This window comes from Crotalus tigris, unplaced genomic scaffold, assembly GCF_016545835.1.
Source record: "Crotalus tigris isolate CLP2741 ecotype Arizona unplaced genomic scaffold, ASM1654583v1 scf7180000024454.734221, whole genome shotgun sequence".
In the NCBI taxonomy this organism is placed as follows: domain Eukaryota; kingdom Metazoa; phylum Chordata; class Lepidosauria; order Squamata; family Viperidae; genus Crotalus; species Crotalus tigris.
This window is the reverse complement of record NW_024100623.1, coordinates 253,199-541,556: the sequence shown is the minus strand read 5'-3', so window position 1 is coordinate 541,556 and position 288,358 is coordinate 253,199. Positions and strand designations below refer to the sequence as shown.

Below are 288,358 nucleotides of genomic sequence, written 5' to 3'. Positions count from 1 at the left end.
TTTGCACCCCTGCTCACTTGCTCAAGAATAAACCCACTGACTTCAGTGATTTCACTGACATTGACGTTGCTGAGGGAAACATTTAATAAAATTTTATTCATCTAATAAAAAACAAAACACATAATTAATTGATTCATGGTCACTGTCAGGTGCTAACATGCTTGCAGTAGACTCTTTAAGTTTTCTGGTTAATTCAGAAAACTGTTCTGAAAAGTGCATCTGTAATTCCAAACTTGTGTAACCCACTCCATTAAACATTCTAGAAATTGTGGTTCTAGTATATGTGGAGGATATTACATTGCAAAAGATTCAATCTGCACTAGTCATACATTATTTCTTAATATTCACTGAGGAGAAGGACCACCTCAGATATTGGATCCCCCTTGCAAAGTAGGTTCAACTGAGTAGAGTGGAGTTACTCCCAAGTAAGAGCAATAAACTATGGACACTTACCTATAGATCACACTCAACTGGAGTGACCATATAACTCTACAGGAAGTCCTCAATTTACAACTATCCATTTAGTGATTGTTCGAAGTTACAACAGCATTGACAAAAGTGACTTATGATCATTTTTCACACTAATGATCCCTGTGGTCACATGATCAAAATTCAGATTCTTGGAAACTGGTTTGTATTTACGATGGTTGCAGTGTACCGGGGTCACGTGATCCCCTTTTGTAATCTTCTGACAAGCAAAGTCAATGCGGAAGCCAGATCCACCTTGTTACTAATTTAACAACTATGATGATTCACTTAACAGTTGTAGCAAGAAAGATTGTACAATGGAGCAAAACTCACTTAACAACTGTCTCATTTAGCAACAGAAATTTTGGACTCGGCTGTGGTTAGGGTTAGGCTTCTGCTATTTACCCGCAGCTAGATTTGTCTAAAACGGAATGAAGTGCACACAGATATTGAAATGTAGTGATCAAAGCCAGCCTACTGCTTCAATACAACACTTTTGTTCTTTTTCTTTTCTCATTATGTGAAGCCCAGATGACTCCTCAAATCCTGAAATGACTGAGAATGAAATATATGATTTGCACTTGCTTGCAATGAAGCTTCCTTATTAAAATGAATGTGCCCTTTAATAAGACATTACAGTTTATTCTCCTGTTGTTTTTTTCAAATTTCCCTGTATAAGCCATAGAGACATAATTTCTTAAAAAGCAACGGGAATTGTCAGAGCCTATTTAAAATTTATATGTACAGACTTGCATGATGATGTTAGAAACAGCAATGTAGGCAAGGACTGAACACAATAATTATTCCAGTGTCAGTCTCAGCATTAGAAGCAAAATGCTTGGATTTCCTCTAAAGAGAATTTGAAAACAAATACAAGTATTAGGTCTCTTGTACTCAGTTGGATAGAACTGAAATACAAGAGAGATTGTATTTTATGCCAGGCATTGGAATATAAATAGGCTGTTTCAGTTCTGCTATTCTTCATGAAACTCACCAAGGTCTCCATGAGAAATATCTTAATTTCTCGATAAAACACCCCTATGGCTACATTTACATTGAAAAATAGCAGGCTGTCAGAACTATCAGGGATATTAACAGCTGTGGAAAGATCTGAACCCAGATCTCAAATCAAGCTTAAAAGAATACCCATTATAGTCATGTATATAACTGGACACCCTTCTTATGTTGATTTCTGAGAGAGCCCAATAATAATATAAAAATAGTGATGTACTCAGTTCAGAGCAAAAGGAAATAGAGATTATCTGATAATAATAGAGATTATACATGCAAATTCCTCAGGAGGTATAGGCTGAACAAGATAAAGCCAATAGCAACTTACCATGTAATAAGGAGCTGTGGTGGCGCAGTGGTTAGAAGGCGGTATTGCAGGTTAATTCAACTCATTGCCAGGAGTTCGATCCTCACAGATTCAAGGTTGACTCAGCCGTCCATCCTTCCAAGGTCGGTAAAATGAGGACCCAGATTGTTGGGGATGATATGCTGACTCTGTAAACTGCTTAGAGAGGGCTGCAAAGCATTGTGAAGCAGTATATAAGTCTAAGTGCTATTGCTATTGTTAATAAAAGAAAGCTGTTAGGTTTCTTCAAATTAATATGTGTGACCATAATGTTTGAAAAATCTATTATGGATTCATTACTGAGATGTCACTGAGCAATTGGGACTTCTGAAGTTAAGAATGCAAAAAAAATTGCCACAAATTTCTAGCAAGAAGCTTTGCAAGATCTGTGAAATCAAATCTACCACACCATTATTAAAAGCAGCTTCTTAATATTTGTTTGGGAGGGATGTGTTTAAAAATAACAGAATAAAATCAAGGATATTTACATTTTGATAGAATGACATCAAGAACATGAGTATTAAAGGTTTTGCAAGGGTATAAATCTGAGAAATAACAAAAACTTTGTGTTCCAGAAAGCAAATGTTAATATGGATTTTTAATAGTTTTGTAAATATTTTAAAATCTTTTTTTTTTTTTTTTTTTGCATATCGGTTAAAGAAAAAAGAACACTCTCCCTGCTAAATCAGACACAAGACAGATTGGATTTATACAGATCTACATCTCTATTTGAAGTTTATACTTGTGCTTCTTTTATAGCATGACCTTTCCCTAAAAATAAATTTGCTTAACAAGAATCCTATCTATAAATCCTACCTATAATCTTACTTACAAAAGACAGTAACTGAAAAGAAAGGGATGCAAGCTCAAATGCCTCAGGCATAATAGGCTATTTAACTGCCACAAAGAAAATACTTTTTTTAATATAAATCTATTATGAAAAAGTAATTTCTGTTTCAACTTCCTGGTGCTAGATGGAAGACACTTCCGCTAATCTATGTGGCACCAGCTATCCTTGGATTGCTATTATAAATAGGTTCGTTTGGTAAACATCAGTTGAGAAGGATTAAGCACACATATAGTAAATAAATCCAAAACACATGTCTTGAGTTCCAAATTTATTTAGAGACCTGTTTTTGCTGTCAACATATTACTCTTTAAAATACCCAGACTGTTGAATCACTCCAGTACACAATACACAAAACCTTGTGAATGATTTCTCAACTGAGCCTTAAATCTTGACAGGAAATTATGCTAGCCAAAATTCAAGCACTTGTCAGTAACACTATGGTGCTCAGCCAGTGTGATAACCTGTCATATATCCTTCTACCACATTTTTTTTTAGAAATACAAACCAGATTGATTAATGATTCTTAACATCACTTATCATAAATAAGTCTTGTGCTGTACTATGAAATCTTTATGAGTCGGGCCGTTTGTTTGTTTATTTTACAGAAAGCGGAATTTCCTATATATTACACTTTGCAGATAAAAATCTATCTAGGTAAAAGATTTTATCTCATTTAAGGGAGAAAAAAATAGAAAGGAGCTAACTGAATTACGGAAATCAAGAAATGGATGTCTCAGTGCCACTAATAAAATTGAGCAGGATTTAATATGGGGATTCTAGCAAATCAATGGCCAAAAATGATGGAATACCACAGGGCTACCATTTTTTGTTTATTTCACGCTTAGTTAATAATTCCTTGTGTTAAGGTGACCAACTTTTTTACAATGAGAAGGGGGACACAAATAAGTTGAAGGAAAAAAAGTGAGTCTAATGCATGCGTGTGTGCTGTGTCGTGTTTCGGTAAAAAGAAAGCCACTTGCGTGCGGTGCACTTTCAAAACATTTCTGTGCAGAGCACATGCACCTCATAATCACATCTCACCACACTATACTGAACCTTGTCATGTCAAATACAAATACGTCACATCACACGCAACGGATCGGATCGGCATTGATCGAATACGGAGATTTACAGATTAGTCTTCAAATATCGAAAAGGAGGACATGTAGAAGGACACTTTTCAAGAGAGGACAGAACTTACAAAAGGAGGAGCTTGGTCACCTTACTTATGTTCAATTCTGTTCTTGGTGGTTGGGAAGAATAATACCCATCACCTGTGCTCTTTTTTTTTTAATGACTTTTCAAGGGGCAGAACTATCAAGAGCATTGGCGTGATAGTAGTTGAAGGGCCTTTGTCAACAGACATAGAGCTTCACTAGCAAAATGATATATTGACAGAACATCCAGGCCATGCAGACAGAAAACCCTTCCCATCTATTTGCACAGTTATCTGCAGCAACCTCAAGTGTGAATGTAGGATTATTCAAGCCATAATAGAGGTGTGAGCACTGATTTGAATAAAGTGAAAGTTTATGTGCAGGTAGTCCTCAGTTAATGAGGGTAATTGGGACCACAGCTTCCATTCTAAGCAATGCAGTCATAAAGTCCAGTGTCATGTGACCGTGCTGCTTAGCAAGGGAAGTATTAGCACTTCCAGCTGCTGCTGTTAAGTGAATCCCACACCGTTGTTAAACTGCAATATTGCATGGTTGCCATTTGCAACCTTCCTTCCAGCTTCCCCATTGAGTTAGCTTGCTACAGTGACCATGGAATGATGTGACCACCCAAACTTTGAAGGTTAATCAGAAATACCCTTATTCAGCCCCATTTTAACTTTGCACAGTTGCTGAGCAAGGGGCCATTAACTGAGGATCACCTGTGTTAAACCTATACAGTATGGGTTTCCAAACATGGCAACTTTAAGACTTGTGGACTTCAACTCCCAGAATTCCTTAGCCTTCATGAGAACTTTGATTGTCACAACAGCAATGGATTGAAAGGTGGTGCAGGCTTTTCTTAAGTGCATCAAGAAGCTATTCACACACCAGTAGAAGGACTTGCTGACAACAACAGAAAGAGCCTGCAGGTGCCAATGCACAACAATCCCTGTCCAAAATCAGATCCAATAGACTTACTTACTTACTTACTTACTTACTTACTTACTTACTTCCTCCCTTCCTTCCTCCCTCCCTCCCTTCCTTCCTTCCTTCCTTCCTTCCTTCCTCCACTGCCTTAACCACACCAAACTAGTTTTCAGCACACCACCTACAAGAATTATAGACTATAATCAACCATATGCAGATCATCCTACATTCAAAGAACAGATAAGAGAAAAATGAATATAACTACAACTGCTTCTTTTTCAAAGAACTACAAAATAAAACTTCAAGCAAATATATCATAACTCCAAATATATCATAAACTCCAGCTTATCACAATCTCATTATTTCTCCTCTGTTCCTTTTCAAGTCAAACTTTCCCAGCTGCTTTTTCAGATACAAATTGATCCATTTTTTTAGCCATCGCTACAAAATGGCTGAATAGATAAGTTGTCAACAATAAAGAAGGAGGGGAATAAGATATTTTTTTTTCTCCCAAATTTCCAACTTGAATCTTACCCAGCCATTTTTTCAGGCTTCAGTGTCTTCTTATCAATCGGTAGAGGCAGACTGTAACAGACTGTCTGTTTGCATATAGGGAAGGAACTAATTAACTCCCCCCCCCCCAAGTCCTTGTTGACTTAACCCTCTGAGAACCAGTCTAGACTCATTTCCCCCTGAAGATCCAAAATCTAAAGACAGCATATTTCTATAGGTATTATATTTCAGCATATAATTATATGATCATTCAGAATCATACATTTGAGATGGGTGGCCATATACTATAAATTGATGTTGAGACTCTAGAAAGAGTACAGAGAAGAGCAACAAAGATGATTAGGGGACTGGAGGCTAAAGCATATAAGAAACCGCTGCTGGATTTGGGTATGTCTAGTTTAATGAAGAGAAGGACGAGGGGGGACATGATAGCAGTGTTCCAATATCTCAGGGGCTGCCACAAAGAAGAGGGAGTCAAGCTATTCTGCAAAGCACCTGGAGGCAGGACAAGAAGCAACGGATGGAAACTAATCAAGGAGAGAAGCAACCTAGAACTAAGGAGAAACATCCTGACAGAACAATTAACCAATGGAACAACCTGCCTCCAGAAGCGGTGAATGCTCCAACACCGGAAGTTTTTAAGAAGAGACTAGACGACCATTTGTATGAAATGGTATAGGATTTCCTGCCTGAGCAGGGGGTTGGACCAGATGACCTCCAAGATCCCTTCCAACTTTTTTATTATTATTGATCATCGCACAGTCAGCCAGATGTTCAGACTGGATTTGGCATTTTGTCTACCTATCGAGTCCTTACCCAGGACCTGGGATAGGCAGATGTGGATGTTTGATGGTATTACAGATTATTATTATTATTATTATTATTATTATTATTATTATTATTATTATTATTATTATCTTTTTCCCCTTTTCTTTTTTCCCCTTCCCTTTCTATTTTTTTCTTTTTTCATTTCCTTTTCTCCTTATTTCTCCTTATTTTTTTATTTTCTCTTATTGCTACACAAAAAACAAGATACTCAAAAGGCGAGACAATATTTGATATTTAAGACTATGCCTGCCAGATGGACAATCAAGAGACATGAAAAAAAAAAGAATTTTCTCCTAGAAACTTTTTTTAAGCAAAAGAACTATGGCACTACATATCTAACTCATTGCTAGAGCAGATACAAGTCGGTCTTTTCCATACCAAGAAGGAAAGCAATTAAGATTCTTCTCCAAAAGCCCTGAAGTGATTTTCAATCAGCCTAATTTCAATTCCAGTTGAAGATCTGGGGTTTAGGATCTGGCATGCTTCTGGCTGCATTTGCAATCTGAGAGCAAAAACAGTTCTTATTTGAGTTGCTCCAAGATTTAAGTTGACAACAGGATTAGTCTACTACAGACTATCATAGGGAAGCATCAAACTGCCTACAGCTGCTTTAATTTTGGGGCAGATTTGAAAAGAATTTTTTAAACAAATCTAAGCAGTTTTACTTAGCCATGATGTAGACACGAACACAAATATTAACAAAGATATTATTCATTAATCCATTTTGATCATTTTGGGGTCAAAGTACAAAATCTCCATCACTGAGAAATCACGTTCCTCCCTATCTGCAAAATATATATTGTTGGAAGATTACTATGGATAATTTCCAGTTTAACCATACCCAGTACATTCCCAGTCAGTCCTGATGTACAGATCAGAACAAGAACAACACGTTGATTAATTCCGCTAGAATGTGTTGGTGTGTGTGTGTGTATGTTTATTAAACATCAGCAAACATAACTGGCAAAATGGGACAAAAGGGGGGGGGGAGACAACAATAACAACAGCAGCAATAATTTACACTATTTATATACTGATCTCTAATAAAAAGGAGAATACTTTCCAGAGCTGCTGGAAACTGTCCTTGAGTCTGCCATTAATATGGACAGTCCAAAGGGAGCGCTCTTTGATTACTTATATTTTGTGAAAAATGGCTAGATTTGTATTTTGCTTTTCCTTCAAGGGCTCAAAGTGACATACATATGCTCCCTCCTGATATTTTTCTCCCAACAACAACCCTGTGCGGTAGGCTAGACCAAGAGGCCCAAAGTCACCCAGTGACTCACCCAGTGGCTGAGAAGGGACTTAAACCTGACTATTCTCAACCCTGGTTCAGCATCCTGACATCTGCACTATGCTGGCTCTCATAACAAGAGAAATCTGATATGCATTCTACCAAATCATGTGTGATTTCGCAAACTTAAATCTAAGCCGACATCCAGTGAAAGAGGAAGCTTCTGGGCTAGATTCCAAAAATATTTTTCTAAGAGCCTATCAAGAATACCATAAATGAATTAATAAATCCAAGGGGCAACCCCTCAAAGACACTCTTAATTTTAAAAAGTATATGTTACACATGCCCAAACGTAGCCAATTTTCACTAAAGAAACGAAACAGGGAATTAAAGTAATGCTTCTTGGATTGACTTCTCTCAAGTACTGCATATTTTATCCCATTCCCAATTGATTCCTGGCACTGTGAAATCACTGAAGGGGCAAGCGCTTTCAATTGAAATGAAACTATTCACATCAATATCTCTTGTCTTGTAGCTCCACCTGAAAGAAGATAGACAGACACACACAAACTCCTATGACCTAATGGAAAATATATGGGCTCCCAATATACCACCTGAAATCATGTTTACAAATGCATGTAGAGCCCTGGTGGCGCAGAGGTTAGAATGCAGAATTGCAGGCTAACTCTATCCACTGCCAGGAGGTCGATCCTGACCCTGCTCAAGGTTGACTCAGCCTCCCATCCTTTCGAGGTCAGTAAAATGAGGAGCCAGATTGTTGGGGACAATAGGCTGACCACTTAGAGAGGGCTGTGAACATTATGAGGCAATACATAAGCTTAAATGCTATTGCAACAACAACAACAACAATAATAGTAGTAGTAGTAGTAGTAGTAGTAGTAGTAGTAGTAGTAGTAGTAGTAGTAAAGTTGGAAGGGACCTTGTAGGTCATCTAGTCCAACCCCCTGCTCAGTCAGGAAACCCTATACCATTTTGGACAAATGGCTGTCCAGTCTCTTCTTAAAAACTTCCAGTGTGAGAGCATTCAAGCTCCTGGAGGCAAGTTGTTCCACTGATTAATTGTTCTAACTGTCAGGAAGTTTCTCCTTAGTGCAGTGTTTCTCAACCTTGACCATTTTAAGGCATGTGGACTTCAACTCCCAGAATTCCCCAGCCAGCAATGCTGGCTGTTGAATTCTGGGAGTTGAAGTCCACATGCCTTAAAATGGTCAAGGTTGAGAAACACTGCCTTAGTGTCAAATGTCCTCTGTCTGCTGAAAACAAACTCCAGGAACACAGGAATAAAATGACCAACAAGAATTTAATGCATGCAAAATGAAAGTCAGCACTGGGAGTGGCCTCCGCAGTACGTGAAGGCGTCAGGCATCCCCTCTGGAGTTCAGTAGCTTTGCACGGCAACTGGTGCCCTCCCAACAGCATCAGGTGATGTCCCCCACACCCAGCAGTTAGGCATCCTAGCCAGCCTCCTCCCCGGTGGCCAGCAACACGGGAGAGGTGGCTGTGGTAGGAAGCGGTCTCCCTGACACCCAGCTGGCCCGTCTCTGATGCCCAGCTGGTCTTCAGGATTCCCCAGTGTCCAGTAACAAGGGAGAGGCGGCTGTGGTGAGAGGCAGCCTCTCCAAAACCCAGCTGATCTTTGGGATTCCGGAGGCACACGAGGGTCGGCTGTGGGTAGCGCACAGATGTTGGCTGGCTGCTGGCTGCTCCGTTCCTCCCCCCTACCAGTTCTAGGTTGCTTCTTTCTTTGGTTATTTTCCTCCAAAGATCAGAATTAGACAAGCAGCAGGTTTTCCTGTGACACTACCTTTGTCCAGGTTCTTTTTTCCATAACCATGCCATCAAGCCCAGCTCAAGTTATGGAGTGTTTCAGATCAAGGACTTGCATTTTCTGACCTATTTTGGTGCATCCTGCCTCATTATCTATGAGAAAATAAAAAAAAAAAGGTTCCAGAGCAGTTGGTTTCTAGCTGGGGAATAAGGAGCAACCATTATATCCAGAGTCAGTCTTCAGAGCAGGCAGCACCCCCAAATTAGTACTCATCAGCTCCCAAAACATAGGGACAGTCAATTCCTGGCTCCTCTGTACTGTAGAAATGCAGGTAATCCTCAGCTTACAGCATTTGTTTAGTGACTGTTTGAAGTTACAATGACATGAGTAAAGTGACTTATGACTAATTCTCACACTTATGACTTTTAGCATCTCTATGGTAACATGAGCAAAATTTGAGCACTTAGCAACTGACATGTATTTACCACAGTTGTAGTATTCTGGGGCCATGTGATCATAATTTGTTATTTTCTAGCCAGCTTCTGACAAGCAAAGTAAATGGGGGAAATCACATAACTTGCTTATCCACTTCAGTGATTCACTTAACAACCATGGCAAAAAAAGTCATAAAATCAACTCATTTAACAACCTTCTTGTTTAGCAATGGAAATTCTGCTTCCAACTGTGGTCATAAGTCCGTGGTGGGATTCAGCCGGTTCGCACCACTTCGGCAGAACCAGGAGCTAAATTTTTGTTGCCCAGGCCCAGAATGGACTTCCGGAAGCAGCATCCACACAGAGAACCAGTTGTTCACATATTTGAATCCCACCAAGTCGAGGACTACTTCTACCAGGCTAGGTTGTGTTGCTCTACAAAAAACATACCAACAACGTGACCCTAGTTTATGTATACGTTTATGTAACTGATGATGTAAGGTTCACCAACTTCAGTGAGCTATACGTCATAATGCCAAGCATATTTAGAAATAAGGTTTCATTGAATGGGTTTGATCCCCAACTTATATCTCCAACTCAGAACCAAGGAAGTAGAATGAGAATTCCAATATTATCTTGTTTTTTTTTTAAAAAAAAATCTCTATATATTAAAGCAACATGCAGATTGGTGGATTTTCTAAAACTTCAGTGTCAACATTGCTAACATCGGATGTTCTGCATTGACAACAGATGGAAATGTAACCATCTTTTTCCCTTTCGCTTTTAGAGTTAGATGATGCTGGAAGGGGGGGATGTGAATGAGAGTCCAGCTAGACATAACAACACTAAACCTAGCATAAGAATCAAGATTATTGAGCCCAGCGCTGATAAAGAATTGGCGGGCTGGAGAGCTGGAGAGGAAGCCCGTGCTTCAAGCTAATTGGGGAATGTGATTTATGACTGTTAATTGGAGGAGGAAATTGTGCTTTGATACTATGTGCCCAGGGGAGAGAAATTCAGTTTTTGGTTTCGATTATGTAGTGCCGATATTATGCTACTCGAATAAAAGATCCTTTAAGGTAAACAATGCCTCAAAGTTCTTTTGAAGAATTTCATCTGTCGGAACCATCATATTCAGCTTGTGTGACCAATGACTGACAGTTATGGGCAAAAATCAATAAGCTCAGCACCAAATGAGCTGCTTCGTGGAAAAACTGGCAAACAGAACCAGCTCTAAAAGAGTCAGGTAGCTTGGCCTTCCTTTTTCTTTTTTTTCAATCATTTTCTCTTTAGTGAGATCTCTGCCGAGTTATCTGAGCAGCAACTGAGCAAGATGCTTTGAAATGAATCCTCAGGAGCTCATTTAACATTTGTTCTTGAGCAGGATCCCTGAGTGAAAGATTCATCCCTGGATTAGGAGAAGGTCACCTCTCCAGTTTGAATGGTGAACTTGAAAGGAATTTCCTGAGAAGCACCAACAAAATAATATAGTAAAAGAAATCTTGGAAGTGTTTCATAGGCTATATTAAGAATGCAATTTATGATCCACAGGATGAGGCAGACCCCCCCCCATATCACTGAGATTAGAGATCTGGTCATTCTCCTTATGGGATCCACAACATCCCTCTGAGAAAGATTGAAGAAGAAACATTGGTCAGAAGACGGATGGTGGCAGACCAGAAAGATCCTCAGCACTTGAGTTTCTAACACCCTCTAAACTGGTGAAGTAGATACATAGTCATCAAAAAGGAGATCTATAGCTGTACGGATGTCTTTTGGTGTTCTGATAACTTTTGGTTACATGTGAGAGTTCTCCTCAGGAAGGAGGAGAACTTTGCACAAAGCAACATTTGTGTGTGTTGGTGGGGATGTGTATGTGTGTTTGAGTTAGTCTTGATGCTGGAGACAGCCTGGACTAATCTGTGCATTTTTTTTTCTTGGCAAGATTTCAAAGTGATTTGCCTTTGCCTGTCCCTTCCTGGAGAGAGAGTGAGTGGCCCAAGGTCACCCAGCTGCCCAAGACATGACAAGAATTCACAGTCTCCTAGCTTCTAGCCTGGTGCTTAGCCTTAACTATTAATATTAATAGTTATTAGTTATGAATATAATAGTTATAGTTTTTATTATTATTGATCATCGCACAGTCAGCCAGATGTTCAGATTGGATTTGGCATTTTTGTCTACCTATCGAGTCCTTACCAAGGTCCTGGGATAGGCAGATGTGGATGTTTGATGGTGTTACAGCTACTGCTGCAGGATGGAAGCTGTTCCCAGTAAAGGCTGCCTTTTGCAATTGACTGATGGCAAATTTGTCAATGCCAATGGTGTTCAAGTGGTGCTCCAGTTGTTTTGGGATTGCACCCAAGGGGCCTATTACTATTGGTACTACCCTTGCTTGCCTTTGCCACAGTTGTTCTATTTCTATTTGTAGGCCTTTGTATTTTGTTATCTTCTCCAGTTCTTTCTCATCTATTCTACTGTCTCCAGGCATTATTAGTATTATTCGTATTATTAGCATTATTAGTATTATTATATAGTAATAGTTATTAATATAATAATAGTAGTAATTAATAGTAATAGCCTTAACTATTACACTGAACTGGATGCCTACCTTTTTCTGTTTAAAACCTTTCCTTGAATCTCCAAACAGAAACATCCCAAAACAGGGGCTGTTCTCACAACTAGGAATGCCCAGACTAAGTTGAGGACAGGCCTGGTCTCCTTTGTGTTCCTCTCACTGTGATCTCATTCTTTAGACAGCATGTGACTGCTGTGCTGTTTCTTGTCTGAGCTCTAGCATTAAATGATGGAACAATGAGAAACTGCAGTCATTGTGGAGCCTTGAGGCTGAAGGAGCTTTCATTCTAACAGGGAGTCTCCAGTTTCACAAGGGTTGTGAATGTGGATCAAAATCCTTTCAGGCCTCCCCATTCAGACAATTGAGAATTTAATGGTGGGAGAGGGATATTTGCATAGATCTAGTCTGTCCGCAATGGTGCAGAGGAGTATTGAACAACAAGTTCAAAGTATAGTTCTTGCTTAACAAGTTGCTTAGTGATTGTCCAAAGCTACAATGACATCCCCAGACCTACTTACAACTGGTTTTTGAAATTCCAACGCTCCCCCCCCCAAGCACATACACAAAATCATATTTTGAGTGCTAACATTTGCAAACATTCGCAGCATCCTGTGGTCATGTGATTGTAATTTTCAGCATTTATTTTTATTTTATTTTTTTGCTGGATTCCAGCATTTACTTCCAGTTTGGGGCCAAACGGAGAAAACGGACAACATAAGGATCATGGCATTTGTTTAACAACTGCCACAGAAAAGTTCGTAAAATCAGGGGCAGTCATGTAATGACGAACCTAACACCACCATGACTTATGATTATAATTCTGGGCTCAATTACAGTCCTGAGTCAAGGAAAAACTGTATTATAGAAGCACACCATTAAAAAGCAACTGTCAAAATATGGGTTGTGGGTGTGCAGCAAGTTAGGGCACTGGGGCAGCAATAGATTTCTAGTGCTTTCATTGGCTGTGAGCCTCAAAATCATCATCAGATGGACTCTTCCATTCCAGTGAATTCTCCTATTTAAAACAGACAACCTTAACTACTATATGACATGAAGTGGCTGTGTAGTAATCACACAGCTCTTGAAGAAGAGGAAGAAGGAAAAGTTGCCATCAAAACTATCCAGTTCAGTCATGGAGCGAGAATCGTTAGGCACTTGTCTTATATATCAAGCCAAAGAAAAAAGTTGGTCGGATATTTCTTCCTGATGTTTTTTTTCCTTCAATGAGGCATGGACTTTTGAGGACCAGTGAATCATCACAACATAAACTTTTAGTTCTTAATTTTGCTGAAAGTATAAAGAAGTCCATCTTTCATATTTGCAACCTTGAAGGAAAATATGCATAAGTAAAATACATTGTTAGCAGACACAACAGTGATGACCTTGGTTCATAGATGGAAAAATAAACCTGGGAAAAGTTAAGCAGTAAAGATGAGGCAATCTGGGTTCGCAGCCAAGTAATTCTTTCCTTATTTAAAGGATATGGGAAGACTGAAGATGGCTGCATGGACACAAGATGAATTAATATGAGCTACTGAAACAGACACCTCATACATTATAAAATATTGTTTACACTTGCAGATACAGTTATGGCCAGGCATGATCCTGCAGAGCCATATATCATAACACTGGACAGATTGTTGATGCACAAAATTCTGTACAATGAAATGATTCTTAAGGTACAACTAAAGTAATCTAAGCTGCATGGCATAAGATAAAGCCTAAAGAAAGCATAGGGAGCCAGTTTAGTGGAATAGTGAAGGCACCGTGGTAGAAACGGGGAGATCATGGTTTCTATAAAGACTAGACAATGTATAATCAGGTATTGTTGACATCAGATGGAAAAGTGATTAAGAAACTGTATAATTTTTTTTATTAAACTTAAAAATGGAAAATGAACAAGTGAAAGAAACAATGATGACATGGGCAAAAACTTTGGGGCACAATATAAAATTAGAAAAATGGCAAGATCTATGGGAGAGAAACTATAAATTGACAATGGCAACTGCTTATAAAGAAAACTTATATAAAATGTTTTATAGATGGCATCTAACACCTGTGAGATTAGCAAAAGCGTTTTAAAACATGTCTGGTAACTGTTGGAAATGTAAGCAAAAACCAGGCACTATCATATTTGATGGACATGCCCTAAAGCAAAAATATTTTGAACAAAAATACATATCACGCTAGAAAAGATGTTAAGATTTTAAACTGGAATTATTTTTACTAGGTATAGTATCAGGAAAATATGATAAAGAAAATATATATTTGATGTTGCATGTATTAACAGCAGCAAGAACACGTATTTGCCCAGCACTGGAAAAAATGAAGAAATACCATCTGAAGAAGAGATAATCAAGAAAATACTGAACTGTGCAGAAATGGACAGACTAACATTGAAAATTAAAGGAAAGGAAAACTAAGAATATTTTCAAATCTGGGATGTATTTTATCAATGGCTGGAAAAACGGGGTAGAGATTAGGATTTTAATGTGTACTATTAAACAAATTGGACCCAGACAACATATTGTTCACTAAGCACTTAAGTACTGCAAATATAGAAAATTAATAAAAAATATTATTTAAAAAATGAATGGGGAAACCTTGTGTTCTAGTCCACCAGAGACACAAAGCTGGGCCAGTCACTTTCTCTCAGTCCTTAGAAGGAGGCAATGGCAAACCACCTCTGAAAAATCTTGCCAAGAAAACTGCAGGGACTTGTTCAAGCAACTCCAAGGTGCACACAGAGAAACACACACAAAGGAAACATAGGCCATAAAAAAGTAGGCACTAATTTTGACTGGAGTGCAGTATTCCACTGGGAAACAAAAAAAATCAACAGAGACTTGCAGATAAAGATATGCATATATGTACAGACATTATGTTCATGAGGGCCTAGAAGATGCTCGGGATTAAATCTCAATAATCAGACTGCAATTACTTAGGAATAAAGATGCAATTGCATTGCAGGTGATAGATCTTTCCACGCTACAAATTACCCAACAATCATCTTTCTTACTTTCATTTATTAAGGAGAATTAATGTATATTGGTGTAATCAGTAAAATGATCAGTTTTTGTAAAATGCACCAATGTACAGTATATAAGAACCAAGGACTACTGCCAATCTATGTGATTCTTATACTGTCATCCAGAGATAAAAGGTGCTAGCAATAGAAATAGACATTTGAGTTGGGGGAGCACGCTTTGATATACAGAAAAATACGAATTTCTTGCATGCAGGTTAGGTTCCTCATCATTTCTTATGACGTTCTTTGCACAGGATTTGTCTTAATAGTGCACCAAAATATGGTTGCCAACTTTCTGAAGAGTTTCATACACACATGCACTCCCACATATACATAGACACACACAAAAAATGGTTCTGTTCTTCCTGTTCATTTTCAGGATGAGTTGGAATTTCTTTCAATCCTTTTTCTTTTTTTTTAAAAAAAATCCTTTTTTGGCTCCTTGTGGAGTCTGCTATGCTGCTATGTCTATACAGGACATTTTTGTTGTAAACAATAATGGGGAAAAAAAAAGAAAATATCTGTCTCATACATTTTAAAATGAAAATCTTCCTTGCATCTCTCCATGCCACCATCACCTCTAAAGAGTCTGGTGAATTTTTTTTTTTCAAGGAGAAAAAAAAAGGCAAATAAGACAGTAAAATGAATTGGATTTCTATCGATTTATACATCCCTGGGGAACACCAAGGCCAGATGAATCAATAGTGCAGATTATAGCAGAGTTGCTCTTAGGTAAACACGATGTGCACATATACCATGCTTTTAAAATTCAAGCAGTGTGTAATTGCAACTTGAAATCAATTTGGTCAGTCTCATCCAACAAAGGAGATTATAATTGTTTGTTTCTTATATAGTCCAACTTTCTTCCCAAAGTGGCATTTCTGGGGTTCCATCTGGCTGCCGCTACAGCCAAATCTCCTTGGTTTTATTTATTTATGCATTTATTTATACTTATTTTATATGCAACAGGAATTTACAGTTTAAAATAACAAAAACAAATCAGAATACTACAAGAAACCTCTAATAAAATAAAACATAAATAATAAGAACTTTGAGTTTTAGAAAACTGGCCAAAGAATTCATCAATTTCTTAAAAACAGAGAAAAATTGTGGGGCAAACACAACTCCTGACATCTGCTCTTCAGAGCATGTGTGAAATGCAAGAGATGGGCTTCTCTGGTGTCTGAAGCAGGAGCATCTTCCAAAAAGCCGATCTCGTAATCAAAACACTTAACATGAATGAGAGGGCACATCCTCATTCCTTTCATTAATAAGGACTTCACTAATAAGGATATTCACTAATAAAGACTTTGCGGGGAGGGGGGATATGGCAAACTGAAGATGGCTCTGTGCAGTGGTGGGATTCAGCTGGTTCACATTAGTTTGGCAGAACCAGTAGCTAAATTTTGTTGAGTTCAGAGAATCGGCTCAATGCACACTTCTTCCATAAGTCCATTCTAGGCCTTGGAGGCCTGGAGGAGGTCTCCCAGACCTAGAACGGCCCACTGCAAATGCATGGATACCTCTTCTGGAAGTCCGTTCTAGGCCTCAGACACTCAGGCCTGCATCCACACAAAGAACCGGTTGTTCAGGTATTAGAATCCCACCACTGGCTCTGTGAAAGCAGAGTTAACAACTGCAGCAGATGAAAGAACTGGTGAATAGATTGGTACATTGGGACCTCTCCAGATAAGGAGAGGATAAGGGATTACCCATGTGTGCTCCAAACGATTGTTCCTTGACAGGAGACTATAGGACGCTGGTTTTCTGTGAGTTTGAGTGCAAGGAGATGATAGGATCAGCCATTTTGCTTGCAACCACAGCAGAACCTTTCACAGGTTACTACGTTCACTTTCTAATTGTCTCTTAGCCATCTTTAAAGCTATTAGAGTCATCCAGTGAGTTTTATCTTCAACCCTGAAAAAAAGAAGCATAACTAATAAAGAAAAATAATTTTCTTAAAGAATTTGAAATAAATAGCCAAAAGTTAAATAAGATTTTGATCTTTAAAAAGTTATAAATAGATTAAGGGTCAAGATAAATTTGAAATGTTTTTACTATAAGATTTTGGAATTACTTATAAACAAATTTTAAACAAATAGATACATATCTATGGAGAGAGAGAGAGAGAGAGAGAGAGAGAGATACAACAATCCATTCTTGATGTCAATTAATACTGAAATGTACAAAATGATACAAAATATTAAAGCATTGAAGCCAAAAATTAGTAACTACAATATCAACATTGTCAGTAATGACATCTGCTTCTATCAATAGACAATGTCCAAAAGACATTAATAAAGGAATTGTGGATGTAGAACAAATTTAACCTGACAGGCAAAGAGAAAGTAACAAAAGTGGGACTACAAATGACAGGTTAAAAATATGACATGGAAAAGGATACTTTACTGGATATATAAAATAAATTGCTAATGTTTTAAAAAATAAAAGGGAAATACAAATGATAAACCAAGAGAGTGACCTGGAAAAGCTTTTCTTATTGGATCTAGAGAAGAAGTTTGTTAAAACATTGAAAAAATCTGGGATAGAATAAATAAGAATCAAAGAGACATCATGACAATATTTGATTGTGTTGAAGATTAAGACTGTTAGATCTAAAAGGCATATTAAGTTGATTTATTTGATCAAGGTTACAGTGCTGTATTTAACACATAATATATATAAAGTTTTTGTGTGTGTGTGTGTTTGTATTTCACTAACCATTCTTTAAGATCATGTCTAAGTGACAGTCTTCCCTTCAGCTCCAGCCCATATCCTAGCCCAGGGGTAGGCAACCTTGGCTCTTTGATGGCTTGTGAACTTCAACTCTCAGAATTCCTGAGTCAGCATAGCTGGTTCAGAAATTCTGTGTATTGAAGTCCATAAGTCGTCAAAGAGCTAAGGTTGCCTACCCTTGTCCTAGCCAGCTAAATGGGTTTTTCTAATCTGATGTGAAAGTAAATGTCTTCCACCTTCCCCATCCACGAACCATACTATGTACCCTATTTATGTCATTTTGACCACAACCATGTTAATGACCTGCCAGGACCTAAGATCTGCCTAGCTTCTCTTGATTGTTTTTAGCTGCAATAAACAGACTCGCAACAAGAAAGCTACCAATTGGGACCCCTATATAGTAGCCTGCCTTGTAGAGCCTTGTGAAAACAAAAAGAGATCTGCCTGTCAAGATCTTTGTTTCTTCTACGGGTGTAACAGATCAGTCTACCTGATCCTGACAGAAGAAAACAACCAACCTCTTTAAAGTGCATTGCCTATCAGCCTTATACAGAAACAAATCCCTAACAAACAGGTTGCTCTGCAGGGTCCTTATATTAAAGCAGGGGTCTTCAAACTTGGCCTTTTTATGACTTGTGGACTTCAACTCCCAGAATTCCTCAGCTAGCATGAAGTCCACAAGTCATAAAAGGGCCAAGTTTGAAGACCCCTGTATTAAAGGTTCTGATTGCAGGCTACATCTATTGCTCTAACACCACTTGTTAACTGTCAACAGGGGCATAGAGTGATCCTGTTATTTTGTGTCCAGCTGCCACATTTTAAAGCAACTATAATGTCCAGACCCCTTTCAAGGACAGTGTCATTTGGTATGGACCACAGTAGTCCAGATACAATAGGACCAAGGGATAGATAAATGATTGTATATGTTTTAAATAAATGAATTTGTTTGCAGGGATTGGTATCAGGTTTTTGTTTTTACTTTTTTTAGAAAACTTTGTATGTTTTTAATTTAATGTATTTTACAGTCTTTAAAATGATTTTCTTGGGAGTGACATAGAGTTGTCTGAAAGATGGGTAGCCGTATAAATGTTTTCAATTAATAGGTAACTGTTGCAAAATCTAACAAAGTTAGGAATAGTTGCAGTTAGCATGCTGTTGTAATTATAAATCTGCACGTGTACCACTTGTGAATCCAATGTCATTGAGGATCAAGGTGTACATGCAGGCTGCAGACCCAGTTGAACCCAGGCCTTTAGGATATATTTGGGAAATAGGCCTTCATCTGGGCAGCTGCTGCAGATACAGATGTGATACCGTGTCTCTTTTTGAAAAAGTAATCAATACATGTTCTGTTTTTCAGGGCAGAGAACGTTTTTTTTAAAAAACAAACAAACAAACAAACACCCACATATCTGGCCATTAGCTGTTGCTTGCAAATAGTTGCAAGTATAGACAACTCCATTAAGCCCTACGTAAAGGCAAAAAAAATAAAATGAAAAATATATTAGAATTTCTAATCATCCTGCCATTTGGATAATATGCAATAACAAAAATATAGGCTTTCTGTTTTGCATATTTTGCATCACAAAGAATTTTAGGTTCATTCCCTCCCTAAAAGAAAGAGCATCATCACTTTTTAATACAGATTTGAACCATTGTAAAAAATAGAACTGCTTTTTAATGGCATCATACTTGGGGCTACAAAATTCAGCTCTGTTGTGTTTTATTCATACATTAGAAATTATATATTTACTAATCTTCACATAAATCTTTTCAATTTTCTCTTAAATTTACAGCTTCTGATATGAAGATATATTTTTTTAGAGATTCATTGTTGGCTTTTCACTCATTAACCCCCCAAATCTATTCAATGCAAATCTTTTCTCTCTCTCTCTCTCTCTCTCTCTCTCTCTCTCTCTCTCTCTCTCTCTCTCTCTTCTTTTCTTCCCTTTTTTGAAAACAGTACTATTCTATAATTTAACACATTTCCATTTAGCCTCCAACTTTCATTCCTTTTCTGTATACACAATAATAAACTTGATTTGACTTGATTTGATTTTTAGACATCGTCTGCCTAATGTTGGTGTTAGTTTTAAGTGTGACTTCAAGCCAAATGAACAGCAATATATGGGCTGGAGGAAAGTACAAACACAATCACATATACTATGCACAGAGAATAAAATTAACCTTGATATTTTGGCTGGATATCATTTCCAGTTTTGGCTGGAGTATTTAGGAGGAAAGGAAAGGGGGAGTTGGTTGTCCAAATTGCAATTTTTTTTATTAAAAATATAAATTTTGATTAATCTAACATACTATATCAAAACATATTGTAAGGCTCATTTTTATTTGTAGAGTTGTTATTGCTAATGTGCCAATGTCATACTTCTCTGTGGAATTCCTTTCAGAAAAGCTTATGCAAAGTGAATTATCAATATTTCCTGAGAGTAGAAAAATGTATTTATCTCATTTATGTTTGGTTTGTTAATAGATTACAACACACAACTCTAGCCAGTGTATTTGACTGCTTCACATAGGTTGCAATGAACTATTTCCACGGTGAAGTCTTTCAATCCATCTGTTTCAACTTATTTTTATTAACAATTCCATAACAGCTTTATTTTTACAGGTTATATTGTGGATTTTTTTTTCATTTTTCACACAGTTTTTAAGAGGCTATCATATCATCCAGTTTACTTAAGATAGCAGGAGAATCTGAGGAAGGGCTACAGAAAAACATCTTGAAAGGACATCAATTGCTGTGTTGGAAGTCAGACCTTGAAGTAGCTGGTCCCAAATGATGTAGGAGTCTGAAGTTTAGAAGTAACCCCATATTATCCTCCCTAGACCAGGGATCAGTGCAAGTACCTCAAAGGTGGTAAACTACACTATGATTCACATAGCCGTACCAACTAGCAGACCAATTGCTGTATATTTAATAGTTCTCAGCTGCTGGAAACAGCTGCACGAATTCGTTTTTGCGATAATCTAACCAGGATATAATGAAAAAGGAAAGAAGGTTGGCTTGGCTTTCTGTGTCTAGGAAGAGCAACAGCTGACACACCATGGAGGTTATTATTGCCTTCAAATCAAAGGCCCAGTCTAATCATTTCAATAACAGTAATTCCATAGATCATATGTATCATCTACTCAGTCTGAAGGTTTCCTGAAGAACTTCTTCTCCCTCTCCCTCTTCATCTTCTTTCTTTTTCTTTCTTTCTCTCTCTCTTCTCTCTCTTTTTTCCTTTCTCCTCCTTCCCTTCCTCCTCCAACTGTGCATGATATCACAAAAACAAAGAAACAGTTATGGCTTTAACAACTACTCATGATCTAATTTCTCTCTCCTTCCCCTCCTTTTCCTTAAATACTGTATCTTTTAGCTTCAAATATAGCTGTGGAATAGAAATAAATAAACAATAAAGAAGCAATGGGGGAAAAGCCACCTGAGAAAAATAATGACGGGCAAATTAATGCGGAGGAAGTTCAATTACCAATCTCCCAAGGTGGGTTGGGCTTTAAAGATTAAACACCGCTCATATGTCTTGTTCCACAGATTTCAGAATGTCTTCCAAAGAATCCTGGGAATTACAGTTTCCTAAGTGTGCAGAAGATCCTCGGCTGAAATCTTTTAATAACCAAGCGCTAGAGTCCCCTAAGGGAAGAAATTACCTATCTGTGCAGCAGCCACATTTAAAGGTTAATTGCATGTACTCTCTGTTCACGTTAAAATTTAGGGCTCTGAGGAAAATCTGCAGTTCCTTCATATGACCATATGTTTATCAATCATCAGCCTCTATTACCAGGGTCTCTGAACACAAAACCAGATGCAATGCTAGGTAGCATGGAAACCTATCATGTGAATCAGCTATCAGTTCCACCAGAAAATTACTGGTAATGTATAAAAATTACCTCTTAAATCAGACAGAAGGGCCTCTTAATAGATCGCTGTTCAGAATAACTTTCTCATCTATATAAACTGAGCATATGGTAATAGGAGGTACTAACTATAATTACTAAGTGAACAGAACTGCCAGCTTTCTTTCAAAAAGAAGAAAGGAAAAAAAGAACAATATGTCATCCTTAAACTGAACAACCAATCATTTTGAAAAGTGTCAGAAAAAGGAGTTCAGTAAACATAAAATATAATTTGTTGCACTTTCCCTAGGGTGCTAGGAAACAACATTAGAAACCTGCAAAATGGTTACATTAAAATGAAGAGGATCCAATTTAAACTGAATTTGATAGAGAAGTAAATATTGCAGTGCTTATGGGCAAAGCATCCTCCTAAATCATATTTTAACTGCAAAGTTGTAAACACTTCTCCTCGATAATGGTTTCCAAAATGACTGAGCAGGGAAACTGCTTTTCACTCCATCGTGTAGTGGCAAATCTAAGCATAAAAGTATTGGTTTTTATTATTTTATAACAGCTAAGTTTTCTTTTGCAGATGCCAGAGGTCTCTTCTTTTCCTCATTAATTTCCAGCTCTTCTCAATTATTAAAACTATCTGTGCTTTAATTCCAAGCTAGCAGCATTACTGTACACAGTTTAAATTCATTTCTCTTTCTCTCTGTATCTTTCTGTTTGTCTGTCTATATCATCCTTCTATGTGAAGTTGCTCCCTTCCTTACATTTAAAAAGAAGGGGGGAAAGTGATTAGATTGCTGGGGCTGTTAAAAAAAAAAAAGACACGGGTTGTTTTTTCCAAGCAAAATGATACAATTTACTCAAAAAGAATTTTTCATGACATAAATGTACCCATAGTTCAAGAAGTCTGTTAGTGCGTGTCTGAAAATATTCCTTGGTTCATAAATGGTGTACAAAATGCATTTCTCTGAGGTCAGTACTACCAAAACTATATGCATTTGGAAAAATTATAGGGGGGAAATGTATCAAATGCTATGAATGTGTATTTCAGAGAAAGTTACATATGATAATGGCAGTGGAATAGGTTTTAAAAAATAAATGCAGAGACTTTGAATGCTTGTCATGGATCAGATCAAGACTGATTCCAAAATACTTGATGATGAGAATTAGATTTTATACATTTCAATGAGGATGTTGGCTACAGCAAGTTCTTAACCTTTTTGCGGATCACAGATCCTTTGAGAATCTGTTGAAAGATACTGGAAAGTATGCCATGGTACACTTGCTTAGAGAGAAGCAATTCAAAAAAATTTTAAAAAATTGTTTACAATGCAAATTTTTTTCCCCTGCCAGTTCATGTACCCCAGAAATTGTCCATGGACATTTCAAGTAAAAAAAACTGCTGTGCTAGAGGAGAGTGCAAAATAATCATATGGAATTCTTTGTCTCATTAGAGATTATTACTGCCTAGATTTTTTTCCTGCTCTACTTTGCTGGAAATAATCAAGTATTTTAGGTAATGCATTTATTTGAGGTATTGTTTACATGACATGCTTACATTCCTCCCTTTTTGCCATGATATCTCTCAACTGTGTACTAAATTTAGTGGTGGGATTCAGCCAGTTTGTACCACTTTGGCAGAACCGGTAGCTAATTTTTTGTTGCCCAGGCCCAGAATGGACTTCCAGAAGTGGCATCCATACATATTTGAATCCCACCACTGACTAAATTGTGTACAAAAATATGCTACGGTGGAATCTGGTGCAAAGTAGCAAGAAGGAGAGGTTGTTTCTAAGCAGCTAAGAGGGAAATCAGCCTTGAATCCTTGATGTGCAGGAAGAGGGCCAGAGTGAACCCTCCTAACAGTTCACAGGGTATATCTAATAGCTATACTTGATTCCTGTCCATAGGCAAGCAGCAATAAAGAGATCACTGGGAGTAATCGGTCACCACATAAGGAAGAAGGTGAATGGTGGAAGAAATTATTCTCTGAGCATCCAGTAGCTAAGAATCAAATCTCTTAAAGGTTTGTTCCTTCCTTTGCAAACAGACAAACATGCAAGTAAGCCGTTTTGAAAATGTTGCTCCAAAAATAACAAAAATAGCTGCAGGTACTGTTGAGTCCTTGGCGAAAAGCAGACACGAGAAGCAGTTGTAGTTCTCAGTTTACTTTATTCTGTGTTCAGCTCACAAGTAGATGGCTTCAGCAGCTCCCAAAACCTCCCAGCTTCTTATATAGACATTTCCCGGGTCAATGCGATACTTTTCCCGCGCCAGCACCCGCGCTTGCGCACGGCGCTGGCGACAGCCTGTCTGGTCCCGGGCAGCTTTGCACCTGCCCGGGACCGCCTGCAAACGCCCCGAGCCGTTTGCAAGGCTCGGGACATAACACCCCTTTCCCCCGGGCTAAAACTACTACCAACATATAATCATTTATTTTATGCAGTGTTCTGCTTCTCAGTGCTCCTATCGTTACCTGGCTTTTGTTTAGCCAGCAATGTTATGTAATCCTCTAAGTATTTAGGAGACTTCCTTGCTCTCTGTGACCTTCTCAGCTCTGGGTTTCTGACAGGTGTTCCCTGACTGAGGGGTGACAAGAGCCTGTTCCCCTTATCATGCCTTGGTGCCTTCCAAGGACTTTGCCCCAATGCCTGGCCTGCTTGCTCGCCCACCGGGCTCGTCAGGCCAGGGCTTCTGTCACTTTGTGACCTGGTTGACCTGCCTAGCTGTAGGCCCTCGGGCCCCTTGAAGTGATAGCCACTGCTGGGCGTCTCTATAGAACCTCCTAGGTCCGTCCAAGACCTGTCAGGAGGCTGTCCAATCCCTAAGCCCCGTTCTGTGTCCGGGCTCGTGTGGGTCTCTGTACCTTCCCAAAACTCAGTTACTCCCTGATTTGGGCTAGAGGTGTTGCGGTCGGGACTTGGTTCCTCGACCACCTCCCTGTAAGTTTGACCCCCTGTAGGATTAGGGGTAAGGTCAGGCCAACTCTGGGGATTGTGTGCCAGCTCTCTTGCGGGGAATGATTTGTTGGGATGCTCCCGGGTATCCTCCGTGACTGGAGTGCTGTGTGATGTGTGTGGACAGTGAGTATGCCCCCGGGGTGACTCCCTGGCTGGAGTAGGCGTGAGTGCCTGTTGTGTGGGTAAGCTCCATGAATTCCTTTTCGGAGCACTTGCGGAAGCTTGAAATGGGCCGTCAGTGGCTCCATCAGTGGAGATGGGCAGCAACTCGTGCCCTTCCCTTTGCTCCAAAGGGTCCCCCTCCCCCCCTGGAAAAGACCCAGGAGTCTCATCTGAAAGGTCCCGCCTAGGGCGAAGTTGGTCGATGTGCCGGCGCAGGACACGACCGTTGTCCAGGGCTACCTCGTAGGAGAGAGGACCTGTGACCTTGAAAATAGAAGCGGGGACCCATGTATGACCAGGCCCGTAATTGCGAGCCCAAACCGGGGCACCCACAAGTAGTTGTCTAGGTGCCCTAGGATGTGAGGTAGATGAGGGCAGTCTGTCCGGATGCAACCGGTCAAGTTTAGTAGTAAGTTGACGCCCCCAACGAAGTTCAGCTGGGCTTCTCCCTGTAGAAGTGGACGGTGTGGTGCGATAAGAAAGGAGAAAGTCAGCCAACCTGTGATGCCAGTCCCCGTAGGTGAGTCTTTTCAATGCGTCCTTTGTGATGCGCACCATACGTTCAGCCATACCGTTGGTGGACGGGTGGAAGGGTGCAGACGTGGCATGACGAATCATGTTAGCCTGTAAGAAAGCTTGGAATTCGGAGGAAGTGAATTGAGGGCCGTTGTCAGACACGATGACATCTGGAAGCCCGTGTGCAGCAAAAATCCCCCTCAGTACCTGAATAGTCTTTGCAGTGGTGGTGGAAGAGACAGGTACAACCTCAAGCCATTTTGAATGGCTGTCAACAAGGACCAAGAAGAACTGGCCCTGAAAGGGCCCAGCGTAGTCAATGTGCACCCTAGACCATGGGGACTGCGTTTCCTCCCATTTATGCACGGGAGCTTGGGGCATCTCTGGGCGAGATCGTTGGCACAGGTGGCATGCATGCACCTTAGCCTCAATATCCTTATCTAAAACAGGCCACCACAAGTGGCTGCGTGCAAGAGCCTTCATACGAACAATGCCAGGATGACCCTCGTGGAGGGATTCTAAGACCCTAGTCCTCATTGAGGAGGGAATGACAACTCTGTTTCCCCAAAGCAGACAACCCTGAGAAAGGGACAGTTCGTTCCTTTTGGACCAGAAACTCTGAAACTCAGGACTAGGGCAGTGCTCAGGCCACCAGGACAGGACCCAGGAGCGGACACGTGAAAGTGTGTGATCTGTACCTGTTTCAGCGGTAACATCCCTGGCACTAAGAGGGAGCTCGGGCAAGGCTTGGATTGATAGAATGTTGACAGCTGGCGCGGGGTCAGCTTCTACTATTGGCAGAGGCAATCTACTGAGGCCATCAGCATGGCCCATTTCTTTCCCAGGCTTGTGGAGTAAAGAAAAATCATATGCAGACAAAAAAATAGACCACCTAAGCATTCTAGGGGAAATGATTTGGGGAGTCTGCTTACGTGTGGTAAACAGTCCCAGCAGAGGCTTATGGTCAGTGAAGACCGTGAAATGCCTGCCATATAGAAAATCATGGAATTTTTTAATTCCAGCAACAACAGCCAGAGCCTCCCTGTCTATCTGAGCGTAGTTGCGCTCAGCAGAAGACAATGTTCTGGAGTAATATGCAACAGGAACCTGAGTTCCATCAGACCTGAGGTGGCTCAGGACAGCTCCTACCCCGTAAGGGGACGCATCACAAGCGATGCACACAGGAAGGGACTCGTTGAAATGTGCAAGTACACTGTTAGAAGTGAGCAAGGCCTTGACTTTGTTAAAACAAGCCTCATGTGTTTGTGACCAGTGCCACACTGCTTGCTTGTCTAGTAGCCTGTGAAGAGGCTCAGCCACACTGGCTTTATGTGGAAGGAAGGAATTGTAGAAATTCAGGAGGCCCAGGAAGGCCTGAAGTTCGGCCTTAGACTTTGGCCTAGGTGCTTCTAAAATAGCAGTTAGTTTGGATTCAGCAGGGTGAATTCCAGCAGCGTCAATTTTGAACCCCAGAAATTCAGTAGAAGGCACCCCAATCTTGCATTTGTCTTTTTTAAGCTTGAGGCCTGTTTTCCTGAATCTTAACAGAACAGCCCTTAGCCTTTCAGCTAGAATGTGTGTGGAGTCTCCTGCAATTAAGACATCATCAAAGTAGGGGCAAACCCCCGGTATGCCCCGTAGTGTGTTTTCCATTACGCTTTGGAAAATCCCAGGAGCGACATTCACTCCAAACTGTAGCCTTTTTACCTTAAAGTCTCCCCTGTGGGTCACAATAGTCTGAGCTATAGCAGCATCATCATCAACAGGCAGCTGTTGATATGCTTGAGCTAGGTCAAGCTTTGCAAAAAACGCGCCCCCCCTTGAGGGAGGCCAGGATATGACTGACCACAGGAACAGGATAGGCATGTTGCTGCAATGCCTTATTAGAGTGCATTTGTAATCAGCACAAATGCGAATGTCCCCATTTGCCTTAAGAGGCGTGACAATGGGGGTCTCCCAAGGACTGGAATCAACAGGTTCTAGAATTCCCTGTTGGATCAGTTTGTCCAACTCAGTGTCAATTTTACTCTTTAAAGCAAAAGGGACCCTTCTTGCTTTAATTCTAATGGGAGTGACAGTGGGGTCTAGCTTTAAGGACACAGGGGGTCCTTGAATGTGCCCAGCTGGGGGCTGAAAACATCTGCAAATTCTTTGCAGACTTCCTGTAGGTCGAGTGTTTGTAAGCTGTTGAGTCCTGTGACGTGTATCCCCAGGGCCTCAAACCAATCGAGTCCTATGAGACTCGTTCGTTCACCTCCTACTACTAATAAGTCTAGTGGACCTTCAAAATTCTTGTATTGCACGTTAAGGGTGGCCTCCCCCTTAACACACACTCTTGAATTTTGAAAATCTGTTAACACAATGTCAGAAGGCCTTAACTTGGCCTGAGTTCCACTACCGGAACAAAACTTCCTAAATGTATGCAAGGAGATGATTGAAAGGGCAGACCCTGTGTCTAGTTCCATAGTTAATGGAACCCCTTGTAGCTTCACCTTAAGTGACAGCTTTTTCTTAATGGGCTTTTGTGTGCCTGTCCAGAAGATGCTTCTTCGCGAAGCGCAAAAACCTACCCTATTCTGGCTGGGGACCCCGGTACCTTTCAGGTGCAGTTCTTCCTGAGGTTGTACCTTTCGTCGGCCCAGACACACAGCTGCAATGTGTCCTTGTTTGCCGCATGCCCGGCAGGTAGCGGAGCGGAACTTGCAGTCGGTTCTCCTGTGGCGACCTCCACAACCGATGCACTTGAGTGGAGCTGAAGAGCTTCCCTTCTGCTTTCCTTCCTTCGTGGGGTGGAGACGGTCGACTTCCTCATCCGGATCCTCCTCGGAGTTTCCTTGGACGTCTTCCTGGTGCACGGATGCAACTTCTGGACTGTTTCTGATCGGCCGCATGTTCTTGATGGTGCCGCCTGCTGCTTCTTCTGCGGTGACCTCTCTTAAGGCATCTTGGAAGGACAGTTCTTCTTTGGCGAAAAGCCTCTGTTGTAGATCTCGATGCCTTAAGCCGCACACGAATCGGTCCCTCAGTCGTTCTTCGAGGTCCTTGAACTCGCAGTGCTTGGCGGCCTTCCTCAATGCGGCGATGTATTCTTTGGCCGACTCTCCGGATCGTTGATCCCTCTGCTCGAAGGTATGGCGCCATGCGATGACGGACATCTTAGGCTGGAAGTGCTCCTTCAGTAGCTTCTTTAGATCTGCGTAGCTAACAAATTCTACTGGAACAGGTACTGCAAGGTTTTCTGCGATTTCGAAGGCGTCTTGACCGCAAACACAAAGCAGGGTGGCAGCCTTCAAGCTCTCTTCTCTCACTTGGTTTGCCTTGAAGTAGTTCTCCACCCTGGCTACGTAGGACTCCCACCGCTCTGGATGTGAGACGTCGAACTCCGAAAGCCTTCCAACCTTTGCCATCTTCAGGAGACGGGTCTATCAGCCAGCCTACCCCCGAATGCGCACTGGATTGGCGAGTAGCTGCCGAGTCAACGCCGTTCCGCCGCTCAGGACTCACTTGGGTAAGCTTACACTTCTTCCTTTCCAGGTGATGTAAGGCAATCCCACCTTCGTCGCCAGTGTTGAGTCCTTGGCGAAAAGCAGACACGAGAAGCAGTTGTAGTTCTCAGTTTTCTTTATTCTGTGTTCAGCTCACAAGTAGATGGCTTCAGCAGCTCCCAAAACCTCCCAGCTTCTTATATAGACATTTCCCGGGTAAATGCGATACTTTTCCCGCGCCAGCACCCGCGCATGCGCACGGCGCTGGTGACAGCCTGTCTGGTCCCGGGCAGCTTTGCACCTGCCCGGGACCTCCTGCAAATGCCCCGAGCCGTTTGCAAGGCTCGGGACATAACAGGTACCAAAGGAATTTTCCCTGGCCTTCACACTAGAGATGTACAGTGTACCCTTATCCAAGTTCTCTCACTTTTAAATGTTGGACTATCTATAGTTTGGACTGACTACGCATAAGAGAGGTATCCATGCACCATCCTACAGAGCATTCACAAAAATGGCTTCCGGCCATTGGTTACCTGTCCCACCCCTTTCTTAATCAATTTCTCAGTCTTATATGCAAGATCCTTTTTTGTCTGGTTTGGGTTTCTTTTAATCCAAAGAGCCCCCAAATTATATGGTGATCCTGGAATGAGAAAAAGCTTTTTAAATATCTTAAATACTATACCATCTGCGGAGCATGCAGACAAGTCAGTAGCAGTGGAAATGTTGTAGGGTATTTAGTTCCATGATGCTTTTAAAGATTTTGAACCACACAATGATATGTAGTTCAGTGTCCACCTAAGTCTACATCTTTTACGAAGTTCATTTGACATGAATTTCAAGTTAGAAAATCCTTGGCTTCAAAATGCAAATAGAATATCGAGACATGCTTTAGAAAGAACTCCTCACAGCTTTGTGTAAGGCAATAGCTCATGACATCATTCATCCCTAGATACAGTAATTTTCTTTTATCATAGCATAGAAATAGAAATTATAGCCTTGTTTTCTTTCAGGATTAAATATATTTCCTAGGATTTATTATTTTAAAATAGCAGTGGTAGAATAGGTCATTCTAATAATGATGATGGTTGCAGTGCTAACAGTGGCAAAGGAGGTGAGCGGTTTAATGTTTTTCTTTAAACACTTTTAGAAGTGGAATCTTTTTTTTTTTTAAGGACAGTGGAGGGCAAGACTGCAGGTCAGGACCTCTGTCAGCCCTTATTTCAGTGGCTCATCTGCCATCAGCAAACTATACACATCCCTCTTCCTGTTCAAATCAGCTTTTTCCTTAGTGTTTTGCATCATCGTGGTTCAAAGGGGCCATCCATGTCTTGCAGCAAAAGATGTGCTGCAAAACTCTATGCCTCTCTCCTATTTCATATAAATCAATCTAAGGCTAACCAAAAGGAAAAGGAGGCTTGTAAAATCTTTGGTAAAAAGAAAATTGCTCTAAAAGCATCACAGAGGTCCACAGGCTACCTGAGACAACACTCCTCTGGCCAGTGGTATGAAGCTATGCAATGTGTATCATTATGGCACAATGAAAGCCACCTCTTAGGTACTGGAGGGCAATTTGTCCATCATTTGGCTTGAATGCAGCACAGGGCATTGAATCAAGATCCATATCTGGAAGAATGCATTCAGGAAGGCCTTATCTGTAGCTGCAAAACTAAAGCAAGCTGGCATCTCATGGTATTCAAGCTCACAGAAAGGTAAGAGTGACAGGGAACAGGGACTCAAGGAAAGTGGTGGAAGCACAAAAGAAAACATTCCACAAAACTGTGTTTCACTTCAAATTAGGCATGGGAAAATAGCTTTTATATCATTTAGCTGTACCATTAAGGAGACTACAGTGTTTCACTAGTGGAACTCTTAGGCATGGGTCACATTTGTGTCTGTAGGACATACACTGAATCTCAAGAATTGGTTGTAACTTCAGTTCATTAATTACATGCATTTGTTAGATTTATATCTCATCTTTCCTCCAGAAGGTCAGATACAGTGGGATTCAGCCGGTTTGCACCACTTCGGCAGAACTGGTAGCTAATTTTTTGTTGCCCAGGCCCAGAATGGACTTCTGGAAGTGATATCCACTCAGATAACCAGTTGTTCACATATTTGAATCCCACCACTGGTCACATATATAATACTTCTTCCAAATTTTTACCAGAATGCAAGGTGGCGCAATAACCTAAACTGAAAGATCACAGTTGGAAATCATCCAATGATGTTTTCATGACTGATAGTGCCCTTGATGGAATTTGAAATATTGGACCAGATCCCTAGCTAGGATGATCCAATGTAAGGCATCCTGTGAAAGATGGGTCCCTATAAGGGCAAATCTACAAAATTCCAAAACTGGTTTAGAAGCTAGCATCCTGGCTACCAACTTCAAATGGCAAACCATATGCCAGGATAGCAGGACAAACATGCTGGGGAAATCATGAAATTCAGTCAGCTCAAATGAGTATAAAGATTTATTGCAAGAATCTGAGCAATTGGCCCTTAAGGGAAATGAGTGGGAGACAAGAGAAGCATTTGCAGTGGGCTGGATTTAGATCTCTTGCAGGCACACAGGGACTTGTGACTTATGACACATTTGACCCCTCCCTCAAGCTCAGCCTAGTCATCTCCTACAGGTTCCTCCTGAGGTAAAATGCATAAGCCACTTCATTTTAGAAAGTCACCCAACTGGAGTTCCTGGAGGATTCAGCCAATTCAGATGGCTTAACCAAACAGATATCTGTACGATATATGCAACCTTTTTGAGCTTTGGGGCTAATTTTCCATTTTTGTCACAAAAATTGCATTTTTCTCCCTCTACTGGCTTTCCAATGTCCCCCACCTGTTTATATCTCTTTTGGCATGACAGATGCAAGGGGATTGCTGCTTGGTAACACAAGCCACTTCATGCACCTTTGTGAGACAATTGTTGTTGTGAGAAATAAATAACCGAGGGGCTGGCTGGAAACTGCTAGGGTCAGCTTGATGGAATCAGAAGCAATGTCAATTGATCCTATTCATTTTAGCACAAAACTAGCAGGCAAATGATGTGACACAATAACTTGGCAGACTCACAGGAAATGAATGGAATAATACAATACAGCTGAGTCACAAAACAAGCCCTGGGTGAGCCAAAGACAAAAATAGTTTCAGCCATACAAACTGAATCCATATTATTTTCTTATCTCCCGCACCCTTATACTGTAACTTTGGCTGTAGTGTTAAGTCATGAGAAAAGAGAATCAGAGGTCTCTGTACAATGATTGCCACTAAAAATGTGACTAAACATGATTTCTGGACTTTCAACCTATATATGATAGCCCTAACAAACACACTTTACTCACTCAAGTGATTAAAAAAAGCTAGATCAACTCCCTAATCCAAGATTGCATCAAAGATCTTTATGAATCAATCAGGCATTTGTGTACAAAATTACCAGGAGAAGAATAGGAAGCCATGTGTCAGCCTTGCAAGGAAATGCAAACAAGAATAACAGAATAACACAGTTGGAAGGGACCTTGGAGGTCTTCTAGTCTGACTCTCTGCACAAACAGGAGACCCTATACCATTCTGGACAAATGGTTGTCCAATCTCTTCTTAAAAACCTCCAATGATGGAGCACAACATCTGAAGACAAGCCATTCCATTGGTTGATTGCTCTCACTGTCAGGAAATTTCTCCTTAGTTCTAGGTTGATTCTCTCTCTGATTAGTTTAAGAATTAAGAAACACACCCAGAAGTATTAGCTCTAATTTTATTGTAAGATTACATCAACAGAAATTTGCAAGTCTCCAGCAGCCAGCAGCCAGAGAAGGTACTACTTCTTCAAATCCTCCATAATGAGGCATTTACTTTCAAGCAAGCATCCATACAACCCACACATACCATATGCTTGCCTTTTAATGGATACACTTCAATAAAACTTTGCAGGATTCTATTTATAAGTTTGCTTATGACCAAAAGTTAGAACATCTCCATCTACCACTTGCAATTTACAGTTTCTTCATCTGATCTGTTAAGCAATTACTTTTAGTGTTTTAAATGCTGAACACGTTACCTAATGAAAATGAAAACAGTGCAATTCATGCATACAAAATATGTACAATCTAGACCCCGATAAACTATTTTGCCTAAAACATACTTGTAGTTCAAACATGAGGGGAAACTATAGCATATTTTTTTTAAAAAATGCTTTGCAGAAATAAATGATTTCCCATTAGATTTATTAATACCCATTAGATATGCAGCATCATTTTGGAACTTGCTAGCGGTAATATTAATTAATGTGCTGGTTTTTTTATTTCTCTCTGAGATTCTATTAAGTATCAAAACATGAGTTGGGCTCACCAATGAAAATTTCTATAGATTGTTTGTTGATAAATAATAACTATAGCAATGGCACGTAGACTTATATACCGCTTCAGAGTGTTTTACAGCCCTCTTTAAGTGGTTTATAGAGTCAGAATATCCCCCCCCCCAAATCATCTGGGTCCTCATTTTACTGACCTCAGAAGGATGGAAGGCTAAGTCCTTGAGTCAGTCAGGATGGCTCATAACGACTATATTTGCTCATCTATTTCTGAGGATTAATTTTGCACGCCCAGTGATTATAAGAATTAATTGTAGGCTGCTTTCATTTATCCATCAGAAAACAGCACCAGGATGATTTGTCTTATATATTTCAATGCATTTTTCAGCACACATAAAGTTCCTGTCAGACCACCCTCATTTGATTTTCCACTTTCCCATTCCAGTCTGTGCTTGCCAACCTCGTACAAATTGACAGTCTACAATTAGAGCAGTGGATTGAGACTCTAACACAACGGTGGCAAACTTATGGCATGCATGTCACAGAGGACACGCCATGCCATTTTTGGTGACATACCAGACCTCCAGACCCTCTGGAATTAGTGTGAGGCCTTGTTCTCACGCAGCCTTTGAGGCGTTTGAAAATCACACAAGCATTCAACACAGCTCTAGCACAATCCCTCTCCTGTGAACTTCCAGAGGGTCTGGAGAGGAGCCCCAGAGTCCACAGTGGGAGAGGGGACCTGTCACCAGAATCAAAGTAGGCATTTTCTGAATTAATGAGAGCCCAGCCCCAAAGGTTCACCATGACTGCACTAGTATCTGCTCTGCGTTGATACAGAGAAGAGCATGATCAAGGGCCACCTTGAATCCCATCTGCCAAGGCTTCAGGCGCAAGATCCATGAAGAAAGAGAAAAACAGGCAAGAGTTGTCACAGAAGCTCTTCCTGCAATCCAGCAGCCCATTACCCCCCGAATGATCCCTAGAAATGTATTGATTTAATAATAATATATTTATATATTTATATTTTATATTTATACAAATAATATATTTACTTATATACTTATGACTAAATATAAAAAAATACTAAATATTACTTATAAGTAGAATGTCTGTGGTATACAACTTTGTGAGACCGGCTGCAAGTGGACATTAAAAAAAATGGAGTCTTTGTAGGTCATCCTCTAGTTGGAAGGTACAGCTTTCTCATTTCTTGTGTTTACCTTTTAGGGGGGAAGCTTGAAACAGGTCAGATATTTAAAACTGGATTTAAACTTGGGTGGAAAAGCACTCTGCTGAGTGAACATGACACATTAAATAAGCCAGATGCAGCTTGGAACACTTCAGACAAGCTGAGAGCAAAGAGTTATCTAAAGAAGAAATCACAGTAAGAATTTGTGAGCATAAGGTAATATAAAAAGGAAGCTCATTGTTACTTTTTGAATGGCAAGGGTTGTATTCATGTATCTCTTATGAATAGACAATAAGTTAAATCAACACAAAGTGTTCTTTTGAAGCTGTGTTCAAAATAACCTTGTGCCCTGAAGTATTCCTGGTACTTTTCCTCCTTAATAAAATGGGTAAAGTCTCTTTTACAGATGTTATTTAATTGACATGTGTGCCAGCCCCAATTGCCTAGCACTGTGAATGAGCTATAGAAAATGACTGATTAAAAAATGAGAAGGCTTCATTTCAGCTCATGGCAGGGATAAATATAAACTGTATCCCAGAGAGTCAATCAAGCTTTACTTTTCATGTTATCCATGTTATATTACTTGTAGAATAAAAGACAGATTGCTTTGTTGATAGTGATTTTTACTCCACAGTGGCCAGAAGAGCATTCCTTTAATACTATGTTAGCTACAGATTTAGCCAAGCTTAAAGTAATCCTTTGATGACAATTACACTTAAGAGTGATGATTAAGTTAATACTTAGTTATTTCAGTGCATATTCTAACCATGACCAAGTCTGCACTCACGGATTCCTGTAACGGTTGATTAAGCAGTTACATGCAAGTAGAGTATGAACTGTATATCTTTATAAATGGCATAGAAAAGATAATTTACACAACTACAATTTATCACGTGAAGATTAGGGAAAAAAATGAAACAGAAGATTCTACAATGGCTGAAATGCCATCCTTTCCATCTTTTCATACCAGCAATCAAGAGTTGTGGATACACCTCAGGCTAAAACATTAATCTCTAAAGATGCTAAATGGAGACTACAAAATCTAGATGACAACCGAGAGTTAGATTTTTATGTATCTCTTACATTCAAGGACTGGTTAAAATAAGGATAACTATATGAGCTGCAAAAATCTAAGCAAACACTGGATGCCTCCAGAAGTTGTGAATGCTTCCAGAAGTTGTGAATCCTCCAACACTGGAAGTTTTTAAGAAGAAATTGGACAACCATTTGTCTGAAATGGTATAGCATTTCCTGCCTGAGCAGGAGGTTGGACTAGAAGACCTCCAAGGTCCCTTCCAGTTCTGTTATTCTGTTCTGTTCTGTAAGTAGAGAAGTAGATATTTCTGTACTTTGCTTTCATTTATTGGTCATCTAGATTTTGGCAGCCGAAATCTGGTAGTCCTAAATTTGTTTGTTTGTTTGTTTGATTCCTATCTCATTTCACTTGAAAATTCCATGCTGAAGATCTGCCTATACTTGCTTCACTATCCTTGATGCTGTGTTTATCCTTGTGGGAAAAGATCTTCAAAGTACTGGCTCTTATCATCAGACAGACAAGTTGATCTTCTTGCTATTAAACTATATCATTGAACTTATCAATAAAAATCATAAAACAATGAGTCAACTACTTGAAAATTATGACAGCTGATTGTCAGTGGATGTCAGCCCTCCCAGGTAAACCAGATAGGAAGCACAACTAGATGAATTCCCAAAGATGCTTTTTCCAAAAGGCAACTGGACTTTCTTGGTTTTTTTTCCTTTGAAAATGTTTTGCTTCTCATCCAAAAAGCTTCTTGGATGGGAAGTAAAACATTCTTAAAAGCAAAAAAACCCAAAAAGTCCAGTTGCCTTTTGGAAAAAGCACCTTTGGGACAACCATGATCTGGATGATTGAGAATCTTGATAGATAGATAAATTAGATCAGTGTTTCTCAACCTTGACAATTTTAAGGCATGTGGACTTCAACTCCCAGAATTCCACAGCCAGCAATGCTGGCTGTGGAATTCTGGGAGTTGAAGTCCACATGCCTTAAAATTGTCAAGGTGGAGAAACACTGAATTAGATGAACTAATTCTACTTTATTGTGAGCCTTCACCCATAGGATCTTAGAAGTCTGAAAGTATAAACTTCCTGGAGCCACTTTTAATTGCTTGATTCATTAGGGTGGTTCCTTCGTAAGTTGTGTTTCTCTGACCATTAAGCCACTGGGGGCTGCTGTCACTTTTGTTCGATTGTTTCCTAGGTAGCATTTTTTCTGCTCATTCCCCAAGGTCTTCCACATATCCCATTGCACATTCCATTAGTGTGGAGTTCTTTCCTTCGGAATGAATAGACTGTTAATCTTGTGAAGGTTAACTTGATTGCTTATGTCTTAGTCCATGTAAACCTCATATCATGGCCTAAGGCTACAGATTTATCTTCTATATAATCTATAACATATTGTTCAGTTTCTGTCTTTAGGGAATATTTTGCATGAAAAAGGCCGTCGGGCCTATGAGCAGTCTAAAATACTCAAGGAAGAACTGCAAATTTTGAAACATTTAAGCATTCATATATCCTTCAAACTCTCGATACACTGAGAGACAAGGCCACCCATGCTGTAACCCATTCCCATCCTGAATGTCAACCCAATATCAGGATCAGGGAGGAAGATGGAAGTCCAGAGAGGGATCAAGCAGGAGATGTTATGGGTGCACTTCCAACCACATAGAGCAATTACAAATAATGTGTTCACACATTCCAGTCATCCATATTTCAAACAAGTATATTGTGCAAACTCAGTCATTTAATTCACTGTATCGTGCCTGCCCCCAAAATTGGGTTCAGTTAATCACCTTAATCATGGGTAACCTTACCAATATAAGCATTCTGCAGCTCTGATTCTTGCAGCCACAGAGGAAGGAGATCAGCTGCTTGTCCATCAACAGCTGCATCGTAGAGCTGTTTCAATGTTCCCATCGCCAAATTGTGGTAGAAGTTGCCACAAAGAAGTTTAACATTTCCTTTCATAGTCAAAGCAAGCATTCATTATTATGACAGATCCTCGGCTTCAAGAAATGTAACACTAGGGGTGCGTTCCATTGTTTCTCTCCTGAACCTAATTAAAATTTATAATTGTAATGTGTCACCTGGTATATCTTCTGCTGCTGGCACTTATACAAAACTATAATAAACGTGATTTGTTTTTCCTGCTCCACTTGTGGCAACTCAGCTTTTGAGCCTGTGCAATCTATTCTTACTGCTTTAGTAGTCTTGAAAAGAAAACTGGGCTGTTTTGTAGCCAAGCATAATATTTCACTTCGCCACCCATTTGACAGGCAGCAACTGTGACAGGAGAGCTTTCTTACAACTATCTATCTCTAAAAATGGATCCTTGCTGAAACATTGCAAATAAATATTTCAGCACCCTCATTAAGCACACATCGTATGTCAATTGTCTTACCTTTTTTTCACCTCTGTGGTTTTAATTAGGGGGTCTGCTGCACAAATCTGCAGTTAAAGAATGTAGGTGAGACAAAATAATGGATTTGCCGTGCTTGTCAGCAGACAAGAAAGATTGCAAGGTATTTTGAGCATTTGTAAGTGTGCGTGCGTGTGTGTGTGTGTGTGTGTTCTTGATTTGTAAGTGTGTGTGTGTGTGTGTGTGTGTGTGTGTGTGTGTGTGTGTGTGTGTTCTTCTAAATGTCTTGAATTTCCATCAGGAAGCTTAAAACACAGCCCTGATTTCCCCTGAAATTAATGACAAAATGTCACTCATGATGAAGCGACAGTTGAAGTGACCCCGGAGCAGGATAATAGGTGAATGACAGGCACATTTCTAGAATGATCGGCAGCAATATTTTTGAGAGGGAGCCTCTTGTTATCAGGTGATAAAAATATTCAATCCCCTGGTCTTCAGAAGAGACAACTGCTACATTACCTTTCCTCATTACCACACTACACAAGTGGAAATATTCTCCTCTCCCATATTTCTGAAACGTTTCCTTTCAATTCTTTACAAGAGGGCAAACAGTCCAGAAATATCTTGTTCTCGCAGTCATAAGAACACCAGGCCTTCCTTGCTTTTGACTCATGGATGCTGATTGGAGGTTGGATTGATAACATGACTTAGGAGGCAATTGGCTGTGTAAAGTTCAGTACATCAAGAAAACTATCTAGGTGCTTGCAATTTGATAAGACCCTAATGCTTGGAGACAGCCATACTCTTGGAGGGAAGCAGTGACTGGCAGCATCTGTTTAGTGGTGTGAAGGGGATCATAAGTCCCATTGTGTGTTTCACATACAGTACCACCCACCACATTCCCATTAAAATAGCCTACTTCTCAAATGAATTAAACACAAAGTAACTGATTGTCTAATTCAGGGATGTCAAACTGCCAGCCTGCAGGCTGGACGCGTCATCCGGAAGCTGCACCCACCCCATTGCCAGCAATGGCAAAACCGTCCCGATACGTTGTGCGATGTCATGTGATGTTGCGAGTTTGACATGTCTGGTCTAATTGGTGGTAAGTAAAATTCAGTATCCCTGTTGCACTGCAGTGAAGTGTTCTAGTAGCCTCCAATTTTATCTTTTATATAAAACTACTCTAAAGTCCCACATCATAGTGAAGGAGAGCATTTTGCTGGGGGAATGAGACTTGAACCCTTTCCTTCTTACCAACAACCCTTCTCAAAGTTGACTCAGTAACTAGGCTTTCAAATAGTCCACAACGTACAACCACAACTGAGCCCAAAATTTATGTTGCTAAGGGAAACATTTGTTAAGTGAGTTTTGCTCCATTTTGTGACTTTTCATGCCACTGTTGTTAAGTGGATCTTCCTTCCCCATTGACTTTGCTTGTCAGAAGGTCACAAAAGATGATCACATGATCCCAGGGACGCTGCAGCCGTCATAAATATGAGTAAATTGCTAAGTGTCTGAATTTCAATCACGTGACCATGGGGATGTTGCAACAGTCATAAGTGTGAAAAATGCTCATAAGTCACTTTTTTCAGTGCCGTTATAACTTTGAATGGTCACTAAATGAACTGTTGTGAGTTGGGGACTCCCTGTATTCCTCATTGTTTCCAACGGAGACAGGAACATGTATATACAATGGGAAGGATACAGCGTAAAAGAGGGGATGGGATTTAATGGAGTGAATGGGAAAAACATGAGTGGAGCTGTGTCTATGTTCCACATGTCCACAATGGAATGTCTCTATCTAAAGCAGTGGTTCTCAACCTGTGGGTTGGGACCCCATTTGGGGTTGAACGACTATTTCATGGGGGTCGCCAAACCATGCTGTCCACCATTTTGTTCCCTTTTCCCTAGCTGTCCTACTCCCTCTTATTGGTGGCCACACCCACTTGGGGGTCACCACAACATGGGGAACTGTATTATGGGGTCACGGCATTAGAAAGGTTGAGAACCACTGATCTAAAGTGCCTTGCAGCCATCTGTTGTTTGCATGACCTTGTTGCTTGGAGTTCATTCATCCTATTGGCCAAATATTGATTCCCCATTCTTGCTAACGCATGGTAAAAAGAGATGGTGTCCAATATGAAAAAGTGGGAAATGATTTTAAAGAGTTGCAGATGAAATGCATTTATTAATTATACACTGAGAAATCATTACGATTATTTAAATTACATCAGCATCATTCTTTTTCATTCTTAAATGGGACAATCCTTCAGACAAAGGAGGCTTTCAAACAAACCTTTTCAAATAAACAACTGTTCGCTCTAACACGGAAGGTAGGGCACAAGACTCAGCAACTCTGCACCAGGAAATATGTTAATTATACATACGACACCTGCGGTCCTAAGAAATGCAGCTCTTGAAATAAATAGTTGGAGGAAATGGAAGAAGCTTCAGTAGTCCTGTTTATCTGGCTGGGAAAAGGCAAGAATCGGAATCCCATTTGTACCTTAAAATGTTCCTTTGTAACTTCTTTTATGCACATCTGATCTGTAAGGTCCCTCTGAGAAATCATTAAACACTAACTCCCCAGCATGCCAAGAAACTTAAGCCATGAAATGACAATAATTAAATAATGAGAGACTCTCATGCCTAGAGGTGTACACAGAAACAAAATAACTACATTTCTATAAAGCTGCAGGTGCCTAACTACATCTTAAATAATAAGGACCCCATGTCTGGCAGTCATTCCAACCAAGATATCCCTCTGCAGTAGCACAACATGCTGCTGATGTTCAACTGTGAATGTGTAGTCAATAATACATTTATTTCCTACCATGTGAAGATAAAGACCAAAGGCTATAAGCAAGGTTCAAAGGGTTTTTTTGCTAGTAACCATGCAATTCTTCACTATCTTCAGCTAATACATTTTTATCCCAAGTCTTTCCAGGGATAAAAGGAGGGAATGTGACTTCATGTATAGGTATAGCTATGTGTATAAGCATGTTTGCTGTGGGATGGTATAGATTTTACAAATGTATAGATTTTACACTGCACTGGACTAAAGACACATCCTCATATCTTGCTGATCATGGCACAATGATGCCTCACTAGACATATCTTCAGGATGTCACTGTGGAAATAGCTTATATTTATCTTAAGGTGTTGTGGATGTTTTCTTCTTCTCCCAACATCTTAATGTATAAAGATTTTATGATGACTCATGACAATATGATTCAATCATTAAATGGCAGTAAAAAGTTACAGAAAACACAGCCTTTTGTTTCCAGCTAGTCATAAGGAGTTCTTCATTCCAGAAATGCAGCCCTCTTTTTACATCTTTTTTGGATATCAGTTTAAGAAGTCATGATATAGATAAACATGAGGAAACTGATGTGAGTTATCAGTGCTACTTCAAATGTGGTTAAATAAAAGTTGATGGCTGTGGGGAGGGGTGAAATCAACGATGGGCAAAATTGCTAGAATGCTGCTCCTGGAAAATATAGACTTTGTAATGGAAGCTATGGAACAGAACTTTTTTAGGACCAGAATGAAGAAATATAATGAACCCAATGTACTGTATTCCCAACAAAATAGGTAGGGCAAGCTACTGTATATAAATAGGGAGCAAACCCCACACTCACTCGCAGTGATGTTATCTAGTTGGGTAATGAAAAATCTGCAAGCAAATAACCAAGCTCAGAGATCATCAAAGTCTCCAATAACAAATCCAGATAGAGATAAAGAAAGGAAGGTGGAAAGGAAGCCTAAACCTATGTCTGGTTTGAATAGACTCCAGCTTCCAGCTTATCCACAGTAATGAGATGGGAGAAAATTAAAGTTTTCAAATGTAAGAGCATTATCAGCACATTATGAGATACAGAATGGCTCGTGCATTCCACTGAGTCATGGTTTAATAGATAAATTGAATAAATTCCTATTGACTAACTTTCTATAATGCTTCATGATAAACTTTGTAAACAAATTACAATATAAGGAATTGCAAGTCACATCAACCCATAATCAAATACATTATGCATGTTCCTTAACTCAGTCTGGTTCACATATCTTCCTAAGCCATAGTTCGCATATCCAAATTTGATTGACTAACCCAATTGGCTTGGTACATAAGTGTCAGAAGTCATCAACCGCATTTAGTAAGGACAGTGACTAGGTTCATACAAGATGCTAAGCCAAAAATAAATAGCAATGTGGCTTACTGTAATGTGTGAATCCAACATTTCATAAGTAAAAGGATTTTCCCTCAAGTATTGCAGCCCCCAAAATTCTCGTAGCCCTTTTGACAAGCAACTTCAACTACAAGCAATCCCAAACGTATTTCTGCAATACCTTGACTTCTTTAGAGTTAATTCGAATGTCCTCCAATAAAAAATAGTCAGGAGTTTTTAAATTCATTCCAAATAGCTGCTAGTTTTTCTGAAAACAAATCTGTTATGCTCAACCATTATGAAGAAGTGTAAATAGTATTGCAAGTGTAGCTACCAGGTTCCTGTTGTAGCAAAAGATCAACATGCTACTCTATCCTTAAAGTTAGTAGTGCAAACATCCAGAGACCACTAGGTAGTATTAGTTGTCTATAATTCACTGATAGTAGAAAGATGGCTACCATACTTGGAATACTGTACAAAAATCCAGAAAAACTGTAGATGGAAGCAAGGAGTTAGTTTCTGCATCTCTTTGCTGCCATCTAGTGGTTAACTCAGACCAAATTCTGTAGCCCTTTTCAAATAAAAATGAAAACGAACAATTTTAGTAGGGCTTAATCCAAAAGTAGACTTTTCTCATTTTTTTAGCCCAAATAGTGATTCCTTATTTAAATTTGGTTTGGATGCTCACCAATCATGAATTTAACTTACCTTCTTATTTGCCAAGGACTAATCCATCCACCCTTCGAAATTATTACTTGGAAGAAAATCCCTGAAGTTAACAGAATTTGTTTTTGATTAGAGAATCCTAATTATACTCACACTGGAAAAAAAAAACCAGCTTCTTTGTAGGTTTCAAGATTTTTATTTATAAAAAGACAAGATATTCATTTCATACACATTTTATTATTTTTTAACATAATGAAACATTTTGTTTCATTATTTGATATATTCCAAAACATCTGTTTCTTTGTCAATGAGTTGCTTTGGACTGCTCAGCTATTTCAAGCCATCCATTTTAATGTGTGTGTGTGTTTGTGTGTGTGTGTGTATATGTGTGTGTGTGTGTGTGTGTGTGTCCATGTGTGTTACCCTTTAAGTTGGCAAACAAAATGCTCTTTTTACATTGGACACTGTTCCTTGGATTTGGAATGTGTTATCCCATTTTTGTCATTGCTACAAAAATGTCAACACAAATGCTACAAGTACAAGCCCTGGAAGACCTTTACAAGAGAGTTTCATTGATAGAGGAATCTGAAGCAATATTACATATGCCTAGAAGTGAGTCCAAATGTTCTTCTGGAATTCTTCAACAAATATGTGGGCAGAGAAAGGAAGGAGAAAGTTCCAACCACTTCTTAAGGACAGTAACCCCCAACACCTACCTCATACAAGGGTATCTGCAGAGAGGAGGTTAAAAAAAATTCAAGATGGCAGCTACAACCGTACAATCAAAGCCCTGCCCCTTATGTGTGTGCATGATGAGACATGTTAAAAAGAAGTGGGGCTTTGGTGGCGTGGTTATCACTATTGTTGTGTCCTGAGCCTGCAAAAGCAGGCTCGGGACGTTGCATTGGTCCCAGGCATTCCAAAAGCTGCCCGGGACCAGACAGAGCGGTGCCGGCCTTGTGCGCATACTTAAAGCGCGAAAACGCTCTGTTCCTATTGGTTGTCACTGTCCAGGCTTCTGGCCATATAAAAAGGCCTGCGTGCCTTTTGTTTTCGCTTGGTTGTTGTAGAAGGAGATTAAAGTGTTTGTTCAGCATCGCCATGTGTCTTCATCATTCACATGCGAACGAAGTATACAACAGCAACCATCTTGCTATTTTCAACTCCTTTTGCCCTCTCAGTGAAAGATGAAAGATCCACATTCACCTTTATCCATGTTGTCATTAAATAAGTTCAAGAGCATCATATGCCCCCCCCCCCCTCCATGGGAAGTATCTGCATTTTTTTTTCTCTTCTGAAAAAAGTTGTGAAGCCAATCCTCTTTTGTCAACCTGAATGAGAACAAGAACCAAAAGTGCAGAAACAGTCTTGATAGACCAAGGGACCTTGGACGAAATGGCTGCAGGAGAGAAGGTGATATGTACATTACTGGGTATTCTGGGTTCTCTCCCTCACTCACTCATATATATTCCCTACCCTTCTTTGTTCCCCCAACTCTTTCCCCCGTAGCTTAGCATTATTTTTCCTTTCTCCATTCTTTCGTCCCAGAATTGCCATAATCTGAGTGTATTTGTGTGCTCCATCCCTTTCTGCTACCCCTTTCTTCCTTATCGTGGACATTTTTTTAATGTCTGCTGGTCTGATTCAGTTCAACGAAAGCTGCATTCCCAGCCAGATTCTGGGGTTCCTGAAGGTGACTTCTGGCTCCCTGGCAAATTATGATTGATGATATGCCATTAAGTCTATGTTGACTCTTAGCATCCAGGTAGATAGATTTTCTGCATGATGATCCATCTCTAACCTGGTCCTTCGGCTCATTGCTATTGTGTGTGAGTCCATCCACCTGGCTGCTGGTCACCTTCTTTTTTCTTCCAGCTTAGCTAAACAACCCCCTAAAACAAACTCATGTCTTCCACAGCAAGCTCAGCCATTTCTGGAATGTTTTAAAAAACATTTGGGAGCTTCTCCAGGATCCAAGATTTAATCACATACAGTACACTCTCTTCAAGAAAAAAAACACCTGAGGATTCTGCAAATGGCAGAAATTGTAAATAAGAACGATTTGATAAAATTAGCATTCCTGCAAATCCTTGGGGAAGTTTGGCACATTTCCCTTTACTCCTACATAAACTGAACCAAACAACAACAACATGTATATTTAGCTAACAAAATAAAAAATAAAGAAAAATACATTTCTGGGAGGGGGGAATTGAATACAAATGCCTAAAATATTTACTGAGAATATATGCAGGCACCTACAGACCTGTTAATATATGCATCCATACCTAGGCAACTAATAAAACTCCCCCCCAAAAAAAGTTGCAGCAATCTTTTGTGGAATTTCCAGATGTGGTAGATCAAGTCCCATGAGTCTGCAGCAAGTATAGTTCCATCCCAGCGGAGTGAATACTTTATGAGAAATGAAGTACAATACATCTGGGAGGCATCAGCTTGGGAAAAACTCCAGCAAACAGAAACACAAAGGCATTAGAGCTTTATGCTTGGATCTCTGGGTACCTTCTGCTTCAGAAGCAAGTTCAGTGCATTGGGGGAGAACTTGGATCCAAGCTTAGCAATGGTAGAAGGAGGCATAATCTTTTCCCCATTCTGCTATAGCTATGACTCAACCCAAAGGAACCGCTATTATAACCCTAGATAGGAAAGCTATTTCTGTGCTGAAATCTATATTGAAATTTCTCAAAAACTGACAATAAAGTCTTCTTTATTCTCAATGTCTTCCTTCCTTTCACCTTCTTTCTTTCTTTCTTTCTTTCTTTCTTTCTTTCTTTCCTTCCTTCCTTCCTTCCTTCCTTCCTTCCTTCCTTCCTTCCTTCTTTCTTTCTTCTTTCCCAGTTTTGAACTTACTTAATTTCCATTTTACCAGGCCTCAGTAAAAATCTTCACAGGCGATGGACTCCATTTCCATAATGATTTCTGCCATTTGCATGATCATCTCTTTATACAAAAGATGCAGACTGTACGTTTGTACCTTTTGTGCAATGTTATAATGGCCTCATAACAAACGATGTCATCATGCAAAGGGCAGAAATGGATATAAACGATATAATTTGTAAGATTGGAACAATTACATCAAGGTGCACAGGATGTAAACTGACCCACAGATGCGATTTTTATCATTTGTTAATGATGTCATTATGCAAATGTTGTACGTTGGCATCAAATGATGTCATCTGCATCAGTTGTGTAACAACACTGCTGTTATTGTGCAGATTACATACCCTGATATTTGGAGCCACTCAGATATTTCCAACAGATATCTGCTCATCTCAGATAAAACCTACTTCCACAAGTGATGCTTGGCTCTTGGTCACGTACAGGCACAGAAATCCCAGCTCTTCCACTTGCCGGAGACAAAAAAGTCAGAACCACAGAAACTATTGAATTGAGCCTGAGGAAACGTGGAGCTAACAGCTTCCAAAGTCTCTGATTAAAATTTGACATTTCTAGGATACAATTTGGCATGGAAAGCAATGAGACCACCTGTTAAAATATGGATACATGTGTGCAATGTTCTGATATATACACAAAAGAGTTAGTTTGCACTGTGATGCTTGTGATGCACATTTCTTTATGTCCTCCTCCTTGCTTCCTTCTCCCCTGTGGATTCTGATGGTACTAAATCATTTGTTTTTATTGCTCTGTAAAAGATAGTGATTTCTAATTTTAGCCATTATCTGTTCTTTATGCTGAGCATGGTGACATCATAGTTTTTTAAAGATGAAATCCCTACAGCTTCTCTTGCAAGAATCTTCCAGAGAAATTTCTGTATATAACAGACCGTCATCATCTTATGGTCTGCTCAGAGCATTGCATTTTATTTTGCATTTTATTTTCTAATCAAATACTATTTGTCTTTTCCAGCATTGCATATTTGTAGTTTGGATATTTATGTTTTGAAAAAAGTTTTTTTTTACAGTTTAGTTTTCCTTTTCTTAAAAAAAGTTTGATTTTATTTATCTCCTATGAGTTTAGTTTATTTCTCAGTGGGGAATGGGAAAAAAGTGCAGAAACCTCTTACTAAATGCCTCTGTGCTACTATAAAAAAGATGATCTACACAGAGACAGGCTAGATCCATTACCAACGCAATGAGGAGGAAAACATAACTTAAGTCCAAAATGAAGAAGAAAGTATCCAGAAGCAGCTCCTTAATTCACAGGAGTGAAAAGAGAGTAGTTACAGCACAGTCAGATTTGCAGATTTCTGTTATTATAGCCACTTTCAATAAAATCAACTTTTAGCTTTCCTATAGAGTTGATTCCAGTCTGATCTTGCCTATCTCGTGAAGTTGTTAATGATACTACTAAATCTATTTAATAAATTGTTCATTGTTGATTTTTTTTTTTTGGCTACCTTATAATCGCCAGAAATGGTACACAGGTTTATTATTATTATTATTGATCATCGCACAGTCAGCCATATGTTCAGACTGGATTTGGCATTTTTGTCTACCTATCGAGTCCTTATCAAGGACCTGGGATAGGCAGATCTGGATGTTTGATATTATTATTATTACTACTACTACTATTATTATTATTATTAACAACAATAATAATAATAAAGTTGAAAGGAATCTTGGAGTCATCTAGGTTTGGAGGTTTGGAGCATTCTTTCTGTCAAACACAATAAAGTTAAGAGAAGGGTGATAAATGAAGTGCCCCTGAATAATACGCAGTAACAGTGATGACTAGCAAGCCGCTAAACCAGCGCTTCTCAACCTGTGGGTCGTGACCCCATTTGGGGTCGAACGACCATTTCACGGGGGTCGCCAAACAACGCAGTCCGCCATTTTTTTCCCCTTTTCCTTAGCTGTGCTACTCCATTTTATTCTATTGGCTTTTGAAAGCCAATAGAATAGACTCTCTTGAATAGAGTCTAATTCTATTGGCTTTCAAAAGCCAATAGGAATTGTCCAGGCTGTCTCTGCCCTGCTGAGCCCGCCAAAAGTCCCATTCTGCAAATGGTGCTGCAAGTTGTCTGCAGTGAAGGCGAGCTGTCTGGAAGTTTCCACCCCTCCCTGCTGAGCAACTACTAAAAATGTAAGTAAAAGAGGGCCAGGGGTGGGAAGTGGGAGGCCGGCAGGTGCAGGGAGGGTTGCTGGTGCGTGTGGGGCCCGGCGAGTGCCTTACCTCCCTTGGGCTGGGCCAGCTGGTGGCCCAGCCGGTGGTCGGCCTGCTCCATCTCTGCCACTTGCCAGCTACGCCTCAGCCGGCGCAGGGGGCGGCATCACGCATGCGCAGCACTCCCGGGCAGGGAAATCCTCGACTTACGACCGGTTGGGTAGTCCTCGACTTACGACCGGTTGGGTAGTCCTCGACTTACGATTGGTTGGGGTCACGGCATTAAAAAGGTTGAGAACCACTGCGCTAAACCAAGTTATAGGTGGGGGACAGGATCTGAAGACCTACAGCAGAGTTCCCCAACCTTTTGGGATTGGTGGCCTGAAGCGGGTTGGAAGGGGAAAGGAGGGGTGGTTTTGTGTGTGTGTGGGTGAATGCATGGGCACAAGCATGCACATGCACACTTATTGCTCATGCGAATGGGGCCCTGAGCGCTTGTGCATGTGGGGCACATGTGAACACCCATGACACTCACGGCAATGCTCACGTGAATGGGCCCACAAACATCTGCAACACTCATGACAACGTTCGCGTGAGTCGGGCCACGAACACTCACACCGACCAGCCACTCATGCAGCCCAGTGGCTAATAGGCCATGGCCCGGTAGTAGGCCACAGCCCATAGGTTTAGGTTGGGGATCCCTGACCTAGAGGTCTTATGGGAGAGGGGGGTTTAAACCTCCAGCCTTCTGATGGCACAACTGTACTGCCATACAAACCATCATGCAAATGACATAAGTTGATGCAAAAGATGTATTTTTGCATTTAATAAAGAATATGAATAGAAGAATTCCACCCCACTACAATTCATTGTCATAGTACTTCCTTCATACTATCTTCCACAGGGTTTTAGACTACTAGAAAGATAATGGTACAATAAAAGCCAAATATTTGTATTGGTATAGTAATGATAATGGCATAATAAAAGCCAAATGTTTATGCATTCCATAAACAAGTGCAGGACCAAGGAGTTCTGTTCAAGAATATCATTTACATTCTTTTCACCTGTGAAAGAAATTTGAGAAACAAATTCTTTAATCAGTTCAAGTGATAATTGGTAGGGGGAAATGCAGGTGTCTTTTGCTCAGGTATCTTTCCCCTCCATACATGCAGAAACACCGAATATTTTTATATAGAAGGTGTGTCTGTCAAGCTGGGCGAGGGTAGTATCTGGTTCTTTCCAAACCAACACAATGTAATTCCTGGCAAACAGACATAAAGTAACATCTGGCAAAAATAAAGCTCTACAATGGAAACTAGCCTCTGAAAAAAGCAGAGCAAATATCAGCCCAAAACAAAATGCCTTAGAAAACACAAACATCCTATACTTATAGTAGGATTTACTGTATGTACCTTAAAATGGTGGGAAGAATGGAGGGAAAATGGCTTGGTAGATCTATTAATTTTTTTTTCAAAAGAAATGGTCCTGTTACAGAAAGAAAAGGCAAAGGAAGATACAGAAAAGGGACATTTTAAGATCAAAAAGGCAAGTTTATACATAGGGATCAATCGGGTTTTATAACTGGAAGGTATATGAAGAATAACGTTAGACAAATTATTAATTTATTAGAGTATTTAGAAAAGAATAACCAAGTCTCTGCAGGCCTGATATTTTTGGATGCTGAAAAAGCCTTTGATCAAGTGAATTGGCAGTTTATGCTGTGTTTAATCAAGGAGATGAATTTTGGACAAAATATATTACAAGTATTATCCAATATATATCAAAAACAGACTGCTCAAATTATTGTAAATGGGGGTTTGTCAGAGGCTTTTGTAATAGAAAAAGGAACAAGACAGGGATGCCCGTTGTCTCCGTTATTGTTTGTTTTAACACTGGAAATTTTGTTGATTAAAATTCGGGAGTCTCAAGAAATAAAAGGAATAGAAATTAATAAAAAAGAATATAAATTAAGAGCCTTTGCAGATGACTTGGTTGTTACTTTGTTTCAACCTGTTTCTTCGGTGGTGAAATTATTACAATTGATTCAACAATATGGACGTGTTTCTGGCTTTAAAATTAATAATAATAAGACCAAAATATTAGCTAAAAACATGACTAATGGTGATAAACAGGCTCTAGTTAACTTAACAGACTTTGAAATTGTTGATAAGGTAAAATATTTGGGGGTTACATTATCTGCTTCTAATGTAAAATTGTATAAAAATAATTATGAAAAGCTGTGGATGGAGGTACAGAAGGATTTAAAAAACTGGAATAATTTACAGTTATCCCTTATGGGCAGAATTGCAGTTATTAAAATGAATGTCCTGCCAAAGTTTATTTTTTTGTTCAAATGTTACCTATCTTAAAGAACGAACGTAATTTAGATGAATGGCAAAAAGGTATTAATAAATTTGTTTGGGCAGGGAAAAAACCAAGGGTGAAACTTAAAATAATGCAAGATTTTCGTGAGAGAGGTGGACTCAAGGTACCAAATATGAAATTGTATTATGATGCTGTAGTATTGACATTGATTAGCGACTGGGTGAATTTAACAAATACAGAAATACTTCATTTGGAAGGCTGGGACCTATTTTTTGGATGGCATGCCTATTTAATATTTAATAAAAAAGTGGATTGGGTTTTTAAGTCTCATATTATAAGAAACTCTTTGCTAAGAGTGTGGAGAAAGTATTATAAAAGTGACTTCAAAATACCATTATGGGCTATACCTCGGCATGCCATAGAAGGTATAAGGAAAGGGGTAAATATGGACAAGGTCTCTTACGTACAGTTATTAAGATGGGATGGCCAAGACTGGCAGTTAAAATCTTTGGAAGAATTAACACATGAAAACTTAACTTATTCATGGTTCCAATATAGACAAATAGTGGATAGATGGAAGATGGATTGTAAAATGGGCTGGCTTAGAGAAGATGAAATTTTTTTAAAACAAGTAAGAGATCAAAGGCCAACCCATATTAAGAGAGTTTATGGGGTTTTAGTGGAATTAGATTCAGAACTTGAACTAGTTAAAGATTGTATGATTAAATGGGCACAGAATATTGGTGAAACGATTTCAATGGATACTTGGGAACTTATTTGGATAAGAAATGTTAAATTCACACAAGCGCAAAATTTAAGAGAGAATTTTTATAAGATGTTTTATAGATGGCACCTTGACCCAAAGAAAATGTCCATTATGTACCCTAATCTACAGCCGAAATGCTGGAGATGTGGATATTTGGATGCTACCTATTACCATATTTGGTGGACGTGTAAGCATATAAAAGCTTTTTGGATTAAGATATGGTGGAATATTCAAAGAATTTTTAAAAGGAGGGTAAAATTTACTCCGCAATTATTTTTACTAGGTATTGTTATTGACTGTGATGCTAAGGAGGTTATATTGATGTTAAATTTGATTACAGCCGCTAGGTTGTTAATAGGACAATATTGGAAGAAGGAATCTTTGCCTACTTTACAAGAATGGTTTCATAAAGTTTCGTATTTGGCAGAAATGGCAAAGATTTCGGCTTTCTTAAAGGAGCAATCTCAAGAAAAATTTTTTGCGGTATGGGAAAAATGGATAAATTTTATACAACATAATTTGGATATGGAAAAATATTATTTAGCCTTTTTATAATTTGTAATGATTGTTTTTTCTTTCTTTCTTTCTTCTTTTTCTTTTTTATATATATACATTTTTTATGTATTATTATTCATATATTTTTTTTTTATATATATATGCTTTATTCTTCGTCTACTTTCTTCTTTCTTCTTTCTCTCTCTCTCTTCTCTTTTTATTTATTTTTTTTTTCTTTTTTAGTATATATTATTCATTTTAAAGTTTATGTTATGTATATTATTATTATATATATTATTATTGTGATTTTTATTATTATTATTAATTATTTTATAAATTGCAAATGTTATTTTTAAAATATTTGTTAAATAATCCTATATTCAGTTCTGGGAAGTCGGGGGGGGGGGTGGGGTGGTTGGGGAGGGGGGGGTGGATTTTTATTTGTAAAACTTTTGAAAAATTTCAATTAAAAAAAAAAAAAAAAAAAGGCAAGTAGGGGGTTCAAAGACAAAGAGAAGAAATTTTCCATCAAGGCAGCTGCCAAAAGAGCAGCCACCACCCACCCCACCCTCAAAATAGATGTCTCTTTTCTCATTCACCCATCCTCCCCACATCCAGAGGGCATTTGTGAAATGCACAGGAAAGGAAGAAGGAAATTAGCCAGTCTATGAGCAATCCCGGTTATGGCGAGAACAGTCAAATCTGAACTGTAGACTTCCTGGGTGAAATGGCTGATCCAGTGCTCGGAATGCCCTTCTTCTTTTCTGTCCTCTGTTTGGTGTGATATCTTGCCTAATGAAAGAGTGCTAAACAACAACAAAAGCTTGTATCTCTTTTGTACCATTTGTGTTACTTCTAATAAAGATATTCCCCAATTATAGATTTGGGGTTTCCCCCCCCCCCATGAATCAGCACAGCTGCGATTGCTTTTTATGTCACCTATGATAAAAATACATGAGCAAAATATTTAGAAAAAAACAGGAAAAATGGATTTAGAATAGGCAGGATTTTTTTTGTCATAGAACGCATCGGAATGGAGTTTTAAAAGTAACCTTTGAAAATTTGATGTTTGGTCCACGTGGACTTGAATCGCCCTGTCAAGAGTAGCAGGTTGGCAGCAAAATCATTAAAATGGTGCATGTGGGCTGCTTCTGTGTCGAGTTTGATGCATGCATACTTCATCCACACTGGTTGTGATGGCGCTGCTTGGCTTGTGGCACTGCTCGGCTTGTGACTGGTCGTGTGGTCGCACGCTGAGTGGTTACTGTGGGCAGCAAACATTATGTTTCATTACACAACTGATGTGTGTGGGTATGTGTACAGTGATTGACTACATGTGAAAGGTAAATAATTTCTTTATTTTAAAAAATCGTTGGTGAATTGAAAATCTTTTTTTAATTTTTAGTGTAAAATTTACTATGAACATTTGCCTTAAATACAATAAATTAAATTTATATTAAGAACTGAATATATAATTTTTTAAATAAAAGATTAACAAGATATGAGTTCCGGCACCTTTTTTCTTACAAAAAAAGCACTGAGAGTAGGGATTCAGCAAATTAATCGGTTGCCGGGGAAAATATCAGGGCTAGTAAATGCAGTTACCTATCATTTCATAGGTAAAGACTTTCCAGAAGTAAGAGGGGAGAGAAAGAAGGGCTGACATAAAAGTTCCTAGTTTTCTGAGATTATCTGCTAGAGCTTTTATGTCTTGAATGACTAACACTTCCATGATATAATTTAGAGATAGAAAGATCATCAGTCAGGAAGACAGGAACCAAAAGAATTAAGGTGATACTCCAACTACAGTGACTGCATCCACATATCTTAGAACAACGGAACTCATAAATATGAGATACATGGATGTAACCCACCTTAGGGTATGGTTGATTATGTGATTTCTGCTTGAGCTTTTGAAAAAGTAGGCATATCCCCCCATGTCCCTTTTGGGAGAAAAAAATATTTTATTTCATATTGGTTTACTCGTTCAGAGGTAAAAAAAAAACATATAAAACTGAAATCATTTTTTAAAGCCATTGGCTAAAGAAAGAAAAGAGTAATCTATATTTCTGAAAACACTGTTTCAGAGACACTTCTATTGCTGGTGTCTTGAGGTGATCTACTATTCAAGAAAGTATTCAGCATCTGCATTATATTCTTTATCTTAAAGCAACTTTCCTTTGATATAAAGGCCTTAATATCAGCGATGGTTTAAACATTCCTCCTAAATTTTTCTTAAATTATTTTAAAGACTTTTTAATCACGTTTGGCTATGTTTAAGTTACATTACACATCACCAAATATAATAGGATAGAAAGCTGGTTGTGGACTCTGACATGTAGTGGACATCAATTCTTCCAGACTGGGTCAGTACCTGAATCTTTGAGATCTTGTAAGCTCATGCTGATGCCGTCAGAAATATTATTTAGCTATCTATCAGCTTCTTTCTCGATTGACTTCCATTTTTCCAAGCCTAAGTTTTTCTCCAATGATTCTTGGCAGGAGTACCAGTGCATTCTTTTTCTTGTAAAAAAAGGAGGGGGATTTGCCAACCTGTGCACCAAAATCCTTCCCTAGTCCATTGGATTAGCCCAACGATGGTACTAGTCCACTGTGTCACTGGGAAACAGAGATCTTGTATCCAAGTGAAAAGTTGCCAAATGCATTAAAATCTGGATCTTGTCTTGGTAGAGGCATTCAATGGAACACAAACTGAAGCCAAGAAAAGGAGGTCATGCTGCAGCCTGCAAAACAAAGGTTGGGGCTGCCCAACTGAAGCTACTCACTGAGGAATGCAGACTTGGCAGAATTATGTTCTCATACGCCTTTTACAGGATGTTATTATTCTGTTCAGTTATGAGGATGAAGGTGTATTCATTACTGAGTATGAGTATGGCTATGATTATGACCAAAGGCTGTAATGAAAGGAACATAAGAGGGGAGGGAGATATGCTGGTCCATCAGCTCATTGATCACTTTCTGGACAATGGTGTGATTGGGGGAATTGTAGCCCCCATTGTAGCATTGGGGTTCTGGGGCCAATACTAGTGGGGAGCTATAATCTGGTGGTCCCAGCAATTGATGTAAAAGGTGGTGGAGGGCACACTAGCTCTGCTTGATGCTGAGGAGGTGGCCCGTAGCTGGGGAAGTCAAGGGCTAGTTTGCCAGCCCGGCATGCCCTGCAGGCATGGGCAGAGAGCTGGAGGACCCTCTGGTGAAAGGCACAGAGTTTCTCAGGGCAGCTCGAAGGATTTTCCAAGTGTCTTTGAGGTAGAGCAGCAGGAAGGGACCCTTCAGGAATGAGGGTACTTCAGGGGTGATTTTACATCATCTAAAATATTGAATTATTTGTACTACCTGCAATCCAAAGTATTCTCAATTATTTTCTACAGCATGACAATCTCAGGATTGTTCAGCTTTTCATATCCGCGTGTTGCAACTGGGAAAACCATAGTCTTGACCAGGGGTAGGCAACCTTGGCTCTTTTATGACTCGTGGACTTCAACTCCCAGAATTCCTGAGCCAGCCAATTCTGGGAGTTGAAGTCCATGAGTCATAAAAGAGCCAAGGTTGACTTCCCCTGGTCTTGACAAAGCATATCTTTCTCGTGCGTGCGGCATCTCTGTTCTTTAATGTTTTGTCCAAATTTGGTAAAGTCTTTTTCCCAAGAGGCAGATATTTTTATATTCCGGGGCTACAATCATTATCCTTGTGAATTCTTTTAGCCTAGAAGGATCAAGCTTGTTATAAATTCAGCTTCTTTTCCGTCTATTTGCATTTGGTTAGCACTGCTTGTTGACATAATCTTAGTGTTGTGTTTTGTTTAAATATTGAGCAGCAGACCAGCTGCTCTTCTTTCACCTTCAGCAAGAAAATCCTTAGGACTGTGTAAATTGTTCTTTGTAAGCCAAGCTTTATGGCTTAGCAGGTTATTGAACCCAACTGGTATGGTTTAGACAACAAACCATGGTTGTAAAACCCAAAGATCAGCACAATATATAAAGCCAGTGAAAATGAATTTCCATAAATAATAGGAGCATAGACAAACCTTAAGATCAATATGCACCTATTCAGTAAATTTTGGGTATGATAGATGAATCCAGTAACTGAAATAACTTTTGATAAAGGGTTTGGGGTTTTTTTGCAGAGTTTCTCAGAATTGAGAAATGCAAAAGGAAATACAATTCTACATCTACTTTGGAACACTGCATCCAGTTGTGGTCACCACGATGTAAAAAAGATGTTGAGACTTTAGAAAGAGTACAGAGGAGAGCAACAAAGATGATTAGGGGACCAGAGGCTAAAACATATAAAGAATGGTTGCTGGAATTGGGTATGTCTAGTTTAATGAAGAGAAGGACGAGGGGGGACATGATAGCAGTGTTCCAATATCTCAGGGGCTGCCAGAAAGAAGAAGAAGTCAAGCTATTCTTCAAAACACCTGAGGGCAGGACAAGAAGCAACAGATGGAAACTAATTAAAGAGAGAAGCAACCTAGAACTAAGGAGAAATTTCCTGACAGTTAGAACAATTAGCCAGTGGGACAACCTGCCTCCAGAAGCGGTGAATGCTCCAACACTGGAAGTTTTTAAGAAAAGACTGGACAGCCATTTGTCCGAAATGGTATAGGGTTTCCTGCCTGAGCAAGGGGCTGGACTAGAAGACCTGCAAGATCCCTTCCAGCTCTATTCTATTCTATTCTATTCTATTCTATTCTATTCTATTCTATTCTATTCTATTCTATTCTATTCTATTCTATTCTATTCTAATCTCTAATCTTGGCTGAAAACTTGAGATCTTCCAGTGCAAACCTACAAAGTATCAGGAAAGTCTTAATTGCTATTTATTTCTACTTGATCTGTTCTCATTAAAGGGGTGGTTAACCTTCAGATAAATCTGTAATTCCATGAGTGTAGTTAACCATCTAACTCCCTGATCCTAAATGAACAGGGTTCATGCTATCATAGGCGTGCACAAAACACAGATATAATTTGTCTGAGAGTTCTGGAGACACATGGCCTTGATATTTCATCATCTCATCTTGCTTTTTTTTTTCTTTTTTAAGGTTCAGCCACAATATATACAGGATAATTGATGCTGTCAATGTTTAGCCAACTCAATAGCATTCAGTAATCCAGATCTGACAGATGTTCACTGCCACTGTCCATTTTTATATCAGGCTGTCCAGCAAGTTGTCACTGATTTATCGCAAAGTGCAGCTTTGAACCCAAATTCTCAATTAGCATAAAATTACTATAATTTAACCACAATTGTCACTACTGAAAACATCTTATTTCAGGATGACTGACTGACTGCTAGATTGCAGGTAGCATCGACTAGTCTGCCTAATAGCCTAAAATGGAAATCTCAGTGTGAATATGCCTTTTAACATCAAGCATCTTCAATTAACCACTTTAGAAGCCTCTCGTTTTCAGCATTGCTCCTACAGGAAACGGGGGGGGGGCTGCAAACTGCAAATCCTTTAATGCTGGTGACACATCTAGTCCTCCCTAAACCATTTCAGATTTTTCCTGTTCACCAAATGAAACGTTCTCACCCAAATATTCATGAAATGGTTGAAAAACCCCTGTTGTTGTTTTTTTCCCCTATTGAGGAGGAGTTCTTATGTAAGTGGTAAAGGTTTGCAGAACTACAACTCCCAGCACCCTTCATCATTATTAGCCTTGCTGGCTAGGGCTGCTGGAAGATGTAGAGTAGCAGTTTCTGGCAGACTAATATCTCTGTATTCATGGAGAGGTGAACTGTTACACTGGGGAAAGACTAAGGTGTCAGTAATGGAATGGTCTTGAAGGATAGTGAGAAGATTGGTTGCCAAGGCATCAATCAGAAGTGCGGCTGAAGTCCATTCCAAGAAACTAATTTGAGGAAATGCCTCAGACAGGTCCCCCCCTCCCTAATTCACATGAAGATAAAGTGAGGGGGGAGTGAAACACATTCACACTTGCAAGATGTTGTTACTTTAACTGTTCTAATGAAAGTAGTTTTAGATTATATGGTATTGGTTTCTTAGTCTGATCTATCCTACAGGATTGACAGTGCCTTTATCACACATGTAAAGAATCAACAACCCTGTCTTTTCATCATTTCTGCCAACACTTCCTTCTGCTGCTCAGATGATCAGCTTACAGCAAGACAGCTGAGAAGAGAAAGTTGCTTCCCTGCTGTCAGCAGCAACTGGGGAGTCAATACAGAATAGAATCACTAAGGAAGGAAGGAAGGAAGGAAGGAAGGAAGGAAGGAAGGAAGGAAGGAAGGAAGGAAGGAAGGAAGGAAGGCAATATCCTTTCCCTCTCCCTGTTACCAAGAGCACTGTACTCTTGCTAAATGTGTTCTGAAGGGTGCATAGATCTTATCATCCAGTGTTGGTACCTGTGGGAAGAGTGAACATGTGGTTTATTTCTGCTATGGTCCTACCATCAAACTCCAAAAATATCTAAAGGGATATCATCTATATTTCTGGCACTTAAACTACTGGATGAGGTACAATTTCTTATTATTATCATCTAGGTTCATGTAAGTATGTGGTTCCAAAGCAATAGGTTGCATTCCATAGGGCAACATGCCAAGGAATGCCCCATGGGGAACTGAGACACAAAAGGCTAGAACAGAAGTGGGGAGCTATGGCCCCTTGTGGACTTCAATTTCCAGGATTCCTGAGCCAGCATGGGCTAGAAGAACACCATGTTTGAACACCAATTTTTATTACCTCATCCTAATTTGGTCCATTATCTGGGTTAGCTGGAATTGTGGCACAGTTTTTAAAGTCAAGATTGAAAAAGCTGTTACATTTGGGATTAGAAATGTGTTCTGGCTCTATGGACGTTAGTAGCAATATCATTCAAAGGATATAATAAGTAATGCTATTTACACTGCAATATTTTGTCACATCAAAGTAGCAGGAAGAGAAATGCTTGTTTCCCAAGACTTCTAAATGAACAAGTCCACTTCAGTGCCAGGAAGCTGGGGATCTGAAGGTGTCACAGAAAGGATAAAGATCAGCTCCTATTAGAGTGTTTACGTATTCTACTGAATATCTGAAGAGATCGTTGAGGATGAGAAACAACAGAAAGAAGTAATAAAGAAGTTAAGAAGATGAAGAAGAAAAATGTGGGCGTAGGAGTTCTTGCAAATTCACTTATACTTGTTTAGATTGGAATCCTCACACAATGCTCCCCAAGGGGATTGAGGGAGGTGTGCCTCCTTGGCAACCAAGTAATATTACCTTTTTGAATCCCTAGTAGAATCTTTAATCTAATATTTTCAGAAACAATATCTTGGTGTCTTTATCTTGTCATGGGAATGTTGATTTTCTCTTGCTGATCCATATCTACAGAAGCAGCTGTGTAACCGCACTGCACACCCACTACATAGACATGACATGAAGCAAATGAACTGCCAGGGCATTAATATTCCAGAAGAGTTGCATTCTCATCAAATAGATCAATTACCACCATTAAGAGAGAAATGCTCACATTGGCATAGGAGAAAATTCAATTTGACAATATAAAAACAATGCAGCTTAGGCAGTACGAGTTCAAAATTAATTGTGGAAATGTAGACAAATCCATGTTCCCTTGGGGGAAAATTGATATACAAATCTAAAATGGGGATAAAAATAGTGGGGTTCTAACAGGTTATTTTTGCACATCCAGTAAGTGTTCCTCTGCTAATTAGTACATATGAAAATGCAATTGACTTGGGTAGATACAGTGAGAGAGTGAAATTCTTTATTCTGCAAAGACAGAATTATAGTGGGAACCTGGAATGAAAGGAGCACAAACATGGGAAAGCTCAACATAGTGAAAAATTAAACAAATGAACCACACATTGACATCAGCAAATTGAAATGGACTGGAATTGGACACTTCTAGTCAGAAGATTATACTTTTTCTGGACATGAAAAAAAGAAAGCATGGTATTACTTTCTCAGTCAGAAAGGATATAGTAAAGACAGTATTTGGATACAATGCAGCAATGAATGAATAATATTAATTAGACTTTGCAAAAAACTTTAATATGATAATTATTCAAATGCATGCTCCAACAATTGATACACTATAGGTAAATAGGGCGTTGAATGTTTTATCATCAGGGTCATGTTCAATCTGAAATCAACAAAACACACAAATGAGAGTCTGGTTGTCAAGTTGGAAGTTGATAAAGTTGGAAACATGAAAGAGGAAAATATGGTTGGATTGCATGGCTTAGGGAACAGATATGTTGCAGGAGAATGACTTATCAGTGTCATGTGTCTGACTAATGAAACACTTCAAAGGACTTTCAGGTATGGTTTAACCTAAAAAGTCTTTATTAGTGTTAAGAAGTGTCAGCACGGCATGGAGAATGCCAAGATCTGAATTTCCCTTCCTTTGCACATAACATTCCAGGCATTTCCCCTCCCCTACTTTGGGGTCATGATTCACATCCTCCAATTAACCTGGAGGGCAAAGATTCACTTCCGTTCCCTTCCCTTCCCCGGCTTTCCTCTCCTCTCTCATTCTCATCTGAATTAACTATAAAAGTGCCAGACAGTTCTGCATATTTTGTCAAAGCAAGAATATTCAATATTAGCAGCGTTGACAATCAGTTTCTGCCAATTCAATTATTTCTTCCATTGCTAATAGATTCTTCAAATAGCCAGAGCAGCATTTATATACTGTATGTACACAGAAAACAAATTGACTATATTATTGATATGAGCTCAGCTGGCTCGGACCTGACGGTGAAATAAATTATGTATGATCCATGTGCAAGTTAAAGCAGAAGAAAAAAAACTAGCTAGTTTCCATGCTATAATACTATAGATATAGCTGCCATTTTTAAAGATATAATCAGGAATCACTTTGAAGTCCTGAACCTCACTGAAAGGAAACCAGAAGAACTACAGAATGAATTCAGAGAAGTCCTTATGGATTAATGTAAAAAGAGGCTGCCAAAAACTAAGAATCAGAAAAAAGTAAACCAGACATCAGAACTAAAGGTGAAAATTGCCAAGAAGGGAAGAGAAGTCAAAGCCAAGGGAAACAAACATTTCAGAAGAGGTAAGAGGCAGAATTAGAACAACAACTTTAAAGATATGGAACAAAGCTTAAAGTTGGAAACATGGAAAAACAAGAAAAGTCTTCCCCCCAAAAAAAAACCATCTCCAAGGAGGTTTTAACCTTGAATTGGTCTGTTAAAGGATGCCAATGCACAGGTGTTTGGCCTTTATGCTGTGAGCTGCCCAGAATTGACTAAATTATGTCAGTGTCTAAATAAAATAAAATAAATAAATTGAACTGATCCAAAGGTGATCAAGCAAAGGTAGAAAGAAAAATATTGAAATTTTGTCCAAGTACCAACATTCAAAATATCTTGTTGGAAGGTTACAGGAACTGATGGTATGTACAAAGAAATATTAATAATAATAATAATAATAATAATAATAATAATAATAATAATAATAATAATAATAATAATGGACTTCCTGGATATCTGGTGAAATATGGGTTACAGGACTCAGGACTGTTGGCTGAGCAACCAGGGCCAGCAGCTGCAGAACTACTGGAAGAAAAGGTGTTTACCCGTCGCAGATACACAGTGATGGAAAACAAAGAAATAATGATCTGTTACTACAGATCAAGTCCAACAAGACGAGGATATCTAAAACGAATGCACCAATTCTGGAAAGAACAACATCCAGAATCAGAAATAACAGAACAGAGACTAGCAGATCAACGCCGATTTATAACACGAAATAAAGTATTTACAGAAACAGAATTGGACGAACTGCAAAGGTTTACCCAGGGCAAAGAAATCAAAGCCTTACAAGAAGTAATTCAGAATGTAGAGGCAAACCAGGGGGAGTTGGCAGTGAAAGAATCCAGTAGAGATATACAACTGTTCTCATTTGGAAACCAGGCACCTCTTCCTCAGGAAGAACAAAACCCTCTAACTAAAGAAATAAAAGAATTGAAACAAAGAATAATTGAGCATCTAGAACAGCACAAAAACAACAGAATAAGGCTACCTGCATTGAAGCTTGTTCCAAAGAAACAGCTAGCACAAGCATTAAAAGATGCAAATATTGCAATATCAAGTATAAGCACCAATTCACTGCAAGAAACAAACCAACTAATGTACAGCACAGCTGCAGTTATAACAGAATACCTGGGATGCAAAATCAACAAAGAAGAAAAACAAACAAACAGTGCACCACAAAAATGGAAGGTTAGACTAGAAAATAAGATCAGCAAGTTAAGATCACATGCAAGCAAGCTAGAACAGATGAAAGAAAAGAAGCTGAAGAACAAGAAGACCAAAGAATACCTAATCAAGAAATACCACTTAGAAACAAGGAAGATCAAGGAAGCACTGGAAATAATAAAGCAACAAATAACAGCTATAGCCAGGAAAATCAGTAGATATGAAGCTCGAATTGCAAACTATAGGCAGAACCTCCAATTTCAATCCAATCAGAAACGTTTCTACCAATCCATCAATGGAGAAACTGCAAGGAATCAGTCAGTACCTGACAAGGAAGAAACAGTGCAGTTCTGGAAGCAGATATGGGATAACCCAAAGAAATACAACAAGGATGCGGCTTGGTTAAAAGAGGTGGATGCAAATAAAACAGAAGTTGAAATGAAAGAACTAGTAATAACAACAAAAATGGTAGAAAAAAGAGCAAAGAAAATCAAAAATTGGTCAGCACCAGGTGAAGATGAACTGCATGGGTTTTGGTTGAAACATCTAACTGTTATACACCCACTCATTGCCAAGCAGTTCAACAATATACTACAAGGAGGAGAAATTGAAAAGTGGCTAACAACTGGGAAAACCTACCTAATAATGAAAAATCCAGCAAAAGGGGCAACACCAGGTAACTACAGGCCAATTACCTGCTTACCAACAACTTTCAAATTACTAACTGGTGTGGTAGCTGATGCAGTACAACAGCATCTAGTTGAAAACAATCTCTTTCCACCTGAGCAGAAAGGAAACCGCCCCAATAGCAGAGGAACAAAAGATCAACTCCTAATAGACAAAATGATCTTGGAAAACTGCAAGAGAAGGAAGACCAACCTGAATGTGGCATGGATTGACTACAAAAAGGCATTTGACTCTCTGCCACATGATTGGATAATAAAGTGCCTAGAAATAACAGGAGTCAGTAGAAACATCAGAAAATTTGTGCAAAGATCGATGGCACAATGGAAGACACAGTTGCAGATCAATGGTGAGAGGCTGGGAGAGGTTAATATCAAGAGAGGAATATTTCAAGGAGATTCATTATCACCATTACTATTTGTTATTGCACTGTTTCCTCTGTCAACAATACTGAATAACTCAGGACATGGCTATCAAACATCAAAAACATCTGCCAGACTATCCCACCTCCTTTACATGGATGATCTGAAGCTGTATGGAAAAACATCATCTGAAATAGAATCGCTGCTCAACACTGTCCGTATATATAGCCAAGATATTGTAATGGAGTTTGGCTTGGACAAATGTGCCACACTTACTATCAAACAAGGAAAAATAGTGAAAACTGAAGGAATCAAGATGCCCCACGAAAATAACATTAAGAGTCTGGATGAGGAAGAGTACTACAAATACTTGGGTATCCTTCAAGCTGACAACATCAAGCACACTGAAGTCAAGAAAAAGATTAGAGGTGAATACATCAAGAGAGTGAAGAAGATCTTAAAATCCAAACTCAATGGAGGAAATACCATAAAGGCAATCAACACCTGGGCAATCCCAGTCATTAGGTACACAGCTGGAATAGTGGACTGGACTCAAGCAGAACTAAAAGCAATGGATAGGCAGACCAGAAAAATAATGACAATGAATCATGCCCTTCATCCACGCAGTGACATTGATAGACTTTATCTACCAAGGCAAATAGGTGGGCGTGGAATGCTACAAGTACATCAGATGGTTGAAGAAGAAAAAATGGCTTTGGAAGAATATCTGAAGAACAATGATGAAGATGCACTGAAATTAGTATATCAGGAAGGCTTACTAACTACTGGAGAGACCAAACTGGCCTACAAGAAAGACCAAATGAAGAACAGAATAGAGGCATGGGAAGACAAAGCACTACATGGCCAATACATGAAAAAAATAGCTGGGAAAGCAGATAATAATAAAACCTGGCAATGGCTAAGAGCAGGAAAATTGAAGAAAGAGACCGAGGGACTAATTCTGGCTGCACAAGACCAAGCCTTAAGGACAAATGCATACAAAGTCAAAATTGAGAAGACAGCAACAGACAGTAAGTGCCGCCTATGCAAAGAAGCTGAAGAAACAGTGGACCACTTGGTAAGCTGTTGCAAGAAGATTGCACAGACTGATTACAAGCAGCGGCATGACAAAGTAGCAACAATGGTGCATTGGAAGATCTGCAAAAAATATCATTTGCCTGTAAGCAAAAACTGGTGGGATCATAAAATAGAGAAAGTCATAGAAAATGATAAAATTAAACTGCTCTGGGACTTCAGAATTCAAACAGACAAGCACCTGCAACATAACACCCCAGACTTAACAATTGTCGATAAGAAAGACAAAAAAGTCTGGATAGTGGACGTGGCAGTGCCTGGAGACAGCAGAATAGAGAGAAAGAACTGGAGAAGATAACAAAATACAAAGACCTACAAATAGAAATAGAAAGACTGTGGCAAAAGCAAGCAAGGGTAGTACCAATAGTAATAGGCTCCTTGGGTGCAATCCCAAAACAACTGGAGCACCACTTGAACACCATTGGCATTGACAAATTCGCTATTAGTCAATTGCAAAAGGCGGCCTTATTAGGAACTGCTTCCATCCTGCGACGATACCTGTAATACCATCAAACATCCACATCTGCCTATCCCAGGTCCTGGGTAAGGACTCGATAGGTAGACAAAATGCCAAATCCAGTCTGAACATCTGGCTGACTGTGCGATGATTGATAGTAATAGTAATAATAATAATAATAATAATAATAATAATAATGAGGAGGAGGAGGAGGAGGAGGAGGAGGAGGAGGAGGAGGAGGAGGAGGAGGAGGAGGAGGAGGAGGAGGAGAAGGAGAAGGAGAAAGTTGGAAGGGACCTTGGAGGTCATTGAGTCCAACCCCCTGCTCAGGCAGGAACCCTACACCATTTCAGACAAATGGCTGTCCAGTCTCTTCTTAAAAACTTCCAGTGTTGGAGCATTCACCGCTACTGGAGGCAGGTTGTTCCACTGGTTAATTGTTCTAACTGTCAGGAAGTTTTTCCTTAGTTCTAGGTTGCTTCTCTCCTTGATCAGTTTCCATCCGTTGCTTCTTGTCCTGCCTTCAGGTGCCTTGGAGAATAGCTTGACTCCCTCTTCTTTGTGGCAAGCAACAGAATAATTAGTAAAGTTACAAACAATGATGCCTGCAAATATAGAGCATGACATATTGGAACATATTCACTTCATACATCAAAACCAAAGAAAGGAGACATAATAGATTTTGCCAACTATTGAACAAATTCACAAGGTGGCAAAATTATATTCTGAGTCATCCGATGCAAATTAGAACCCCACATGGAAATGTAGACGCCAGATAGTTTTAGAAAAGGCTTAGCAACAAGAGATATTATTGCTGTTGTGAAGCATCCAGCCAAATTTTCAGTGCTTTTACCTTTCAGGAATCTGCACTTCTTTTAGGGGAGCGGGAAGGCAGACAAAGGGAATAAATTTCTCCTGCTAGCTCTAAATGTACCCATCCTGAGTTGGCAAGCCAAATCATTGGGTAGCATTTGAGATCCATGATAAGAGATAGATGATCCCAAGTTTTTGGTGAGCCATTTCAGAGGACACAGGAGACATTGTCCTTAGACAACAAATATGTAAGAAAGAATATTAACCTGTTACGACAGCTCTTCAAAGGGCAGAGAGAATCACCTGACCAAATGATTTTCCATTAAAGAAAAAGAAACGTTTCTGTAAAGAATATTGGCAAAAACTGTGAGACCCAGTTTTCTGTGTGCAGAGGAAAACAAATCAGCAAATCTCTGCTCAGGCTACAATCTCTGTCTTGAAGCTAAGGCTAGGGGCAAAGAACAGAAGAAAAAAAGAAATAAAGATTACCTGGGCTGAATGCTGATGGATAGAGAGATCTCTTTTTCTGATCCGTCTCAATATATATTTATTCAAAACAAAACTTATTTAGAAGTTGGTTCCATTCTGTTTCCATGGTTATAGTTTTAAGCAAGCCACACAAACATGTGGAGAGAGAGAAAAACAGGGTGGGTGAATGGGTGGATACCTATTGTTTACGTACACATTTCTAAACATATTTTAGTATTTTAGTGTATTTTAGCATTTTTTTGAGCTATGAACAACAGTTTCAAGTGCAAAAACCTAAGAACAATGATAATCTAATATTGTCTATTTGCAACATGCAGAACAAATATACCTTCACTGGAATCCACCCAGACCACATTCTTCAAATTTCTTTAACATTAGTTCCTTTAGAGATTGTTTAGACATAAGGAAAGTGAGGAAGACACAGGAAATCCTGGTTTGGGTTTGGGTTCATGGAGTGGAAAGAAGCAGCTAAATGCTAAAGGTTACCAAGATGGATTAGAATTCCTTGAAGCTTAATAAATTATTTGCAAACTGAGTTGGGGAGAAAGCAAAATTATATCCATGCATTCTTTTGTAGTGAGGCCTCACTACAATTTCTGGACCCTAAATCCTGTAGGCCTAGTCCTCCAAAACCCCTGGTTGTCTGAATCATCATATTATAGGAAGTCAGCACCCCACCACCACAGAGAAGGACATATTTTGGGGGATATTGAAAAAGCAGAATGTTATATTTCCCCAAAGTAATAATAGAAAAATCTTAGACAGAAACCAGACCCCAGAAACCATCCACCCGCCAAATCTCTCTGCCCCAAGCAGAAACCAGCTTTTAGAAATGCAGATTTGGTGATTCATTCAGGAAGACTAGGGCCAGGAAGCTTGGAGCTGATGGAATTAGAAAGGCAAAGACCCCTAAAATCTACATCCCCTACCCAAGATCTAAAGACATGACCTTTAAGACACAATAGGATTAACCAACCACCATTAGAATACCAAAAGGGCACACTCAAGCTCAGGTCAAACTACATTCCACAGGAACAGGAAGAACCTCAAATACAAAGCCCAAGGAAGGTATAAAAGCCCATCTATCCCAACTCCATTTTGTCAGCTTTCCCAGAACCACATGTTGTTGGTTCTGTTCTTCAATAAACAGAACCTTCTTTCCTAAGCAGTCTCCATTTTGTTTATTCCCGGCTTGGACTGGACCTGAAGATTTTTCTTTCAACAATATAATACACTGATATACTCAATAAGAAGTGTTATCATTCATCTAACATTTGTCAATGTATAAGATCTTTATACAGATCAGAAATAGACAATTCTCTGGGCATCGTTTAGTTCTAATTTCCATTTTTTTGTGCCACTGCAAGTTATGGTATAACAATTCAGTGACAACACATTGTAATGTCCTGACAAATTTCAATTGGAAATCAAAATAATCTATTTGACACACCCGAAACAAAACTTTTTAAAAAAAACCCAAAACTACCCCACATATACTTCAACTCAATTGCCACAGTCATGTCATTACATAACTCTTATAGCTCTTATCCATTCAAAATGCCAAAAAATAGTATGTTTGTCTGCAAAAAATATAAGCTGCATTTATTTAGAAAGCGAGACAGAGTTATTTATCACTAAAGTTGGTGCTCAGAGTTCCATGGCCAGGCAAGCACAGGAAGGAGCCTTTTCATAGAGATAGGAAAGAACAACACAAACAATAATGTCTTGTGTCCATTGGAGTGGTCCCATTCAGGTGACAGGCCATAATGCAGACAGAAGAGAGGGCATCCATAATGTGATACATACAATGCTTGGAACTGCTCACTCTTAAAGTGACCTTGTTCCATTGGAAACAGCAATCTGTCAGCCTAGCATGGTAAACCAGAAGAAATCAATGTGAAATACGTCAGGAACACTTCTTTTGTTGCAAGTCTGAATGTGCTTCCCTACCTCACTTTATCTTCATGTGATCTAGGGAAGAGTTTGTCTGAAATGTTTTTCTCAAATTGGTTTCTGGGAAAGGGCTCAAACCCTTCTTATCTGACAGTTGCACTGATAGTGACTTTTCCACCTCACCTTCAAGGCCATTCTCTTTTCCCTCTACATAATTAAAGGACAGTGGGACTGGGATCATATGGGTGCCCAGTTCCCTGTTTGTGATAGAATATAGACCTGGTCTTGAGAAGGGGGATGGGATGAGAAACCATTATGAGAAGACTTTCATAAAAGATTATTCATTCCTGAAAAAGAGAAAAGCATAAAAGAGATATTCAAAATAATCCAAACTTAATTTTGTTTGGTAAACAATAGAGACAAAGTCTGATAGGCTTTCACGATTCTGTTATTTTCATGAAATAAAAATAAAGAGTAATCCTTCTGATGTCTGTTTCTTGCCCTTATCCAACTCAAATGTGTTCGTTGTATCATAATGGCCTTTAATTAGATTCTAATAAAATGAGTAGAAAATATATTCTTGATTTCCAATCAAAACTTCTTAGATGTGAATTTACTGCTGTAAAAGCTGCCTAAATTCATTGACAATTGCTAATGGCCAACTGTGAGAAATAAATACTAGCAGAAAAATCCTATCCTCAGGTTAAATAGCTCTTTTTCATGATATTTGCTTTGCAATATATTTTCTGATCAAGTAAGTTCCTTTTCTCTCCTTACAAACCGTTCACATCATTGCCACCCAGTGGCTTTAAAAGAAGCAACTTATTTCACATTTCACTTTAATACAATCAAACAGGGAGAATTTGTGGCATGGTGAACAGTGATTGCCTTCTGAAGCCTCTGAACAAATTAACACCTATAGAATAGTTGTTGCTTTCAAGCATATTGTATATGTTTTGTTTTCATTTTGACTAAATATTAACATCTGGGCAATTGTAAGTCTGGTTCTTCATGTAGACAAGCAGCAGGAGAAATTATTTATAGGGGTAAGGCATGGGATAAACCTACTGATCTTCTTCAAAGTTTCCTTCTCCAAAAACAGCTCATGGGAGGAACAGAAGGGACATTGAAAAATGTGCAGAAAAAGTTGTTTCTAAACTCTTGTTTTCTGATGAAAGTGTAGATTGTAAAGCTGTTCAGTGTATCAGATTCAGTTCCAAAAAGACAGTTCAGTGCACAAAACAGCATGTCTAAAGCATGTGTTTGCAATTCTTCAAAGCAGTTGTGTCTTTTCCTGGCATCACATAGCAGGGCAAACTATGGCGATTTTTGCCTTAAGAAAACATATAGCATTTATTACAATCCAAGACCATTGACTGGATTCTTTTGTAGTCTGTGGCTTTCTTAGTAACCATCTCAAAATCCACAATTTGAAAGCATCTGTCTTTTTTTGCTTGCCTTTAATCAATGTCCAGCTTTTAGAACCATACATTATTATTGAAAACATGGATGGCTCAAACTGTTCTGATCTTTGTTGTCATAGAAATGCCTGTAAGATCTAAAAATCTGTCATGAAGATTAATCTCCTGTTTACTTCTCCAGCACTTTGCCCATCTTCATCTATTCTTGAGTGCATAAAACAAAACTATCTATTACATTTTCTTCTACTGAAAATACGCTAAACATGCCAGATGACATTATCTTGTTTTTTAAGAAACTGCATTTGCTCACTTGAGTAGACAAGTAAACAAGTAGAAGAGTTATATGAATTTCTATTTATTTGCCTTTTCACCATCAAGGTATTTTTTTCACCTTCCAGTCAAATGTAAAACCATGTTACTAGCCCAAGAACATACATGATACCTGGGTGTGCTTTCAGTGCCAATTTAAGATATATCCATTCACCCAGGATTTTAGGCACATCTGTTCTACAATGTCTTTTGTTCCATTTCTGGAAAATAGCAATTGAAAAATATTTTCTATAGCACCATCTCTTGGTCACCTAGACCTGACTAAAAGTTCCAGCCTTTCCATGGGAGAGAATCCATCTCATTAGAAACAAATGAAATCAATCTTTATTTTTTACAAAGAGATAAAATATAATCCCCATTGTTAACTTTAAATATTAACATTCAAATAGCCAGTGTAGGTAAAGATAAATGACAGAGCTGTTCCAATCAAGGAAGAGAATTACAAAAGTAAAAACAGAGCTCCAGGAGGACCATCAGATGGTTTGCTACAGATGGCTCATTTCCTGCTAAACCACTAAAGAGATCCCAAATGATTATTACAAATTGCAAGATGATTCTACAGAAATATTATAACTTCATGCATACTACCTGAGAAGATAGGTACAGGCTAAGGCTTAATTCTTTCATTCATATAGGAAAAACACTTGTAAGCTCTGGTTAGAATGCAGTATTGCAGGCTGACTCTGCCCACAGCCAGGAGTTTGGTCCTGACAGGCTCAAGATTGACTCAGACTTCCATGCTTCTGAGGTCAGTAAATGAAGACCCATATTGTTGGGAACAATACACTGATATTGTAAACAGCCCAGAGAATGCTGCAAAGCACTATGGGACAGTATATAAATCTACATACTATTGCTATTAGCACCACACAAAAAAACAAACCAAAGCTATAGAGCAGAATACAAGAGTTACACGTGTTAAATGTTCTTCTTTCTACACAATACTCTTCAAACAGATTTTCCCTTTTTATTATTTATTTATTAAGTTTATACGCCACCCATCTCACTATCCAAAGCGATTTTTACCTGGAGTTCTGCTCAGTTTCCAGGAGATGGTCCATCCCATTTGTTTTACTGAGAGGAGGATTGTATAAAGTTCAAATGAAATTGGGATGCTTGTTCTCCTGGGGCAGGGGTGTCAAACTGCCAGCCCATGGCCTGGTTTCATCATACGGAAGCCGTGCCCACCCCATTGCTGGCAATGGAAAAAAAGTTGCAATACGTCAGAACACTTCACATGTTGGCGAGTTTGACACCCCTATCTTAGGGAAAATATCAACTCTTTGCTATGTCCCAACCTGGTGGAAATATTGAACTAAGCACACCTGACATCTATCACTCTACAATGAACCTTAATGAAAGTAGTTTTGCATGGCTCAAGAGCAATCATATAGAAAAACGTGGCCAGGGTGTAATCTTTTAACTCCTGAAAAATCCCTTATGGGACATATAATCTTAACTTACTTTATGATTACAACTTAATGGCATGGAATCCTGCCCCACACAAATGCCAAGGTGTGGCCCCAGCATAACATTTGTGCTCTAAAGGTTATTTATTTATGTATTTACTTGTTTGTTTATTTAGCGTATGGTGTGTAGAGCATATGGATAACAGTAATAAAATTATATAGAAGGAGTATATATACTATGGTACATGTATGATGGAATAGGTAGTCAATTTTGTAAGGTTTGAGAAATTCAAGAAATGATATATAAGTTAAAAGGTTGCTCTAACCAGGGGTTCTCAACTTTGGCAACTTTAAGACTTGTGGACTTCAACGCCCAGAATTCCTGGCTGAGGAATTCTGGGAGTTGAAGTCCACAAGTCTTAAAGTTGCCAAGGTTGAGAACCCCTGCGTCTAAACTGAAGGTTGTATTATGCGAGAGATGCAGTAGATGCTGAGGGGTAACTCTTGAAGAATTCAATAGCATATTCTTGATACCAGGTATCAGTGATTATGGCCTCCCAGTGCTTCCTAAAGAACAAATTACTCTGCTTATTTCAGAACTGAGATGCTAGAAGAGGTATGAATGCATAAGGCTCAGCTGCAGCTATAGGATTAGTCATCCATTCCAAAGTCACACATCCAACCAATATATTGACTGATTATTTCTTCCTTTTGGTCAACTGATGTTTAGATGAACTCTACCTTCTTTTTTATATACTTATGGTGTTTTTGTTTACCTAGAAAAATGGAGTAATTCATGGAGATATGGAGCTAGATACAGAGTAATCCAACAAAACAGGAGGGCTTTTTTGTTCAGTTGCTGCCACAAATTCCTTGCTTTGTAAGTGAACTGGCAGCTGCATTCTTTGTTCCATAGAAGACTATAGTCTGGAACAAGAGGTTTTCAACAAAGATATCTCCAGCAATAAAGGCGTAATTTATTATTTTTCCTTGCTTTTTTAGTGAAGTTTTGACAAGAAACACAGACATCCAAATCGTGTGTTTGTCTGAGGCACAATAAGTCAGAGGGTGGTCATCTTTGAAGGCATTTGATACATACTATGTGTATATGTTGAATAGGGTCAAGAAGCCGTAAGCTCTTAGCATGATGGGACAACAGCCCTACTGTTCATCTTATTGAGGCATAAAACTGCAAAGTTGACAGAAAGAAAGCTATTCTATTATCTATCTATCTACCTACCTACCTACCTATCATCTATCAAATTTTATGGCTGCCCATCGCACAAGAAGTGACTTTGGGTGGCATATATCAAAAATAATGGAGGGATGGATAAAAAGGTAAATAATAAAAGTAAACTGTAGAAAAAGATGGGTTCTTAGTTTCTCTCTTCAGAAAAACACAGAAAAAATTTCTTATGACTTGACTGCTGAGGGAAATAAGAACTAAGGAGAAAGAAGGACAGCCTTCTTTAAAAGTTTCCTCAGGAATAGATGTGTCCCAATAAATGTTCCAGACAGGCATAAAAGCCACATATGTGAAGCTGGAGACCTCGTTGAAAAAGTATTGGTTTTGCAAAGGGCACTATAAGATTAATAAGTTTAGAACTCTGTCCTTCTTATGATTAGGATTTAAGGGACAAAGAATAAAACTAGCTGAAGAATCTGATGACTTCTATAGACTTCCACTCTCCTAATATGGGAATTGCTATATTACATTCTCAGGAAACTGTTTCAGCAGTTTCTTGAGGCATGGTGAATCTATCTGTAATTCTTCTCCTCAAGTCTAAAAAATGGCACAGAAAAGGTAGTGGAAAGCCATAATTTTAGGAAATGTGTAAAAAGAAAAGCAGCAACTTCAGTGAAAAATTCATTATGTCCTTCAAGAGATTTTATTCTTAAATTTATGCACCAGTCCATTTTACACCCACTTCACAAATAAAATCCAGACTCTAAAATCCTATAAAAACCCTATGAAGCTCTTTCATGGCATTTCCTTTTTCATATAATAAAAATTGGAATGTGTCTAAATATAATTATGATGTGACAACTGAAACTTTCTCTTCAGATGTTCAGGTGCTAGGCAAGTAATATTGCTTCCAAATGTCCTTCAACTTGTTTTGGAATAATTTAAATAACTAGAAAGAAATCTAAAATTCTTCCAATGATATTGAACCACAAAGTTTAATGTTACAAAGCAACCCCTACATTCATTTCTTCAAGGTAGGATGTTCCAATCTCTGAAAAGAAAATTAAAGAGTACCTTTCTAGTGGTCCTCAACAGCTAATGACCAGTTCTGCATATAAATTAGAGATGCTTTAATAATTTCTAGAAGTAGGTAATCATGTGAATAATAGTAGAAAAGAACTCCCTGTTATAGTATTGCCATTTAGCAGACTACAATTGATTGGTTTTAGAAAAGATGACCACTTCAACATGCTTGACAGCTTTGCTTTATTTTTCATGTGCTGTTATAAGGAATTCAGTCTATCATTGTGGGAATCATTATTACAAACTACTTTCAAGAACTACAGATTTCATAGGCTGGCCTTTGTTAAGCCAAATTTATTCAAAGGATTTCAGCTACATTTGATGCTGAGAACAATGATTTCAGCATTATTATTATTAATAATAATAAGATATACAGTGCTTTTCACTGTGTAAATGGTTCATATACATTTTCTTCTGATTAATCGTACCAATTTCTTTTAAGTCAAGTGAAGTCAAGCATTATTGTCATTATTCTACATTGTCCAAGTAGGACTAAGTCAAAAATGCAATATGCACCTAACTGTGGTGAAAACATGGCTTCGCAAAATAATTTCTCTGTGTTGATGTTACCTTTTCCATGATTTAAGATAGGTATAAGAGGGCCTTACTTAGATTTTTCATTATTCACCATCAAGTTGGTGTTGATTCTTGGTGATCACATAGGTAGACCTTCTCCAAGATGATTTGTCCCCAATGTGGCCTTGCAAGTCTTCCAAGGGTTTAACCATTACCGTTGTAATGGAGTTAAAACAACATGCTGCTGATTTTCCTCTTCTCTTTTCTCCACCTTTCCCAGCATTGTGGACTTTTCAAGGAAGTTGGCTTTTCACATAATGTTTCCAAAATACTTTAATTTGAACCTGGTCAGTCACTCTGGATTGATTTGTTCTAGGACCCTTTTTTCCTTGGCTATCCTTAGCGTTTATCAGGTAGCTTCTCCACACTAAAGTTCAAGACCATCAATATTCTTTTGATCCTATTTCCTTAAGATTTTACTTCTTCTTCCATAGTGTCTCAAGCCATGCTATTGACTGTGTGATTCTACTTTTTGTAGATAAATACATCTTACAGTATCTAAATATCTTTTCAGATTTCCAAGGCCTTCATTACTGCCTAACTAAATCCTAGTCTATGGAATATTTGTTCACTTTTGATTTTTTTTTTTTTACTATTGATAGTCAGATTAGCAGGTGTAAAAGAGAGTTATAGTCCATCTTAAAAGGCAGAAACTACTATACACAGGACTTCAGTAACTTCATTGTCAATTCTATAGCTATCTGTTGTACATGCTATCATTAGCGTTTCTAATGTTAAAAATCGAAAGCTATGGAAAAAGACTTGGAAAAAATTGGAACTTTGATGTTATATGTGTTGATGGCAAAAAGATTACTTTATGCACAAAAATGGAAGGACACTTCGATTCCCACAATGGATGAATGGTTGCAAGAGCTGATGGAGTTAGCAAAGATGGCTAAATTTACTGGTTTGGTAAAAGAAAAAAACCCATTACTTTTGTTTCTACTTGGAAACTGCTTCTGGACTTTGTGCTTGAGGTGGAAAAAAATGAAACTTTGATTTTGGGTTTTACCAATTAAATAGAAATGGCTAGCTTATACTATTATGTAAAAGTGAAAGTTGAGGTTTGATTTTATTATCTTATTCTACTGCACCAAAGGAAGTCGGACCTCAATGCCTTTTCTTTCTTTTTCCCTTCTTTTCTATACTGTTCCCTTCCCTTTTCCCTCCCCTATTTTTCCTATTATTTCTTTTTGTATTTTATATTATAAACTAATAAAAAGGACAACTCTAAAAAAAATCAATCAATCAATCAGAATAGAGCTGGGAGGGATCTTGGAGGTCTTCTAGCTCAACCCCCTGCTCAAGCAGGAGACCCCATACCATTTCAAACAAGTGACTGTCCAGGCTCTTCTTAAAAACCTCCAGTGATGAAGCACCCACAACTTCTGAAGGCAAGCTGTTCCACTGGTTAATTGATCTCACTGTTAGGAAGTTTCTCCTCAGTTCCAAGTTGCTTCTCTCCTTGATTAGTTTCCATCCATTGTTTTTTGTCCTGCCTTCTGGTGCTTTGGAAAATAAGTTGATCCCCTCCTCTTTATAACAACCTCTCAAATACTGGAATACTGATATCATGTCCCCTCTAGTCCTTCTTTTCTCCAGACTAGAAGCTAACCAGCTCCTCAGTATCTTCATTGTCAGCTTTGTGGCCGGTTGTTGTACATGTTGTCATTATTTGAGTCTTTTTCGTGCTTAATCTTACTTCTATTTTTTTCACCATACTTCTTAATTTTCATTACTAGAGTTTGGACTTTGAGCTATTAGAGTAGTGTCATCAGCTTAGCAGATGATACTGTTGTCGCTTCTTCCAATTTTAAAACCATTATCGGCTAGCTGACAATGTTGGACAAACTGGTTGAGACCCAGATTGATCTAGTGGTTAAGGTACCAGGGGGTAAAGCAGGGGACCATGAGTTCTAGTCCCACCTTAATCATGAAAGCTGACAGAGTGACTTTGGGCTAGTCAGTCCCTCTCAGTACAACTCACCTCACAGGTTGTTGTTGTATGGAAAACAGGAGGAGGAAGATACTATATGTTCATAGTTTCAGTTAGGTATAAAACTAATAAAAATAAATAAAAGGTGAGATAAAAATAAATAAATAATAAAAAAATCTTCTTCCAATTTCCTACTATGTTAATACCAGGCAAGAGTAGCCTTGAAGTGTATAAAATCTGTTTGCTCTTGTCATCTTTATTTTAGAAGAAAAGCATCTCACAGAAACAAAAGCAGTAGAGGCAGGATAGCAAGGAGGATAACAAATTACTTATATACTTTTCTGCTGACTCAAAGCATTCTCAGCACAGTGAAGGGGATTAAAAAAAAAACCCACTTCACACATATAGCAAAGGCGAGAGGCGTAGCCTCCAAGCAACTATGCCACATAGCTCTTTTGATCTGAAATTGTTTGTAATCTTTTCCTTTACTTTCCATTATGGGTTAATAAAATTTGCATCAGATTTAGACGCACCAAAAATCTCACATTGGGGGAAGGGGACTTCCTTATAAATAAAACTGCAAATCAAAATAAATAACATTTCAGCAAAACTGGCACTCAATTCATTACTCCAGCTGTATTGGTTTCCTGCTAGGCTGAAATTTCTAGGCAGAAGATACTTAAACAGGTCTGTCAGCTCGTAACAGGTTTGATTATCTTAGCACCAGCAAGAACAGCTTATGCTAAGAGAAGTTCTCCAGTCCACTGCAGTTCCAGATACATAACTAGTCATTGCGTCTCTTCACACATTCAGAATGAGTAAAATAAAGCTTAGTAAAATAAAATCAGCACTAAAAGTAAAGAAAGTACAAGGTGAGAAATAATACAGATGGGGCCCCTCTGGGGAGAATTTTATGAGAAAGGAAAAAGTGAAGAAATTAATTTCTAGCACATTATTTGAGGGAACTAAAGATTAAAACTGTTAGAAGTAAAAGGAAGGAACATAAAGGTGGGTTATTTGATCAAGTTTTAAATAAATAGGTTCTCTGTAGTGATTTTTTTTTTGTTGATATCAAAGTTCAAATAAAATGGCTTTAAGGATTTGTTTATAGATAAGAGATGGGATATGGAAAAATGAGATCACTTGTATTTTAAGAGAAGGTTATTAGTTACTAAAAATGTTTGTACCTATTGTATAAGGTGGGTTATAATTGGTGTCCTAATTTCTTTATATATTTCTTTTCTTTTTCTTTACTATATTCTTATTTTTAATTTCCGCACCGTCACTTTTTCTTTTGTTTGCTTTTACTTTTGTATTTGTTTTATTCCTATAATTTTAAGTTTTTATAAGATTACTATAAAAATAAGACAGAGGGAAAGATAGAAAAATAATTGCAATTAAGGAACACTTAAGTAAAGTTAGAGGTATTTAAATGAAAGAAAGATCCATGTCTGGAAACAACTTTCTGCTCAATGATCAAATGGTGATGAACACACATACAAGCCCATCAGTTCAGCATCTCATTGCTCACCAAGACTCCACTTTTATATAGGTTATCCTATTATATAGATTACTATATAACCTGCTCTCCACACCTTGCTTCTTATTGTCTATGGAGATTCTCAGTCATCCAGGTCATGGTTGTGCCATAGGTGCTTTTTCAAGAGGCAATTGAACTTTCTTGTTTTTCTTTAAAGACATTTCGCTTCTCTTTCAAGAAGCTTCTTCAGCTTCCATTCCCCACCATCCAGTCAGAGCTGATGAAGCTTCTTGGATGAGAAGTGAAACATCTTCAAAGAAAAACAAGGAAGTCCAGTTGACTCTTGAAAAAGCACCTTTGGGATTAGCTTCTTATTGTTGCAAATTACTTCTAGTAGATATGAAACTTGAAAAAGATGATATTCTAATCCTCAATTAGTTTTTATAAACATGTATAATATAGGAAATAGCCAACTGTGATAAAGAAGAGTAAATTTACAGAGCTTAGAACCCTGTCAAAATTTCTGTCTCACCTGAGGGTAAATCAATCGATTACAATTGCTTACAGTTCAGAAATTGATTTCCCAAAGATGTTCATAAAATACAAAAAGGTGCACTTAAATTTTCCCAGATAGCTTAGTACTCAAGGGAAAATAATAGTTCAAACAAGCAGACTAGACATAACCTGGCTTGAATTTCAAGTGTACCCCTGCCAAACTTATGAGTTGACATGTTTCCATGTTAAGGAATCATGGTTGTTCCTCAAGAGCGTGTTGTAGCACTGCAAGACCTTAATAAGAGAAGGCAACTGTGTCTGAAACAGAAAATGCACAGTACCCTTTTTTGCAAGCCTCTGGAAAATGCTTCTTTTCCATTTTGTGATTTTTTCCTGCTGAAAGAGCAGCAGGATAACCAAATCCCTCCTGTTTTCATAGATCACTAAAAGATTCCTCCATCTGTTGCTGAAATTGGAGCAGTGAGGAAATATGAACTTTTTAAACCTTCTCTTCATGAATCTTAAATTAGACAGCACATCACAGAACTGCTGAGAGTCCTCAGATGTCTCTTGTTTCAATGCAGCAAGGGTTTAAAGTGAGGGGTGCTTAGGTTTTTTTAAAATTGTAACTGGCAGCCTCTTTCACACACACAATGGTTGTAAACACTTTTTTACCTTCTGCTTTTAAACCTCTCATTTCAGATGCTGAATATTACCACGCTGAGCCCTTCAATTCTATTGTAGAAATAAATTATGTTCAGCCTTTAGAGATGGTTTAGGTTGGAAATAACAATAGGACGCCCCCTGGCTTCTTGCTAGTTGTGGTTTTTATTCTCCAGGAATGTCATTGAGTTCCATCTGGATCCACAGTCATTCTTAAGCATGAACGGGGCAGGCATGTTGTACTTTAATGCATTTTCAGCTCTCTTATGACCCATTCCACACAAAAAGGAATGGTTGTGGCTTGAAATGAGAAGTTTTGGAGATGGAAGGGATCAACAAGCAAAGCACTGGAAGTTAACCCACATAGCAGGAGGACAATAGAGAGGACAAAAATTCTGGTTGGGGTGACCTATCTAGACCTATCTAAAACTAAAGGCTTCTTAAAATTCACCACTGAATTCATGAACTGAGAAATCGGATGGACACTTTCTCCCTGTTTCTTCAAGGGAAAGAGACAGTCTTCAAACATTATGTAAGAGCTTGGTCCCAGTTTATCAGTGACCTGAATACCATTTCTGAAAAGACTCCATGGGAGGGTTTCCTTTGGAATTAAGTTGTTGTGAGGAAAAATAGGAGGTGAGAGCACTTATATATGCCACCTTGAGCTCCTATACAAAACAAAGGTTATAAATCTAATAAGCGAATGAATACAAAAGCCAAGAAAGATTATTGTACAATAGAAGAGGACATTGGCAGAAACATTCCTTGGCTGCCTCATAACTGATAAGAGATGCCACACTCTGTCCATTTAATTCCTCTTAATTCTTCTTCTTTGCAAGAAATTTTTTCTTTTGTCAGACTGAATGACTGACTGAAAAAAAAAATGCTGGAGAATTTATCTGCCCGGTTTTAGACTGCACAGGATATACAAAGAAGAAAGGAACATCAGCTAAATGAGGTGGAATAAATGAGTTAAGGAGATGACAAGGCAACAGGAAAAATGCCAGAAATCTGTGCAGATGTTTGGTTGCAGATGTTTGGGCATGAAGTGTGAGTAAAGGGAAAATAAGAGAGCCCTGCTCTGAAGAATGGAGAGGAATGGCTTGTATGACAAAAGCAGAGGCATCAAGAAAGTGCCAAGAATTCTCAAGGAGAGTTGTGGGTTCAAGAACATGAAAAAACGGAAACTCTGTGGTTTAATCTTATTTATTGTCATGGCCTCCAGATGTGTAACCTCCATAATCTCACACAGGAAGTCCTCGATTACGGCCACAACTGAGACCAAAATTTCCATTGCTAAGCAAGGTGTGAATGAGTAGCACCTGATTTTATGACCTTTCTTACCACAGTTGGTAAATGAACCACTGCAGTTGTTAAAGTGAACCGCATGGTCGTTAAGAGAATCCGGCTTCCTGCATTGACTTTGCTTGTCAGAAGCTGACTGAAAAAGTTGCAAAGGGCATTCACATGACCCCAAGATTCTGCAAACATTGTAAATACATTCCAGTTGTCAAGCACCCAAATTTTGATCACGTGACCATGAAGATGTTCCAATAGTCATAAGTGCGAGAACTGGGTATAACTCATTTTTTTCAGTGCTGTTGTAACTTTGAGCAGTCACCAGACAAATGGTGGTAAGTCAAGGACTATCTCTATAGGCTCAGAAAGAGGGTCCAACATACCTCGACAAACCAGCTATGCTGTCTCATTATGACAGGTGGATGTTCCTGGGAAGGATGAGAGAACATCTGGAGTGAATGCCAAGATATTTATTCCCAGTAGGATCACCCAATGCACAAAGGTCATCCAGACTGCCCAGTTAAAGCAAGCAAGTACCTGTATCAGGCAGCAGCAATAAAGATGATGGAAGCAGACAGTCACTTTAGCAACAACAGCAAATACATCATTTCCCTTACTGAACAGATGAAGACAATGGAAAACCACTTCTCTATTTTACCAAGAAAACCATTTGAATATCCAACTTAAAGAGATTGATGATATAGTGCCATATGATGGGCCCCTCAGGTCGGACGGCACTCCACATGCTACTAAGAAAACTGAGCATCTTTCAGAATATTAATAGTGTTTATGGTGTAGCTAGATTAAATCCTTCAGGAAACCTAGTTGTTGATGTTGCATTGCAGGAAAAGAAACTCCGAAGCTGCAAAGACCAAATTACAGTGGGAATGTGTAACATAAGAAACATCAACATGGGAAAAGTCAACACAATGAAATAAATCAGCCACACATACACATCTTAGGTATCAGCAAATTGAAATGATCTAGAAGTGGACACTTTCAGTCAGATCATTCTGTTTACTACTCAGGACATGAAGAACAAGAAATGATGATGCTTTCATAGTTACAAAGGATATGGTAAAGGTCAGTTACTGAATAATATCACATAACTTCACAGAGAACCGTTTTATATGATGTTTAGCCAAGCTTATTCTCCACCCACTGATGCAGAAGAAGAGGAGGCTGATAGGTTTTATGAGCAAATATAATTTGGAATCAACAGGATGTGCAAGCAAGATGTACTTCGTGGGGTTGAAAATTGGAATGCTAAAGTTGGAAATACAGGTAGTCCTCAACTTACAGTCACAATTGAGCCCAATATTTCTGTTGCTAAGCAAGACAGTTGGTAAATAAGTTTTGCCCCATTTTACAACCTTTCTTGCCACAGTTGGTAAGTGAATCACTGCAGTGGTTAGGTTAGTAATAGGATTATTAAGTGAATCTGGCTATCTCATTGACTTTGTTTGGCAGAAGGTCACAAAAAGTGATCACATGACCCATCATAAATATTATAACCATCATAAATAAGAGCCAGCTGCTAAGCATCTGAATTTTGATCACGTGACCATGGGGATGCTGCAAAGGTTGTAAGTGTGAAAAACGGTCATTAGCCACTTTTTTCAGTGCCAATTTAACTTGGAAGAGTCACTAAACAAATGGTTGTAAGTCAAGGACTACTTGCAGTAATAAGAAATACAGTTGGGCTCCATGGTCTGGAAACAGAAATGAAGCAAGAACATGACTTACCCGTTTCTAACAATCTTCATGGCTAACACACTCTTCAAAAAACCAGAATAACACCTATATATGAATATCATGAGATAGAGCGCACAGAAATCAAATTGACTATATAATTGGTATAAAAAGGTGAAAGAGCTCAGCTATAACTAGAAACAGGGCCTGACCATGGAACAAATTGTGTACTGTTCATGTGCAAGCTCTAAGTCAAACTAAAGCCAGGTAGTTCCCATGATAGGATTCTGAGGATATATCTGCTGTTTTTAAGGAGATCACCTGGAATTACTCTGAAGTCCTGAGCCTCAGTGATAAGGAAACAGAGGAAATTCCAAATGAAATCAAAGAAGTTGCTCAGAATACATGTGTAAAAGAAGGTGTCAAGACAAAAACAGCTGAAGAAAGCAAATGGACGTCAGAACAAACAATAAAAAATTGCCAAGAAGAGAAAAGGAGCTAAAGCTTGAGCCAAGAAAGAGAAAAATCTCAGGAGGTAACATAACAAAGACTTCCAGAGTGCTGTCAGAAGAAACATGAAGTGGCATTACAACATCTGCAAAGACATCAAAGAGGGTAACAGGGAAAGAGAAGAAAAGATTTTTTGAAAGGTCCCCAAACTCAGAAGAGGGTTCCAAATTCAAATTGATAGGCTAAAGGATATTGATGGACAGATGGCAACTGATTCAAAGAAGAAAGACCAAAAAGAGTATATTGGAGAAGAGGGGCCCAAATACAAGGTAGCTTAGAACATATTCCCTACTTACCAGAACTTCTAATTAAAGAAGATGAAGTTAGAACGGCATTCTTTTCATTGCCAAGACAGAGGGCCACAGAATCTGATGCTGCATTTACATAAATATGCCAACAGAAGAAAATTATATAAAGATTGTAAACAAACTATACCGGCCAATCTGCAAAATGACACATTGGCCCATAGATTGTTATGATTTTAATAATACCAAAGAAATGACTTGGCAGAATGTGCAAATTATAATACAAAATTCTTAATTTCATATACTAGAAAAATATTTGGAATCAGCCAATACAATTAAAATCACTACATTGAAATGGAGATGCCAGATGTTCATGCTGATTTTAGAAAAGGCTGAGGAACAAGAGATATTACTGCTGATGTACAATGGATAATTGAGAAAGCCAAAAATATCCTCAAAAGCTATTGTGTGCTTCATTGCTTTATTGGAAGGCTTTCAACTGTGTCAATCAAGTCAGACTGTGAAATGTCCTTAGGAAAATGGGGGTCCCAAAACATCTAATTACCACAAGGACAAGAAGCTACAGTAAATACTGAACAGGGCTAAAGAGATTTGATTCCAGATTGGCACAATGAGACAAAGCAATAAGAGGACCACTGGTTTGAAAGAGGGGGTCAAAGAGGCCATTATGTTAAAATTGAGTAGCCCTCTCTCAACGGGGGGGGGGGGGGGGGCGGCAGGGATACAATACCACCTATCCCCTATTTACAACATAGATCTTTCAGCAGTTCTAAGAAGGTTCCACACCCATTTGCATTCAGGTGATTCTGAGGATACAGATAAACCTCCAATGAGAAAGAGTGCTAACGACCAGATGATTGCAAGGAATATAAATCCTTCCATTCTCCACCATTCAGCCAGAATTGAAGAAGCTTCTTAGATGAGAAGTGAAATGTCTTCAAGGCAAAATAAAGAAAGTTCAGTTGTCTCTTGAAGTTGTCCTTTGGGACAACCATGACCCGGATGACTGAGAAACTCCACAGACATTGAGACAAAATTATATACTATGTCCTCTTTTTATTCAACCTAAATGCTGGATATACTGTATATATAGAAAAGTTGGTTTTGAAGATGAGGATTTTTTTTAAAAGTGAAGATACCACTACGCTGAAGATACCACTCTGGTAGCTGAGAACACAAATGAAAGGCAAGCTCTAGTAATGACAGCCAAGAACTATCACATACACATTAAATTGCAGGAACACAGTCGTTTCAAATTGTGGCAAGATATAGATATTGTAAGTAAATAAATGCCAACTTGATATAGAGATTAGACTGAGAATCAGGCTAACTCTGGAAAGAAAACATTCAAATCCTCTCATAGTCATGGAGCTCACACAGATCTCTTCGCTTGACTTCAGAGTTCTTATGAAGATAAAATAAGAGAAAGAGCTGTACATATCACATTGTGCTTCTAGGAAGAAATTTGCAATAGACTGAAACCCTCTTTCCAGGGGTTAGGAGAAATTCTAGGGAATGAAATAAGTATCTCAAGGCCCTGCAAGTCCTAAAGCATCCACAGAAACCTTTCAATCTTCCTCAAACATCCAACACATTTAAAAAAGGGAGGGCTGATATATAACTCCTGAGGTGCTACAGGCTTCCCAAGTGGCACTGGAGACCATGGGCTGCCCAAAACATTAGAGAACTAGATGGTTCAATCATCTGACTCAGCGTAAAGCTACATATAGCCTTAAGGCATTGGGAAAAACAGCTGTTTCTCATGACAGCGAGAGAGCAATTTTGTGTTTTGTTTGCAGATTACAACATGCCAGCACAGTTTACTAATCTTCATCAGGCAGCAGAGAAGATAATCTTTGTAAGATGGCATTCAGACTAAAGCAGGGCGTATGGGCTCAACTTTGTTTTCAACAAGTGTCATACTCCTTACTTTCTCCTAATTACCCTGACTGTTAAAGGCTGCTGTTTAGAAAGAATGTTTCTATCTGGTTCTGCTTTCATCCTAGTACCGTGGTGGCGACCTATGGCACAGGTGCCACAGGTGGCACTCAGAGTCCTCTCTGTGGGCACGTGCACTGTCGCCCCAGTCCTAGGCCTTCAGCTGGGTTTTATAAAACTTTTTGCTTTAGGCCTCCGCTGCCGTGTGCAAAAAAAAAAAAAGGTTCAATCAATCAATTTCAATTTCTCGCAAGAAAAAAAAAGATCTTGCAAAGTTGGAATTGGTTGATTGAACTTTTTAGTCCCACCCAGTCTGCCATTACCACCGCAGCCATACCCACCCTATGGGCCACACTCATCCAATTGGCCACACCCACACAATGGGCCACACCCACACAATGGGCCACGCCCACCCGGCACCCCACAATACATAAGTGGGTTTGGGGTTGCAGTTTGGGCACTTGGTCTCTAAAAGGTTCGCCATCACTGTCCTAGTACATCAATGTCTTATGAAGATTTGCCCTTGTGAGTCGAGTTCCACAAACCTTCCCTTCCATTTGGCTGTTTGAGGTCATGTCCTTCTGATAGTGTAAAGGAAAGGAAAGCTGAAGTAAAATCATAAGCACAGCCGTGGTCATGTGATTTTTCATTTAGTGACTGAAGTGCCGTTCCCAATTGCATTCACTAAACAGAGACTGCTTGTACTGTAATTATTATATCCTACATCTTGTGTTAGAAATGTAATTATATACACAGGTACTCCTCGACTTGCAACCATAACTGAGCCCAAAATTTCTGTTGTTAAGCGAGATGTTGTTAAGTGAGTTTTGCCCCATTTTATGACATTTCTTATTACAATTGTTAAGTGAATCACCGCAATTGTTAAATTAGTAACGAAGTTGTTAAGTGAATCTGGCTTCCCCATTGATTCTGCTTGTCCGAAGGTCACAAAAGGTGATCACATGACCCCAGGGATACTGCCACCCATCATAAATGAAGTCAGTTGCCAAGCATCTGAATTTTGATCACATGATATAAGGGGTGCTGCAACAGTAATAAGTGTGAAAACGGTCATAAGTCACTTTTTTCAATGCCATTGTAATTTTGAATGACCACTAAATGAACTGCTGTAAATTGAGGATTATCTGTATTTAATAAGATATAAAACCCCGATCAAGCAGGACTACACAGACAATCATTGCAACATTCATTTGAATGAGCCATTCTTCTCAGGGCATAATGAAAGAATATTTAATTTGAGAGCCATTACAACCCCAAATGTGTAGGATCTCTTGATGTTGCCCTTAGAGCAGGCATGTCAAACTCGCGACGTCACGTGAAGTTGCACGATATATCAGGACTTTTTCCCCATTGCCGGCAATCAGGTGGTGGGCGCAGTTTCAGCATGACGCATCTGGCCCGCGGGCCGGCAGTTTGACATGCCTGCCTTAGAGCAGTGATGGTGAACCTTTTACAGACCAAGTGCCCAAAACCCACCACCCCACCCCTGTCCCCACTCCGCCCTGCCCGCTGGGCCACCCACCACATCCACGGCCTGCCACAGATCACCCAGGCAGCCCAGCAGCGCCATGATGGCCACACCCTCCACCCGTGCCCCACAGCATCACTGCGCACAACGGGGTGCAAGGGTGGAATCTTGCCCCCGCTGCCCAGCTACCATGTCCTTGGCTGCACTGCTTCACGTGGGCTGCGCCCAGGGGCAACTCTCCTCAGGAGGGCTGCTGGTGAGGAGGGGACTGCTGGAGAAGGCGGGGCTAGGTCAACGGTGCATGTGCCCACAGAGAGAGCTCCGAGTGCCGCTTCTGGCACGTGTGCCATAGGTTCATCACCACTGTCTTAGAGGATATAAACATACTGAAACTGAATTGTGTTCTTAGGAGAAAAATTCAATGAAACAGAAATAAGTTTATATGGGAGAACCTCCTTGCTGTTTTCTGGGGGGGGTTGTGCTTTAAAAAAAAAATCATAACCTTCCCCCATCCCCCCAAAATCCCACATCTGAAGAGAAACAGCATGAATTATACATTGCTGAGAAACAGGAAATTATACGCTCTAGAAGATATCCAGCTACCTGCTATGGAAATAGGACAGAGAAAGCATAAATTAAATAGTGTCTAGGGTAGAAATAGAAAATGAAAACATATTCAACATTCAATTGCAGAAGAAATATTTTAGATACATTTTATTCCACAAGCAGCACTCCTCTTTCTTCCTATTTGTTATTGATACCAGTTTGCATTAGAAAATAAGATAGGCAAAATTCAATTTACATTTCAAATTGTCATTTCTCTTGCTTCAGAAAACAACTATATGTCCTAAATACATGGTGAAGAAGAATACGTAATGTTTCTTTGGAGTATAGAGAAAAACAATCTGTAACCATCATTTGTTGTACATTTAAAGTGCGATATTGCCTCAAATATTGTAGCTCTCAGAAGTCAGATGAAAGCAGGGGCAACAGATTTTGCAGGTTAGATTATTTTGAGACTTGCCTTTTGTTCTCATCCTACAATCTCGCCTCTATTATGCGATATATAAAAGCTTTCAAACCATCACAAGTGATGAAATATAATTTCTTATTGTACCAGCAGAATGAGCTTTGTAGTAAAAATTCAGTAACACAAAAAAAATAGTTTTGATGTTTGATGTCTGAAATTTTTATCCCAGGAGCAGTAATGAATATTGGAGATTTTTCTCTCAGAAAAATATCAGTTCATTTGGTTGTACAATATCGATCTGATACAAAAGAGGCTAGCGCAGGCTATGCTGCTTCTGAGTCTGATCTTTAGAAAATCTGGTTACAACCTTCAAATGGCGTCAGGCATTTGCTTCATCTTTGTGCAAGGCAGTTCTAGCCCTGTTCACACACTTACCACAATCGGTGAACAGTTTGTCATAAATGCAATATCAAATATCCTGGTCCAAAATTCCCAAGAGATACACTGGGACTATAGCTCCCAGTATTCCTAAACAATTCATGGCCATGCTGAATTCTGGGAGTTGTAGTTCCACCACATTTGAAGGGCCATATTTGAAGGCCCCTGTTTTGACAAAGTTACCAACTTTGTTTTAAAACCTTGAATGTTTAGCACTCGATTTAAGGAGGGACCACCTATATTGTTATGAGCTTATCTGGGTGCTGTGACATTCCCTGTTAAGGATGCCCCCATTTTCAGGGCCTATTTATTGCGCATGCAGGAAAGGATCTGTATTTCTCCCAAGCTGAGAAAGGTGATCCACCTGTCTCTCCACCATTAGAAAATTAGTTTCACCAAACTTTTAAAATGAAATCACTTACTGTATCTCTATTGTTGTTTATTGTATTAATTATGTTATGATTCTTGTTTTCTGTTAGTTTTAGGGAAAATAAGGTTTAGCCACTTTGATCATTCTGTGGGATGGAAAATTAAATAAAAGAAGCAGCTATTGAATGAAATGCAAGCAGAATTTTTTCTACCAAATGCCATAATTTCATGAAGGCTGAAAAGTAAGGAAGGCTTTTTAAATCTTTATATTTGGGGTTGTTCTTTTTTTCCTAGGCCTGGAATTTGACAATATGACATATTGTACTTGTGCTCATTTAAATTGAAATAATTATTGGATTAGCATTTTCATAATATTGTCACATTCTATATACAAAAGGTACATAATTCCTCTGCCTACTTATGTTAAAATTCAAAGGTTATAACTATTGAACAAGAAACCTGGGTGTTGGTGTTAAGTCCTTTGATCGTGGGCGAATGATGAAGACTCATTGTGCAGTTAACAGCTCTTTATTCATTTAACAGCAACAACAACAACACAAACAAGTAGCAGAGCGTTTTTGCTCTGGCGCTGCTCAGTCTGGTCCTGGGCAGCTTTTGGAATGCCCGGGACCAATGTTCTCTTGTAGTTTGTGGGTTGTGTAGATACCCCCCATCAGTCTCCCTGTCTGGAGCACTATCTGACATTTATGAATACTGTGGATACCCCCGGTGTGACTCCCTGTCTGGAGTAATTGTGGATGTGTGTGATGAATTCCTATCCATTCCTATCCATTGAATTCCTATATGGAGCACTTGCAGAACCTTGGGATGAATCCCACGTAGCCTCCGTATCGGCTAGTGATGGCCTGTTGGGCCAGTGAAACTGAGCCTCAGAATGCATGTTATGGTCCTTCTCCCCCCCCCCCAGAGCAGAGTCAGGAGCAGAAGAGTGAGAGTCCAGTCTCCATCGCAGTTGGTCTTTGTGTCTAAGCAGAACGCGGCTGTCTCCCAAGGCAAGTTCATATGACAACGGCCCAGAGACCTTGCAGACCACAGCTGTGACCCAGAGATGACCAGGCCCATAGTTCCGTGCCCAGACCAGATCGCCCACTTGGAGTGTCCTCGGTGCCTGCAGTTGTGACACCTGTGAAGCCACCCGGTCAGGATGCAACCTATCCAGTTTAGTGATGAGGCGGTGACCCCAGCGGAGTTCAGCAGGGCTCTTTCCTGTGGCAGTGCAAGGTGTGGTGCAGTGTGCAAGAAGGAAATCTGCTAACCTGTGATGCCAGTTACCGTAAGTCAGTTACCTGAGGGCATCTTTGGTGGTGTGCACAATTCACTCTCCCAATCCGTTGGAGGATGGATGGAAGGGAGCCAAAGTTGCATGGCGGATCAGGTTGGCCTGAAGAAAAGCCTGGAACTCAGAAGAGGTGAATTGAGGGCCATTATCTGAAACCAGAACATCTGGAAGACCATGTGATGCAAAAATTCCTCTCAACACCTGGATGATCCTGGCAGTAGTAGTGGAGGAAATAGAAACAACCTCTAGCCACTTGGAATGGCTATCAACAACAACCAGAAAGAATTGCCCCTGAAAGGGCCCAGCGTAATCTATATGCACCCTAGACCATGGGGTTTGAGTTTCCTCCCACCTATGTACTGGGGCCTGAGGCATTTCTGGTCGTGGCTGTTGGCACACTTGGCACTCGTGCACCTGGGCCTCGATGGCTTTATTGAGTCCAGGCCACCAAAGATGGCTGCGTGCAAGCGCTTTCATCCTGACTATGCCAGGATGTCCCTCATGCAGAGAGACCAAGATTCTAGACCTCAATGAGGCTGGGATCACTACCCTGCTACCCCATAATAGGCATCCCTTGAAAATGGAAAACTCATGCTTCTTGTGCCAGAAACGTTGGAACACAGTGTCTGGGCACTTGTCAGGACATCCTGACAACACCCATGTCAGCACGCGTGTAAGCGTGTGATCAGTGGTAGTTTCTGCAGTCACATCCCTAGCATTGAGGGGAGACTCAGCAATTCCTGAATGGACAGAATATTAACAGCTGGAGCAGGATCGGGCTCCAATTGGTTCAAGGGCAATCTGCTCAGGCCATCAGTATGACCCATTTCTTTTCCAGGTTTGTGAACCAATGTGTAGTCATATGCTGACAGGAAAATGGACCATCTCAGCATACGAGGAGAAATGATATGTGGGGTCTGTTTGTTAGTGGTAAACAACCCCAACAAAGGCTTATGGTCAGTATAGACCATGAAATGGCAGCCGTATAAGAAATCATGAAATTTCTTAATGCCAGCCACTATAGCCAATGCTTCTCTGTCAATTTGAGCGTAATTACGCTCTGCAGAAGACAGAGTCCTTGGATAATAGGCCACAGGGACCTGTGTCCCATCAGCCTTCAGATGGCTAAGTACAGCTTCCACCCCATAAGGAGATGCATCGCAGGTGATGCAAACAGGCAGTTGCTCATTGAAATGTGCTAAAACAGCATTAGATGTGAGCAAGGCCTTAACCTCATTGAAACTCTTGTCATTGACTTTAGTCCATTGCCAAGGAGCCTGCTTATCTAGGAGCCTGTGTAAAGATTCTGCCACAGCAGCCTTATGTGGGAGAAATGCATGATAAAAATTTAATAGCCCCCAAAAGGCTTGTAGCTCACTCTTAGATTTAGGGCTTGGGGCTGCTGAATAGCTTGCAATTTAGTTTCAGCAGGGTGAATGCCTTGAGCATCTATCCTGAGTCCTAAGAAGTCAGTATTAGTGACTCCTATCTTACATTTATCCTTCTTTAGTTTAACGCCTGCTTTGCGAAAATGAAGCAAGACAGCCCTTAGTTTCTCTGCTAAGTTTTGAGATGACTCTCCAGCAGTGAGGACATCATCAAAATAGGGACAGACTCCAGGAATACCCCGAAGTGTGCTCTCCATGACACTTTGAAATATGCCAGGGGCTATATTTACCCCAAATTGCAGTCTCTTGACCTTGAAGGCCCCTCTGTGAGTTACAATAGTCTGGGCTTCAGCAGCTGCCTCATCAACAGATTGTTGATAGGCCTGTGCCAGGTCAAGCTTCGCAAAAATGCACCCCCCCTTGAGGGAGGCCAGGATGTGACTTACTACAAGTACTGGATAAGCGTGCTGCTGCAGTACCTTGTTCAGTGTACACTTGTAGTCTGCACATATACGTATGTCCCCATTAGCCTTTAGAGGCGTTACTATGGGGGTTTCCCATGGACTTGAGTCTACAGGTTCTAAAATGCCCTGCTGGAGCAATTTGTCCAGCTCAGCATCAATCTTGCCTTTGAGGGCAAAAGGTACCCTTCTAGGCTTAACCCTGATGGGCGTGATGGTTGGGTCTAACCATAGTGAAACTGGAGGCCCCTTATAGGATCCCAGCTCTGAACTAAACACATCTGCAAACTCCTTGCAGACTTCTGCCAGGCTCAACATTTGCAAATGGTGCAGCCCAGTGATCTGGATTCCCAGAGCCTCGAACCAATCGAGTCCAATAAAACTCGTACGTTCACCCCCAACAACCACCACATCTAGGGGACCTTCAAAATCCTTGTGCTGTACCTTAAAGGTGGCCTCCCCCTTAACACACACCATAGAATTCTGAAAATCTGTAAGTATTATATTGGATGGCCTGAGTTTGGTTCGATGGCCACTCCTGTTGCAAATCCTTTTGAATGTGTTAATAGAAATAATGGAGAGAGCAGACCCAGTGTCCAACTCCATGGATAAAGGAACCCCTTGCAACCTTACTTTAAGGGACAGTTTTTTCTTTAGGGGTTTATGTGGCCTGTCCTCAAAATATTCCTGTGTGATGCACAGAAACCCACCCTATGTTGGCTGGGGACCATGGTACCTTTCAGACGCAATTCTGGCGACCCAAACAGATGGATGTAATGTGGCCTTGCCTGTCACATGCTCTGCAAATGGCGGAGTGGAACCTGCAGTCAGCTTGCTTGTGGCGTCCTCCACACCTGAAGCATTGGAGAGCTGCTTGGGCCTTGTCTGGACATTCCTTCTGCCTCCTTTCAGCTGTCTGGTGAAGCCTATCCACCTCTTCTTCAGGATCTGCTTCCAAACCTTCTCGAGCGTCCTCTTGATGGCTGCCTCTGGAGGGCTCCTGGTGGGCCACAAAGTCTTTACTGCCCACCTTTACTTTACTTTCCAAGATGCTCTATGAGAAGTGACAGCTGCTTCCTCAGCTGTCACTTCTCATAGAGCATCTTGGAAAGAGACATCTTCTTTTGCAAAAATCTTCTACTGTAAGTCTCTGTTCCTTAAACCGCATACAAAGTGATCTCGCAGCCTCTCTTCCAGATTCTTGAACTCACACAATCTGTCTGCTCGCCTTAAGGCCGCAATAAAATCCTTAGCAGATTCATCTGCCCTCTGGTCCCTTCGCTCAAATGTGTGCCTCCAAGCAATAACAGACAACTTGGGCTGGAAATGTTCCTTCAGCAGTTTCTTCAAGTCAGTATATGTTACTGACTCCAGAGGTGCAGGGGCCACCAGATTCTCTGCAATTTCAAAAGCTTCCTGTCCACAGACACACAACAGGGTTGCAGCCTTCAAGCCATCTTCTCTAATCTGGTTTACCCTGAAGTAATTCTCCACCCTTGCAACGTAGGATTCCCATCTCTCTGGGTGTGAGACATCAAATTCAGATAAACGACCAATCTTCGCCATCCTATAGTTTACAACCTTCACCACTCGCTCCTCTGCAACTTCTATTGGGGAAAGGGTCTTTCAGCCGAGCTCACCCTCCAGCTGATTCCAACGCCGTCTTCCCCTCTTCAGGACTTCTTGGGTAAGTCTTTAAAGCTTTCTTTTCTTCAGTTTGTAAAGAATCCCACCCTCGTCGCCAGTGTTAAGTCCTTTGATCGTGGGCGAATGATGAAGACTCATTGTGTAGTTAACAGCTCTTTATTCGTTTAACAGCAACACCCCAACAACACAAATGGCACGCAGGCTTCTCTTTATCTGCCCAGAGACCCGGACACAATGGCAACAAGTAGCAGAGTGTTTTTGTGCCTTGCACATGTGTACAAGGCTGGCGCTGCTCAGTCTGGTCCTGGGCAGCTTTTGGAATGCCCGGGACCAATGCAACATCCCAAGCCTGCTTTTGCATGCTCAGGACACAACAGTTGATTTCTTCGAAATTAATACAGCCAACGCTTTTCATAAAAAAGCTTTTTTCAGAACTTCTTTAGAGCTATGATTTAGACTGTTGTCATTAATACTAAATAGGTATCTGTGAGATATGCAGTTAAAATAGGGATTTAAATAGGATTAATTCAAATGAGAATTAGACTGAGGAATTGAAATCTATCTTCATACATAAGGATTAGAAATGTAACCTAGCATATTTATAATGGGGGGGGGGAGAAATACTTAGCTGTCAGAATAGTTTTATTTGTCTCAGGAACTGTTCCAATGAAATTCAATTACTCATTTCTAATTAATAATGAAAAACATGTTCTAATGTTTTCTATTCAGTGAAGGTTCAGAGATATGCAGAATATAAAATGGCATCCGCATTCTCTTTAATCATAACCTATTGGCAAACTGTATTATACTGTAGATTTTATATTCTAAAGTTTTTTAAAGATCCTTACAAATAATTATTCTTATTGATTCAGACCCAAAAAATATTTAACAAGTCCAGCTTTCATACTGGTTAAACAGGTGACCTTAACAAGGCAAAAGTATTAGTAATTATCCAGACACTTACTATATGTTTTGTCCATGCAGCTTTCAGTTTGATATGTTTCCCAATATTTATCTGAAATATGTCCGTAAAATGAATGCAATCTTAAGGAAGGGCATGAACTAAGGAATTTTGCAGAAGATTGTTTCAGAGGAAACCTTTATTGTCTTCCTGAAACTTGACCTTTCTAAATAACTAGATGTGTTCTCTAAGCAAGGGAAGTAATTCCAATTTATTTCATCTACAGATTGATTTAAGATGGCCTTTTTCAGTTTGGTATCCCCACAAATGCATTAAGATGGTTACTCATACAGTTCTAGCCAATGCAGCCATATATATTTAGTGAATTTCTGTGGCTATTCATGGAGCATCTACAGGGCAGGCAAAAGTATTAAGGATAATATGGGATAGTCAAATTGATGGCAATTTGTGACCCTAGACATTTTATTTCAGAAATCCTCTGGGAGCAATTAGATATCTAGTAACAGCCATCTGTTTTTTGTGTGGTAGTGTCAGGTACAAGCAACCAGATCCACATATGCAGAGTTCAAGCTAACTACCTTATTATATTCTGCCTATTACACAGGAACCTTATGCTTGCCTTACAAAAAGATAAGGCTTGAGAAAGCTTGGAGAAAATCAGTTCTGATTCTCTTGTGACTATGCTAGGATTCAAAGCTAGTACCTCACTTGACTCCTTCTCTCTGCCTGCTTGGCTGGGTGTTTCCCAATGTTGGAGAAAGAGAAAGAGCAAGGAAGGAAGAAAAGGGAATAAAGGAAGTGAAAAGAAAGAAAGAAAATGGAGTGTGCCTCTTTTTCCACTGCTGGGTTTAGCCTCACCTCCTGTCACCTTTGTAGCTCAGTCAGGAAAAAAGCTTGTCCTGATATACGGTAAACATTTTCTATATAGAGGAAATAATCTTCTCAAAGGTTAACACAACAGGAGTGTTGCTAGGCTGTAGACATAGCAACAGCTTAGCATCAGCTGAAACGTTTGCAGAGGACTATCAGCAACTAGCAGTATGATTTTTCTTTTTTTAAAAAAAAGTCACATATAAATTCCATGCTCCATTATCTCACCAGTAATGAAGTTTCTAATTACTTCCTTCATTTGGTTTCTTCACTTTTTTTTTTTTTTTTGCATTTTATCCAGCTTCTTTGTTGCAATCATTTTTTGTTTTTTAACTGGTAATTGCATTGTGACCAGGAAATCAGCCAGTAGTTATTTGCTTGAGGGCAAGTTTTGACTTAAAAGAAAATACTTTACATTGTTAGATATAATATGTAAGAACAGTTCCTTTTAAAAAAATTTAAAAAGAAACTATTATCATTCAAAGAAGAAAAACATATACATCATAGCTTTATTCATATGATCAGACTCTACTTGTTCAGATAATAAAATAATTTATTGTGGCCTCTAGCAACCTAAAAGAAATAATGCTCATTTTTTTTTCAAATGGTATAACATTTCAAACATGTTTTCTAATCAGATTTTTTCTTTGTTTCCTTTTAGCCCTATGTTTTCCCATTCACAATTCAGCAGATACAGTATAAGCCTTCTAGTAGAATCCTTTCTTCATTTTTTTATATTAATCTTATATTTTAGAATTAGCTGGTTATACCAAGAAACATAACACACATGGGTAAATAATTATAATCAAGCCACTCACTTCAATTTGCTTCAAAATTTGCCACTCCAAGCTGTATTACTTGCTTCCCATCCTGTTGGAAAATAGTTTGGTTGTGTTTACCCCAAAGCAATTTACAAAATAATTGTGACTTTATTGCTCCCTGATGGTATCCTAGAGTCAAACCCAATTCAGCCCCTCCCTTCAATCATTTAATACTGATAACATTATTCTATAATAGCAATAATAATTATAAAGTAATTAAATAATAACAGTAAATAAAGTAAATAAATAATAACAGTAATAATGCATTATTACATAGCTGATTTCTATAAAAGATTAAGGGGAAGGTAAATAAAGATAAAACCTGGCCATGGTTTACAAATGGACCATTAAACAAAGAAACTGAAGACTTCATTTTGGTTTCTTAAGAGTAAGCTGTTCAAACAAATGCAAGCAAGGCCAGAAATGAAAAAAATCATCAAATGATTCAAAATGCAGATTGTGCAAAGAAGCAGAATAAATAGTAGATTATATATTCAGCTTGTGCAAGATCGCACAATTTGATTATAAACAATGACATAACACGGTTGCCAAAATAATTCAGTGGGACATCTGTAAAAATGATCGTGTGCAGGAATGAAAAAGTAGTGGTAACCCAGGGTTGAAAAAGTAGTCAAAAATGAGCAGGTTAAAAGGTTATAAAGTTTCTGAATACAGACTGATAAAGTATTGGCTCATAACACACCAGCTGAAAAAAAAGAAAATGTGGATAATTGACGTGGCAATACCAGGGGATAGTAGAATAGAAGATAAAAACTTGGAGAAGATCACAAAGTATCCAGATCTGAAAAGATCATAGTTTAAACAAGCCATGGTGATCCTAGTGTTTATCAGCACATTGGGTGCTATATCAAAAAATCTTGGACAACACTTAAAAAGATACGTTCATTAACAAAAATTTCCATCTATTAACTGTAAACAGCTAAACTGCTTGGATCCGCAGGTATACTAACTGATACATTCAGTGGTGGGATTCAGCCAGTTTGCACCAGTTCGGCAGAACCTGGAGCTAATTTTTTGTTGCCCAGGCCCAGAATGGACTTCCGGAAGCAGCATCCACACACACAGAACCGGTTGTTCACATATTTGAATCCCACCACTGGATACATTACAATATCCTAGATTCTCAGGAAGAATTCAGTGTGTATAAAGGCCAACACTAGCTAAAGAACTGGCAGTTGTTATCATACCAACAATTGTTGATATGATAATTCCTCCAATATCCTTTCTTCTCACTGTAAGTGGTTTCATCAGAAAGAGGAACAATAAGTAGATATTTTCCCCTTCGTCTTTTTTTCTCTCTCATATTTCTCATGAGAGGTCTTTTGAAGCAGAAATTCAGAATGCATCCATCAATTTGACCTGGAAAGACCCCAAATGCAGCAAGGTTAAAAGAATAAAGTAAGTTGAATTGCCACCTAAAGAAGACCTTTAGAACCCAGAACGTAAAATATTTAACTGTATCATTCCCTGTGGAGAAGTGGGGGGAGGAAACCCACTTTTTTTTTTTCCTGTTACTCCTGCTGTAGCAGTTTTTCTCAACCTTGGCAATTTTAAGGTCTGTGGACTTCAACTCCCAGAATTGAATACTGGCTGGAGAATTTTGAAAGCTGAAGTCCACATAGTTTAAAATTGCCAAGGTTGAGAAACACTATCAACTAACTAGGAAGACATGGAGAAAGATAAGCAAGATGTCAAACATATTCTTGGGAAGAGAAGAAAAATAGATTTGTGGGCAAGCAGAAGGTAGATATTATTTTTCTGGAATGTTCAAGGGACTGTACTGCTTCCTATTCACATTCAGCAAGATATCCACTTCAATATTCTTAGTTAAACAAAAGAAATGGCAGTGGCATTGTGGAGGAAGATAGGTCCTGAACAGATGTTACTTGCAATGTAGCTCATCTTTAGAATGATTTTGCTCTTTCTGAGTTTGACATTGCCAGGCAACATCCAACACATTTTGGTTTTGTAGAATGGAATGGTTTCCAAATAGGAATCAGTTGGAAAAGACTGTGTTGGAATAGTTTATGAAAATATCTTAGAGTCGAAAATTAACCCCCTTTAACAATCCACAAGGAGCTTTTAAAAACAAAAGTAAATTGCAAGGGTGAGAACTTGTCTTTCCCAATATTTATTTTTTCTCAATGAAAAACATAGGCACAGGGTCTTTCTGTGAATTATTTCCATGAAGAAGGGGATTTAAAGTCTCCTATTTCCCCTGCTAGGTTCTCTTTACTATAGAAGTATGAGATGGGCTTAAGGCTGATGTATAATTTCCCATTGTCTTATGTACCTTCTTTGAAAGCAGGATTATCATGATTTCTTTAATTTCAAATAATTTGGAGAAAGTCTTGAGGAATTTTCCTGGAAGAGGAAGAGATCAACGAACCTAAAACCATCAGTTTAATCTGCATTCCTTTTTTCTTCTCTCATCCCCTTTTGCTGCAGGAAAACTAAAATGGCAATCCGAGTGATATATGTAAGAGTAACAATAGTGGAATTCTACAAATCCTATTATGGGTGACCATGAATGCCGATCAGATTTCTGGGTTTGTAATTTGAATTTATTGAAAATGATGTGAAGTATGACAGAATGTAGCTGATTCCTTCCAAAATCTAAGCAGTTCTGACATTCTAAGTATTTGGATGGAGACCAGATGAATATGAATGAAGTTACCAGGAATCACACTCAACTTATTCCAGATGTCAGATTTTTATGAATGTCCTTTCAACAAGCTGTGGCAGCCAGCAGTCAATCAAGGTATAGAGAACTGTAAAGGTTGCGATGTTGAAGAAAAAGATTTGTGCCATGCCATACATTTAAGATTTCAGATGCTTCTTAGTTGTGAAAGACAGAAAAGCTATGTTAAATGTGTTCCTCTAACTATTTATAATGAGGCTGGTACTCAAAGTACGTATTAATGCATGCGGTTCCCATTAGTATGTCAGCAATTCTATCAGAAATATTGCATTTGTCAAGTTACAATGCATGACCAATTACTAGATGAATAAAAAGGAGCCTGTGGTTTTCTCATCTTCCTAAGCCTCTGAAAAGCAGTAGTTTCAAGCGGCTAAGCATTTAGAGCTCATTGCTCTAAAAGCTGATTTTCCCCAAATGCTAATTTACAGCAAAGTAGGAACATCACTCCAGGATATAGAGGGTTGCATATGTAGAAGGGTAGGATTACAAAACATGCATGCTACACATACACACACTGTATATGTAGCATGTGAATAGATATTGAACTTTTTATATTAGTGCCAGTCCATATGTAGTCATGATTAGATGCTGTTACATTGATACATTAGTCTGGATTGGTGCCAAGTTTTTGTTGTTTTTAATATTTTATGTCTTATATAAATGTCTGGTTATACTTTATAGTTTTTAAGATGATGTTATCTGTTTTTTTAATCTTTGATTAGGAAGTCACCAGAGTTGGCTAAAAAATGGGCAGCTGTATAAATGTTTTAAAAATAAATAAATATCTTAAAGTTGTCAAGGTTGAAAAATACTGCCTTAGATCATTGCAAGGCTCTGTTCCATTGTTAGTTCAGCTGTCCTATCAGAAGGTCAAAAGTCAGTGCTGCAGGAGTTGCTCTCACTTTCTTCTCAGCTTTGTCAATAACATCTTTAGCACTGTTCTAGGTGACTCTCAAACTCTTAGAAATGCTATTGCATTATCTCTTCAGAAACTCCCACAGTCCTTCAAAATTCATGAATTTTCCTCAGCCACTGTCCTGTATCATCCGTCTTTAAAAAAATCCCGTTTGTATCAAAAGGACTGTATCTTAAACAGTTACAGTTACATCATTATTATAATATTTTTCTCTTATATAAATATTAAAATAGCAAATACACCTAGTACTCCTGCCTCCTATTTCCCCCACAACAACAACGATCCTTTGAGGTGGTTTGGCTGACAGAGACAGACTGGGCCAAAGTCCTTCAGCCGGCTGCCATGCCTAAGGGAGGCCTAGAACTTACTGTCTTGTACTTTCCAGCCAGCATCTTAACTGGCTCTCTTTCATTATTATATATTATACCCAGCTACTGCCATCATGTTTTCAAGATAAAATATGTCTCAAATCTAAAAATGCTTACAATCAAAGCATAATTTGTAATAATTTGCTGTGCTTTAAACATAAGTGTTGAACAGAGCCAGTTTCGTGTAATGGTTAAGGTGCTAATTGGAAAGTAGGAGACAATGAGTTCTAGTCCCACTTTAGGCATGAAAGCTGGTTGAGGGACTTTGGCCCAGACTGTCTCTGTCAGCTCAATCCACCTCACAGGATTGTGGTTGTGGGGAAAATGGGAGGAGAATAATAATAAAATAATAAATATATAATAATATATTAATAACAATAATAATATAATATAATAATATAAATAATAATATTTCTGAAAATAATAAAAGCAGGATAAAATCTACTAAAAATAAATGTATAAACATGCAATGTGTAATATTTATGCTGTGCCAAATTTTTGAGAGAAACTGTTATGTCCTAGTACATGGAGAAGAATGGAGTTCTTAAGATGCATCTATAAAGTATTGGTTACCTAAAAAGATATTCAATATCTTCATGGAGTTTATCTAATATAGCTTTCCCAGACTTAGTGCCCCTGAGGACTGTTGAAATATAACTCCCCTTTCCCACAACCAATGTATTATTTGCCTGTGCTTTGTGGGAATGACAAAAGCTCTAGTTCAATACATCTGAAGACCACTGGCTAAGGAAGCAGATCTAATCATAGTACAACTAGACAGAAGCTTTTGTCTTCAATTGGCTACTGCAACAGATGTAAATTTGGAACAGATAACAGGGCAAGTCAAAGAAGAAATTGTGGTCCTGATTACCAGTTCTTCTTGATAGTAAATGTAAATTCAAAACTCACTGCAGAAAAAGACTAGACATCACTAGGGGCTTTAAAGCTAGTCAAGATAACACCACAATTCACATTCTACTCCATAAAGCCTGACAGGAAAATTTATGTAAGCAGTTATAAATGTAGTGCTCTGAAGCAAACAGCTTTCTAACAAAAAACAGCTGATAAGTGCTAACGTTCTGATGATGAGTTTGAGGTAGAATAGTTCAAAGAAGCACTGTGGATGGGCAGAGATGGTGTGCTTCTTTTTGCTCTCTACATCAAGGGAGAAGGCATGTCAGATCTATTGTTGAAGCAGGAAATAAAGTTGAAACCTGATCTCAGAAGAAAGCAGGACATTGACTTTCACCTGCAGGAAAAGATATGGTTCCATAGGGTATCCCTAGAAATCAGATGGGAGACATGAAGGGATGCTCACTGTATAGGGATATTTATCATACAAATCATACAAATACATATCTAAGAGCCAGTTTGGTGCAGTAGGTGAGGAAACATGAGTGTTAGTTTCACCCTCTAGGCAACCAGTCACTCCCTCTCAGTCCTAAGAAAGCAAGGGTAAATCACTTCCAAATCTTTCCAAGAAATAATTTTAGCAGTCACCAGTACTCAAGACAAGCTCACATACAAACATAAAAATGTATGCATGAGAAAGTGTACATGATAAATCTTACTTCACAGAAATGGCATCAGTCTCCAGTTTTGCTAACTGAACCCTGAGTAAGCACCACAACAATTGAAATTTCTCACTGTGCTTGGTCTTTTATTACAAACTCACCATAGCATCTTTCTCTTTGGCGGATAAACAACAGTTTAGCAAATCATCTCTTCACAGTCTACTGGTTAAGATCAAATATGGGGTGCTAAGTAAATCTGATTGGTCTTTTCTCTTCCATATAGTTTGAAATGACAATGGCAAGACAGTTCATTGATAGCATCTGTAGACTAGATAGATAGGCTAGATAGAAATCTGCACCGCATACACTTTTTGTGCTATTTGTGTAATAAATAAATGTCAAACAAAGAATGTATGATCCTATTTTAGCAGCAGTGGCGAATATGTTTCAAAACTGGAGCATTGTGAAAGACTGATCAAGTGTCTAGAACAGTGGTGGCGAACCTATGGCATGCATGCCAGAGGCAGCACTCAGAGCCCTCTCTGTGGGCATGCGCGCCATGCCCTGGAGATGGCAACCATCCTCTTTAACCACTAACTCGCCGAGGTCCTACATGGCTGGATGAATCCCAGCACCCATGTGCTTGCTGGCCTCTGTGTGTGGAGGCTGATGGTGTCAAGCAGCAGCCGCCCTAGCCCCTGCCTCGCCTTGCCCTGCAACAATGGCAACCCCGCCCCGCCCCATCTTGCCTCGCCTCACCCCACAGGACGAGCCTCCTGCCCACCATCCCACCCGATACCCCCTGGATCTCCCCCAACCCTGCCTGGTCCCCACAGGCATCTCTCCCCAGGAGCAACATTGAGCTGGCCATGCCCATCCAGTGGGCCACACCCACCCAGCGGGCCATGCCCACCCGGCACCCGGCAATATGTAAGTGGATTTTGGGTTGCAGTTTGGGCACTCGATCTCTAAAAGGTTCGCCATCACTGGCTTAGAATATGGCAGTTCTATGATCATAATTACCAAGAAACTGTTGGCCAGTTTCTAAAATCCCAAGGAATACAGGTAACCTCAATTTAAGACTACAGTTAAGCCCCAGAACTCTACTGCTGTGCAAGACAGTTGTTAAGTGAGTTTTGCCCCATTTTATGACCTTTCCTGTCACAGTTGTTAAATGAATCATTGCAGTTGTTAAGTTAGAATGGTGGTTAAGTGAATATGGTTTCCTCATGAACTTTGCTTGTCAGAAGGCTGAAAAAGGTGATTCCCATGACCCCGGGACACTGCTGCCATCATAAATACATGCCAGTTGCCAAGCGTCCGAATTTTGATTACGTGATTACGGGGATGCTGCAACGGTCATAAGTGTGAAAAATGGTCATAAATCACCTTTTTCAGTGACATTGTGATTTTGAATGATCATTAAACAAATGGTTATAAGTCAAGGACTACCTGTACCGCACTGAAAGCCCACATATCCAATAGTACCATGTGGCAATACGAAGCCAAACATTTTACTAAGCAGAAGATATGGGATGTATAAAATAAAGGATTATTGTAGCCTCAGTTTATATTTTATTTAAACAGGAGCTCCCATTTAATTTTTGAGCTAAGAAAATATAATATGTAGTAATTCCATGTTTTGAAACTAGAAGAAACACAGGATGTCATTAATCATTAATCCATTCAGATAGGAGATCCCTAAGTTTAAACCCTTCTGGGTCTATCTGGGTCCTTTGAACAACTTTCAGGTCTCTTGTTGGGTTTATGTGAAAATAAGAACTAAACAATATGGGCAACATATCAATGCAGCATTAAAGGAAACAACTAAGATCCTCAGATGTATTCCAAAGAATTATTAGGTTTCAATTCATATTTTTTAAAATCAAATATTTAAAGGTTGTATTTAAATAGGGGACAACTTTCAGTACATAAAATGCATTGTTGAGTCATGAGTTCAAAGAATAATAAATTTTCAGCTAGGAAAACTTTTCTATATGTGCTAACTTATCAACACTGTTATCCATCAAATTTTCATTATTTCCCTAGAATTCATTAGATGTAGACAATTACTTTAAGGGAAAAAAAAGATGAATATTACCCAGGCACAATCTGTCTCAGGTACCAAGATCTGCATTATTACACCAGAGACTGCATCACAGTCTGTTTCTATTCCCCAGGAATAAGTGTTCTATTAACTTTATTTCCAAACTTAATTACGATGTGAGGGAAATGAGTGATAAAGTATAGTACTAATATATGATATCTGAATATGCATGTATCATTTATGGACTGTAAAAATGTGAAATGGAGCAGATGCAGAGTACACAATTTCATGCGTTCTTTGAGGGGATGGTAAAGAAAAGGCAAGAAATAAAGTTTATTTCTTTTGATTCACAGGGAGATTTATTTCACAGGGTCTTCAAGCTCTTTAGTTTCCAAGCTGCCAATAAGCACAACCTGTATTTGTAGCTGCAGTTTTGCAGGAACTTGCAGGGAGTAGAGATAAAAGCCAGCCTAATAGTTTACAGGCATTAATTAGAAGAGGCTGAAGGTGATTACATAGCTTGTTCTAGTTTAATTAGTGAGCTTTGCTTAAAAGTAGCATGCTGGACATGAGAACCTAGAAAGAACCAGCTATGGTTTTTTTGCAATCATCTCCAAGAAACCTACCAAATATAGACATTGATTCTTTTAAACACACCGCCCAGTTATTTGCCATATGATCAGAAAAGTAAACAAATGGAGCTCAGGATCAGAAGGAAAACTGTGAAGTACATTTTGATTTGGTTGAACAGTGTAATAGTGTGTAGGATTGAGCTTGGGAGACAGGAGAAAGAAATTGGACAGCCATCATGCAAAAAAGTACCTCAGCCCATAGAAACAAGGGAGGGCAGGGGAAATGTGTCAGTGTCAGAATATCCGATGTCGTCCGTAGCGCGAAGGCAAAGAAGACCGGCACACACTGACACCCAACAAGCACTTTATTATGCAGGTGAGATAAAGTCAGCACTGGTGTTAGTTACCTCCCACCGCCATATATTGGCGTGCTCCACCCTTTGGGTCCGCCCCCGGTTCCAAACCACCATCCGCTTCAAATGAATAAATGCTCCACCCTTTCCCTGTGCTTTCCCTTTCCCCGACGGAACTCCGCCCCCACCCCCCGTTGTCCGTGCGCCCGAACTGCGCGTCAGTTGCCCGCCGCCAAACTTACCCTGCCTACTGTCCCGGTTGCGAAAGGATAACCCCCCACCCCCCTTTGCTGGGTCCGGCCGCCGGAGTGCAGTCCTTTCGGCCCCAGATGGCCCGTCCATCGCCCTCCCTTCCGTAAAGCGCAGCTGGCATTCATGGTCCTCCGACCCCGTCGGTGACTGGCCTCCCTTAGGCTTCGCTGGCGTCTGTGGCGCAGCCCGCGGAGATGTCTGCTCAGTTGACGTTCGGCTGGTGCAGTCATGGGGCGTGGCGGGGCAATGCTCAGCTGTTTCCCGGGTTGGTAGGTCGTTATCCGTGCTCCCCCGTCCCCGTTCGTATGGCAAGCCTTTAGGGGCTTGACATGCGGCCCCCTTTACCACGTGTCCCCCTGGAAAAGAAAGGGAAGGGGCTGAATGTACCATGTTACATCTGTCTCGCCCTGGCTTCCCCGGGCACTTACGGTGAAACGTTCGGATTAGGTTAGGTGCGTTTATATCCTCCTCTCCCACCCAGGTTGCGTCCGACAACGGGTATCCTTTCCATCGAAGGAGGTATTGGGTCTTACCATAGCGCCTACGTGAGTCTAAGACTTCCTGCACTTCATAATGGGACCCCGAGACCGGCCCGGGTGCTCTGTCAGCGTAGGGACTTTTATGTGCAGGTTTGAGCAGGCTACTATGGAACACGGGATGAACTTTGCCTAGAGAGGCGGGTAGCCGTAATTGAACCGTCACCGGGTTGACTACTTTGAGGATCTGGAAGGGACCCACATATTTCGGCCCCAGTTTTTTGCATGGCACCTGCAAGCGTAAATACTTGGTGGCTAAATATACCCAGTCTCCCACCTGGAACGGTTTGTGCTCTGCTCGTCTTTTGTCGGCTTGGAGTTTGGCAGCGGCCTCGGCCTTTCTCCGTGCTTCCTTCACCCGGTCCCACAACCCTGTGATCTGGGCGTACCATGTTTGAGGGGTCTGGCCGCTAGCTACCTCTGGTGACAGGTTGGGAATGGGGTTAAACTCCATCCCATACACTATTTTAAACGGGGTATATCCCGTACTGTTGTGGACAGTGTTATTATACGCCACTTCAGCAAACGGCAAGAGGTCCACCCAGTCCGTTTGCTGAAATGACACATAACTCCGGAGGTATCTTTCCACCATGGCATTTGCCCTTTCTGCCGCCCCGTTGGTGCTCGGATGATACGCTGAACTCAACGCCTGCGAGGACCCTAGTGTACGAACGAACTCCCTCCAGAATCTCGCGGTGAATTGCACCCCTCTATCCGACACAATTCTTCTGGGTATGCCATGGAGTCGGTAAACGTGTTGAATAAACAACCGTGACAACCACCGCGCTGATGGCAGGCCCTTGCATGGGATAAAATGCGCCTGTTTGGAGAAGAGATCTATCACGGTCCATATCACGTTGTAGCCCCGGTTGCCAGGCAGGTCTACAATAAAATCCATGGCGATCTCTTCCCACGGCCGGGATGGATCAGCCACTGGTTGTAACAACCCTATGGGTTTCCCTACTCGGGGTTTGGCACTGGCGCATACGTGGCATCCTCTGACATACCGTTCCACATCTACCTTCAGTTTGGGCCACCAGAATTGTCGTCGTAATAGATGTAGGGTCTTTATAAACCCAAAATGGCCCGCTTGTTTTGCGTCATGGCATTGTTGGAGTACGGCTAAGCGTAGCTTCTCGGGCACATATATCTTACCGCCTTTCCATGCCACACCGTCCCGAGTTGTTAAGCACCCTGAATGCTTATTCGCCCATGTATCCGTCGGCAGGGCAGCTCTAATAGCCTCTAGGTCACTTACCTGAGACCTGTGACTTACAGTCTTAGCGGTATCATGCCGCGGAGGCGGCACTAGTGCTTGTATGACCTCCTCCCGTTTGCTATGGTACTGCGGCATCCGCGACAATGCGTCGGCCAGAAAGTTTTTTCCTCCCGGCACATACCTCAGTGTGAACCGAAACCGGTTGAAATATTGGGCCCACCGGACATGTTTGGGGGCTAAGCGCCTCGGGGTCTGTAGCGCCTCTAAATTCTTGTGGTCTGTCCACACCTCAAACGGCCGCTTGGCCCCTTCTAACAAATGCCTCCATGTTGCTAGAGCCCAGCGGATCGCGAAGGCCTCCTTCTCCCAGACGGTCCAGCTACGCTCGGCCGTCGTGAACTTCCGCGAGGTATAGGCACATGGCTGCAATGCTCCCCCACTGTTCTTCTGCAACAGCACCGCCCCCACTGCCACATCACTTGCGTCCACCTGTACTACGAATGGAGCACTCTGGTCTGGGTGGCGCAATACGGGCTCTTTGGCAAATAACGTTTTCAGCGTCTCAAATGCCTTTTGGCAACTCATAGTCCACTCTATTCGTTGGCTCGGGCGAGGTCTCATCGCCAGGTGTCTTGTCCGTAGCAGTTCCGTGAGGGGATGCACCACGGTGGCAAATAACGGAATGAACTGGCGATAAAAATTCGCGAATCCGAGAAAACTTTGCAGTTGGCGTCTCGTCTGGGGCGCTTGCCATTCCTGTACTGCTTGCACCTTGCTCGGGTCCATTTCTACCCCGCTCCCCGATATACGGTAGCCCAGGTAATCTAATCGCTCCCGGTGGAACTCGCACTTAGACAACTTTACATAAAGTTGTGCCTCCAATAACTTCCGTAGCACCTGCCTCACCAGACTGACATGCTCCTCCCTTGTTGCGGTGTATATTAGAATATCATCTAGGTACACGAGTACCCCGCGGTATAGGTGTTCATGCAATACCTGATTGATCAACTGCATGAACACCGCCGGGGCCCCCCGTAACCCGAACGGCATGACGCGAAACTGGAAGCTACCCAACGGACAGTTAAATGCCGTTTTCCACTCGTCGCCAGCCTTGATTCGTACTCTATAGTAAGCCTCCCGTAAGTCCAATTTGGTAAATATACGTCCCGTTCCCAGGTGCGCTAACAAATCCTTCATTAGGGGGAGGGGGTATACATGCTCAACACATACTGCATTTAACCCTCGGAAATCAACACATAAGCGCAACGACCCATCCTTTTTTTCCTTGAACAGTACGGGGGCCGCTATTCGTGACCTAGCAGGCTGGATGAACCCCCGCGCCAAATTCTGGTCAATATATCTACGGAGTTCCTGCACCTCTGGTGATGTCATAGCGTACATCCTTGGTTTCGGGAGTTTAACTCCCGGCAATAACTCTATGGCGCAATCCGTTGACCGGTGAGGGGGCAGGTGATTACACTCCTCCTCGCTGAAGACCATTGCTAAATCCCTGTATTCCTCAGGGTATGTTACTTCCCCCTCCCCCTCCTGGAGTTGCGCCGTCACCTCCGGAGCCTCAGGAAACTGGCCTCCATTACTGCCAGTCTCTGGCATTGGGCCCCTCCCCAGACGCACCTTACGGTACCCTCCCTCCCACCAAATGGTTGGGGTCCATTTGTCCAGCCAGGACAACCCTAATATGACAGTCTCCGTCAAAGTGGGCACCACAATGAATCGCAAGACCTCCCAATGATCTCCTAGGTCCATGCGTACCCGTTCCGTCACGTGGGTTGCTGGGACTCCTCCCAACAGGGACCCATCCACTTGTTCGAACCGTATTGGTTGCGGTAATGGATGTATCCGGAACCCACTATCCACCGCTACCTTCCTACTCATCAGACACCGCGTGCACCCCGTATCGATCAAGGCTTGACACGCCTTCTGCACCCCTGTTACCGGACTCGTGAGAACTATAGGGAGGATAAATGGATTAATAGGGTCACTCACCATTGGATCGGCCAATACGTCGTCAGGGTTGTCCTCCTCGTCTCCCAGCTGGTACCGTGCCATAACCGTAGACTCCGCCATGACCGGAGACCCCTTGTTCGCCCCTGGGGTTGGCTGTTGAATAGTCGCCCTCGAACTTTCCGTCGTCTTCTTTACGGGCGTGGCTCTACCAATTGTTGCGCCCTTACGGGGGCTGGGTGCTGGGCAGTCGGCTGCTCGATGGCCCGGTTGGTCGCAGCGGAAACATCGGAAGCCGCCTTCTTTTGACGCTCCGGGTGGTTTTGGCGTTATCCGCTGTTGGTCCTGGCTTCCCTCACGAGGCTTCTCTCCGAGACGCCGCGGCCGCGGGACGTCCCCAATCCCTCGATATACAGCCTTAAGGCCTGCCTCGAGTTCGACCACCACCCTAAACCAGTCTCTCAATCTGTTGGCCACACCCCGGTACACGCAGGCTTGCCGTAGGTCATAGTCTAGGCCTGCTCTGAATTGGTGTACCAACATCCGCTCCGGCCATGAAGACTGCAATCGGCCGGCTAACTTCCGGAACTCTCGTACGTATTCGACGACCGGGCGGTTCCCCTGGTGAAGCGCCAGCAGGTCTGCCTCGGCCCTCTGCGCCCGGGTGGGATCCTCAAACCTCCCATGCAGCGCGTCCAAGAACAGCCCCGCATTCCCCAACTCTCGGGCATGGTCGCTGTACAGGTCGGCTGCCCATGCAGCCGCCTCCCCGCGTAAGGCGGCGGTAATGGCGCCGACCATAGCCCACTGGGATACATACAGCTGTGCAAACTGGTCCAGGTGACTTATGGCCTGGCCTAAGAACATTGCCAGGTGGTCGGGGTTCCCATCAAAGGTGACCGGGATAGGAGGAACCCCCCATGGATAGCCTGGACCCCACGGCCCCTGGGGTTGGCCTGGCCCGAGGTTCGGATACCCGGCCGTGAAGCCCTGCTGCTCCACACCCCCTGGCCTCGCTGAACCTTTTGCCCCGTCCCGGGGCCCGTCCGGCTGAGCTGAGTGCGCCTGGCCCGGTAGCCTGCTTGAAGGGAGACCCAGAGTTCCCAACCCACCCGTGGGAGTAGGCAGCCGCAGCCGCGGACTACTCAGGCGGAACCTAGATGAGGGGGTGCGGCCCGCAGCATCCCCTTCCGATCGCCACACATCGGCGGCGCCCCTGTAGCTTGCTTCGCCAAACCGATGGCGCAATATATCCATGGTCTCTTGGCCCGGGGCCGTAGAGTAGCTCCAGTCTTCATCATCCTCCATGGTGGCGCGTCTCTCCCTCCACCCCGAAAGACTGGGCTTCGGCTTCGGCGTTATTAACTGTTCGGTTTGCAATCCCGTTACTGCCGGGCTTTGCCACCACTCCTCCTGTGGCTTAGCGGCCCCTACCTCCCCCACGTCGAGTCCTGGGACCGCAGACAGTAGCAGTTTGGGCCGCACCGCTGGCTGGGCTGGCGCCGCCTCCGCCGCCGGGACCGCGTCCGCAGCCCCGTCGGTCGCCACCTCTCCCTCGGCCAGGGCGGGGCCCTGCGTTCCCTCTGCCATACCTGAGCCTGCACGTGGGAGCAGGAGGCTGGGGAAACGTTAGAAGAGTGTGGAGTGCTGACTTTTTGTCAGAATATCCGATGTCGTCCGTAGCGCGAAGGCAAAGAAGACCGGCACACACTGACACCCAACAAGCACTTTATTATGCAGGTGAGACAAAGTCAGCACTGGTGTTAGTTACCTCCCACCGCCATATATTGGCGTGCTCCACCCTTTGGGTCCGCCCCCGGTTCCAAACCACCATCCGCTTCAAATGAATAAATGCTCCACCCTTTCCCTGTGCTTTCCCTTTCCCCGACGGAACTCCGCCCCCACCCCCCGTTGTCCGTGCGCCCGAACTGCGCGTCAGTTGCCCGCCGCCAAACTTACCCTGCCTACTGTCCCGGTTGCGAAAGGATAACCCCCCACCCCCCTTTGCTGGGTCCGGCCGCCGGAGTGCAGTCCTTTCGGCCCCAGATGGCCCGTCCATCGCCCTCCCTTCCGTAAAGCGCAGCTGGCATTCATGGTCCTCCGACCCCGTCGGTGACTGGCCTCCCTTAGGCTTCGCTGGCGTCTGTGGCGCAGCCCGCGGAGATGTCTGCTCAGTTGACGTTCGGCTGGTGCAGTCATGGGGCGTGGCGGGGCAATGCTCAGCTGTTTCCCGGGTTGGTAGGTCGTTATCCGTGCTCCCCCGTCCCCGTTCGTATGGCAAGCCTTTAGGGGCTTGACAGTCAGAAGATACCTTCCCTAGTTTAAAAAGAAAAAAAGAAAAGAAAATGAGAGGAGAGGAGAAATATTTCAGTCTTGCAAGATTCTGTTACTGTAACCTTACAATAAAGGAAGTATTAGTAGTCATGGTTTGTGCTTCTTGTTTGGCTACCTCAAAGGGCTGACAAAGACCAAGATCGTATTTCTTTTTAAATGAAACATTTCAGGTACTGAAATGCATAAAATAGAAGGTGCTTTTATTTCTATTGGAGGCAGATTTTGGCTTTGGCCTGCACCCTAAACTAGCTGAGATTATTATTTTAGAAGACATTTTCCATTTGTTATACTTTGCCTGCAGTAACTGAAAGAATTATTTGGAAAATAACAGTTATCTGTTGACCTGGACCAATTTGAAATACGTTTTATTCCAACACGACCGAAGTATTCATTGTCAAAGCTATGTAATAAATATTTCCCCTTGGGGATTGCTGCGGTTTCACTAGAAAGTTGTCCTAAATAATGCAACTCACTATTTGTCACAAAATATGTATTTTTAATATTTTTTACCAATTTTGTAAAAAGCATTTTTTTTCTCAGCTGTCCAACAATTCTCAGTTGGAACAAAAATGTAAGGGCATTCCGTAAGCAAATCTTGAAAATCTATCTGATAATGAAGACTTCAAAAGTTACCAGAGATGCACTTTTATGATAAACATTTTAAAGAAATGAATAAATGTACAAATGAAGGCGAATATACATGTCTGGGGTTAATGTTGCAGTCTGGGTCGGTCCCTGAGAATGGGCTCCAGGACAAGTCTGAAACCTCGGAAGACTAAGCCTCTGGTCCCGGTGACCAACCCAGATTGGATCCTGAATAAATTTAGTTTAATGGCTCTTTGTTCTTATTTTCAAGAAAGTCTTCGTTTCTTGAAATGGGTACACAAATTTATATATATTTATAAAAACTTATAGTTTTCCTAATGTATTACCAACTTCTTTTCAGGTTAAGCAAATGTCTTACATTTAATTTTTAATATGTAAAAATATATTGTTAGGAATTTTTAATTCTTTAATTTTTAACATTTTTATTTTTACTTATTTATCTGTAGATAATAAAGTCGAACATTCTTTTAAAAATCTGAAACCTTCCAAAAACAGGATCTTTGAGCCCAAGGATTATCCTTTGCAGAATAAACCTTATGGAAAAATTGGACAACTATGCTGTTGCTTCATTATTTTTAGAAATGCATTCACACTGGCAGCAGCACTCTATAGCAGTAATATTGTAGCAATTACACAAGTGTGATGTGGTCTAGCTCTAAATTAATGGCTACCATCCTATTTTTTTTTTAAAAAAATCCAATGTTCCTTCTAAAATCAGGTGATAAGAATATAGCAATAGCAATAGCACTTAAACTTACCATATATACTGCTTCACAGTGCTTTACAGCCTGCTCTAAGTGGTTTACAGAGTCAACATACTGCCCCCAATAATCTGGGTCCTCATTTTACACATCTCAGAAGATGGAAGTCTGAGTTAACCTTGAGTCAGTGAGAATCAAACTGCTGGCAGTCAACAGAATTAGCCTGTTATGTTGCATTCTAACCACTGCGCCACCATGGCTCTTCAAGGCTTCTTCAGTGGATTTAAGAAATAACCGATTCCAATGTTCCACTTCAGGTCATAGTCCAGAGACCTCCTTATCTCTGAAGCATGGACAGTCACTTCAAAGCTACTGCAACTGGAAAGTACAGAGCAGCTAGCATACCAAATATCTTGCTTCCAGGATTTGGGAGAAAGTTTTGTTGCTTACCAAGTCCATGAAGAAGACACTTTTCATTTGTTATACTTTTATACCAGAGTTCCCTAACCTTTCTGGTTTTGGGGACTGGTGGTGGAGGGGAGAAGAGATGGTTCTGAGCGAGTGGCTGGCAAGCACACATGTGCAGTTCCAATTGGACTGTGCATGCATGCACTCGCCCATTGCTTGTGCAAGTAGGGATGCATGTGTATGCTCACGCATATGCCTGCCTTTTCTGTGGCCCAGTTGCAAACACCTCACGGCCCACTAGTGGCCATGGCCCAGCGGTTGGGGACCTCTGTTTTATACTACTATACTGTTACATTGTTTGAGGTTCAGGCCCTGGGTGAGAACACTAGATTTCTGGAATCTTGTTGACATTTGTATGTAGATAACATTGAGCTAAATGAACCAATTGCAATTATCTTTGTTATAGTCTAATATAAATGTATGCATTCTATATTATTATTTACATCAATTTACCATAATATAAGCTTAGACTGTTATTTTATTGCTCAATGAATTTGCTTAGTTATGCATTTAGCTTTCCCTCTTAAAACTGAGGAGTTGGGATAAATGTTGCCTGATAAACAAATAAATGCAATGAAGAAATGAGAAACATATACTACATTGTTCAGTTTGCTTAATGCTAGGTTTATACATTTTCCTGCCGAATCAATATGTAGAACAGAAATGGGGAAAGCTTTGATGAAGTCAGGGCCAGCAGCCTTTTACTCTTTCTCACCTTCAAAGTTAGTGAACAAGGAAGTGCCTACATTTGCTGCTATTATTTCCCTCTACCAGAAAAACAAGGGAGAATCCAGCAAAAGAGCACTCAGGAATGACATCCGTTGACTTGCTAACTCTGGCAAAAGTGTGGACTTTCGACAACTTTGGCTGTTCAGCTTCAAAACAGAATTCAGTGGCATGTGAACTGAATGATACCACAGAAAAAGCAGTGAGTCCTTGTGGTCTCTGATCATTTCTGGCTTAGTCCTTTTTTTCGAAAGGGATGGGGGAATAGTAAAAAGCATGCTGAGGAATTCTAGAAGACTGTAAGGAAGAAAAGAAAATATGCTCCAGGCTGCCCTTCCTCAAGAAAAAAAGAAATACAATTAAGATACTTTAGTAGATTGTTGGTTTGTTTTAGTACAATGTGCATTTTATGTGTGTGGTATAGATGGATGTTTTGCTTAGATACAATTTTTCCCTGATCGTTTTAAGTTTATTTTCTATCAGATTTCATGTGAGACATACCAGTGATCTTGTCTTTCGAGATATTGAGTACCATATTCAGAATCTGGCTTTCCAGCAGAAGGTTTCTATACAAGCCACCTAGATTATCTTCTTTACTTCAAACAAGAATGAAGATTACAAGATTGGCCACTACAGTACACAGTAATCATAGCTGAATCTGAGTTTAAATTCCAGCTTTTTGTTACAGTTTTTAGACACAACTAATACTTGAGTATTCTCTTCAAGATATGCTGATATAGTAATTCTCTCAAGTCTGGGGCAACTATATGATTTGACATTTGATGCTTAAACACATCTTGGCCAATTTACTTACTTTTGAGCTTCATCAGCTTCTTTTGTGAAATTAGGAGACCCCGAATCAGAGGACAAAAGTCTGACTTTGTATTTTAGAATTCAAAGACTTGTAGGAAGTCAGCATCCACCCACCCCTCCTAGAGAATTAAATATTTGGGGGAATATTAAAAGAGGCAGGATAGAATATTTTCCCTAAAGGAGAAATAGAGAAAAAATCTTAACAAAGGCAGAAAGCAGCCCCAGTCTTCCTGCTATAGAAAAAGCCTCAAGCAAAAACACGAAGAGGCCAGTTTTTAGGAGATTTTGTATCCATTCAGAAAGATTGGGCCACTCTATTCATAAGCAAAGAGCAAACAGAGACTCCAGATAAGCAACACAATTAGGCAAGCCAATAGTTGACAAGATTAGCTCGGACAGACACTTAGGATTTGCATTTCCCCTTTTGCCTATAGAGCCAGCCATGACTTCTATATGACCCCATAGGAATCTGCCAACAGCCATTAGAATATTAAAAGACATGTTCTTGCACAGGAACAGGCATCTCAAATACAAAGCCCCAAAGAAGGTATAAAAACCCACCTATTCTCAATTCCATTTTGTCAGCCACTCCAAAAACATGCTGTTGTCAAAAGTTTCTGGCTAACAATAAACAGAGATCTCCTTTCCAAAATGTAGCCTACTTTCAGCTCATTTCTATAGCGTCCTCCCGGCTTAGAATAGGATCAGATTTTTCTTCCAATAGTATCTTCAAACATCCTTCTTAGCCCCTCAGCAGAAATTGACAATACTAACTGCCCCATTTCCAATCCAACAGTCTTCTGTTTTCCTGCACCATACGTCTATAAAAGAAAAGCCATCATTTTCTGAAATGCAGAGTGTGTTTTGTTATTGGTTTCACCACAATGGTTGCAAAATTCCATTTTGTGAATCAATAATTTCCTCTGATACAATCATTTTGCGAGAATATCTACTACACCCTGAAAATTCTACATGTATCCGCTGCTTGGCACACAATCATGTATTTAGGTCAAAATTAAAACAGTTACAATGGAAAACCTAAAATAATTTCTGCGGAAAACCATTTTGGTAGTTGTAAAGACTTTGATCCTGGCTTTCTCTTTGAAGAATATGGCAAACAACACTCATATTATAGTGAATCTATAAACACTTCATTGCATTGCCATTGAAAAAAAATGAATAACTGCTGAAGAAATAAACTCAACATGATTAATCTTTCCTAACCATTAAGAATCTCTGCTGACATTTAAAAAACAAAAAACAAAAACTAATACTATGATCTTCAGTAAACCCTATTCTATCTAGATTCTCATAGGTAACATTTCTTTAAAATGAAGCATATCTGAATAGCAGAGTCAGAATAAACAGAATGCTCAAAAAAGTGGATATCCACCCTGAACAAAGATACCATCTTTCTTCATCACACAGGAAATATTAGACTGGGAGTGGGGAACTGTTCTGTTTCATTTTTTGTACTCTCAGCAAAGCTAAGTTGACCTTTACATTTTTAAGCTAAATTACATTGGGGGATAAAAAGAAAGTAGACTTCCTTCTTTGGAAGGAAGGAATACAAAATTTGCAGAGATCAAATGAACAGATACAGGGTTGAATTTGTACATGCATTTGGAGAAAGGACCATACAAAATGAGAGTCAATTGTCAACAGATAAATAAAGTCCATAAAGTTTTATGAAACTTTAGTTATGCTGCTCCTCTTCACTTTGTGTTCAGAAATTTATCTTTATTTATTTATTAAATAAAGCCTCCCACCTTGCAGCCTGTGGCATCTCTGAGTAGCTAAATAAAATAAGTGAAATAAAAAATAGAATGAATTGAATAAACAAATAAAAAATGAAATAAACCTGATTCAAAGGTCAGATAAATCTGGGAAGAAAACAAAACCCATACATGCCACTACTGACTGGCTCCTTCCAGACAGATTGAGCCATAACTCCTATCATTCCCAACTGACAAGAAGTGATGGGCATTGTAGTCAACACACTTTGGTGGATGAAGCTGGAGAAAGGTAGTTTAAGCACAGCTGTTTTATCTTGGCAAAGAGATCCCTGGTTTTTCTTGTTAACTGCCATCTAGTTATCTTCCACAGACAAAACTCAGATGGTAGCTGCTTTAGGAAATGGGTTTGGTAGTGCTAATATGCCAGTGCTGCTATTAAGTGTCATCTATTGAAGCATCTTAACAAGAATAAATATTGCAGTGAGATTTACTAGGTCCTCCACAAAGTCCCACCTCTTTGAAGGAGATGGTTCATGATTTGGGGATCCTCCTAAAGCATTAGGTGAATGCTGTAACTAGGTTTTAATCCAGCTAGTAACCAGTTACATTCTTACTTAAACCAAGAATTCCCAGGTAACAGCAACATGCCTTGATCACCACTTGGTTGGGCTACTATACTACACTCTATATGGGGCTGTCTTTGTAGATGACCCAGATTCTATAGCTGGTGAAGAAAATGCAGCTAGATTAGTGGTGGGAATATTCTATTAGGCTAGTGTAACACTGTGGTGGAATGTAGTCTGGAATTGCAGGAGGGAGGGCAAACAGAGGGCAAACAGACAGAAGAACTTGGAATGTCTGGTAGGCAGGAAAAGGGCAAGATTGGACCCTCCCTAGCAATTCACAGTGTGTGTATCTATAGTTATTGCAGATAATAGCTTTATTCTGGCAAGATTCTGTTTGTAGGCAAGCATTAGTAAAGGAACTGCTCAGAAGTAACTTCGTGTGTCATTCTTTGGTTCTTTGGGCTCGACAAGCACCAATTTGTAAGTTGCTGCATCAGTTATCAATATGAGCCCAATTCAGATTGATAGTTAATACTTTTTAATGCACAGCACTGGAATATATCAAGCAATCATGCAAAGTCTTGCCAGGATAAATCTGTCTGTCTACTCTGGATATCTGATGGGTTCCTCCCTTCCTTGCAAGGTTTTGGGGCACCAGGTAATAAGCATTCTCAAGGGTGGCCCCCAAGAAATATATACAACCCTAACTCTAACTGCAACTTGTAAATAAGTGAAAACCATCTACTGGTGGATACTTTTGGTCCTTAGCTGTTTTTTGTGCCTTGTTACGAGTGTTAAGTTTTTGTTTTTTGTACTGTACCTTTTTATTTTGTCGTTATCCACCAAAAGCCAGCAGGATTTAGACAGGAAATAAATATTGGAAAATATTATATAAATAGATGATAGTAACAATAAATTAAATGGCACGAAGCCCCAGGAAACTGCACTTAGCCAGTTATTCTTTCATGCACTGCCATTTTATGTATTGTGTATTGTGGGCACAATGCATGACAGGGAAGAAACAGATACATAAATAAGAGATTTGCAGGCTTCTTTTAGAGGAGACAGCATCAGGTCTTGGAATACTTAGAATCAAGTCATAAAAATATAATCACCTTTATATATCTATACCACAGAGAAAAGAACACAGTTATAACTTACATGGCAAGTTAGACTCACTGATGATTTAAATTATCTTCTCCTGCTTTTGGCAGGCCACAAGCAATTGGACAGGAAAAGTCAGCCCATTGTGGCAGGCAACTCAAAGCGTCTCTTCTCTTTTGTTCTCCTGAGAGGGTCTATATAACCTTCTCTGATGGTGTAACATCTTTGGAAGCTTTTGGTGTGTTCTGTTAAGATGGCCTGAGGGAGCCATTTGGCTTATTGGAAGACTTGCAAGTGAGGAAGGGAAGAAGGGTGGAAAGCATGGCTTATTTATTACTTGTCATATATAAGGAGACAAAAGTCAGGTTTTCATCTGGGGTATAGGAAATTCTTAAGAGAGCAGAGAACTCAAATTTCCCAAGTGTCTCCTTCAAGTAAATAAATGACTCACTGCTTGTTACAATAAATCTAGCTCACAGGTGTATAGTATTTCAGTGGTCATGACTGCTTTAAAAAAAAAAGTAACTGAGAGACGCAGGGGTGACACGCCACTTTCACACCAAGAGGATGAGGCTTTTTTTTTTGCTTTTGAAATATTGGCAGAATGTACTTGAGGTGGGATGAGATATGCTAAACCTAAGCGAATATGCACGATTTGTTCTCTGCACGAGTTGCAATGGCTCTCAGGGATTTTGCTCCTGAAACCTAGCAGTATAATTGGAAGAGGAGCCCTGGGAGCTTCAAAAAAAATCAGATTCAAGGGTCAAAAGCAAGTAATGGATTATCACTTGTCCATCCCTGATTTTAGGCTGGTTGTTTTGAGTCAGAGTTGGTTCCTGGTGGCGGCCTGGAAAAGTTCCTGAAGTTGTTTTGGTAAATTTCAGAAGTGATTTTTCCTTACCTCCTAGGACTGAGTGGGAAAGTGACTGGCGCAAGGTCACCCAGATGGCTTTGTAACTAAGATAGAACTAGAACTCACAGTCCCCCAGTTTTTAGTCTGATGCCTTAACCACTACACCAAGTTGGCTTTATCTCTGATCTAGATGGCATTTATTTAACAACAAATACAGCTGATGGAATTGTGTGATCCCCTAGTATGGATGCTGTTGTAGCACCAATACATAGAACTTGGTTATCTTTGTTGTTCTTGTCTCAAAATTTAACAAGATTATGCTGATACTTATATATTGGTGAAATATCTTAAGCTGTATATTTGGGAAAGCTCTATATGGTATAAACATATATTATGGAAAAATATTAGAGGTTAAAGGAAGTTTAAAGCAATATTTTCTGCATTATGGAACACTGTGTAGAACTGTATATTTTAGGAATAGTTGGCTATGGAAGAAGAGTTTTTAAACTTCAGAAATAATAATTTGCAAAGCATCACATAGAACATTACAATAAAATGGAATGTTTACAAATGAATTTAGAATGATGCCCACATCCTTAATCATAGCATGACAAAAACCCCATGACCTAAAGATTATCTTAGCCTGGAAACATATATCTATATTTGACAAGGGTGTGCAAATGGACATGTTTCATTAATATTCAGTTGTAAAGTCGATTACTCAATATACATTTTTAATAGTTGTTTAATGTTAAAAAAAAGGAATATTTGCTGGACATGAATATTTTAAATCCAGAATTCTTTTTGATTTGGTTTAGTTTTTTTATTGTAGAATTGCAAATATTAGCTATGTTTTTTAAAAAAAAGATTTGACTTCAAGAGATCTCATGATATCAAGTAAGAGATCTTAATGAACAACAGAGCAACTGTTTAACAGCTATAGAGACAATTTTAATACTGCTTTATGATGTTTAAACCCATACATCTGAAAAGAGAAATTAGAAAACATAAATCCTTTGAAAAGTCTGAAGTAGAGATGTTGTTAGTGCTCCTCAGATGAGTAAGTGAAAATGCAAGTCAGCTAGGATAAATAGGCTCTTCAAACCATCATTTTCCTGCCAATAATTTGCAGCTTATAGGAACAACTAAACCACAAGTAAGTATTCTTTTAGAATAAAAATTATTTTCTTGAGACCTAACATATCTTTCTATGTACACATGTCATCAGATAAACTAGCATGGGGGGAGAAAGGGAAGAAATAACAAATTATTTGCAATATCTTGAAACTTATTATTTTAAAAAATGATTTGCCAGGCAAGGTCAAGTCATCTAGCTTTAACATCAATCTGATTCCAAAATAACATTAGATCCACTTGACCTTCCCTTTACATAAATCTTTTTAAGCTTTATCTCTCGTGAATTGTGCCTGTATTCATTGGCTTGGGGGGGGGGAATTGTTATTTTATCATTTCTTTCATAAAGAAATCAAGAGTGTTTTTCTTTGAAGTCTGACTGTTCACATAAAAAGATAGCATTTCCAAAAGCTTCTGACAGCTTTTAAGCAACAGCTTCAATGCGAAAACGCTTGTACAAATGACATGACAGACCTGGAGCTTTCATGGTTTCACTATGCGCTGTTTAAATCACACACACGTGCACATCCACTTGTGGTGGAAAAAACCCTCGAAGGACAGTAGTACAAAGTTAAAGCTTACAATGCTAAACTTCAAGTATTGTAATAAGGCAAGGCATTATAAAAACAATACCACTTAAAATAATGAATCAGCAATGGAAAATGCCATTTGCCAGATTATATTCCTTGTCTTGACTGATTATGAGCCGAGGTGGCGCAACAGTTAGAGTGCAGTACTGCAGGCCACTTTAGCTGACTGTGTTCAGCAAGTCAGCAGTTCAAATCTCACCGGCTCAAGGTTGACTCAGCCTCCCATCCTTCTGGGGTAGTTAAAATGAGGACCCAGATTGTTGGGGGCAATGTAAATATATATATACATTGCTTACTGGTGTACACCACTTAGAGAGTGCTTGCACTTAAAGTGGTATATAAGTCTCATAAATAAAATAAACAAATAAAATAAATGTGCCATCAAGTTGCTGCTGACTCTTAGCAACCACATAGATTTTCTCCATGATGAGATCTCTTCTTAACCTGCTCTTTCAGATATTCCAAGCATACTGTACACCTATTGCCATTGTAACGTGGTTGCTGCTCATCTTCTTCACTTTCCATCCATCTTTCCCAGCCTTAGAGCCTTCTTTGAAGAGCCAGATCTTCCTAAAATGTTTCCGAAGCTGCCAAGCTTCACACATTGCTGATGGCAAAACTAAAGCCAAAAGTGACCAGGCCTTGCTAGTCCTTCTCTTTCTCCTCTTCCTTCTCTCCTTGCTTTTCCTTTCTTCCCCGTCAACTGCTAATAGACTGCTGTCAGAATAAATAAAAAGGGAATGTTTTTCAATTAGGCTGAAAGCCACATAATTTAGGTCATGGGATGGCAGTTTCCACCTGTGTGGCTGCATCAAAGGAGGCCACTGATCATTTGCCATTTCTGCAGCATAAAAGAGCATGTTAATTAATCAGAATTTTCACTGAGTGTAGGTCAGATCAGAAGAAGTACAAAAACTGGTTAAGTGGCCACTCTTCTGGAGGCCCAATTATTTCTCTGGGGTATTGTGTGGTTTTGAACAAGCCAGCAAGAGTCAGTTGCCCCAGGAAAGACACCTCTGTGAGGCCAGACTACCTGTAGTCACCATGAATAGCCTATTAATTTGAAAATGGGACTGCTTTAAAAAACGGTTTGCCAGGATAGCCATTTTATTGGGATTTCTTAATCGTCTATTGTGGGAAATATATCAAAGCAGAAGTTTTAAATTGATTAGGAGGGAGCTTGGGATGTATACAATGTTATTATTGATTTGAAAAAATAATTGCTTAATTGATAAGTTATTTTGTAATAAATTATTTGTATGTGACAGATTACTTAAGTGAAATCAATAAGCATGGAAGCAAAATGATAGTAGATTTTACTTTATTGAGCTACTATGTATTGATTTGGGTGGTAGAATGTATTGAGATACGTTTATGTGGCAGGAAAGGACTAGAAGGATAGGAATTGTTATGAGACTTATAGGACAGTGGTGGTGAAGCTATGGCACAGGTGCCAGAGGCGGCACTTGAAGCCCTCTCTGTGGGCACACATGCCGTTGCCCCAGCCTTGCCTCCCCCCATGACCCCCTCACCAGCAGCCCCCCTGGAGGAGAGTCGCCCCGGAGCGTGGCCCATGCGGAGCAGTACAGCCAAGGACATGACAGCCAGGCAGCGTAGACAAGACTCTGCCCTCACACCCCATCACGTGATTGATGCTGCGGGCAGAAGGCATGGCCGCCATGGCGCTGCTGGGCTGCCTGGGCAATCTGTGGCGGGCCCTGGAGGTGGTGAGTGGCCCTGTGGGCAGGCGGGTTGGGGGCAGGTTGGGGGCAGGGCAGGGCCAGTTTTTGGGCACTCGGTCTCTAAAAGGTTCACCATCACTGGAATAGGACAATGACAGTAAGAGGTGGCGATACTAACTTTCTCCTTACATATGGGCTTCATTTCCCAGTCTCACAACATTAGTTGTTACTACAATCTGAAGGTACATAATGAATGTTTGGTTGGCTAATGGAAATGCATAGTTCTCTCTAAATTTATTCAATAATTGAAAAGGAAGGAAGGAAGGAAGGAAGGAAGGAAGGAAGGAAGGAAGGAAGGAAGGAAGGAAGGAAGGAAGGAAGGAAGGAACAAGGGTAGGGCAGGGAAGCTTTTAAAAGTCATTAAGCAAAGCACCATGGTTACTAAGTAAAATATCACATGACCGTAACTTCTAATTTTACCTCCACCTTCTCTATTAATTCTGCTTGTCATAAGTCCATTGTGAAACAAGTGGTGATCATGTTGCAACAGTCATAAATACAAGGATTCATTGCAGTTATTTTTTTAGCACTGTTGTCACTTTAAATGGTTCTTGCACAAGGCAGATAAACAAGGACTAACTGCATATCTGAAAGGGCAGGTCTCCATGTGATGTAGAAAGCGTGGGATAGCTCTTGACCCAACAGAAACTACAGACTCTAAATGATCAGACCTTAATTCTTCACCTTGAAAGGTGTAGATGTCTCTTCTAGTGAAATATTTCTATTTCTCAATTCAGTTATATTCCAATGGGGCCAGTCTCATTATCTTAAAAAAAAAAAAAACACTTAGGTATCATACTGATTTAATCAGAATCATTTATCAAATTTTGATGTGTAAGGTTTTATTTGAACAGTACTGTTTTGCAATTAGTTTTGTTCATTGGATTAATCTCTTATAATCAGACGTCTGACAAGAACTCAGTACATATAACTTTTTCCTGCATTCGCACTTTTATCTTGCCAATCATTTTTTCATAATTCTACTTTCCATAAATCTAGTGATACCCAACTCTCTTTTGATAACTGGAGCCTGTTATTTTTTTAATTGATACTTAATCGTGTCATTCTACAGCAATGATTTTTTCCTGTTTCAACATCCATGTATCTTAGATGATAATTATAATTTTAGATCACAGCAATTTTGGTAAGCGATCACTAGCTATTTTGCTAATTTTAGGTGTGACACTTCCAATGAAACTACATTCTTTCTGCATCCTTAAGGGTCTTTTGAAGCAAACCTTTTGAAAACAATGGCATTATCCAGAAGAAATATTTTTAAAAGTATAACAGTTGTGCCAGTAAACATTCTTTTCTTCCACTTCTGTTACATAAACAGCTTATTTAGTCAACAAGCCTCGAAGAAATGTATTCTGGCATGGCACCCTTAGAGAATCAACAGGTGTTTGTCTGTAGGTGTATGTTACAAAGAGAGTGATCCTTGTTTATTATATCACTGTTATTTCAGTGATAATTTCAATTCCCCTTTATTCAGCTACAAATCATGTCTTGAATCTAACACTGTAGTGAAGATAGGTAAGATAAATAAATATTTTTAACAAATAATAATAAATCTGGTAGAAAGAACTGAACTATAGTTACTCAGGTTGAATAAAACATAAAATGAGCAAATTGTTACTGCAAATTTCTGCCATGAGACCCTTTAAAAGTATCTCACTTTTGTTTGCTTTCAAACTTAAAAAGGATGTCTTTTATATTGTTGTTTTCCCACAGAATAAAACCACCAAATTACTATAGCAAAGCCAGAATACATTGAATGTTTAGAACAGTCACCTGTTATTATCTGTTTTATATAGCTATATTAGATGTGTTTACTTGGAAGCTAAACAACATTTGCAAAGGCAAGATAAAAACAGGGAACCATTCAAGACATTGTCAAGAAGGCCTGAGATAAGAGAAATGCAATTAATGGCAATGCAAGCATATTGTGTTAGCAAGAGTTGGAAGCAAGTCTGGGGCTTACATGTGTATGTGTGTGTTTATGTGTGTTTCCAAAGATGCCTGGTGAATTGTTCATTGCTTTGGATACAAAATGTGAAGCAATTGTTAGACTGACAACATTAAATGATGCATTAATTCCACACATTTAACCAGACATTCTCACAACAATGCAAATTTATAATATGTGACAATTTATCCTATCTTCGCAGATCTTGTTAATGTTGTCATCAGTTACAGATATCATTTGTAATTATAGTTGTACACAGGACAGCTAATGCTCTTGTCAATATGTGTTTCATGCCTCAAGGCTGAAACGAATGACCTTGTCAAAGGAGGACGTATAAATGAAATGTTTAGAAACAAATCTGCATTTCATGCTTTTATTTTCTCCCCATCAATAAAAAAATACTATAGATTAAGACTACAAATTATAATGTTTCTTTTTTAAACTGTAATATTTAAACAATGAAGCATTTTAAGGCAAATGTGTGTTTGTGTGTAGGTTTATATGTCAGGATCTTAAAAGAATATCAAGATATAGTTTATACCCCAAAGGTCAGACAAGTAAGAGTAATCTTAATTGCATACATAATGCCATCAGTTGATACTAAATTAATTTTTCTACAGAGGCATGCACTTAATTTTTTTTTTACAAAACATACTGCTGCCCTCTTGTGGATATTAGCAACAAGTACTTTGTTGCCAAATTTTTATTTTTCACAGTGGCTGGCATGGTTCCTGTTTTACTCCATATATTCCTATCAGATATCATCTTCAAAACTCTGAGATTGCCAAATGGCAACAAAAAGGTAGATTTTTCTATACCACTCTTCTGCTCTAGTCATCATCCACATCTTTGTAATCCAGATCTGGAAACCAGATCTTCTGCACAACACAAACCTGGAAGACATTGTACATACAGTAAGACAAAACGAAGTTATTGATTCAAGGTAATGTATCGGCTGCATAGCTTGATAGGCATAGCCTATCAGTTCTCTCTAATTAATGAACATTTTACGCCTACAGAATAGTAGCTTTCAATTATTCAATTATTTTAAAAAAATTAAAGACCAAGAATGGAGTTGACATGTAGCTTTATTAAAACCAGTGTATGAGGGCAATTCGGAAACAAACCTCCGTTTGAGCAAGTGTGAAAAATAGGCGGGGATAGTGATGCCCATCCTATGGCGCTGTGCGCATTAGTTCTGAAGGCAGTGAGGAGTGGAAGGAGAAGGTCTTGTTGCAATTAACTTGTCCGCTAGATCAACTGAAGATGAACCATTTTTTTAAATGAAGCAGTGGCTTGCGTCATACCACTTCAATGATGACAATGCACTTCACGATGCTGTTACAGGGTGGCTTCATTCCCAGACGGGAGATTTTTTGCAGAAGGAATTTCAAACTTTGTAAGATATTATGACAAGTGCCTCAATTTGAATGGCAATTATGTTGAAAAGTAATGTAATATTGTAGTTTTCTAATGTGTATGATAACAGTTCCTTATCTGCGAGCCTCTGCCATTTTAACTTAATGGAGGTTTATTTCCGAATTGCCATCATACTGGTTAACATTAACTGTATAACAGCAGGAATAAAAATTATGAACATAGATGTCAACAGTATCCAAATGATTAATACTCACATATATGTAGTAGTACAGAACTACTAAGATATATGTGAGTTAATGGGCTCAGAATATACAGGAGCCGATCTCATTGGATTTATGGGAGATAATTTGGATAAGAAATGTTAAATTTATACAAGCTCAAAATTTGAGAGAAAATTTTTATAAAATGTTTTATAGATGGCATTTAGATCCTAAAAAATTATCTTGTATGTATTCCAACATACAGCCCAAATGTTGGAGATGTGGCAATAATGATGCGACATACTTTCATATTTGGTGGAATTGTAAAAAAGTAAAGGCTTTTTGGATTATGATTTGGTGGAACATTCAAAAGATTTTTAGAAAGAAGATAAAGTTTACTCCTCAACTATTTTTACTTGGTATTTTTGTTGACTTAAATGAAAAAGAAACTACTTTGATGTTGAATTTATTAACTGCAGCAAGGTTACTAGTAGGTCTATATTGGAAGAAAGATTCTTTGCCTACTTTAGAAGAATGGATATTTAAAGTATCTAGTTTTGCAGAAATGGCAAAAATTTCTGCTTATTTAAAGGATCATACACAAGAAAGATATATTACTGTATGGGGAAGGTGGATAGATTATATTCAGAAAAAATATGGAATTAAAAAGTTTTATTTATTTTATGAATGAATATCAAATATTATAGAGAATTGTTTTATAAGTTATGGAGTTAAAGGTTAATTATGATATTTTTTTTTCTTTCTCTTTTTTTTTCTTTTTTTTAATTATTATAATTTTCTTTTTCTTTTTTTTTCTTAACCCTGTATTCTGCTCTGGGAAGTGAAGGGAGGGGGGGTGGGGGTGGGAGGGAGGGTAAGGGGGGGGGTTCTCTATTTTAAAATTTTATTGTATTTTTATAAATGATTGTATGTTTTAAAAAATAAAAATTTTCAATAAAAAAAAAGATATATGTGAGTTATTCTGCACATTTGCAAAGCACAGTGTTACGTTAACCCCTATGAAAGCCTTCCTCTTTGCCCACAGCAACTACATAACAATATGAAGTTGTAAATGAAAATGGAGTTGGAAAATACATAGTCTAATAAAGTAGATGTACCAAAATCTGTGCACTGATATCAAGACTAAGTTAAAAGAAAGTAAACAAAAGTACATTTCTGACTCATTAGCCACATTTTTGTATCTTGTAGTAGTACTCATTCAAATATATAAATCTCTCCCTTTTTTCTTGCTTGTTGGATCTGTATAAAGAGAAACAGGGTAGCACAATTTTGCTCTTGTAGTTATTTTCTTTTTTGATTGTTGTATACAAAACAGGACTGAGAGTTCTATTATTCATACACACAGAGAGAGAGACACACACTGTTGTGACTGGAAAAAAAAAGCATGCGGTATAATTCTACAGCCATAATTCCACTGTCTTATATACTGTAGGGGTTTCAGATTTAAACTGCAGATGACCACTATATGGGAGCAACGATTAAGAGATTTCTGCAGCACTTTGCATCATCCTAAATTACCTGGAGTTTTGCAATCCTGGAATTGGAAGATTCATAAAGATAAGTTTTTTTGATCCAAGGACATACTCTGATGGACTTTAAATCAACCATCTCAGAACAGAGGTATATTTCCAGAGTCTTTTGCAACATATTCTGGTGACTACAACTTGCTAATCTAGGCTAAAACATAGTTGGTCTTTTGTAGTACAGCCACTGTGTTAGAATGATGTGTAAACCAGATTATTAGATAAAGTCATAATATGGTTTATTTATTAAATACAATATGTTATATGTGCTATATGATATAAATGTCATTTGAAGCAGCAATTATATTTTGATAATTGGGATTGATATTTTCATTTTAATTTTATCCTGTCTTTATTATTTTTATAAATATACTCAAGGCGCTGAACATACCTAATACTGCTTCCTCCTCCTATTTTTCCCACAACAATCCTATAAGGTGAATCAGTCTGAGAGGAAATGAGTGGCCCAGTCATCCAGCCTACTTTCATGCCTAAAGTGGGACTAGAAGTCACAATCTGTCAGTTTCTATAGCCTGATGTCTTAACCACTAGACCAGACATGTCAAACTCGCTATATCATGTGACGTTGCGCAATGTATCGGGACTGTTTTGCCATTGCAATGGGGTGGGCGAGGCTTCTGCGTGACATGTCCGGCCCGCGGGCCGGCAGTTTGACACCCTTGCACTAGACCAAACTGGCTTTCATTTAGTATATGTATGAATTCAGTCATTATGTAAGTCCCATTCTGACTTTTAAATTATTCTACAAGGAATTAATTTAGAGGCAAATTTAGAACTTTGTATCACTCTGTGTTTCCTTCCATAATTCTTCCAGTACAGGTTAGGAGATGGGAATCACCCCAACCATAACAACTTTTCTGAAAAGGAATTGATTACAACTAGAACAGTGGTTCTCAACCTTTCTAATGCCGCGACCCCATAATACAGTTCCCCCTGTTGTGGTGACCCCCAACCACTTATACATCACTGGGTGCCAGGGGCGTGGCCAAAGAAAAGGGGGAAAAAATGGCAGACAGCCTTGTTTGGCGACCCCCATGAAATGGTCGTTCGACCCCAAATGGGGTCCCGACCACAGGTTGAGAACCACTGAACTAGAAGCCTAAGATAGATGTGGTAATTTCTACCAAGCTATCTCCACAATGTTTCATGGCCAGCAATATCCAAAGATTTGAGTCATTACTGCCTGTGCTTTTAGAAGATTACCCATTGCATAGAAACTGAATCACCACAAGCATTTAATTAATCCACAAAATACTTTGTTTCCCTCAAAATACATTTAAGAATTTTGCAAAGAAAACCAAATGAATCATGTAAATATGAGATGGGCAGCTATATAAATTGGATAAATAAAATAAAATGGCAATTCATATTTTAATAATAATTATTATTAGCTGTATGGTACTAGATTGGCATAATTAATTCAGTCACCTCAGATTGACCACAGCCTGTCTCCCCAGTCACTCGGGGTCTCCACTCTTCCCCACACCACAGCAGACACCCTTAGCTCTTCCATGTTTGCACTGCATGTTGCTGGTCACCTGTACACTCTCCACTGCTCAGCAGTAGCCACCCCTGGCCCTGCTGTCTTAACACCATGCCAGATTTGCTGCATTGTTAATTCGAACCTTTACAATTGTTCTTCTTTTGCTTGCCATATTTATATGATTATTCCACAATTCCTTTAGCTTTGTGAAATGGTAATGAGTGGAGGGCTGACCTAACTTCATCTTTTAGCACTATGTTGTTAGAAGTATGGAATAGTTTTAGAATTATAAGCTGCCCAAAGTCACTTGGTTGAGTTGGGCAGTTATAAAAATTGAATGAATGAATGATCATTACCATTAAATTTTATCCAAAAGTAAAATAATATGATGAAGGTTATGGATATGATGAACCAATAGAATAAGGTTCTGGAATATCCAGTCATGAAAAATCAATGGTCCCAAAATTTTAAGAAATATTAAATATATTTCTTGTGACTTAGGGATGAATTCTTTAGAAAAAATTGTTTCATTTTATAGGATTCTCCAAAGAATATTTAAGGATGGATATCAGATTTTTAGGGTTCATCTTGCGAGAAATTTGACAGGTCTTTGACTCACATAATCAATTATCCTATATGCAGATAGGATTTGGTGGAAAATATTTAAAAATGTAAATATGTTGAACTATACTCAAAAATATGGGATCTGACATTCTATGAAGATTTTTGCCTCTATCAAGTCTGAGAAACAACTAAGAGATTTATTCTATGAAGATGGAAAGAAAATATTTTGAATTTTCAGGAGCACATTTAAAATACTTCTTGTTGTTTGATTGTTTAAAATATCTTTATACTGTAGAAATGAAAGAATATTAAATCACTGTTTATAATCATTGATATGTTAGATGCATATTACAAGTATGCGTAGACTTCTAAGAGTTTCGATTTATTACTATTGCATACATATTTTTGTGTTTTGTATTATCACTACTGCACTGTTTTTATTTCTGCTTGTTAATAACTAAAAAGGCAGGAGGAAAAAAATCAGTCAATTCAAACCTGACAAGAATACATTAGTCTGTTTTGTCTAGGACTCACTGTCTATGGCTTATCTACATGAGGTATGGCGGGAAACGATCAAGCAAGGGAAAACTGGGGCTAAGGAGCTCAAGAGGAAACTCTTAATCTAGAAAAAATTCAGAAGGGAGCCATCTCTTCTCTGGAAGATTCTCATGACTCTTTCTGAACTGGCTTTTTATCCCAAGGTGATTCTGGCAATCAAGTTTCTAGGAGCCAAATAGACTATGCTAGAAAGATACACCCAATTGAATAGCTAGAAGAGATAAGAATGCCCTCTTAAATGAACAGTGCAAAGAAACAGAAGAGAAAAGAATAATGAAAACCAGAGATCTTTTCAAGAAAATTGGAGATATGAAGGGAACGTTTCATGCAAAGATGGGCATGATAAAGGACCAAAATGGCAGGAACCTAACAGAGGCAGAAGAGATTAAGAAGAGGTGGCAAAATTACACAGAAGAATTATATAAGAACGAGCTTAGTGTCCGTGATAACCACGATGGGGTGGTCACTGACCTCGAGCCAGATATCCTAGAATGTGAAGTGAAATGGACTTTAGGAAATCTGAGCATCAACAAAGCTAGTGGAGGTGACAGTATTCCAGCTAAGCTATTCAAAATCTTAAAAGACGATGCAGTAAAAGTGCTACACTCAATTTGTCAGCAAATTTGGAAAACTCAACAGTGCCCACAGGATTGGAAAAGGTCAGTTTACATTCCAGTTCCAAAGAAAGGCAATGCCAAAGAATGTTCAAACCATCGCACCATTGCACTCATTTCACATGCAAGTAAAGTTATGCTTAAAATCCTACAAGCTAGACTCCAGCAGTATGTGGATCGATCGAAAACTTCCAGAAGTACAGGCAGGATTTCGAAGAGGCAGAGGAACTAGAGATCAAATTGCCAACATATGCTGGATCATGGAGAAAGCTAGGGAGTTCCAGAAAAACATCTACTTCTGCTTGACTATGCTAAAGCCTTTGATTGTGGAGATCACAACAAATTGTGGCAAGTTCATAAAGAGATGGGAATACCAGACCATCTTATTTGTCTCTTGAGAAACCTATATGCGGGTCAAGAAGCAACAGTGAGAACTGGACATGGAACTACTGATTGGTTCAAAATTGGGAAAGGAGTCTGGCAAGGCTGTATTCTGTTGCCCTGCCTATTTAACTTATATGTAGAGCATATCATGAGAAAGGCAGGACTAGATGAATCAAAAGTTGGAATTAAGATTGCCAGGAGAAATATCAACAACCTAAGATATGCAGATGATACCACTCTAATGGCAGAAAGTGAAGAGGAACTAAAGAGCCTCTTGATGCGAGTGAAGAAGGAGAGTGGAAAAGTTGGCTTGAAACTCAACATTAAGAAAACCAAGATCATGGCATCCAGCCCTCTCAATTCCTGGAAAATAGATGGGGAAGAGATGGAGGTAGTGACAGATTTTATCTTCCTGGGCTCCAAGATCACCACAGAGGGGGACTGCAGCCAAGAAATTAAAAGACACTTGATCCTGGGGAGAAAAGCTATGGCAAATCTAGACAGCATAATAAAAAGCAAAGACATCACCCTGCCAACAAAAGTACTTATAGTCAAGGCCATGGTTTTCCCAGTTGCAATGCATGGCTGTGAAAGTTGGACCATAAGAAAGGCTGAACGCAAAAGAATTGAGGCATTTGAACTATGGTGCTGGAGAAGACTCTTGCGAGTCCCCTGGATCAAACCAGTCAGTCCTAGAGGAGATCAACCCTGACTGCTCTTTAGAAGGCCAGATCCTGAAGCTGAAACTCAAGTACTTTGGCCACCTAATGAGAAGGAAGGACTCACTGGAGAAGAGCCTAATGCTGGGAAAGATTGAGGGCAATAGAAGAAGAGGACAACAGAGAATGAGGTGGCTGGATGGAGTCACTGAAGCAGTAGGCGTGAGCTTAAATGGACTCCAGAAGATGGTAGAGGACAGGAAGGCCTGGAGGAACATTGTCCATGGGGTCGCAATGGGTCAGACACGACTTCACAACTAACAACAACAACAAAGCCCTATTGTAGACTTCTACCAGAAGTGTTCTTCATTCCTAAAGGTCAGGTAATAAAGTGCGAACATTTAATACTGGAGGATGTGATGGGGAGGTTACCTTAAGCTTCAATGAAATGATTTGCAGTGCTCAGGGGGTTTAGCACATCCTTTCCTGATTCTCATTTTATTGGGTTTCTTGGAAGGACCCCTTGCTTCCCCTTCTGGAGTCATTGCAGAGGTTTATAGCAAGTAAGTGGGATCCTAGCATCCTGTGGTGGTTCTAAGAGTAGAAAAAGAGGGAAAAAAGAACAAGGGAGAGAAAAAGAGAGAAAAGGTAATTATCTACAAGTTTCTAATTCAGTTCATGACATGATGTTTTCCGATATACATTGCCCAAAGTCACTATTTGAGGTGAGAGGTTATAGAAATCAGTCAAATAAACCAAATAATACATACTTGGCATATGGTCCTTACCAGATTGCCTCTGCAGAAATGGGTCCTTAATATTTAGTACATTGGAGATACACCAGTGGGAGGCAAGGGTCACATTCAGCTTTTGATACCACACTCAGCAATAAGATAACAAAGATTTAAATTTTTTAGTCCTGCATGTGCTGCAATTTACATGTTTGTATAGATATACTGACAAAAAAACATAATTGCAATATTTACATGATTATGTCATTCTTCATGGGTCATTTTGATATCATTGCAGTTTGCTGCAAATATTGCTGGGTGAGACCAGGATAATTCAAATTGATTCAGAAATGTGAAACTGAACAACCAATAGTCAAACTGAATGAATTGTCTATGTCTGTTTGAGGGAGTGTGACCATCATGAAGCACAAGGGTGGGCTTTCTTTGTTGCTGCTTCCTTTTTGGAATATTAATTCAGCTGAGATCAAACCAACCTTATTGGGACTTAGGAAATCCATCAAGACAGTTATTCTAGAAAGCCTAGGGCAGACATGTAAAATTCACGACGTCACGTGATGTCGCGCAACATATCGGGACTGTTTTGCCATTGCCAGCAATGGGGTGGGTACGGCTTCCATGTGATGCATCCAGGCCGGCAGTTTGACACCCCTGGCCTAGGGCAACTGATGTGATTGGATCCCCTCCTGCAGTAAAACACAATGACAGCTTATGTGAGTATTGAGTTGTAGTTCCTTGGTGAAGTATGGTGAAAGAAAATTACTGCTGTTTATTTTATTTATGACTCTAACCTTTTTAGAAAAGTAGGAATGTAAGTTGCTCAAGACTAAGTATTCTACAAGCCAAAATAAATATATTTCCTGAGCTGAATCAACTACTCAAATTCAATTTTGCTTGATTTGCTAGGTCTAATTAATCCAGCTGCAGAACAGGAAAAAGATACGGTTAAGGACCAAAACAGGATTAATCTCCCACAGCTGCTTTGATATATATCTATATATAAATGAGATATCTCTTGAGCCAGCAAAAACAAATGCATGTAATACAACATTGGGACACTGAGTGGCAATAGATAGCCATTTTTGCTAGTTTTCCCTATCTTAAACCAATTTAAGGATGGGGGAAAAGAAAAAAGTTAGCTTCCTGAGCTTGTGCTGCAAACTTTTACATTTCTCAAGGATTATTCACTAAACCTTTTCAAAAGTACAAGTAGTTCAGGCCCTCCACCAAAGTGGCAGAAATACAAGGACACACATCTCTCTAACATTAAGGTTCTGAAGTGTTTTATTGATCAGCGATAACCATCAGTGAATGAATGAATCCTTAGAAATGTTCATTTATCATACCGTGCTTCAGTGCACTCCATAAATGCATGTCATATTGCATTTTGGGTGCTTGGAAACTGGATCACATTTATAGCTGTTGGCAACATCCCAGGGTCACGACCTTAGTTTTCAGCTTTTTTGCCAGCTTATGGTGTTTACTTCCACTTTCTGGCAAAAAAAAACCCCACCCATTGGGGAGAACAGCTTTGCTGTTTCCATGGCATTCATTTAACAACTATGGCATTTGCTTAACAAATACCGTAAAAAGGATTATAAAATTGTCATGGTCACGTGATGATCCACTTAATGACCACCAGGCTCAATTATGGTGGAAAGACAAGGATTGCCTGTAAAATGGAGTTGATGCTATAGCAGTGGAAGAATTGTCTGTAACCCAGTTGCTGAGTTTAGTTGTCTTTTCGGGGCTTAGGCATTACTGCATAATTTTGTATAATGAACCAGAAACCACTAAATCTCATGGTATTTGGATGATCTCCTCTAGAAATCACATGCAAATAATGCTGCATTGATAAAATCTTGTGTGATATTTGGTAATCTTGCCAGATTACATCCTTTTTTATTACTTTAATTTGTGAATTAGGATAGTCCCTACCTAAATATACTGGTGTGGCATTGGCGCTGGTTGATACAGGGATAGTAGACCATCTAAGAATTCCTAGAGATGTTGGCTAGAATGGGAAGCCAAAACATTCCCGGAAAAATGCAATGGCAAATTATTTCCGTTATTGATAAAACTGCAAAATGCAAGAATCAAGAGTCAAGTTGAATTCTAAATTTTGAGTGCAAGTTGCTGAAATTCTCTCATCTGCGCACCTGCTGAACAAAGATCTCCCTTTGGAATGCCCCACTTTAATGCAGTCAATAACAAGATAAGATTATTCACTTAGTGTCATCAAAACAACGGATCAAGAAAGGGTCATGTGATCACCTTTTGTGACCTTCTGACAAGCAAAGTCAATGGGGAAACTGGATTCACTTAATAACGGGGTAACTAACTTATCAACTGAACTTAACAGTGGCAATAAAGGTCATAAAATGGGGCAAAACTCACTTAAATGTCTCACTTAACAACCAAAATTTAGGGTTCAATTGTGGTCTTAAGTTGAGGACTAGCGGTATATGCAGTTTCAAACAAAACTCCTGCTGTTGCCATAATAACCATCATAGTTATTATTAATAGGCAAACAGGAACTTCTCTCTCTCATAAGCTGGTATGGGGGCTGTTCCTTAATCTAGAAAAATGGGTGGTAACAGCAAGAATATGTGACACAACCATCTCTGTATCAATCTTGAATGCATTTTGCAGAGATTGTGTGATTGTGGTGTGACTTTTAATTTTCAGACACTGTCATTATTCATTTGCTAAAAGCATTTCGTCTTCCACCAACATTTATGAATTAGGTATGTCAGCTTTGTGAGGCAGTGCAGACAAGAAACATATCCAGAAGTACTAACTCTACTTTATTTTAAGGTTACATTAACAGTATCATACAGATATGAATGTACATCCCTCCCTCCTCTCCTATACAGTCTAGGAAGGGTCGCTTCTGAGATGCTAATCATGCCTTCATTTCTTCTGCAAACACAATTGCCTCTTATCTGATCATTCTCTAATCTGTGGCTCTTTTTTATGTTTCCCAAGATGATTCCCACATATCCTTACAGTACCATCCATTTTATGCATTCTCAATGCAGGGTTTTGTGGACATTTGGAAATTCTATTTCCTAAGCTTATGAATCTTAAAATAAACACACATAATAATTCTGCACATCCATAATTTGCGTGAAAGAGAATATTCTTTTTTTCCCTCATGAACTATAAAGGTAGTAAAGGTAAAGGAATCCCTGTGGATTTTACTCCTCTAGTCGTTGCTGATTACAGGGGGCACTCATCTCTAATTCAAGGCCATTGAGCCATCGCTGTATGAAAAAATTAAGCCATTAAGACACTAAAGGTAGTGTCTTCAAACAAATTTACCAACTTTTTGCATGTAGAATAAAAGCATATATTGGAAAACATTTATGCATTTACCAGATATTTATGCATTTACCAGACTTCTACAGTAACTGCATTTCTAGTCAGCTCCCATCTTGACTATTGCAATGCACTCTACTAGAGCAGGGAGACAAGGAATGTTGCAGATCTCATCCCCTAAGAAAATACATCTGGGGGACTCAAAAGAAGGGCCTTCTCCATGGTGCCTCCCTCTCTCTGGAACATCAATCCTGTGGAAATTAGCCTGGCCTCCATTCTAACACTCTTTCAGAAGGCCCTGAAGCTGTGATTCTGCCAGCAGGCCTAGGGAACCCAGAGTTGGATGGAACCCATTAAATGGCTGGTATGAATGTGTGTTGTCGCCAGGATGGGTGTGGGTTGGGGGTTATTATTTTGTTATTATTTTATTTTTTAATTTCTTTTATATTGTGTTTTTATTTCCTGTAAAATGCCTTGAGTCACCGTTTGCGAGTAGGCAGCAATATACATTTTCCAAATAAATAAATAAATTTCTAGATAAAAAGGATACAAGTCCATTCTTGACATCAAAAGCATATCCTAATTTTACAGAAAGTTTACAGACTTATAAAATCACTATTTGTTTGATAGTAATTTTACAGAACATTTACATAAAACATTTATAAAATCACTACCAAATATCTATTTGATAGATAACTGTTAGCCCACAGCCCACCTTAACAATCACGGATCTAACAGCTTTTAGTTCTGCACTGGTACAAAAGCATGGATATAAGGCATGGATCATCTTGATATCATGTTTACATGAGATCCACATGAAACCTGTTAAATCACAGATCATATCTGTCTGCACACAATTAGTCATTGCAATCATAGTTCCATATTGGTTCAAAATATGGATCTGGGGTTTGATCCTCTTAATTTCACAGGGCTTTTTTCACAGGATTCTTATCCAATCATCAGATCGCAGCATTTCAGTCTGCATTCAGTGATCTATTGTAATCTGATATTTTTTGGTCAAAGCATGATGGAAAAATGGGGCTCCAAGCTTTATTTTACATGGGTTTTAGACAGAATCTACATAAATATATTGCCAAGTCACTGAATGGTTTGTGTGTAATGAACCATTACACGTTTTTGATCCTATTGTGATGCAAAAAAGCCTAGATCCAAGGCACTAATCTACATGATTTTTACTCAAGATCCAGCTGAAATCACTGCCAAAACATAGAATCCCAGTCTTTTGCCCATAACTAGCCATCAAAATCACAGATCTGGAGATTTCTGTCTTCAGTATAGTACAAAAAATTTGGGTAGATCTGGTCCTATCCACATATTTTTGAATCTCAAAAAAACTAGTTTACCATGTACTGATTAGTAAAATTAATGATTTATGATTTCCTGTGAATTTCATGCCAAGGGACTTCTACATCAGCACATTTTTGCTTCCAAGAATTGTGATGGCTTATTCTGATAAATTCTAGATGTGAACTGTAGAAGATTTACATTGCCAAAACCCTTTCAATCTATGATTATTATTTTCATATATGTATGATTTGACTGTGATTTCATATGCATCCCACATAAAAAGTAAATCGAGATCCACATTTTTTGCATCACAGTGGATCCAAACCCAGAACTATAATTTTTATGTTGACAATTATTACAACGTTAACTGTCAAATGACCTACTTTGCTATCAGTTATATATATTGTAATATATAACTGCAAATGAACAGGATTCATGTCTTGGAGCTATGGTTTTAAGCCATGGTGGGGAGATCTGCGGTTATTAGAATACACTCCATGCTGCCTGATACGATGTTATTTCACGGTGGTTTCTGGTGATCCCATGTAATAAGAACATAAAATCAAGAAGACCCAAGTTCGAAAAAAATAACTTGTTCCCTCTCTTTGTATCGACTTAACTTATACGTTCCTTCAGTCTTGAGCCTTTCCTCCCCTCCCTCGCCAGTTATTACCAGCAATTTTCTTCCTTTCATAACAGAGGCTAATTCCTAAACTTGTGGTAATGCTAACTACCACAGTCGCCTATTGATGTAAACACAGCCCACGATCTCTTTTCACCCACCATGTTTAAACAAACCATGCTTAACAAAACCTGCGATCTCTGTCAGAATCTCCCCTGGCTATTCGGGCAAAACTTAACACGGTCTCATTTATTTTGATTGGACTGAAAGTTGGCGCCGCAACCATATCCGGTACAACTGAAAGCAAAAAAAAAGTTAGGAAACCTGGTTAGTAACGATGCAGGATGCGTGCGCAGGCTTTGCATTGCCCGGCGGCGAACAGACACCCTCCAGTTTGTACACCACCTGCCGCACGCGCCCCGTCTGCCCTCCCTCGCGAGCAAAACGAACCGCTGCTACTGTTGCTCGGGCGCGCGCTCAGAAGCTGACTGAGCGGTGGAACAGCGCCGCCCACCAGCCGCGCAACGCAAGGCGCGGCCAACGCCCAGCGAAGCGCCGTAGGAGAGGCTGCGCCCGGCGGCGGATTTCTTTCTTGCTCTTGCGACCGTTAGCTTTCCCTGTAAAGCCTGAGGAGCTAGTAATGCTTTTAGAACTGATTATTGTTTCTGTCATCGATGTGCTGGCCTTGGGCTTTGTGAGGTCTCAAATTCCAGGACCTATATTTCTCTGAAGATCTATTGCTATTAATAGCACAATGTTTTACTTAATTATTGTGTGTTTTCAAGAGGGTTGCAGCGGGGGGGGGGGGATCATAAAATCATAAGGCTGGAAGGGACCATGGAGGTCTTCTGGTCCAACCCCCTGCTCATGGCAGGAGAATTTACACCATCCAGGAACAAATGATTGTCCATTCTTTTCTCTCCTATCATTACTTATAGGTGTGCACTCTCCCCAAATCCTCACCCAACCCATGGAAGTTGGGGAGATCCACCGAGGTATATAGATGGTATCATATTTGTTTTTGAAACAAGCATGTGGATATTTAAGGGGTGCAAATGCAGAAGGACAGATGAATACAGGTCCTCAACTTACGACAAATGAGCCCAACCTGCCTTGCAAAGCGAGAGATTTGTTAAGTGAGTTTTGCACCATTTTGCAATCTTTCTTGCCACTGTTGTTAAGTTAGTAATACAGTTGTTAAGTGAATCTGGCTTCCACTTTGACTTTGTCAGGTTACAAAAGGTGATCACATGACCCCCGGGACACTGCAACTATCATAAATATGAGTCCAAATTGTGATCACATCCACGGGGATGCTGCAACCGTAGTTGAAAAACAGTCATAAGTCACTTTTTTCATTGCCGTTGTAACTTCAAATGGTCAGTAAAAGAATTATTGTAAGTTGACGACTATCTGTACATTCTCTTTCTTAGCAAAGCTTACCTCGAATGTAAAGGGAGGGTGTGGTGTGGAGAATCTTCCATTGGTACTTTTAAGTTGTCTACTCATACAAGAAATCTCCCAGAGATCTTGTAGCTGAAGGCTAATACTTTTTCCCATTATGACAACCAATCCCCATACCAGACAACCATCTGTCAAATTTGCTTGGAAAAGTTTCACCGGCATCATACTGTACTGAACTAGCCTAACAGATAAATAGATTCATATCCAAATCCACCCAGAGTTCTCACTTCAAGCATAAATGACCAGCCTCAAATTATCTCATGTGTCCAGCTATTTTGAGAAGTCTAGGAAAGATGGAAGGAAAAAAAAAACATCCCCAATCAACATCTAAAAAAGCCATATATGACACCACCACGTAAATACCAACAAAACAGCGCAAAGCACACACTCTGCTAGAGAGAAGTTCCCTGAAGATGGGTTCCAGTACGAGTCTGAAAGCTTGGAAGACAAAACCACTAGTTTTGATAAACGACCCAGATTGGATCCTGCAACATTATCCCAGGACACATATATTCGCCTTCTTTCAGACAAGGAAAAAGAAGATGACCAGCAGCAAAGTGGAAGAATTTGATTGCAACAGCAGTGGATGCACTGTTGGAAGACCTGAAGAGCCAGATTGAAGATCTTCAGATCATTTTAGAGAATGGCTATTTATATGGTCTTTAAGACTTAATGGCACATAATAAAAAAAAAATCCATTTATCCAAGCTTTCAGGTACTGTGTCCCTACAATAACTGTCTCTCTTTAAAGTCCTTTTAACCCCAAAGTGAAAACATTTATTGCAAATGCTGGGTTAAACTCTGTTCCGCTCAGCAAAAAAGGCAGTTTGTGCATGCCCAGAGACAGTGCTGGATGTGCAGTGTTGAATTATGTCTCCCAGCAGCTCCAGCCATGTAGTCAATGATGAAAAATGCTGGGACCTACAATGCAGACATACTGCAAAGGATGAAGGTCATCCATATATTACAATGAATGCATGCAGACAGCACTAATAAGAGACTATGCTACATACTGTACTCCCTTCAAACACTTAAATTTCACCCTAAAAAGTGCCTGAAGATTTTGATAATTATATATGCAGTTTTAGAAGCATTATAAATAAGTCTTGACAAAAGTTAGGAGAAAAACCATATTAAATCCATTTGGTTCTGCCCATATTGGACTTCTTTTGTTTTTATTAGGGTAGTTTTGTAGCATGGCATTGGTATTACAAAAATCCATTTTGCCATGCCGATGATTTATAGCGGTTTCCACGCCATCTCCAATGGCATGCCAGCTTTTGCCACCATAATTGATCCATCCTAGTTTGAGTAAGAAAAACAGTTCCAATTAACTACCTTGGAGAACCAATTTGTTTTCTTATTGATGATGCTTGTATTTTTAGGTTATTGTATCATTGTATTTTGTAATTGGTCCAGAGTGTAATAGGCTATGATAGCCTATAAATTTTTAATATAAATTAAACTGTAACAATGTTCTTGAATTTTCAGGGCCCAGAAATTAGAAATTATGGAGATTTTGGAAAACTACTTCTATGGCATTTTCCACCAATGGCCAGCCTTAAACAGATTCTAGAAACAGAAGAGCAATGAAAATGAGTAGGGAACTGAAGGATAAAGCACACGATGAGCAGTGTGGGAACTGGGTATCTTTAGGGCACAAGTCAGCAACCTGCGGCTCCAGAGCCGCATGCGGCTTTGAGCCTTCCCCTGCAGCTCACTTCTCTGTCTCTCTCTCTCTCTCTCTCTCTCTCTCTCTCTGTGTGTGTGTGTGTGTGTGTGTGTGTGTGTGTGTGTGTGAAGTAGCCTCACCCTGTTCTGAGAGCTGACAAGCTTATCCGATGAGGCTCCTCCCTTTGCTGCGTCTCAGCAGGAAGGGCAGAAGAGAGCTAGCTAGCCCAGCTATGCTGACTCAGGAATTCTGGGAGTTGAAGTTCATGAATCATAAAAGAGCTGAGGTTGCCTACCCAAGCTAGCCCAATAAGAATGTGTGTCAGCTTGTTGGAGAGCAGCTTGAAGCCACCTTGCCAGATGAGCAGAAGGTTGGAGAGAGGGAGAGGGGGGAGAAGAGAAAGAGGGAGAGAGAAAGAAAGAAGAGAGGAAAGAGGGAGAGAGAAAAAAAGGAAAGGGAAGGAGGGAGACAGACTCTTTTGACATCTAAAATGAAGATAACACTGCATATATATATCATAAAGGTAAAAAAAGGATACATGCAGTGTTATCTTCATTTTGCGGCTCCCAGTGTTTTGTTTTCGGTGGGAAATGGGTCCAAGTGGCTCTTTGAGTGTTTTGGGTTGCCTACGCCTGGTCTAGGGCTAATAAAGAGAAGACTAGAGGTGCCATGATAGCCGTCTTCCAATATTTGAGGGGCTGCAACAGAGAAGAAGAGGTTGCCTTAGTCTCCAAAGCACCTGAGGGCAAAAAAGTTATGGAGATAGATCCAATCTAGAGTTGAACAATTTCCTAGCAGTGAGAACAATCAGCGGTATGGCTTGCCTCCAGAAGTTATGGGTGCTCCATCATTGGAGGTTTTAAAGAAGTGATTGGACAGCCATTAGTCCAGAATGATAAACAGTCTCTTGCTTGAGCAAGGGGTTGGATTAGAAGACCTCTAAGGTCCTTCCAACCTTGTTATTCTTTATTCTGATCCATCACTGAGCAACTATTGTTAGGAAATTTTACCTGATGTCCAACCATAATCTACTTGCTTATAATTTAAATCAATAAGACATAAATGGACTTTTAGTTTTGGGGGTGTTGGTCTTCCCCAGCCTGGTCCTTTGTATCGGAAACACTACTTCCAAAGTTCCTGGACATCATCTACAAAATATACATGGAAGGCACCAAGTTAGGAAGATACACTTTTCTGGAACTATGCTACAGCCTCTGCGAAGTACAGATGTGAATTCCGTCTGTTTTAAAACACATGTAATCTACGCTGTTCTTCCAAAGTGAGTCAGAACGAACCCCATGGTCTGTATTAACACAACGTGAGAAAACTAAACGGCTATGTTAGGAAGCCATGCAGTTGGATTACAGCAATGCTGTACATCATACTTCAGTGAGCATATTAGAGGAGCGCCGCCACAGGTTTGGGATTAAGTCCCGCTGAGGGCCGTATGGATAAAATGCTTCCTCCAGCCTCAAAGTGATTCTGATGGTCAGGGTGCTTGCTTTGCTAATCAGGTTCCAACCGTGCAACCCTTCTTCGTTTACTCAGCATTGCCGCGCGGCTATTTCCGCTGTCAACAGGTCTCGGGCCTTTTGCCTTGCCTTAGCCGCATCCCAAATCTTTCTCAAGAGATCGGCAACTCGTTTCCAGTTTTCACAATTCCCCACCCTCCCGCGTGGAGCTTCTGCGCGGATTACTCCAAGCGACTCGTTCTCTCTCTCTCTCTCTCGGCGCCTCCTGTTCCCGGAGATGCCTGCCGCCGGCCCCTCCCTTCCGAGGTCTCTCCTGCATACTTGCGCGCATCTCTGTCTCGCGCGCACATTAGTATCCGCCCTGTAGACCGGAGCCTCGAACGGGCGGGCGCAGCAAGCGCTCCTCGCCGGCTTTCTCCTCCGCTCTAAGCTGGAGCAACGCCCTTCGCAGCCGCCCTTCCCTCCGGCACTCCACCGCCTGCCCGCCTGTTGGTTTGGTCCCCAGAGCCCGGGCGGAGCCGCTCTTGATTCACGTGGGCAAGAGAAAGGGCGCCGTCGCTCCTGCCACCGCCAGTGAGACCAGCGCCGTTGTTTTCAAGCCTTGGAGAGCCGGGCTCTGGGCTTTCCCCCCCCCGCTGCAGCAGGTATTGCTGGCAGGGTCACTTTTACCAAGCTAGGGTGTCACTGCGCTGAGAAAAGTACCTAAGAGGAAGGAAAGAAAGGGGGGGAAAGTAAGGTGGACCAAAAAGACAGAGAGAGAAAGACTGGCAGCGGGGCGGAGGCTTCCTTTGTAGCTGTGCTGAAAACTCCACCTTCGGGGCATGGGAGCAAGTAAGTGCCTTCCCCCCCCCCCCCTTCCACGGTTTCCCTTCCCTTCCTTACTCTTTTCTTTTTGGCTGGGAACAGAGAAGGCTGCCCCGGGGACGATGCTCGAGGAAGAGGGGGAAGTCACCCGAGCGCCTATCTTCGGCTCCAGCACGTTCCTGTTGAACGTCCCCACCACGCGCGTCCCGGATTTTCTGTCTGTTTTATAAAAAAAAAACCAAAACCGTGGCTCTTTTCTCCACCAAACGCCGCTCGGATTCGTTTGAGGAGCTCAAAAGTAGAAGCCACTCGGTTCCGCTCCCCCCTCCCCACTTTTCTGAAGACGTTCTTGTTTTCTTTATAGGAGGGGCGTGAGAGAGAGGCGAAGCTTGGGGGGGTGTAGGTGGAGCTACCCCTTCTCTCATCCTTCCTGGGTTGGTTGCTAAGCGCTGATAACCATGTTTTCTCAGAGACCTCTGGTCCAAAGGCAGATAGGGGGACACCCCACCCCTACACCTTTCCTTTTAAAAGTGCCTGTCTTATACTTCTACTGTCTTCTAGGAAATATACCCCGAGACGTTTACATTATTTCAGTCATGTACATCCAGTAACATTTTTCCTCCATTACTCTTCCTCATCCTCTTCCTGAGCAACCAACTTGAAGACCTGTGGAGAGGCAAAAAGTTTCCTCGCTTAATGATTTCTTCTTCTTGTTGTGGATCCTGCCAATGGTTAAGATTTGGATCCATCCTCTAAAACAATGTATAAACTATTGGGCAAAATAAAGGAACTACTTCAGGCAACAAATGTTGGGAGGTGATGTAGAAGCAGTCCTTCAGCAGGCCCTTTCATTTTCTTGGATCAGGATGTGGCAAGATAGACAGAAAGTCTCCAAGGAGCGTCTTGTGTTGATATATCAAGAAAATAAGAGTTGCTGCCATTACTGATGGCTTCTGTCCATAGAGTAGAGGCAGGCACCATCTTGTCTTTTGTTTTCAGCTGAATCTCCTGAAGTGGCCCTGTTAGTGGACCAATAGGACTACTGTATTGTATTGGATAAATAAAAGTCTCATTTCACATGGTGCATTATATGTTCTTTTGTGGTTTAAGCAACTTTAGCCCTGAATTTGCATGGTGTATGAAGAAATGGAGGACTGCTGTTCTGACAGTAGGGTTTCTGAATGCAGGACTCTGAGCTTAGCCTATATAAATAAGCTCCCATCCAGATTCCCTCTAGGTGCTTGATGAAACCAAGGCTGCTGTTATGTAGGAAGAATATCTATGTAGCAAAAGTTGTTAGAATTCAGATTTCTGGAATTATTTCTATTCTCAGCTAGAATTTTGAGATTTACAAGACAGAACCTGCTGCAGAATATGAACATTTTTAATTTGTTTTCGTAGCATTTTAAAAGAAGCACAAGCCCTTCCACATACAGATCATTTGGTAGTTATTCCATATGTTATTTCCACAACATAATTTAGGATCAGAAAGATGACTCATAATTCAAAATGGACAGAATCAGTAGGATTGTATCTCTGGGAAGTAGGAAGAGAAATTTAGCTTTGCTTTATTGTTCTGTTTTGGGAGTTTCCAAAGGTATCTCGTTAATAATCAGACTGCTTGAATAGATAGGCTTAGGTTAGAATCTAGTAGGAGCCTTCTTTATCCAGGTTTTCCAACTTTTTTACATTAACATGTATTAAAATCATTGCTTATTTGCCTGTGTCTGTGTAAACCTCATGTTGTTCAGTAGCTAAGTCGTGCCTGATTCTTTGCGAACCCATGGACCGCAGCACGCCAGGCCCCCTGTCTTCTATTGTCTCCTGGAGTCTGCCCAAACCCATGTCCACTGTGTCTATGACACTGTCGAATAACCATCGTATCTTCTGTCATCCTCTTCTCCTTTTGCCTTCAATCTTTCCCAACATGAGGGTCTTTTTCAATGAGTCCTTTCTTCTCATTTGGTGGCCAAAGTGTTTGAGCTTTAACTTCAGTCAGGATTGATTTCCTTTAGGACTGACTGATTTGATCTTGCTGTGTAAAGCTCATAGGCTGTGTAAATTATACTTTCTGAAACCTTATGTCTCAGTGGAAGTCAGGCTGTATAACCTGTCCATGCTGATAGATTCCGTTGAATTCAGATTGGAGATTAGGGCAATTCACTGGTACAAATCTTTAGCAGTATGAGTTGAGGATTCCTCATAACATTTTTCCCCAATGTAATTGTAACATAAAGTGATAATTCCCCAGTGGGATTTTGTCTATTTTATTTTATTTATTTTAGTCTCAGAACTTTTTAATGCTAGTAGTAAATAATAGTAATTATTACAATACATATTTGAGGCTTGCATTTGGCTAACAACTCTATTTCATTTCGGGATACTAGAGACAAGGAGACGTATTCTGTTTTCCTTTGAGGTTCTTATGGGAGAAGGACTGTTACTTTGAATTTCTAGTATAAGTGAAGCTCTACCTGTTCTGATTTGTGATGAACTGATACTCAGAATGAAGTCATTCCCTAATTTCTCTTGGCACAAACTTGGAAGTTCTCCATTTTTCTGATCGAACCTAACCCAAAGAAGTTCTCCGTTAAGCCCACAAACTTTTAGGGAGGTTCCTCCAGTTTCTCTTTACCCAGAGCTTAAAAAGGGAATGTTCTAATCAGCATTTGCTTAGGAATAAGAATTTCGTCCCATTCCTGTAAGACTTTAAAATAGATTCCTCTGGCCATCATTGTGACTTTTAGCAAAATATTCCCTGCTGACTTCAGTGAAACATTTATTGGTTTATTGATTGATTGATTGGGTTTATAAGCTACCCTTGATTGTTACGACTCTAGGAAATTTATATAATACAACAATAAAAACTTGGTTAAAAAAAATTCAATGGAAAAATCCAGGGGGGAAAAAAATCAATCCTCTAAAAGACAAAACATTGCCCAAGGGTCCATCACCCACTTTGATCTGGGGTCTGAGGACAGCGTCAGGTTTCAAAAGCTCATTTAAACATGGCCAGGGTGAGGACTGTACACATCTTGTGGGTGATGCTGTTCCAGATGGCAGGTGCCATAGAGAAGGCCCACTTGGTTCCACCAGAATATTTTTTTTAATGGATGGAACCTAGACCACATTGTTTGGGGTGGACAAAACTATAGCCTCAACATCATTGGAAATCATGGCTTTAACTTTCTCAAACTATGATACAATGAAAAGAGGGGCTTTTAAGTAGAATCGCTGCAGGGGAGACAATTCCCTCTGCCTGTTCCAGAGCAAAATCACCTTCTCAATGCTTCTTACCTGATCTAAATAGACACGTTGAAAGTTTCATAATGTTGACGTTGTTGTTGCTGTTAGTAATAGTATTCTCCTGCTCAGCATTAATAGCAGTTCTTCATTGCCAAATCTTGGGCACAGAGTTATAGGTTTAAGAGATGAATAAAATACTTGGTTCCATCTTTGAGTCTTTCTTACTTGAGTTATTTATGTTGTATTACACAAGAAAGTATACTAATTGTATAATAACCAGAAGAAAATATGCTTCTGCAATTCAGAGAGAAGATATGGTATGGAACTTCTAAAATAATCCTCTTCAGGAAGAGAAAAACTGGATCACAAAAGTTTAAAATCCTGTTTTTAACATACAGCTGCATTAATGTTTTATTGTCCGTGATGTATTCCAGATCATAGCATCCCAGAAAAATATAATGATGATCCATGTATCAGTTGAAGACTTTTGACCTGCCTAATATCATTATCATATTTTAACTGTTGTGAAAAAAAATAACATTCTTTAGAAGATACTAAGTTTTCTGGACTTTTGTTCCATTGTTGCCCACCAGTGAGTTTCACAGGCTTATCGGTTACCTCCATTTATTTCAGCTGTGTCATTCTTTCCCGCCCCTCTAGAAATAGGTTACCGTATTGATTAATGGTTGATTATTTAAGTTTGCAAATTTATATACCCACACTTTAATCATGAGAACTATATTACACCAATCGTGTCCGCAGTAGCAAAATATTTCAAACAGATCTTAATAGTAATGTTGGGCAACCGAGGAACAAGAACCATTTTCTGCAATAGCCCTTGCAGTTATAAAAACTTTCAACTATCATAACAACGGATCTAAATCCAAAGTCAACCAAACCATCTCATACCATATCATAATAATAAAGAAGCATTTCACCAACAGCAGGTGGTTCCTCCTTTAAAACAAGGATAAATTCAGAAAATTTCTCTCCAATATATTACAGGTTTGTCATATTAATAATTAACAAGGAGGTAGACTCTATGCACTATACAAGCAGTTGCTTTCAATTACTGTGAACGTAAAAATGCTACTTTTGCTTTTCTCTTATTCATGAATAAATAAGTTTAGAAGGGTACTTTGCAAAGCATGTTGGCATGAACAAGCATTTCCCTTCAAAGTGTTGTTGCATTTCCTAGAAGGCTGAGGGTAGTCTGCTTTGAAGGCTTTCCTAAGTTGTCTGTCTGCATTGAGAACACTCCTATCTGGACTGTCAGCAAAGCAGCTGTGCACACATATGCTTGTGAAACCACTCAGGAAAGCTGTTGTGCAATTGAGCCTTCCAGAAATCACGGCTGCCTCAGTATTTGGGGGTGGGGGGGAATGATGCTTCATACCAGTGGACTATGACCTTTGTATAGTGGCCTTTTTAATGTTTGTTCAGCCTTGCTCAAAATATTCAGTTTACACAGGACAGCCTACTCTAAATTGAGTAATAAGTTAGAGCAGGGGTCACCAACCCCAGTACGAGGCCGCGGCATGCCAGCAACCGGTCCGCACAAACTAGCGAAGTCCCATCTGCGGGATGCAGGCAGCTCACAAAACCACGCACCCTCTGGTCCACGGGAAAATCTCTCTCCACAGAATCAGTCCCTCGTGCCCAAAAGGTTAGGGACCTCTGAGTTAGAGCATTCCTTGTACTAAACAAAAGTATGTAAACACAGGTGTAAAGAAAGCTTTGTTTCAGCTGTTCCTATAACTATATGGTATACAGCAGTGGTTCTCAACCTGTGGGTCGGGACCCCATTTGGGGTTGAATGACCATTCAACGGGGGTCGCCAAACAACACAGTCCGCCATTTTTTCCCCCTTTTCCTTAGCTGTGCTACTCCCTTTTATTCTATTGGCTTTTGAAAGCCAATAGAATAGACTCTCTTGAATAGAGTCTAATTCTATTGGCTTTCAAAAGCCAATAGGAATTGTCCAGGCTGTCTCTGCCCTGCTGAGCCCGCCAAAAGTCCCATTCTGCAAACGGTGCTGCACCAGTTGAGTAGTCCTCGACTTACGACCGGTTGGGGGTCGTGGCATTAAAAAGGTTGAGAACCACTGGTATACAGGCTGATAGCAAAAGAAGTTTAATAGAAGAATATGCTGTGATAGAATGGTGCCTGCAAATCCCATTTTTCTTTTTGGCCAGCATTTCCAAAAGTTGGTACTTTCTACCTATGATGGGATCCCAGAATTTCCAGCCAGTTTAGGCGCTAATTTGAGGAGAATTTGCTCCATGTTTGATGCCATTTAGAAATACAGGCTTTGAGAGGAGTCAATGACTTGATCTATTGCCAATGCAGAGGATCCATGAACAGTTTGGGATTGCATAGGCAACCTGATTCCTTCCAGATGTAATTCAAAACACTTGTGGATCCTAGTTTAGATTGTATTCAAATAATATATATATATATATATATATATATATATATATATATATATATATATATATATATATATATATAGGATGCTGAAATTAGTAAGTACTTATTTACATAAATATGAAAATAATGATTTACATTATATAATTTACATTATTATAATAAGTACTTATTTGCATAATACTTTCATCAGTATTGTCTTTTATTATCTATTCTTAATAATGTATTATTATGGATGGTAACAAAGTCAGCCAGGTTCTATTTCTATCTTTATATTTCTGCTTTTGTGATTTACTCCAGTTCTTTCTCTTCTGCTGTCTCCAAGTATTGCAATATCCATTATCCAGACTTTTTTTGTCTTTCTGATCAACAATTGTTAAGTCTAGGGAGTTGTGTGGCAGATGTCTGTTTGAATTCTAAAGTCCCAGAGAACTTTAGCTTTTTCATTTTTTATTCTTTTTGTCTATTTTATTATTAATGGTTGTGCAGTCAGCCATTAGATTGGATTTGGTATTCTTATCCATTTGTCAAGTCTTTCCAGAGGACCTAGGATAGGCAGATGTTGTTGGATGTTGTTAAAGGTATCATTGCAAGATGTAAGCTGTTCCAAAAAAGCAGATGACACCAAGCTGGCAGGAAGGGCCAATCCTCCAGAAGATAGGTTCAAGATACAGAAGATGTCGACAGACTTGAACTCTGGGCCCTGTCTTACAAAATGAAATTCAGTGGTGAGAAAACTAAGGTTCTACATTTAGGCAATAAAAAAAACAAATGTGTAGATATAGAATAGGTTGACTTGGTACAATGGGTAATAATTGTGAAAAGGATATTGGTGCTGCAGTTGCCAAAAAAAACAACCCAGTTCTAGGCTGCATTAGCAGAGGAATAGAATCAAAACCACATGAAGTGTTAGTACCACTGTGTAATGCCTTGGTAAGACTATACTTTTGTAGTCCAGTTTTTGTTGCCACAATATAAAAAAGATGTTGAGACTCCAGAAAGAGTACAGAGAAGAGCAACAAAGATGATCAGGGGACTGGAGGGTAAAACATATAAAGAACAGTTGCTGTAATTGGGTATGTCTAGTTTAATGAAAAGAAAATATATTGCAGTGTTCCAAAAACTAAGGGGCTGCCACAAAGAAGAGAGGGTTAGCTTATTATTCGAAAACACCTGAAGGCAGGACAAGAAGCAATGGATGGAAATTAATCAAGGAGAGAACCAGCCTAGAACTAAGGAGAAATTTCCTTACAGTTAGAATCAATGAAACAGCTTGCATTCAAAAGTTGTTGTGTTCCATTTGTCTGAAATGGTATAAGGTCTCCTGTTTGATCAGGAGGTTAGTTTAGAAGACCTCCAGGGTCCCTTCCAACTCTGTTATTCTGTATTTTAAGCTATTTTTTGTAATTGAGTGATGGTGATTTTGTCAGCATCGATAGTGTTCAAGTATTGCTCCAGATGTTTTAGGATTGTGCCTGAGGCACCTGTTACTATTGGTACTATCTTTGCTTTCTTTTGTCACAGTCATTTTACTGATATTTGCAGGTCTTTGTATCCAGATATTTTTGTCTTTCTTACTAACCGCTATTACGTCTAGGGTGTTACATGACAAGTGCTTGTCAATTTGAATTCTAAAGTCCCAGAACACTTCAGTTTCTTCATTTTTTTATTATTGAATCTATTTTGTGGTCCCATTTGTTGTTGTTGTTATTGTTGTTGTTATTATTATTATTATTATTATCTTTGATATTTATACTGGAAAGACTCCATGCCGAGGACTTTAATTTGTTAAGTTTTACAGAAAAAATGCTTTATTGAGCCTTGACATCATAAATGATTTAAATAGTTTATACAAATATACTTGTAAACGCATGAAAGTTATAGGATAGACATAGGTCTGTATTGATATTTGGTAAAGGACAGTTTTATTTCTATATTTAAGTTAATCTGCCTTCAGGAGAGGCCTTTTTCCAGGAGCAGTGTCACCTTTGAGGAGAATACATGTAGCTAGAACTAAGAATAATTGCAAAGCTGTGTGGAAATAATATGCACAAGGATTCAGAATCTTTTCCAGAGAATAGCATTTGTCTCACCAATTACTCTATCTTCTTTAGATCTTTGCCCAAGAATAAATGGAACTTTAATTTAAAATACATAAGTATGGATGGTGTGATTTATAGCAGGTATTTACACACACACACACACACACACACAGAGGCTTGTTTATATTAAACGGTCCTGTTTATTTTTATCCTGGTGTTCGTTTTTCCTATATTTTTATTGACATGTGTATGCCCAGGATTCACATTTTTAATGGTATTAAGGATATATCTATATCTATCTATCTATCTATCTATCTAAATCCAGATTTCTTTTTTCTTGACAAAGAGTTAAAGAATGAAGTTGGGAGACTAATATGGCCATTTCGAGCTCATTCTGTTCTCATCAGTTAGCCACACTCTTTGGTGGTTAATGTAAACTGCCCAGGTTCGAATCCCATAAAGGCAAAAGAGGTTGTAAAAAAGTAGAACTGCAGTATAGCATAGCAGTTAAAATGCCAAGGTGTAATCAATCAGACCGTCTGTCTGAAAAACTATATATATGTATGTATGTATGTAGATCTTTGGTTATTCGGGTTTTCTCCTGCGTAAAATTGAAAGTGCCTAGGCAACATTTCGACGAAGTCCCATTCGTCACTTCAGGCTGGTGTTTTTGGCTTCGTGCTTCTAGGAGCACGAAACCAGAAACACCAGCCTGAAGATGACGAATGGGACTTCGTCGAAACGTCACCAAGGCACTTCCAATTTTACGTTGGAGAAAACCCGAATAACCAAAGACCTATATACAAACACCCGCAAAAACCTCAGAAAACGTATATGTATACATATATACATATATACATATACATACATACATACATGCATACATGCATACATACATACATATTTATATATATATTTCAAATTACATTTTCTAATGTCTGTAAACCTTAAGAGAATTCTCTTGGAAAGAATTTGAATATATTTTAAACTACTGTAGAGAGAATTTGATTTTCATAGTTATATGATTTGCATTAATGAAAAACTTAAAGCTGAAGCGTTTTTGTTTTTGTAATTGAGATTCCATCTCCTGTTTTTTTTCCCCTTGTTCTAAAATTCACTTATCTCTGACAAGAGGGAGCTTCTTTAAAAGAGCCTTTTACAGTACAGTATAGTAATATTAATATCTGCTCGGGTTATAGGTAGTCTTGAATTGAGCCCAGAAAATGGTATCCCACAATATACACCACATTTTATAACTGAAGCCACAAAATGTTAATTTAGGAGTACAGAAGTGCATTAGAGGGCCAACTAGGATGAGTCAAAACATGAATAAATGTTATTGGGTCCATAGAACTTGAGAACACATTCTAGGAACATGCTAATTGCAAAAATATTTTTCTTGCTGCTCCTAATGTCTGGAAGACAGCATTGAATCAACAGACATTTCTAGATTAGTTGCTCCATATGGTGTGCAGCTCTTTCCAGAAAAAGTAAAATTATAATCCCAGCAACATGTTGCTACCTTTCCCCTCCTCCTGATGTATACATTCTAAATCCCATAAAATAGCATGTGTATGAGAGAGAATTATGAATCACAACCCATATGACTATTATCTATATCAGAGCAGATATAGATAAACTATAACTGAAGTAAAGAGTGTGTGTGTGTTTTTTTTATTAAGGATCCTAATTATAGTAATAAAATCTAATGAAGAAAAAAAGGAATAGAAAAAAGAGTGAAAAAAGAAAAAAGGAGAGTAAGAATATGTTAAAGAGAAAAATATATATAAAGAAGTGACTTCCAACCTTCATCACAACATTCTTCACTCACTCTTAGTTTACAGTTAATGATCTCTTCATCCCATAGTCCAGCGGTTCTCAACCTGTGGGTCGCGACCCCATTTGGGGTCAAACGACCATTTCATGGAGGTCGCCAAACAACACAGTCTGCCATTTTTTCCCCCTTTTCCTTAGCTGTGCTACTTTTATTCTATTGGCTTTTGAAAGCCAATAGAATAGACTCTCTTGAATAGAGTCTAATTCTATTGGCTTTCAAAAGCCAATAGGAATTGTCCAGGCTGTCTCTGCCCTGCTGAGCCCGCCAAAAGCCCCAGTCAGTCTGCAAACGGTGCTACAAGTTGTCTGCAGCGAAGGCGAGCTGTCTGAAAGCTTCCACCCCTCCCTGCTGAGCAACTACTAAAAATGTAAGTAAAAGAGGGCCAGGGGTGGGAGGTGGGAGGCCGGCGGGCGCAGGGAGGGTTGCTGGCGTGCTTGGGGCCCTGCGGATGCCTTACCTCCCTTGGGCTGGGCCGGCACAGGGGGCGGCACCACGCATGCGTGGCGCTCCTGGGCAGGGAAAGTCCCCGACTTACGACTGGTTGGGTAGTCCTCGACTTACGACCGGTTGGGGTCGCGACATTAAAAAGGTTGAGTCATAGTTCATCTCTTCTTGATAGACAAATCCATAAAGCATAATCTTTTTAATCAGCAGAAAGTCCATTAAAGGTAATAATAATAATAATAATAATAATAATAATAATAATAATAATAATAATAATAATATACATCATAGGTAGACAGAATGCCAAATTCAGTCTGAGCATCTGGCTGACTGTGTGATGATCCATAATATACCTTATGTTAACCTTGATCAGATAACCAACTTTATATTACTTCTAACAGTTTCAGTTTTTAGTCCATTCAAATAATGTTGTAGAATTTGATTTCATTTCTTCTTTGTCCCTACTCACAAGATTCTCCAAAGCTTTAACAAGCCTCTTTTAAACCATATATATATATATATATATATATATATATATGTAGGTCTGTGGTTGTTCGGGTTTTCTCCCACGTAAAATTTTACGTGGGAGAAAACCCGAACAACCAAAGACCTACATACAAATACCCGCGAAAACCTCAGAAAACATATATATGTATATACGTATATACATATATATGTATATGCATATGTATGTATATATATATATAAATGATCCAGGTCACTCTTTTGGTTTGTTTGTTTATCTTTTGATATTTAGAACATCAACTCATTTCTTTTGTGTGTCCATTGAAACATCCTTTTCCCTGTCATTCTCATAGCCTGTCACTTGTAGACTCACTTTTCGATGCCATCTCTGGCTTCCTCATCTGCTATTTCTTCCATAATATCTTTTGGTGACAGTCTTTCCATAGAAACAAACATTGCTATTGACAGTGTTGGTATTAACTTCTGATTCCATTTTTCAAAGCTTCTTTAGTATTGTCAATGTCATAATGTTTTGGGTCATTTAATTGTGTATTTTTCTTTTACTAAAATATTTAATTCCCTCTAGTCTGCATTTTTAAAAGTTCGTCTTTGTGTTCTGCAAATATCCAAATAAATTTGTTTCCCACAAGAAGGATTCTTTATAATTTCAAACACTTACTCCAAATTTAGCTGGACCCTTAATCTATTTATAACTTTCTAAGCTCAAAGTTGTTATTTTGTAATTGGTTCCATTTCCTCATAGGCCAAAATGGTGTCCGCTTCTGGCATAGCACCACGCAGCTTCTATATAGGAAGGCCATGCAGCGGGTAGGCCAGTTCTCCTTGGGAAAGGCAATTTGTGGAAAAGATAAGTGAGGTGAGCTGTGACAGGGAAGTGGGGTAGAAGGCCCAAAGGTGTGGAACCCAGTGAGGCAGGAAGGAAAACCAAGGTCTATGGGAACCTAGGTGGGTGGCCCCAAGGACCTAATGAAGCGGGATAGGGGGAAACATAGGCAAGAGAGAGTAATTGCAATATCCCTGCAATCGGTCATAAGGGGGAATGGATTGCCAAGCACCCAAATTTTGTTCATTTGACCACGGGGGCACTGAAATGTCTGTAACTTTAGGTGCAGATCCCTTTGTTGAGCATGGTTGTAATTTTGAACAGTCTCTGAACAAATGGTCATAAGTTGAGGACTACTTATATATCCAAGTGGTTTTCTTGGCAATCATATGGGAGTCATTTGTTACTCCCTTCTGCGATATTTCCCCGCTTTCCAATTTAACCTACAGCTGCGAGTTTTCTAGAGATTCCATCCAAGTCTGACTCTACTGTATTTAGTTTTTTCAAAATCAACTAGGTTCAGCTAATTGGGTATGATGTTTATTACAGGCCCATAATTAGTTAGTCAAATTATTTTAGTAAAGGTATTATAATTGATTTTCTTAAACTGGCAACTCTATAAACAGGCATTTAAACTTTTTTTTAACTATAAGGCAAGTCACAGACTAATCCAGTCCAACCTCTACCTGGTTAATCTGCCATCCCATCTAATTCAGCAGGTGGGGCAGCTTGCAGGTTCAGCTGGCAAAGGAGCTTTGTTTGGCAGAAGGAGAGCTTTTTCTGCTATGCCCCCTCCACCCTCGGAACATCTCCCCCGTCCCATGCCACCAAGGTGAGTTTGGCCCCAACCCTATTGGCTCCCTGGAAACATCTTAAAACTTGGTTCTGCCATCTGGCCTGGAGATCCGATGGAAGTGTGGAGTTCATTAAATGGCTGTATTTAAGTTTAGAATGCACTCTTCCTTGTCTTTTTGTTAGTCTAGTATTTCACTGCTATAATTATTTTTAATGGTTTTAGTATATCAATTGTTTGGTTTTATGTTTTTTAATGGTGTGCATCACCCAGAATCACAAGCATAAGATGGACAGCTATGTAAATTTAATAATTGAATTAAATAAACAAGCATAACAGATGTCATCTCAACAAATGGTAAGATATTGAAAAGCAGAATCATTTGGCTGTCCTTGGTTAGACTATAAGATTAATATATTTCATATGCTTTTGTTTGCCTGTAATGACAGATAAAACATGAGAACTGGAACTTAAGAATTGAGAATTTGAACTAAACTTCTTATTAATTATTTTTGTGTTAGATTTGAGCAAATTGGCATGCTATAGAACAGGGAGGGCAAAAATATGACTAAAGAAGCTGCTTCCAGCAGACAATCTTATTATGGGGATTATTTGAAATTGATAACAATAATAATTTAGATGCATAATTTGTTTGTTTCTTTGTCTGATATTGGATTAGATATAGTTCTGTTTTAGTTTGTTAAATGATTTAAGATATTGCAAGATTATTAAGCTAATTTCATTATTTCCCCAATGTTTATTTCGTTCTAAATAAGCAATTCTTCACAGCAACAAGACACATTGCAATATTTGTTTTTGTGGCCTACCATAAACCATGGTAGTTAATTTTATTAAACAGCTAATTATTTGACTAATAATTTGCAACATCCCAGTTCTTAAATGTGCAATAAATTGTATGGAATGTTTTTACAATGGCTCTTTTTTAATTCTAAAGGAGATAATCATATAGGCAGAAATGATTTCTGGATACAGTTCTGATCATCTGTTGCTATTAGCCAGGCGGATTATGACTTGCTGGAGTTTGTGAGAGAGAATCTCCAAGAAAAAATCTCTATCCCTGTGTAAGGAGATGCCATGAAAGGCTTTTTTAAAAAAGAGAAGGAGTATTCATGATGTTGAAAACTCAGGAAGAGTCATTAAAACATATAATTGTAGGCTAACATTTTCATATTGTGCTCTTGTGTCTTTATCAAGTATATTATACTTTTTTAGAGCTTGGCTTTTCATAAATATTTTCCCAATTATTCCTACTTTTCTTCCTGTGTTATGTTGGCACTGAAATAGTTGAAATGTTTGCAAGAAGAGGTTTCTTGCTGCACTTTCCATAAACAGGCATAATTCAATTATTTAATTTGCTTGTGCATTGGACACAAAGATCTTCTATTTGGACATGATGTAACCAAAGCTTGCAGCATTGGAACTGCTTAGTCATAAGCAGCTATTATTTGTAAATAATTGTTTTAATCATTTGCTGTCTTAATTCATTGCTAGTGACTATGTTCATCTACATAAGGAATATGCAGCAAAACAGTTCCCCCCCAGCTCACTTGTTTTTCAGTCTCCAAAATGCTCAAATATAACAGCAACAGTAGCTTGATTTCTCATCCTGTTTTGGCAAGAAATGTAAGAAAACAAATGCTACTACACCTTGGATAAACTTAACCCACATATTTTAAAAAACTATCAGAAAAAAATAGTAATGCAGGACAATTTAGAATTCTCATCCCTTTGATACTAGCTGTGAACTTTGACAACCACGGTAATATTTTTTAAGCAGCTTCTTTTTGCACAAAGATTAGCTCCTTGATCTACTTGCTACATTAGAAGATTAAATTTTGAAATAGTAATTTGCAGATTGTTTAATATAATGGGTTAATTAGTGAATTAGCATTTCTGCATGATTAAAAGAAGTTCTGTTGTCATAAGATGGGAGATAGCATCACAGTCTTTGATGTGTCTTGAGTTCTTATGGACATTGATTTGCAATTTTAAGGTTTTCTTTGATCAGAATAGATGCCTAGAAATGGTATCTAAAACATTCCCCACAGGCTCTGTTTTATATTCTTTTTTAGGATATAGACTAGTGAGATTTACCTTGGTTTGTTACAAAGATAGAGGGCAACTGCTTTACATTACATAGATACATATTTTGAAAAATAAGTGAGTACAGCTGGAATATTGTCCTTTTTGATAATAATACACAATTTGTTTATATCACTATGTATTGAAACACACAAGGAAGGTATGTTCCTGGTATGTTCCTCATGTGCTGAAGTACAATTCTTATAATCTCACTATTGACTTTTGAATGGAAGAAAAAATGATCCCTGCATTAAAAAAAGTATTTTAAATGGAGACAAGAGTTTAGGTTCTCTTACCAAATTTACTACTAGAGGTTGTCTCATAATTCCTTCATAATAGAAGGATAGAAGTGGAGTGCAAAAAGTATTCACACTTTTGAAAATTGGTGTTAGGGAAGATTTTTGAGAATACCTTGGGAGCCAAACAAGATCATCGAACAAATCAACCCAGAATTCTCACTCGAGGCATGAATGACCATGTTCAAATGATCATATTTCACACACATTATGTACAGACCCAGTACAGAAGGCTCAAATGCTGGGGAAAGGTAGAAGGAAAAAAAAGAGGATGATCTGCAACAGGATGGATGGACTCAATTAGGAAGCAAAAGATCCACTAATGGAAGACCTGAATAGGGATAGCTTGTCATAGAGCAGGGCTTTTCAACCTGTAGTACGCATACCACCAGTGGTACTTTAGCACATGGGTGATGGTACACGAGCCCTAGCCAAGTGTAGCGGGGGAGGGAACCAGCTAAAGCAGTGCTGCACAGACCTGGAGGAGATCAGCTGGCGCTGTAGAGCTTGGCAGAATCCCCAGGATCAGCACATGTGGCGACATGGTAATTGGTGCTTCCAGTGCACTTGGAAGAGAAAAGGAGGAGGAGGGCGGAGAGAAGAGAAGATATAAAAGGGGCAGAGCGAAAAGAGAAGAGGTTTTTCTTACCAAAGCAGTGAGGAGAGACAGAGTGAGCGGCCTGTTTTCGGAGGAAGGGTGAGCGAGCGAGCGGCCTGTTTAGGATGAAGGGTGAGTTAGTGAGTGGCCTGTTTGGTGAGCAGCGTGTTTTCTGGCGAAGAGTGAGTGAGCTGGGTAGGAGCCCAGGATCGGCGTGCACAGCTACAGCTGATCCACACTTTTGCTGAGCCGCCCAGAAGCACCGCTCAGCTGGAGCCCGGCACTGATCCTGGCGCTTCTGCTAAGTTAGCAAGTGGCGTGTTTTCTAGCAAAGCACAAGCAAGGAGCCCAGGATCGGCGCATGCAGCTACAGTTGATCAGCTGTAAAACCACATTTCTGGAATTTGGGTTAGTTTGGGCTAAATATTTAAGGCAGCCACAGTTTATTTTCCAAATCTGGATGAAGGAAGTTTAGAAAACTTCAAATGGGAGGGCTTCCTTGTTCCTAGATATCAGGCTGAGGAGGGATAGGAAAATCTTTTTTTGTTTGGGGGACAAAAGGGCTCCATTGGATGTGGCTTTTGGTGGCCTTTTCGGGGGGGGGGGGAGAGTGGAGGTTCTAAGGATTAAAATGGGGAAAATAGGCTGCTAATATCCTGGGAATGCAAACAAAGGTTCTGGGAGTCATCTCTAATTATGGACTGGTCATTTTTGTCTTGAAAAATGGACTTGAAGAAAGATATTTGTCGTTAAGTTTTTGACACCTTGCTAAGCCACTGGTGGTACTTGAATATTGTCATGTCCTAAAATACAGTCTGTGAAAAGGTTGAAAAGCCCTGTCATAGAGAACATTTATGTGGTCTCCGAGAGTCAATACTGACTTCCTAGGCACATCATCGTTATTGCTTCAATGGTACAGTAATTAATTCCAATTATGGGCAATAGCAATTTGGCAAATTAATTTATTTTGGAACTGTAGACAGGAATTAGGAATATATACTTGGTCACTACAGTGTGTGCATGTGTGTGCGTCTGTGTGTGCGCGCGCGCATGTGTGCACACACAATATCCCCATATAATGCTCGTTGAGAAAATATCAGTCTCCGCTGCGAGAAGCAAAATACCAGCGTCTTGTCATTTTTATCTAATACTTAAAAGGGCTTCACAGGGAATTGGCCAGTGATTTATTTTCCATAGCACATTATGGTAGGACAAGAAGCAATGGGTAGAAGCTCATCAGAGAGAAATTCAATCTGGAAATAAGGAGGAATTTCTTGACAAAACAATTAGTCAGTGGAACAGCTTGGCTCCCAGAGTTGTGGATGCTCCATACCTGGAAGGTTTCAAGAAAATATTGGCCAGCCAATTATCTGGGATGGTATAAGGATTCCTGCCTTGGGCAGAGGGTTGGACTAGGAGACCTCCAAGGTCCCTTCCAGACCTATAATTCTATGATTCTGTGAAAAGGACAAAAGTTAGGCTTGGTGTTCGTCATCAATAGTGTTAATTTTTATTTTTATTATTTCGTATTTTTGGGACTTGAGCAATCCTAAAATAAGATCCACCTTTCCCTCAGTTATGAGTTTTCAATATCAAGGAAATGTTTGAGGAAAATTTCAGTAATAATTCCTTCTATCAAGCAGAAAATATACTAGTTGAGTGAAATTATATTTCTGTGTCATAAAATGGAGCCCTGGTGGCACAGTAATTACAGGCAAACTCTGCCCAAAGCCTGGAATTCGATCCTGAGGAGACAAGGTTGACTCAGCCTTCCATCCTTCTGAGGTTGGTAAAATGAGGACCCAGATTGTTGGGGGCCATATGCAAATATTGCTTCTATATTGTACACACCCCAGAGAATGCTGTAAAGCGCTATGGGATGTTATATAAGCCTAAATGCTATTGCTATAATTTAGTGAACGTAGTATCTATATATAAAAACCAGTTATGACCATTGCAGAAAATAAATCTAGTGGAGCATTTCCTCAATTTACTGTCCACCAGATGAATTAGACCTCAACTCCCATAATCCCTCACCAATAGCTTGACTTAGTCTATGGCTTTTCAGCTTTTCTTAGTTTTTTTAATGTGTGTTAGGACAGTATTCATCTTGGCTACTTGAGAAAATATTGGCGTGGTATAACTTCTTTAAAAATTGCTATAGATTTTAATCCCATCAGTTTATACTGTAGTTTCTGATATTCCTCTCATGATTTGATTTATTTTTATTTTTTCAAGGAACAGCTGTCCAAAAGGCCTCATTTCAAGCTGGTGGTCAGATTTCTGATTTCAAAAGCTCTTAAGTGCTTCCCTTTCCAGTATTGAGTTAAAGTCAGAGGAAGAAATATGTATGTATATCCCATTAACTTATTAACCTCATATCATTAGAGAGTTCTTGGTGAACACTCTCCATTTTTTCCTTCTGTATTCTTGAGCTAGAAGGAGACTCTTTGATTTCAGAGTCTACTCAGAGTTTCAGATAATGGGCATGTTATTTGTGATCTGGTTGACTTGATATGTTTTGTCCTTGGTAATTCATGCAGATTCCTGCCAAGCAATGTATTCTTGTCTAAATACTCTTAAACCAATTGCTTAATAATCTATTCCAGAGTTTCCTGGATTTTGATACAAAACTGACCAGTCTCTCCTAGATGAACTGTCTTTTTTTTCCTTCTTTTTGAAGATAGGATCAACTTTTGTTCTTCTCTGGTTTTCTTGTACAGGCTGTGCCCATCCTCCATGTTTCAGACAGATAACAAAAATGACTCTGAAGTAACATCTTTAAGTTTCTTACAAATTTTGGGATATAATTGGTATAATCATGAAAAGTTCAGCCCTCTCATGGTAACACAGTTCTCCCTAAGAATCTCTATATTAGCATGGGTTGCAAATCTCTCTTTGTGTCAATTGTTTTCTTAGATTTGTTTGATCACTTACTCTCTTTGGGGGGGGGGAGAAGACTGGAAAAAAAAATGAAATCAAGAAGCTATGCCCCTCTCCATATCATCCATTACTATCTTCTCCAAATATTGGGATTCTCAATTTACAGCTATTTTGCATTATGCAATGCTTTTCAATTTAAATTCCAGTTGTAGGATGGAATCATCAACATAATGCTACTTCTTGTGAACTAATGCTGCTCCCTGAGTCTTGTGAACTAATTCTTAGGAAGTGAGAGCGAAGGAGATAGGTGGCTAACCCTGAGAAAAAAATGATTGAAGGGTGTCATGCAGCAGAAGGTCAACATTTATTTACTCCCACCATCATAGAACATAGCACATAATGGTCATCAGTGTCAGGAAGACAGATTTTGGGTGAATGTTAGAGAAAGCTTCCTAATAGCAACATAAGCTGTGTGGTGGAATCAGTTGCTGAAATAAATGATGGCTTCTCTTTTATATACTGCATCCAGTTTTGGTCACCACGATGTAAAAAAGATGCTGAGATTCTAGAAAGAGTTCAGAGAAGAGCAACAAAGATGATTAGGGGACTGGAGGCTAAAACATATAAGGAACGGTTGCTGGAATTGGGTATGTCTAGTTTAACGAAGAGAAGGACGAGGGGGGACATGATAGCAGTGTTCCAATATTTCAGGGCCTGCCACAAAGAAGAGGGAGTCAAGCTATTCTCCAAAGCACCTGAAGGCAGGACAAGAAGCAACGGATGGAAACTAATCAAGGAGAGAAGCAACATAGAACTAAGGAGAAACTTCCTGACAGTTAGAACAATTAACCAGTGGAACAACCTGCCTCCAGAAGTTGTGAATGCTCCAACACCGGAAGTTTTTAAGAAGAGACTGGACAGCCATTTGTCCGAAATGGTATAGGGTTTCCTGCCTGAGCAGGGGGTTGGACTAGATGACCTCCAAGGTCCCTTCCAACATTATTATTATTATTATTATTATTATTATTATGGATCATCACAGTCAGCCAGATGTTCAGACTGGATTTGGCATTTTGTCTACCTATCGAGTCCTTACCCAGGACCTGGGATGTTTGATGGTATTACAGATATCATCGCAGGATGGAAGCAGTTCCTAGTAAAGCCGCCTTTTGCAATTGACTAATAGCGAATTTGTCAGTGCCAATGGTGTTCAAGTGGTGCTCCAGTTATTTTGGGATTGCACCCAAGACGCCTATTACTATTGGTACTACCCTTGTTTGCTTTTGCCACAGTCTTTCTATTTCTATTTGTAGGTCTTTGTATTTTGTTATCTTCTCCAGTTCTTTCTCTTCTATTCTGCTATCTCCAGGCACTGCCACGTCCACTATCCAACTTTTTTGTCTTTCTTATCGACAATTGTTAAGTCTGGGGTGTTATGTTGCAGGTGCTTGTCTGTTTGAATTCTGAAGTCCCAGAGCAGTTTAATTTTATCATTTTCTATTATTATTATTATTGTTCTTGTTGTTCTTGTTGTTCTTGTTGTTCTTGTTATTATTATTATTATTATTATTATGGATCATCGCACAGTCAGCCAGATGTTCAGACTGGATTTGGCATTTTGTCTACCTATCGAGTCCTTACTCAGGACCTGGGATAGGCAGATGTGGATGTTTGATGGTATTACAAATATTGTTGCAGGATGGAAGCAGTTTCTAGTAAGGCCGCCTTTTGCAATTGACTAATAGCGAATTTGTCAATGCCCATGGTGTTCAAGTGGTGCTCCAGTTGTTTTGGGATTGCACCCAAGGCACCTATTACTATTGGTACTACCCTTGCTTGCTTTTGTCACAGTCTTTCTATTTCTATTTGTAGGTCTTTGTATTTTGCTATCTTTTCCAGTTCTTTCTCGTCTATTCTGCTGTCTCCAGGCACTGCCATGTCCACTATCCAGACTTTTTTGTCTTTCTTATCGACAATTGTTAAGTCTGGGGTGTTATGTTGCAGGTGCTTGTCTGTTTGAATTCTGAAGTCCCAGAGCAGTTTAATTTTATCATTTTCTATGACTTTCTCTATTTTATGATCCCACCAGTTTTTGCTTACAGGCAAATGATATTTTTTGCAGATCTTCCAATGCACCATTGTTGCTACTTTGTCATGCCGCTGCTTGTAATCAGTTCTGTGCAATCTTCTTGCAACAGCTTACCAAGTGGTCCACTGTTTCTTCAGCTTCTTTGCATAGGCGGCACTTACTGTCTGTTGCTGTCTTCTCAATTTTGACTTTGTATGCATTTGTCCTTAAGGCTTGGTCTTGTGCAGCCAGAATTAGTCCCTCGGTCTCTTTCTTCAATTTTCCTGCTCTTAGCCATTGCCAGGTTTTATTATTATCTGCTTTCCCAGCTATTTTTTTCATGTATTGGCCATGTAGTGCTTTGTCTTCCCATGCCTCTATTCTGTTCTTCATTTGGTCTTTCTTGTAGGCCAGTTTGGTCTCTCCAGTAGTTAGTAAGCCTTCCTGATATACTAATTTCAGTGCATCTTCATCATTGTTCTTCAGATATTCTTCCAAAGCCATTTTTTCTTCTTCAACCATCTGATGTACTTGTAGCATTCCACGCCCACCTATTTGCCTTGGTAGATAAAGTCTATCAATGTCACTGCGTGGATGAAGGGCATGATTCATTGTCATTATTTTTCTGGTCTGCCTATCCATTGCTTTTAGTTCTGCTTGAGTCCAGTCCACTATTCCAGCTGTGTACCTAATGACTGGGATTGCCCAGGTGTTGATTGCCTTTATGGTATTTCCTCCATTGAGTTTGGATTTTAAGATCTTCTTCACTCTCTTGATGTATTCACCTCTAATCTTTTTCTTGACTTCAGTGTGCTTGATGTTGTCAGCTTGAAGGATACCCAAGTATTTGTAGTACTCTTCCTCATCCAGACTCTTAATGTTATTTTCGTGGGGCATCTTGATTCCTTCAGTTTTCACTATTTTTCCTTGTTTGATAGTAAGTGTGGCACATTTGTCCAAGCCAAACTCCATTACAATATCTTGGCTATATATACGGACAGTGTTGAGCAGCGATTCTATTTCAGATGATGTTTTTCCATACAGCTTCAGATCATCCATGTAAAGGAGGTGGGATAGTCTGGCAGATGTTTTTGATGTTTGATAGCCATGTCCTGAGTTATTCAGTATTGTTGACAGAGGAAACAGTGCAATAACAAATAGTAATGGTGATAATGAATCTCCTTGAAATATTCCTCTCTTGATATTAACTTCTCCCAGCCTCTCACCATTCATCTGCAACTGTGTCTTCCATTGTGCCATCGATCTTTGCACAAATTTTCTGATGTTTCTACTGACTCCTGTTATTTCTAGGCACTTTATTATCCAATCATGTGGCAGAGAGTCTAATGCCTTTTTGTAGTCAATCCATGCCACATTCAGGTTGGTCTTCCTTCTCTTGCAGTTTTCCAAGATCATTTTGTCTATTAGGAGTTGATCTTTTGTTTCTCTGCTATTGGGGCGGTTTCCTTTCTGCTCAGGTGGAAAGAGATTGTTTTCAACTAGATGCTGTTGTACTGCATCAGCTACCACACCAGTTAGTAATTTGAAAGTTGTTGGTAAGCAGGTAATTGGCCTGTAGTTACCTGGTGTTGCCCCTTTTGCTGGATTTTTCATTATTAGATAGGTTTTCCCAGTTGTTAGCCACTTTTCAATTTCTCCTCCTTGTAGTATATTGTTGAACTGTTTGGCAATGAATGGGTGTATAACAGTTAGATGTTTCAACCAAAACCCATGCAGTTCATCTTCACCTGGTGCTGACCAATTTTTGATTTTCTTTGCTCTTTTTTCTACCATTTTTGTTGTTATTACTAGTTCTTTCATTTCAACTTCTGTTTTATTTGCATCCACCTCTTTTAACCAAGCCGCATCCTTGTTGTATTTCTTTGGGTTATCCCATATCTGCTTCCAGAACTGCACTGTTTCTTCCTTGTCAGGTACTGACTGATTCCTTGCAGTTTCTCCATTGATGGATTGGTAGAAACGTTTCTGATTGGATTGAAATTGGAGGTTCTGCCTATAGTTTGCAATTCGAGCTTCATATCTACTGATTTTCCTGGCTATAGCTGTTATTTGTTGCTTTATTATTTCCAGTGCTTCCTTGATCTTCCTTGTTTCTAAGTGGTATTTCTTGATTAGGTATTCTTTGGTCTTCTTGTTCTTCAGCTTCTTTTCTTTCATCTGTTCTAGCTTGCTTGCATGTGATCTTAACTTGCTGATCTTATTTTCTAGTCTAACCTTCCATTTTTCTGGTGCACTGTTTGTTTGTTTTTCTTCTTTGTTGATTTTGCATCCCAGGTATTCAGTTATAACTGCAGCTGTGCTGTACATTAGTTGGTTTGTTTCTTGCAGTGAATTGGTGCTTATACTTGATATTGCAGTATTTGCATCTTTTAATGCTTGTGCTAGCTGTTTCTTTGGAACAAGCTTCAATGCAGGTAGCCTTATTCTGTTGTTTTTGTGCTGTTCTAGATGCTCAGTTATTCTTTGTTTCAATTCTTTTATTTCTTTAGTTAGAGGGTTTTGTTCTTCCTGAGGAAGAGGTGCCTGGTTTCCAAATGAGAACAGTTGTATATCTCTGCTGGATTCTTCACTGCCAACTCCCCCTGGTTTGCCTCTACATTCTGAATTACTTCTGGTAAGGCTTTGATTTCTTTGCCCTGGGTAAACCTTTGCAGTTCGTCCAATTCTGTTTCTGTGAATACTTTATTTCGTGTTATAAATCGGCGTTGATCTGCTAGTCTCTGTTCTGTTATTTCTGATTCTGGATGTTGTTCTTTCCAGAACTGGTGCATTCGTTTTAGATATCCTCTTCTTGTTGGACTTGATCTGTAGTAACAGATCATTATTTCTTTGTTTTCCATCACTGTGTATCTGCGACGGGTAAACACCTTTTCTTCCAGTAGTTCTGCAGCTGCTGGCCCTGGTTGCTCAGCCAACAGTCCTGAGTCCTGTAACCCATTTTTCACCAGATATCCAGGAACTCCAATATCTAGTGCGGACCTTGTTAACCCGGGCGACGTCCGAGCCGGTATGGCATTCTGAAATTTACGTCTCACCATATTTTTTATGGGAGAGACACTCTTTGTCTGACTCCTCTGATGAGACCTGTCCAGTATGGTAGAACCTCTGGCATAGCTCTCATCTACTATTATTATTATTATTATTATTATTATTATTATTATTATTATTATATATGCATTCAGCCACTTGTTTGAGAAGTTTTAATTTAGATTCCTGCACCAGGTCAGGGAATTGGGCTCATGGGATATAGACAGAACTTTTGAATGTATTCTGATTATTTTGAGTCCCCCCCCCCAAAAAAAATACTCAGATTGTTAAGTGGTGTTATTGGAGGAAGTCTGTTCTTAGAAAATAAGCCAATTTTTGGGCATTGTGGGATCATATTGTGGCATATGTAATTTAGTTGCCTGTCTTAAATATGAAGCCTGAAAGAAATGTTCACATTTCTGTGTTGCTTAGACCAGCAGTCTCACTAACTGAAGGAAGTAGATGGAAAGGGAAGTGCCTCAGACTAATGGGATATCCTACACTGATTAGCGATTCGCTAAATTATTCATGCCTTCTGCATAAAGAAATTGTTCCTTCGCCCGCTGATTCACTCAAGCCAGGGAGAAAGCACTTTAGTGAGGCAGTATGGATTATAAAGTTCTGTTCTAATTCAGCCTTGCTCAACAAGATAATCCCAGAAGTTGCATTGGTACCAGAGTCCCTGTGTTGGCTGGGATTTGTAATCCACATCTGAAAGCTTCAAGTAAGGGGAAGACTTCTATAGTGTGATAGGATTAGGAATCGTAGACATCTAATTTTTGTTTCAAGTGGTTTATTGTCTCTCCTCCCACTTGCATTAATTTAGGAGTTGCCTATAACAACAAACATTCAGACTGGTTGATTTTTTAAAAAGATTAGTAAACATATTGGTACATAGAATTTGGATAGGTTGGAGCGGATTGTCAGATACATTTTCCTTAGGGTTTTCTTGTGACAGAATTTTTTGTATATGTTATTAGGCAGCAAACAGAATATTATGCAGAAATTTCATAAAAAGTAGAACAGTCTTGAAATATCTCATTCTGCACATCAAAAAAGCATTAAAGAATATTTAGGCATGCAGAATCAAGTATGATGTGTACAGCTGCTTATATTGGTGGATATAATTCAGTGAATATAAAAGGTCTACACATCCCTTTTAAAATGCCAGGTTTTTGAGATATAAAAAAAATCAGACTAAGATAAAATCAATTTTTCACAAAATCACACACAAAAAAATCAATTTTTCCACCTTTTACACCTAAATTGTACGATTCAATTGAAAAACAATTTTTGGGGGAAATAACAATAAAAACATAATAATGTGGTTGCACAAAGATGCGCATCCTTAAGCTAATACTTTGTTAAAGCATCTTTTGATTTTATGACAGCATTCAGTCTTTTGAGATAGGAGCTTATCACATCTTTCCTTGGGAAACTTTGCCTACTCTTCCTTCCAAAAATAAGAAGGGCATCTCCTGTGCAAAGCCGTCTTCAGGTCACACCACAGATTTTCAATAGGATTCAGGTCTCAGGTCTCTAGCTGAACCATTCCAAAACATTGATCTTCTGGTAAAGCCATCATTTTGTTGATTTGAGGTATGCTTTGGGTTGTTATGTTGAAAGGTGAAATTCCTATTCATCTTCATCTTTTTAGCAGAGGCCTGAATGTTTGTGCCAAAAATGGCTGATATTTGGAACTGTTCATAATTCCCTCCATTTTGACTAAAGTCTCTCTTCCAGCTAAAGAAAAGCATCTCCAGGGCATAATGCTGTCACCACCATGCTTCACTGTGGGTATGGTACACTTTTGGTGATGTACAGTGTTGCTTTTACACCAAACATACTTTTGGAATCAAACTTGATCTCATGAAACCATTGATGTAGGCTTTTGCAAACTATAGCTGGGTTCAAATGTTTTTTCTTCGCGAGAAAAGACTTCCATCTTACCACCCTACCCCACTGCCTAGACATATAAAGAATATTCTAGATTGTTATCACATGTAGCACACAACCAGTACTTGCCAGAAATTCTTACAGCTCCTTTAATGTTGCTGTGGACCTTTTGGCAGCCTCTCAGACCAATTGTCTTCTTTTTGTCAATTTTGAAAGGACATCCAGTTCTTGGTACTATTGTGCCATATTTGCTGCACTTTTTCATAACTGTCTTCACTGTGTTCCATGGTATATAAAATGTCTTGGAAATTTCTTTGCACTCTTCTCCTGACTGATACATTCCAACAATGAGATCCCTTTGACACTCTGAAAGCTTTTTGCAGTCTATGGCTTTTGCTATAAGAGGCAACTGAGTAAATGTCAGAAAAATCCTACTAGAACAGATGAACTTTATATTCACAGCTTCTGGAGGCAGGTTGTTCCACTGATTAACTGTTCTAACTGTCAGGAAATTTCTCCTTAGTTCTAGGTTGCTTCTTTCTTTAATTAGTTTCCATCTGTTGCTTCTTGTCCTGCCCTCAGGGGTTTTGAAGAATAGTTTGACTTTCTCTTCTTTCTGGCAGGCCCTGAGATATTGGAACACTGCTATCATGTCCCCCCTCATCCTTCTCTTCATTAAACTAGACATATCCAATTCCAGCAACCGTTCTTTATATGTTTTAGCCTCCACTCCCCTAATCATCTTTGTTGCTCTGTATTCTTTCTAAAATCTCAACATCTTTTTTACATCATGGTGACCAAAACTGGATGCAGTATTCCAAGTGTGGCCTTACCAAGGCATTGTAAAGTGGTATTAATACTTCACGTGATCTTGATTCTATCCCTCTGTTAATGCAGCCTACCACTCTATTGGCTTTTTTGGCAGCTGCAGCACACTGCTGGCTCATATTTAAATGATTGTCCACTAGGACTCCAAGATCCCTCTCACAGTACTACTATATGGGCTTGATTAGAGTTAGTTTAATTGATGGCAGGTGTATACAGTACTGACTACTATTTAACATCACTTTGAAAGTAATTGGTTATTTCTGAGCAAAGCCATATCCTTACTTATAAAAAGGTGTGAACTTATGAAGTTTATGATTATTCTAGTTTTGTCTTGTTATTTACTCCCTAAAAGATTTCAGTTTGATTTTCAGTTGGATTGTATAGCTTATATGTTATATTAAATGTGGAAAAAATTCTGAAGTGATTTATCTTGGTCCGGGTTTTTTTAACATCTCCAAAAATTGGCATACACAGAGATATGTAGATTTTATATATCCACTGTATTATGTATGTGTACATACAAATACATTTGCCTGAGACCTTTAGACCAGAATGAGTAAAGTCTGCATTTTAGGAGTACTGGTGTATTTTTTTTTTTTACTATTTATTTGGTGTTAATATGTGTTGGTTTAGTATGTGTATTGATTTTTTCTCCTTTTTTATATATGCTACTCAGTCATATTGTCTGAGTTGGCAATCATACAAATGCTATAAAAATAAGTATCCCTAAAATATTGATAAAAGTTCATTGATGTATGATAACAGGCTGCTATAGCCACCTCATCAAGATTTGTGTTTAAAATATGCTTATCGTGGTAACTGCTCTATTTATATTGGATCTCTGATGTGCTAAATAATTCTCAAAGAATGTGCAATGCAGTTCCTTCAATATTTTCTGAAGAGCAAACCCTTGAATTCTGTGTGACTTAGTTCTCAGTAAAGTGTAGAAGTATAGAATTTATGGCTAAGTGCTGGAAGACAATTGTAGCAATGTCTGGCTGAGTGTCCATGCAAAATAATTGTTGCTATATGTAGTTTTCACAGATGGAGAGCATTCTGAAAAAAATATTGAAAGCACTCACCAGTCTGATTTAAAAAGTACCTATACTTTGCTAATTCAAGGATAGGCGCCCTAACATCTTCTGTTTGTTTTGTAATACAAATCTCATAATCCTCCACCATTGCCATAACAGTGTTTCTTATTTTCTCAATTATCAGGGTGACAAGATTGACAAACTGTGCTCCGGATGCATTAGGTAGCACTTGAGGAAGTTCATCAGAATGTACATGCCAGAAGATCACTGTAGTGTGAGTTTTGTTAGATGTGAATTCAGATGCATATTAACTTTATATCTGCACTTCAGTATACACTCAATAAGTGCATAGAAGCCCCACTATATGCATAGAACTTTTTAGGTGATTCTCTATATATGAGAGAGATTAAATATGTTTAAATATATAGATTCATTTTTATTTTGCATTGTTCTATTTCCACAATATGTTGAATTTTGGGGTATGTAGCTCTGGTATCTTTTCCTGGAATTACATGGCTATTTTGCTTCCCATGCTTTTCATTATCTACATGAATTTACTGCTTTGATGCCTATGTGACACCTGTCATGAACCGGATTAGGTGAATTGAAGTCCCTGGAGAAAATGCTGGGGGTTGTTCTCTGAATGAAGTGATTGTGTCCATTGTTCTGGATACATCTGTCAGTGAAGGTCCAAATAACATTTATGGCATAAACTATTACTATAGTATGTGAATTGTGCCTGTCCCTTGAGAGAAATTGCTTGTCCACAGTTTTGTATGCTATGATTAAAGTGAATTGTGATTGGCTGCCTTTGAAGACTTCTTGGAAACAGCACTTAAGTCAGAAAACAGCTACTAAGCTCCTAATGGGGAGAGGTAAAAAGGAGCACATATTGCTAGTATTAAAACAGCTGATTATGAATCCATTTCTGTGGATTGGTGTTACGTTCTTTTTTAAAAGCCAAAATAACTTGGGATACATAAATCTGTCACAACATTTAGCTTCTCAGCAGAGGTTTTTTTTTCCCTTCAGCTTCTGAAAGTGGGTGATAACTGATGAGAGAGGAATCTTCAATTTTGTATCACATATATGGAATTGGACCTCCTCAGGGTAAATATACCTGGTGGCCAATCTGCTGAGTTTTCATAATCAGTTTGGATCCTGTTAAATGTCATCATAAGGTTAGTACTCTGTATACTTACATTGGCTTTCCTGCATTAGTAACAAAATATTTTGAGAGAAATAGTTTTATTTGGTACAGCAGCACAGACTAAGAATGAACTCTGCACATTGACATGTTGTTAATCCCATTTCTGGATCTAAAATGGCTGCCAGAAAATGTTACATCTCATGTGATCTTTAGCAGTGAATGGAGTCCTATCTTTTACAAAAATGTCTGCCCGGGGCAACATTTATATTCCTTCCCTCTTAGCAAGTTACAAACATAACAACAAGAACTTTTAAAAAAAAAACAACCTGTCTTTTTGCAGGTTTTTGAGGATACTTTGATTCATCTGATGGGTATTTTCTGGTAAACAGTAGAGAAGATAGCCCTGTATTAGGTTCCTCCGGTACACATGCTGGGTGATGAATCCTGAGAAGGTTAAGTTTTCATTTTTTTAGAACTGATAAAAAAGAATTATCCACATGAATTATCACCAACATCTGCATTTTAAATTAAAGAACTTGTGTGACAAATAGTTCTTAGGAGATAGTAGTATTGCGATTCCTGAAATTCCTCTACATTATTTTCCATCGGTGGAATATTTTGTGTTGGATAATCATGGTTTTACATTTGTTGCTTCTGATCCTTATCTGCAGTATGGGCCAAAGAGAGTTCAACTAAATCTAGTTGGCTATATGTTTGTCATTTTAGGAAGAACCCAGCTGCTAGTAGGCATACAGTAAATCTGGAGCCAATAAAGCAGACATGTCAAACTCACGATGTCATGTGACATCACGCAACATATCAAGACTGTTTTGCCATTGCCGGCAACGGGGTGGGCATGGCTTCTGCGTGATGCATCCGGCCCACGGGCTGGCAGTTTAACACCCCTGCAATAAAGGTTAATATTTGTAGCTCAGGGTTGAAATGAGGGGTCTTTGATATTTTCTGAGTTTGGTTGCAGATATAACATCATCAGTACCAAGTCTTGAGCTTTTGCTTGCAGCAACGTAGATCATCTGTTTCTTAAAGGGAATGGTTCTGGAGCCTCACAACAATAAGCAGTCAAATATAACTTCCATACAGCCTAGATTTATCTTTTAAGTAAGTGAGGTGATTATGATACGAGCTGCCTCATTACTACGTTTGATATATGCACAATGCCATACTATTCCATTCTTTATGGTTCCTTTTCTATAAATTTTTTGAGGGAATAAGAGAAAGGATATGGTTTGTGAAAAATGCCTTTGACATCAGCATGAATCTTATAGTAACTTTGAACTTTTCAACCAGTGGTACGGGTACCACCTGTGGTACATTGGCACCTGGCAGGTGGTACCTGACCATCCTAGAAAAGTGGTAGAGGGGGAGGGGAATGAGCTGAACCAATGGCAGCACCGAACAAGCCTGAGCGAGAGATGGCTGGAGCTGCCGGGCTCTCAGGGCTCAGCGGAAGCGCCAGTATCAGGCCACTTTCCAGCTGATTGGCGCTTTTTCGGGGCTGTCAGGGCTCAGTGGAAGCGCCAGGATCAGCGCCAGCTCCAGCTGGAGCTCAGCACTGATCCTGGCACTTCTGCTGAGCCCAGAAGAAGCGCCGATCAGCTGGAATGTTGCAGCATCTCCGGGGTCTTGTGATTTACATTCAGATGCTTGGCAACTGATTCATTTTTATGACGGTCACAGTGTCCCAGGGTCATGTGAAGTGACCAAAACCTGCTGCAACCACCCAGCAGATGGGGGGAATAAAAACCAAACACTCCCCACCCCACCCCCACTGCCAATCCTCAACAGAAATGCTCACAACAATGAAAACCTCAGACAAGAGGAAGAGCACCACAGAGCGGGCAGGCAGGCAGGTGTCTTGCTCAGCTGTGGCTTGGGGGTCACTTTTTTCAGTGCCATTGTAACTTCGAACAGTCACTAAGTGAACTGTTGTAAGCCGAGGCCTACCTGTACTTTATCACTTTTTTCCTTTTTTTTTTTTTTTTTTTTTTGGTCATCAAGTTTTTGACATCTTGTTAGGTGACTGGTGGTACTCGGATATTGCCATATCCTAAAAGTGGTACAATGGGTGAATGCTAAAACATAATATTATATTTTAAAAAAAGAAAAAAAATGATCCAGGGAATTACAGATTAATCCAGTTGACATAAATACCTGGAAAAATCTTACAAAAGACAAGCAAGCTAGGAGTTTGCAAGCGCTTAGAAAGAAGCAAGGTAATTACTAGAAACCAGCATGCTTTTATTAAGTAATAGATCATACTTAACAAATCTTACTGGTTGTTTTTTTACTAGATGACTAGATTAGTAGATGAAGATAATCCAGTGTACTTAGGCAATTGGTAAGGCAATTGGTAAAACCATAACCCACTTTGTGATGACATAGAATAAGCACATGCTCACAGTTGCATGGTAAGCTATTGCTAGTTGGTATGATATGTGGAATTTGATTTTTGTAGTGCTTAGCTTTATTTTTCAGTCAGGTCATACAAAGTTGATGTAAATACTTTACACACAAATGTTGTTACCATTGTGGAGATAGAGTATAAAATCTGCTAATACAATGAGAAGTTGATTTGTTGAGCTTTGATATGTACATATATTCTCATTTTCCTATATTTTATTCATGTTGAACTTAAGAATACATTTAAAAATGGAAATGTTTTATGGAGGTCTAGCATGATTTGTTGGCGTTTGCTGTGCTGCAGTATTCATGTAGTTAAAATGCACCAGCTGCTGTCTTCTGTAATCTGTTAGTCTTACAAACTACAGGTTTTATTTAAAGAAACTGACATTTTTCTCTGCTGGTAGAGTGTTCTAATAAAAGTTTTTACTCTAAAGAGTTTCGCATAGCTGTGTGCCAATTTTTCCTATAAGAATTCATTTTAATTTAAAAAAAAATGTTTAAAATCATTTTCTCAACCATTCTTTCCTGCAGTTTGAATTTTATTTTTTTTTTCCAGTTTCAAGTTTTTTATTAATTTTACAATATTACATTTACACATTTGAAAAGTAGCGTGGTGGCTGAGCACAGTAATTCCGTTACATTTGAATATCATCAGTAGAAATTTCAAATTATTACAACAAACTAATTCCCTCTCTTTTGCCCATGATATCTACTGTCAATTTCAAACCAATACAGTCCCTTCCAACATTATTATTATTATTATTATTATTATTATTATTGACATTCACTTCAGTTGTCTTTAAATATATTTGTATTATGTTAATAAGGTAAAACCTTAGCCAGCAAGATTCCCTGAACTCTGCCCTACCCTGTGTTTGTTTTCTTTATTCAGCGGAAAAGAACATTATCAAAAAAATTCTTTTTTATATAATTTTGTAAACATTTTCATGTATTTAGCATGTGGTGGTTTTCATTATTTACTTGTTTTTTTGTTTATTATTTGATTGGTGCTTGAGACAAGTTTTAGAAGACTTGTTGCAGAAAGGAATGTTTTGCAATTAAGTTAAGCAACATTAGTTAATAATATCAAAAGAGGAGGCTGGATTAGTTGAGTGTCACAAATATTCTTGTAAAACTGTCACCCTTGATTGGACATTTGGCCATTCCTGCCTTTCTGCTGTAGATTCTACAGAGGGAAGTTCATCTTCAATTTGTCTCCAAGGAATATTGCCAATGAAATATCTTACTTTGTCGACTACCTGACAACAATACAGTCTCCTCTACTGAAAGAATAATCATTCACCACTGAAACCACTTACCTGTAAATGTGGGTTAGTCCTGCTCTTTAATGGTTTACATCAAGACAGTGCCAATACACATTGAGTAAGACAATTTGGAAAGTGTACTCTTTCCAAGAAATGCTTATGAGACAATCCACTGGTGAAACTAAGAAAAGATGAGCTTGTTTGAAAAATTGTAGCCAGGGCTTTTCAACCAGTGGTACGGGTACCACCTGTGGTACATTGGCACCTAGAAAAGTGGTAGCGGGGGAGGGGAATGAGCTGAACCAATGACAGCATCCTAGAAAAGTGGTAGCGGGGGAGGGGAATGAGCTGAACCAATGACAACACCGCACAAGCCTGAGCGAGAGATGGCTGGAGCTGCCGGGCTGTCAGAGCTCAGCAGAAGTGCCAGGATCAGTGCCGCTTTCCAGCTGATCGGAGCTTCTTCGGGGCTGAGCCCAGAAGAAGCGCCGATCAGCTGGAATGTTGCAGCATCTCCGGGGTCTTGTGATTTACATTCAGATGCTTGGCGACTGATTCATTTTTATGACGGTCACAGTGTCCCAGGGTCATGTGAAGTGACCAAAACCTGCTGCAACCACCCAGCAGATGGGTGGAATAAAAACCAAACACCCCCCACCCCACCCCCGCTGCCAGTCCTCAACAGAAATGCTCACAACAATGAAAACCTCGGACAAGAGGAAGAGCACCACAGAGCGGGCAGGCAGGCAGGTGTCTTGCTCAGCTGTGGCTTGGGGGTCACTTTTTTCAGTGCCATTGTAACTTCGAACAGTCACTAAGTGAACTGATGTAAGCCGAGGCCTACCTGTACTTTATCACTTTTTTCCTTTTTTTTTTTTTTTTTGGTCATCAAGTTTTTGACACCTTGCTAGGTGACTGGTGGTACTCAGATATTGCCATATCCTAAAAGTGGTACAATGGGTGAAAAGGTTGAAAAGCCCTGCTTTAGTCCATAGTATTCTGCTGGACAGAGTAATACTATGAACATTTAAAATATTAGGCTGTTGTTCCTACTTATTGTTAGCAAGCCTGTGGCTTATTTTGAACAAGTTAAGTTGACCATGTTAAAAAGAAGTGAACACAAATTCCCAATTTAGAGACTTTGAGGATATTTCCTAAATTCTAATCTGTATACTCTCTTACAACTCTTACTAAAAAAATAACAGTTTTTAGAATTATTTCAGCTATATGCCAAGGACTTTTTCATATTTAAGGATTTATTTGCTGATGTAAAATAATAAAACAAGTAAATAAGACAGTTTATAAACTGTTACAAGCAAGAGAAATTTATTTTGGTATAGAATTTTTTAGTTGAGAAATCTTTCAGCAATCCCTTTCAGAAGCTCTAATACTCTGCAGCTTTGTGGAGCAGTTGAAAGGATGCTTCATGCTTTTGTAAAAGTCCTTGAAAATGTTTTTACTGCCCTGATTTCCAGCGGGGATCCGCACTTATTAATTTCTCCTGTATAAGGAATTTCACTATAACAATTTAGAAATGTGTATAGAATGTGTTACAGTATAAGCCTGCATATTGTTTTGGATTTATTTAGCCTTTTCAGATAAGCCCAAACATATCCTTGCTGCTCTTTCTCTTGTAAAATTCTGCCTGGTTTATAAAAGTATTATTGAAAAAGCAGCAGAGCCTTGGGCAGTGGTTCTCAACCTGTGGGTCGGGACCCCATTTGGGGTCGAACGACCATTTCACGGAGGTCGCCAAACAAGGCTGTCCGCCATTTTTTTCCCTTTTCTTTGGCCACGCCCCTGGCACCTGGTGATGTATAAGTGGTTGGGGGGTCACCACAACATGGGGAACTGTATTATGGGGTCGCGGCTTTAGAAAGGTTGAGAACCACTGGCCTTGGGGAAAGCCACTAATATAGCATGGGATGATGGAATTGAAGTACTATAGGATTTTTAACCTTTTATCATTTGCAACCAGCTTCCAGAATATATGGGGTTCCATTCTATAAGCTGATGTTTCCATACAATGCATATATGATACAAAAATTACAGTCCCCTCAGGGTAGAACCAGTCCTTCCTCTCAGATCATTCGGTTCTGAGATAACCACACCTATGGGTAGCCTTGCTTCCTCCCTCATCCCCTTCATTATAAACTGATTTATTCCTCCACGCCAGCCTTCTGGGAGATCAGCAGAGGATGGAAGTGAGATCTGTCTAAATAGAGAAAGGAAACCAAACAGAAAAGTTGGGAGTCTGTACCTCAGCCCAGCTAAGTTGCGAAAAGGCAACCAGTCAAGATTGAATTTTTTTTTTTAAAAAAAAATCAGTTTTATGAAAGATGCCAAGATACGTTTCCCCTCACACAACAGACATTTTTAATACAAAATAACCTCCTAACACAATTCTAAGTAATATTTCACCTTGCCTGAGGTCACCTGTCCAAAGACACACCCTGTCACAAGCTTGATGGTACCCATTTTTTTTTCCTCTTAGGGTTCACAGGTAAGGTAACTCCCTTGAGGTACATCTGGCTGGCGTGTTCTTCAAAGGGCCAGCTGTTCTCTATTACAGTGTCCCTCCTATGTACTCTGATGTACATATTAGTTGATTTGTTTTTTATTTATTTATTCTATGTGAAGCCTATTAATGCAGGTTCTAGGTAACTAACAATATACATACACACAGAGACACACCAGAAAACCCCAAATACGTATAAATGTTTTAAAAATCAAAGCAATAAACACCAACAAATATAAATGCCAAGGAGCCATGAAGGCCCTTAAATCTGACAATAGGCATTTTGAATCACATTCAGAAGTTGACTGATAATCAGCACAGTTTCCACCAAATTTATCGCTGCTTAGGTTGCTGCATTCTGTACCAACTATACCTTCCAGATATTGTTCAAGGGCACCTCCAGGTAGTCCTTGAAGTAGTCCACACAAGTGATCGGGAAATGAGTGACTCTGAGAAGAGATCCCTGGTCTAGGAAAGTTGCAATTGGCACACAATTGCAGTCCTTGGTGCTCTCTTTCTTTTATGATGCACCAGGCCGGCCCAAATATGGGAAGAAGAAATCTTTAATCTTTGTTAGCAATCCAAATTTAACACACACATATATAGTTTTAAAGTACCTGTATTTCCCATATATGTTCATGGATAATCCCACTGTGGATAAGCCATTATTCAAGTTTGTAATCAAAATATCGTGAAAAATGTGCCATCTACAGATAAGCAGTTTTTGAAAATTTGAAATATACCAAAATTTTAAGGGTTGCTTTATATGCTGATGGTGCATTTTTCATGGTATTTTGGTTAAAAATTCCAAAGATGGCTTATCTACAGATGGGCTTATCCATAAATAGTTAATAGAAACATGGGAACAAGAATCTAAATAGTGCAAAATAGGAAGCTAGTAAAATTCCAGATCAATCAAGATTGTTCCAAATTAGCTTGATATCTCTGACAGTACATTCATTAAAATTGTGATATATGATACCATTTGTTTGCAATCTTGTTAATATGTTAGTCACTCACAATCATATTTCATATCAGTAAAGAAAATTGTATTGCCAGGTATAGTGATTTTCACATAAGGTTTTTAGATTTCCCCTTGTCTCAAAGAAATAAACTGCAGTACTCATAAATCAGCACTGTGAAATTCAGAAGAAATTACATTTCAGTATACAAATATAGCATTCTGCTGTTGTCACCTACTGCTGCTATTTTTGTTTTCTAGCTTTGATTCATGCATTCCAACAATGCACTAATAGTTAATTCATCAGTAGTATAATATTACTTTATAAAACCTCATTTGTTAACAATCCATGCTAATTTAGAGACTTTTAAAGACCCTAAAGCATATTGGATGCTTTTCTCTTCTAAAAAAATTAAAAACAAATAGCGCTGGAAATGGTATGGAAAAAGGCAATAGAGAAAATTGAGGGACTATATTGAGCTTCCCTACAAAGAGAAAAATCATAGCATTTGATATTTTTAGTTTATATAAGTGAAAGGCAGATAACAGAGCTAAAGCATGAACAAGTTTTTTGGGAATTAAAAATGAGAAAGTGTGAAGTTTCAACAGAAAGGATGGAAGGCACAATTCTATATTTTTTTTTTCAATTTCTTTCTTGTTTCTCTATCTCATGTTTCCTATCTTCTTGTTTGTTTTGTGTATTACAATACATTAAAATTCTAATTAAAAAATACAGGTTTTTTTTCCCCTGCTAACAATGGGGATCATATATCGGAACTAAATGTGATAATATTCAGGGTGGGTACTAAAAGGCACACAATGAAATTTGCTTCCTTCAGATATGACAGAGTGATGGCCACAAATTTGTATGGTTTTGTAAAAATCCTAGGCAGATTTGTGGAAGACGGAGCTTTGAGTGACTGCTAACCTTGATGGCTATATAGAGATAAAGCCTTTGAATTGTGCTTTATTCCGTGTAGTTTTCTTGGTAACATACTACTTCTTGAATCATAAGTAGTATAATTAAACAGCAGATGCCAAGAAGCAACATAAATCAGTTACTTTCCTATAAAGTTTCTGAAGCTTCTATTGTAGTTGGCCACTAAGTGATACAGAATGATGGACTAGATAGGTCTTTTGCCTTGATCCATAAAAGATGTTCAGATACAGCAATGTGGATTCCTGAGTCAAAGACATGTTTCACACTTGAGTTCAGGTAGAAGTAGATGGTACATTCCTTCTGCAGGAAAGTTGTGATGTTTGAAATCCCAAAAGTGCTTTTTCAAAAGACGGCTTTCTTTGTTTTTCCTTGAAGACATTTCACTTCTCATCCAAGAAGCTTCTTCAGCTCTGAGATGAAGAACTCAAGAAACTTCTTGGATGAGAAGCAAAATGTCTTCAAGAACAAGCAAAGAAAGTTGAAGTTGCCTTTGGAAAAAGCACCTTTGGGACACCCATGACTAGATGACTGAGAATCTCCATAGACATAATGTTTGAAAGGTTGTGCATTTACAAAACTTGTGCACCACCCATTAAAAAACCTGTTATATAAATGAACAATATTATATAATATTAATGATTAACTGTAGAGCCTTTTTGAACATCTTTCACTTAATCACTTAATTCTTGTAATATTTTTTTTAATCCCTACCTCTTTTTCAATTCCACTTTTACTTCTGTATGTATATATAACCTGATTTGGCCAGATAGTTAAAGTGTCAGAGTAGGAACAGGAAAATCTGAGTTCTAGTCTAACAGGCCAGCTGGTTTTTAGGTGAGACATACTCTCTCAGTGCCAGTGGCCAAATAGTTCCAAAAATACCACTTAGAAAAATATATGGACTTATCTATATAATCTACAAGAACAATATTTTAAAAAGCTATCATCACGTCCTTTTTTCCAGAGGTTGAGCAATTTCTCAATAGAATTGCTTTCCAAGTTGCTAAGAAACTCCCTTATTTCTCTCTGGAACATATTTGAGTCTATTCCTGGGATAGATCAATTTAATTATTCCATTCCCGCTGCAGAGGCATAGCTCTGGTCAATCTCATAGTTACTAAAAGGTGATATTTCCATGCTGGAGAACTAGGTGTCATATCTATCTCCCCACTTCTCCATCGTGTCTCAACTGCTAAGAGGGTAATGTAGCTGTAATGAATGATGTTCCTTACACGTTGGGTTCTGATGATCTAGAACAGGGATGTCAAACTGCCAGCCCGCGGGCCGGACACATCATCTGGAAGCCGCGCCCACCCCATGGCAAAACCATCCCGATATATTGCACGACGTCACGTGACATCACGAGTATGACATGTCTGATCTAGAACAATTCCATCCCCTGAGCCAGAGTGTTGAAATCACCTGGCATTAGCATCCTTGTTTTTCAGTTACAAATCAAGAAGCTTAGACAAGGATACATTTACATAAGCTGGGAAGATGATGTAACAGCAGCATCCCTAACTTGTCCCTCACTGTAGAGAACCATGGATATGGCCTTGAAAGAAACATTTGGAAACCGTTGAAGAAACAAGGGCAAAAGCATTAGCTCTAGGAAAAGAGATAATGTTAAGGGACTTGGGCTGACTCAGTGAAATATGAGGGAGGGAAAGTAAAACAATCCAGAATTGCAAGATTCTGCCACTATAGCGTTACTCAATAATATATGGTTATAGTTGGTTTCTTGATCTGGTCTACTTCATTGGGCTGGCACTCTGCCTAATAGCACATGTAGAGTCTCATACTTTCTCGGCTGTGTTTTTCAGGAGTTTGTCATTGCCTCCTTGCTACAGCTGAGAAAAAGTGACTGGCTTAAAGTCATCCCTCTGGCTTTTTGTCCAAGATGGGACTAGAATTCATTGTCTACTGTTTCTAGCTTGGTGCCTTAACCACTAGAGCAAACTGGCTCTGTCCCATATATTTCTGTAGCTCTGCTATGTGCAAATGCCGCATAGTATTGGTTTAAATTATTAATTGGTCATCTATTTTAAAATGAAATTATTGTTAAATAAAACTTTGTGGCCATATGGCCACCTTCTTTTCTGTACAGAGCTCTGTGAAGGTGAATAACAGAACAGGATATTCTTATTCTCCAGCACAGGAAATGGAGAATCCACCAATGGGTTTACTCTTCCTGCCCAATCAGATCAAGTCAGCCAAACCTGCTACGCCTGTCCTGGACTAGGGTGTCCCAGTCTCGACTTGATCTTATCCAGGACAGACGTTCAAGTTTGGCTCATAGGCAGGTAGATCAGAGTCCCATCGGTGGATTTTCCATACTACCACAATCTCCTGAGCAGCGCTGGGATCAGCACTGCTCCAGTTTGACTACTAAACACCTGAATCCCCTCTACTTCTCAGGCAGAACGGAGGCTTCCGGTCTCCCTTTCCTTCCCACAAACAGCACTGGGCTCAGTGCTGCAACAATTCCCTTTCTCCTACCTTCATCAGGAATCGGCTTTTTTACAGCTTTCATTCGTCGGAGCTTGCGGCTGCAGCTCTGGCGGCCTCACACGCGCACGTCACCTGGATCGGCTGTTGGGCACTCGCTGGCTCATCTGTTTCGGGTGGTCGCTGGCTCATCTGTTTCGCCGGAAGACTCCTTAGGTAGGAGTGAGGGCCGATTTCACCCCTCTTCTCAGTCAGTCACTTGAGGGAATTGCACTTATTGAAGCGACCGCCATTTTGCGGAGCGCATGACTACCGAAGTTTTCCCATCTGAAGGACACACGGGGGGAAGGGCTCTCTCCTCCACTGCTTTCAGCCACTCAGTTTTCTCCGGGTCCCTACACAGTGGGGTGGTCCGGCTCCGTTCCTCCCTGCATCTGATTGGCATAACTTCTTCCTTCGGTGCAGGGGAGCCAGGCCAGGTCGCAGCCACCATTTTGAGTGGCCTTCAGGTTCGTCTCACTGGTCTGCAGGCCCATGCATTCTGTAGCTCTCTGAGGACCACAAACAAAGGGTTTCTCCTAAAAGCCTCTGGGATCCCCTTAAGGGTATAGTGCCACCCCTGTCTATACCTTTTTTTTCCCCAATTTTTTTTTCCTTCCCCTTTCTGGTGTACAAGGCCCATCGGGCCCAACTTTAGGCCCCGATCTAGTGTCTCCCTACCTGGTCACCTCCTGGTGGGCTGTGCATCGGACTGTGGCCAGCATCCACAGATCCGCCTGCTGCGCAAACTGTGTTGCCACTTATCACCTCGCTGGCCTGGTAACACCACACATCCTATGAGCAGGCTGTTGTCACCTCGGTGACTTTGCCATGGCTGTAGACGCGACTGGTCATCGGGAGTACCACCAGTCTGGTGACCAGGGGGGCAAGGCGATCATTATCATACCCTGCCCTTCACTCTTACCCGCCAATTGACTCACTACCAGGGGTACCCTTCTATGCACTTGAGTTTACCTGCACCAGGATGGAGGAAAGCATAGCCTCCCAGACCAAGGATGCCTCACCCTCTTCTTCGGGCCGGAAACGGCACAGGTCCTCCAACCAGGAGGCCGCAGGTAGGATCTCGGCCAAGGCCAAGGCCATCTATGGGAGGAAGACCTCCAAATTGGCGGAGAAACAGGCCAGCAGGAGATACCAGGCTCTGGAGAAGGAGTTCTCCAAAGCACAAAAGCAGGCCAAGGCTGAGGCTAAACAAGCTGAGGCCCCTCTCTTTGATTTACCACTGGGTCCCTCTACATTTGCCCATCGGGTCTGGTCGCCAGGGGAGCTTCTTACCTCTCCCGCTCTGCCTGGACCAGATCAGGATATCTACACCCCTCAATCACTACCTGTACCACGGGTCCAATGCCTGGTCCCAGAGGCTACCTTCACCCCCACAGCTGCTGGGCTCAGGGTAGCCGAGTCTGACACCTTTCCCCCTGAGGATCGCCTTCAAGCTTTAATTGCTTAGGCAGTGGACCAAGCTCTTGCGGCCAGTTTGCAGGTGCCCAGGGCCGATTCAGTTATTTCCCTTCCGATTCCCCAGTCGGCAGCTCTGGGATATCATGCTCCTCCCTCCCCGTCCCAATCTTTATATAGCAAGGCCTCATCCCCTCCGGAGTATGATCAAGAGTTAGATGCCCTGTGGTCGGAGGAAGAGGATCTTCTCCCAGATCTGCCGCCATTTGGCGGGCTTTTTAACCCCTCTCTTTTTCTGCCCTTACTTCGTAAGGCCAGTTCTACGGCACACATTGGTCCTGATCGATCTACGCCAGCAACAACAACTATACCCGATTCAGACGCGGACCCTGTCTTCACCGAACCGGTAGTAACACAACACCATGTACCTTGTCCGCCCCTATTCCTCAATGCGGTCTGAAAACAGTGGGTCTCCCCTGGCACCAATCCCCTCCCTAGTGGGAACGATAAAAAACTGTTCAGTGTTGCTCCAGATTTGGCAGATGCGCTGGAGGTGCCTATGGTGGACGGCCCCTTGGCCCCTCTCCTGTCCTCCACCACGATCTCAGGAGCTATGTCTGAGGTGCTAAAGACAGAGGATCGGAGACAGGAGTTAACGTTTCACAGGACCCACCAAGCAGCAGCATGGGCTATCAGGGCTACCACTTCAGCATCCTTTTTTACCAGGTCCTCTCTCCTTTGGCTCCGTCAGCTCCAAGCCAGGATTCCCCCAGAGGATGTTTGTACACATCAGGACATGAGCAAGCTAGTGGCGACAACAGAATATGCTTCCGATGCAACTCTACATGCTGCCAGGTTTTCCTCCAGGGCCATGGCATCTAACATGACGGCACGTCACATGCTCTGGCTAAAGCACTGGCACGCTAATGCTAAGTCCAAATGGCGCCTGGCAGCAGCTCCCTCCAGTGTGGTAAACTATTCGGGGAAGCCTTAGCACCGTACCTGACCAAGAACAAACGTAAGGCACTTAACCATCTCACCAGACGGGCCAACAGATGGGCCAACTCTATCTCCACATTCCCATCTTGACCATCGCCGGTTTCTAAGGTTCACCATTATCACCATTATCAATACAGGGCACTCCCGTTCGGCCTGTCTTCGGCTCCGAGAGTGTTTACCAAGATCCTGGCGGTACTAGCCGCTTACCTGAGACTGGTGCCGGTCCATGTCCAATGCTACCTGGACGACATCCTAATTCAGTCATCGTCAATCCCGGCTGCCCAGTCAGACCTCAGGTTGGTGATAAAGGTCCTCCAAGACCACGGGTTCTCAGTAAACTTTCAAAAGAGCCAGACAGTTCCCGCGACCAGGCTATTACACCTAGGGACTATCATAGACACGGTAGGATGCCAGGTCTATCTGTCCCAGGAACGCCAGGACAGTATCCGGGAGTTGGTCCTCAAAATATGCAGGGACCCGAAAGTGACATTGGCCATCCTTTCCCAATTACTAGGGAATATGATATCGGCCATAGTGATCGTTCCCTGGGCCAGGCTACATTCCAGGAACCTACAGTGGTTTCTGCTATCCTTCCAAAGACTGGGCACCAGCTCCTCCAACCGAAGGGTAAGGGTCCTTCCTCAGATCTTGCAATCTCTCAAATGGTGGCTCTCTCCAGCCATGGCCAGAGGGTCCTCCTTCAAGGAACCCATTCGACTCACCCTCACGACTGACGCCAGTCTGTTCGGTTGGGGAGTGCACCTTCAGTCGCAGTGGGCTCAAGAACTGTGGTCCCGGTCAGACCTAAGGCACAACATCAACTAGTTGGAGCTCAGGGCCATACACTTGGTCCTCCGTCACTTCCGCAGCAGGGTTGCAAGGCATCATGTGCTGATCCTCATGGACAACATGTTGGCAAAGGCCCATGTGAACCAACAGGGGGGTACCTGATCCCGTACCCTCATAACCGAGGCCCAGTTGTTGGGCTCCTGGGCAGAGACCAACCTTGCCTCCATCAGAGCTGACCACATCTCAGGGGAGGCGAAGAGACAGGCAAACTTCCTGAGCAGTTCGACAGTGGACCACTTGGAATGGCGCCTGCATCCGGACCTCTTCAGGGAGATCTCAGACAGGTTTGGCTTACCGATCTTAGACCTGTTTGCCTCCCCGGTGAACACTCAACTACCGAGGTTCTTTTCCCATTTTCTGTCCCTAGGGGTGGAAAGGGGGGATGCTCTTTGGAGTCCGTGGCTGGAGGGACTGCTCTACGCCTTTCCCCCTCTTTCTCTTATTCCGGCGGTCATCTGCAAACTCCTTCAGGAGAGGGCGGAGGTTCTTCTAGTGGCTCCGTACTGGCCGCGGAGACTGTGGTTCGCCAACTTCGTGAACCTTTCCATATCTCACACATGGAGGATCACTCCGGGTCGTTTTCTTGCTCAGCCAAGGGGCCCTGCATCATCCAGATCCCCAATGGCTCCAATTAGCCGCCTGGCCCTTGAGCGCAGGATCCTATCCCAGGAGTCCTGCTCACCAGGTATCATTTCCATGATCCAGGCCTCCCAACGGCCTGCTACCAACCGTATTTATGAGGCCACGTGGAAGGATTTCTGTCTGTGGTGCACAAAACACCAGCTGACTACATCAGATTTGACGATTCCAAGGATCTTGGACTACCTACTAGACGGTCTAGAGAGGGGCTTAGCACCGAATACGATACGTAGACAGCTCTCTCCACCCTACTTACCTGTGACATCGCAGTATCCCTGGGTCAACACCCATTGATACATTCATTCATCAAGGGTGCCACAAACATGAAGCCCCCTGTGGTGCATAGGTATCTCTCTTGGGAACTGCCGCGGGTCCTACAGGCTCTCACTAGGCTTCCTTTTGAGCCTCTCAGGACATGTGCTCTGCGCTCCTTGTCTCTCAAGGTCGCCTTCCTGGTGGCAATCACTTCTGCATGACGGATATCTGTGTTGGCGGCACTTTCCATCAGGGATGACTTATGCATCTTTCATCGGGACCGAGTGGTCCTTCATTTAGACCCTACCTTTGTTCCTAAGGTTAACTCTCTATTCCACAGGGCTCAGGGAATTGTGCTTCCAGATTTCTGCCCTAATCTGTCTCATGATCTGGAACAGCAATGGCACCTTCTGGACGTTCGTAGGGTGCTCCGTTGTTACATCAAATGGACGGCTGCCTTCTGCAACTCTGAGGCCCTCTTCGTTTCCTTCCAGCCTTCCTCCAGAGGTCGGAAGGTGTCTGCTTCCATGATTGGCAGGTGCATTACGGGGGTGTACCAGTCCAATTCCTTGCCGGTTCCACGTCATGTCATAGCCCACTCAACACAAAGTGCAGCTACCTCCACGGCATGGGCCACTTAGGCATCCATTGAGGATGTTTGTAGGGTGGCTACGTGGCCTTCATCCTCGCCCTTCATACAACATTACAAGCTGGACAGGTTCGCCTCTGCAGAAGCCTCCTTTGGCAGGAAAGTTTTCCAACAGTTTGTACCTCGCGGCATCACACTGAACCTGGCTGCTTCCCTCCCACAGGGACAGTAGGCTTTGATATGTCCCATTGGTGGATTCTCCATCTCCTGTGCTGGAGAAGGGGCGTTGTCTTACCTGAACGCCTTTTCTCAGCACGGAGATGGAGAATCCACTCCCACCCTCGCAGGTTCTTTAGGCCTAGGGTTAGGTTCTGTGAGCCAACACGTCATGCTGTCAGTCAATGACTTCGCCCATGTTGAGACTGGGACACCATAGTCCAGGATAGGCGTAGCAGGTGGATTCTCCATCTCCGTGCTGAGAAAAGGTGTTCAGGTAAGACAACGCCCCTTCTCTCTCATTTACAGAATATTTATATATTTACATGTTTAAGCATGCTATATGCTGCACTATAAATAATTGCTTGAGGCTTTTATGCAAAGTCTTCGCAGATTAATAAAATGATTTAAAATAGCTGTGGTCAAAGGCCAAGAATTATTTGTGCACGGTAATTGTTTTCTTATTTGCAAGAAAGCTTTGTGCACATGTGGTAAAAAAAAAGCTCTCTTCCAATATTTTGCTCTATATGCTTGTGCTCATCTTTGCTTAAACGAAAGAAGGAAAAATACTATAGTGATTTAAAATTTGAAGTCACACTATCTAGAAATTAAAATAAGATATTAAAAGTGGGAAATAATGCAGCAAAAATTTGTATAAAATGTGTGCAGGTAATCCTTGATTTATGATAACAATTGGGACTGGGAAATCCTAAGTGAGAAGTTCCTGAGTTCCTGAGATATGACAGCAGAAGCAAGAAGATGACAAGTCACCTAGGGGCAGTGGTGTGCAGGTCAGTGGGGGTCAAATGGCAGAAATGGGGATAGGTATATGAGAAAGTTGAAGCTCCCCCATAGTTGTAACTGAGGGCAGGCTGCCGAGTGTCTAAATTTTGATCACATGACCACATAAATGCTGTAATGGCTATAACTTTGGGACCAGACATAATTATCATTTGTTTAACATCGCTGTAACTTTGAAAAGTGCCTAAACAAATAATCATAATTCAAGGACTACCTGTACTAGCAAAGGTCAATATTAATTTCCAGGAAGAATTATGTTACATGATTTAGTAACAATTTACCTTCTCTCCATGAGACTGTATGCTCTGCTGCCCCCTAATTTGCTCTTTGCAACCATTACATTCAATCAGCATTTAATTTATAAAATAAAAAGAATCCAGATAAGTTTAGAATATAAATTATATTAAACAGGTTTAGTAGTAATAGAAATTTAGGATAGAAATGAAATATATTAAATTTACTATGTTACTTGAGGGAAATAGAGAGATGATAGTGAATGTATTAAGTTGAGCTGTTATTGTGTGATTTTATGTTGGAATCTTTTTTACCCAAACACCACCGTGTGTCTTAAACACTTTTTGTTAAAACTACAAAACCAATAAAATATATTTAAAAAAAAAGAATATAAATTATATATTTTAGGCCTAGGAAACGTGGTGCCACTGAATACACCTTGCCTGCAGACAACTTCTTTGGTGTCTGCCGGGTTTTCTATTCCATTTTAAATTCTTAAAAAGGATTACCATTTTTTTAAAAGAATTAATAGAATGTGGCATTTTACAGTCCAAAGCACTAGTCTCTAGGCTCATCCTATTTACAAAAATGCCTTTGGAGTCCAAATAAGCACTAGAGGAATTCATTAAAAATGTATTTATAAGATGGTAAATGCTGTGTTTCTAAATGCATCTACCTCTGTAGAGGATAAAAAAAGAAAATTAAGCTTAGGTAGTAGAGAGTATCCTAGAATTTGGCTAGGAGCTGAGAAGTACGTTTACAGATGTCCTGCGAATAGCCTATCCAACCATTGTTGCCATTTTGTGAGAGCACTCACAAAGTAAAATTTTTCTGTTCAAAGATTTGGTGAGGGAAGAACTAAGCCATGACATTCTAAAATTAGTATTTTCTGGTATAATATCACTACAGGTGTTCCTTGTTTTTGTTTACTAATTATTCAGTTATGACAGTGATGGAAAAGTATTTTTGTGATCAGTCCTCACAAGTACGACTTTCATAAAGGAAACAAACTGAAGCAAGATCCTAAGCACAGTCCCAATTTCATTTAGTGATTGTTGTGCTTGACCTTTGAGTTACCAGTCCCAATTGTGGTAGCTAAACATGCCTATAATGAAACTATTTCTGAAACATGATAAGGAGAGAAAAGTAATTTAAAACTCAATTCAGTGCTGTATAAACACCATTGTATCTTATTATTCATCAGATAAAAATAATGAGTTTAATATTGATCTAATAAAGTAAATTTTAATTTAACGTTTTACTGATTCATCAAATTTCCTTAGCCATTTTTTTATTGGCATTAAGTGATCTGAATTAATTGTTAATAATTGGGCTTCTGGAGAATAAACAAAAATAGTTTTTCATCCTCAATGGTTATCATTTAAGTACTGTTAAATAAAGTAGTGAAAAAAGAAACATTTAATTAAAAATCTGGTATTTTTTCTAATTATTAAAAAATTAATGGCCATAATAATCCAAAATTTAATATTACACCGAATCAGCAAATACATTTGATATCAGTGCATAACAGGCACTGCAATTTTCCTATGTTTTCTGTGATGCGTGTGCCTGGATGTATCATTTTCAGTGAACAGCATGATTTGAAGATAAAATTAATTAAATTAAAATATACTTTAATTTAGTCGGATAAATTTTATTTAATTGTGAAGAATATATAAAAATGCATTAGTCTGAATCAGTTTTCTCCAGTCTGTTGACCAGTACCAGGCCATGGCATGCTAGCAACCGGTCCGCACAAACAATCAAAGCCCCATCTGTGGGATGTAGGCAGCACACAAAACAATGCACCCTCCAGTCCACGGAAAAACCTCTCTCCACAGAACCGGTCCCTGGTGTCCAAATGTTTGGGGACCTCTGCTCCAGAGCCATGAATATAGTGGAGAAAGGGAAATGCTGATTTTCTGAAAACCTGCATTCTGGGAAACCATCTTTCTTATCCCAGGGTACTTCAACCTCTAAAATTAATTTGAGCATTGTCATGGAACTACATTTCCTAGATTCACACAATTCAGTACTGTGGTTTTCCCACTATATTGATAAGGAGTTTGTTGTGAATAGAACAACATTAGGAATAGGAAGTAATGTCACTTGTCTGGAGCATCAAATTAGAAATAGCTGTCCAAATCAAATTTAAACAAATCACTATCGAAGGTGCTGCCTCCTAGTGTCCAAAACAAAATTGGGGGAAATTGTACCAGAATATATATTAAGATCATTATTTGCTTATTTGAATTTATCCTTTGGGTTATCATACATTATTCACCTGTTCATAATGTAACCAATTATGGGTATTTTTGACAGTGTTTTTACAGTATTTCTCCTGCCCGGATTTCTGTTTAGCTGTTGATAGTTAATGAAAGGAACACAACAGCCATTTAACAACCTTTGGAGATACGTTGTCTCCATTTACCAAGAAGTTGGCAAGTGGCATGAATATATTTATTTATAATAGACATTTTTTTATTAAACGTATGTCCTAGCTTTCATTCAGGAGCTGAAAATAGCATATCTAGTGCTCTTAACTCTCCCTCGAAGACAGACTGGACTATGAGAGTGTGGCTGGCCCAGAGTCAACCAGTGAAAAATACAGTATTGTCCAAAGATTCTTCCAACAATAAAAATCAATAGCTTCAAGCAGAAGTGCTGTAATATCTTTTCAAAGCAGCCGTGCTAATTTCAGAAAAGATGTTGCTGCTTTAATTATTCAGCAAGAAGTCCTTTTGCCCACAGAAAGACTACTTAGAGGAGCACCAACATTCTCCCTATTCAAAATAAACGTGCCTCTGAAGTCTTTCCTCACCTATTTTCTGTAATATTTTCTTTGTGTTACTGACATAATATTGATTTATGACAGTGATGGCGAACCTTTTAGAGACTGAGTGCCCAAACTGCAACCCAAAACCCACTTATGCCGGGTGTGTGTGGCCCAGTGGGTGGGCGTGGCCAATTGGATGGGCGTGGCTGCAGTGGTAATGGCAGCCTGGGTGGGACTAAAAAGTTCAATCAATCAATTCCAACTTTGCAAGATCTTTTTTTTCCCCACAAGAAGTTGAAATTGATTGAACCTTTTTTTTTCTTTTGCACACGGCAGCGGAGGCCTAAAGCGAAAAGGTTTTATAAAACCCAGCTGAAAGCCTAGGACTGGGGCGACGGCGCACACGCGTGCCCACAGAGAGGGCTCTGAGTGTCGCCTCTAGTTTATGATAACTGCCATCTAAAGGTACAGACAGTAGCAGTTAAAGTCTTTTTTGCCATTTATCAAACGCTTTCCCTTTTTCTTTGTAGTGCTTTATAAATGTGGCAGGTTTTCAAGCTCCCTAATGGTCAGGTTGTGCCCATTTATAGTTTCCACCAGCCTGCTATCTTCCAGATGCATTTGATTTTATTTCCTATAATCGGGATTTTCAACTGGTGTTGTTGATGCAGCATTATTGGACTTTGCTCTTTATTCATTTCCAACTCCTAAGCTGTGATAATAGTTTAAAGAAACAAAGGAGAGATTTCTATTTTTTAAGATAACATTGTATTTTTATAACAGCTAGATGGCAGCCTCTAGCCAACTTCATCTGATTTCTAAAAGAATAAAGCCTAGTTAGGACTTGGATGGAAGGCCACCAGGGAATCCCAAGCGGTAGGCTAGATTGAGAAATTTAAAAAGAAGCATTCAGGAGGAAAGCAACAGCAAATCACTTATGTATTGCTAAAGCAAATAAATTTCTTTTAGTTACTAAGAAAATATTGTAAACCTATCCACAAATTCATCACGAATCGAGTTCAAATTGAAGAAGATTTTATAGTTTACTGCTCTTTGAGGAAGTTATATTTTGCCAACTGTTTCTTAAACAACAAAGTTTTAGAAGCTGCATTGTGCTTTAGTGTTGGGAGAAAGGTTATACAAAAAGGTAAGAGTGAGATAAGAAAGAAAAGAAAAATGATGAAATTATTTGCTTAGAAGGATTTTAGTCCATGGAAATTTAAAGTAGGATTACAGATGGGGAAAATAAAGTATGGAACTAATGTCCGTGAGTGAATAGAAACATATCTTGTGATTTGTTAAATAATCCATGTTTCTGAAGTTTGGAAAATACTTTATTAGCAATTCAGATAAGCTGAATGAACTTTTAAAATGAGAAGGAAATCTCAGCAGTACATAGAGGTATGTATGCAAGCATGCTTTTGACCTCAACCATAACAGGCGTTCTGAACATTTTTGTATGCCTTAGCACTATTTTCACATTTTATTTATTTATCAGTATACTGCAATAAACCTATCCCAGGTGCCTAAAGGCAGAAAAATTAAAGAGAGAACTCTAATAATAAATATTATAAAAATCATAGTAACATCAACAGGGGTTTTTTTCCCCTAGAATGTGTAACAAAACACTTAGAGCTGTACATGCTTGCTGTTGATCTGGACCTTGAATTGTAGTTTTGCTCCTCTCGGCCCTAAGATTCAATATTTGTCTGTTGTTTTTATATCAAGAGAGCTGAGTCAAAGCCACCTGCTACAAGTAAACACATTAGCCGTTCTCTCACCTGCTTGAGGCCCCCCCCCCTTTATGTAAACTAAGGGTGCCTCTTGAGATGTGGACAAGCCAGCTGCTGGTTGACATGCTGCCTGTACAGATCAGCTAGGGAAAACCTCTCTTTGGGAGCAGTTGATCTAATTGCTGCTACTTCTCTATGGAGAGAAAGTGTACAGGCCCCACGCACAAAACCATCAGTCAGACTAGAAGGAGTGTCCTACTAATAGCTTCAATCTCCTCTTTGTTATTTACCTACCAGAGACAGATATCAAAGGCATTGTTCTAGCCCTGCCTATGGACTGAAAGCACTTTGCCTTGTGGCTCAGAGCTGAATATCAGCATCTTCAGGCATGTTCTAACTCAGCGGTTCTCAACGTTTGTGTGACGGCGACCCCCATCACACAAACGTTATGCGCGGTGCGGCGTGGTGCCCCCATGCGCAGCACACATGCGGGGGGCGCCCCATGTGCAGTGCGCATGCGTGGCAGGGGCCGCCCCATGCGCGGTGGCGCCCCCGGGGGTGCAACGCCGCCCCCATGCGCATGCGCGGCAGCACCCCCAGAGGCGCGCCGCCGCCCCCATGCACAGCGCGCATGCGCGGCGGCGGCCCCGGAGGGGGGGAAATGGCAGATCGCCGCCTTTGGCGACCCCCGAAAAATGGTCGATCGACCCCAAATGTGGTCGCGACCCATAGGTTGAGAACCGCTGTTCTAACTGTTGTACTTCCAAACTCTGAGAAAGTCAAACAACTCTTGGCTTTCTCATTAGTAAAATCATAAATGTGTGAGTTTTGTCTGTTTGCTGTACCTCAGGGTTTAGGTTAATCACTGTGCTGAATATTCCATTACCCCAAGCTGGTTCCCTCCTCCCCCTGTGGCCGCACCCCAGTATTTCTGGGTATTTCTCAGTGTGAAGAAGCCCTATTTAGGTGTATTTAAAAATTTCCAGCAGTGCAAGATATGCTGAACGTTTCTGTGTTGTATAGAAATAAACACCCTGGCTAAATGGCAGTCTTAAACAGCCAGTAGTGTTCGGCTGGCTGGTAAAAGCAGGAGAAGCAGCAGATAGAAGAGGCTAATGGATGCCTTGATTCATTTCTGATTGGAAGCTGCCCAGAATTTGTTATAAGATGGGTGACTATATAATTGTATTAAATAAATTTCTCCTGTGTGAATTGGGCTAATTAAAGATTGCATCATATCTTTTAAGTCCCACCTAGTACATTTGGAGAATGGGACAAAGGGCCATTTAGTTCAGATGAAAAGCATCTTGTAGAGATAGTTAAACAAATAATATTGGTTGCACAGCAAACGATCCCAATTCTTCCAGCTATGCCAGATTGTTGTGGGGAAATTCCCACATAAATAAAAAACGAGCATTTGAAAAGAGATGTAACAAATGTTTTTTTTTAATTAGCATACATTTACAATGATCCCTGGGATCCCTGAAAGTTACAGGTATATATCGTTCAAAATGATACATAAGGGATACAATGCAAATTATAAGAAAACCTTAGAATGTAGTATCAGATAGGAGCATGATCTAACCACAGCGCTGCCATGATCTTAGTATGGTCTGTCACAACCTTCTTAACAGCTGATCTGGCACCTCTAAATTCCACTTTTCTAAGGAAGCTGCAGCCCCCCCTTTCTACTGATATTTGCATCCTCTAACATAAACATTGTTCTTTATTGTGCCTACATATTGATTCCTTTCACACCAAAGAAAAGGCAACTATTGGTTTCTGTTATTTGCCTCCTTTCTTCCAGGGTTATTAGACTGTTTCACTTTGCCTACTCCATCTGCGTAATTCAAAATCCCTTAAAGCAATCATGTTTATAAGCACCAATAGATAGTATCCGTCCTCCACAATATACTTGGAGGGTTGTTTGGGTTTCTATATGTTGTGAATTTAAAGAGTTCTCACTATGTCTTCACAACATATAGACAGACTTGACCATAGTTTCAGCTGGAAAAATGTGACCAAAAATGTGACTAGACGAAGCCAAATCCAAATACACTAGGGAATTTCTAGAAGCCTGACACTCTGACAAATCAGCCATCAATAGATATATAGACATTAACATCTATAGACTATGCGAAAGGGACTCATCCCAAAAAGGAACAAAAAGACCCAAGCACCTCTCCACCAACAATCAGCGCCTAGATAAGCATGGATTAGCTCCAAGGTTAACAACAGACCAACAGTCAAGTAAACAATACCCCAGTCAAGAAACTGCCAACGGCAAACAGCCCAACCAAAGAATCTCTAAGACCACCACCACCAATATTGACAGGGCAAGTCACTAGAACATAAACTGACAGCAAATCACACTTTTTACTAGCACCGATGATGTTAGCTAGTTTGCAAGAAAACAAGCAAGCTCGGAGAGCACCAAGGACCCCCCAGAACTCACACTCTCTAGGTTTCTAGACTGGTGCCTTAATCACTATACCAAACTGACTCTGTACTTGGAGTAGAAAGTAGGAAATAGCAACTAGTTTCAATTTTTCATTCTGAAACTTACTTTTAAAAATAATGGTTCAAAGACCATTCTGTGCGCCTTGTCCTAATTGCATGTGACTTCCTCGCAAGGCTTTGGTGCCTTCCATAGCGTTGTGAAAAAACAGCATGTGATTTGGACAAGGCAGCACACCGCCTTGTGTAGAAGGGTCAGGCTGGCCTGCCTCATCAGCAGCCGGAGGAAGAAGTCAAGGAAAGTCAGCCGGAGGTGGCAGGGCAGCAAAGTGAGGAAAGCAGCAGAGTGCAGGACATCCAAAAGATAAAGATGGTGTGGGGGGGAGATAGGTGAAGGGGAGTTGAAAAAGAAAACAGTCTCTTATCTTGCTGAAGCTCAGGGCTGAGAGAGGGACCAAGATAGGAATGACTTGGATATAGGTGGTTCCTTGGCTAATATCCAGGTGATATTTGGTTAACAACAGCAATGGAGAGTCCTGGGGTTACCATTGCTAAACGATGCAGTCACGTGTCATACTTTATAGCCACATCGCATAATGACAGAAATTCTGTAATTAATCAAGGATTACCCATAAGGCAGCACAGTTAATTGCAGGAGTCTTTTATTACATTCCACAGTGTGCTCAGATAGTCTTGTTGTTTGATCATCAAAAAAGGCTTTGCAGTTTGCTGAAATGTTGCTGCATATAGAATTTGAGATTAGTTCTACAATTGTTCACACAATACAGCCCATTAACAATATGAAACCTTGTTTCTAGCACGCTGTGGGCACTTAGTCTCCAGTAGTAAGTAAACGTGCTGGTTTTCTTGCTTCTATTTAAAAAAAAAGAAAAAAGTGCAATCACTTTTCTTGTTTCTAATTGATATGTTCACTTTAGTTTATTGTCAATAATTGCATTTATTTCATTGTAGCCAAAAAGCATGTATCAGGTGTTGTCAAGTTTTTTTTAAATTAGATTTTCCTCCCCCTCCCTTTTTTTTTTTTTCATATACCACTCAAGGTGGCAAACATATCATGGTAGTTTTTTTCATTAAATGGTGAGTTTTGTCCTATGGCCTGTAAATATATCTTAAGAAACTCTCAATCATTATCTTGCTTGCATTTCAGAATAAAATATAGGTAGTCTTCACTGCCTGCATTTGGAATCAGCAACTTTGTTGCTAAGTGGTTTGGTTATTAAGTGAAACACCATGTGATGGTACCAACTTGCAACATCAGTTCGGGCTGCTGTTGTTAAGCAAATCACCATGGGTTATTAAGCATGACATCACATGACTGCAACTTGCAATTTCCTGCTGGCTTCCCTGTTGACGTTGCTTGTTGAAAATCTGATGTGAAGGGCTCAAATGGAGCGCGTGAGACCACAGGAACTTGCAAATACTGTAAATGCACACTAGTTGTCCAGCACCCAAATTGCAGCCTGTAATGGCTGTAACTTCAAGAACTGGTTGTAAATTTCCTTTTGCAAAGCCCTCATAACTTTAAAAGGACACCAAACAAGTGGTTAGTAAGCAAGGACTACCAGTAAAGTTTTAGGGCAGGGATCTTCAGACTTGGCCTTTTTATGACTTGTGCACTTCAGCTCCCAGAATGCCTCAGCCAGCATGCCTGGCTGAGGATTTCTGGGAGTTGAAGTCCACAAGTCATAAAAGGGCCAAGTTTGAAGACCCCTGTTTTAGGGGAATAGGGTTGGGGGGGTGGAATATCTTCCCATCATACTGATGATATTCCAGAGTATTTTCTATATATCATTTTGTTGGGGTGAAAGAATACAATGGTGTAGCTGTGGGGGAAATACCTTGGTTTTCTTCATTTCATAATGTTTGCTTCTTTGTAGCACTTGCCTAGAAGCTGTGTGGTGAAATAAAGCAAGTGAGGGGTATGATGGATGTTTGAGTGTTAAAATGAAGGACAGATTGGAAGCCTCTACTATGAGCAGGGCAGGTAGCAAGATTGAAATTGCAAAGGAAGCCAGACAGAACTTACGAATCTTTGTGCCAGATAGGGCATTTGTCATCAATTGAGTGGCAGTAGCTCATTTCAAGCAGTGCTTTCGAAAAGAAACATATGAGGCCTAGACTCCATGAAGGAAGGTTGAAGGAACTACAGACAGTGTATGACATAGACATAGAATCATAGAGCTGGAAGGGACCATGGATGTCTTCTAGTCCAACCCCCTGCCCAAGACAGAAGTCCTTATTCCATCCTGGACAAATGGTTGTCCAATATTTTCTTGAAAACCTCCAGTGATGGAGAACCCACAACTCTGGGAAGCAAGCTGTTCCATTGATTAATCATTCTCAAAGTCAGGAAACTTCTGCTTAGTTCCAAGTTGGATCTCCCTCTGATGAGCTTCCATCCACTGCTTTTTGTCCTGCCTCAGGTACTATGGAGAATAAATGGACACCCTCTTCCCTGTGACAACCCTTCAAGTATTGGAAGACTGCCATCATGCCATCCCTAAGCCTTCTCTTTGTTAGGCTAGACCTTTCTAATTCCCTTAACTATTCATTGTATGGTTTAGCTTCCAACCTTCATCATCTTTGTTGCTCTTCTTAACTTCATCATCATCATCATCATCATAATGTTGGAAGGGACCTTGGAGGTCATCGAGTCCAACCCCCTGCTCAGGCAGGAACTCTAGAGTCTCAGGATCTTTTTCCTATTGTGATGATCAGAACTGGACACATTATTCCAAATATGGTCTTACCAGTGCAGTATAAAGCAGTACTATCACTTCTCATGTTCTTGATGCTATCCTTCTGTTGATGTAGCCTAGGACTGCATTGGCTTTTTTGGCAGCTGCAGCAGGTTGCTGGCTTAAACGATGGTCCACTAAGACACAGGTCGGCAACCTGTGGCTCCGGAGCTGCATGCAGCTCTTTGAGCTTTCCCCTGTGGCTCCCAGCCTCCTCTGCCATTTGCAGAGAGAGACAGAGACAGAGAGAGGCATTTGCGCTCTCTCTCTCTCTCTCTCTCTCTCTGTGTGTGTATGTGTGTGTGTGTAAAAAAGTGGAATCACAGTATTCTCCGATGAGCTGAAAAGCTTATTTGGGTGGGGCTCCTCCCTTTGCTGCATCTCTGCAAGAAGCAGGAAGGGGAGGAGAGAACTAACTAGCCCAGCTATGCTGACTCAGGAATTCTGGGAGTTGAAGTCCATGAGTCATAAAAGAGCCGAGGTTGCCTACCCCTGAGCTTGTCAGAGAACAGTTTGAAACCAGCTTGCCAGGTGAGCAGAAGATCAGAGAGAGGGAGGGGGGGAGAAAGAGAGAGAGAGAGGGAGAGAAAGGGGGAGAAGAGAGGGAGAGGAAAGAGAGGGGGGAAAGGAAAGAGAAAGAAAGAAAGAAAGAAAGAAAGAAAGAAAGAAAGAAAGAAAGAAAGAAAGAAAGAAAGAAAGAAAAAGAAAGGGAGAGGGAGGGAGGGAGGGAGGGAGGGAAAGAGACAGATAGACTTTTTTGACATCTAAAATGAAGATAACACTACATATATCCTTTTTTACCTTTATTATATGTATGTGTATATATATATATATATTTGTTTTCTGAGGTTTTTGCGGGTATTTATAGGTTTTTGGTTATTCGGGTTTTCTCCCGCGTCAAATTGGAAGTGTCTTGGCGACGTTTCGACATGAAATAGACTTTAAAAAGACCAGAACTATCACCAAAACTGAACACTTTAATAACAGAATAATCAGAGAAGCCATCGAGATAGAAAAATGCCCACACAGCATGAATACACGAGATGATACCTCCTGCCTACCAGCCATTTGGAAACCCGCCCTTATTGACAAACAAGTCCCTAACACAAAGAATGACACCAGACCCACACTCACGAAAACTACATAGAATGTCACCACCACACATCCACGCAAAAAACAAACCCAAACCCACACCGATGATGAGGCATGACCACAAACCAGAAGCCAGATCACAGCTGCATCATTAGCCACTTTAAACCCCTCCAAATCCATACATGAAGCAAACTGACACCCACCATGAAGATGAGGCACGACCACAAACGCGAAGCCAAACAACAGCAATGCAGCTCACCATCTCACATCCCCCTACAACTCAGACTAACCTGAGCACAACAAAGCCCCCACCCAAACAGAACACTCCCCCAGCCAATCAGAACACAGCCAACCCCCCGACCCAATCAGAGCACAGCCAAGCTCCTAACCAATCAGAACACACCTCCACCCAATCAGAACACAGCCAAGCTCTCACCCAATCAGTTCATACCCCCACTGGCAGTTAAAAGGAAGAAACAGCTATGATCACACATTGCTCCTAGAAGCACAAAGCCGAAAACACCAGCCTGAAGATGACGAATGAGACTTCGTCGAAACGTCGCCAAGACACTTCCAATTTGACGCAGGAGAAAACCCGAATAACCAAAGACCTATATACATATATGTATGTATGTATGTGTACACACACACACTCACATATACACATATACACACACACGCACACACATATAATAAAGGTAAAAAAAGATATATGCAGTGTTACCTTCATTTTAGATATCAAAAGGGTTTTGCGGCTCCCAGTGTTTTGTTTTTGGTGGGAAACGGGTCCAAGTGGCTCTTTGAGTGTTTTGGGTTGCCTACCCCTGCACTAGGACATCTAGTTTTCACCTTATCAAAGCCAGATCATCCATTAGTTATAAAGATATGATGTGGTGGAGGAAACCAGATGCCTTCTTACTCACTTATGCAGTATTGCAGGCTAATTCTGCTGATTGCCAGCAGTTCGATCCTGACAGGCTCAAAGTTGGCTCAGTCTTCCACCCTTCCGAGGTCGATAAAATGAAGACCCAAATTATTGGGGGCAATATGCTGACTCTCTAAACCGCTTAGAGAGGGCTGTAAAGCACTGTGAAGCGGTATCTATGTCTAAGTGCTATTGCTATTACTACACCTGCAATAGAAGTCCTCTGGGGGAGGGTTTAGTTTTTTTAATCATGCCTTTGTTATTTTTTATAAATAACTCAAAGCGAGGAACATATCTCCTTCCTCCTACTGTTTTCCCTATGACAACCACTGCCCTGTGACTAAATTGGACTGAAAGAACAGGACTGGCCCAAAGTCACCCAGTTGGCTTTCATGCGTAAGGCAGGACTAGAACTCAGTCTCCTGGTTTCCAGCCTGGTGCCTTAACCAGAAGACCAAACTGGCTCTCAGTTTTAATCAAACTGTGGCCTAAATTGATCCCCCTTTTCCTATGTTTTCCTCTTCATGAAGAAGTTTTGAGAATAATGTTTTAGAATAATTATTATGGACTTGGCATCTATAAATGCACAAGTTGTTTATATAAAGCAAGTAATAGTTTGCCTAATGTATGCTGAATTTACATAGACTGATTAAAATAAATATTTACTTTAGTTGGATGGTGTTTCCATATTCCTTTCCTTTTAAATTGGTGCATAGGTAAAAATGGATCCATTAAGCAAGGTACACATCCAACACAAACGTGATTCTAACTTAAATCCTCTGTGTTCAGAAGGACTTGCTCCATACTGCATATAAGTCCAGTGCAGGGCTAAATTAAACAAGACATTATTTACAATATAGAAATTATTAAAACATATTCTTAAAATAGGTAACAAGTGCTTGGAGTGGGAGGCATGTTTTGACCCTTTTCTCTGATTGGACCGGCTCTGCTGCACCTATTTGCATTGGAAAAAAGCTTCCTTTCATACAAATGCTTGATTTGCATTCAGCAAAGTGCAGTGTGATGTTCTGCATTGTGTGGTTCTTGCATCTTCTTTTCAGTGTTTGGTTCCTGTAGTTGTCAGAAATAATGATCATCATCATAAGTGCTCAGTCTGTTTAAAACTCACGCTACATTTGGCATCTAAACAGTTACAACTTGCCAAACACATTCTTCTTCTTCCTTACAGCCGAGATGGAACATTTTGCCCTTATCAGGAGGGTGGGGATAGAGTGACACCACATATGTCATGATATGATTACATAAGCTATCAGAATTACATATGCTGCATCATGGCACAATTCATGCATCATGGCACAATTCATGCAAATTTCATAAATTACATCATTCACAGGCAACATATCGGTGTTATGCCCCTGTGGCTTTTGCGGTCAAGATCCTTGAGCTTGAAAACTACTAATTTCTGTGAAAGCATTGCTTGAGGGTGCTCCCAAGGCCTAAGAGGCACCAAGGAATGGGAAGTGGAGCATGCGGGTGTCTCAGAGTGGGGGGGGGCCTTGGGAGGCCTGGGGCAGGTGGGCCTGCTCTAGGCCTCCCAGTGTCTCCTCCATCACTGAGGTACCCCATACTCCAAATAATGACCAGCATAGTCGCTTAATGACCACATTGGGGAGGGCAGAGGTAAGAATCATTAAGCAAGGTGATCACGTGGTCATTGCCATAACTCAAGGACTACTTGTACCTGTGCCCATTTTTTCTCTCCTTTTTAATGGAAAGAGGCCACTAGAGCAGCTTATGTAAAGTCAGTTTACAATCCAAAAGCCATTCTTTCAGCCCGATAAATATTTTGTATTACTAATGAATAGATGAAGGAGATGGGTAGATGAAATTTCTTTATTGGTTATCAGGGGAATTTCTTGCTATATACCTTTGGAACAAGAAAAAGCTTCTTGCCCTATCAATGATTCTGCAACCAAATACTTAATAGTAAGATGAGCTGGATCCAAACACTATATAGAATTTTCTGATGTGATTCAAATGTTTTAAGTCTTTAGGCTCAATTATGCCTAAATGGCATTTTAAATAAAAGAAAACTTCAGTTCTGGATTTTGAATGTAGACGATTAGAGCTTACAGTACCATATCCCGTTGATTCTCACTGAATTTTAGAACTTTAATGCTAATTTCATTAGGAAAACTTGAAAAAAAAAATTTTTTTAAGAGTTCATATTTGCTTGGCCAGGATCTATTTATTATTTTCCTGTTGCAGCTTGGACGAATTTCACACAGAGACACAAAACCTGTTGTTGTTGTTTTTGTTGCTTCTTTCTTTCTTTTCAACTCTTACGATTTTTTCCTCCTTCCCATAGGTCATTTTTTCATAAGAATTAAAAAGTAATTAAAACTTGCAGAATGAAAAAATGGCACATGCACTGCTTGCACAGCCAGGGCCTGATTGCTTCTTCCGATTCACTCCGGAGTCACTTGCAGCAATTGAGCAGAGGATCACTGAGGAAAAAGACAAACGAAAAGTAGAGCAAGAGCAGAAGGAGGAGGACAACGATGAAGGCAAGCCAAAGCCAAATACTGATTTGGAAGCAGGGAAGCCATTGCCTTTAATTTATGGAGACATTCCTCCTCATTTGGTGTCTGAGCCCTTGGAAGACCTAGACCCTTATTATGCAAATAAAAAAGTAAGTGTTCATAAAGATTAAAACCAGAGCATGGGTTATATGTAAATGAGTATATATATGCTCTGCATAATGTGCATGTGTAACCTTGACTCAGTGGTGGGATTCAGCCAGTTCGCACCACTTCGGCAGAACTGGTAGCTAATTTTTTGTTGTCCAGCCCAGAATGGACTTCCAGAATGGCATCCACACAGGGAACTGGTTGTTCACATATTTGAATCCCACCACTGCCTTGACTGCAGTGTTTGGCTAGTAAATGTATCTTACCTAGCAGTTATTTTAACATTATAACAAATGCACCACAAATCTGCTCTTCCTGCTTAATCAACTAGCATTTGTACTGAAATGGAAAATTGAGGCCTTATTTGCCATTTGAGTTACTTATTTCAGTGGCAAACTGAAATAAGTAACCATTAAATAATTATTTACTTTGATTTTTTTTTTATCATAAATCCTACATGGTAGATGCATTCCTATTCCCAGAGTAGAAAATTTCTCATCCAACTGCCACAGGTATGGATTTAAATGAGCCGAGGTGGCGCAGCAGTTAGAGTGCAGTACTGCAGGCCACTTTAGCTGACTGTGTTCAGCAGGTCAGCGGTTCAAATCTCACCGGCTCAAGGTTGACTCAGCCTTCCATCCTTCCGGGATAGGTAAAATGAGGACCCAGATTGTTGGGGGCAATGTAAATATATATATACATTGCTTACTGGTGTACACCGCTTAGAGAGTGCTTGCACTTAAAGCGGTATATAAGTCTCATAAATAAATAAATAAAACATACAATCATAATGTAAATGGAGAAATAGATCCCTTCCTGGAATTTTGCACATACCTGCTGTTTGTCAATAAAATTATCATAAAAATGACAATAAACCATAATTTATAATTCAGACAAAGAAAAATATAGTCACCTTAAAATTGCACTCATGTCAGAAACACCGAGGTGCTTCTGGATTGAAACGATTAGCCGGTGGCATCACCACTGCTTGGGGGACACCCAGTCGGGGGCTACGTTCATGTCCCTGACAGGAGATGGAGCGAAGGAGGGGAGATCAAACTCGCCCCAGGGTAGCACTCAGGTCTTGAACGCAGGCTTGATAACTTCCATCCCAGTGTCCTAACCACGTGAGCCCCCCATACGTCTACCTTAAAATTAAAGATGGTATATTCATCTCATAACAATATACTATGATAATTTGTGCACTAGGAGCACTTTTACTTTTATCACACAGAATTATGATATGATACAGGGTTCTTCAAACTTGGCAACTTTAAGACTTGTGGACTTCAACTCCCAAAATTCCTCAGCCAGCCAGGGCTGGCTGAGGAATTCTGGAAGTTGAAATCCACAAGTCCTAAAGTTGCCATGTTTGAAGAACCCTGATATGATACCTCACTATGGCATACTAAAAAATAGTTAAAGTAGGCAACAAGAGATGTACAAGTCTGGAAATATTCCCAGTTCATTTACAGCAGATGCTATCTTTGCCCAGGCTTTCAACTGATTCAGTGCTTCTGGATCTCATTAATCCTGTGGTAATTATTAAGTTTTTGCAAGCTGGTGATTTTATAGTTTTAAGATGTCATAATTTGAAGGTTTTGTGGTTTTAATGGTGTACTGAAACCCCAGTATAATTGTTTGTTAAAATGAAAGCTGGTAATACGTTGTATAAATAAATGAATACCAAAACAGGGAATATTATACAGAACTATGTTTAGTGTAAAATGAAATTCAAAAGTTTTGAAAACTCCTCTTGCACAATTATGAAGGGAAGGAATAGCACATGGCTTATACCAGGGGTAGGCAACCTTGGCTCTTTTATGACTCGTGGACTTCAACTCCCAAAATTCCTGAGCCAGCCATTCCAAGAGTTGAAGTCCACGAGTCATAAAAGCCAAGGTTGCCTACCCCTGGCTTATACTGATTCCTTCTCATAATAGAAAACCATGATTGTTTGGAAGGTTTGAGCTGCAACTTGATGTAAAATTAAAGAAATATCAACATGATTACAATATTGCATTTATGTGTTTTGTTATCTCTCATTAGACATTCATAGTATTGAATAAAGGGAAGTCTATCTTCAGATTCAGTGCCACACCTGCCTTATACATGCTGAGTCCTTTCAGTACTCTTAGAAGAATTTCTATAAAAATTTTAGTTCATTCATATCCTTTTACAACAGTGGTAGTATAAAACTTGCTCTTATTAAACTGCTTTTTTAAACAGCAACATCAGTTTCTTTTGTCAAAGAGATGTACGTGCTCTTCCTTAATTTTGATTACTTTGATAACAAATCCGTATTTAAATAGATAAAATATTCTATCTTTAGATATCATTCGATTTGGAATAACCTCCCTTCTTTTTTTTTCTTTTCGTTATTGTGGCCACCCTGAGTATCTGATAAAGTAAGCGACAGCTCATAAAAGTTTATGCTTTTTAACACAATTTGCTAGTTGTAAAAGATATTACCAGATTTCATTTGATTTTCTACCAGTAGAATAAAACTTTGGATCCATCTTGGAAGTAACTTTTTATATTGGCATAACATTTTTATATGGAATTTTTAGATATATTTTCAATTAAATTCATCAGTTCATACAATGAATATTTATAAGCCAGTATCTTAAAAAACATGGACACATTGGTGACGCAGTGGTTAGAATGCAGTATTGGAGTTTGATCCTGATGGGGCTCAACATTGACTCAGCCTTTCATCTTCTGAGATTGGTAATGAATTAAAAAAATACAATATGCTGACATTATAAACCTCTCAGAGAGTGCTGTAAAGCACTGTGGAGCAATATATAAGTCTAAGTGCTATTGCTATTTAGAGAATAAACGTGTGCTGTTTATCTCACTCAATTAAGTGGACTTACTTTTGAATAGACATATATTGAAATGAATTGATAGATGTAAATATTTGTCTAGAATTTGTCACATATTCCTTGACATAATCCAACATTATTCAGCATATTTATTATGTTTACTATTCTCACAAACTGTGTATTCATGACTTTGAAAGAACCTCCTGACTGGTCAAAGATGGTAGAGTAAGTACACAATTTGTTTGTTTTCCTAATCATATGTAGACAGTCTCGTGATAATACTGTATCTAGGCAGTGATGTAGATTTACAGCAAGAGAAATATATATATGGTGTTTTATGGATTACTTTGGTTCCCTTCCCCCTCCCCCCAATATGGTCGTGTTGGAGCTGGTTCATACTGACTTGCAAGAACCAATTGTTAAATTTTCTGGAGTTTTGTGAGCCAGTTGAAAACAGATTTCAGCCACAATGCCTGATACTCTGATCTGCTGTTTGGCAACTCACTGTAGTAATCGAGACAGAAGAGCTAATTATACATTTTTCAGAACATTAGTAGATATACCATACACAATTTTATTAATGCAACTTAATGGGACATCACGTGATGGCTCAGCAGTTAAAGTTGCTGAACTTGGGAGCTGGAGAGCTCCCATTACTTGCCCCAGCCCCTGCCCACCTAGTATTTGAAAGCATGCAAATGTGAGTAGATTAATGGGTACCCCTTTGGTGGGAAGGTAACAGCGTTCTGTGTGCCTTTGGCATATAGCCATGCTAGAGACATGAACATGGAAAGTCTTCTTACAATGCTGTCTCCCTCAGTTAAGAAATGGAGATGAGCACCGCCCCATAACAGCTGGACAGAGGAAACTTTACCTTTACTTTATTAATGCAACTTACATTTTTAAAGAAAAAAATGCAGTACATTTAATTCAGTTTCAACATTTATTTGAAAGTTATGCTCATTGAAATAGAAGTGGTAATGGTTTAGATGTAGTGTTGGCATCTGTCAATAGACATTGCTCAGGATAGTCTGGCTAATAGTAGGAAAGGAAGATTTTTTTTTTCATTTAGTTTTTTCTTTAGAGCTCTAAATTGCTCTTATAATATCACCAGCTAAAATAAATCCTCACTCACAGGTAAAAAAATTATTGTAAGTCCACAAGAAGGGAAACAATTCTGCTTTGAATAGTTTTGTGAACAATATTCAGCATTACATTTCATAGTCTTGAAACTGGTGTGCAAATCTATTATTTATATTTTTTAAAAAAAAAGTTTATATAGTGCATAATTTGGATGTTGAAATCTTTAGAAAAAGTATGTCAAAAGGTGAAAGCAGGGAAATTTGCATTAAAAAGATTCTTGGGCAGTTTACATTTAACAGTTTTATCTAATTATGTATCATAAATTTGAGAAATATGTATAAATTCTCTTTAATCTGTCAGTAGAAATGCAGATTTTGGTGTCACTGAGAGACAAGTCATGACATACTCAAGGAAAAAAGAAAATTTCACAAACCAATCTCATGGAATTTATGGAGAAAAATATGGAAGAATTAAATGTCCAAAATAGAACATTTAATTCTTTCATATGCCTCCATGGTTGGAAAATGAATTTATTAAAACAAAAAAGGCTTTGATATATTTTTTATCACTAGTCTGTCAGTTCAATAATAAACTAATATAAGTTCCTTGTTCTAATATATCTTCCCTCTCCTTCAGCAAATAAGGAACGTTACCTTTCTGTATTAAAAAACTTGGTACATTGGATTCCAACTCTCTTAAAAACTGACAGAATATAAAAACACTTCTCTCACATTGTGTCTAAAGTTATATTAAATCTTTTTGTCTTAAAACTTTTAATGAGATGTATGTCTTCAGTGGTGTTTTAAGCTCAGTATAAAAATAATGTGAAAAATCCAGTAGAATAATATTTTTGATAAAGAGAACGTTCCTGACCTTAGCTCCAAGCTGTTGGAGCAGAAATTGAGAATGAAAATTGAGGGCAAGTGAAAGGAAAATTATCATTTTAAGTGCAAAAATCTCTCCAATATTGGAAGACCCCAAATAAAAGGAAAAGAAGGCAATAAAACAAGTAGGAAAAATCAAATCCTACGGGAATGACAAGTTTGCTTGGATTTTTCTCCCCTTTAGATACACATTCACTGGGATATATACATTTGAGTCCCTCATAAAAATTTTTGCAAGAGGTTTCTGTATAGATGATTTTACTTTCCTTCGAGATCCCTGGAATTGGCTTGATTTTCTTGTAATTTCATTTGCGTAAGTATTCAGCCTTTTTTTTTACATTGCTGATGTATGTATTTTTTTTTAAATCAGTATCACTAATATTACACCTGCATGACAATGTTGACATTCATTAATTATATTTTTTTAAATTGCAAATAGCTTTTTCTTAGTGGAATGGGCATAATAGGCAAAAGTAATTTCCCTGCATACCTCCCTTCTCTAACCACTGCTCTAGATAGGTGCAGGAATCCTAAAGTTAGAAAAAAAACACAATGGTTATTTTCTCAATGTATGAGCAGAATGGAAACACTGTCATCAGATGCTACCAATAAACCATTACTAATCTCATGTTTGGTTCAGTAGTGATTAATACTCTTGATCCATAATTATCTCCTTTTACCAGTAAAAAATTTTTTATCAGCAAAATCCTGAAGTCCAGTCCATGTTTCTTCACATTAGGTTCTGGAAGTGTAGGAGCAGATTGAATGTAAAGGATGAATTGCTGTATCTAATTCAGTCCCCCCCCCCTTTTCTTTTTTTCTTAAATGTCAGAAATTCATTTGTTGAAACAATAATGCAAACATAAGTTGTAATTTACTCAAATTGTCTGAAATACAGACACATATACATTCACATACAAATCCACATTAATCTTCACATTTACATACACATACAGTACACATACATATACTGTACATATATACCCTTGTGGCCCCAAGTTGCTCATGTAAATAATCCATATCACTTTGAAGGTAGCACATACATTTATTAATCATGGAAACAACTGTGGTGTACACTAGGCTCCCAACAAAGTACTGACAGTTTTGTATATGGGGTTGCATTTTATAGGGCTGAATGCAGGTCACTTGCAAGGACGAGATACTTCATTCCACCACAATACATCCACATTAGCATGGAAATACATACACCTAAGTTTCAGTCTGCTAACAAAACCAGTGCCATATATAAGTGGTAAAGCATCTTCAGTCATCGATATCAAATTGCTAGTGAATGTTTCATTAACAGTAATTGCAAACTTGCACTCATTCACTTGGTGTTATTCCCAGTAGACACAGTGAGAGTTATTTTCAACTATATGTGCTGAGTGCAAAATCACAAAACTAATTATAATTTAATTACCAAAAGGATTTAGCTCAAATAAATACTCAGGTAAGTACCCTGAAGTCAACCTCAACTCTGAATAACTGTGGTTTAATTTACAGGTATTTAACAGAATTTGTAAACCTAGGCAATGTTTCAGCTCTTCGAACTTTCAGAGTATTGAGAGCTTTGAAAACTATTTCTGTAATTCCAGGTAAGATGTAAGTGGTGTAAGGTGTTAGGTCCCTTGTACCTGTCCGACTTTTTATCCTGTCATTGTGTTTGTGTGTGAACTCCCCTATTACAGATATGTGACAGAGTTTGTGGACCTGGGCAATGTCTCAGCGTTGAGAACATTCAGAGTTCTCCGGGCATTGAAAACAATATCAGTCATCCCAGGTGAGAGCTAGGTTAAACCCAGAGGCTGATTTTAATTTGTCAAAACAGATATTGGTCCAATATCTGTTGGACCAACAATCTAGATTATTTATCTAGAAACAATTCCTTGTTTCTTGCTGTGGTAAAGACATCAGCCTTTGAGTTTAACACATTTTTGCATGAGATAGCAATGAAAACTATGTATGTTGCACATTAAAATAGTAAATATTCTTTCATACAACAATATGAAAAATGGTCGCACTTTTCATATTCAGATAAACTTTTGTTTATTGAAATAATTCGGGAATGACGATGTTAGTGTTTAGAAAATTAGATTGCTAGTAAACCTAATATTAATAATAATAATATGCTAATAAAGGAACGGCATGGATATTGCATGAATATAGCTTAAGAAGCCTTGCCTTCCAAGCCACTTTCTGACTTGAAAGGAGATGTTTCTGTTAAGTCATGCTTGAAAAAATGTACTATTGGTAAAATTTTCCCTTACATCAGATCAGGGGTAGGCAACATGGTGCCCCTGGGCAACAGCATGCCCATGACACCACCTTTGCTACTTGCCATCCTGCTTGGCTGTGTTTAACAAGTCCTTTTATATATGTATATAAAACCATCATGCTTGAAAGCAAAACTGCACCCTCTAGTGTTTTATGGAATTGTAAGAACTCTTCAAGTCCCACTGGGATCACAGAGAACATACTGGAGAGAAGGGCTAATTTGACTTCTGGTAAATGAGTGTCTTTTCATGTCAAATGTTTGTGACTGTAATTAACCCATGCTTTCAAAATTAGAATTAAGCCCCTACCATTCCCCAGTTGCCTACCCCCTGCATTAGCTCTATGCAAAGTAAGAATAACTAAAATTGCTGGCTTCCAGTTGCATAGCTGTTAGGTGATGATGCTTTTTATATTTCTGCATAGTTGCCTTTTTTTTTTTAAACATTTCATGTCTCAAAAGAGTTTGAAGGCTTTCTCTTTTAGCAACAAGAGAAAATAGTAAGTGCTTGCATGAAATATTTTAATTCCTCTCAGTTGCCAACTGAGCTGGAACCAAAGCTAATTTGGGATAATGTTCCTCTTTTCATTTTAGGCCTGAAGACAATTGTAGGAGCCCTCATTCAGTCAGTGAAGAAGCTTTCAGATGTCATGATCCTGACTCTGTTTTGTCTGAGTGTGTTTGCATTAATAGGATTGCAGTTGTTCATGGGTAACTTGAGGCATAAATGCTTATTTTGGCCCCTGAGTAATGCTTCTTATGACGATACATACTTTATGAAATACTACAATGGAACTGAGTTCATGTGGTCTAAATATATTGAAAATAAAGGTAAGTTTAAATAACAGCAGCAGCAGCAATAATAGTAATCCACTAGAGTACTTGGATATGAATCTAAGCTTTGCCATACATCCATTGGGTGTATTTGGGCAGTTCAAAATTCAGAAAATAATCAAAAATGTATTGCTGTGAATCAACCTCACATCATACTACCATCATTCAGTTGTTCCACTGGGTGGCATTGTGTTTTCCAGTATTTAGTTAATTTGTGGTCTTTTCGAATAAAGTGAAAACATCATTTGTTTGACATTGCCTGGCAGTAGGATTGATGATGAAATAATAATTAATCTAAGATTTTTGGGGGGGGTAATTTTATTTAATGGCTTCTCTGGACTAACTAACATATCAATTTAATTCATTTAGTATAGATCATTGAAAATGAATTGCTGAAATGAAGGGAGATCTGTGCTGTTAGTAAAAACATCATTTCAAATAAGATAGTTGCAATATAAAACTGCAATAAATAACCAATTACTCATATTTTGTATTTGAATCTAAATGCTCAGTCACAGAGATAGATTAATTAATTAGTAGTTTCAATTGCAATATCAACAGAAGAAAGGCTCTTTGAAAATGTATAGGTGCTCTATTTGTAGAAAAATGATAATTTCCCTTCAATCAATTTGTCCAGTGGTATTGTTAGTTGTAATTCATATATACACTTCGGCAGTACCTTACCCTGAAAATCAGATTTTAATCAACATTTACAGAATCACATGGATTCCTAAGATTCTTTTGTTACAAAAAAGTAAAGATATTAAATAATAATAATAAAAAAGAATCACATGGATTCAGAAAACTTAATGATATAATCGGGCTAGCCAACCTACTTGAATTTAATCCATATACACACACACACAATTAACCTGTATTCCTAATTGCTTCGTCTTTTTCCAAACGAGTCTAGTCACAAAACTACAGTTACATTTGCATACATTATAAACAAGTTGCTATTGAACATAGAAGAACAGATTGTGCATTGTTAACCCATCACTGTGTTAGTCTATCTTGTTTCCCCATCCTCATGCCTTCCAGATGTGTTTGGACTACTTTAAGTTGGGCAAGAGAGTTGTAGAGGCTACACACATCACAAACACAAGTAAGACATAGTCATTTTGCACATAACACAAACTTGAAATTAGTTTCTTGGATGAAAACCAGGACTGTTAATTATTTTACCTATATGTATATTGTGGTTTGCACATACATTTATTATAGCAAGACTTTACTTTTTTCAATACAGGAACACGTAAATCTGAGGTACTCAGTGAAGAATTTTTTAGAAAAAATTCAGATTATAGTTTTTAAAAGTTTATAACTGAAAAAGGCATGTCATAAAAGTTTTTGCTTGCTTTTGTTTAATTTTTTTATTCCATATAATTATTAATTAGAGCAGGGGTGTCAAACTTGCAATGTCACGTAATCTGTCACGACGTATCGCGACTTTTTTCCCATTGCTGGCAATGGGGTAGGCATGGTTTTGCCATGATGCATTCTCCCTGCGGGCCAGCATTTTGACACCCCTAAATTAGAGCATCCACAGAAATTTCTGGATTTTCTTCAGTCAGGAAAGCAAAACTATGAAATATTGGGCACGGAATACCAATTTCTACCAAGAGTAGAAATATCTGTTCTGTGTCTGTTGACAACTTTCTATGTGTCTGGTCGGTTTATTGGATTGTGGCTCTTAGTCTGAAAATGTCTTTTGCAACAAATCGAAAATTAACTATGATATGAATGAAAATATCATAAGGGTTTTTTTTTTCTTACCAGACCACTTTTACTTCTTGGAAGGTGCAAAGGATGCCTTGCTCTGTGGTAATAATTCAGATGCTGGGTAAGTATAGTTTAGAAGAGAAATCCAATAGTAGTAATCTAACTAAATCTGCTAGTCCATCAACTACTTTGCGTTGAATGCTAACATATTTGAGCAGAAGTTATAAGAGGCTTGGGGATGCTTTCAGGTATAATAGAATGTTATACAGAAAGCTGTAGCTTAAAGCAGGGCTTTTCAACCTTTTCACCCATTGTACCACTTTTAGGATATGGCAATATCCAAGTACCACCAGTCGCCTAGCAAGGTGTCAAAAACTTGACACCCCCCCCCAAAAAGGAAAAAAGTGATAAAGTACAGGTAATCCTTGACTTACAACAGTTCGCTTAATGACTGTTCAAAGTTGCATTGCCACTGAAAAAAGTGCCCCCCAAGCTAACAGCCGAGCAAGACACTTGCCTGCCCGCCCGGTAGCGCTCTTCCTCCTGTCCGAGGTTTTCATTGTTGTGAGCATTTCTGTTGAGGATTGGCAGCGGAGGTGGGGTGGGGGGGGTATTTTCTTTTTATTCCACCCATCTGCTGGGTGGTTGCAGCAGGTTTTGGTCACTTCACATGACCCTGGGACACTGTGATGTCATAAATATGAATCAGTTGCCAAGCATCTGAATGTAAATCACAAGACCCTGGAGATGTTGCAACATTCCAGCTGATCGGCGCTTCTTCTGGGCTTAGCATCCCCTCCCCCGCTACCACTTTTCTAGGATGGTCGCGTACCACCTGTCAGATACCAATGTACCACAGGTGGTACCCGTACCACTGGTTGAAAAGCCCTGGCTTAAGGGAAGAAATGGGAGAAATCTAATATTTCCTCTTTGCTTTATAATATGGAAAGAATATTCAAGCCACCGAAATACTTTGTTTTACAGGCCCAGTTTAGTGTAAAGCACTAAATAAAAGTTTGGTTTAATGCAAAGACCTCATTTCTTTAATTGGATAACAAAATATAATCATTCTTGAAAGTCATGATAACTTAATGGGTACTTTTTCACATACTCATACAATTATATTAATTGAGAAGGTAGAGCTAGAAACTATCTGTTTTCTTTAAGAAGAAAAGTAGGAGGAAAAGCAGCAAAAAATGGAAACTCCATCAAAAGGGGACTGAACCTCAGAAATTCACTCTGATGGGACTCAGTGTGATGAATTTTTAAGTAATATATGTCCTTAAATTTCTGAGGCTAGTCTGATTCTGATTCATGTCAACCTTGAATATGTACAAAGTTTTTTGTAATCCACAAATTCTTCAAATCTTTATAAATCCGCATAGTAATTTGTATTTTGATTTTTAATGTGCCTGATACGTTGCTATATGTTCAATTTTTATTTCTAAACTATTTCAGTCTAAAACAAGCACTTTAAAGTGCATTTGAAGTTTCTGGTCTGATTGATGCATTTCATTTGATATATGAAGAAGTATGAAATTTGAGAGGTAATTTCTCATATTAATCCTGGTTATGGGATTAGTTTAGAATTCATCAGAGTTTTCAAAGACGGAATTCTTCAAGAATATTTAAATAAGCCACTATAAAGTTTTTATTCTCAACTGTTCCATACAGTTTGCGTTACTACACATCTCAGTATTTCAAGGTACAAAACGCAGTTATTCCTTTACTTTTGCTTTGAGACATATTCCATATACTTAATAGAAAGTGTAAAAATGTTCATTTCATCATCTTGTTTTATAGGCAGTGTCCACAAGGATACACTTGTGTACCAATAGGTAGAAATCCGGACTATGGCTATACAAGCTTTGATAGCTTTAGCTGGGCTTTCTTGTCACTCTTTCGGCTGATGACTCAGGATGCCTGGGAAAACCTTTATCAACAGGTGAGAAAAATAATACTTTTAATTGTGAGACAGGACCAAAAGTTTGTTTGTTTGTTTGTTTGTTTGTTTGTTTATTTATGAGACTTATATACCGCTTTAAGTGCAAGCACTCTCTAAGCGGTGTACACCAGTAAGCAATGTATATGTATATTTACATTGCCCCCAACAATCTGGGTCCTCATTTTACCTACCCCGGAAGGATGGAAGGCTGAGTCAACCTTGAGCCGGTGAGATTTGAACCGCTGACCTGCTGAACACAGTCAGCTAAAGTGGCCTGCAGTACTGCACTCTAACTGCTGCGCCACCTCGGCTGGCGCAGCAGTTGTTTATGAAAGTGACTGAACAGAAAAATAAACCACCCTGTCATATTGAATATGTCTTGGATGAGGAAATGCTATGAATCATTCGTTAGAGAAACAGCTAAACTTCACGTGCAGCATTGAAAACCCTGGTATCATTTAATGCAGCTTCCCAGTTTCATTATACCCATTTTTAAACAATGGTGATAGAACTGAATAGAACATGTATAAAATTCAGGAAAGATTTTTATATTGCTGAATAATAGATCCAAGACAAAAGCCTTGTTTGTTCATTCCGTGTATTTAAGAGACAACATCAACAGAAGATATATAAATATAGAGAGATACACACATACTTTTAACATTTACTCATTTACTAACCTAGTAGTTCCTACTTGGTTTCCCAGACTTTGCGGGCTGCTGGCAAAGGATACATGTTCTTTTTCGTCGTGGTGATTTTCCTGGGCTCTTTCTACCTGATCAACCTGATCTTGGCAGTAGTAGCTATGGCTTATGATGAGCAGAATCAAGCTACTATGGATGAAGCTCGGCGAAAGGAGACTGAGTATCAGCAAATGCTTGAGCATCTGAAAAGGCAACAAGAGGAAGCTCAGGTACTGGATATTCAAGAAATATTCAAGAAAAGTAAATATAGATAAGTAGGAACTGCACAAAATCTTTTCCTTTTAGAACAGTGGTTCTCAACCTGTGGGTCGGGACCCCATTTGGGGTCGAACAACCATTTCACGGGGGTCGCCAAACAAGGCTGTCCGCCATTTTCCCCCCTTTTCTTTGGCCACGCCCCTGGCACCCGGTGATGTATAAGTGGTTGGGGGTCACCACAACATGGGGAACTGTATTATGGGGTCACGGCATTAGAAAGGTTGAGAACTACTGTTTTAGAAGGACTTTTGTGAGACTCCCATGCAGCACTGCTTTTAATCTCAGAGTATTCAAGAAATCTATTGAATTTTTGAGGTATATGTTTGTAAACTAGTGCCAGATGTGATATGTTTTATAAAAACAGATTTCTATCTGGGCTCATTATGTCTTTTCTTTATCAACCATATAGAAAGCATATGAATCATATGGCATCTGTCAAATGCCAAATAACTGTTGTAGTACAGATGCAACAGCAACAAGGATGACAGGAAATTAAGGGTATTACATAGTATTATTACTCTTCATAAGGATGAGATTGGGTTTCAGAGCTTTAGAGCCAGATGGGTGCTCATAGTAATGGAAAGAACGCTATTACGATATTATGTACAGAGTATGAAATACAGTACCTTGGCTTATTTAATGATACACCTAAAGTTAACACACAACACACAGGCTAGATTCTAATTCTCATTATTATATATCAGTTAAATATTTACAGGTAGTCGACTTAACGGCCACAATTGAGCCCAAAATTTCTGTTGCTAAGTGAAACATTTGTTAAGTGAGTTTTGCTCCATTTTATGACTTTCCTTGCCTTGTTAAGTGAATCACAGCAGGTGTTAAGTTAATAACATGGTTGTTAAGTGAATCTAGCTTCCCTGTTGACTTTGCTTGTCAGAAAGTTGCAAAAGGGGATCACATGACTGCAGGACACTGCAATCTTCTTAAATATAAGTCAGTTGCCAAGTGTTTGAATTTTGATTGCATGACCATGGGAATACTGTAATGGTTGTAAGTTACTCTTTTCAGTGCCATTGTCTCTTTGAACGGTCACTAAATGAACTGCTGTAAGTCAAAGACTACCTGTATATCAGGCATTCTGATAAATTTCAAGGGGTTCATGAACCTCAGTAGGGAAAATTGTAATTTATTTTAACTGAAACTTAGCTTGTGTTGATTAAATGGCTTAATAATGAAACACATATATTGCATTCCATATTGCTGTTTTTAAATATTTTGGTATGTGGTTGAGTTTATACATTTCCTTTGTAATGTAGTATCTATTTATGTATTTGACTTTATGCATTTAAAGGCGTTTTTCTAAGGAAGTATCCATAGGTGTCGCAAGACTCTCAAAGGGATCCATGAAAGAAAAAGATTAAGAGCCCCTGTTTTGGTGGGTGTTCATTTGCTAATATTTTGATACATGCATGTTTCTTTTTGCCCACTTGTATTCTTCAAGCTGTGTTCTGTTGGAGTAATAAGCACCATGCTAACTAATTAAATTGTGTGAAGAGTACTTACATAGTTGATCCCTTCATATGATAGGCACTGGTGGCAGCAGCAGCTTATAAAGATTTCAGGGATGATGGCGCTCTTGGAAGACTTTCAGAAACATCTTCAGAATTATCAAGCTCCAAAAGTGCTAAAGAAAGAAGAAACCGAAGGAAAAAAAGACGACAAAGAGAATTGTCGGTTGGAGAACCCGGAGGCAATGGCAAAATGTTTCCAAAATCGGAATCAGATAGCAGCATCAGAAGGAAAGGATTTCGATTTTCCTTGGAAGGAAATAGACTCGCATATGAAAATAGGGTCATTTCTCCATACCAGGTCAGACATGTTGTGGTATATCTATCCAAATGGTTGCAGACGAGGGCCTGAATCACACTTTATGGCCCTCACGTAAGGGAAGTCGTATATAAACAGATTATGTCCTTCGGGGCTTCAGGTTCTTGTCATTACTTGCAGTAACCTGAGGAACTTAAAACAATAGTTTCTTTTTGTTATTAGAAAGCCAAACAGAAAAGAAGGAGGTAATAGTGTGAAATTTGGGGAAAGAGGAATAGGATTTTTCTAACAAAGACAGTAGAGCAGCAGTCCCCAATCTTTGTGGCACCAGGGACCAGTTTCGCGGAAGACAATTTTTCCATGGACTGTGGAGGGTGTGTGTGGTTTCACACGCTACCTAGATCCTGCATATACACAGAGGAAGCTTCATCATTTGCGCAGCCTGGTTCCTAAAAAGCCATGGACCTTTCTCGGGTTGGGGATGCCTGCAGTAGGGTCTTTGTTGATATATTGGAAAGACAGAATGGTGCTATATCTCTGATAGCCAAATAACCTATTTAAATGTACTGTATGGACATTTTCATGACTTATTAATAAGAACTTGGTAGCACAAGGATTCTACCAGTTAAAGATGATCATCTCAATGGAACCACTAATTATAATTGAATTTTCCTTTAATGTGTAGAGCTTTATTGATAGCCCTTTGATGCAGTAAATTTTTTGTGTTTGGAAGTACCTTTTAGCATATATTGAAATTGGGGGTGGTGGGGGAGAATAGTGCCCAAGGACATCGCTCTTGATATGTATCCAGCTATTTGACCATGTTGATCTTGATTATTTCTTAAACATTCTTTTAATTTTTAAAAAATAGAACAGCTCTCATATTTCAAAGCACTATTAACCATGTTCCTAAGAAAGCCTATAAGCCTCATAGAGCTATATAGATATTTCTAGAAAATGAAAATAGTGATTGTTTCACAATAGTGGTTGTTTGGAAGTATGGCTATCTCCCAAATAAGAGATAAGTTGAGATCATAGACAGTATCCGTGGAGGCAAGAGGAGGTGGTAGAAAACAATATTTGAATATTTTGAGTTTCTTTCTCATGTTTTCTACTTTGCCAAGACTTAAGTAACCTTTTTGTAATGACTTGTGGTTCTACTTCCCTATTTCTGAGTCAAACCTGCATTCCTTTATCCGAGCGGGCTCCAACTTTTCCGGCTTTGCAGACAAGCGGGAGGGGGAGAGGATGGTTCCGTGTGAGCATGAACGCAGTTCCATTTGCAGAAGCAGCAGGCATGCGTACCCACACTCGCACAAATGGAGCTGCTTACACGCTCTTGCCCACCCACTGTGCATGCAAGTGGAGCTACATGCGCATCACTTTCACCCGCCATCTCCACAGCCCGGTCCTGAACGGACCATGTCCTGGTAGTGGGCGGCAGCCCAAGGGTTGGGGACCCTGCTTTATCTCCCTGACCCTGACCCCCATGAAATCAATTTAGAAGTTTGATCATGTCATACTTCCTAAGATCAACTGTACATTTCCTCTCAAAGTTATTGCCTAGCTTGCTAGCTTGGATTTGTATATGATTTACAATTTTTCATTTGATGGTTCAATTTCTGTCTCCTTAGTCAATGCTGTTTCCCACAAGGCGCAATAGCAGGGCCAGTTTTTCCAGCTTCAAAGGTCCAACTACCGAAGGAGGCTCAGATGCTGATAGTGAGCACAGCACCTTTGAAGAAAATGGAAGCCGGAATGGTTCCTATTTTATTGTACGCAGACATAGTGACCGACGCAGCAGTAACATCAGTCAGACCATGTTTCCAATGAACGGGAAGATGCAGAGCAGCGTGGACTGCAATGGGGTGGTTTCCTTGGTAGGAGGACCACCTGTGCTCCTGTCGCCTACTGGACAGCTTCTCCCAGAGGTGATAATAGATAAAGCAACTACCGATGACAGTGTAAGGAAGATTTAAGTAGTGTAGGCATGATGGGCCTCCAGAATGGAATCCAAATCGTGAATGCCTCTGCATCTTGGAAATGCTTTCAATATTGCCTCTTTCCGGGCTTTAAAACTGAGCTACACAAAAATAAATGGTCTGACCTCTGCTGCATGTATTTGCAAACACACACACCCAACGTGATTTAAAAGAAAATAAGATTAAATTAGCAAAATTAAATCCAAAAGTATTGACATATTTACATCTAATTTATGCTTCGCAAATACCTTCTTCTTTGTTCCTTTATTTTTGCTTTGCTCCTGCTCATCCTTGCCCAAAAGATCCATTATGCACCGTAATTTCCAGCGTATAAGACGACTTTCTAACCATGCAAATCTTCTCCGAAGTCGGGGGTCATCTTATTTGCCCAGTCGTCTTATACGCCGGAAAATACGGTACCTTGTTTTTAGAGATGCCCACATGGACCTTAGAGCCTCTCCAAAAACAGCTGTTAATGTGATTCTTAATGTACAAAAAGGGTGAAATTCCACTAACTTTATTTGTTAGAAATAAACTTTCCTTGATCTTACCTATTTATCTTGGGCTCCTACTTTTGGGAATGCAACCCTTGCGACACAGTGTGGTAGGAGCTGTAGGGGACAAAGTGGTTAGAATGCAATATTGCAGGCTAACTCTGCCCACAATCTGTAGTTCGATCCTAACAGGCTCAAGGTTTACTCAGCCTTCCATCCTTTTGAGGTCGGTAAAATGAGAACCCAGATTGTTGAGGGCAATATGCTGACCCTGTAAACCACTCACAAGAGTGCTGTAAAGCACTATGTAAGTCTAAGTGTTATTTCTAGTGCTATTGTTACCCAAATTGTGCACCCCTACGTACTCTCTTCCATTGCCACACCTGTTCCTATCTCTTTTTAATTCTCCCACAGGTGTCTGTCTCATTGCCTTTCCTTAACAAGAAGGCACTTCTATCACAATAGAATGTGAAGTATTCCATGCTCTGGCTACAAGGCCAGCATTCTTCCATGCTCTGTGGCACTACAGCCTAGTAAGGCCACTTCCTGAGGCAGCAGGTCTCCTAGAAGCCAGCTTTGCAAAAAAGGCAGGAAGGAAGGAAATAAATCTTGCCTACACTGAGCCTGGAATGTCCATGGGTTTTTTGTGTGTTTATAGACATAAACTTGTGTGGAGCTGCAAAAATTTACACTTAGGTAATATGATTGGATGGAGACCATTATGGGGAGAATGGAGGGTGAAATCTACCTGGCTTACTATCCTGCCATCCATGCCAGGATCAGGACCTTCATTTTGTTCTCTGTGAACGAACTATTTTGTACTCAAGGGTATGTTCTAAGATTAACATCCCCCCTCATTAACAAGCCAAGCTTTTCTTCACTATAGGGTCCTCCAACTGTATTAAAGCTCATTTCCCGATTTTAAAAAGGGATGCAATCACATTTACCACATACTATGTTTGCAGCTCCATACAGTATCTTCCCTGGTTTCTGGTTGGCATGCTGAAGCTCAATTACATTTTTATTGCTAGGCTGATTTAGTGGCAATAGAGCATGTAACAAGGTGTACCTGGGATAAATTTGTTATTAATTTTTTAAACAATTGTCCAGAATGGATTGAAGGCCTGGAGGAGCACTGGCTCAAAAACATAAAGCTGTTTGCTAAAATGACTTCTGTTGCATGACCTAATTTTTTTCTTTCTGGACCCTCAGAAAGGTCAGGTTATCTAAACATAAAACTAATTCTTCTAATCTCTAGTATGCATTTTCATGCTTAAACGAATATTCACGATCATTTCAATTAAAGTTGCAGTTCTACAGAAAATACGACTCATATTCACCAATACATAGAAGACAATGGGACTAAGTCAATGGGATAGTAATGACATAGTGTTGAGGGAGGCCACCGTTTTCTGGAGTTTTTTCCCTTATTGGGCAGTATTTTAACTTTTTTCACTTTCTTTTCTTAATATTTGTGTATGTTCCACCAGCGCCCCATGTATTTCTAGAGATCTAAGCCTACATTACATTATACTTTTTGTATATACTCCATTTCAAAATAGCAGGAAACTATGCCAACAGATTCTACTTGCACCAAAGAGGATCTACAAAACTAAATTTAAAAATGTGCTGCCTGAGACTATAGATTGACTCCTGCTAAAGTCTGGGTCAAGAACCTAATCCATAATCCTGATCCAAGTGTGATTTGGGGAAACCTGAAATGTAGTTTCAATTATTTATAGACAAGAACTTCAAAATAACATAACAAGATTTGCATGAGAGCCCTCAAGAGCGCCTGAGATGCAAGATGGCCTGTTGTAGAGGTGCAGGGTTAGTTGGTTACATGTACAAGCATAAAATACAGTCTACTGTTGACATATGTTTAAGCTTAAGAAATATGGAAAGATTCAGTGCATGTGCAGTAGCATGAAATTCATGAAGTTATTTGTTGGATTATATTTCTAGTATATATCTCTATAATCATCTTGATAATTTAGTCTTCTTACTTCACCGTAGAGTAATGCTTCTGAGATGGAAAGCAAAAAGAGACGGTCCAGTTCTTTTCAGATATCAATGGATTTGCTAGAAGACCCCACCATAAGGCAAAGAGCAATGAGCATAGCAAGCATTATCACAAACACGATGGAAGGTAGGTCTCTGCATATAGTTGTGTGCCTAATATAGGAAATATGCTATGAAACTTTTGATTTACTTTTCTGTTACGTATACGGAGAGCTTTAAAAAGCTAATAAGGTTCTAATCAAGAAAAAAAACTGCTTTATTAAGCTTTGCAGAGATTTGGAATCAATCAGAACATGTAATTCAGGATGTACATAACACCTATAAAACTTTAAAACACTCTCCATTTTCTTGGAGAGTGGGTCTGCTGATATGCCATCATTGGAAAAGGTGTATCTGGCTTTAGGTGTTCCTAGCTGGTGCGACAGATTTTAGGTGCAATGTAATAGTAGTAAAGTTGGAAGGGACCTTGGAGGTCATCTAGTCCAACCCCCTGCTCAGGCAGGAAACCCTACACCATTTCGGACAAATGGCTGTCCAGTCTCTTCTTAAAAACTTCCAGTGTTGGAGCATTTACTGCTTCTGGGGGCAGGCTGTTCCACTGATTAATTGTTCTCACTGTCAGGAAGTTTCTCCTTAGTTCTAGGTAGCTTCTCTCCTTGATTAGTTTCCACCCATTGCTTCTTGTCCTGCCTTCAGGAGCTTTGGAAAACAGCTTAATTCCCTCTTCTTTATGGCAGCCCCTGAGATATTGGAATGAAAATGGAATGATGGTAGTACTGGTAGATGATAGAGAAACACATTCATTGTTTCATGCCTGCATAATCACAGGAAAAATGTTGATTTGGACCATTCAAGATCTAATGTGTCAAACAATTCACTTGGGCAGGTCTACAATCTCATATTTCTCAAAGTAGCATTCTTTTCTTAATAGTCTATTTTATAATTTAAACTTTATTTATTTATTTATAATATGCTACCCACAAAATAAAGTAACTCTGGGTGGCTTACAAAATGATAAGCGGTTAAAATTGGTAATGTCAAGTGCCGGGGAAATCAGGAGATTCAGGCAGTTCAAATGAGTATTAAGATTTATTACAAGCTTAAGCTCTCTACAAGAATCTGGTCTACTAACAGTCAAGGGAAATTAGAGGGAGTTAAGAAAGGCATTCAAGGTGGGCTGGATTTAGATCTCTTGTGGGCTCTCAGGGACTCATGAATGATGAAGCATTTGATCCCTCTCTCTGGATCAGCCTGGTCATCTCCTACAGGTAAGACTTAAATAAGAACTAAAACTAAGAAGATGGATAGTATAGAAGTGAAGTCCTCTCTCTTAAATATACTGATAATCTGCCTATTAAAAAAATTAGTATACCAGATGTGTTTTTAGAAAAGGATTTTTTTCAAGTACTAGAATAAACCGTGACAGCCTTAATTAACACCTAATTTTGATTTAGGTGTCTTGTTATAGTAAGGAAGAAACAGAGGTGGAATAAATTCTACACACTTTTTTGAATTGAAGTTACATTTAGATCAATGGACTCTCGGAGGAGAGCTCTACCCTATTGTCCTCTTATATGGCTGCAGCTGAGCAATGGGGTGCCGGTTATAGAATCCCCATTTGGGACAGGATGGTTCCATCATTTTTCCAGTCATCATACCCAAGATGATGCAGGATATTTTTTGATACAGTTTTGGGTTGTGCCTGTTCCTGTTGACAAAGTCTCTACTCACAAGTCACTGATACAAAGTCATGCCCTGGTCTTTTCCTGGGTGGGCTACTGTAATGAGTTTTACATGGGGCTGCTGTTGAAGAGTATCTGAAAACTTCAACTGGTGCAAAATATGGTGCCTAGGCAGCTATGTGTGCCCCTAGAATGGCACGTGTCACATCTTTGCTCTGCAAGTTTCATTGGTACCAGTTTGCTTCCAGATCCAATTCAAGATATTGATTTTGACCTTTAAAGCTCTCCATGCCATGGGGCCAGCTTATTTGAAGGATAACCTCCACCCAGTTACATCTGCCCTCTGTGAAAAGAGTTTTATTTGGTGTGACCTAGGAGGTGGCCTTTTCCAGTGTGGTGCCCGTTCTGTGGACCACCATCCCTACCCCCCCACCTTTGAGGTGAGATTGTCCCCATCCTTGATATCCTTCCAGATATCCCTCAAAACATGGCTGCTTAAGAACCTCAAGGAAATAGTCATCTAAAAAGATGGCTGCATTGTTTTAACAGTATTTTTTTCTCTATTTAATAAATAATAATATTGCTTGATGTATTTTTAATTGTAATTGTTTTAATATTTTGATTGTACAGTAGTTTTTTTATTGTGCACTACCTACAGTTGCTTTTCTGTGTAATGGCAATAAATAAATAAAATAATCAGGACTTCATTCTTTGCCTTACCAACTGTTACAATATTTGTGAAATAGATTTGTCCTTTTAAATATTTAAGTATTTGAAATGTGCTGTAGCAGAAAATTAAATTAAGAAAATTCATAGAAATGAATCTGCAAATCAGATTTTTGGGAAGTTATTGTATTCTGATGAATGTAAATTATGAAATTAGTATAAGGTGGGGTTTTTTGTTTGTTTTTAATTTCTTCAGAACTTGAAGAATCAAGACAGAAATGTCCGCCATGCTGGTATAAGTTTGCCCACAGTTACTTGATTTGGAATTGTTCTGATAATTGGTTACAAATAAAGAGAATTCTTCATTTAATTGTGATGGATCCATTTGTTGATCTTGGAATTACTATCTGCATTATTTTAAATACTCTATTCATGAGCATGGAACATTATCCAATTGATGATTCCTTCAGTAGTATTCTTAAAAATGGAAATCTGGTAAGTCAAATTTATATTAAAGAATTTTATAATTCATAAACCTGCTAAACTCTAAGGAAGCTTTTCAAAAATGAATCTCTCTAAACTTTTTGAAAATATAAATCTGAGTCAGGCATTAGTCCCTTTTTAGCAGGAATCATCAATATAGCAAATAATAATTGTTTTTTCCACGATGATATTAAAATCCTTCCCGAGATTAAATCTGGAGTCTATTTTATGGAAAATGTAGATTTTCCATGGCCCTGTTGCTTCTTTTCAGAATTATAGCTCCAACCTTAGGACTATAGAGGGAATGCTGTTTGACTGAGAATTCTGGAAGTTGAAGTCCCACATATCTAGAAGGCTATTTTTGTATGATTGAAAGTTTTAATTCATGCTGTTTTCAACAAACCTTTCCATGGTTCATGACCTGTCTTATGGTGTAAGTTCTCCTGTACTTCAGCTCTTTTAAAATTATGTCAAGCCGTGTATTTCCTCAGTTGGAGCTGGAGCACAAATGAGGTTTAAACATTTGTTTTTGTCACTGTATTTCAAGTATTGTTTCTTGAGTTGTATGCCTACAAACAACAAAAGAATACATGATGTTTTCATGGGAATAACTAACTGATTGCATTCTACATTTAGGTTTTCACTGGAATCTTCACTGCAGAGATGGTCCTCAAAATAATTGCCATGGATCCTTATTATTATTTCCAAGAAGGCTGGAATATTTTTGATAGCATCATTGTAACCCTCAGTTTAATGGAGCTGGGTCTTCAAGAAGTGGATGGATTGTCAGTCTTAAGATCTTTCAGACTGGTAAATATCAGACCTGCAGGGTTTTTTGTTTTTTTTTTCAGCACAGCTGCAATTTTCCTTAGGATAAAATTCCTATGTGGATTATGGACTTGGTGCATCTAGCATATTGTGCAGATATCTGCAGATTAGTTCACTCAAGCAGGAAGACATACTGTATAATATCTCTGGAATTGACAGACTCCATTTATCCTATCTAGAAATTGTTATAACAGAGCAGAAGTTTTACATTAGAAAAGCCAAAGTAGGATTTTCGAATCTACCAGGATCTTCATTAGAGGTTTTGCAAACACTTGGATGGAATATCCATGTTATAATTATTTTCTTAGAGAGAAACGGGCTGATTTGACGCATTGTCATTACATAAATAGTCTGCTGGGTTCTGATTAGAGGAGAATGAAAACTCCCTGTTTGGGATGTGCATTTTGGAGGAAGCAACCCCTCCCCCCCAAAAAAATCCACTTCATCTGGAATAAGTTGAAAATACTGGAGGGATCTACAGTTCAGTTTTCTCCAAAGGAAGCATTTTAGCCATTCTTACTAGAATAGAAAACCTATGTGGAATACCTAAAGTTGAGAGAGATGACTATTCTGTTTCCAACATTAATAGCATCTACCTACATAGAATGTAACAATAGAGAACATAAATAATCTCTGTGATAGGCAGGTGTTTGGTATAGGAAGAGCAGATTAAAAGGAAGCAGAATAAGAAGCGTTGTATTTCCTGGAAAGAACTCAGGATCCCTGAGGAATCAGAAATTTCTAGGCCATTCTGGAATTGATTACAGCCTGGATTTCACAAGCATTCAGAATGATGAGCAGCAAGCCCCTTCAAATATAAAGCTGTCAAGTTTATGGCTTTTTCCTATACACAAAAATGGAGGGAGGGGGAGAGAGCGAGAGAGAGAGCGCTATATGTTTTCCTCTCAACCTTGAGACTGAAAGAAAACATACCCATTCATTGTCCCCACAGCGTTCATAACATACCTCCAAAACAAAGCTAGGAAAATTGCTACATTTGCATGACAGGACAATGTTTTGTGATGCTAGGGAGAAGCACAGAAGTAAGGGCAGAAGCCAGACAGGGGAAGCAGGGAGGTTGAAACAACCCTTTCTATCTCAGATTTCCTGCTGTTATTGCCAGCAGCAGCTGAGGATAATGGAAGTAATGCCAACTTTCTGAAATTGCTACTAGAACAGTGGTTCTCAACCTTTTTAATGCCGCGACCCCCAACCGGTTGTAAGTCGAGGACTACTCAACCGGTCGTAAGTCGAGGACTACTCAACTGGTGCAGCACCGTTTGCAGAATGGGACTTTTGGCGGGCTCAGCAGGGCAGAGACAGCCTGGACAATTCCTATTGGCTTTTGAAAGCCAATAGAATTAGACTCTATTCAAGAGAGTCTATTCTATTGGCTTTCAAAAGCCAATAGAATAAAAGGGAGTAGCACAGCTAAGGAAAAGGGGGGAAAAATGGCAGACTGCGTTGTTTGGCGACCCCTGTGAAATGGTCGTTCGACCCCAAATGGGGTCCCAACCCACAGGTTGAGAACCACTGTACTAGAAACTTATGAAAGAAAGACAGTTTGGGTTATTGGGACATTCCATTGTCTCCAAAAGCCAAAGCATAAATTGTGACAGAGACAGCAAGCCCCCTGGCCAAATGGGAGGGGCACTCCTGCAGTGGTCCTCCAAGTCACTGACCTGCTCAGATGGCGTGCAAGGGAGATGATATGTCTCCCGGAGGAATCCTGATGGATCATCTTGATCTGGCTTCAGCCTTGATTCAGCAGCAGGCTGGCTCTACAATGGAGGTTCCACGGTGAGGGCATATCCTCAACAAAAGCTTTAACATCCATTTTGATGCCATGGTGAGAAAGGTCTATGGATGAGGTCTTTGTTTTCCCTCCAAAAATTGCTACTGGTAAAGAAAGAATATTGGATGATTTGGGTTTTTTTTTTAATTAATATGTTTTCTCAGTTTGTGCTAGCAATTAGTTGCACATCAACAATCAAAAAAGCAAGGAGCCTAATGAAAACTGAAACATGAACATGTATTTAAAGAAGCCTATGTTTTCAGAGCTGTAACTAAAGCCCATTGTCCAGTATGTAACATATTTAAGTAGAGCAGGATTTTTTTTCTTTATTTTGAGTTTAGTTTGGTGAAATGGTGTTCACTTTTATGGTGACACAGAAGCAGAGTTCTGTATTTGTTACTTTTAAAAAATAGATTGGAGAATTTTAAGAGAGACAATAACAACAAAAACTCACTGCTGAAAATTGACAAGTTTTGCAATCTGAGAGGGTTTGCAGTGTTATAAATAGGTACTGGAGGAGTGAAAAGGCTACAAGTTTACAGCTAATAGTCTGTCCTGATGGCTCTCATCCCAGCCTGTACCAATTCCTCATTTATATAAATTATATAAATTTCTCTTACATATGAATTCTTCATTACTGTTTTCAGCTTCGAGTATTCAAACTGGCAAAGTCTTGGCCAACTCTAAACATGCTAATAAAGATCATTGGAAACTCAGTTGGAGCTTTAGGAAACTTGACCTTGGTGCTAGCTATCATTGTCTTCATATTTGCTGTGGTTGGTATGCAGCTGTTTGGTAAAAACTATGACAGTTGTAAATGCAAAATTTCAGAAGACTGCACACTTCCACGCTGGCACATGAATGACTTTTTCCACTCATTCTTGATCGTGTTCCGAGTTCTTTGTGGAGAATGGATAGAAACCATGTGGGACTGTATGGAGGTTGCAGGTCAAGCCCTTTGCCTGACAGTCTTCATGATGGTGATGGTGATTGGAAACCTGGTGGTAAGTATCTATGGAGATTCTCTGTTATTCAGCTCATGGTTTTCCCAAAAGTCCTTTCCAAAGGGAGATGGGTTTTCTTTGTTTTTTCCTTGAAGTCATTTTGCTTCTCATCCAAAAAGCTTCTTCAGAACTGCAAAACCAATCTTCAAGAAAAAAAAACAAAGAAAGTCTAGTTGCCTTTTGAAAAGCACCATGGGACTAGTGGTAAGTATTTGTAGAGACTATTGCATACAGCTGTTATAGGATTGTTTCTAGTGTTGTCTGATACTATACAGCTCTTACTGTTGATGAGGTTAGTTAATTAGTTTTGTTCAGACAACTGCTCTCACACATTCCCACCAAAATTTAGACTCCATGGGAGCTACTAAGAGTGCTCTTTTAAAATATATTTTGTATAATCAGAAAGTTACAAGGAATTTCAAGGATCCCTGTATTTGTTTTATTCCTTGTTGGTATAATGAATTTTTTATATCTTAATCAATATTAGCTTCAAATCTTCCAAAACATCAGATTTTCTTCTAAAACATCAAGATTCCATTTGACATAAATTTTGGGAGACTTTCACTGTAACCAGTTGAGACCTGTTGTGCAACATAATGCCTGCATGTGCTCCAAATTAGTAAAATACCCTAGAAGTAGAAAACTCTTTCATGCCTGCCTTTTTATGGTTTATTCTCTTGATCTATGATGATGGTTGGTGGCATAAATAAAGAAATGCATGCCCACCAGAGAAATAGGTGAAAAAGGAAATAGTTGCTGTCAAAGGTCTCCTGCATATGTAATTTTTTAGTAGAGCAGTGGGTACCAAAGCTTGTGGTGACCATGAAGCATCAATATTTTCTAATTAAAGACACTAACTTCTTTAAGAAGTTACATGTATGTGTGTATAATTATGCTTCTGCAGTTCTCCATCTATCCCAAGTTCTCACCTCTAGCTATTTCAGATAGTCATTTAATTAAAACTTTTTAGTGTACTTTAATTTCATTTTTACCACTTTTCTAAGACTATTGCAAAAAGCATTCAGAATTTACAACACCAGACAAATGGTCATGCAAAATATTTTAGTGACTGTATCTTAGGGAGCTATAGCTGTTTCCTGTTTCAAACTATATGATGGATAATATACTAGTACCACAGATATTCCATGCCCATTATATAGGCAGATAGAGTTTAAAAATCACTAAGGTGGTTGTTTATGATGATATCTTCTGCAACTGTAGATAGCTGTCAGAGCCTTAAAGTACTGTGATGGGTACAGTGTTGATTCTGACATAATGCTAAACTTAAAAGTCTGTGCAACTCAAATTCAAATATTGCACCTTCGATTTCCTCTATCGTAATTGCAAAAATATGATGGGCAATCTTGTTTCTGTTTCAAGTAACTAAATTATATAAGGGTGTAAGTTTATACATACGTTGTATGTAGCATATTTAAATGTGTGTCATGCATGTGTACATTTTTGAGAGCAAAAAACAAAATTTCATTTTTAATGTGTACCAATGTGCCCACAGTAAAAAATGACAATAAAGATTATCTTATCTTATATTACATCTTTATAGGCTTCATAAACAAGGCAAGAATATTTTACTACTTGTCTGATTAAAACATAGTAAAATATTACTACTTTACTATGTTTTAACAATTCACAGTTTACAGTACAGACATAATTTAGTACAGACATAAAGTTAGTTAATGTAATTAATTTCAACAGGGGGAAACTTGTGATCTCAGATAAGAAAATGTGCAAATGTTTTAGAAATTACATTGGTTCAAAAAGTCACCTATAGGAGAGAGAAATTCCCAACTAGCTTGGACCCTAGCAGGTCTGTATTTTAGTTATTTGTTTGTGTTGGTTCTGTCCTTTTCATCACACAGATTTTCCTTGCTTTTTTTCTACAAATTAATTTGTAATTTTCGAACCACTATATCATTCCATTCTATCTTCAAAAACAGTGCTGATGTGATGTTATCATCCAGCCAACTTACATCCTATTATACAATTTTTTTTAATGGAATCAGCTTCCTATTCTGGTTAAAGACACTCTCTCTCTCTCTCTCTCTCTCTCTCTCTCTCTCTCTCTCTCTCTCTCTCCCTCTCTCCCCCCCTCCCCCCCCTCTCTCTCTCACATACACACACGATCATACAAGAAAATGTAATTTTATGTTTGCCAAAGTTGAAAACCTAGGGTCAGTAATTGGGTGTTTTTGTTTACTATAATCAGAAACTAAAAGGTGAATGCATACAATTGGTAGAAAGTCAAAAAACAAGAAGTCAAAATGATTAACTAGAGAGGGGGGGGAATCTAACTAATTTCTTTCCCTACTCCATCCTCCAGCTGCTAAACCTCTTCCTGGCATTATTATTGAGTTCTTTCAGTTCAGACAGCCTTGCTGCTCCAGAGCAGGAAACTGAAGCAAATAATCTACAGATTGCTATATCAAGAATTCAGAGGGGAATCAATTACGTAAAGAGGAAGATGTGTGAATTTGTGCAAATTGTTTTTTTGCAAAGATGCAAGGACGCTTCTGGATTAAGTGCAGTTGATCAACAAAATGATAAGAAAGATCAGTGCATTCCCAACCATACCATAGTGGAGATCAACCAGACTTTTGGTTATCAGAGGCCTAGAAAAATGACTACCAGCTGCATGGACAACAGTGATCACCTGTCATTCATAAATAACCCAAATCTTACTGTGACTGTACCAATAGCAGTGGGAGAGTCTGATTTTGAACATTTCAACACAGAGGAACTTACCAGCATATCTGAACTTGAAGAAACCAAAGAAGTAAGACATTATTTTATACAGTAATACTGTTTTATATGCTTGAGTTATTTTTCTGTATATATCATAGTGCCATTAGCTTTCTATGACTTAAATCTTTTAAAGGTATTCTTAATTTTTCAATAAAGTAACATCTCTTTTTATTGGACTATTTGGGAGAGGAGCTGTTCATTCATGCATGGCCAATAGAATTGAAAAGCAGAGCATTACAGCAATTTACTTCATTTGTATCATTTGTTTAATGATACGATTACACAAATGACATAAATAACTGGAGAAATTTGGTCTACTTGTGTTAAAGTCTGTTGTGTTAAAATCTGGTAAGTTGGGATTTCTTTGAAATTACTGTTTTTAATTTACATATTAGTATTGACTTGTGACCATTAAACAGGGACAACCTAATTATCTTTTCACCATGTAATATAAGACAATGTATGGTATGTCTCCTTTCATTCATAGAATGAACATGTATCTGCATATTGTTGAGTGCAGAGATGTCCTAAAATTTAACATATTTACGAAGAGTTGAGTGGAATACAGATTTCACATAGTCTGAAAGTTAGGGAGGAGATGCTGTGTGGAGCAAGACACACACCATGCCAAAAATTGAAGCATTCTGTCAACATGCTGTTCTTGAGTGCCGTCTACAAACTTCAAATCAATGGCTGAGTTAGGTTCATTAAGGTGACTCATTTTAGTAGGTTCAAGATGTCCCCCTAAAAAAATAGGGACACATGACAGGACCCCAAAAATAAAACTCATATGAAGCACAGTCACTCACACCTCTAATGGTATTGGCTTAGAAGATTACCATAAATGCCGGTGTATAAGGCGACTTCCACGAGCGCTGAAATCGGCGCCAAAGACGGGGGTCGTCTTATACGCCAAGTCGTCTTATACGCCGGAAATACTGGTAGTTTCCGGCGTATAAGATGACGTTCTAGGAATCCGGCCCGGCTATAAAGACGGGGGTCGTCTTATACGCCGGGTTGCCTAATACGGCGGCATATACGGTACTTTTAGTTCAGAAATGATATTTTAGTAAAGCAAGTGATTCTTCCAGGATGATTCAAGACAATCTGAAACCATCTATGTGTTCAAAAGATTTATCACTAGCATGAAATCAAAATATATTGCAGTTAAATCATTAAAAAGTCATATACATTTTTAATAGGCAAAAAGTATATGTGGAAAAGATTATGGCTTTGTATAATGTAGGAATACCACTTTATCGGAAGTCTGGGGTGACTTCTCATAATTAATTTTCATAGAAACCTCAGTAACTTTTAGAGTTATTTTTTCAGCCCAAATATCTAGGAGATATATCTTTCACAAAATGCTGAAATGAGCAATGTCTTGACTTAAGAAATGTATGAATATAAAATTCTGTTGTGTTTGAAGTAGGAACTACCATGTTTTCCCAAAAATAAGCCCAGGTCTTATATTTATTTTAGGCCCAAAAGACCCATTAGGGCAGTGTTTCTCAACCTTGACAATTTTAAGGCATGTGGACTTCAACTCCCAGAATTCCACAGCCAGCAATGCTGGCTGTGGAATTCTGGGAGTTGAAGTCCACATGCCTTAAAATTGTCAAGGTTGAGAAACACTGCATTAGGGCTTATTTAGGGGGGGGGTCATATTTTTTTCTATGGCCTACTGCAGGAGGACGACTGAAAAGGGCACATACGGATCCCTGCAGCTCCTGGAAGCTCTGAGCGCTGCTTTTTATGCCATTTGGTTTCCCACCCCAGCCAGGCTGATCTGGTGGACAGGATTGCCTTCCGTCTTCCCTGCCGCTGCATTGGCAGCTAACGCTGCCCTCCTGAGAGGTGACGTGGCGAATGGACAGCGGCTATGCTGCGAATGGGGATAGACCATCCCCCAAAGTGCCACCCAAAACAGCGAGGCAAACACACACACAGATGTGACGCCAAAAACAGCAGTGCAAAAAGCAGTGCTCGGAGCCTCCAGGAGCTGCAGGGATCCGCACGTGCCCTTCTGAGGATAGTGTTAACCGAAGTAACACTAATTACAATAATAATCAGGTAATAATATCATCATCATCATTTTAGCTGTTGTCTAATATTTTATCTATTTAGATTTATATTCCTTCAGAAACTCAACTGATCTACCTAGATACCCTTTCTCCCTTACAATAGGAATAGGGACTAATTATATGTCACCCTGTGAGCTTCCATGGTTAAGGATGGATTTGAACTTGAATCTCTCCAAATTTAGTTTCAAATCTTAACAATTAAATAATGGGACTAAGATTCCGCCCTAGTTCAGGAAGGCGGGCGGCTAATAAATTATTCAAGTAAATAAATAAATATCAGGTGTCTTTTTCTCTATAAGTAGACCGGCCTCATTTGCCAAGAATTCTGAGCATGGAATGTTATTATTCACCTTCACTTCTCTATTTGTGCATATACATTGTATCCTGTCCCCCAAGTAGAGAAGCATCTTCATTGTTTATAAGCTGTTGGCAAACACTGAATGCTGTAAGAGATGAGGCTAGTGAGGGTGGGAGCCAAAAACGGCATTCCCCTTTTCTTCCTTTTTCTGCCAACTCCTTTCTCTTTATCTAACCATCTAGTAAGCTGCTAAGGGAGAGCCACTTTACTCTTGCCAAAAGTCTGTTAACAAACAGTATTTATTTTCAAAGTAGTTCAAGTGCCACTTGATGGTCTAGTACCGTACATTGTCTTCTCCTGCTGAACCACTTTCAGTCACAAAAGGCACTTGATACCAACATGATTATGGGAGGAAAGGACAGAGAATAAGGTACAAGAGAACAGCAGATTAACAATTTAATTTTTTTTTACCCCAAGTTCAGAAGCTTTGGACAAACATAGACAAATTTTACTTAGACTTTATTAGATTAATGGGAACAATTCAGCTTCAGATCAAATTTTATTCACATTATTGCTTTTTCTTATTGTATTTAAGATTGGCTGCAATTTAGGTAGTGAATATAACATTTGTATAATATAAAGTTCAATATCCAATTTCGGAGATGCACAGGAAAAGAAGGGAGGTGAAGGTTGCTGTGACTTATCCTACATGCCTAATATAATGAACATATTTTATTTATGTATTCATTTCCAGCTTTTATTATTTTGATAAATAACTCAAGGCAGCTAACATACCTAACACTCCCTTCTCCTATTTTCCCCAGTTCTGTTTATTAAGCAGTTAATGTCCCACGGTGTCCGTGTGAGCTTGCTGGAGTATCCCAATGTTGCATAGCTGACTTTCTTTTTTCTTAATCCTACAACAGTTTTTCAAAAGGAAAATTTCCGCCCTGTAGAAAAGTGTAATGCACAGATTCATCTATTTGGAATCAGTTTGTTTTGATCTAACAGATGTTTTTCTGGGATTGCTCTATGGAAGTTTTCACAGCAGCCAGTATTCCTTTTGGTTGATAACTTTATTGAAGTCTTTAACAAACATAGTAAAACTTTTTTTAATATTTAAGTTTTGCAAACCACATGAAAGTTGACACAAGGTAATAAAGGGCAAAAAAAGTAAAGAAAGAAGAAAAGCAAAAGTGCAGAAAGAAAGAATTAAATAATAAAATCTTCCAATTACTTTTGCAGAAAATATAAGCACATTTAAAAAATTTCTATTACTGGGGTATGATTATAAAAAAAGTAATAAACATAGTAAAAATGAATATAAACTAAACTAAAAGAAATAAAAATAAAAGTTCAGAAAGTTCAGAATAAAGAAAAGGAAAGGGGAAAAAAAAGCAACAAAGACAATAATGAAGAAGTGTTTCCAACCTTCATCACACCAAGCATAAGCTAGTATGTTAACTTTTCACCCTCTTAAAATTACAAATTAAAAAAAAATCTTCTCCCCATAGCCTAACTTTTGAAAGTAAACCCAATCTAGAAATCATCATCTTTTCAATCCTAATTCAGCAAAGTCTACTAAGGACTAGTAGAAATATCGAATAAATAGCTTATCCCTGGTCAAATAGCCCAACTTTGTATTCTTTCTTTTTTCCTTGACTTAAATATTCCTATGGCATTTCAGGATTTGATGTTTCATAACTTTGGATTCTTCAAAGGTTTAACCAGCCTACTTTGTAAATCCTATAAAGAGGCATTTTCCAGGATTTCTTGTCACAGCTGTTTTCATGCCCAGATTTTTTTTTTGAAAAAAAAAATTATTTTTAATTTTTCAATACATTTGATACATTCAATACATTATAAAAAAATACCTTTGAAATAAATTCATACATAAAACCTTAGGTGTCGCTCGTCCATCTCCCCCCAACCGTATCCGCCCTCTCTACCTTTCTTCCTTACTTCCCTCCTCCCTCTCTCCTCTCTTCACCTCTCTCCCCTCATCCCTTCCTCCCATCCTACTTCCTTCCATCCCTTCCTCCTCCCAGATTTTTTTGATTTGCCTTTGATACTCCTGTTTTGGAAATCTCGATTTTATTGCCTTCCGTGCCTTGCCCTGACTCTATAATGTTTGTGGCAGGTACAAGGGTTTTTTTTTTAGTTTTTCTCTATATTTTCTAAAAGTATATCCACTTAAGTTTGTATCCTTACTGAAATATTAGTTATTAGTTATTGTGTATTAGTTGTTAATATTTCAGTCCATATTGCAAAAACTTTCTTAAGGATAAGATAAAATTATAACTGGCAGCCATTTTAGCTCTTTTCTGCTTGGTCCTTTAGTTCCCTCTAGTGTCCATTTGCAGGCTACATCAAGCCTCAATTCCTAATATAGGTTTAGTTCCATTTCAGTCATTTTCCATAAGTATATTGAATAAATTATATATTTATTTTTCAAATCTTACAGCAAAAATAACCAATATCCCAAATCTCTCTGGTCTACCATTCCATCTAAAACTTTGTTAAATAAACATCTTCTCTTTTTTGCTTTTTGTCATTACTTTTTTTTTTGTATATTATTTTAAATTCTTAAATCTCTGCTTAAAATTTCTTAAATCCAAAGAAGAAAATAAAACTTACCAGGTGTCATAAATTAAGCTCCCCGTTTTGAAGATCTCTAATGTCCATAAAATGGTTAAATTGAACATTTCCAAATGTAAACAGAAAGTTCTGCTGACCAAAGGCTCCACGCTGAAGACAGCAAAGATGTTGTCTCCCTCAGCTACTGGTGCTCAAACCTGTGGGAGATCTGTATTTTATGGTTTTCTGGAAGGAAGTTGCCATTCAGAGCATTCAGGGTGATCTCTATCTCTTCTTCAGAGAGATTTGAAGGCCTCATCTACTCGTCCATTTTTAGTTTTCACAGTAGTTGTCATTTCTGCTCATTCACACAGGCGTCTTCAGTCAGCCATAGTTCATATCAGAAGCCACAGCAAGCAGTATTGTGTATTTTTTAAAATTGAGTTTTCATTCACTTGCTATGTTTGCCCTACTGTTCACAGGTTTTTCTTTTGAATATTGTCATAAAAATATTTGAAACCATATTCATCACATTTACTGAAATAGAAACAAACCAATTATTGGTATCTTCAACCCTGTTTCCTATCATTCTTATTTCTCACAGGACTAAAATCAAGCAGGATCTGGTGCTTTTAAACAAGGCAGATCATCATGTGTCATCTCTTTTGAACAGGTTGTCTTAGCAAATCTACATGTTCAGTGTTGAATAAAATTTGACTGGCATGCACACTAATAATCAGTTTACAATATATCTGCCACTTTCATCCATTGAGAATGAAAAGAAACGTGTATGAATTGATCTAATATTTGAGTCATGTGACTTGCATTACCGCATGATCAATGCCCAATATTCACCATGTCTGCCTATTGTTACATAGCATTTTAATGCATGGTCTATGGATCTACTTTGTCTTGGATTATAAATTTCTGATAAGTCTTGGGTTTAAAAGAAATTCTGATTTTAATAAAATCATTGATTTTATCCAGTGGTTTTCTCCATAGGAAGTAAACTACTGAGCATAACTTAATTGAATATCATAATGTTAAAATTATGTAATATTTAATTTTTTAATATTTTCAATGGACCTTTTTGCTTAGATTAAGTTTTTTTTGCTGCGCCTTAGAGTAGAAAATTACATATAAATTACATACAGATTTTGATGATACAAATTAACGTTTTTGTCCATAAACTATCAAAGGTTGTGTTAAATTTATAACATGATTGCTACGTGTATAAGTGACTATGTCCAATTAGAACAGGTCTTTCTATAAGTATAAAACTACACTAATTATGACTAACTATAACTACAACTATAACTATAGGTACTAGCAGGTAAACCTATCCTGAAAAGTGCCTAAGGTAAATTCCATATTCAATCATAACTTGAGTGTTTTTACACATAGAGAAAAAGACAAGTTCTCTAAATTTTATTAGAGTTCTGGGTGCATAACTCAGAATCTGTAGGTAGCTTGCTAAGAGATCAGGCATAGCTTCTTATAGCACCTCAGCTTCATCTGGCAAATGTTATGGCATTACAGAGGTGCCACTCAAGCACTTGTATTATTTCTATAATCACTACTGTCCTCCCTTTCCCTTTCCCCATCCTTTCCTTTGTCCTTGCACTCTTGGCTCCCCGTCCCCAATCCTCTTCCTTTCTCTGCACTTCCCTTAGCTTTTCTGCTACAGCAAGAAACTCGTGTAAAAGGTGGAGAACACGTTTTCACAGTTCTTGTTGATCCATTAAATTTTTCTTCCTCTTCTAGCTTTTTAACTCTCCTTGCAGGTCTGATGAACTCCATTTCATAGTATTTTCATGGTTCCTCTGGGTTCAGGAAATAGACATAGTTCCTCACTATTATTGCTCCCCAGAACAAGAACTGACCTGGCTCCTGGCTTTCTCCACCAAACAGGGAGATTATTACAACTGATGATTTGGTGGGGTTAATATAAGCTGCCATAGTCAATCACAAATCTTTTCTGTTTCTGATCCAGGGATGGAAGGCTCCAGGATGTATGTGCAGGGTATCATATTCAATTTAAAGTGCGGAAGGGAAGGCCTAGTGAGAAGCTGACTCAGTGAGATGAGGAAAAAATTAATATCACGGGGAAAGAAGAGCTGGGATGGGGAAGGTTGAAAAAAAGGTGGAAATGAGAACTTTATTACTCTGGAATGCTGTGGCACCATTCAGATCTGTTCTCAGATGTTCTGCTGAAGAACTGAGAAAAGTACTAAGATTGAAGGATAAAGGGGAAGATGATAGTAACTATTTATTAAACAATTAAAAATAATCTGAAATTATCTAGCATGATATACATATCTAGCTATTTAAGCATTTCCTATTATCTTTGTTTTATAATCCAGTTCAGAATGAATATGTCCAGTTGCTGTTGTAATGTTTGATAAGAAAAATGTCCACATTAGAATGATGAAAGCAAAAACATTACAGCTCAGCCTACGGTAATAAGGAGAATAGTATATGATTATTTTAACATAGACACAATCCTTATATCCCCCTTGTTGCGAGTGCTTTGCAATTCTTACATGGCCTGTTTTTCCAATAACAGATAAATCATTTGTGTAACAGGCAAGGAACTGAATACAAGTGTCTTCCCTCAGGCAATTTATCAGCTCTTTGGTCATCTGAATGGAAAAGTTTCCATTTTCTCAGAAAGGAGCAGAAGATTAAATAATATGCATTCCTGCCCAGTTACAGAGGAGGGATTGTTGTAATGAATCATTCAGGGAAAAAACTAGAGGCATTGACCGAATTGGCATCCACATTGTCTTCTCACTTCCATGTTCAAGCATACATTTTGGTTTTTGGAATCAATAATGCCATAGAAATATTTGCCTTGTTCAGATAACCAGCCTGAGGCTTTCTCTAAGAGTTGGGAGATCTCTGATAGCATTCTTCCCCAGCCAAGATGGGAGAAAATGTTCCTATGACATAATTTGTTCTGGCCATCTGTGATTAGGACAACTGCTGTCAAAAGTTAAGAGAACCCAAGGCTTATGCAGTCTTGTCAGCTTTGTGAAATAGAAGTTAAAACTCTAGTGGTTCTCATGAGGAGATTGTAGATGGTATATCTGAATATCTAGTCTAGTTTGTTTCACCCAGGTAATTATAGGAAGACAGTTTCAAGGAAGACAACATAGCAGGATGATACAATGACTTTCCCTTGTGAAATATTGCGTGGGTTGGATAACGCAGCCCAGTGATGCTGTGGCAGATAAATAGCCATGTGTTATAAATAAATATTTTGTTTTCATTCACTTTGTACTCATGGCCTTCCTTTAAAAAAGGGGGAGGAACTGAATGAAAAACAATATAAATTTACAAATGTGTGTATTTTTATTTTAAAGAATAAAATAAAATATGTTTTATTCTGTATCTTTTATTTTGTATCTTTCAAATTAAAAAAGGAAATTGGATTGCACCAATAGTGATCCTATATTGTTTTAAATATGCTTTCATAATTCATTATATTCATCCAGCTGTGTAGCGCTGAACTCATTTCTGATGTTATACTTCATTTCTGATGTTATACTTTATGGTAATAACATTGCAACAGATTGAAAAACACCATTACCAAAACTAATTTGCTTTATTTTGGAAACTCATATAGGTCGATTGTTTTTCCAGTTTGTATCAGTTCTGTACTTGCCCAGAATGCTACATTAAATCACATTGCATATGTGATGATGTTTTCAAGATTGGTAGATATCAAATCCGTATAGTCACAATTTGACTTTTTCCCCAGTAACAATCTGGATATCTATATCTATATGTGTACCAAAATAACAAATAGTTTTAAAATGTGCAGAAATTAATACATTTGTGCTTCCGCAAGAAAGAATGCAAAACAAAAGCTGTTGGAATGCAATTTATTTGTTATCTTTCACTGTAGAGATTTCAGTGTTGTCTTGGCTGTGTTGAAAAAAAAATGGTTTATCGTCTGTGATACTTGTTCAGTTTTTTAGCACTGTTTTTCCTAGCTCAAGTGATCTTCAATTAAACCAAAAGTTTCAATTATAGGAAGTGGCAAAGTGACATTATAATATGTAAGTGTGCATATAGCAGACAACACGTCCCATTTTTATCACCAGCTTTGCTCAGGTTTCTGCACCACGTCATATATTAATCTGAAACGTCCATTAGTTCTTATGAGGAGTCAGCAGATAATGGGAAGAACTGAACGTAAATCCAAACCATTGAGAGATAAATGAGACATAAATGTTTTTTTTAAAGGGATAGTGACTAACAAGAGTAAAAGAATGGAATATTTACTGATGGCCTCAGCACAACTCTCTCCAGATTGATGCCAACACTTTTTAAAAAGATTTCTTCTCATCTTCATGAAGTATAATTAAATCATGCTGAGCTATAGAAATAATATATATGAGACAATATAGATGTTTCTAGGTATTTCCCCCCTGGAAAGTTGTATATACTACACTGGATATGTGATGGTTAGGCCAAAGGTGACTTGATATCTCTGGATACTTTTCAATCGATCAGCAATAATTTCTTTTGGACCTTTAATTGTCCAACTGAAATACAGGGTTGTTCAGCAACAACCTTGTTTAGCAACAATGATGAAAAACCTAACATAGCCCCCAATCCTCACATTTATGCCCTTCTCAGATCTGCAAAGCAAAAAAAAAAAAAAACTGAAGAAAAATTGTAAACCCTGTCAGGCTTTCACTTAGTGACTGCTTTGCTTAATGACTGAATCATTGGTGCCATTGTTGTTGCTAAATGAGGACTGCCTGTAAGTAAAACACTTCTCATTCCATTTTCCCCAATTAGGTTACTGGAAAGGAATCTTTGAAGGGAAACTCAGTATAGCTTTCTATGTGGAGAGCCTTAGAAGCTTGGCTGTAATACCATTTACAATTTTTCTGAAATATGCAGAGTGCTAATTCTTAGCATATGGCTGCTTGCCTGACTCACTATTTTGCATATAACTCTCTTTGACTAGAATAGAATAGAATAGAATAGAATAGAATAGAATAGAATAGAATAGAATAGAATAGAATAGAATAGAATTCTTTATTGGCCAAGTATGATTGGACACGCAAGGAATTTGTCTCCAGTGCATAGCTCATAGTGTACATATAGGCATCAAGTAATAGGACATAGGTCATAAATCATAGTTGCAATCATTAATCATAAGTTACAAACTACAATTGATAAATCATAAGAAACCAATAGGAGAAGATAATAGAAATGATGGAAAGATGAGAAATGAGACAATGCTATGGGAATTAAGGGTTCAGCAGAGCTAAGGGGGGGGGACTTTCTTTAAACAATGCTCTATAGCATGGATGTCGAACTCAATGCTCTATAGCATGGATGTCAAACTCGCGATGTCACGTGATGTCGTGCAACATATCAGGCCATTGCCATTGCCGGCAATGGGGTGGGCGCAGCTTCCAGATGACATGTCCGGCCCGTGGGCCGGCAGTTTGACACCCCTGCTCTATAGCAGCATCCTGAGGGGAAAAGTTGAAATAGTTTATGTCCAGGATATGAGGGGTCTATAGATATTTTCTCAGCCCTCTTTCTGGTTCATGCAGTATAAAGATCCTCAGTGTAAGGCAGGCTGGTTGCGATTGTTTTTTCTGCAGTCCTAACTATGCATTGAGGTCTGTACCTGTCCTGTTTGGTTGCCATGCCAAACCAGACTATTAACTGTGGTACAAATGACAGACTCAATAATTCCTCTGAGTTGATGCAGGAATAATGTTCTTTATTATGTCTTTTTAATGATGGTTCTAATGTTGTTAGATGTTCATTTCAAGACCTTGGAGATAATAGAACCTAGAAACTTGAAGGACTCTACTGAGAGAATAGGACATGTCCTCCTAAGTTTGAAATTTGCTTATCCCTGAAAAGTATCACAACTGCATGCATGACTTCCATTCAGAATAAGTACTGTTTTCTTTAAAATGCCTTGTGGGGTTTTATTTGCAGAAAACAAGTCTTTACAGCTCCACTGAAGGTAGCACAATTATTTTTGCATCTGTTGGAGACAAAGAATCTGATGCTGCAACAAAAGGCCCACCACAACCAAAACCTTGTTTTACTGATGGTATGTATCAAAGGGACCAACTTTATTGTGGTTATTGTGTGTATTTATTGTGAATTTACTTTGGGAAATTTGCAGATTATTGCCTTTTTCAACCCTTGCTTTCAACCAAGGGTTGCTTGTTAATCTGTATGTGATATCATCAGGAATTTTTATTTGAATCTGCAATTTGTTATTATCTTTGTATTGCTGTGTACTTTGATTTATCTTTGCTGGCTAGTAACTGAAAGGTTATGTGTCAGTCATTTATTATGGAATCCATTTCTTGGCCTCTGGAGAAAAAAATGCAAGGTTATGAAAGACTCAGACTGCAAGCCCACTTGTAATGTGGCAGACAGTAACCTTTGGAATTAGAAAATGAGAATTAGGTTGTAGAGGGTTTTTCACTTGCCAGAATACAAACAGTAAATTGCTGTTTAGACACTGCAAAGGAAGAAGTTTCCTGTTGATTCATTTTCTTTCTGTGATTAAGTAGAATGCAAAAAAGATTGTGGGGTATTTTAATCAGTGAAAAAAAGTAGAGAAAGTATAGGAAGTTGCCTTTGAAATATATTTAGTTACTGTTTGTTTAACCTGGGTAAGAAAGAAATAACCAACCTCTGAAGAGGTAGTAATAACAATGACAGTGTAAGTAGGGTGGCGTGTTTCTAGAAGTTAAAGCGCAATTGTGAAGTGTGGGGCTTAAATTGCTTAATGCAGTCTTAAGAAGCTGTAATAATGAATATAGCTGCTGCAGAATCAAGTCTTTTATTCATAACTGCAAAGCTTTTATCTTATATATCTTTCTTCCTTCCTTACATAGTAATGAACTTCTTGTAGCTTGTTTCTTAATTGTGGACATGGAGGGCACATGTACCATGATTTAATAACAGTCCTGTCCGGTCTTAGGCTTCTGGCCTTGCCAGCCTCTGTCTTCACACTATCATTTCTGAAAATACATGCCCTTTATCCCTCATAAGTTGCAATCAATAATGCAGTTAGAGTATTGGAAAAATGCAATACGCCTACAAATGGAAAAGTAAAACTGTTCCAGGCAACAAAGCAAACAACTAGACTTTTTATTTCACACACAAACACACACACACAAACACACACACAAAACACTGAACATTTGAAAAGATTGCTTATTTCCCTGTAGATTGTGTGTGAAATAAAAATTCCCCAGATCTTTAGGAGGAATGTCTTAGAAGAATCCTGAACCAACCTTTCTAGCTCTCTAAATTCAGTGCCATAGATGTTGATGATCTATTCATCGATAGTCTATCATGCATGCTGAATTTAGTACTAGTGATTTATAAAATTTAATTGGATATGTGAATCTGAGATAAGTGAGTCTAATGCTGATTTAAAGCTGAACAGCAGAAAATTACTTTTATCATGTTCTTCTTCCCTCAAAGACAACCCAAGTTATCAAGGGGATTGTATTGTTTCTTCCATCTTTTTATTCATACACTGAGTGTTGACAAGCTGTAGCCATGGCTTTAGAATATGTAAAATATGTAAGAAAAGACTCCAGAAATTAATGAGCAGAAATAGTGTAGTAACAAAGCAAAACCCATTGGTGTCTTTGGCTCCTACTTGTACCTAATAAAAATTTATTCCAAACCATTGGGGTTCAGACAAAACATCTGCAGACATGTTACTGTTGTCAAAATGATGAAACTAACCCTGTACTGTTGTGAACAGTTTTTCCCTTTTGTGTGTGTATGCAGCTATAGAAGGCACATACATAAAGGGCAGAGCTTTTGTCATCACAATAGGACTCTGTTTCAACATTTGACACATTTGGGACGCTTCTGGGTTAAGGACATTAGAACAGGGGGGAAGGTGGCCCAGGAACTTTCAGAGGAAGTGGAATCTGAAATAACATCTCCTTCCCTTCTGTTTGCTAAGACTTTTGCTAAATTGGCATTTTATCAATTAATAGAAATTCACACTTTCCATGTGCTAAACACAATTCTGGAAACAAATTGCAGAGGTTTCTGTAAAGAGTTTGTGTTATCATAGGTAATAAAAATGGGATGTCTTGTGTTATCATAGGTATTTTTTTATAACTGTTGTGTTTGTTTAATGCAAATATTCTATTTTCTAGGCTGTGTACAGAAATTCAGATGTTGTCAGATCAATATAGAGTCTGGGAAAGGCAAATGCTGGTGGAACCTTCGCAAAACTTGCTTTAAGATAGTGGAACACAATTGGTTTGAAACCTTCATTGTCTTCATGATTCTTCTAAGCAGTGGTGCTTTGGTAAGTTGAATGAATTCCATATCCAATTGGAAATGAAACAGTTGTAGGATAATCAAGTTATCTAGGACAGGGGTCCCCATCCCCCAGTCTGTGGACCGGTACCAGGCTGTGGCATGCCAGCAACTGGTCCACACAAATAAGCAAAGCCCCATCCATGGGATGCAGGCAGCACACAAAACCATGCACACTCTGGTCCATGGAAAAACCTTTCTCCACAGAACCAGTCCCTGGTGCCCAAAAGGTTGGGGACCTCTGATCTAGGATAACTGTTGCTTGTGTGACAACAGCATTCCATATCCTTTCACATATATGGGCTTCCAAGTTCTATTGCTTGTGAAATTAAGTAAATGAACTAATTGGAGGGGCAGCCTCAATATTTATACAAATGAAATTGAGTGTGCGAAGGGAGACGGTTATGGTGACATCCTGGTTAGGAGGAAAACTTGTTTGGTAGTATCAGTGGTCACTTCAGCGTCAAGCAGAACCTTTCATTTAACTTATGTAATATAGAGACATATGAAATCATATGATACCTATACAAGTTTCAGATGTTTTTATGGCTTTATTAATTCTCATTTATTTTTGCCTTGCTTCATTTTGTTAATAATAGCTGGCTGAGGTTGAAAAATTTCTCTAGGTCACCAAGGTCCTATTTCTTTGTCACAATGTTGTTGAATAGATTATAAAGGGTGTGGTAGAACCTGCCTCATTTCGAACAGATTCTTTGTGGAAACTCTTTAAGACACTAATATTTTAAACATATATAAATGCAAGGGATCAGGCTCTTAACTCTGTTCAATTCTGAAAATATAAAATGTTTGTTAAAGTCCTGTGCTGTGGTACATTGAACATAAAATGTCAATTATGATTAGTTTGACATCTATAGGGGTTTTGCAGTTTCATATATATATGAGAGGTAAGAATGCTATGTATGGGCTTAAAATCTTCACAACCACCAGATGGCAATGAAGAGTTTCAGAAAACTTGGGTTCTTTTTGCACTCCTGTCTCCCATCTCTTTCGATTTCTGCAGCATGTATATAATAGCCATTTATATAACGTGGTTTGTTAAGTGCATATGATAGGCTGATCCAGGTAGAGCTCATTAATGAGCTTTACCTGGAGTGCCAAACCAAGAGTCCTTAGGACAATAGCTCTACAGTAGGCAGGCAAAATATGCCTGCCCAGGCTGGTATAAATCATCACACACTGGGAAAGTAGAAGTTGCTCCGAATGAAGCTAGCAGAATTATTACCGGATGCCTTAAACCAGTGTTTCTCAACCTTGACAATTTTAAGGCATGTGGACTTCAACTCTCAGAATTCCACAGCCAGCATGGCTGGCTGTGGAATTCTGGGAGTTGAAGTCCACATGCCTTAAAATTGTCAAGGTTGAGAAACACTGCCTTAAACCTATCCCTCTAGATAAGATCTACAACTTAGCCAGCATTGCCCTGCCTGCTGTTTACAGAGAAGCAGCAGCATACAGAGAGAGGCTTAAATCATCCATAACTAGACAACACCCTCTTTATGGCCTACAAGCAGTTCATCAGAGATTAAGATCCAGGAAAAGCTTCCTTAGGTCGACAGAAGTCTTCAGAGAATTTGAAGGCAGAGTGGATCTAGGGAAAGCTACAAAGAATCAGCACTGGACGGAACCAACAGAGGAACTGGCACCTGGGTCTGATGAAAGCTGGCAAGCATAAAAATCATAGCATGGATACAAGAAGATCCAGAGGCACTCTACCAAATGGAGCTATCTGGTGGCTTCTGCCCTTTGTGACTGTGTGGTGACATGCAGACAACAACAACAACACACACACACACACACACACACACATATACATACCTGCTTTTTGTGTCCTGATCAGTGTACACTTGAGGACCTCACGGCAGCATGACAGACCACAATTAATATGACTAGTTTCTGGACAAAATCTGTTTAACTTGTACATATTTGTACGTGTTTTATATTATATCGCACAATATGCTTTATTTTGATCGTGATGCTTCTGACACTAATAAACATAGGCTGATCCATCCGCTTCAGTTTCTGTATCATAAATTCATCCACGTACAGATTTAAAATTAATTTCAAGCCCCCAAAGTTTTCTGATCCTTTGCAGATGTGCTCTGTGAGGCCGTCTTAATAATAATAATAATAATAATGATGATGTGATGATGTTGGAAGGGACCTTGGAGATCATCGAGTCCAACCTCCTTCATTGTTCTTATGTTAATGAAACCAGGTGATAATTTAAGGGCCAGTCAGATTCAAAACTATTTCTATTGCAGCATTTTCAACAATGTCTAGGGGCCCCCAGATGACACCCAGAAATAGACTGAAGGAGCATTCTCATAAAAAACAAAACCCATTCCTCACAGGGCAGGTGTGATGCTTGGGAAAGCACCTGTGGAGAAATCTGCAGCCATTCCTGCTGCCAAATAATTGGGCTTCTCTCTTGGGGGGGGAGGGCTTCACTAAGCAAGATACTTGTATATTTTGAGGTGAAAATAAGTAGTAGAAACACTTTCTTATTCCAGATGCCACCAGACAATTGCCATCTGGTTGGGATAGGAATCTGCTGGCCCGGATACAAGAAGAGGATTTATTCTGCATAAAAGTAGATTGGCTATTTAACCAATTAGCAGCACTTGCTCCAATTTCATTGGACTGTGCGTATGTATATGTGGGTGCAAGTGCACACTCACACACAACACATACCACCACCACGCTGCTATTCAGGAAAAGGTAGAAAAAGAACTCTTTTCTTAATACAAAGATGGAAGGAAAAAATAGAATAACTTTGAATCCCCCACCTTGGAGAAAAAGTTGTTTTTTTTTTCTTAAAAATTTATGGAGTGGCAAACTTATTTTTTTAGTAATGCACCTGTTTGGCCAACTTTATTAACCTGTAACCAGAGTGATTTTTTTTAAAAAAAAATAGAAATAGAAACAAGTGTGCAAAAGATATCTCTTTATCACTGATTGTTAAGATGGGTAGGGGAGAATGAGAGGAACGAGTTATTACATTAGATAAGATAAGATCAGATAAGATAAGATAACCTTTATTGTCATTTTTATACTGTGCACACAATGGCACACATCAAAAATGAAATTTAGTTGCCCGCTCTCAAAGTGAAACACATACATGACACACACACCTAAACATACTATGAACAACATATGTATAGACCAGCGGTTCTCAACCTGTGGGTCAGGGCCCCATTTGGGTTCGAATGACCATTTCACGGTCGCCAAACAATGCAGTCCGCCATTTTTTCCCCTTTTCCTTAGCTGTGCTACTCCCTTTTATTCTGTTGGCTTTTGAAAGCCAATAGAATAGACTTTCTTGAATAGAGTCTAATTCTATTGGCTTTCAAAAGCCAATAGGAATTGTCCAGGCTGTCTCTGCCCTGCTGAGCCTGCCAAAAGTCCCATTCTGCAAACGGTGCTGCAAGTTGTTTGCAGCGAAGGCGAGCTGTCTGGAAGTTTCCACTCCTCCCTGCTGAGCAACTACTAAAAATGTAAGTAAAAGAGGGCCAGGGATGGGAGATGGGAGGCCAGCAGGCGCAGGGAAGGTTGCTGGCGTGCGTGGGGCCTGGTAGGTGCCTTACTTCCCTTGGGCTGGGCCAGCTGGTGGCCCAGCCGGTGGTCGCCCTGCGTCGTCACTGCCACTTGCCAGCTACGCCTTGGCCAGCGCAGGGGGCAGCACCCCGCATGCGCGACGCTCCTGGACAGAGAAAGTCCTCGACTTACGAACAGTTGGGTGGTCCTTGACTTACGACTGGTTGGTAGTCCTCGACTTACGACCGGTTGAGTAGTCCTTGACTTAATGACCGGTTGGAGGTCGCGGCATTAAAAAGGTTGAGAACCACTGGTATAGACCCACATCCCTATATATATGTAGCAATAAATAGGAAAAAAACAGGTTGGATAGACAGATAGAGTAGGTAAATGGGAACAAAGATGGGAAGGCCCCAAAGCAACTGGGGCAAAAAGGTTTATCCTGATGACTTTAAACACAGGAAGTATTTTATAATGGGGCAAATAACTGTGGTGATTCATAAGCAGGGCCTATGAAATAGTAAACATTGTGTTATTTTAAAAAGCAGAAGAAATAATCCTGGTGGAATAACAAAATACAACTATCCAAAATATAATTGAGATACAAATTAATGCAAAACAAATCTGTGAAATATCGAATACAGTATGGGTTGAGGTATTTTCTTTTTTATTTTTCTTCCTTCCTCTTTTTTTTCCTCTTACATCTTTAATCCTTTGCCTTTATGACCTTACTTGTAGTAGTATTTTAATTCATAGGCTTTCGAAGACATATATATTGACCAGCGCAAAACTATCAAGACCATGCTGGAATACGCAGACAAGGTCTTCACCTACATCTTCATTTTAGAAATGCTTCTGAAGTGGGTGGCTTATGGCTTTCAAGCCTATTTCACCAATGCCTGGTGCTGGCTGGATTTCATGATTGTAGATGTAAGTCCTGATTTCATTTACTTACCTTAATACCTTAGTCTGAAGCTAACAATGCAGCATGCCATTGTGTTTGATATCAGAGCAATCACAATGGTCTCCATAATCTAAAATTTTAAAAAAATATTAATAGTTTTATTTTAAAAGAGCAATTCTTGAAAACTTGTGAGATTGTCATGTTTGGCGCAAGTGTTGTATTCTCACATAGTGTCTCCTAATATTTTCTGTGTTGGGGGGATGTTTTGAGTCAATGTTGACTCCTGGTGATTGCCTGAACAAGTCCCTGCAGTGGTTTTGGCAAGATTTTGGAAATGGTTTTTCTCTTGCCTCTTTCCCAAGGCTGAGAGAGAATGAGTAACCTTAAGATTGAGGATCATTGTTAATTTTATTATTACCGTATATTGATTTTTTTGTTTTGTTTTGTATATAAACATTTCATACTACCCGGCAACTGAAAATAATGCTGACTCTTTAGAGCAGAGAGGTAAAGATTTCTCTTTTCAGTCTTGTCTAGGGCACTGTGCTCATCTCCCGTTCTTGGCCAAGGGAGCCAGGTTGCCCAAAGACATTTTCTGTGGTCATGTGGCCAGCATGGCTATACTGTATGCCAATAGCTTCCCACTGAAGTGGTACCGATTAATCTACTCGCATTTGCATACTTTCGAACTGCTAAGTGGGCAGAAACTGGAGCTCACTCTATTGCACTGCATTCGGATCTCAAAATGCTTTCCAGTTGTCAAGCTCAGCGTCTTTAACTGCTGGGCCATCACACCTCCTTCTTTAGAGCATTAACTTATTACATTGACCAATGGAGAAAAAATCACACGCTGCTGAGCATAAATGCATATTGATATGGTAAAAGTTTTATTTTACGATGTGATAAGTTTATATTCCTTAAAAAAAAAAACAAGAGGAACAATGTGGGCACAATGAAAATAGAAGATTTTTAACAGCCTGAAACCTAATACACAAAAGCTTGGGCCTATTTTGCCTACCTCATGAGACAAATGCAAGAGCATCCAAACTTAGCAGGATTTTACATAACCCTTGAACTGCTCTTTGCCTTCCAAGCTCTACTGCTGTTTTCAGGTGCCATAGATAAAGTGGCTAATCATCAGTGGGGGAAAAAAAAATTCAGTTGCTGGCCTGGTCACCTTTGCTCAAGGCATGACAATGTCTTGGCTCAAATATAGTTGTGAAGTCGTGTCCAACCCATTGCGACCTCATGGACAACATTCCTACAGGCCTTCCTGTCCTCTACCATCTTCTGGAGTCCATTTAAGCTCATGCCTACTGCTTCAGTGACTCCATCCAGCCACCTCATTCTCTGTCATCCCCTTCCACACTTCATAACCATTCTCACAGATTTCTCGGGTTTAGGTTTCAAAGCAAGGAAGTTGCCATTTGCAAATATTCCATAATAATTGCAGAAGAATAAATTTTCTTTTTCTGACCTCTTTAATCTTTACGTTATATCCAGTTGATCATGGCCTTGTGCATGAAATTGAGAAATCTTATTTCCTATAGCCTATATTTTATTGCTAGAGTTTTGCCTATATTAAAAAAAAACGGCCTCTTTGCGCTCCCTGTTGAAATTGCAGATTTGAAGTATCTGTGACTACAGATGATATTTCGGTGATCTTATTTTGTGCCTCTTGATTTTGCATCAGGAGTCCCCTATAGGCTACCTACTCCTTCCATTTGTGCTCAGGACTCTTTCTCCTATATTTGATTCTTACTAATTTATATATTTGATTCTTATTAATTTAGATCTGAAACCTCAATTCTGTGACCAGCAATTTTAGATCTTCATTAGTAAAAGCCTGCCATTAGTGAGAGTAGAATAGGTGAGAAATTGTATCCTTTTTTCAGGCCTTAATCCCCTGGAAAGGACATGATATGATAAGAAATTACAATTAATGTGTAAAAACAGTCTAGTCTAGAACACTTAATGCAATAAATTTGCTTAAAAAGGCTACAGTTCTATTGGTATGCTGCCTTGAATTCCACCAGTGTAAAAAGCAGAATCTAAATGTAGATTACTTTGATATGGTAACCCATCTGGTAATTTATTTATTTTTTTTAAGTTATGTTTTCAAACAGAATACCATAACTTTTCTTCAGCAACTCTTCAGTGACATGATTTTGATATGCTAGTGGTTCTTGTTTTTGAACAGGTTTCCTTAGTAAGTTTAATTGCCAACGCCTTGGACTATTCTGAACTTGGTCCTATTAAAACACTTCGCACCCTGAGAGCTTTGAGACCTTTAAGAGCCTTATCCCGCTTTGAAGGAATGAGGGTAAGTAAGACCAACATGATTGATAACAAGCTATTCCATAGATGCAGATTCATTGGGGATTTCTGTAGAGTGTTGGGTGAAGTTATCTGCTGTTTGGCTTTTCCACTATTAAAAACATTCCCTGTAACAAGGATAAAGATTTGGAGAGAAGGTTATCATATCATAGCCATAGTCATTCTTGCAAATAGTTTTAGAGCCAAGTGTATTGTTCTTTTAATGCTATCCGTTGAACCATTGGAGAAGCACCTTATGCAAAATTGCAACAAAATTGCAAATTAATCCTAGAACAGATTGCTTTACTTTCTTTATTGCCAAACAAGCTGTAATTTAAAAAGCAAAATGAAGTGTATGAAAATGAATACCGTACTTTATAGACTTATTCAAATTAAAAATAAGATGTAAATCCTGACCGTCAAGATAGGTTGAAAAAATATAACTTAAAATAACAAGATTAAATTTTATATTATGAAAAATCTTACATATAAGAAAGGTGACCAAGTGCAGCATAGAAGAAGCGCCCAGCAGTAACAATGTCTCATCGTGAAATGAAACATGAAGGGGGTGCCCCAAACCCACTAAGGTGGCTTGACTTCTGTTTCTCATTTCTTTTCACAAAAACCTTGGGCAGACCTACTCTAGATTCCTTCCCAGGGCAGACAAAATCATGATGTGCAGATAATCCTCGACTTACAATCACACTAGGAACCAGAGTTACCATTGCTAAGCAAGACTGTTGTTAAGCAAATAATACCTGATTTTACAGCCTTTTTTGCAATGGTTGTTAAACAAATCACTGCAGTTGTTAAGCGAATCATGTGGTTGTTAAGCGAATCCGACTTCCCCCATTGACTTTGCTTGTCGGAAGGTGACTGAAAAGGTTGCAGATGGCCATCACTTGATCCCAGGACATTGCCACTGTTGTAAATACATGCTAGTGACTGAGTTCCTGAACTCTGATCACATGATTCTGGAGAATCCTGGGATGGTCATGTGAGGACCGGTTGTAAGTCACCTTTTTCAATGCCGTTGTAACTTCAAATGTTGCTAAATTAATAGTTGTAAGTCGAGGACTACCTATACGGCAGCCTTTAGTTCAGAGTCAGGTTGCATACAGCTTTATAACTAACAACTAGCATACAGGTAATTCTCGAATTACACATGTAATGGAGCCTGCCAATTACATTCATAACCTGAGGATTCGTTGGAGTGAATGTGAAATGAATGTGAAAACTCCCGACACATGAGGTGTCTCAGGGTGGGGAAGGTCATGGGAGACCTAGTGATGGAACAGACCACCTGCTTAAGACTACCCAAGGCCTCCCTCGACCCACTGAGATACCTCATACTCTCCACAATTGCTTCCTCCCCCCATCCTGTCATGCCGGGTCTCCACAGTCACTGGGCCTGTGGAGACTCACCTTGCAAAGATCTAGCGAACTGTCTCCTCTCCAGCCTCTCTGCCGGAAGGTTTCTTTGCCTGCTCCTGTCACACCAAAAGTGGAGCGGGGAAAGAGGGATGAGCAAGCCCTCAGCTTCTGTGACTCACCGAGGCTGCCTGCTGCTTCTGGAGTGGTGCGCAGCCTCGGTGAGCCCCAAAGGCTTCCAGTCTCGGTGCAAAAAGCATTTACAAGCTGACGGGAGGCTTTGGGGCAGCGAAATCTCATTGCTTCAAGCCTCCCGTCGGCTTGCAAACGTTTTTCGCGCAGAGACCGGAAGCTTCTGGGGGCCGTGCTCTCAAGGGACTTCAAGCCTTCATCCACTTTTGCAGAGAATGGGAGCCTGAAGCCCCATCAGATCATGGTCCCCCGAGAAGCTTCCAGTCTCTGTGCGAAAAACCTTTGCAAGCCAACGGGAGACTTGAAGCAACATGAGGTCGTCTTTTTGCCCTGAGACTGGAAGCCTTTGGGTAGACTCACTGAGACTGCCTGTCACTCCAGAAGTGGCAGGCAGCCTCGTGAGTCAGGGAAGCCAAGCAGGGCACACTCGTCCCGCTCTCCCTCTGCTCTCACTGCTCCATTTTTGGAGCGCCAGGAGCAGGCAAAGAAACCATGCCAGGGAGGCTGGAGGAGGAGACACCTTGCTAGATCTTTGCAAGGTAAGTCTCTATAGGCCCAGTGCTTCTGGAGACCTGGCCGAGGCAGAGCGAATGTTGCAATGCCTCTGCGGTCATTCACAAGGGTGAACGACTGCTGTGGTGCTACAACATTTGTAATCTCGGCACTGTGTCATGAGGACTTGGGGAGGTTATGTCGTAACTTGGAAAGGTCACTAAGTGAACTGTTGTAACTCAAGGATTACTTGTACTGAGCTGCATGTGAAAGCTTATTGGCAAGCATTGCAACAACTGTGAATACAAAGTATTCTGCAGTAATAGGTTTTCTATCCTACCAATTTGACAGCCACATTCCGAACCCGTTGTAGCTTCCCAGTTGTCTTTGAAGGCAACTCCTCTCTTTACAATAATTCAACTTTCTGAAAAGGGTGTGAGTAACACCACAGAATCTTTCTGGTTGATTGGCTTTTATAACTAGAAATAAGATTGAGAAGGTTCCTTTGATTATGTGGGCATATATGGATTGATATATACTGACATTCTGTTTGTCCGATTGGTACATTTTTGTTCATAAAATAGCTGGATTGAGTTGAAAGGGTGTTATATTGCAAATTAAAGCGAAGCTATTACTGATATGTTGTTTGCGCAAAAATAAAATAATAATAAAAGAAATACCCAAGACTGCATCAGAACACTGACTTTATTATTAGGTCAGTTCAGAAAGCTACACAAATGTGCAAAACATCAGAAAATCTTAAGCATAATATTTTTTACTTACATTTGTTTCGCCATTTTCTTAATATTTGAAGATTTCATCGTTTGCCCAGTCTTAGTCTGGAAAAAAAAATACCAGTTTTCTTCTTAGTCTGCAGTCCTTTATTTGCCTGTTCCCGCCCCATCCCTCTGACTTTGGCCCATGTTCATTTTGCTTTCTGGTTTGTCTTCATAGTACTGTATTACTATATCTGCCCTTCACCACATCTTCATTGTTTTGTTTTGAAGATGATGTTGCTATTTGTAAGCTGAAATCATAAGTACCTAGTTCAAGCCACAGTAATAAAAAAATATGAAACCTGTCTCCCAGTGCAAATCCCACCATGCCTTCTATATACATCAGGATGTCAGGATGAATATTTCATTATTCCACCCACCTACTCCTTTGCCCTACCAATGCATTTGGCCCAGATGAATTCCCCTTTCACAGCAAAATTTGCATACTCTCTTGACAAATCAGTCCAAATATGTCAAACAGAATCATTATAAATTGTCAATCCCTGAAATTCCAGAGGTTCTTTTTAAAAAATAAAAAAAATCTACCCTATAAAATAATTGTGGAAACATAATATTTAAGATTTTTTTCTGTTTTATATTCCTGAAATTTCTTTGGTGCTACTGACAAGAGAAGAGCAATTCTTACTGGCTGCTGCTTTTTGGTGGCCCACATCAGCATGTTTGTTATGTGAATGTTCCTAGTGAATTGTCTGTGATTAGTTTTATATATTTAAATTTCAGGAAATGTCTCTACATTGCTCTAAGTCAGGGGTAGGCAACCTTGGCAGTTTTATGACTCGTGGACTTCAACTCCCAGAATTCCTGAGTAGCCCATGCTGACGGGAAAGGGAGAGGTTTCCAAGCTGAGCCATGCTGGCTCAGGAATTCTGGGAGTTGAAGTCCACGAGTCATAAAACAGCCAAGGTTGCCTACCCCTGCTCTAAGTTTTCTTTTTCTTTTTTTCTTTCTTTTTCTTTTTTTTTTTTTGTAAATTTTGGATAGCAACTCATGCATCTGATGTGCATCTGAGTCCACTTTGTGTTGGGGCAAATGTATTTAATCTTTCAGGTGCCATGGAACTGTTGGATATATAGACCTACAAGCTTTTGCACCATTTTTGTTCCCCTGTCTCCAGGTAGTGGTGAATGCACTGGTAGGAGCCATACCCTCGATTATGAACGTGCTTCTTGTTTGTCTTATTTTCTGGCTAATTTTCAGCATCATGGGTGTAAATCTGTTTGCTGGTACATTCTTTGAATGTGTTAATAAAACAGATGGAGTAAGGATTTCACATTTAATCGCCCCGTTTAAAAATGTCTGTGTGACTTTAGAATATGCCAGATGGAGAAATGTTAGAGTCAACTTTGACAATGTTGGAGCTGGATATCTCTCTCTTCTTCAGATTGTAAGTAACTATCACTTTGATACTAGCAATAACTTTCCATCTATACTAGGTTTCATAGAAAAAATGGAAACAAATGGAGCCATTAGCCCAGGGGTAGGCAACCTTGGCTCTTTTATGACTTGTGGACTTCAACTCCCAGAATTCCTGAGCCAGCATGGCTCAGCTTGAAAAGCTCTCCCTTTTCCCTCAGCATTAGCTGGCTCAAGAATTCTGGGAGTTGAAGTCCACGAGTCATAAAAGAGCCAAGGTTGCCTACCCCTGCATTAACCAAACCTTATCAATTGATATCCCTATTTTCAAGCAAGCAATATTTAGCATATAGGAACAACATATCAACAGAGCATTTTGTTTGGCAGAGTTTTTGCTGTATCTTCACCATTTTTGTCAAAGGGAAGCCATTGAACTGATCCAGATCAGTACATTCAGTGACTTGTGTAAAATAGCCATGACTCACCATTTCAGTTCTTCCATTCTAACATATTTATGCTTTGCTTCCACATCATTCTTCTTTAAGAAGGAAACATGTAAAAATGAGTACTGGTTGTTAAAAATAAGGATAGTAAAGAACTATGTGGAAAGTCCATCCCAGCAATGCTAAATATATTGGCATTTGCATTAGTCACTATTGCTGGCCATCTTATGCAGGTATCAAATGCTAAATTATAAAATTGCAGAAAATTTACTTGGCCCTTAAACTTAGTTCAGGGTCATTTGTACACTAGCACAGTTCTTTATTCTGAAGCTTTTCATTTCATTCCAAATAGGTGTTTTCATTTTGAAGTCTAGGTTGCATCCATTGTTCTGTTAATGGAACAGCATCTGCTATATATCAACACTGATACTTTTTTTTATAGGCTACCTTTAAAGGATGGATGGAAATAATGTATGCTGCTGTTGATTCAACAGGAGTAAGTATACAATGACAAATCTCCATGTGCTCATAATAAGTAGATTTTGTTTTGCTTTCAGATTATATAAAGGAACATTACCAAATTAATGTTACTGCTTTCAATCAGATCCATTCAGTAGCCAGATGCTTTGAAGATCTTTCTTGTACATCAGAGGTTTGGTCTCTAGATGTCACAAGATAATCTGGAGTTTAGAAGACTTAATTCATTAGGACTAAGCAGCAGAAAGTTGACTTTGACTATCCTCTAATTCATCTAAAATGAATTCTCAGTCTTCTTCTCTCCAGTATTTACTATTGAAGAGAATAACATAAAGAAAGCTGATACCAGATTCTTCCATTATTGCAGCAATTTATCCCATACTGGTTCATTTATAGAATTATGTTATCGTAATTCCAGGTGGACCTCTTTCGACATTAGTTTGCTGATTCTAATGTCACCCAACATATTTTCCTCATATTCCTCATAGTTTGGCCTAGCAGTTAAGGCAGCAGCCTAAAAATCCAGAGACCAGATGTTCTAGTCCTGCCTTAGATATGAAAGCTGGCTGGGTAACTTTGGGACAGTCATTCTACCGTAATCCATGGCTAAGACAAACTGGTCAGTCAATTCCTGTCACAACCAATGGATCAAGACTCAGTTGATCCAAAAAAAGTGGAAGCTGCATGTGTGAGAAACTGTTAGGAAGGAAAAAAATGATAAATTCTGTAAATTATTTCATTGTTCCTTTATTGTGATATACAGCAAATATTGAGCAAACAAATTCTTTATCATTCCTGAAAGCTCATTGGATAATATTGTCCCATGCCTCCTTGTTTTATAGGTAGAAAAGCAACCCCAGTATGAGCATAACTTGTATATGTATCTTTACTTTGTCGGATTCATTATATTTGGTTCATTCTTCACTTTGAATCTATTCATTGGCGTCATCATTGATAATTTCAACCAACAAAAAAAGAAGATAAGTATTCATTAGTATCTGCTAATGTTTTTATTGGTTGTGTTTTTATAATGGATGATTTTAATATTTTTCAATATTTTTTATGTTGTAAGCTGCCCATAGCCATTAGATACAAGATGGGCGTCAAATAAGTTTCATAAATAAATAAAATTAAATAATTAGTTTTCACTTCAATATACTAATTGTTATAACGTCCTACAACATTGAGAAGGCTGTCTACAATTGACATAATTGTATGTCTCTGGAAGAATAAATTTTCATAGATATTTGTTGATACTATTTATCTTTTCATAGCTAACATTTTGGAATATTAAATGGCAAAAATTCAATATTCAAGTGATCTTTTCAGTATTTGTAATGAAATTAAAAATGTATTCCATTTTATGTTGTTGCATAGAAAATCGGGGGCAAGCACTTTTCAAGATTTTCAGAAAGCTCCTTTTCTCTCATCTCCCTTGTTGTTTTACATACAGCCCATTAAATTACTAAAAAAAGTTGAATCTCTGACTACTACTTTTAAAATATTTATTTTTTAAAATTCTTTTTTTTACTAAAAGTTTTACAAATTTAATACAATATAACCCAAACCCCTCCCACCCCTTCCCCCCTCCCCCACTTCCCAGAGCTGATTACAGGGTAACAAATGAACAATCATAATCTAATAAACATTACCTGACTATACTATCAATCAATCTATAACATACTTTAACTCCTTTTCGAAATAAATGTTAACTAATTAAAAACAAAAATATAACATAATTAAACCATAACACTAAAAATAATATAAATTCAACCATATTAAACTATTAATAATAATCTAAAATCTACTCATAAACAAGATAATACTTTTCAGTCTCATATTTCTCTTGAATATAATCAATCCATCTTCTCCATACCGAAATATATTTTTCTTGTGAATGGTCCTTCAAATAGGCAGAGATTTTCGCCATTTCTGCTAAGTTAGACACCTTAAGTATCCATTCTTCCATAGTAGGCAAAGAGTTTTTCTTCCAATATTGCCCCACCAATAATCTTGCAGCTGTTATAAGATTCAGCATCAAATTAATTTCTTTAACATCAAAATCAACCATAATACCCAACAAAAATAATTGTGGAGTAAATTTTATCTTTCTCTTAAAAATCTTTTGAATATTCCACCAAATCTTGATCCAAAAAGCTTTTATATCTCTACAAGTCCACCAAATATGGAAATAGGTTGCATCTAAACTTCCACATCTCCAACATTTGGGCTGTAAATTAGGATATATGCGGGACAACTTTTGGGGATCCAAATGCCATCTATAAAATTATTTTTTAAAATTCTTAATTCTATTTTGGGATATAGCCATTTTATCCAACAAAATAAGACACTTTAAGATTTATATAAAATCCTCAGCTGAAAGTAGTTATACAATAGTAGCTTAACAATATAAACCTAAATCATACGGTAACAGATTAAGAAAGGTCAACAACTAAAGTTCCCAATATTAATTTTGCCTGCTACACAGCAGCTAGATTCTAATGCTTTCATTAAGCCAGGGACCCCAACCCCCGGTCCATGGACCAGTACCGGGCCACGGCATGCCAGCAACTGGCCCGCACAAACAAGCAAAGGCCCATCCGCGGGATGCAGGCAGCACACAAAATCACGCTCCCTCCAGTCCTCAGAAAAACCTCTCTCCATGGAACCGGTTCCTGGTGCCCAAAAAGTTGGGGGCCTCTGCATTCAGCCATCCACCACATTTAGCACACCTTATCCAGCTGGCATGGCCAGCAAATAGCAATAGCATTTAGACTTATATACCGTTTCACAGTGCTTTATAGCCCTCTCTAACCAGTCTACACAGTCAGCATATTGCCCCCAACAATCTGGGGCCTCATTTTTCTTCAGCAACATATATTAGATTTTTGGCCCCCAGATAATTACTTTCCATAGGTATATATAGCTGTACCGTGACTTACAACACTTCACTTAGTGATCATTCAGAGTTAACAATGGCAATGAAAAAAGTGACTTACGACCATTTTTCACTTATGACCATTTTTACAACCATTGCAGCATCTCTCATGGTCACATGTTCAAAATTCAGATGCTGGGCAACTGACTCATATTTATGAAAATTGCAGTATCTCAGGGTCATGTGATCACCTTTTGCAAACTTCTGACAAGCTAAATCAATGGGGAAGCCATGTTACCACCGCAGTGATTCATGTAACAGAAATGTTGGGCTTAGTTATGGTTGTAAGTCGAGGACTATCTGTACATTGAATTATTTGTGCCATTTTAATTCCGTTATATCCGATTGGAAACATTTTTTGGAACTCGTTGCTATCCCTTATTATTCTATCTATCCTGAATAATATAGTATTAAAGTACATTTTGCCCCTTTTATGTTCTATGTTATCTCCAGAACATTTTATGAAAACATAATAACCATTAGTTGCAATAGAAATACTTGAAAAATTCCACTGTTCCACATTCCTTCATTCAGAGAATTTGTCATAGCCCTGTTTTAGTTGGTTAGTAGAATTTCAAGGGAAGAACTTGCCTTCTTATCCTGTGATCACTTAGTTTATTGAGGAAATAGTTAACTGATTTCTTTCAAAGCCTTTTTAAAGTACCATGTACAGTTTTGTCCTTGTGAGGTAAATGGTTATAACCATTTTGTTTTACTTTTTTACTTAGGAGGTCAAGATATTTTTATGACAGAAGAACAAAAAAAATATTATAATGCCATGAAAAAATTGGGATCCAAAAAGCCACAGAAACCTATACCCAGGCCATCAGTAAGAATGCCTCGTTATTTATTTAACTGGGTAAAACAAATAGATAGGAATAAAACACTTTGTTTAATTGAAATAAAAATGTATCCTTTTTATCAATAACTGAAAAAGTAACTTAGTAAATGAATTTCCAATCCTTCAGGAAATAATAACAAATTGGGTTTTTTTCTCTTTTAGAATAAAATACAAGGCTTTGTTTTTGATATTGTAACCAAACAAGCCTTTGACATCGGCATCATGGTTCTTATCTGTCTTAACATGGTCACTATGATGGTGGAAACAGCTGACCAGGACCCTTCCATAGAAGAAATTTTATATTGGATTAATTTGATTTTCATTGTCATTTTTACTGGGGAGTGTCTCCTGAAATTGATTGCTCTCCGTTACTATTATTTCACTATTGGCTGGAATATATTTGATTTTGTGGTTGTCATATTCTCCATTGTAGGTAAGAAACTTTTGAAGTAAAACCAGATTAAATTGTCTTTTGAATATTTTGGACATTTGATATAAATTACTAAGCACTGATGATGACATACCCGGTATTCTTGGCTTCACATTTTACAAAGCCTGTTTGTATTATTAATTTGTATATGATAAATTGTTAAAGCATTATATTACCTCAGAGATCATAGAAAGTACTTTCATGTGATTTCATGTACAGATGAAAAACACTATTCTTAGTGCAAGGCATAATTAATTGGTGAATTTATTTCTATAGATGATGGATGCTCTCTGAGATAGCTTTTATGCTTTGTTTTCTTTGAGTAAACAAATATATTTATTCATTTATATTATGAAAATACACAGTTTAACATTCATATTTCTAAGAAATTATCACAAATAGACTGTAATAAAATGCTAGAATTTTTTCTTTTTTAAGTATAGAAAAAGAGGTTAAAATGTTTAAATAGTTAATATGCCAGAAAAGAGCCTGTATTAAATAAGTAGATAACTATAATTTACTTAATTATAATCCTAAAATTATAATTAGAACCTTCCTGTTTTAAACATGGAAGCCCCTTTCCTCAGGATCCTACTTAAAGACCAAATGCAATTCTAAGCTCTCAGAATTCATGGATCTCTGTGCAACACTCTGAATAAAAACGAGTTGCATAGGTCGTGTGCTATGCATAAAAAATGTTTTATTTTCTGATAGTTCTTTCATTTTTGCTAAAAAAAATGATTCATTTTTGTGCACAGGATACGTTGACTTAGTGTCCTATTCCTGTTTTCTGTCATATGACTTAGAAAAGAGGGATAGAGCCAATTTCAGATAAAATAAGTCATAAGGATGTTATTTCATCCTAATTTAAAGTTATGGTAATATACCCTCCTGATTTAAAGTTATAATAATACATAATAAATGTATGAAAATATAACTATACAATTTTAACTCATGGTGATTTTTTTTTTTTTTTGTAGGTATGTCCCTGTCACAGATCATTGAGAAATACTTTGTGTCCCCCACTTTGTTTCGAGTGGTCCGACTTGCCAGGATAGGTCGAGTTCTGCGTCTAATCAAGGGGGCAAAGGGAATCCGCACCCTGCTTTTTGCCTTGATGATGTCTCTCCCTGCCTTGTTCAACATTGGTCTCCTCCTTTTCCTGGTCATGTTCATCTACGCTATATTTGGAATGTCCCAATTTGCCTATGTTAAAAGAGAAGCTGGGATTGACGACATGTTCAATTTTGAAACTTTTGCTAACAGCATGATCTGCCTGTTTCAAATTACCACTTCTGGTGGTTGGAATGCACTGCTGTTGCCTATTCTCAACAAGGAGCCAGACTGTGACCCTAAAAGGGTTCATCCAGGAAGCTCAGTTGAAGGAGACTGTGGCAATCCTTCCGTTGGGATTTTCTTCTTCGTCAGCTACATTATCATCTCATTTTTAGTTGTAGTAAATATGTACATTGCTGTCATTTTGGAGAACTTCAGCGTGGCTACTGAAGAAAGTGCTGAACCGCTAGGGGAAGATGACTTTGAGATGTTCTATGAGGTCTGGGAAAAGTTTGATCCAGATGCAACACAGTTTATAGAGCTCAGCAAACTTTTTGATTTTGCTGCCTCACTAGAGCCCCCTCTGCTAATACCAAAACCAAACAAAGTTCAGCTAATTGCAATGGACCTGCCCATAGTGAGTGGTGACAGAATCCACTGCCTTGATATCTTATTTGCCTTTACAAAGCGTGTTTTGGGTGAAAGCGATGAAATGGATGCCCTTCGTGTGCAAATGGAAGATCGGTTCATGGCTGCTAATCCCTCAAAAGTCTCCTATCAACCAATTACAACTACCCTGAAACGGAAACTTGAGGAGGAATCAGCTAAGGTTATTCAGAGAGCCTTTAGGCATTATCACCTAAGGAAACCAGTGTTCAAAAAATCGTACTTATATAAGGATGGGGATGTTTTTCCCTCCAAAACTGAAATGGCTTTTGATAAATTAAGTTTGAGCTTAGCTCTGGAAAAGACAGAAAGAACCTCCTCCACAACTTCCCCTCCTTCCTATGATAGTGTAACAAAACCAGACAAATATGAACAAGAAAAGTCAGAAAAAGAAGAAAAAGGTAAAGATGACAAGGATTACAGAAAATAATCCCGAAGCAGACCTATAATTCTGTCTACACCAACTTGTTTACAGCATCAGAAAAGTAGTACTGATACTAACAGGAATCATGCTGAAAGCTTATGCCAAACTACCATTTCTACTATATCAACATAATATATTCATGCATCCAAGGTACTTATAATTTTATTGTTGACTGCATAGTATGGTAACAGACTTATGAGGACAAAATCAATTCTTCTTACCAGCTCGCACAGATGAAGAGGATTCACAAAATTACTATAGGCTGTAAGAATGAATTAGCATTTGTGTGCGCGCGCGTGTGTGTGTGTGTTAACAACAACCAAAAATTATTCCTTTGCTGCAATAATTGTATCCGATGTGTGCACCTCAATTGCCATTTATTTCATGTTTGACAAAATTGTTAGTACAATTGTACTTCTGTTCACAAATCATTGTCTGTGATGATGTCCAGCAACAGAATTGATTTTTCAGATACGTTTATATATATATACACACACATACATATATATTTAACTTTATTACTGATAATAAAGATAGGATCATTGGAGAACTTAACCACTGTAGGCTTAAAACTTTTGTCAGATATTTGTAGGCTTGTCCAAAGTTATCTGCAAGATCCTTCAGACCTGCAAATTTCACCCTGAAAAAAAAAATTATTGTCCAGCTTTGTTTACTAAAAACTGAGCCTAGGATAGAAACGAGGGTACCGGAGTTCCTCCCCCATCATTGTGCAAGGACAGCCAGCAGCTTGACCTACCAATCTTCTTTATTGGCTGTTGCTGATTCCCGACTTTATTTGCAGTTTATCACTGTTCAGGCCATTGGCTGTTTGAATGTAGCTAACATCTGCTCACCTTTAAAGAAACTGGTAGCTTCTTTAAGAATATAGGCCAGTGATGGCGAATCTTTTAGAGACCGAGTGCCGAAACTGCAACCCAAAACCCACTTATGCATCGTCGGGTGCCGGGTGGGTGTGGCCCATTGGGTGGGCATGGCTGCAGTGGTGACGGCAGACTGGGTGGGACTAAAAAGTTCAATCAATCAATTTCAACTTTGCAAGATCTTTTTTTTTCCGCAAAAAGTTGAAATTGACTGATTGATTGAACCTTTTTTTTTGTACATGGTGGTGGAGGCCTAAAGCAAAAAGGTTTATAAAAAAAAACCCAGCTGAAGGCCTAGGACTGGGGCGACGGTGCGCATGCCCACAGAGAGGGCTCTGAGTGCAACCTCTGGCACCCGTGCCATAGGTTCGCCACCACTGATATAGACTACTGTCTGGCACAACTTGAATACTAAATGGAGCTCTGTGGGATTTTCTCTTCCAAAACAATCTGAATTAGCTGCTACATGGATTATCAATTCTGACTTTTTTAAATAGTTCTTCATGTTTTGGCAATTCTTCTAGCTTCTCAACTTCTACTGGTTTCCGTTTTCTGTTTGTCTGTATACATACAAATATTCATATTGTAGAAGAGGAATGTGTTCGGAGGTGATAGTTCCTTAGGGGGAAAAGTCTTGACCCCTGTGAGATATGGTACATAAGAATGCAAAAGCCAAATGGATTTTGCATTCTCATATGTATTCTCCTGTAACTACTTCTACATGGAAAAAAAAACTATTAAAATAATCAAAAATAAAATGCACATATTCTAAAATTCAGTACTATGGCACAGAATGTATGCATTGCATTTGATGGTAAGACTAGCTCTTACCATTTGTTCATGGATTCACTGCTTGATTTGATTCATTCATTCATTCTAAAATTATATGGCAAACTACAATAGGGTCCAGCAATTTAAATACTTATAATGGCATTTTATGAGCTATCCCAAGTCTCTAGAGCAGTGGTTCTCAACCTGTGGGTCGGGACAACCATTTCACGGGGGTCGCCAAACAAGGCTGTCCGCCATTTTTTCCCCCTTTTATTTGGCCATGCCCCTGGCACCCAGTGATGTATAAGTGGTTGGGGGTCATCACAACATGGGGAACTGTATTATGGGGTCGCGGCATTAGAAAGGTTGAGAACTACTGCTCTAGAGCATTAGGTATCCCTTGAATTTATTTCGCCAGTTAGTTTACTGGTATTTTCAAACATGTACAGATAACAGATTTGCATGAAGGCATGCTCTACTTCCTAGCCCATGCATGATGGAAAAGTAAGCAACTACCAGTAACAAGGAGCCATGACTTGTCCAAATTTCAGGGTTGCATAAGTTCGTAATTTTTACCTATTCATGCTATATAATACAAGAAAGCTTTTATACAATTTATATTGTATAGGTAAGCTGAATCAAATAACATGGTGATTTTTCTTCTTTTATTGTGAATGTTCATATTTGAATTAGTATATTTCACAATTTCTTTATGTGGATCATAATTGCTTTTATGTTTTTGTTTTTTTATTGTTTTTTATTTATGTTTAAGCCATCTAGAGCCTTCTAGAGTAGGCAGCTATAGCAATCTTAATAAATTAAGTGAAATAAACCAAAATAATTATACATTTGGCTTATTTAAATATGTCATTTCTTTTTTCTTGCAAACTAGCTCTAGAATTATTGGATATAAGCCTAGCTCTCAAAAGATTAGTGAATAATTATCATCACTATTTGAAAGAGAATTGTTCAACACATCTACAGCTGCAAAGGTTCTAGGTTAATTTCTTAAATATTTTTATAGATTGAAAATGCCCACTCAATAAACAGAGCGCTTGTGTCTAGAAAAAGTGCAAATGTCAGGAACTACCTTAGGAAAGGTATTCCACTTAACTTTCTCACATAGGAGAAAGGAAGACTTTCTTCCCATGACACATGTGGAAGCTTTTAAAAAATAATTGAGATTTTTGGAAAATACTGTTTATCCTCTGCAGATCTGGTAAATTATACAGTTGTTGAATGCTCGTTACTGTAGTTGGGTGAAGATTTTTTTTTAAAAGATCACTTAATAGTTTTTTGTATACTCCTTGTCACTTTCAGATAAGAGCTTTGTCACCTTACTTACCTTATAGGGGAAACATAGAGAAAATCCTAAATTAATTGAACATGCCATGCTTGGAATTGGGGCTGCTATATACCGTATATTCCGGAGTATAGGGCGATCCGGCGTATAAGACAATCCCCGAGTTCGACGCCAGGTCGCAAGACGATTGACGCCGAGTCGCAAGACGATCGACGCTGAGTCGCATGCCTAGAAAGTCATCTTATACGCCGGAAACTACCGGTATTTCCGGCATATAAGACTGACGCCAAGTCGCATGCCTAGAAAGTCATTTTATACGCTGGAAACTACCTTATTTCCGGCGTATAAGACGACTCGGCGTATAAGACGACCCCCGAGTTCGGAGGCTGTTTCAGCATTCTCAAAAGTCGTCTTATACGCTGGAATATACGGTATAATTTAGTAAAGTTCTATAAATTATTCTGATTAGAGTGATTTGGATTTTATTTACAGGATCTAGATCTTTTGGCGCAAAATACCTTTGTTGATAGGGGAAAACATGTGCCTGAGGCTAAAAGAAACTAGTTGAAGAGATATTCTATTTATATTTGATGCTGCATATAACTACTGTATAATTTTTACTAATTATTATATGATGTAATATTACTGTACTAACAAAATGTACTATGAGCATTATAATTGGGTTAAAATATAAATGCATAAAACTTTTTATAAAAGCATATTTTATATTATTTTTAATCACTTTGATTTGTCAGCTTGCAGTTGATATGCTTTATTTATTTGAACCGTTATTTTATAATACATTTTAACACGCCAATGGGGGTGGGGGGAGACGATCAGATTGTTATTGCTATATTTTGTGCCTGTACGTAGCAGTTTCAGTTAGAAAAAGTGAACAAATCTGAATGTGAAGTAATTGCAGATGAGTGATTTGCCTGTGAAAGGAGAGCTTTGGGTCTGTGATTTAATGAATGCTTGATTCTCATAGTACTTGCACAAACATTTGGGTCTTAAATTTCACTACGGCTACATCTGCTGCAGCATTCTTCTTGATCTGTACTGCATTTAGATACATCATAACTATAACTTGGTCCTCAGAGGCTGACTGAGTGTCCTTTTTCTGTAAGAACAAAATAGCAAAATGAAAACTAATGTATCTGGGCATCTTTGTTTTGTCTATTTCTTACAGAGGAATGAAGTAAACCTATTCTTTTACTTTGGCTATTGACTAATAATATATATTGATGAATTGCATGTAAAAGAATATTTTAGCATAAAGAACTATAAACCATCTTACTAACAAGCCAAAAGAATAAAGCTGATAATTTTTATCACGGATTAATTTTGTGCTTCTTTTACTTTAAAATTTCATTAAAGTAAAATAATGTTTCAGGATGGGGGACAGGATATTAAATGGTGAAACACACTAAAATAAGATCCAATTATTTACCCAGTTGGGCCCAGCTACATCAAGAGATAACAAAGATTCACATTTCTTAAGCATCAGCAGGGTATAATTCACAGATGAGAATGTGAAGCTCGGGTTTGAACTGTGGATCAATAGCACCAGTTTGTAGAGAAAAAGTACAAGAATAATGCAGACACTATTGCTCTTATATAAATCCAGTTGTGGTTTACTATGCCATTGTGACAATTTTCACCCTGCTAATACAAATGTTTTCACTTGTAATGTCTGTATTGCATGGAAGAAATGATTACAGCTTCTCAAACTATCACATAGAAACCATCTTGATCCAGAGATTAAGCGAAATTTTAAAGCCAAGGTAACACCAAAGCAAGATAATGTAACAATATCCAGAACTGGTATTCTTTCTTGAGGGGAGGATCAACCAGTCTCCTCCATGCTTCATTTTTGGTAAGCAATAAGGACATCCTTGTTTTCTTAACAGGTTGAAGCTTGTTGGCCTTTTTTTCCTTTGGAAGGCTTGATTTTGCACATTCCTAATCTTTTGATGTTTATTTTTATTTATATGCTGAATTTGTGAACTTACACCTCCAAGGTGATCTTTATACATTCTCTTAATATTCCCAGAAAAAATAATCTCTCATCTTTTTCCATTAATACAGAAGTATGTTTTCCTGAATTCAGCTATTCTCCTACAATATTTGTCCTGATATTATCAAATATTTTTACTCTGGTATGAGGCTTTTATCTAGTTTTTAGAGAGTTATGATCTCATGTATTATCTCTGGAACCTTTATGTGCAGTTAATATTCTTAATCATTGATATCAAACCCTTCACATTAATTTGCCAGCAAAGAATCCATTTAATTTATTTACCTGCTTTTCCCTGGACTTGCTAGATAAATCATAATGCTGAATTTTCTACTGCCCTATTCCCAAGTATGGCCCCATCCTCACTAGCCAAACACGTCCGTTCCAGTTGTTCTGTGGCAGTCTGGTAATTCATTATCTGTGCTCTTACCCAAGAAAATAAACCGCAATCCATGAAACAGAAGCAAAATAAAACCATGTACAGTATTTTGGGATAAAATTATGAAGCTTGGCATATTTGGACACTAAACAATTATATCGCTCCCAGTAATTAACATGTATTTCAGAAGACAGGAATGACAAATAGGTCCTCCAATTTTTTAATCCAATCAAGGAGAATATTCTTATGAATGTCACAAATAATGGTGAATGTGATGTTTGGCAGTAATATTGAATATTCTTGCTTTGACATCTTTATTCAAAAATGTAAAATAAAATGTAGCTTTACAGCAATCACACAAGTTTGTGACTCATGGAAGGTAATTGGTTTGATAGCTATGCTGCCAGCGCATCAAGCTGAAGATCTCTTAAAGGATTTTTGTTTAAGGACAAAATTCAACAATCCTTTGTCCAAACTATCTCCTTCCTTATGTTACTTACCTTTTTCTTACATTCTCTTACATCACTGAGAATATCATTTTGTTATTTAGATGTATTCTTCCTTTTCATCTTGAATATGGCATTGTTTTACCTAGATCAACATATATTCCTGCCCTTCCAAGGCATATCTAAAGATTATGGTCTTTTTGTCAGCAATCCTCCAAATGGAGAGCAGTAGCCATGAAATTTGTGAGGTGGTGACATACAGCTATGCCTTCTTCCAACCTGCCTTGTTCCCACGCAAGCATCAGACTTTCTTTAAAGCATTCCCTGACTGTAGTTCTGCTAGGCCAGGGCTTTTCAACCTTTTCATCCATTGTACCACTTTTAGGATATGGCAATATCCGAATACCACCAGTCACCTAGCAAGGTGTCAAAAACTTGACCAAAAAAAAAAAAAAGGAAAAAAGTGATAAAGTACAGGTAGTCCTCAACTTACAACAGTTCGCTTAATGACTGTTCGAAGTTAAAATGGCACTGAAAAAAGTGCCCCCCAAGCCACAGCCGAGCAAGACATCTGCCTGCCTGCCCGGCGATGCTCTTCCTCCTGTCCGAGGTTTTCATTGTTGTGAGCATTTCTGTTGAGGATTGGCAGCGGAGGTGGGGTGGGGGGTGTTTAGTTTTTATTCCACCCATCTGCTGGGTGGTTGCAGCAGGTTTTGGTCACTTCACATGACCCTGGGACCCTGGGACGTCATAAATATGAATCAGTTGCCAAGCATCTGAATGTAAATCACAAGACCCTGGAGCAACATTCCAGTTGATTGGTGCTTCTGGGCTCAGCAGAAGTACTAGGATCAGTGCTGAGCTCCAGTTGAAGCCTGGCGCTGATTCTGATGCTTCCACTGAGCCCTGACAGCCCCAAAGAAGTGCCGATCATCTGGAAAGCGGCACTGATCCTAGCACTTCTGCTGAGCCCTGACAGCCCTGCAGCTCCAGCCATCTCTTACTCAGGCTTGTGCAGTGCTGTCACCGGTTCAGCTCATTCCCCTCCCCCGCTACTTTTCTAGGATGGCTGCGTACCACCTGCCAGGTACCAATGTACCACAGGTGGTACCCGTTCCACTGGTTGAAAAGCCCTGTGCTAGGCAACTACATAGGCTCAATCTTTCACTATAGGCTAGATGTACATTCCCAGACACTTGAAAGGGCCAACTTATTTCAGTAATGTTATGGCACCTAAATGCTGCTCCAGGTAGGCAACTTTTTACTCACTTGTGTTAAGTCACAATGTTCACAATAAATAATTACTTAACTGTAACTGCTGTTCCTTGAGTTGTCATCAGTGAATTCACATCATCTGCCCTCCTATTTTGCTTGAAGTCATGTGTTCCTTCAGGTCCTTTCTGTCAAGCATTGGAGATTCTTAATCATCCAATCATGTGCTATATCAAACAGAAGGGGTTTCTGCCAAGTAATTCTGTTCTAAAATATTGCAAATGAGTCTCTGCCTCTATGTGTGCTTTCAGAGATGATCACTTCAAGAATTAGTTGCAGATAGAGTAATTAGTATTTTTTAAAAAAAAAAACATTAAACTAGCTATAGTCACCTGGTTTGTATATATAACATTAAATCATAAGAGGTTCAGAATTTCACGAAATAAATCACATTACAGACAGGGTGACCCATCCATAGTTTAAACTCAATTTTTCCACTGCATATCCAATATGCACCTTATGGTAATTTTTATACTATTCATATCATGAATCCCTATGTATGAAGAATCCTCTAGGAATGCCATGCTATTTCCTCTGGCTCAAATCCTCATCTAGTCACAAGAAACTATCAGTGTCAGAGCCAGACCCAATTGGTGTGATAGCAAGTCATTTTTTTCCTGCTAAAGAAAAAAAATATATTCTTTGCTGGAAAAAGCAAGTGATTGGGACATCTGGGAGACATGTTCAGATTCTGGTCATGGCAGAAACAACACAAAAAATCCTTGCCGTGTCTAGTATTAGCTGAAGTATCAGTAGTACTTTTTTAGTGCAGAACTCATTGATTTGGCAAAGCAAATCAGATTAAGTAGAAGTAGGTGAAGTGTTTTCCAAAAGCCCACAATCCTTGCTGCATCTAAACAATATTCCAAATCCATACACCATGGACTTCAGATCATAAAGTCTGGTTTCATGTAATAAACCCATGCAACTTGCATTTTGGCTTAGCCTAATGTGGGAAGCAAATCAAAATCATCCATATAGCATGTTCTCAAACATTACTTAACACATGAAACCATTCACAGCAAATGTGCATACACTAACATCTTCAGGTATAGTCAAACTTTTGGAGGCAGGCAGGAGATAACTATTACGATAGCAAACAACTGGAAAGAAATTTGATAAAAGCATGAAGATGTGCTTGTATTTCAATACTATCCATAACTCTGTTGATCTTTGCCATTATAAACAAGAAATACTCTTCTTCTCTTTCAAGGAATGAATTTATCTAATATTGGAGTTCCTATTGAGGCTTTTCTAACTGGTACATGTTTATATCCCATTAATCAATTTATGTCCCACACAACATTGCACTCTTATCAATTCTAAGGCTGGTTTTGTGCCTTTTATCCTTTACTTGGTCTTCTTTGTACTTAATCTTTTCTATTTACTCACTGTGCTCAACTGTCATTATTAGTTTTCAGATTATTTGCATTTTCAGCTATCAGAGTGTCATCAACATAACTCATGTGAAATTCGAAAGGATGCAAGACAAGGATGCCCACTGTCTCCACTGTTGTTTATTTTGGTGCTGGAAGTCCTGAATAGAGATATCAGGCAAGATGAGAAATTAAAAGGTATTAATGTTAAGGAGGAAGTTTATAAATCGAGGGCCTTTGCGGATGATTTGGTGATATTTCTGCAAGATCTAAAAAATAATACAGAACATCTGATGGGAAAACTAAATGAGTTTGGGTTCCTGGTTGGTTTCAAAATTAATAAACAGAAAACATCAATGTTGACTAAGGATATGACTGCACAGGATGGTGATATAGTGACTAAAAAGTCTGGTTTTAGGGTTGAGAAAAATGTGAAATATTTGGGGGTTAAGTTAACAAAATCAAACACAAACTTGTTCAAAAATAATTATGTGCCTCTCTGGAAAAGATTTATTAAGATGGGACAAATTGCATTTATCATTAGTGGGTAGAATTTCTGTGATTAAGATGAATGTTTTACAAAAGATGCTCTTCCTGTTTCAAACATTACCAATACTTGCAATTGATACTCTGTTTAAATAATGGCAGAGGGATATCTCTAAGTTTATATGGCGGGGGGGAGGGGAACCAAGAATTAGATATAAATTATTGCAAGATGCTAAGGAAAGAAGGGGTTTGGGCTTACCCAGTTTGAAACTGTATTTTGATGCTTGTTTGGTTTGGTTAAAAGAATGGGGGAACCTTCAAAATAAGAGGTTACTAGATCTAGAAGGCCATCAATTAAGGTTTGGTTGGCATGGTTGTGGTATGACAAATAAATGTTAAAATAAATGTTCATTTTAATAACCATTTTGAGAGTTTGGAATAAATATAAAATAAGTTTCTCTATGAAGGTGCCACTTTGGGTTTCCCCATAAGAAGCCTTTTTCAGAGAAGATGGTGATGAGACCAAATTGGTGGACCTATGGTAAAATAATATCTCTTAATTTGGGTGAACCTACCCTCAGATCCAATAGTCAGGCTGGTGGGGATCGTAGGGGCTGGTCTCCCTTGGGCCGTGGCTTGCGGGAGGGCTGGACTGGTCAGCGGAGCCTCCAGCGGGCCGCTCCCAGCAGGGATCCCGGGGCTTCCCCGGCAGCTCCACGGCCACGAGGCCCTGGCCGTGCTTCTCCCAGGGGGTGGGACACCTGGGTGCAGGGCCAATGAGGCGTCCTGCAGGAGATAAGTCCGAGAGAGAGAGAGAGAGAGAAGGGAAGCGAAAGTGCCTCTCTCTCTCTCTTTGCGAATGGCAGAGGAGGCTCCGGAGCTGCAGGTGATGGCTCCGGAGCCACGGGTTGCCGACCCGTGGGTTAGAGTATAAATCTGGATAAGTCTCATATTAAATGATCCAAAAAATCTGGTATTATTTGTTGATAGACTGCATTGTTCCCAAGTTGTGTCTCAGTTGTATCTTTCCTACGAAGGCAATATTAGTCCTTCTTTGTTTTTCTCCTGGATAGTTAGCAGTACAATATTTTGAATGAAAGTGTCCAATTCTAACCCATTTCAGTTCACTGTTCCCTAAGATATCAAATTATAGCTGATTGTCTTTCAGTGTGTCTAGCTTTCCTATATTCATGCTTATGTTGTGTTCTCACTGTAATTATGTCAACGCTTTGAATTTTTCTGTATGGCAACATCAGCAACTGGATGTCCCAAAGGTTTTGCCTAGCTGCATCATAAAGACAAATAGTATTTTGAAATACCTTCTGTTCTTTCTCAATAGCATGTTGAATGCCTTCCAACATGTGGGACCCATCATCTTGTCATCAATCACTTTATTTTGTCCAGCCACATGATCTTCTGGTAAAATATTGACATGGTTTCTACTGAGCAGTATAAATTGATGCCTTTGCCATTGTCCCTAAAGCGATCTTCCTCCTTCAGCATCTTCCAATATAGATAATTGCTTGCTTTAACGGGGCACCTGGGATGATCTTTACACCTTGAATGAGCCTGCGGAGATTCTTACGTACTCTTGACATATTCTCCCAGCTTGTCACTCATCCCTTCCAGTAACACATAAACACACATGACATGAAGAGGCAGCATAGCAGGACTTATGGAGGGGGACAAATCATGTATATCAGGGGTGTCAAACTGCCAGCCCATGGGCCAGATGCGTCACCAGGAAACTGTGCCCACCCCATTGCCGGCAATGAGGGGAAAAGAGATACGTTGTGCAACATCATGTGACATTGCAAGTTTGTCATTTCTGATGTATGTGTGTGTGTGATATCAAATATACACGCATGCACCCACACTTTGTTTTGTGGTAATAAAGGTGTACTACACTTCAAAGGCATGAATGTAATTCCTGTGACTATTTAAAGCAGCCACAATTTTTGTTGGAGGTCTGCAGAGGTTTGGACTAGCAATCAATATTGGACATACTGTTTCTGTTCAGACATCAGTTTATACTGTTTATAAAATCTTTAAAAAGTAAATATAATTAATTTCAAACATAAGAATTCAATGAATGCAAAATGTTCGCTATTATTATTCTCTGTGTTTTCTATTTTTAGCCTAGCTGCATGATTTGTTCAACAACCTGAATTCCACTGCTCTAATAAAATAAAATAAAATTCAACTTGCATCAATCTTTTTTAATGATTCAAATATATTACTTATCCCAGGACATAACTATCATTAATTTCACTATACCAGGGGCAAAACTTGCTGACTCCCGACTCTTCCTCAACATCTAAAGCTGATTTTTTTTTCAACAGCACGTGGTCTTGAAGGAAATCTGCATAAAGTATAAGGAGGGGACGAGAGGGATTCCTTGCTTTTTTCGAGCTTCTTGCAAAATTCCTTTTTGGGGGGTTAATTCGAGATTCTTGCACAATTCATTAATGCAATCCGCTTCTTTATGCAAAGAAGCGGATCGCATAAAGATCCCTGCGCTTTATTCGCTAGCCTGGAAAGCACGCGGTTGTTTTTCCCCATGCATCGATGCAAAACCCAACCGCAATGTGCTAAAATGGCAGCAAGTTGGGGAGCTGATATGCCAGGAGAGGGGCGTGCCAGATAAAAATAGCCGAATACCTCTAAAAGCCAACCACCAAGGACCCAAAGCTTTTTTTTTTTTTTTTTTGGGCGGTTATGTTCTTGCAGGATGACTCATTTTTCTTTCATTGGAGAACGAATCCAAAACGAAGTACCTGGCTTGGAAACACTTAGGGCAGGGAGGGGGCGGGGAACCTTCCCGCAGGAAAAGCTTGCTGGGCGGGAAGGCAGCATGGCCGGAGACTTGTGCATTACGAGCCGCCTTTTACAGGACGGGAAGACGGCGCGACGATGCCTTTCCTCGGCGACGCCTGGAGACGGAGCTGCGCTTCCCTCTTTTTTTTTTTCCTTCACCCCGCCTTTTCTCTCCCAGCGCTTCTGAGGAGACGCGGCGCCCCTCCCCTCCCCCGCGCAGAGCTTTAAGGAGTGGTTGGTGGGGGGGCCGGTGGAAATGACACTGCAGTGCTGCCCAAGCCAAGCCAGTTGCGGCACTCTGGTGTCCGGGCGGGAGGGGGGGGGAAGGGGAAATGTGCCACTTCTCGCGTGGTTGCTGCTGCAGGAGCACGAATTAACTCAAGGAGCGGAAAGGTGCCCCGTCTGACACGAAATCAGAGCCGCAGTGGACCGGCTCCTTTTTTTTTTTTTTTTTTTCTCAATCCTTCATGGCTGCAAGCTTGATCTGCGGAAATCGAGAAGCGGGTAGAAGCTTTGTTTTTTTTCGTTGTCCCCCGTATTATTTGTAGATAACGGGTCCTATACGTAGGCATTCTACTTTGATAGCCATCCTGACTTAAAGATAGGCCATTGCAGTATAAGGGTCCAAGTGGTTTAGTGTAAATCTTAGAAAAAATACATCTTTTAATGAGAATGGATGAGCTTTGTGAGTGGAAAGTTTCAAGCAGCAACCGTAGATGCTCCAAATCTGCAAACTCAAATCCTGTATCAATATTTTGCTTTTATTAATGGCTTTCTACTCGAAGGTAGGCTCCAGCAATAAATATTTTACAAGTGCAGAGGTGTTCTGGTTGATCCGTGGCTATTTTTGGATTTTTCCAGCCAAGGATTTACCTGGCCATATATTTCTTAATACATGCTGAAGGAGGATCAAGCATCACTGAACACAACTGAATTTGTTTCCAAGGTTTTTTTTTTTAAAAAAAAAAAATATTTAAAATAATTCTGCCTCGCCTCCAGGTAAAATTTGAGGCAGATAAGAGAGAAGAGACATAAGCTTCACTTCTATATATAAAATTAGCTTCTGAAAATAGCAAAACATCCATGTGAGTTTTTAACTCTTTGTTTTAATAGAATATTTTAAAACTTTTTTTCTTTTGGGGGGATGGAATATGAACATACTAATATAAAAGTATGATGAAAAGTCCAAACGTAAGAGAAAGGGTTAGTTTTTATGCCTTTCTCTCTCTCTCCTTCCAGTCAGCTTTTGACTCCTGACAATTACCTGGAGAAGCCTCTGCAGTTGGCAAGGTTTTTCAGAAGTGGTTTCCATTCCTACTTCCTAGGACAGAGAGAGGGACTGGCCCAAGATCGCCTAGGTGGCTTTGTATCTAAGATGGGACTAGAATTCACAGTCGGCTAGTTTCTAGCACATTGTACTAAATCATGGTTCATTTTGAGTATGGTTTGTTGACTAAATTGCAGTGGCTATGCTCATACACTTTTGAAGTATATTTCCTTAACAAATACTTTTTTAATCGATACATCAAACTGGAGTTGGAGTTGAGATTGTAATACCAATGTGTAAAATTTGTGCAAGCCATAGTTAAAAGAGGCAATGGTAAACTACAGCTTGCTGTCAGACAGGAATTTGTTAGTTCAGATTAGGGGATAGAAATTGCAGTGATGTGGGGTATATCATACCGGAACTGATCTATTGAAAAACATGCAAAAAGAATAACCACAAATATTTCTTTGAAATAGTTCACATTAAAAAAATAAAACAAATGCTTTAATTAACATTTGTTCAAGGAAGATGAAGTAGTACCATTCTAAATGTGAAGGCTGAACATGGCAATGGGTGGGTGAGTGAGGATAAAGGCTGCATAGGGGAAAAGACCCATAGATGCATAATATATGTTCCACACATAAAACTTCTAGCTAGCATGTTTTCCCAAAAGTAAGGCCTACCCCAAAAATATGCCCTAGCTTTATTTTGGGGATGGGTCTAATATAAGCCTAACCCCAAAAATAAGCCCTAGTTTTGGGGTGAGGCACACCTAAAAATAAAGCTGTGGTGGGGGTGGAGCTACCTCATGTGCCCTGCACCCACTCAACTTGCAGCCAGGCCTCTCCTTGCAGGCCCACTTCTGTGGCATCTTCTGCAGCCAGGCCTGCATTTCTCAATCACAGGCCTTTGAATAGAGTAGAACTGGAAGGGACCTTGGAGGTCTTCTAGTCCAGCCCCCTGCTTGAGCAGGAGAACCAATACTATTTCAGAAAAATGACTGTCTAGTCTCTTCTTAAAAATCTCCAATGATGGAGTGCCCACTGGTGCTTTGGATAATAGTTTGACGCCCTCTTCTTTGTGGCAACCCCTCAGATACTGGAATACTGGTATCATGTCAACTCATTTCTTCTTTTCTTTAGACTAGCCAAACCCAAGTCTTGCAGCCATTCTTCATATCTTTTATTCTCCAAGCCTTTGATCATTTTAGTTGCTCTTCTCTGAATTTTTTCCAAGGTCTCAACATCTTTTTTGAGGCATGATGACCAAAATTGGTTGCGGTATTCCAGGTGTGGTTTCATTAGGGTTTTATAAAGCAGTACTAATACTTCATGTGATCTTGAGTCTATGCCTCTGTTTATACAACCCAGGATTGAATTAGCTTTTTTGGCTGCTGCTGCACACTGCTGGCTCATAGTCAAGTGATTGTCCACTAGGACTCCAAGGTCTCTCTCACAATTACTGTTTTTGAGCCAGGTCTTGCCTAATCTGTACTTACACCTTTGATTTTTTTTCTGCCTAAATGTAAAACTTTGCTTTCCTTCACATTAAAACTCATTTTGTTGTACAGGGTTCATTGTTCAAGCTTGTCAAGATCTTTTTGGATCCTGAGCTTGTCTTCTGGGGTGTTGGCTAGTCCTGCCAGTTTGATGTCATCTGCAAATTTGATGAGTTCCCCTTCTATTCCCTCGTCTAGGTCATTTATGAAGATATTAAAGAGTACTGGGCCTAAGACGGAGCCCTGTGGTATCCCACTGCTTACTTCTCTCCATGTGGACGTAGTACTCGGTGCTGCAAGACCTCTGCAGTCGAGAACCGAGCTGCATAGGTCTTCTGGAAAGGCCTGACTGCAAAATGCAGGCCGGAATGCAGCTGCAGAATGAAGCTGCTCCTTCGGTCAGAAGAAGTGGGCTGGCTGGACGGTGCCAGAGGTGAGTATAAAAGATACCCCCCCCCCCAAATAAGACCTAGTACCTCTTTTGGAGGGAGAAAAAAAGACATAGTCTTATTTTTGGGGAAACACGGTAGCTGTCTTCATCTAATTGAGATGGAGGAAAAGCAAAGGTTAAATTTCCCCCCATCTGTGCTTTCTCCAATTGGCAGTGTCTTATCTACTAAAGAGAATCCTCACCATATTACCAGACAAGCATTATGCTAAGTGGACTGCATATCTTGCCTTGTAGAAGGAAGCTGAAATCATAGAGGTTGTTCAGTAGTGGTTGAATTGGACTTCCATTCTGCCCTAAGCCCACAAAATAGCTGATTTGGTTTAGGGTTTGTTGCATGGCCCTAGCCATTGTGCTTTGTAAACACAATTCATGTCTTTCCGTGTGGTGTGAACACAACCATTTGAGCTTTATTTGCTTAACCGTGGCTTAGCACACTGTGGGAAGCCAGCTGAAGAGCTAGGCACTCAAGCTTTTGTACATAGCCCTTGAAGAAAAAATTCTCCTAAAATTGATAGGGACTGCAATATCAATAAATCAAGAAGAGACAGGCAATACAAATGGGCTGGGAAAAAGTTGCTGGGATCCTGAAGAAAGCAACACGCATCTATCCCAGATTTTGAAGGTAACAGTATCAAAGTAGCTAAGTTGCTGACTTTCTGAAAGCAGACAGATATATTTGTGTTTGATTATGTACCAAGCTAACCAAAGGTACAAAGGGCCTCATGTTAAAATTCATATTGATACCTCCAGTTTAAGGCCCCAATTTTGTGCAATGTTGTAATAAATATTAGAAAACTGGGTATTGTCTTTACGTAATGAAAAATAAAGGAGCCATCATTTGGGCATGGAAAAAGGAGGCTGACTCTATTGTGCTGTACCCTGCCCTATCCTATGAAAATCAGTCCTTCCATATAGCCTTTTGCTTAGGTGAAAAGTTCCCTTTACCATCCAAGACTGTTTCTTCTGTCAGAAATATAATAAAGAGACTTTACAGTAGGATTGTGCCTGGAAAAACCATCTGCCTATGATTTAATATATAAAATACATCATGGGTTGTTTGGCCCAAAAAGAGCTTGCGTACCAATGACATAATACAGGAACTTTCATCAGGAATGGGTGAAATCAATGGTCCTGATGGCTAAGATGTTACCTTATTAATCCATTAAGTGTTTACTTCCAGTTTGAGAATTAAAACAATCACTGGCTACGTGCTAAAGTAGGCAAAGAGAATCTCCATTATCAATTGGATCTTTGCCCTGTTTCCCATAAATGCCAAATAAATTGGAATGCTTATTGTCACCTCCCTTTCCAATAAATGATGGCAAAATTAAAACAACAATTTGGGGAGATACCAAAAAAAAAAAAAAAAAGGAAGCTGATGCAGTATAGAAATTCCTGTGGGTCCGCTTGCTTTTAAGATAAAGCAAAAGAGAGATTGTCCAACTTAGTAGAACAAGCTCAAAGGAGTACATAATGATATTTATATCAATATTTGTAATCCTGGGCTCAATCAAATCAAAATCAACTTGAGAGAGCCTATGTTTTTCTCCTTTAAGCTCTTTTTTGGAACTTTCTCTTTTCAAAGTCATGAAACTCGCTATCTTGCATTTGCTAATAAAGATCTGATCGGGTTCTGTAAATTTCAGATGCAACATATTATTACATATTAGAGGTTAGGTATTGGATTAAATAACCCCTCCAGATCTGGCCCAAATTAACTCTTAAACTGAGCTATAATGCAAAGCTGTAATTTTTAATCATGGTCTACTGAGTAGCCACAATTGGTTCAACTCATATGACAATAAATCAGTAATAAATAGAAAATAGTTTCTATTTATACTAAACCATAAATTTATGCCAAACTATCATATGCAGTTGGCGTAATAAACAATTGAGTGCAATTTATTCAATGAACCAAGTTTAAACCAAATAGGGCTGCTGGCAGGTGGTTGAGATCTTACATAATATGAAGCCATAAACTTTGGTTTATTGGTCTATACAATGTGCTGAGCTGAAATTAAATAAACAGATTTTAACAAAGGAGCTTCACATTTGCAAATTTCTGTTAATGTAACCTTACAATAAAGTTAGGGCTAGTACTTCTGGGTGTGCTTTTTGTCTGGATTACTGCACAAGCCTGATATCAATTTTGCAAGCCTGAAAGTACATCTCACTACTGCTTTGTCTAGTCTGTGGCTCTTCCCCCTATCTCCCATAATCATTACCACATGCCATTAGTCTCCAGGTACAATGCATCTCTTTGATCAAAATTCCCGAACAACAAAAAGTACTGCATACCACTGCATACCACTGCATCATTGCCATTCCTCTCTCCATATGGCCCTTGGAGGCTGAAAAAAAGAGAAAAATGCAACCTCAACAACAGAAAGGTTGCCATCTCTTGAAGGAGAATCCATGTCTCCTGTTTCCATGTACAGCCTGGGACACCTGCCCTCCTGAACCAGGCCAGGACTTTAACCACTTCTGGCAACCTTTCCCTCTATGCAAAACCACTCATGCAGAAGATTGACACGTATAGGATATTTTGAATGAAGGAGTTGTCCCTTACCAACTTGGGCCAATGATTCTGGTGGAGGTACAGCTTAACTGCCCTTTTCAAAGTGGAGTCTAGAGTTGTTCATCTGTGATGATTTGAGATTATTCAGCATCATTAAATATACATGAAGCTAAGTGCTAGGAAGTTGCAAATTACTGCCTGACACAACGGCTGAAACATTTCCAGGGACACCTCACATTAAAAAAAATCAAAGTGCCAGCAGACTGAACTTATCTGCAGTACTATATTTTGATTTTCTATTTTGCTGACTTTAAATGAAAATGGCTCAAATTTCGGCTTGTTAGAATTTCCCACCAATGAATGCTTCCATGCCCTCTGTTACTCTGCATTCAACAAAAGATATTGTGTGTGCTGAAGTCTCACGGTATCTGTAGGATGTTGGTATGTAGGATATGTCTAAGCACATGTTTAGCACAGGAAACTGATCACTACACAAGCCAAGTTCAAAAATTCTTCCAAACCAAAATGGGCCCTTGATTTCTCCCAGCTTTCTTTTTTCAGCAACACAGTTGGTGAGAAAGCTTTCGAATTGTTGCCATTCCTAAAAATGTTTTATCAAAAGGTAGATCTTAATTTTTATTTTATACCTTTGAGTCAGTGTTGACTGTAGGCCACAGCCTGGACAAATCTCTATATTTTTCATGGCAAGATTTCAGGCTCTTGACTTTGACTGCTCCTTCCTAGGGCTGAGAGACAGCCCAAGTTCATTCAGCTGACTTTGTGCCTAAGGCAGCACTAGAACTCAAGTCTGCTGGTTTCTAATCTGGTACCTTAACCACTAAACCAAGCTGGTTCTCTGCATCTTAATTTACCTTCTGCCTATTCTTGGTGTGCAGGGGCTCTTTCCAGCTCCACATTCTTGTTTCTAGAGAGGAAGAAATTAACTACCTGTTCATTAGCTGAACCTTGCATAGCCTTCCTGTCTCTCTTATGCAACATGGGGGGAAAAAATCATTATTCTGATATTTAGCTTCTTTCCATGTTGCCTCTAAGGAAAAGAGGAAAGAGGAAATGCATTGTATTCCCTTTGATCAACAGCAATGTTGTCGGGATGAAAGGAATTTCTTGTTGGATCTGCAACAAGGTGAACAGATGCCTTGATTATGTTTTCAATAATGACCTTGTTTAAAATAGAACCAATTGTAGGCACGGGGTTTTATAAAGAACTGGTATAAGAGGTTGATAGCTCCGTTGGGTTTGTAGTCTAAAAGAGTTGCATAGAAATAGCCAAGGAACTTCGTTTAGTTTCTAAGCATAAACAAGTCTAAAAGGATCAAACTTCTGTAAATGGTGGTCAGATTGGTTCTGAGAGGAAGATTCTGAGGGAATTCATTGGTTTGCTTCCTCTTGTTGACTTTTGATGTAAAGGTTGGTAAAAATGTTCCTGTCCTCTACTAGGCTTCAAAACACAGGATAAATATTGGCAGCAGCATCCATTATTTATATCTGTAAAGGGTGCCAACAACAACAAAAGGACTGGAGCGTATATTGCATTTTCCCTACTTTTCTTTTTCCGTTGCCTCAGCATTGTCAGCCTTTCTATATTTTTATTCCCGCCCCCTAAGGAGAACCCCGGATTGAAACCTCTTGACTTGAGGTGTATGCCCTGACGATTATACCTAATGTAGCACAACTGGAGATGATTGTGTAAGAGAGCGTATGCTTTTCATGTAAAAAAAACTAGTGATACGTCTTCTTTTGTCTCAAAAACTTTGCAGAAAAACAGAATTACCGTATATATATTTGCCAAAATTAACCTATATATAAAAATGCACTAGTTTAAAGGCTGATGGGGGGGGGGGAAGAGCATGTATTGAGATCGTGGGGCCTGGGGTGGTGCTTGGAATTCATTGTCTCACGTGGGCAAACGCTGCTACAGGAGGAAAAGCCAGAGCTCTGCAGAAGGTCTCCGAAATAGATGGTTGCCTTCAGAAAGGCAGATGGACTGCAGATTACGTTCTCTGCCAAGCATCTGCCTTCTTGGTCCAACTGGAGGCCATGGAGCTCCCATCCTTTTCTCACTCTCTTACACCCTAACTTGTACAGGGCCTGATAGCTGTTTAGTGCAATCAAAGCCAAGGGCAGTATCTCCCAAAAAAAAAAAATTCTAATTGAAGTTAAATTATACTAGATTAAATCGAAAGGAAAAGAGGAGGAGTATGGCTTTCAGGTATATATGCAGTCTTGTCTGATTAATTAAGAAGTGCAGTTACTGAAGTAATCGAAAAGTGAAACAAGGAATCTTCCTCCTTTTTTTTTGCAATTTAGTCTTGACTATGGGACAATAAAGTAAAACCAAACAGTCTACATAAATAATAACTAAAAAAGCAGTGGTACCTTAAAATATGTCAAAATACGCTGAGACACAAGTCAGTCATTCCCTTTGTTTTTTTATCTGTCAAATCAAAAGATGTGTTGCTTGTTATGTAGTACTAAACTGATCTATGTATTATTATTTACAACAGCTGCTTGACTTCATGCTATCTTAGGCTGCTCTTGCTATTTCCTCCCCTTGTATTACAATCAAGAACAACATTCACAAACTGCACTAAGCTCCCTTGGGGTTTGTCTGATTGTGATTTACTGCATTGTGGGAATCCAGCCATTAGCGTTATAAACCAAGTTTCATTTATAAAGGCAACGCACAAGTTCATCCTCTTAAATTCATCCTGATTACTCTTAACTGAGTAGTCAAAGGCTCAAATAAGTATGACTTAGTGAAAGGTATGAAAAAGCCAGCAATATTCCTCGACTTACGACTGCAATTAAACCCCAAATTTCTGTTGCTAAGCAAGACAGTTGTTAAGTGAGTTTTGCCCTATTTTATGATTTGCCACAGTTAAGTGAATCACTGCAGTTCTTAAGTTATTAACACAATTGTTAAGGGAATATGGATTCCCTGTTGACTTCGTTGGACAAAAGGTTGTAAGGGGTGATCACGTGGCCTTGGGACACTGCAACCATCATAAATACATGCCAGTGGCCAAGCGTCCAAATTTTGATCACATGACCATGGGGATGTTGCAATGGTCGTAAGGGTGAAAAACGGTCATACGTCCCCGTTTCCAGTGCCGTTGTAACTCTGAACAATCACTAAATGAACTGTTGTAAGGATAACCTGTACAAGGAGTCTGGATGTGGATGAGGCAAGGGACGAAGGCCAAGTCCCTTCCCATGCCCACTATTGAACGCTTTCTATACAGACTCCCGGCAGTTACTATCTAAGCCTCCTCCTGGTGCTGCATATTTTGGGCTTTCAAATTTAGAAGCATTTATGTAGGAAAAGAATGATCACTTAGCAATGCCTGCAAAGAAAAGATGCTGCACTGATTTTTGGCTGCTACAGTGTGTACCTTTTAAAGGTGGCACGGGATCAATAAGTCTAGGAACAACCTTTTAAAGTGTGTGTGTGTGTGTGTGTGTGTGTGTGTGTGTGTGTGTAGACAATTACTTGAGATCTTGCCAGATAGCCAGGCACCCAGTGATTCCCAAACATGGTTTTATTATATATAATGACAAAACGATACTTTATTTTCTTTACACCAGCACAAAAGAAATACACGAACACAATTAACAATATGGCTCTTAACCACTACAAGAGACTTTCCACTCACAGAATGGAAACTAATGCTTTTATCTGTGGGGCACTGGTTCTTGTGTTTATTTTATTTTAAAGGTTGACTTCGCTTCTGTTGTTATTATTCCAGTGAGTACTATTAAGAACTCATAAAAGTAGGGATCGTTCATCCCTGGTTTGGAGACATTAATCATAAACACTTAACTGTTTTTTTTTCCTTGAAAAAATAAGTATACTGGAAAAAGGACAGAAACATTTATTTTGTTAAGAGCTGCATAGAGTTTCAAACACAAAGCAGAATGTTGTTGCCGATATTTTTGGATTGAGTTACAGCCATTAACATGACCATTTCAGCATCCTGTTCGTATGTTCCTCCAGGGCAGAGGGCCTCGCTCAGGCTGGCCCTTGCTAGTACATTATTTCTCAAGTTTTGTCATTCGGTCTGTCTGATAAAGCCGAAATGGCAATGCAGCAGTTTGGAAAGGAACCCGGCCTTTACAGCTAAAACCGCACTGTTTATCCTAAGCTGGCTGGGGCACTCTGGGAGTTGAATTCCACATATCTTAAAGTTGCTAAGGTTATCACAGCCGCTAGGCTGTTAGTAGGGCAATGTTGGAAGAAGGAATCTTTGCCTACTTTGCAAGAGTGGTTTCTTAAAGTTTCTTATTTGGCGGAAATGGCAAAGATTTCGGCTTTCTTGAAAGATCAATCGCAGGAGAAGTACCTCTTGGTATGGAAAAAATGGATAGATTTTATACAATATAAGTTGGATATAAAAATATTATTTAGTTTTTGAATAATTTATATTTAAAATTTAAGATATTTCATAGATATTTTTTTTATTTTTTTTTATTTTCTTATTGGATTTTTTTTTCTGTTTCTTTCTTTCTTCTTGTATTTTTTTATATATATATTGTTGTTAACTATTTTACAATTTGTTTAATGAATGTATTTAGATTTGTTTATGGTTTATATGTATCTTAAGATTTTTTTAAATTTTTTTTAATTAAGCCTGTATTCAGCTCTGGGAAGGTTGTGGGAGGGTAGGGGAGGGTTTGGGGAAGGGAATTTTTTTCTTTTTGTAAAACTTAAAAATTTTCAATAAAAAAAAAAGTTGCTAAGGTTGAGAAACACTAACTTATCCTAAATTTCCAGAAACGATTGCAGAATCAGCTTCCTTAAGTTTCATGGCTTAACCCTGAACCAAAGCCCATGGGCATCATACGCTAATAATACTATCCAGTGCTTTTTTTGTAAAAAAAAAAAAAAAAAAGTGCCAGAAATCACACACATCATACAACCCGCCTTGCCTACCCTACGAGGTACCATCCAAAAAAGGTGCCGAAAACTCCGTTCTGGGCGTTCTAATGACAAAAAAAAAAGCCCTGATACTATCTATATAGACCATTGCTTAAAGTGAACACTAATCTCACGACATGCCTGCCCCCACATTTCCTCCAGTATTTACTGCCCAGCTGCCTACCCCATATCATTCATACGTTTCTGTCATACAGTCCATACATATGTATAGCCCCAGTACACTCATTTTGTCCATATAACACAAGAAAACAGTTTTACTGTCTTTGGGTTTTCAGCAAGGGGGCATTGCTGCGAGCATTGGTTGACATTCACAAGTAGAAATGCAGCCATTGTCAATGCTGCAAATACTGTATATTCTTGCTTTGACAATATGCAAAACTGTCTGGCATTTATTGGGTTAATACTTAGCTTAGACTGGGCAGGGGGAAAAGCCCGGGAAAGAAAGAGGAAGCAAACTTTTGACCTTCTCACTAATTGGATAATGTGACCTGTGACTGCTTGAGAAGGGAGGGGTTGAGCAAGGAAAGCTTGATGCCAGCGAAAGGAAGTTCAGATTCTGGCATCAACCAGTCCATCATGGCGACCGGCAAAACTGTAGCTCTGCAATAAAGATTTTAGGCAACATGCCTGAAAGTTCTTTGAAGTGCTTCATTAGTCGGAACATGTGACATCCATGACATCTAACATGCATTCATGTTTTTTAGTGTACAAGGAGTTTCATATAAATTCTCTTGGCTAATCGTTATACAGCAATGAACCTGGAAAATAGGCCACTAGTATTCTCCTCTTGTTGCAAATGCAAGATTGAGGCCAAGAAGGAATGGCTTAATCAACTGGCCAATGAATTCATACCCCAAGTGACATTTGAAGCAAGGATTTTTGCCAATTTCTTTGTTAGCTTCAGTCTTCCCAAGAATTATCTAGATAAATGTTGATAACTTGGAACCACATTTTCACAGTGTATTTGGCCACTTTCCTTGACTCAAAGTATCTAGAAACAGACCAATATTTATTTAAAAAATGTAATGCCGTATCAGTGAAAGATTTCTGATCCTATCCTCTTCGTAAAAGAACTACTTTCTATAAAAACTTAAAATTTCTTCCTAATGAAAAATATTTGTTTACAAGGAATGGAACTGAACAGTTTTAATTATCAAGAGGATATTTTACAGGTCTTGAAGAAGTCTTCAGACTTTATAATTGAACAAGTTTCAGCTACTGAGAGCCACTATATAAACCTGGTTGCCTGAAATTATGATATTGATATGGGTTTCATTTTTATGGCACTGCCAGAGATATACTAAGTGTTTTACAAAACTGTTTAGCTAATTGATTTAATTTACTGGTGGAGCATATAATGGCAACTAGGGTTTTTAATTTTTTATTTGAGCCTTTAATTAATTGTAATAACATTTTTAAGTTTCAAGAACATACTTATTTTTTAGATCCTCGTGTTATGTACAGTATTCCCACTTGGATTATTTTCTAAATATCTCCATACTTAATTGGGTAAAGAATTGCTTTATGGGATGTGGTATAGTATCTGTAATGTTAATGTTACTAGGAAGAAGCACCAAGTTGTAGTTTAATGATATTTTAATTAACAGCTATTAATTAATACAGTACAAAGTTGAGAGCCGGTTTGGTGTAGTGGTGAAAGCACCAGACTAGAAACCTAGACAGGGTGAGTTCAAGTTGTACCTTAGGCACAAAGCCAAGTAAGTGACCTTGAGCCAATCACTCTTTCTCAACCCAAGGCAAAGGCAAACTACTTTCAAAATCTTGCCAAGAAAACTACAGTGACCTTTCCAGGCGTCAACATGAATTATATTATAGCAATATAATATAATAATGTTTCTCCATACGCTATTAGAAAGATAATGATTTTTTTGAGTTCTTCCCTTACCCGTCTGTGAGGCTTTTATAAAAGTTTACAAATGAAGCGCCTCGTATTATTAAATACTGATGAAACATTTTGACTGCAACACACTTATGTGTGGTTTGAACAGAACACATTTGAAATATCAAAGTAGATCTTTAGAAATGGGGTTAGAAATTAGGAGCTACAAAATCTGCTTCTGTGGATAGGTAGGTTGTATTTAAATGAAGTTAAGGAATCGCAGCCTATTTGTGAAATCTTGTTTGATGCAGAAGTAATGAAATTGGAAATAAAGGTAATCCTCGACTTACGACCACAATTAAGCCCAAAATTTCTGTTGCTAAGTAAGACATTTACAAAGTGAGTTTTGCCCCATTCTACGACCTTTCTTGCCATAGTTGTTAAGTGAATCACTGCAGTTTTTAAGTTAATAATATGCTTGTTAATGAATCTCACTTCCCTATTGATTTTACTTACCAGAAGATCACAAAAGTGGGTCATGTGACCCCAGGACACTGCAGTTGTCGTAAATGCAACTTAGTTGCCAACACCTGAATTTTGTTCACATGACCATGAACAAAGTGAAAAATGGCCATAAGTCACTTTATCAGTACTGCTGTAACTTTGAACAGTCACTAAATAAACTATTGTAAGTCGAGGACTACCTGTATTGAGTTTTTTAAAAATAGTGGATTGCAATACAAAGAAGGTTTTTTTAAAAAATAGAAATACAAATGGCAGGTTAAGAGAATCACTCAAAGACTGTTTACTTGAAAAGACTTTACTGGATATACGAAAGAAGCTAGCTGAGGTTTTAAAAAGTAAAGGAGAAGTGCAAATGATAAACCATGATTGGACAATGTTTTTAACAGATTTTAAAAAGAAGCTTGTTAAAACCTTGAAGAAGCCTATGTGATGGCACAAAGAATTGAAGAGAGATTAAATCCTACAATGATATTTGAACGAACACATTAAAATTCTTAAGAGATAAAATGAAGAGGTATAAAGTTGGTTTATTTGATCAAGGTTAAAATAAGACATGTTTATATGAAATTCTGGCAACTTTTATGGATTTTTTGTTGACACCAGATTTGATAATTTAAAATTGATGTCTTATGGATTTACTTATAAGGAATGGATTATGGGAAGAAGAGATACCTGTTTGTAACTTTATAAAAGGTGAAAAGTTACCAAACTTGTTTATACTTGTGATGAAGATTGGAAGACACTTCTTTATACATATCTTTTCTTTTTCCTTTTCTTTCCTTTTCTTTATTTGCTCTTTTTTACTTTCTTTCTCTCTCTGAATGTAGTTTGTATTAGTTTTCATTTTTGTAATTGATTTCCAGGGTTGTGCATATACATTTATCAACCTTTTAACTTAACTCATTTGCTCAGACTTGGAAATACAGAAACTAAAGGGACAGTTCAGTGGTTTGAGGACTGCCGCCAAAGCTTTGTTCTCTTCTTATAAATTGATGTAGCAAGCAAGTATGATTTGAAAAAGATAGCAGTACTGTGTGACATCATCCTCATCCCTTTTGATCAAATAACACTTTGTTCTCTGGAACACAAGTCAGTAAATCTGTTTTTAATAAACCAGTAATATTCTGACCATCTTTTCCCACATGGACTAGGACAGAAGCATCCTTACTCAAGAAGGGTTCAATTCAGGGGCACGTAGGTCACTATTGCCATCGTGACTAACCATCCCTCAAATAGACTGGCATAGAAGCAATGTATCAAGGACAAAGATTCCAAGAAGAACCTGGATATTTATGATCCTGTCTATTTTGTCTGAAAGTAGTTTTCTGAAGAGGTGATTTGCCTGGAGACCCCAAAGTCTTTAGCATACAAAGCATGTGCTGTATAATGCATCTGTTTGTCAGAATATACAAAACTGCTATTGATTGGCCCATCTAGATTAACACTATCTACTTTGGTGGACAGGTATATTTCTCATCATTTGCAGTCTGGGCTCCTTTTTATTTCGGGTAGCAGTAACTGGACTTGGTGCATGCAAAGGGAAGAAGGAATTCCTTTTTAAAAACTTAACTTAAACAATCCGTCCTGCTCATAAAATCAAAATCTTATTCAGGATGATCCTCTTATTCAGCAGAGAATCCTATTACCCATGCATACATTGACATGTAGCTGTACTGTATGTTTTTCCATACCTGGAGTAATTGTAGGGTAACTTTCCCACTGGAGCTTCCCCTCTCTATTTTATTAATAATATTAAATGAGATGCCGATTCTTAGCTAAGATACATGTATTGGTGATCTGAACTGAACTCCATTTCATTATATGTATGCTATTCTTTCGATAGTCCATTTGTTTGCGAGCATGAATGGATACTTATTGTTTTAGAACATGGCACAATGTAAAGAATGTTCTGTAAAGTATATTTGAGAAATGGAATAACCCAGGGTCATCATTTTTGCTGTTGTTGTTCCATGAGAACGTTGCAGCTATGAAACCTGATTGACAATAAAGACAGAACAGCATAAAATACTATTGGGTGCATGTAAGTAAGTTAAATAAATAGAAGAGAAAAAAATACACCTCGTAGTTTCATCCCCATACTAATTTCTGCAGCAAGTTTTGCATTACCTCTCTTGGCGTCTGAAACACAAGTCCTACTAGAACAGGAATAGACTGTCTTACAAACAAAGAAGCTGGCCTTTCTCCAACTCTGTTGCTTTTTTTTTCTCCCTCTCTTTCTGCTCTAAACCCCCATTGTGATCTGCACAGCCTAGGGGAGAAAAACATACCCCCCCACACTCTAATATTCATAGTTGCTTGGTTGTCTGGAGGAAAAGCAAATCACAGATTAAGAATAGGTAACGAGTAGTAGCTACTGCACCAAAAGCAAATGATTAGGCAGTCACTGGCAAATCACTTGTTGAAAGCGATTGAGGATTCAGTCATACAACCTTCAGAGCAGACGTTTGTCTTCAGCAGATGTGGAATTACAGTACATTAGAAGGAGCAGCCATGGGTAAAGAAATCTTGTCTCCAAGATTCTGACATACTTTAAAGTTCTTCATTTATTTAGTAGCAAATTCCTAAAAGAAATCATGGAGTATTTAATTAAATGTGTTTACAGTGTTCAAAACGGGGGTTTCGAAATGTGGGTGCTTCATAAGCATGTTCAGCTCTATATGCCTATAAAAGTTTCCCGAAGTTTTTCACCAAATTTGCAAAAATCTCTAAGATTCTTGGCAGCATTTGAAATGAGATTAATTTCTCACACTTATGTTCCCTTCCTAATTGAGATCAACTGGTATTACAGGTAGTCTTCGACTTGTAACCACAATTGAGTCCAAAAGTTCTATTGCTAAGTGAGAGAGTTCTTAAGTGAGTTTTGCCCCATTTTAAGACCTTTCTTGCCACAGTTGTTAAGTGAATCATTGCAGTTGTTAAGTTAATACGGCGGTGAATCTGCCTTCCCCATTGACTTTGCTTGTCCGAAGGTCACAAAAGGCGATCACATGATCCTGGGACACTGCAACCGTCATAAATATGAGTCAGTTGCCAAGCATTCTGAATTTTGATCACGTGACCATGAGGGATGCTGCAACGGACATGTGAAAAACAATCATGTCACTTTTTTCAGTGCCGTTGTAACTGAATGGTCACTAAATGAATGGTTGTAAATCGAGGACTACCTGAATACAGTGTTCTCCATTTCACAAAGCCTCAGCCAAGTCCCCTGCTCATCTACTTAGCCATCCTCCTGTTCCTACACTTGGAGATTTACCTGTGGAAAGTGGGAGGGCTAAAAGATGGTCAGCAGTTTCTATTTGTCCTGCTTTGTGCTCTCTCTGGTCCTTCTCCTGAAATAACAACAGAAATTACCATGAGTGTTTGCCTATCAAAAGCAATATGTAGAGGAGAACTTCTGTTTTATCAAGAGAGGCTCAGCTGTGGCCATAAGTCGAGAAGAGGTAGCTCTTGATACACAACCACAATTGAGCTCAAAATGTCTGTTGCTAAGTGAGGCACTTGCTAAGTGAATTTTGTCCCATTTTGTGACCTTTCTTACAACATTTATTAAGTGAATCACTGCAGTTGTTAAATTAGTAACATGGTTGTTAAGTGAATCTGGCTTCCCCATTGACTTTGCTTGTCAGAAGGTCACAAAAGGTGATCCCATGACCCCGGGTCATAAATATGAACCAGTTGCCAAGCATCCAAATTTTGATCGTATAACCATGGTGATGCTGCAACGGCCTTAAGTGTGAAAAATGGTCATTAGTCACCTTTTTCAGTGCTGTTGTAACTTTGAACAGTCACTAAATGAACTGTTGTAAGTCAAGGACTACCTGTATAGGCTGTGTGAATATATACACAGATGGATTTGTGTGGGATTTTTCCACTGATATAGTTCCATTTTCACCTCTTGTCCTAGTCCTGTGTTTACTGACTCTTCAGAAATGCTTCTAAGCAATTGTGTCAAAGAGAGCGACAGAATATCTGGAGCCAGACAGAGAAATCTACACACATTCAATACAGTTACAGCAACTGAAGCTTCCTTGCAACAGGACAAAATAACTTTGCCAAAGTTTTCCAGGAA

At 39.2% G+C, this 288,358-nt stretch overlaps 2 protein-coding genes across 7 annotated transcripts; one reads left to right on the top strand and one right to left on the bottom strand.

Moving 5' to 3' along the window:
* Positions 1-102,734: 102,734 nt before the first annotated feature.
* LOC120303066 lies at positions 102,735-143,751 on the bottom strand. Of its 4 annotated transcripts, none has more exons than XM_039332203.1 (4): positions 140,949-143,751; positions 130,684-130,893; positions 129,891-130,052; positions 102,735-109,028 (listed from the first exon to the last, which is right to left on the bottom strand). In XM_039332203.1, the coding sequence occupies exon 4, from the start codon at positions 108,300-108,302 to the stop codon at positions 102,756-102,758; it is 5,547 nt and encodes a 1,848-aa protein (XP_039188137.1). In that variant the 5' UTR covers positions 108,303-109,028; positions 129,891-130,052; positions 130,684-130,893; positions 140,949-143,751; the 3' UTR covers positions 102,735-102,755. The 4 variants fall into 4 exon arrangements, 3 of the variants coding, with proteins under 3 accessions (XP_039188137.1, XP_039188139.1, XP_039188138.1); XM_039332205.1 differs by lacking the exon at positions 140,949-143,751 and adding an exon at positions 135,783-135,855; XM_039332204.1 differs by lacking the exon at positions 140,949-143,751 and adding an exon at positions 135,620-135,842.
* LOC120303065 (sodium channel protein type 2 subunit alpha-like) lies at positions 139,160-260,470 on the top strand. Of its 3 annotated transcripts, none has more exons than XM_039332200.1 (28): positions 139,160-140,897; positions 168,755-168,903; positions 199,540-199,863; positions 201,911-202,029; positions 202,825-202,914; positions 204,841-204,969; positions 206,345-206,436; positions 207,523-207,759; positions 209,542-209,605; positions 211,288-211,429; positions 212,136-212,342; positions 213,940-214,221; positions 215,814-216,110; positions 218,672-218,804; positions 221,282-221,520; positions 222,145-222,318; positions 224,779-225,135; positions 227,474-227,926; positions 238,834-238,951; positions 241,041-241,195; positions 245,518-245,691; positions 247,866-247,988; positions 251,948-252,217; positions 253,072-253,125; positions 253,949-254,086; positions 256,769-256,873; positions 257,048-257,318; positions 258,296-260,470. In XM_039332200.1, exons 3-28 carry the CDS (start codon positions 199,591-199,593, stop codon positions 259,465-259,467), a joined length of 5,868 nt encoding a protein of 1,955 aa, XP_039188134.1. In that variant the 5' UTR covers positions 139,160-140,897; positions 168,755-168,903; positions 199,540-199,590; the 3' UTR covers positions 259,468-260,470. The 3 variants fall into 3 exon arrangements, with proteins under 3 accessions (XP_039188134.1, XP_039188135.1, XP_039188136.1); XM_039332201.1 differs by lacking the exon at positions 206,345-206,436 and adding an exon at positions 206,160-206,251; XM_039332202.1 differs by lacking the exons at positions 139,160-140,897; positions 168,755-168,903; positions 199,540-199,863; ... (3 more) ...; positions 206,345-206,436; positions 207,523-207,759 and adding an exon at positions 207,773-208,867.
* The last annotated feature ends 27,888 nt before the right edge of the window (positions 260,471-288,358 follow it).

Excerpts from the sequence above, each read along its gene's own strand:
- LOC120303065 (XM_039332200.1), top strand. The coding sequence starts at position 199,591 with ATGGCACATGCACTGCTTGCACAGCCAGGGCCTGATTGCTTCTTCCGA. Across the intron at positions 207,760-209,541 it reads TAAATATATTGAAAATAAAG|ACCACTTTTACTTCTTGGAA; the intron begins GTAAGTTTAAAT and ends TTTTCTTACCAG. Across the intron at positions 241,196-245,517 it reads TTCTAAGCAGTGGTGCTTTG|GCTTTCGAAGACATATATAT; the intron begins GTAAGTTGAATG and ends TTTAATTCATAG.
- LOC120303066 (XM_039332203.1), bottom strand. The coding sequence starts at position 108,302 with ATGGCAGAGGGAACGCAGGGCCCCGCCCTGGCCGAGGGAGAGGTGGCG.